This window comes from Micromys minutus (assembly GCF_963924665.1).
Source record: "Micromys minutus genome assembly, chromosome: 5".
Classification (NCBI taxonomy): domain Eukaryota; kingdom Metazoa; phylum Chordata; class Mammalia; order Rodentia; family Muridae; genus Micromys; species Micromys minutus.
The window spans coordinates 46,603,533-46,891,890 of NC_137974.1; the positions used below are offsets into that span (position 1 = coordinate 46,603,533).

General features: G+C 45.0%; 4 protein-coding genes and 2 pseudogenes across 11 annotated transcripts in view; 2 read left to right on the forward strand and 4 right to left on the reverse strand.

The window, feature by feature from the left end:
• The window catches only part of DOCK9 (dedicator of cytokinesis 9), a gene marked incomplete at its 5' end in the record, with an annotated part of 234,760 nt that extends 221,659 nt beyond the window's left edge, over positions 1-13,101 (reverse strand). For 2 of the 3 annotated variants that reach the window (XM_080917119.1, XM_080917113.1), the window contains one exon: positions 12,976-13,065. Coding sequence is in view for 1 of the 3 variants with exons in the window: in XM_080917116.1 (XP_080773242.1) it covers positions 12,976-13,101 (126 nt within the window). Of the gene's footprint in view, positions 1-12,975 lie in introns of all 3 variants that reach the window. The other variant, XM_080917116.1, reaches the window with a different exon arrangement.
• A 58,489-nt stretch (positions 13,102-71,590) lies between these two features.
• On the forward strand, positions 71,591-72,659 carry LOC308421110 (large ribosomal subunit protein uL6-like; annotated as a pseudogene). The gene is made up of 2 exons: positions 71,591-71,613; positions 72,045-72,659. The product of its transcript is annotated as a large ribosomal subunit protein uL6-like (transcript).
• A 12,970-nt stretch (positions 72,660-85,629) lies between these two features.
• Positions 85,630-86,121, reverse strand: LOC308421050 (peptidyl-prolyl cis-trans isomerase A-like; annotated as a pseudogene). Its single transcript has one exon. The product of its transcript is annotated as a peptidyl-prolyl cis-trans isomerase A-like (transcript).
• A 2,435-nt stretch (positions 86,122-88,556) lies between these two features.
• On the forward strand, positions 88,557-229,922 carry UBAC2 (UBA domain containing 2). Of its 4 annotated transcripts, XM_080916926.1 has the most exons (10): positions 88,557-88,737; positions 113,307-113,434; positions 116,120-116,239; positions 116,988-117,097; positions 180,938-180,979; positions 182,722-182,845; positions 190,883-190,930; positions 200,127-200,372; positions 213,610-213,732; positions 228,864-229,922. In XM_080916926.1, the coding sequence occupies exons 1-10, from the start codon at positions 88,707-88,709 to the stop codon at positions 228,969-228,971; spliced, it is 1,080 nt and encodes a 359-aa protein (XP_080773052.1). In that variant the 5' UTR covers positions 88,557-88,706; the 3' UTR covers positions 228,972-229,922. The 4 variants fall into 4 exon arrangements, with proteins under 4 accessions (XP_080773052.1, XP_080773055.1, XP_080773054.1 ...); XM_080916929.1 differs by lacking the exon at positions 213,610-213,732; XM_080916928.1 differs by lacking the exon at positions 190,883-190,930.
• Positions 121,613-122,608, reverse strand: GPR18 (G protein-coupled receptor 18; the record flags this gene model as incomplete). The annotated part of the gene is made up of 1 exon (XM_080916930.1): positions 121,613-122,608. One exon carries the CDS (start codon positions 122,606-122,608, stop codon positions 121,613-121,615), a length of 996 nt encoding a protein of 331 aa, XP_080773056.1.
• GPR183 (G protein-coupled receptor 183) lies at positions 164,075-175,485 on the reverse strand. The gene is made up of 3 exons (XM_080917058.1): positions 175,447-175,485; positions 166,740-166,867; positions 164,075-165,480 (listed from the first exon to the last, which is right to left on the reverse strand). The coding sequence occupies exon 3, from the start codon at positions 165,451-165,453 to the stop codon at positions 164,380-164,382; it is 1,074 nt and encodes a 357-aa protein (XP_080773184.1). The 5' UTR covers positions 165,454-165,480; positions 166,740-166,867; positions 175,447-175,485; the 3' UTR covers positions 164,075-164,379.
• Positions 229,923-288,358: the final 58,436 nt, after the last annotated feature.

A 288,358-nucleotide genomic window follows, 5' to 3' on the forward strand; every position in this document is an offset into this window, starting at 1 on the left:
TTAACCACTGAAGCCATGGTAACCAGGAGGCACGTAGCAATATGGTATTAGGGCACCAAAGGAAGACAGTGTTTTGAAGAGACAAGACCCATAAACGTATGAGGCAAGGGGGTTCGAGAGGAAGCTGAGAGCACCTTGTTCATCTGTAATTCATCCGTCTACATGGTGGCGTTGCTTGTGCTTGAAAACACTGAAGATGTTCACATCCAAACAGAACCAGGCCGCTGTGCACGAGACCTGATCTTTCACTTACCTAGAACAAGTCAACTACAGGACTGTGAGTGAGGTGGAAATCACGTCATCAGGGTACACGCCCTTGCTCTGGGTGACTGTAGATGAGTCCACCATTTCTAGGGTTTCCTTTCCTTTTTCCCCTTAAGAACAGAATGGAAGCCAGGCATGGTGGCCCACAGTTGTAATTCCAGGACCCCGAAGGCAGAGGAGTTCCAGGCCAGGCTGGGCTACATAGTGAGTTCCAGGCTAACCTGGGGGAAAGGAAAGAGAGGGAGGGGAAAGGGAGGAAAAGAGAAAAGGAAGGAACAGAGGAGAAGGGGAGAGAAACTGAGATTCCCCGGCTCCAGCACCTTCAGAACATTGGTATGAATTCAAAGTGTCAGCCTTAAAGATCTATCTATGGGTGGGAAAGCAGCTGGGGGTGGGGTGCCCATGGCTGAGGCAGCACCGACCATGACTGGGTATTTTAAAGCGGACTAACTAAAATGGTTTATTAAAACGGTCTCTAATAAATGGAAGCCCCTAATGGCTCACTGCTAACTCTTTTTTTGGTGATGGTTTATAACGGGAGATAAGAGTCTCATCTGTCTGCCACAGTTTATCTGGAAGCATCTGGAAGCGAGGAAGCAGACAATTCTACACTCTCCCCAGGCTGTGGAACAGGGGTGGGTCTTCTCAGATTTCGGCCTCACAGCCCTCCTGGTTCTGGTCATGCATGGCTGAAACCTAAGGCTATCTATACTTAATACCTCCTGCTTAACACCTCTCTCACCTAGCCAGAGAGCACCAAACTTACCACAGCCTGGTGGCACACAGGACTCTTAAACAGTTACCTGGCACATGCACACACATGCGTGCATACACGTGCATGCACACACTGCCCATTCAGGTATTCATAAAATCGTGTATTTTACACCTCCACTTCCCAGAAAGTGGAGTTTGGTCTCCTACGATCTGCCCAGGTTGCTCACAACCTCCATTCGTTCTTCCAGGGCCTACGACTGCCAAGAAGACTCAAGTGAGCCACCAACACAAACAGCGCTCCGCACTCCTCTCGTCTACATTCCATGCTCTCTGAAGGCAGTGTCTTAACCCAGAGTTTTCCTTTCAGTGTTTGGTAAGTGAGACAGTGGCCACCAAGGAGCTATAATGTTTGCCAGCACCACATTTTAAAGAAAAAAAAAGTGGCCAGGTGTGGTGGTGCACACCTTTAGTCCCAGCACTCAGGAGGCAGAGGCAGACTTTGAGGCCAGCCCCATCTACGGATTGAATTCCAGGACAGCCAGGACTAGGTTGAGAGGCCCTGTCTCAAAAACAACAACTACAGCTACAATGGTATTGTATTTTTCTGTTAATGTCATTTTTTTTAAAGTTTAAATAGACTCAAAATCTGTCTGTTCCACACAAGGCCATGGGGGTTAGAGGGGAGCAATGGTCACAAAAGCAGCATGGGCTGGCTTACATCTGACCTCTGACCCCTGACCTCCCAAAAGTCACTAAAGGTGAAAAAGAGCTTGAAGCCTGCACTAAGCTGACCCCTAACCCAACGAGAGGATCAGAAAGAATCCATCCTTTGGCTTAGGCCAACTGCAGCTGGTCAGTGTGTCCCTACCGGGGAGGTGTTGCTCACAGGCACCTGGTCAAGACAGAAAGAATACCAGAGCAGCATCTAGTTTTCCTAACATGCTATGCTCTGCTCTCTTGGCTATGCCAATTCCCTCTGACAAGATGCCGGGAAGACTGTGGTAGGGACAGTTTGGGGCTTACACTCTAGGGGAGAGAATATTCAACATGCTAAGGTTTTATGTTGTACAGACAGATAAAATGCCTAACAATGGAAGCTATTCTCAAACTCTGTACCTACTCCTTTGCAGTGGGTGGTTTGAATAAAAGTCCCCACAGACTCACAGAGTGGCATTATTGGAGGTATGGCCTTGTTGAAGGAAGGGTGTCAGTGGGGTGGGCTTTGAGGTTTTGGAAGCTGAAGCCAGGCCTAGCAGCTCACTCTTTCTTCCTGCTGCCTGCCAGTCTGGATGTAGAACTCTTAGCTACTTTCCAGTACCATGTCTGCCTGCATGCCACTGTGTTTTCTGTCATAACAATAATGGACCAAACCTCTGAAACTGTAAGCCAGCCCCAAATAAATGTTGTCCTTTATGAGTTGCCTTGGTCATGGTGTCTCTTCACAGCAGTAAGACTCTAAGACATCCTTCAAATACAGCTACTCAAGTCTATCAAAGGAGTATATACCATCTATCCCTCTACCTCAAAGCATGCAGGCTTACCTTCAAACCCTCCTTTTCTGGCACAAAAACTTTAGTCTTGAAGGGACTTTATCAAGTGTGATGGCTCCTGACTCAAGAAACTCCCACTGGTGAACCCTCCTCTCTCAAGCCACCTCGTACACGTTACAGAAATCGCAGCAGTGGTACATTTGCTCAGGCCAGACAGCATATTAACTCTTCCAGGGAAATCTCTGGCCTTCTGTGTGGTTAGTGGTGAACCAATAAAGTCCCTTTAGAAAACATATTATCTGGGCCACAGAGACTCAAATGGGTAACAATGCTTGCTACCAAGTCTTACAACCTGAGTTTGATGCCCTGGACACACAGTGGAAGGGGAGAGGGGGGAGGAAGGAAGAGGCAGAGACAGACACACCCATTCAGAGAGACAGACACACAGAGAAACAGACAGACTTGATACATACAAAGACAGACAGACATACACATACACAGACAGATACAAACACAGAAAGAGACAGACAGACACAGAGACAGGCAGAGAGACAGAGAGAAACATGTTACAAAAATTCTGATCACTCTCTTCACTGAATTTTCACAAAATCAACTCTAAGGAATTCTGGGAATTCTAAGGAATTCAGACATATACAATCTTCAGATTCATAAGAAATAAAATCATGTAGAAGAAATGTCCTACGGAAAAGAAGCATTCCTTTACCACATTAATGGAGACCTCTTTGAACAAGGAAAAGGAAAATGCACACAGTAAAAGCCTAAGTGGAAATAACCTCAGAGACTGGACCAGGAGTCAATAAAGCAGACTCTGTTTTTACCTTTAACACTACTAGCTATGACCATAGACCATCTCTGACCCCACCTTCCTCTGACATTAGGAAGCTAGACCTCTCTATGTGACCGTCCAACTACAAAGAGTAAGCTCTTCTCTCCACACCACACATTCCTCTCAGCCCCAAGACTTCAAGGTACTTCCCAGAAGATTCAAGTCCAGCACTGAAAAACTCTCACAAAATTCTGACCTAGAATTGGTATCTCGGCCAGGCATAGGGAATCATGTCTATAATTTCAGGACTCAGAAGCCTGAGGCAGGGGACTGCCTCCAAGTTGAGACCCATCTGAGCTGTATAGTGAGTTCAAGGCCAGCTAGGCAACAGCATTAGACTGTCTCAAAAAAAATTTAAAAGTACATAAAAAATATACAGACCATCTAAACCATTCTGCTAGAAGGAAAAATAAATAAATTTTAGCTGTGTTTCCGTTCTTCAATTTCCCCACTTGAAAAATGAAATAAAAGTAATTTTAAAAGAACAGGTAATTAAAATCATCCATATATTCCGGAAGCTCAGACAAGATGAGTTTTGGTTTTGATTTTCGGGGAAGGAGTGGGGTATAGACATTATAAAACTACCAAACACAAAACTTCATGGTTCCACAGGAGCCTCTATTTTATATGTCATGAACGCTAGGTTCTTAGCTGGTTGTCTGGGTGTGTGTGCGTATGTGCATGTGTGCGTACACAAGTGTGCATGCACTGTCAAGGTGTACAGGAGCATGCAGAAGACATAAATAAGACAACCTCAGTGTCATTCCTTAGGATCCATCCGCCTTCTATTCTCTCACTCGGACATGAAACTCACCATCTAGTATTCTGCCTGGCCAGTGAACCACAGAGATCCTGTCTCCACCTCCGCAGGGAAGGGACTGCATGCAGACACCAATGCACAGTCTGCATGGCAAGCACTTTACCAGATGAGCAATTTCCCCAAGCAGGGCTGACAATATTGTACTACCGAAATACACCCGTGGCCTCGCCTCAGGAACACATTACCTACCATGCACACCTGTATAGGCACCAAGGTACACATCCTTGAAGGACTATTAAGTCATGAAAGCAGAACACCTGAGGATCTGCAAACTCGTGGAGAACCACATTCCTGCCTTTTCCCGGGTTTCCTTTCTCGCAGTCGACAGCTCACCCAGCTACGGCCACATGTCCGCCAGCTTCATCCTTACTCGGCATTGTAAATGTACACCAGGCATTACTCTCTACAAGCAGTATGCTTAAGGCTTATATGGTTTCCCTTTATCTTGTCCTCGGGACCAACAGCAGCAAGCACTGAGTGGACACTTATGTGCACCAAGCCCCACCTGAGTGCTTGTGTGCTAAGTGCTTAATATGCAGCTGCTCGACGCTTCACGAAGATCTCTTGGATAAGTGCTATTAGGGCGTCCATTCTCTGGATGAGGAAACAAGAAGAGGAAATGGAAGAGGTGGTTGGAGCCCCCTGAGCCCAAGTCCTACCATCCTGCTACAGCCATCCAGGACAAGAACACTGCCTTAGAAACAGGAGGCGGTGCTATACCACCTACACACTCTGTGGAGTACAGGGAACATGCACCTGACGTTTAATTTAGTCCTGCAGCAAAGGGAACCACCGTTGCATGGGAGTTCGTCAAGTGTTGTCACAGACAAGATGTTGCCTATTCTTTCTCCGGGTAAGTCGCTTGGTGCGCAGACTGCCGTAACCTGTTTTTAACATGGTAAACATCCTTCGTTAGAACATCTCTGTATCCACATGACTGAACATGCATCCTCTGGCAAGACGAAATTTCTAGGGGTTTGTAAGATGGCTTACTTACTAAGGGCGCTTACTTACAGAGGCCCACATTGGGTCCCCAGCACAGGCCCAGTGGCTTACAACCTACCGTAACTCTAGTTCCAGAAGATCCCGTGCATGCTTCTGACCTGTGCAGGCATCAGGCACACACATGGTACTTTCATACATGTACACTTACATACATGCAGACAAACACTCATACAAATACAGTAAGACAAACTTTGGATTTTTTAAAAAATATAGTACATCAAGCTAAGCACAAAGTGTTAGAATACACCCCAAAGGACTCAAATGAGACCCCAGGAAGGTCATGCCTTCACCCTGAACTCAGATCAGCAATCGGTAAACGAGGAACCAGTCTTGACCCATATGATATCTAGATTTTGTTTATCTCTGTCAACAACAACAACAACAACAACAAACAAAAAGACCAGAAAAGGTAATGCAAAATCAAAGCATAAAAGAGAAGCAGCTGTCATCCTGGTCTGTAAAACTCACTGTTCAATAAGAACAGCATTGCCAACGGTTAAGTGAACCTCAATTTTCAGCAATCCTCCTGCCTCAGTGTCCTCACAGCTTGGATTACAGGCATGTACTATCATGCCTGGCTGGTGATTTTAACTGGTGGTATTTGAGCTTTATTCTGTTTTTAGAAAAATGAGCTCCTAAGCACCGCCCAACAGTCACATTTGGGTGCTCTTTGTATTCAAATGTGTGGCTGCTTGAAAATCCTAGCAGGTAAGAGTTCAAATCTGACCTGTAGCCCCTAAACTAAAGCAGACACAGCATCAGTCTTCCGGTATACATCAGGCACTATGGCAACAAGAAACCAGCAAGCTGGGCTGAACTGGCGACACAGGCCTGACAGGGTAAGGTATGATGAGGCCAACAGAAAGGGCACAAGAAGGAAGCCAGAGGACTGGGGACCTAGGGGGAAAGGAGACCTGACAGGTGTGGTCATCTCCAGTGAATTTGTTAATTCGCTGAGGGACATGGTAGCTCACGCCCATAATCCCAACACTCATAAAGCTGACACAGGAGCATGGCCTTTGAGTTTGAGGCCAGCCTAGACTACAGTGGGTACCAGGCCAGTGTATGTACAGAGAAGATCTTGTCTCAAAAAAAAAATGTTACTACTCAGCTATTAGAAACAACTTTATGAAATTCCTAGGTAAATGGATGGAACTAGAAACTATCATCCTGAGTGAAATAACCCAGCCACAAAAGAACACACATGATACGCACTCACTGATAATTGGATACTAGCCCCAGAAAGCTCTGAATACCCAAGAAACAACTCACAGACCTTATGAAGCTCAAAAAGAAGGAAGGGCAAAATGTGGAAACCTCAGTCCTTCTTAGTGTATTCATCATATGTTATTATGTAACAAATTTTGTGAGCTATAATATTTTATAAAATAAATTAATTAAAAAAGAAGTTGAAAGTGAATATAATCAAAATACAGATTCATATGTGAAGTTCTTAATAAATAAATTGAAATGTAAAAAAACAGAAAAAACATGTTCACACACACCACACCCACACAGAGACAGACACACATATACACATACTCATATACACACATACAAACATGCACACAGACACACACACACATATACACAAAAAGAGACACACACATACTCATATATACACATAAACACACACATACAGGCATACACACACACACATATACACACAGAGACACACACAGAGTTTGCCGTGTGTGCATGCATACGTGTACACAGGCACTAGGATAACACAGCAAGCCAACAGTTAGTGGGACAAGCAGGCTATTAAATTCATACACAGATAAGCATAAAGCCATGCCGATCAGCAGAGAGGAAAAGGAGAGGACAGTTGGTCTTAGTGGACGGAGAACAAGGGGCATTCCTGGCAGCTAAGGTCACCACCAAGAGCCCAGTCAGTGAGCAGTGGGAGGGGTGCTTCCTAAGGAGCACTGAGTGTGTCTTCAGATGGAGCACCGAGCCCATAGAGTGAGGCAAGAGCTGCAGCACAGAGTCCAGAGAAGAGGGACCCTGGCGCCCGCTCTGCCAAGCAGGAGGCAGAGAAAAGGCGAGGCCAGGCTGCAGCAGTCATCGGTAAGGCTCACCGAAGACTTGAGTTCTCCTTGGATGGGTTATGCCCAAAATCGTGTTTTTTGGCTTTTTTGTTTTTAATCTGAGTTTCTTCGGAATGAACATACGTTGTGGCTAAAAGGTTTTTCTTCATATCCCTCCCAATATGCTTTACTGCTCTACATAGACTTCATAAAAATCACATCTTGGTTCATACTTATAAATATTCCAACGTGGGTTTTACTCCCTTTATAGTGACTTTTAGCTCGGACCAGCCACAATTGCTAAATCTTACTGTGTATCAGAGAGCATTCTGGGAACTCTGACAGAATTTACTCATTTAATCCAGATTCTACTCTGTGAAACGCTACTATGTGCACACTAGCTATGTGCACACTACTACGTGCACACTACTATGCGCACACCCTCTTTTCACACATGAAATGCTGTTCCCTCAAAAGGTCAGCATTTTTCATGTTGCCTGTGGGTCGGTAACAAAACAAGGACGCTACAGAACAGCATGAAAGGCCCTGTCCAAGCCTCAGACCGAATCCACCATCAACCCTCCCTCCATGCTACCGTGGGAAAAACACTCTCAAGTTACTCTTCAAACTCAGAACTCCAGCAGCTTCACAATCAGCCCTCATTTTATGGAGACCACTGGATAAACTTTACCCAGCATGCACATAATCTGCATTTCAGTTTTGGCCCTGGACGGGCAACACAGCCTCCGGTGCACATTTCAGGCTAGAAGTGTCTATGAAATGTACACACTGGGCACTGGGAGGGGAGCATGGTAAAGTCCGTGAGTGACGTATCAAGTGCAGAGATGCTACACCAGCCGTCATGCTTTGCAGGTCCCATAAGTCCCATGTGAGCAGGGACCTGAGGCTGTGTAACACACTGCGAACCAAAGTGCTCGCTTCACCCCATCCTCACAAATATGTCTTCCATCTTAGCAAATCTGTCAGACAGAAATGGTATCTCGTTTTGGTTGGTTTTTTGTTTGTTTTTTTTTTTTTTTTTTTTTTGGCAAGAATAAATGTCTTGTTGTTTTGCTACAGTTTGGTTAACTATAGTCTCTTCTATGAGAAATTGCCTATTAGTTAATGACTTTTCATTTCTACTGGGCAGTTTTTCTTTTAAAACCCTGTTTAAGATTCATAAATTTTTTTATAATTAAACTATAATTACATCATTTTCCTTTCCTCCCTCCAAACTCTTCCAAGCTCACTCCTACTCCATTCTCAAATTCAAGACTTCTTTGTATTATCATTACACTCACACACACACACACACACACACACACACACACACACCCCTCTATATAAAGTAACCTGCTCAGTTCATTGGGTTTTTCTTAAACGTATATAATTTCAGGACTGTCCCACTGGACAATTGTCCAACCAGTCAGGGCCCCGTCCCTGGGGAAGCCTCTCTTCCAGCCTTCATGTGGTTCTGTTCTATTTTTCACTTAACACTGCAGCAGAGATGGACCTACAGATAATACGGGAGGACAGCACTGTTGAGTTTGCTGACTGCTAACTACATAGCCCTTGTGATGCAGGACAGACCTTTCCCAGTAAGATGGGGGAAGAAGCAGAGTAGCCAAGAGCTAAAGGTAAAAAGTTTCAGTTCCTGGGTTCAAGACCCAGCCCTTCCACTTACTGGGATGACCTAAGAGGACGTGACCTTCCCACTAAGGCAGTTCTCACACACGTCTGAGAACACATATGCACTACATAAATGCTGTCTCCAGATTTTCCTTATCAAGATGGCCAGTCTGCTCTACTCTAAGATAATAAAGGCTCACATCTATAAAGAACTCTGCATGCCTTGTCGGGGGAGCTTTTGGTTGTTTTAATATGGGTCTAACTATGTGGTCCAGGCTGGCCTGGAACTTACAGATCTGCCAGGCTCAAAACTCTTGGCGTTTCCCCTGCCTCTGTGTTCTGAGTGCTGGGGTTACAGGTGTGAATTGGCAAGGCAGCCTCTGACTCTTTTTAGACGTGTTCTTTTTCGCTGTCATCTGGTTTACCGTAGGTGACTGCAGAGTCTGCTTCTAGAGACTGTACACCCTGCCAAGACAAAGACCCGCTGCCAGAGCATCTTCCGGCAGCCAGTGGTTCCGGAGCTCAGAGTACACACCAAGGATGTGGGTAAGAGTTCCACAAATTCTCTCCTCCCCATTCAACCAGATTCGGGGCATTACTCATGCCCACACTGCTGCGAAAGTTCTAGTGCGCCAGGAACTAAAGAAATGGAACCTGCTGTTGATTATCTCTAGCTAGAGATGGGCCTCCACCCTGCTTCCTGTATTTTGGGACATTTCTGTTTGTTAGGACTCCACCAGAGGGTGGAGAGAGACAAGGGGGAGCTCAGGCCAGTCTAGTTGTCAGTGTACTAACATATCTGATTTAAAGTTAGAGCCAAAAGGAGGTTTGCCTTATCTGAGGATTTCAAAACCCACCCCTAACTCAGGGTCTCAGGTTACCTCAGATAACACTGGCTGGGTGAGGGAAGTCTCCTCCAGAGTGCAGGATATTATCTCCCCACGCCTTTGGCCTGCCTGCCTTCTCTGGTAACACAAAGGAAAAGCCTGGGATGGCCTGACCTGGGTCACTTCACTTCTCACGGAGGTATGTCAAAGGGGTGTGGAATGGTATCCTTGGCAAGGGCTTGACATCCAAGGAGAGTTTGAAGCAGAACATATGGAGATAAGATCAGTAAGGACACAGGGACAGGCTGCCAGATGACTTGTATGACAATACCCAAGCGGAGGACCATCTGCAAACCCAGCCGAAGTGCCACAGCGCTCCCACAAATCTCGTAAAGAAAGGCATTCTTTGCGTGGTGGGTTTTCTCAGACCTGGGCCATTCCGAGGCTGTCTTTTACACAGCTGACAGCCCTGGGTTAGAACTTCCTCAGGAATTCCAAAGGTAGTCACAATCCCTGAACAGGGGCCCGGTTCCAGGATTCCTGCCTGACAAACATACGACCTGAACCTGTGGCCTGAGGCCCTCTGAACTATTCTAAATCATGAAAAGCAAATTCTGCATGTGTGAAGAATCTCCATCATAACCAAAAACCATAAATTACTTTTCCTCCAGCTAGAGATATTGCAGTATTATTCTGCTCACTGATGACTTAGAATCAAAGCCTGCTAAGCTCAGCTAAAGGTATCGAAAAACAATCTAATCCAACCCCTTACCTAAGAGCAAGAGCCCCAAGGACCAGAGAAATAAGCAACAAGCTAACAGAGGGCAAGGAGCTGCCTGAATGCATGCTTACACTGAGCTTTCACTGTACTGTTTACTTAATCTTCCCAGCAACCCCAAATATTATGCCCACTCTGCAGATGGGGAAACTGAGGCCTATGAAGGTTGAATTATACACTAAGGCAGCACAGTTGGTAAGGGACAGCGCTAGAACTACAATCCATGCCTTGAACTGCTAAACTTCAAGGGTTAAAAACTACAACACTCGTGAAGTCTTTCTCCAATATAAATGATTATAAGGCTCATGAATAAGTCAAATGTATTTTTATAGGCCTGCTACCAAACTCGTGTGAATCTTTATAAAAGCAATCAAGTGTTTTTTTTTTTAATCAAAGAAATTTGAATAACGCATTATATTATTAGGGTCATTTAAAAAATTACAGTCACATAAGAAACTATTCCTAGTTTCTAAAAATAAACACTAGGTATATAGCAGTGAAATGTGTTAAAAGGCCTGAGACTCACAAACACCAGTAAGGACAGGAGAAAGAGACAGGGGGAGGGGAGGAAGAGAGGAAGCATGAAAAAGGAAAGAGAAAGAGAGGGAGGGTATTTAGTTCAGATGATAAAACAAAGGTCCCACAACTTTGGACACTTATCCTTAAGCTTCTCAAATTAATGCAAAATTATTTAAAAGGGCCCACAGATCTAAGGGGGGAATCCACTCAACAATGAAATCCATACAAGCGCATGCGTGTTAAACCCTGACATCACACACTGTCCTGGGCCATCTTCAGGGCTGCTTGGAGTCATCTGGTGAAAACTGAGCATTTGGCATATCAGACTAGCACACTTGCTTGGCCAGGTGAGCAGAGCAGAGCAGACCAACACTCTCACCTAAGCATGCACCTAAGAATGGACCAAGGTATAGCCAATCTCCCAAGAGAATGCTTCTCAGATGCTCACAGGACAGAGATGGGACAGAATTTATGTGACAGGTGCACCTGCTGTGACTTCCTGGCAGACACAGGAATGGCAAGGGGAAGAGGGTAGAAGGTGAGATTCATGGGTAATTTTTAGTGTCTTGAAACCTCTCCCAGACTCCTCCCCAGTACCGCATCCCCCATCCGGGCCGGGAGCCTTCCATATACCTAAATTGTCATCAGCTTCCTCATATTTTGTAATAATTTCATCAAAGATTATATCAGACAAATGACCACAGAGAGACAGACAGACAAGATTAAGAGTTGAGACACCAGCAAAGTGTCTGGCTAGATTTAAAAATATCCAAGGAAAAGGCATACTACTAAAAGTGTCATTAGACCAAAACAGCAGACGCATGTCACATGTGGGGACCACCCTCAAACAAGAATCAGATATTCAAGGGCTGCAGCACATTCAAGGGGCCCAGTAGAAATCACAGTACTTTCTGTGGCTTCAGAAAGCAATGATATTTCAGCAACAACAGTTAGCAGAGTTATCGAAGACATGGCCAGCCAGATTCTGGTCGGGTCGTCCACTGACCAAGTTCTGTAAAACTGAAAAGTAAAAATCCCCATTTACCGCAGATCAAACTCAAGTCTGAGAGATGCAGGGTGAGTTGGCAGGGCTGGCAAATGACAGAAAGCTCAAAGTGAGCAGACTGCTTAAGGAAACCAACACAGATCTCCACCAGCATCGTCCACGCAATCCTGTCTGCCCAGGGAAGACACTGATCTGCCACTAAAGCGAAGCATCTGCCCTCTAAAAACGACGCTCCTTGGCAATCCCACAAACACAGCACCACAAAGGCCACAGACATTACTTTCAAGGCTCATCCCCTCACGTGTTTCAACAAACACACCCACAAACAAGTCCCCTTCGAGAAAACAAACGCAAAGAGCTGCTAAAAGTTTCCAGCTGCCCGGAGGAGCTCCCTCCAGCACAGACTGCTCCTCTCCCGGCACTAGCCCAGCATCTGAGCGTGCCCTCTTTTCCAAATACAGCAGGGCCATTCCCGGCTGTGGAAAAAGTTGATTTTTAAAACTTCACCTTCCTCACACCCAGAGGCCTGTTCCCAGGAGTCACTGACACGACTGGGTTCATCTTGGTTCAAGCCTTGCTCTGCTAGCTTCAAGCACCCAGACTTCAAAGTAATTTGTACCAAGGATGAAATGAACAAGCTCTTGACACTCATAAGAAGCCTCCGGACACCAGCTCACCACACTAAGCAGAGATCTGCCCACCCAAAACAGCCGCGGGGACAGCTCCACGCTGGACCGCCGGCTGGGTGGGAAAGACCCCCATCTCCTCTACAGGCTCTGGGGCCAACCCCAGAACGCCGAGGATGCGTTGAGGATCGAGAAACTTCCCAGTTGGCAGAGGACAGGTAACGTGGGGGGCAGGGAAGTGGACAGAGGGCGGAAATTTCCCAGGAGGAGAGGAACAGCCCTAGGAGGGAAAGCTCTAGACTCTGGAAGTTGCGGCCCCCTAAGAGCTCTCCCCGCTGCCCGTCCGCTCCCTTTCCCTGTCGGCTCTGGATTTACCAGAGCGCTGGCCAGGCCCTCCCGCCACCTGCGCGCCTCGCTCACCAGGAGCACCGAACCGCGCACCACCTCCGACACGCTCTGCCGCAGCTCCGCCGCCGTGCCGGGCTTGCTCAACGCCCGGGTGAACTTCCGAGTCTCCGTCGACCCTGGGAGCTGCTGCTGCGCCATCCCCCGGCCACCGCTGCGGGCTCCGAAGAGCGCGGTCTGGCCCGGTCGCGCCGCCGCCAGGTGCGCCCGAGGCACGGGAACCGGCGGTCCCTGCCTGGTCGTCAGGCGCTGCAGCCCGGGCCACGCCCTCTGCGCCGCGTCACGCCCCGAGGTGTCCTCCCCGGGCCCGTCTGCCTGCGGCGGCGCCTGGGCTCGCCCGGGACGATCCTTTGCGTAGCGCCCGCCGCGGCTCCCCCACGCCCCCGACCTCGAGCGCGGCCGCCTCCTAGGGGCGGAGCGTGGGGCGAGCTGTTCTGTGGGGCGGGCCCGGCGGGTGGGGCGGGGCGTTCTGTGGGGCGGAGCCGACGGGCGGGGCGGGGCGGGGCGGGGCGGGGCGGGGCGGGAACAGACTGGAATCCAGCGACACCTCCGCCCCAGAGGGCACAGACCCTGCATCACGATCTTCTTCCCTCTGGTGCCCGAAGAGACTATGAAGGTCCCACGAGGCGGTGAGGGTGCGGGCTCGCTGGCACCATAATGCCCTGAACGGGGAACCTGGAAAAGTGGTCTTTATTTATGTGACACCGAGAAGACTTAAATCCTCGCTCTCGAGACTGGCCGGGCGGATCTGGGTCCACCTTACTGTGTCCCCAGACATGTGGCTCGTGGTGGAACTGGACAGCGTCGATCCGGATGGGCGTAGGGCCCAATGCGGACCTCCGGCCGTGTGCTGCGTCACCTAGGACGCCAGCGTGACTCCTGGACCTGGATTATCTCGGCTACAGCCTGAGGACAGAGGACTGATGTGACTCAGCCGCACTGCCAGCCGTCTGCAGTGTGGGTTCCGAACCCGGGACCTCCAGGGTCGCCGCTGATGGCGGAGTACCTCCGAGAGAAACGTCTTCTGTAGCCTCCCCTGCCTTCCTCCAAATCTCCCTTCTCCCTTGTAAAGCATTAAGGTACAGCCCTAGCCCGGCTCGGAGACCCAGCAAGCCGAGAAGCTTTGCTCTCCGCCTACGCGCATGCTCTGGAGCTTCGATCGGGGTGGGTTCTTCGGCCCAGAGTCGGCCTTCAGGAAGGCTCCACTGATTGGTGCGGCTACTCAAACCACGCCCACCACCCCTGATGGACAGCTTCTTACCTGCCTAGTCAGCTTCTGAGGCTTGGTGGCCTTGAAAACCAGAGGCGGGGCGCAGAATTATTTCTCAGGACGCCTTCTGATCAAGTATTTGGAGACTTAAAAAGCGGGAATTGCGTCCCACCTCTTCAAAAACCAAAATCTATGGCCTAAAGCTAATCTTAGAGCTGAAGGGAAAAAACACCTAGTTTAGATAACAAAACACAACCATTCTGGGCCTAGTAAGCAAGCCTGGCACATTAAGATTTAAAGCTCAGGTATGCAGCTGGTACTCAATAAATGCTTGCTGAACTGGATTTTTTTTTTTTTTTTTTGGAACCCTGTTGAGTTGAGTCCACAAGGTGTAACACTGAACAGCATGACAGGTTGAAAAAAATTTTTTTTTAATTCCTTGTTTGGTTTGGTTAGTTTTAGTTTTACTTTGTGGGTCTGTGTTCCTGCATGTCCATGAAACCTTTGAACTTTTTAAATTACACACCAGATTTTTTTTTCTCCTCTCTGTAAACCTGGAAAGTTCTAGACTTTTCTCAGAGTACAACAACGTGATAATAAAATGGAGGCAGGCCAACCACACCCTGCTTTTTGTGAAAAAACTAATGTTTTGTCTGACTGTCCAGAGCTTGTATTTGTGTCTCTGAGCTGCACTGGGGACAGCCGCCTTGTCACACGAACTGAGATACAAGTGTGAATCATAAAGCTCTCTAAACTCGATCTCTAAAAATCCCACTCATATTGAGGGAGAAGCCTGATCTTTTCCAAAACCGAAATGAATTTTCCGGCAAATGCTTACAATTCAAGCATTTACCCACCTTTTAACGACCTTAATGCATGATGTCTTCATGCACATGTTCTAGAGACATATTGGTTTTGTTTTTCAAAGAGTCTCCTCTAGTTAAGACTGTTCTTAATTCATGATGCACCTGCCTCTGGCTCCCAGTGCTGGGATTACAAGCAAACATTCACTACACACCCGAAAATATTAACTCTCTTTAAATGTCAGATACATCTTGAAAGAGAATTGCTATTTTCAGAAGAAAAGTAAGTAACCTGTCTAGAGTAGGTACTCCTGGGACCCGGGGATATGGCTCAGAGTTAGGACTGGGGTTTTAATTCCCAGCACCCATGTGGAGTAGCTGCTGTAACTCCACCAAGTGCTGGAACAGTCACAACTGCCTGTAACTCCAGCTCCAGTAAGATCCAACACCCTCTCTAGTCTCCAAAAACACTCACTCATACAAGTACATTCATACCGGCAAACATATATACATACACATAAATAAAATTAAAAGTTAATTCTCAAAAATAAAGCCCTACTATCAAGAAAAGGAACAAACTATAAATGATATCCAAAATAGTAAAAAATCAGATACATTACAAAAACCCTCACAAAGGCATAGCATGGTTTTCTATCTAAAACACCCTAAGGAAGGCACACATACACATACAAAAACCTACTAAAAATAATAAATCAGGTTTGCAGCATTGTACGATGCAGGATTTATATTCAAAAGGCATTTTTATTTTATCTGCTAGCAACCGAAAAGTCCAAAACAAATTAGGGAAACAATTCAATTTACAGTACCATCAAGAAGAGTAAAACATTTATGCCTAAAGCAAACACAAGACTTGTGCATTAAAAACTGGAAAATGTAGTTGAAGGAGGGGCTTTCCATGACACTGGGTCACAAGGTATAATCTTATTAAGAGGAAGGCAGAGTGCAGGGGTATGTGCCTATAATCCAGCATGCAGGCGGCTAGGCAGAAGGATTGTACATTTGAGACCAGCCTGCATGAGGTGGTATGTTCTAGGCCAGTTGAAGTCAACGGGGAGACTGTGCTTCAAACAATAAATTGTTAAAAATGAAAATAGTCCCCAAACTAAGGAATGCAAAATTCCGGTTGGGTGCTTACAGGTGTGAAACTGGTCATAAAAGTCACGTGGAAATTCAGAAGAACGTAGAATATCCAACAGCTGTAAGAACAGAAACCGGCCTGCTTGGTATCTGCATAAGGATGGAAATCCAAAGCCAGTGATGTACCATGAACGAGTCCAAACTTAAACAAATCCACTATAGGCAGAAACGCCATGACCACTGGATGGGCAGAGGGTGTTCTTTTTTAACAACTGCTGCTGACACAACTTGATGTGCAAAAGAATAAATTCAAACCTGTGTGTGGAATAATATTTATGTGTCAGAGTATAACAACACCAATGATGGGAAATAAGCTGAAGCTGCAGGCACTGAGAGCGGAGGCATATGTTTTTATGAACTTGAATGACGTGGTAGCTTCAAGCAGAAGGCCAAAGCTAAATAAATTGGGATTCATCTAAACTGAAAGCATGTTTCAAAGAACACCTTGTGCAGGACTAGCCTCCAAACCAGACTGCTGCCATCTTCAGGAATTTGGGTGCACCTGCTCACCTAAGATCAACAGAGGTGGGCTTGCTGACTGCTGATGCTCTCTCTCTCTTGGAAGGAGGGGGTGCAGTCGGGTCACGGGACTTGCACCTGGAGTATCTAGTTGCCCCTTCCAAACAGATGTATGCAATTCTGCCCTAATTGCACATGGTCTCAGGGGTCTCTTGGAAGGGATAAAGGGATAAAGGTTATATAGGTCAGGAAGGCTGAGGGGAGAGGCTTCCATCTACAACAGCTGTAGGAGTTATCATCTATGCAAGATGCTGACCTTCAGTGTGTCCACACACCTGCTGAGAGACTCCCACCCACTGCCCCGTAAGTAAACCTTATAAACTCACTGTTTTCTCTGTGAACTTGGTCACCGGGACTGCTACCCAAGGGAAAAGATCTGTAGCACCGGGACACTATCAAGAAAGTGAGAAGGAGAATGCTTGTAAATCACATACAATGAACTGGCCTCCCAATTTTGTAAAGAGCTTGTGACTCCCCGATATAGGGAGATTCGATCTTAAAAATGGACACAATGACACAAATTCTGTTTTACATATTTCTCCAGGCATACAAATATCTCGGAGCTCATGAAAAGATGCCCCAAGCCACTAGTCATTTGTAAGATGCAATAGTAAAAACACAGATACCCTCTTCATACGTGAAGAAGGAAGCTGGGTTAGAGCCTACAGATGTGGTGTAGAGAAACTGGAATCTTCATAGATGTGAAATAAAATAGCTGTTTGGAAAACCGTTTGGGGATTCTTCAAATTTTTAAATATGCACTTATCACATGGCTAAACAGTTCTACCCTTCTGAGCAGACACAAGGGTGAACTGAAGAGAAATGTCCACACTCAAAAATAATGCACCGATGTTTATAGAGGTAGCATTGTTCATTCTAGCAGAAAACCGGAATCAACCCAAATCCCATCACTGACAAAATGGATAAACGAAGTGTGGTGTATCCAAACACAGGGATACTATTCAACCATAAATAAGGACATAGACTGCTTCATGTTATATATGAGACTTTAAAACATAATGTTGAGTACAAGCAGACACAGAGCCACTTCACTTGTGACCTTCCAAATACGAAATCATCGATGCAAAAGGTACCAGCTCTCACCTTAAAAGGAATAAAGGATAGTTGACCCTAGAGCCAAATTTGAGAGACCATGGCCTCAAATTTAGGTTACCCCAAATTCTAGGTTCGAACCCAGAAGCAGTCTCATTCAGTTGCATTGCTTTACCAAACTAAGAAAGTCATAAATGAAGTTTAAAATACATTGGTGGGTGTGTCATACATTGGTGGGTGTGTCATACATTGGTGGGTGTGTCATACATTGGTGGGTGTGTCTTTGCTCTAGATGTTGTGGAACCTAGGAGGGCAGGGCATTAAAATGAGGCGGTCTATAAAACCTCATGCACTAGCTAACTTTATTCAGGGCATTAGACAATTCATACTTTGAGAATTAAGAAGAGTCGCCTGAGCAAATATCCAACCAACAGGACAGCTACACTGGCAAAGCGATGTTTTCCTATACAGGCACATCAACGACTGACAATAGCCAGTTGTCCTGAATAATCTGAAGTGAACTCACTCCTACCTGCTATGCCTGGGAGGAGCCTGGAAACACAGTCCAAGAGCGATTCTGCGTTTTGAAGGCACTGAGGTCACATGACTCTGGTCATGTTTTCTTGGAGGTTTCTTACAAACCACTCAGAATTCCTCTCATGGGACTCCATTCTTGGACCGTATTCTGACAGGTGGGTGGGCACACGGGAGAGGCAGTCACAGCAAGATGAGGGATGTTTTTTCTACAGGACTCAGATGCTATCTGAGGACAGCCTTAGCCTTGAGGTTAAAGGAAGCTAGTAATCTGCTAAGTTAATAGGTTTTGAAAGGTTTTTATCTATTAGTCACGGGATGCTAGTTCTGACACAGAGGTGGGCAGGAAACAGCCACTTGTAGGCTAAAGCTAGCTGAGGGATGGTAGTTAGCTCTGGACCTGCAACATACCCACCTCTCTGTATCTGTGCAGTTTTAATTGCCAGTCTTTGCAGACACAGCCTTTTCCCCCGGAATTTCCCTTAAAAAATGTTCAGAAGCAGAATAAGACAATCCATAGAGGCAGAAACTGAGTTTGTGGTTTCCAGAGGCTGTGGGGGGATCGTGGACAAAACCTGCTAATGAACGTAGTATCTTCTCAGGGAAAGAAGAATGGACTGGAACGACATATGTCTTGAGCCATAAGACACAGACTGCGAACATCTTAGAGGGCACTGTGGTGACTTTGTACCCGACTCTGTGTAAGTTGGGAACCCACTGTTGGGTTTTGAGCCTAGGGAATAAGTCAGTAGATCCATACCATTACCATTTCTTCTCCTGGATGAGCAGAGAGAAGACTGCATTTTCTAACCTCCCTCATGGTGGGCTAGAATTGTGTAATGAGATCTAGTCAACAGAAGTAGTTGAGGTGTTAGGTGAAAGTTTTTTTTTTTTTTTTTTTTTTTTTTTTTGTCTCGTGGGTATTTGTAAAAACAGCATAGGACACTGGTCATCTGCACTAGTGTGTAGGTGGGTGTGTCACAGCAGTCCATCTGTCTGCACATTGGCTGGAGCCTTCTCTGTGGAGCCTTCACAGGGAGGGGCCTGGGCACCTTTTGGAGCCTGTGCTGAAGCTGAAGCCTGGGGCTTAGCCAGAGCTATGGCCTCTGCTTTGGTTTGAACCTTGGGCTTTGATTGGCTGAGCTATGACCCTTGGCCATTGTCTTAGGGTTTTACTGCTGTGAAGAGACACTGTGACCAAGGCAAGTCTTATAAATGACATTTAATTGGGGCTGCCTGACAGGTTCAGAGGCTCAGTCCATTGTCATACAGGTGAGAGAGCATGGCAGCATCCAGGCAGGCATGGTGCAGAAGGAGCTGAGAGTTCTACATCTGGAAGCCAGGAACAGACTGAGCATCCTCAGGCAGCTAGGAGGAGTGTCTCCAAGTCCACCCCCACAGTGACATACTTCCTCTATACCTTCTAATAGTGCCACTCCCTTGGCCGAGCATACGCAAACCATCACAGCCAAGTAGTTTCTAATCCTCTTCCCAAGCTTGGGGTGAGCGATGAAAGCCAGATGACTCAGTTTGCAGCTGGGGCCCTTTGGCATCTTGGACTTGATGGCCTCAGGCTTCTCTAGGGCCTTGATGGCCTCTGAACGGCACTACTGCCTTTGCATTGTTGGCCTGCATCTTCTTCAGGCCTTTCTTGTTGTGCTTCTTGGCAAAGCGCATGTTCCTCGGCAACTTGGGGGATAACCCCCTTAAGAGATTTGTATTTGTGACCGTGGTTTCTTGATGCCATTTCTGTGCCGTTTGCGAGACTGGTTGTGTGTGGTGTTGTTCTTGGACTTGGCCATGTTCGCACAGTAAACCACAGCTCTCACAGCACCCAGGACCCAAAGAGAAAGAGATGTTACATTACGTGAAGTTTCTATGCCTGGCCATAAAGCTCCCTGCACGATCCTCCAAACTCTTGATTTACTTTGCCACAATAACCATGGGAACCAGATGTGAAGGTGGCTGGACCTCTGAGTCATCCCATACAGAAGAGCCAGCCAGGTTTTGTACTGGACTGGTATGATCAAAATGGAACTTTGTGTCAACCTCAAGGTTAGGTAGGGGTGGTTACAGCTCTGTTAAGAATAGGCTGAGGCAAGGGGGAATAGGATATATTCCAGAAAGTCAGATAGAAGATACCAGTCCGAAACACATGGGGACTATGTCTATTTATTAATTGATTTGCAAAATTAACATTCCAAGCTGAGTATAGTTTATACACTGTAATCTTAATAAGTTGAGGCAGGAGGATTGTGAGTTAAATATAAGACTGAGCTGCAAAGAGACCTGTCTCTAATAATAGAAATAATTTCCACACTTCTGCAAATCTGCTCACAGACTTGTGTGGGAGACAGACATATGTTCTGACCCTGATAGGCTGGGTTGGACAATGGAGTGAAGGAGAAATGGTTGACTTTACAGAGAGGCAATCCATGAGTGGCCAGCTTCGCCGAGAGGGCAGGCCTTTCACTGAACAGAACCGTGTGATCAGCATCCTCAAAGGTGCAGCACAGAGGACCTGGGGTGAAACAGGTTTACATGATAACATATAGAAAACACCATCAGAGCTGGGCATGGTGGTGCATGCCCTTAATCCCAGCACTGGGAAGGGAGAGGTCGATGGACCTCTGTTAGTTCAAGGATAGCCTGGCCTACAAAGCAAGTTCCAGGACAGCTAGGGGCTACACAGAGAAACCTTGTCTCAGAAAGCAAACAAAACTCCATCAGCCTACCCAACAATATATTATCAAAAGTTATAAGTCACTGGGGTTGGGGAGACAGATCTGAAGTTAAGAGTACTTACTACTCTTGCAAAGAAACCTGACTGGACCTCCTGACACCCATGTGGTAGCTCACAACCATCTGTGATTCTAGTACAAGGGGTTCTAACGCCCTCTTGTGGCCCTAATGAGCATTGCACATATATGATGCACATACACCCAGACAAAACACTCATGCACATAAGTTAAAAATAAGTAAGCAAGCAGTTGGAGAGATGACCCAGAGTCAAGAGGACTGGCTGTTCTTACAGAAGACCTGGGGTTTGTTCCCAACACCTACATGGTGGCTCACAACCACTGGTGGTTACTCCAGTTCCCGGGCAGCTAAGGCCCTCTTTTGACCTCTGCAGGCACCATGTGCACGCACAATGTACACATATGTACATACAGGCACATGTTTATCCATGTAAACTGTTAAAGCAATTTTCTCACTCTTTAAGGATTTTTTTAATAAAACAATAATTTAATAAACTTAATTTTGTTTTCTTGCTCAATTAACACTTCTGTTACTTAAACCAGAACTGGAGTCCTAAGCCACATGACAGAATTACAAAATTAAAGGAGTGTTTTAAATTGTATTTTGCTTTAGAAAAAAAGTCTCAGGGTCTATAAAAAACACTAATTTATTTTTATATTTTACATTGTTTTAATATGCTTGATGTTTTCAATCAAGTAATCTGAGGCTAGCAGTTTTAAAACAACTTTTAATAAAGAAATCTTTAAGCAAAAGAGAAATGTTTTCAGGGCTACTTTTGACAAACATAGAAAAGGAAGCATTGGCGTATCTGTCCTACAATATATGGTCAAACATTATCAGCTGTTAGATACTCCAGGGTTCCCAGAGAGAGTTGGCAAAGCTGCTGTGCATAGAGAAGATCCGGACTCCTCAGGCGTGACTAAGGCAGCAGTTTCAGCACGACTTTTTCTTTTGTCTTTTGTCTTTTCTTTCTTTCTTTTTTTTTTTTTTTCTTTTTTTCTTGGAGGGGGGTGTTCTCATTTATTTTTTAAATGAATTTTCTTATTGGTTATTTTATTTATTTTCATTTCAAATGTTATTCCCTTCTCCGTTTCCCCTCCGAAAGCCCCCATCCCATCCCCTTCCCCCTGCTTCTGTGAGGGCGCTCACCCACCCACCCTCCCACCTACTCCTGCCTCAGAGGCTAGCATCCCCCTACACTGGCCATCGAGCCTCCACAGGACTAAGTGCCTCCCCTCCCATTAATGCCAGACAAAGGCCATCCTCTGCTACATGTGAGGCTGGAGACATGGGTCTCCCTATGTGTACTCTTTGGTTGGTGGTTTAGTCCCTGGGAACTCTGGGAAGCCTGGTTGGCTGATATTGTTGTTCTTCCCATGGGTTGCAAACCCCTGCAGCTCCGGCAGTCTTTCCCCTAACATTGGGGTCCAAGCCACCAGGACTTCTTTGTTTCCCTTTGCAAATGATTTTGCTCTCCTCGCCCCTGTCACAATCGGCAACACCAAGCTTCCGATTTTATTTGTTTGCACAGCCAGAGCTGACCCATGGGCCTGTCAGATGGGTTAGTGAAGGACGAGTGGCATTGTCTTTAATGCCATTAAATGTCAACAAGATGTCACCACTGCTGTGCTCTGACTATCAAAGGATCATACATAAGAACAGTGAATATATGGTCATCATTATGATAGCTTGTTTTATCACACGCTGATGTGTAAACCATGGGGGCATTTACCTCATCAAAAAATTTCCTTCATTGTTCTTGTGTGTTAAAATTTGTGAAAAATAAACACATTTTGTGCTGTTTGTCCAGGATAGCCAAAGTCTCTTTATGTAACCCTGTTGTTATCAAAACAACAACAAAACCCAAAACAGAAACACACACACACACACACACACTCACATTCACACTCATACTCACACACATATGTGGTGTTAAATGAAAAAATTATAAAATAGATATAATAAAAATTGTTTTAGTTTTGTGACACAGAATCTCTTGTAACCCAGTATGGCCATGAACTCAGTACAAAGCTGAGGATGGTCTTGAACTCCTGACCCTCTTGCCTCCACCTCCCAAGTGCTGGAGTTACAGGTGTGCATCAGTCACCCGACCAAGATGGGGAATTATCATTATCATACGGGACAAATAGTAGAGTTGGCCCGATGTGTGGAGACAGAAGTTCTAAAATCTGCCAGCTACAGGCATGGAGACTTGCAAAGCTGATGACACCATTCTAAAACCCAATGCCCAAGAACAGATGTTTCAGCAAGATGAGGTGTGAGAGTCAGAGACACTGGGGACAGAAGATCAATGTTCCTGCCTGAGCAGAGAGAAAGCCCCCTGCCCCCCCAACCTCAGCTTATATCTAGTCACAACAGAGGCACAGTAAGTGACCTACTCTTGGGAAGGCCAACTGCTTTATTCAGTCACACCCCACCTTCTTCCCAATACACTTTCACACATTTGCCTAAAATGTTTACCCAGTTATTATGGCAACGTACAGCCAAGTCAAGTTGGTATATAACATTATCCAAAGGGATGTCAAAGGAAGCTTCCTGGATTCAGACTAGGCACAAAATGGCTGAGATGCATATAGTACATACCAAAGAGAGCCTGTCTTCCAGGTTTTCCCAGCATCCCTCTATCCCTACCTGCTACAGGACGTGGCTGGCTTATCCTACTCCCTTATCCAAAAAGCTCTTCCTGATATAAGCCAGACATTTTGGTCTCTCTTCTCTTGGCCTCTCTCTCTGCATTTTTTCTTCTCATTCTCCCCCCCCTCTCTCTCTATCTATCTATCTATCTATCTATCTATCTATCTATCTATCTATCTCTATTTCTCTCTTCCTCTCTCCCTCCCTCCCTCTCACCCTCTCTTGCTCTTCCCCACCCCCTCTGTTTCTCTCCCCAAGACAACTTCCCTGGCCGTGTTCCTTAGGACCAGTGAACCCATGGACAGCAGCTTTCTAGTGAACCTCCTTTATATACTTTATTTTGGCTTGGCTTGGCTCATTTCACTAGTAGAGAAGCAACTAAGCTTTCTCCTCAATGATTCTTTCCCCTTGTTGTCAAGAATCTCAAATAAGCTATTAGAGCAGATATTCTACAGCAGTTTTGAATGACTTTAAACTAAACAGCCCCAACCTAGTTTTTTATGGATAAGACATACCTAGTAGGCCTTACATAGCTTTTCTAGAGAATGCAGTAAAAAGAATAGTATAAAAGAATACTGAGTTAATGAATGAAAATTTGGGGTGACAGGAGGATTTTCAAAACCCCTTTAAAACATATTATTCTCGTTGCAGAACAATGCTAATCTCAAGCCTTTTTTCAAGCTTCAGCCCTGGAATAATGTTAGCAGAATAAACGCAGAGGTGTGGCCAAGGGGAACCCTCACAAGCACGGCCCGGCTCCCCACAGTCTTTCCCAGGAGGCAGCTAAGGTAGGTAGGTCTCTCTTCTTCTGAGAAGCAGTTCCAATATCTGAAAGGAACATTCAAGAATGCCTACTCACTTGCAGAGATCACTGTAAGGGGGTGGGGAGTATTTTTCAGAAAGCATTAAAAGTGTCAAGGCCAACGGATCCATTTTAAGTCAGAAGACCCTTCCTCTGTCAACCATTAGCCCTACCCACGCTGAATCTGGACAGATCCTAAGGGAACAATTCCCAAGGTCAGGGAGGCCATTGGAGTTCTAAGGCACTATTTACCAGCCAGTAAGGATGCAGTCTAATGATTGGCAAGCAGGATCTGCAGAACCAGCTTTAACATCGCCAGACACAGAAATGAAATGGCTTCACTGATGAGTGTGACTTAGATAAATAGATAGATAGATAGATAGATAGATAGATAGATAGATAGATAGATAGATATATAGATAGAATTTCCAAAGAATTAAGGGAAGAGCAAGATCTAAAAGAGATATCCAACACTAGCAGCAACAGTAGTCACAATAGCCAACTGGCAGAAACAACCTCAGTTTCAATTGACAGGTACTTGGACAAACAGAAGAAGTAGTATATTATTATTCAGCCATAACAAAGAAAGAAATGTTGCTATATGTTTCTATATGGAGTAACCTACTAGGTAACATCAGCTATTTGCAAAATTACAAATTCCATATTGTAATTTTAGAAGACAGATTGCTGGAGCAGTCAGCTTTATAGAAACAGAAAGGGTAATGGTCACAGGCATGGGAGGGAAGAATAAAGACTCAACCATTCATTCAATGAGTCCAGAACAAGATGCCTAGAACCATGTAGACACAGTGACAATGGCTGCATAACGCTGTGAATGGGGCTGTGCACAATTGTAATCCCAGTACTTGGGAGGTGGAGGAGGATCAGAAATTCAAAGATAACCTCAGCTACAGGGTGACTTTTCATTCCGTGTGATCTGCATGAAACCCTTTCTCAATAAAAGAGGAAAAGGTGAATGTAGTCAATGCTACTAACCTACAGCTAAAATTGTTAAGGTGGTGCTTTTTACAGACCTTACCACAGTTAAAGCTATATTAAAAACACTATATATGTATATGATGTATATGTGTATGCATACATATATAATGTTAAGATGACACTTTTCAGACAGACTTTACTAAAATTAAAGTTACATATATCACAGGGTTCTACTGTGCTAAATTCAGTTTCTGTTCTTATACACACACACACACACACACACACACACACACACACACACACACACCCTCCCTTGCCTTTTCATATGTCTGTGACCAACAAGCTTTAAAAAAATAATATCCAGTGGTTGGGTGCTTTATCAGCTCTCACAACACATTTTTTGCATATGCAAATGAGAATTTCATTCTCTGTGACAGGAAGTAAACAAGATGTTTTTTCTTTTTTTTTAAATTGAACAACTTTATTTTAAAAAATAAAGATAAATGTATAGATTTTAAGCATTTATGCATAAAAGTATGCGAGTACATTTTTGTCAGTACTTGATTTTTTTAAAGGTTTGATAGTGTGCATTAAGATCTTACTAGTTACAATGAGCATATAGTGCATGTGAAACAAGATGTAACCTGGAATTAGTCAAAGTTTTCTTGGTGTGTAAAGATTAAGCATAATGGTTTTTCTTTTTTTTTTTTTTCGGATTTTTTTTTTCTTAGCTGGCGTGATTGGAGACAGTATCTCATGGAACTCAGTCTGGTCTCAAATTTGTAGCCATGCATATCCTGGAATTTGTTGATCCTCCTGGCTCTCTCTGCCCAGGTCTTGGGATTCCAGATATGCACTTAATGGTTCTAAAAGGCAATCCAGGATGGAGGAACATAGCTCAGTAACAGCATGGTGGCCTTGGCTCTACAATGTTGGCAGCAGACTCATAGAAAACCTCCAATTTTCTTCTTTCACTGAATAGGACATGTGAAGTTTCTGAACAAAGATGAACACACTCCTGTAAAAGTAACTTTTATTTGCCAGAAGTGACTGTCATCTGGGAGACTAACTTCTGAATAAGCTCACCCTTTCTAGTTGTTTCTGAACTCTGGCTGGATGGTTCAACCTAGCTGTTGTGGTTCAAACTCTTCTCCAAGCTGACAGATTCAATCTGGCTTCTCTCAGCTTTTGACTGGATTGCTCTGCTTGGTCTCAAGCTAACTATGGCAATTTGTTCTCATTTTCTGGCTCCTCATTCTCTGAATGCAACTGCTTCTGCTGACCTGCCCTGAATGACCTGCACAAACTGAATGAACTCATGAACAAACTCAACTGCACTGGCTGAACTTATCCAACCCTGACCCTCACTGGGATGTTCTTAAGCATCCTCTTTCCTGTCTATTCTTGTGAGAGTTGAGCACATTTTGCCAGGAAGTGTTCATGAACCCCAAAAGACCACCAGGGATCTGTTTCCAATGTAATAGCATCAGGGTCTCTTATTACAAGTTCAGGCTTGGGCTCTCCTCCAACCCTGACACAGCAGGACAGGAAGGGAAGGCAGGGCAACCTCAAACCCCCAGCAGGACAAGGTTTTACAGGAAAGTAAGAACAAGCGAGGTAGTGAGGGAGGGGGTTCCAGTCTAGCAAGCATCTAATATAATGACTATCAGCCGACAAGTGGGTACATCTGAAACAATCAGACTAATCTTTGTTTAACTGTTGCTAGGAAGTAGATAGGGAGTAGTAACTCTGGCAAGGACAAGCCATGGAGTCCTTCCTGGTATGTGGGTACAGCTTGGGTTCTGATGTAGGTCAAGATCGCAGGCTTTATTTTTTCCTTTTCTTTAATATGGAGACCAGTCCCAAGATGGAGTAGGTTTGGCTCCTTGAGCATATCCTACCTCTGACTCATTCTGTCAAATCTTTCCCTGATTCATCACTTTGTCTGCCCCTCAGATGTCACTTTCAGACATAGCTGCTTCTTTCTACAGATTAAGTTGACTGCAATTGTTTTGGATTAAAGTGTGTGCTAAGGGCATGTCTGTATTCCAGCCAGATCATACAGGCAGGATATGTCTGCATTCTGGCTGGACCACACAGACTTAGAAGGTCTTTGGATGTGATCCCTGTCTAGAGCCTCCATGTTGCTGAATTAAAATTCTTCAACACGCTCCTAACAGTCACTCATTAATTACTTTCATTGTTACTGAGACAAGCTGCCTGGTGAGAAACAACTTAATGGACAGGGGGTTTTCTTCAGCTTACAGTTCAAGGGCATAGAGTCCACCATAGTGAGGAGGTCACCATTAGGGGTCCACCGTAGACCAGACCACCAGCAGGAGCAGCCAGCCAGGATCAGAGAGCAATGGTTGCTGGTGCTTGGCTCTTTCTTACTGCTTCCTTTTACTCAGTCTAGGACCCTATGGAGCAGGTCTTCCTACTTCAAGTATCCTCACTTTGGTCCTCTCTCAATGCATGCTCAGAGGCTCCTTGCTTCGACTTAGATTCCTCTTGTCTGACAACTGAGATTAAAAATGACAGACACTAACTCTACAAGATAAGAGAACTGTATCGACTGTAAAAAATGAGAGGATTACCAAATTCTCTCCACCATTTGTATTTGTAATCCATTCTATCATGTTGATGCCTATAGCTTTCTCTTTTTCTTTCTTTTTCTTTCTTTCTTTCTTTCTTTCTTCCTTTCTTTTTTATAAAGGACAAAATTTAATTGGCGCTGACTTACAGATTCAGAGGTTTAGTCCATTATCATCCAAGCAGGCATGGTGTAGGCAGAGGTGAGAGTTCTGTTTCTTTATATAAAGTAGCTCAATACTCACCTGTAGCTTCCATATGTTACTTCTTGACATATATCCCTAACTATTCTCTTTCTGTGCCACACTGGGGAAAACTTCCAAGGACCAAATTTCAATGGCTCTAGAAAAAGCTAGATGGGAGATATATATATATATTTAGATAGATAGATAGATAGATAGATAGAGAGAGAGAGAGAGAGAGAGAGAGAAAGGGAGGGAGAAAAGACTATATATAGATAATTATGTACAAAAATATGAATGGCTATACTCATAGAGTAAGGGTAGAAATATATATGTATATATGTGATATATGTATATATACATATTGCATACAGAAATACAAAAATTCTTCATAGGATTTGAGCAAAATCTAGCATATGAAAACGTATACTTCATAGAAAATTCCAGTCTGTAGTCATAGTCCTATACTTGATTTTGCTAGAACGTTCAGGCAATAATGGTTCAGTTTTTCTTATAGTTAGGGCAAAGCACAGTAAGGTTTTTTTTTTTTTTTCTACAAAGGACTAGGCAGTAAGTATTTTAGGCTTTGTGGATCATACAGTCTCTGTTGCCACTGCCGAACTCTGTCATGGTAGTCCTAAGGAACCATTGGCAGTGTATAAATCATAAGCATAGTTGTGTTCCAATAAAGCTTTATTTATAGTCATGGAAATTATGTAATTTTCACTTGGCAAAATTGTGTATCCCTTTCATTATTTTAAAATATAGGTTTCCCCCAGAAATTTCATAATGCAAAAGCCATTTTTAGTTTATAGAACATGCGAAGACAGGTAGCTGTATATATTAAAAGCATTGCATATCCGGGAGATGGGAATATGGTCCTGGGTTCCAGCCTCGGCACTAAATAAACCAAGAGTGGTAGCATACAAGTTTATAACCCCAGTTTTTGGATAGTGGAAGGGGGATCATGGATATTTTTATGTGTAGGTTTGAAGGAACATGGTCTCCATAGGCTCATGTTGGACCCTAGTTGGTGGAACTGTTTTGAGAAGCATTAGAAGGTGTGGCCTTGTTGGAGGAGGTGTGTTGCTCTGAGGTTTCTAAAACTTGAAACAGTCTCTCTTTCTCTGCCTGATGAGGCAATATAATAAGCTCTCAGCTATTGCTCTAGCACTAAGCCTGCCTTTTGTCAGAACCTACACCATGATAGCCATGCACTAACTGTAAGCAAGCCCACAGTTTAATGCTTTCTTTTATAAGCTGCCTTGGTCAAGGTGTCTCTTCTTAGCAAGAGGAAATTAACTAAGGCACCTTGGCTATGAGTATGAGGCCCATCTGGAATGTGTGAGACCTTGTCTCAAAACAAAACAACAACAAGGAAAACCAAAACAAAACATAGTAACAAAGTATGTATCAAAACCCAGCTATCATGTTTCCAGTAAAGAACAAACCGTGTGTAAGTGTAAGTCTCATGGCGTGCCTGTGGAGCTTAGGAGACAATTTTATGGAGTCAGGTGGGTCCTTCCACTTTTACATGTATTCTAAGGATCAAACTCAAGTTGAAAGAACCTTTGCCTGAGGAGCCATCTTATCCCCTTTTAAATCTTTGTGTGTATGTTTTTATGTGTGTAAGTGCATGTTTGTGTGTGTTCACATGTGAGTGCAGGCACATGTGCTGCAGGGTACATGTGGAGGTCAGAGGACAACCTCATGTGTTGGTCTTTGTCTGGCAGCTTGCTTTGAGACAGGGTCTCTTGTTCTCTGATGGGTACGCCAGGCCTGTTGTCCCCCAGTGTTCTAGGATTCTCCTATCTTCACCTCCCACTTGCCATGGGAGTGCTGGGACTGAAGGCAGGAGCTGCCATTCTGGTTTACGGTGGCTTTTGGAGATCCAAGCATATGCACATCCTCATATATGCATGGCAAACATTTTGCCTGCTGACTTTTCTTTTCTTTTTTCTTTTTCTTTTTAATTGAAAATACATTGTTCTTTGCCTAGTTGGTGGCACATACCTTTACTCCTAGCGCTTGGGACAGAGACAGGCTAGTATTCAAGTTTGAGGCCATCTTGGTCTACACAGTGAGTTCCAGGAAAGCCAGGACCACACAGAGAAATCCTGTCTCCCACCCCTTCCCCCCCAAAACCCAGGAAAAATAGAAAATCTACCTTGATGATGGTTTCCCTGCCCTCTTCCTCCCACCTCCCCTCCCATCCAGATCCCCCCCCCTCTCTGGAAAGAACAGGCTTCTAAGAGATAATAAAATATAACCAAATATAATTAAGTAAAACAAGAACTACCACATCAAAGTTGGACAAGACCTAAGAGAAGGCGCAAAGAATTTGAGACCACTTGTTTGCACACTTATTAGTCCCATAAAAACACAACACTAGAAGCCTTACTATCCGTACAGAGACCCGGTGCAGACCAATGCAGACCTGTGTGTGCCCAGTCAGACTCTTTATGAGCTTTGCTCACGTTCATTCAGAGGACCTTGTTCATGTTCTCCCGATGTCCTCCATCTCCTCTGGCTCTTACACTCTTTCTACCTCCTCTTCCTCAGGATTCTCTAATCTGAGGGAAGGGATTTGATGGAAACATCTCATTTAGGGATAAGCGTTCCAAAGAGTGTGTAAGTGTGTGTGTGTGTGTGTGTGTGTGTGTGAGTGTGGGTGAGTGTGTGTGTAAGTGTGTGAGTGTGTGTGAGTGTGTGTAAGTGTGTGTGTGAGTGTGTGTGTGTAAGTGTATGAGTGTGTGTGTGAGTGTGTGTGTGTAAGTGTGTGTGTGTGTGTGAGTGTGGGTGAGTGTGTGTGTAAGTGTGTGAGTGTGTGTGAGTGTGTGTGTAAGTGTATGAGTGTGTGTGAGTGTGTGTGTGTAAGTGTGTGTGTGTGTGTGTGTGTGTGTGTGTGTGTGTGTGTGTATGTTTCTCTCTCATTCCCTCTCCCTCTATTCAAAATGTCTGGCTGTAGGTGGGTCTCTGTATTTGTTCCCATCTGCTGCTGGAAGAAGCTTCTCTGGGGACAGCTGAACAAGGCATTGAACTATGAGTACAGGAATCATTTTATCTCTACTTTATTTATTTATTTATTTATTTATTTATTTATTTATAGGTTAGCAGTATATGGTTTTACCCAAGGTCCCTGGACTATTTAGTTTCTGGTCCTTGGTCGGTCACCCAAGCAGTGTCGGATATGAGTTTTATCTTGTAGAGTGGGTCTCACATCAAATCTGATATTGGCTGCTTACCCATAAGCTCTGTGCTACCGTTACCCGAATGCATCTTGTCCCAGGACAGACTGTAAATCAAAGGCTTTGTGGCCAAGTTGGTACCTACTTTTTTTTTTTTTTTTAAATTTCAGTAGCCTGCAGAGTTCCTTCCTGGACCAGACTGTAGAACGTGGGGGTGAAGCCTCTATGTAGACACCAGCTTGACCTCTCCATAGAGTTTTCCTGCTTCTCCTGTGTCAGCACTGTAACCTGCTGTGCTGCTTGGGATTCCCCTGGTACATTTGTATGCTGAGTCATTTTAATTAGAAGACACGGGGACCTCTTCAAGTGGGGAATTTTTCTGCTTGTGTTCTAGTACACAAACAATCCAGCTGGGTTCATGCTATGCCTTTGTTTTAAGTGGTTGTTGTTGTTTGAGACAGGGTCTTCTATGGTTGAAATTGTCCTTGAATTCCAGCTTCTTCTTCCTCAGCCTCCCAACTGCTAGTTTACAGGAGCAAACCCCACACCTAGCTAAATTATCAGAGGTTCTTTTTGAGGCTCCCACTCAGCCTAACCTATGCCAGGTGAGCAGCAAACCCGTGTTGAAAGTGTGCAGCAGATTCAGATCCATCCTCTCTTTGTGTGTGCGCGTGTGTGTGTGTGTGTGTGTGTGTGTGTGTGTGTGTGTGTGTGTTAACTCAAAGCTGGCGCCAGATGTGGGTGTTGTTTAGGTCGGAACCCTGTCTGTGAGTCTTGGATACACACCTGGGAGTTCATGAACTTCCTCAAGGTGCTTTCTTTCTGCATATTTGGGGGTGTGCAAGCCTGTGTGGTTTTTGCATTTTTCTGTTTGTGTCATTTTGCTGGTTTTCTGTTGAGAAAGCTGGAGCATTAGTCTCTTGTAGACTTGGAACCCTGCCCATGAGCTTGAGGTCACAGCTTGGGAAAAGGGCCCCTTTCCTCAGGGTGTCAGACACTTACCAGCTTCTGCTGTTGTTGGGGTTGAAATGATGCAGGGGCTGCAACTCCAGAGAATGGAGAAATGGAGAAAAAGGCAGAAGGAAAGAGGCCGGCTGGTAGTGGCACATGCCTTTAACTCGGGAGGGAGAGGTGGGAGGAGTTCTGTGAATTCCAGGCAAGCCTGGTCTACAGAGGGAGTTCCACAACAGCCAGGGCTACACGGAGAACCCTTTTTGTCTCAGAAAAAAAAATAGAAGGAAATAAATAGGATTTTACCTCAAATCTGCTTTCTAGATGCTAGGGCCAGCATCCAGAACTAAACAGCTCTTTTCTGGAATCTGTGAGCCAGGCTACATCCAAATTCGGGGCTACCATAAGTTCCTGTCTAAAGGAAGGGAGCTACATTTGGATTTAGGGCTACCACAAGTTCTCATCTTGGGTGAAGGGGCTACATCTGGATTTAAAAAGTTCATGTCTGGAGAAAAGAGGCAAAGACCAAAAGGCATCTATCTATATTTTGGTAGGAATTCAAATTCTGGACCCCCGGCCTCCCCAACTACCCACTCCTGTTTACTTACTTTATAGAGCTCCCAGATGCTGATCCATGCAACCTGGGCCACATGTTCTCCGTCCCATGTAGGTTCAGAATCTCCAAACACATACTTTGAGTACATACTAATGCTTCCAAGAATGTAGCTAAATGTCGTGAAATCTGAGGACAATGACTTTGTTTGAAACTTATAAAAAATATCTTTAGTGTTGGTTTCTTTTAAGGGACTCATTTTACTTGCACACAGGTGTGTCTGCTAGTAAACATACATGTGTACAGGCACCCACAGAGGTCAGAAAATGGTGTTGGATCCCCTGGAGCTAGAGTTACACGTGTTTGTGAGCAACTGGTGTGGTGAGACAACGGAGCTCAGGTTCTCTGAAAGAGCTATAGGTGCTCTTAACCACGGAATCACCTCTCCAGCCCCTCCTAGCTCTGCCCTAACATATCAAAGATGAAGCTTTCCTTGATGTTTGAACAAGCATAACATACAACCACATTCATGAGCCTAACGTTCTATCTTTGTATTGCCCTGTGCCTTTTAAATGTAGTCCTTTTCTCTTAATGGCGATTAACTCTATGCCTTGACTGAGATGCTGGTATATTAAAAACACACTGTTTTATTAGAAATTGTTTATCTTTATGCTCCTTCATGATACAGTTGGATATCATCTTGATGTTTTTGAAATGACATGTTTATAATGATGGATTAAATATGACTTTTGATCTTTTAACACTTTTTGGTGGGAAGCACTTGAGGGTCTGGCCAGACATTTCAGGGCCCCTCCAAGTGTGATGTTGTGTGTGGTGCTTTGGGAGCAGTTGGACTTCTTGCATGTCAACTTGGGGCTCCATGGTGTTCCAACAGCTCCCAAAAGTGGCTACAATAAGCGCCGGACCCTAAAACCATCCCACAAGGGACTGTTGTATGGAAAGAGCTACTCAGAGCTGGTGCCAGGAATGTGCATAAGATGGTTCGGGGAGGGGGGGTGACAACACTCCCAGAACTCTAATAGATGAACAAACCACTTAACATTACATCATTCAAAAGCATGTATGTCTATATACGTGTCTGTTTACACATGTGAGTGCAATACCCACAGAGTCAAGAAGAGGGCACTTGATCCTCTGGAGCTAGGGTCACCGGTGGTTCTGAGCCTTCTGATGCCAGTGCTGGGAACTGAACTTGGGTCCTCTACAGCATATGGTCTTAACCACTGAGCTGTCTCTCTAGCACTTGGCATCACTAATTGATAAGTCACAATAGGCAGGCATCTCACTTTTTCTGGGTGAATGTGTTCATGCATGTTATGTATGTCATGCTTCTTGTCCTGGATCAGCTGAGGATGTCCTTGGAACACCTATAAAATATAGCTTTTATAAACATCACAGTATTAAATTTTGTAGGTGTTAAAATTAACATCTGGCTTTGTCCTCAGAGGTAAGCTACAATGGTGTAAGAACAGGGTTAGGGTTGTGGCACTGCCTCTTACTTCTCTTATAGAGGACCCAGGGTTTAGTTCCCAGCACCCACAAGGTGCTCACAATGTTCTCTATCTACACTCTAGTTCTAGTGCCCTCTTCAAGCACCAGCACAAACGTGGCACACATACATATTTACAGGCAAACACTCACACACTCAAACATACACACACACAAAAAAAAATTTTTTTTAAAGAGAGACCAATCATGAGACAAGAATGAAACGCCTGTTCTTTTGCTCTTCTGACTACAACAACAACAACAAAAAAAAAAAATCAGAAAGTAACTTTTCAAACTTGGCCTGGGGCTGGGAGCCACTCAGTCGGTAGGGTCCTAGCCTAGCACACTCTATCCCCAGGACTCCAGGCTTCCTTATTGGAATGTCTCTCCTGTTCCTGCATCTTTTTCTCTCTTTTTTGGCCATTTGTAAATCCACCCTAGTTTGCTCTGTGTCGCACCCCCCCCCCCCCCAAGGACTGTGTCTTTCTTTTTGTAATGAACTTCTCTTTAGTTTTGAAATATAGAAACCTGCATCTTTCTCCTCTGCAAGAGACAAAATCAAGTATGTGAGCAGCTTCAGCTTTGCTAGTGCCGGGGTTTCAGAACAGAGAGAAGGCTGTGTCTCTTGGCTGCCCCTGTTATGTGTTCCTTAGCCAGCACAGTCCTTATCTAGAAGTAGGGCATAACCTACTTCTATATCCATTTCTTAAAGATTTAAAGGAAGAGGAAAATACTCCTAACCTAATTTTTAAAATAGCTCCTGTTTTTAGCAGTGTGGGAGTTTGTAAAAATGGAGTTCTCAATAAAATGAAAAGAAAGAAGCCCTCACATATAAACAAGGTAATAAGTACAGTCTAATCAGAATCAAGGACAGTAATAAAGAAAATGGCAAGAAAAGAGTGTTTTCATCAAAACTGATATATTGGAGGGTATATGTGTGTGTGGTTGTTTGGGTAAGTGTGAGTGTGTGTGTGTAAATATGTGAATGTATGTGTAACTATGTGTGTGTGAGTATATGGTTGTATAAGTCTAAGTGTATATGTATGAGTGTGTTTATGTATGTGTAAGTGTGTGTGTGTGTTTGTGTAAGTGTGTGTAAGTATATGAATGTGTATAGGTGAGTGTGTGTGTGTGTGTGTGTGTGTGTGTGTGTGTGTGTGAGTATGTAGACACAAATGCATCTGGTGGCCTGAGGACCACCTTGATATTTTTAGACAGGATCCCTTGCTGACCTGGAATTTACAAAGGAATCTTTGTAAATGGGAAGGCCATGAGGCCCCATCTTTCCCTCTCCGTGGTGACATTGTCAAGCTATATTGTTGGTGGGAACTATGAAGAGTCAATACTAAATGTCTGGCATTATTAAAACTCTTGTAACATGAATGCCAGCAACAGACATACTAGGCAAAGCTCCCATTTTTTATGACTCGATTTTGGGCAGGAAGAAAAATAACCCTGTCCCTCTCCTTTGGCTTCTTCTTGTGGAATTTCCTTTTCTAGCTCTTTTTCTCTGTCTTTGGTATAGCTGATTCTTTCTCTCCCTTTGCTGTGGGTGTCTGCTGTAACAAGAACATGCAATTTTTAATTTCTCAGGAACCTATAAACATGCAATTAAAACAAAACTGGAAATGTTCAGAAGACATGTAGTTCTTCCGCCTGCCCCGTCTGGCTTCTGGATTGGCTGAGATTGCTTCCTGCCTGTGTCTGTCTGAATGGGAGGTGGTGGTAGTGGTGAGAGATGGAGATTGGGGGCATGGGGTGGGGGATGAGGGTGAGGAATGGGGACGAGGTAATGCAGGTACTACAGAGCACCAGGAGCAACAGAAGGCTTGATCCCCTTTTTAAAAGAATGTAAGAGTATCATTTGCCAAAGCCTGGCCCTGGCATGCCTCAGGGCCCACATACCTCACATATGCCTCACATTCATTCGTGAAGATGGTATGGTAAGTCGGAGGGTGTGGACAATAATGTCCTTTGGGTTTGGATGAGATGGCAGCTTTGTGCTTTAATGTGCTTTGTCACCAAACATTCTCAGAGCATGTCAGTCTGAAAAATCAGTATGCTGTATGGTTCAGATAACATAAAATGAATGACGTCATTAGCTCAGGCTGGCCCACTGAAGAAAACCTTGTAGTCTGCCTACACTCCCAAGGGCTGGGATTACAGGTGCATACCACCACACTCAGATCTCGTGCATGCTAACAAGCCAGTCCCAGCCCAGATACAAGTTGAGCCTTCATGTATCATTTTAACAGCTTTACAGAGTGACAAAGTACTTTTGTTTCAATGTGAGGCAGCCTAAGCAAATGAGGAGAAGGCCCTCCCAGCAGCGGGAACTCCCAGCAGCAGAGCCCAGGAAAGCACCCGGCTGGACCCAGAGCAGTGCACAGTGAGTCTGAAAGGGAAGTGTGAGGTCAGAGGTGAGGTCAGAGGTGAGGTCAGAGGTGACATCTTTGACAGGAAAGATTGCCGGCACCACCTGTGCTTACCACAGCCTTGCCTTCCTGGAAACCAGGAAGGGGACATTAGTCACAACCTCTTTATCACAACCTTCCTAATACCCCAGGGTACCCCTAAGAGAACAGAAGGGACTCCAGCCAGCCCAAACATGGCACACGCGGCTCTGGCAGGCCTTCTCCTCCATTCCCCCACCTTGCTAAAAACCATTAGATAACATTCCTAAAGCTAGCACCAAGGTCTATCCCCTGATTGGTCCACTTCCTCCTCCTGAGGCTGACTACCAAGGTCTAGCCATTAAGGTATTGAAGTCTAGGGATCAAAGCAATCAAAAGGCCCCTGCGGTTCACCAAATTAACCTGCCCAATTAATATCAAACACCTCATTCTAACACAGGCTTTTTCCTTTTACCTTTATAAACCGCCATTTTTCTATTGGGCTGTCTGTCTCCTCTCTACCCAGAGGCAGCCTTTCCCTCCCTCCCGCAGGACAGATACTCCGTCCCCTCTGCCTCGTTCCCTTCCCCTTCTCTCCTGTCCCATATCTCCTGTCATCTCTGTCTCTGATTCCCTGCCTTCCCTCCCTCTGGGGCAAATAAATCTCCTTTGTGCTGAGAACTTGGTCTTGACCTCCTGAGCCAAATAATGGGACAGTCACTGTGTTATAGACAGGAACTTTCTGGGGACAGTTGGAGGAATTGTAAAAAGGCGGCAGTAAGACCAAAGAGAGGTTCAAGGGACATAGAGAACACCCTAATGTCCAGAGAACACCCTAAAGCCAGGACCAGCCTCCCGGAAAAACCTTTTGTGGAAACGTCATCTCTACCTGTTGCTGGGATGTAGGCCTCTGAATGGCAGAAAGAGGAGGTGGCCTCAGAAGGTAAGCAAAGGGTCCTGAGTAGGGAAGAAAGGGACGTGGGGAGATCGTGAGGGGTCCTCCCCATCAGTAAACAGTCGCTGGGGGCAGAGACTGTTCAACCAAAGAGGAGAGAGAGAAATTTGTACAGGGGGTGGTGATCTGTGTGCAAGAAGCAAACGGGGCTCTAGGGATGCAGTTTTTCAGGGTTTTCACCCGAGTTAGGCTTTCTGCTGATGCGGCTGCTTTGGCGTCATCACTACTCCCTGTAACCACCCCCAGCTCACCTGTAGTGAGTTGACACGTGTGTGTGTGTGTGTGTGTGTGTGTGTGTGTGTATGTGTGTGTGTGTGTGTGTGCGCGCACGCGCAAGTGAGCACTGCACCACCCCAAGAAGTCTGTCCCACATCACCTGCCCCAGCACCCAACAGCGAACACTCTAAACATTCCGTTTTCCACAGCTCAGCCTTGACTGCTTTCAGGACCAGATCAGTCCGTAGCCAGTTGGATCTTAGCTGCCCCTCCCTGCAGGCTGCTGGGCGTAGGCCAGTCTTGGCATCCCTTGCACCGGCCTGAGTCACACTGCCTCATCCGAGAATGGGGAGCCCCGGATGCTTCCCCTGTCCTGGGTCTGTTGTGCCTTCTGACTCTCTGCTCACTTTCAGTGAGTCTGCCCCCTCACAGGAGAAGGTGGAAGTCCCCGCACCCAGCTTAAGGTTTAACCCTGTACAAGTTTTTTTTTTTCCCTCTGGGGACGGGCTAAATACTTCAGGGGCCAACTTCAGAAGGCCGTAGTTTCCTGTCCACGCCCAGCAGTCACGTGTGTCATTTGGTGAGTGGTCAAAGCCTGGCACTGCACATGCGCACCCCAGCACGCCTCAGGTCTAAGCCTAGGCCCTTAGACTTGTCGCCTCTATTAGAACAAGATTTTGCCGTTCTGGCTTGTACTCTTGTCTACTTCAATAACTCCTGAGACAAAGGGATGGATGGATGTCGCTGTGGGCTCCCTCCAGCTAGTGGTAGCCATGGAGGATGATTCTTACGTCTCTCTGCACAAGTGCCTTCTGTGCTCCGCTCCCGAGCCCGGTGACATCCACTTCAACAGACAATTGATCTGAAAGCACTTGAAGGCTCTTGTGTGTCTTTGGAACATACTGTGCCTGTGTGGGGGGCATTCAGACACACTGGGAAGGTTATTCTTATAGGAGCATCTTTAACCTCGGACGGGTAAGGATTGTCAGGCAAATTTCGCCTGTTCAGTTCCTTGGCCTTGGCTTTGCGAATTCTCAGACGTGGTTCTCAGAGTTCTTTAGTGGGATTGAGTTGATATCTATCTATCTATCTATCTATCTATCTATCTATCTATCTATCTATCTATCTATCATCTTATTTTTGTGCTTTGAGACAGGTGTCAGAATTCTCTGGCCAGCCTCAAACTTTCACGTAGCTCAGAATGACTTTGAACTGCTGGGTTTACACTAGGATTACACGCGCAATTTATGAAGTGCTGGAGTTGGACCCAGGGACTCAAAGCATGCTAGGCCCATCCTCAGCCCCTCCCTGTTTGCGTGGAGTGCCCTTTGCCCACAGCAGACTACCTTTAGTGGCTCCTTCCGTTCACTTGCCGACTTCCTGAGACTCTCAGACGACTTGCACTTTGACTCTATGTGCATTTCTGTAACCTCTAGTGCACACCAGGCACAGCAGGCACTGGGCTAATCTTCTGCAGATTACCTCTTGTGGGGTTTCTGCATTACAGGGTGTGACTCTAGATCGCAAAGGCTTCTCTTAAGGACAATCGTCTTCCTGTGGAGGAGAAAAGGCCTTCCAGCTACAAGTCTTGAAAAGGAATCTAAGAGATGAAATGTGAAAGGAAGGGGGAGGGGAAAAAAGGAATTTCCTCCCTTCTGTGCCAATGTGCTCTCAGATGTGGAGTGGACTCTCCGCTCACAGGTTGGTGATGAAATCATTCATCCTGGTGAGCCAGCATATTGCCTTTTATGGATGCTGCAGCTCAGACTGTTGTACTGGGAGTGTTTTTCCATCATGTTCTCTATAGAGTTCGCTGGAAAGCCAAAAATAATATAAGATACTCAGACCGACCCTAGACAGGACTGCAGTTTTATACACACTTATGATCAAAACCATCCGAGAAATAAAATAACCCCATGACCAGCATTCTCACCCTGCCCCCCTTTACAGCAGGTTGGCACTGAAGTCGCGTTTTTTGTGTTACACATGAGGAAATGAGTCACAGAGAACATGTTCTGAAGACTCTAAGGCTGCTGTCAGGAGAGAGCCAGAAGACAATGTTCTCCACCACCCTCCTCACGGGCAGAGCCTGGCAGGATTTCTAACACAGCTTCATGTCTTCCCGATACACCGTGTGGTGAATTAGACGGGTAAGAGGGAAATTAATAGAACTATACATGGTTTAGGTCCAACAAAAATACGAAAATCAGATTTTTAAAAATAATTACACCTTTAATTCCAGCACTGGGAAGCAGAATCAGGCAGATCTCTGTGAGTTCAGGACCAGCCTGGTCTACAGAGTGAGTTCCAGGGCAGCTAGACCTAGACACACAGAGAGACCCCGTCTCAAAACAACAAAACAAAACAACTAATGGGTATTTGCTTTTTTGCAAAGGTGTGAATATTTTTAGTATTATTAAATTTATTATTAATTAAATAAACAGTGTCTACCTCCCAAGGTCAGTTCCCAAGAAGTCTCTGGACTCTACATCCTTTCTCACCAAACAAAAGCATATGGATGTAACAGGGCAAGACAGCCTGCCTCGGGCTGGAGTCCACCAGACCCATGGAAGGGGGATGAATGTCTGGGGCAGGAAGGGTCACGGTACAGGCGGTACTTTGCCCAATGAGAGCAGCATGTCTGATGACGCTGATGAAGAGGGAGATGTAGGTGATGTGTGGGCTGAGGCATGGTGGCAGAGAGTATGGGTCAGTGGTGATCCAATCAGACAAGCAATGATGGCTGGCAGCCCTAGGTAAAAGGACTGTCACATGTCGGAAAACAAAGGTGAGCTCAGAGGCCACAGAACATTGAACTCAGCAGTAAGTGAAGAAAAGTTGCTCAGTCATCAAGTCTTAAAAATCCTGTGGTATGGCAGGGTGGGCTCACTGATCTGCCAAGCTGAGGGTAGAAGGGACCAGAGGAGAGGTGACTTAGTTTGTAAGTGTGTGTGCACGTGTGCATTGACCCATGCATGTGAGTGTGCCTGTGTGCAGAAGGGGACCAAAGGAGAAATGAGAAGTTAGTTTATTTTTCTAAGTGTGTATGTGTGTGCCTGTGTGTATGTGTGCCTGTGTGTGTATGTGTGCCTGTGTATGCTTGTGTGTGCCTGTGTGTGCTTGTGTGTGCACAAATGTCTGCTCATATGTGAAGGTGAGAGGAGGCTAACACTGCATGTCTTTTTCTGTTACTCTCCCTTATTTATTTATCTATTAATTCATTTATTTAAGACAGGATCTCTCATTGAACCGGAAGCTCGCCAGCTGACTGAACTGACTGGTCAGCCACCTCCGCTGTACCCAACCTCCTGTCCCCACACCTACGGCTGGGATTACAGGCTTGAGCTGCAGAGTTGGCGTTTTAGCTCCGTGACTCCAACACAGGTCCTCCTGCTTGCATAGCAAGCATTTTGCATAGGGAGCCATCCCCCAGCCCCAGAGTTATTTTCTGATCTTACAGTGGGAGCATTTACATCCATTAGGAGGTAGGGGGCAAATGATTGACAGCGATCTCTAGAAAAGAAAACGTCAATGTCTGCGAAGTAAAGGGAAAGAGGTGGGATGATAGGGCCACCAAGTTTCTAGGTGATAGTCAAGGAAAACTCCATTTCCTGTTTTTGAATGAAGGATTTACATTTAATTGGATTCTGAGGAGATCACTTCTGGATGAATCCTTGGCTCTCCGTTGATCATGTGCTTGAATTGATGTTTGGGTGTTAATACAAAAGGCACAGAGACAGAGAACAGTAGAATGCTGAGATTTCTGTTATATATTATTATATACTATATACTATAATTATATATTATATATATATATATATTGTATAAAAATCAGACTCACAAAGACCTCTGAGGAAATTTAAAACCATGTTTCATTTACATTAACACATAAAAAAGCCTATGCATACATCTTAAGTATACACAAAATCTGTACAAGAAAGACGACAAAAGCTTTCACAGGGTGGTATTCAGGTCACCATACCCCAGAGTGGTAGTTAATGTTTTCCTTGCTATTCACTGTTGAACTAATAAAGTCTGTGAACCCTTAAGAAAAAAAAAAAAAAAAAAGGAAGACTACAAAACCGATTAAAGATGTCAAGAAAGGGGTATGGGGATAGGTAAAGAGATGGTTCAGAGGTTAAAAGCATTGTCTTCTCTTCCAGAGGTCCTGAGTTCAACTCCAGGCAGCTGCTGTTGGCTCATGACCATCTATAATGAGGCCTGGTGTCCTCTTCTGGCTTGCAGACATACATGCAGGTAGAATGCTATATATATATAAATAAATCCTTTAAAAAAAAGATATCAAGGAAAGGACTGAACATATGGAGAGATATTTCATGTTCATGGATAAGAAGGCTCAGTCATGTTAAAAATGTCAGTTCTTGCCTATTTGATCTTCAGATTCATTATAATCTAAATTTATTTTTTAAAGGTTTATTTATTTATTACATATACATATAAGTACACTCTGTAGACAAAGCAGAAGAGGGCATCAGATCCCATTACAGATGATTGTGAGTCACCATGTGGTTGCTGGGAATTGAACTCAGGACCTCTGGAAGAGCAGTCAGTGCCCTTAACCACTGACCCATCTCTCCAGTCCCATGTAATCTAAATTTAAATACTGGCCAATTACTTGAAGTTATTGACAGGTTGGTTATGAAGTTGATATGGGCAAACAGTAGAACCAGAATAGCCAACACAAGATAGAAGGAAAAGAACAAAGTTGGAAGACAAACACCACTCGACTTCAAGACTTACTATAAAACCACAGCATTTAATAGGGAGAATAATAGGGAGAAAAAGGAGCCTGTTAGATCAGTGACACAGGGACCTCCTCTACATAAACCAAGTAACCTTTGACAAAAAAGAGGCCATGGGGAAACAGACCTGGAAGGCCAAAGCAGGAAATACTGCAAGAGAAAGTTCCCCCATACTCTACAGAGTAAGTGAAAGACCAGTCTGAACGTCTTAGAGATGAGATCTTGCAACCCTATCTCAAAAAAAAAAAATCTTGTAAAAGGGGGTAGGGTATATATAGTTCAGAGACCTCAGTTCTATCACTACTAAAACCAAAAATAGCAAAGGCAAGACGATGGAGGAAGATAGACCCTTGTCAAATGGTTCTGGGACATCGGACACCAAAAGTAAATACAGATGCAGATCTTATACCCATTGAACATTGAACAAAAACGGCTTCTGGTATAAAATGAATGTAATGAAACTTTCAGAGACAGCAGTCAAAGCCCAGGTGACTTGAACTTGGTGATGATTCTGTAGATATAATTCCAAGGGTGCCAACAGTAAGAGAAAGAATTGGTAACTGGGACTTTGTTAAAATTGAAAGTCTTCTCTGTGAGAAAGTGCCGCGAGAATGGGAAGATGAGCCATTGCGGAGGGAATAGCGCCAAAGGAGTCATCTGGCAAAGAACTATTTTCCAAAATAAAACTCAATAAGGAAAAAAAAAACCTTGATTCAAAAATGGGACAAAGATCTTTTCTAAAACTCTTTTTGAGGGAGTTCATTTTAGCCTACCCTGACCTTGAACTTGCTATGTAGCAGAGAATAACCCTGAACTCCAGATCCACCTCCTGGATGCTGGTTCTGAGATTACAGGTGTGTATAAGTATGCCACCATGACTGGCTGAAAGACCTTAGCAGACCCTCCCTAAAGAAGACAGGCATACAGATGGCAAATAAGCACATGGAAGAATGCTTCACACCTTCTATCAGCAGATGTTCCACACCTTCTCTCAGCAGGATGCTTCACACCTTCTATCAGCAGGATGCTTCACACCTTCTATCAGCAGATGTTCCACACCTATCAGAAGAAGGCTTTTTTTTTTTTAAAGACTTATCTATTTATTTATTATGAGTACACTGTAGCTGTCCTCAGACACACCAGAAGAGGGCGTCAGATCCCATTACAGATGGTTGTGAGCCACCGTGTGGTTGCCGGGAATTGAACTCAGGACCTCTGGAAGAGCAGTCAGTGCTCTTAACCACTGAGCCATCTCTCCAGCCCAGAAGAAGGCTTTACACCTATCAGTAGTATTCGTCTCACCTTCTATTAGAATACTTCACACCTTCTATCAGAATGATGCTTCACACCTTCTATCAACAGGAGGCTTCACACCTATCACTAGGATGCATCTCTCTTTCTATCACTACTTCTATCAGCTACCCACTGCTGACCTGTAGCAACAGGTACTTCTCCTTTCTCCTGACACTCTGTGGAGAGTTTAAAGGAGATGTTTCTCACAGGCTGGGGTATTTGAATCCTTGGCCTGCAGTTGGAATAGCTTGCGGAGGTTTGTGAGGCATGGCCTTAATAGAAAGTGTGTCACTGGGGGCGGCCTCAAGGGCTTCAAAAGCCACAGTACCATTTCCAGGTCACTCTTGTGACTCCTGGCTGCAGGTTAAGATATGAGCTCTCCTGTGGTTCCAGGAATGGGGCTTGCCTGCTCAGCGCTTCCCCAGTGAGATGGTGATAGGCTCAGCCCTTGGGAACTGTAAGCCCAAAATAAACCCTTCCATCTGATAAGTTGCCTTGTTCTTGGTGCTTTATCACAGGAACAGAAAAGTAACGGACACAGTCTGGCTCTTCTATGTGACATTTTGGCAGTTTGGTTTTTACTCTTTAAATAGGTGCACACACACTTGTTAAGGTCATGAGGGTGCCCGTGTTGGGGGTGTAGATGTGCCTGTGTGCACATTCCTGGGGACAAAAAGACAACTTCAGGTGTCATCCTCAGAAACACTTTCTACATTCTTTGAGTCACGGCCTCTCATTGATTTGGAGCTCACCACTAGGATCAACTGTCTCCAGGGATTGTCTTGTCTCTACTTCCCCAGCACTAGGAATCCAAGTGTGCACAGACACATGGGGCAATTTCACATGGGTTCTAGAGGCCGAACTGAGTCCTCATGTTTACTGGGAACAAACTGAGTTATCTCTCCAACCTCCATTTTGGCAGTTTCCTACAGAATTAGATACATATAAATTATATGACCCAGTACTTGCACTATTTGATATTTACCCTAAAGAATTCAAACTATGTTCACATAACGAGCTCCACATGGATAGTTCTGTCCACATTGCTGAAACTTTAAAATCACCAAGAGGTGACAGATGAATTGTGGTACATCTCTGAAACAGACTAGTACTCTGTGACAAAAATTAATAGACCATGAAATAAGGGGAAGATATGGGGTGAAGTGCATATTATTGAATAAATTAAGTGACCCTTAGGCTATACACATGAAGAACACAACCAGATGGCATTCTTGGAGTTCTAGGCCAAGCTGGACTATAGAGTGAGTGAGACCCTTTTCCAAAAAAAAAAAAAACCCAACAACTTGAATGCACAGAGTAAGCAGTTGGAAAAATCAGTTTTACTTGTCCCTCCCTTCATTAATCAATCAATCAATCAATCAATTAATTAATTAATTGTGTGTGTGTGTGTGTGTGTGTGTGTGTGTGTGTGTGTGTGTGTTTTGAGACAGGGCTTCTGTGTAGTCGTAGCTGTCCTTGAACTCATTCTCTAGACTAGGCTGGCCTCAAACTCAGAGACCCTACTGCCTCTGTCTTCCAAGTGCCCAGCATTAAAGGTGTGCACCACTGCCTCTCTCTCTCTCTCTCTCTCTCTCTCTCTCTCAAAATTGTTGATATACTTTTTCCCCCCTGGGATTTAATTTGAGCCTATGAAGTTCAAGAATGATAGGTTCTCTGTTTAAAAGCAGAGGCGGTTCATAGCAGAGCGTGTGCCTCGGTGACTAAAGAGGACAGCCCATTCCTGCCTTCTCTCACTCCCCCCAACAACTTAGGAGACAGTGCTAGCACTGCAAGAAACTTACAGTCACGCGAGAGCCCAGAAGTCAAAGCTTTAGCAAGCAACACACAGGGAGGATTTCTCAGCAAGGCAGAAAAAAGAGAAAACCAAGGGGTGCCAAGCTGCTTAATGAGAGAGTAGACCTGCTAAATGCACTCTGCTGGCTAATTGTAGCTTTCCCCTTTGACCTCAAAACCAAAGCAGCTAAGTGGAAGTTGGGCTGAGGTGGGGGGAAGACAGACACCGAGGGAGCAGGGGATCATGGCGTTCAGTCAGTAGATTCTGACTAAGTCCGTAACTCACCAGCTTCCATGTGAGGAAGACACAAAGACTAGGTGAGAACAATATGTGTGCAGATGGATCTTCCAGAAAGCCGTCAGCTCCGATTCTCATCAAGGGTCAAGGTGAGCACATAATTTTCATATGCTAGAACCTGCTGGGCACCACAGGCTCCTGAGTGCAGCGTGTGGGGGAGCAGCAATGAGCTAGCTGTCAGGAGACAACAAGAGGGTAGGAGCCAATGACTAGTTCATGCCAAGGAGGAGAAGGTAATTCTAGGTCACGTCCCCCAGGATCCCTGGTGGGAAATCAAGGGAAACAAGAAGATGAGAAAAGAGAATGGATGTGCAGGTCATTCTTGGTGCACATGTGCACCTGTGCACCTGTGTGCATCTTTCAATCTGTAAGCTTTGAATCGATGTCAAAAGCAGGCTTGGCAATAGCTGAAGTCATCAAAGTACGCAAGCTCTTTGTGAATTATTAAAGGTTGCTTTGTTTTGCTGTTGATTTACTTTACCTTTTTGTTACAGTAGATATTTAAAAAGTTGGCGATCGGTTCCAGTGTCACCGATACACACTGCCCCCAGGTACTCTCTGATCCGGGGTGGTCTTGTACATGTTAGTTCCGGCACTGGTGGGCCATACAGAACTATTATTTATCTCAGTGGCAGCCTCTCCCCTCTGGCATCTCTCTCTCGAAGAGGGCCAGCCGCAAACTCTACTCATACTCCAACCAGCCCAACAAGTTCGAAACTCCAGAAACTTGCAACTTAACAATGGCTTTATCTCAGGTTTTCTCAGTAAATTTTACACTCCACAAAATGTCCACACCTTAAACTCAGAGCCAAATGATATGATATTACTTTCCCATCTAAACAAGACAAATCATCCTGTACAAATTCATCCCTTATAAAATATTCATAACAACCTGTAGCTATGCAGAGACACATAGAGAGAGTCATTCTCCTCTTCCTCCCTCTTCCCTCCTCTCCTCCTCCTTCTGTCTGTCCTTCTAAAACTCTTCCTTCTCATCCAATGACAGCCTTGTGTTTGCCCTCTATTCATTTCAACCACACCTTTTCCTTTCCGGTACTGAGGTTGAACCCAGTACCTTATGAATGGTAGGTGTGATGGGTTGAGTGAAAATGGCCCCAAAGGCTCATAGGGAGTAGCACTATTAGGAGGTATGTCTTTGTTGGAGGAAGTGTGTCACAGGGGATAGGTTTTGAGGTTACAAATGCTCCAGCCAGGCCCAGTGTCTTTCTGATGCCTGCAGATGCTGCTGTAGAGCTCTCAGCAACCTCTCCAGCACCATGTCTGCCTACACTCAGCCATACTTCCCATCATGAGGATAATGGACTAAACCTCTGGATCTGTAAGCCAGCCGCAATGAAGTGCTTTCCTTTATAACGTGAAACTCGTGCTCTGATAAGAATGTTTAAAAGCTGGAATTGGAGAGATGGCTCAGCCGTTAAGAGCACTGACTGCTCTTCCAAAGATCTTGAGTTCAAATCCCAGCAACCACATGGTGGCTCACAACTATAGGTAATGGGATCCGATGCCCTCTTCTGGTGGGTCTAAAGACAGCTACAGTGTACTCACATACATAAAATAAATAAATCTTAAAGAAAAAACAAATGTTTAAAAGCCAGTCCTCCTAGAAAACCCAGGACTTGTGGCCGCTGTATTCCTGCCATTTTCTGACCTTGGTAGGACAGGCATGTTGGTGCAGGCAGCTTTGTGAACCTGTGCATTGGAGTGTGTTTCTCTTGGCCTCTTTTCTCTCTGTTGTCTTCTCATCTTCCCCGAATAGGTGGAGTCAACTGCACCTTCTCTTTCCTCTCTCCTGCCCCCCCCCCATCTTGCTCCACCTCCCGTTCTCCTCTCTGGCTTAATCCAATCCCATGACAGTTGCCTTAAAGCACCTAATTCCCAAGGTGAAATTCAAGGGAATTGTCTCCTGGGCTAATACAGCGCCTGGCTGTTGTCCTTGGAGCCACTGAACCAGATCAATATCCATCTACAAATCAACTTCTCTGCCCTGGAATTCACCTCCTAACTTCCAAATACATATTTGTGTTCTCGAGTTCGGAGTCTCTGTGTGGACCTCTCTCTGGCACCTTATGGCAAACGTGTCTGGGAATGTCTTCTTCAGAATGTTTTCTGTTATTTGCTGGTAGAGCCCTGGTGTTACAAAGCTCTGGGACATCATTTTTTTTTCTTCCCTCCCACATGGTTACTTGGCTCTCTAATTTGGACCTTCCTGTCTCTGGCGAGTGTGACTATGCTTCTCTGGGCTCCCTGGCCATCCTTCCTACCCCCCAGTCCTCCGGTCCTCTTCTGGCCTTGATACCTTGTTTCCAGCCACCTTCATTTCCTCCTAATTCCCACCATTCCTCCCTCTCAGCATCAGTTTGTCCCATTCTGGTCTTCAACACATCTTCAGTGATTCTAGGAAGAAGTCCAAACTCTTTGTTTTGGTCTACCTTATTCATCCTGACCTCAAGTGGCATTTGTGCCTAAGTCCCGGGTGTTTCCTTCTGCCTGGGGAGAGCCTGCCACTTCCTGTCGACCAGGATACAAAGCTCTCAGCTGCTGTTCCAGGGCCATGCCTGTCTGCATCCCACCATGATGATAATGGACCAATCCTCAGAAACTGTAAGCAAGTCCCCACTCCAAGTGTTTTCTCTTATACTTGTCCTGGTCATGGTGTCTCTTCCCAACAGCAGGACAATAGCTAAGCCATCCAGAAGGCTAGGACGTGTACCTGCAGAAGCAGGTCTGTATAAGGAGATGTATAAGGCAGCCAAGCCTCAGATCCTTCTGCCATGTTGGCCAGCATTTGAGTTGTGGCCTGGTAGGCTGTAGGCAAGGACCACTTAAGCCATGCCTACATTCTGACCCTCAGAAGCTATGCTGTGATAGGCCTAGGTGTTGTAGCAACTATTCTGTGATAGGCCTAGGAGTTGTGGATTTTGCCTGATGCCGATGGTCTTATGTTAATCTGGTCCCCAAAATTACACCAGAATCCACATGTTTGCACTTAAGAAACTGAGGGAACCCTGTCCCCCAGTTGGTTTTGGTTGGTAATTAAAGTTGCTGGCAGGCAATTGCTGGGTAGATAGACAGAAGCAGAACTTTTAAGGTCCCTGGATGAGAAATGGAGGAGGAGGGGAGATTGGCCACCATGCTAGGGAAGGTAGAGAAGCACTAGGCCTGAGAGATGCAGAAGACAGAGGAACAGTCATCATGTAGGTGCCCCAGGTCTGGGTCTGAGGCAGAAAAGATGGAATATAGTTTTTAGTAAGTAATAACTCAGGAATATTGGAGGAGGGTACGTCAGCAACGTGGAAGTTAGAAACTGGCCCAGCCATTGAGCTGTTTAAGGCATATCTAAATATAAAGGCTGTGTGTGTATGTGTGTATGTGTGTGTGTGTGTGTACACGTGTGCACGTGCACATGCTTGCACGTGCGTACACAGTTTTCATTCAAAAACTCAAAACATTGGGGTGGTAACAAGGAACATGCACCACCTCCAGAATAGACTCTAGTAACGTTAATTGGGGTCAACAACACCTAGGCTATTTCAAGGTTTGCTTTGTGACGACATGTTACTCAGCAATATGAAACCAAACCAGCCCTGGTACAAATGGTAGCCAAAGCAGGTAGAGGCAGGAGAATTAGAAGGTCAAAGCCAGCATCAGCTATGATAGAGTTCAAGGCTAGCCTGAGTTCCTTAAGACCCTATCAAAATAAGGAAGAATAGAAGAAAGAAAGAAGAGAAGGGGGAGGGAGGGCAGGAGGGAGGGACTGAAGGTGGGAGGGAAGAAACTAATATAGGCCTCAGTTTCTGGACTCCTTAAGTTATATGAAGTGGACAGAAGTAAACGGTAGCATTAAAATGCTGTGTTTCAGAAGCTGTGAGATAAACCAGTTATTGGAGGGTACCAGAGAAAGGAAACATCTCAGGTCTAGGAGTGAGTGCAGGCAGAGGCTGCTGCCTGGGGAAGCCCATCCCACCCGACTATCACGCATATCACATTTCCAGGAAGGAACCCCAAGCTGGGAAGAGAGGCCTTGAAGATTGCCACACAGCCCACAGTGTCAGCCAACCAGCCTGAGCCAGCTCCATAACGGAAGGCACAAAGCCATCTGGAATATGGTACAAAGCCTGGAAGTATGTTGAAGGCAGACACGGAAGAAAGGTACACCTCAAGGGATCCTCATGAGCGTCAGAGACAGAGAGGAAGAGAGAGGAGCTATGTTGTTGGGGAAACCACCACGGGCAGAGCTCTTCGGGTACCAAAGTAACAGACCTGCATCTACTCATTGCTCAGTTTTACAGCCAGCCAGATGCTCACTAAGCACTCTCTGTGCCAGGGGAGGGAGTGTCTTGTCACTCCGTTGCCATGGATACAAGACATAAGGAAGTGCTGTTTGGAGCTCAGTCTCAATTCAACAATGTTAATTTCCTGCACTGAATCATTAGATGGAGAGGACTGGGCAGCTACCGAGAAGGCTACTCTAGTAAGCAGCTTGCTCGAGAGAGCCCCTTTCTGCCTTCAAGTTCTAGAGCTACCAACGGGCCTCCATACATGTACCCATGATCACCATCTACATGGGCTCTGGAGAGCTGAAGTCCACTCCTCCTCACTCCTGTATATCAACTGCGTCACCCGCTTAGCCATCTCCCCAGCCCTTGTGATTACATGAAGAGCCATGAAGCAGGGGGAGGACCTAGACTTATCTCTTCTCAGGGGGCACGTCAGCTGCTGGTAATCTTCTAGGTCACTATAGCAAACAAAATTGAACAAATTTTAAGGCTGCACTATATTCTACTCAGTAGGTCCCTTCTAATTAAAGTGCTGGTAAGCCAGGCACAGTGACACTTATAATCCCAGACCTTGGAAGGCATTGGCAGGAGGAGAGCAAGGCGACCTAGCTTGAGCTACAGTATAAGACACATGAATAAAATTAAATTTAAAATAAATAAGAAACAATTTTTTTTTTTGTGCGCAAAACAACTCCAAAGTCCATTTAAACTACCAGGAAGAAAGGAGTCTTCTCCCAATGCCTGTTACACATTAGCCTAAGTAGGTCTCTGGCTGTTATTAAACACTCCCTGCTGTGTCATCTGTGGGTCTCACTGTGCTCTGAGAACAGTACCAATTGGACAGCCATCTCAGGTCAGTTCCAGCCTCGTTTTGTGTCTCAGAAAACTATGTCAGATGTAAGCACTCGGGCCAAAGCAACCGCAGATGGCTGGTCTCTGCTATTTCATTAACAAGCCCTCGCTGGCTTGTTCTGTGGTCAAGCTCTGACCTCAGAGTGAAAGTGATCCTACGTTTCAAAGTCTTCCGAGGGGAAGCCAGCCAACCTTCCATAGCCTTCTGCTTCTCAGCGTCATGGTTTACAGCATGCCTAAGAAAACACATTACTTTGCACCACTTGCTTTTTCTTCTCTAGGAAAGTCTGTTTGGCTGGAAACAGGCATGTGTCACAAATCCTGATACAGAAAGGTTATTGGAGAGATGGCTCATCTGTTAAGGGCACTGGCAGCTTTTTCAGAGGACCCAGGTTCAATTCCCAGCACCCATGTGTCAGCTCACAACCATCTGTAACTCCAGCTCTAGAGCATCTAATACTTTCTTCCGACCTCCACATGCGTCAGGCACAAACGCTGTACACAGACATCTATGCAGTCAAAACACTCATGTACATAAAATAGATGTAAAGAAAGTAGAGATTCTAGGAGTCTGCACGTTCCTGGTATCGTACAGAGAGATCGTTCATTTGTGACATTTCCAGTAAAGGTGATAAGAATGCATTAAAGAACCCACATGGATAAACTTAAACATTATGGGATGCAAGCATGGAACAGCACACATGGGGAGCGCAGGGACAGCTGTGTGGAGTCAGGGCCCTCCCTCTGCCTTGGCAGGCCTTCTGGGACTTGAACACTGGTCAGCAGGCATGCACTGGGGGCAAGTACCTTTACTCTCTGTTGTATCGCTGCCTCACGGATTCAGTTTTCATTTGAACCTCCCAGAGCTTTGCTGAGACCTATGCCATGGTGAGCCCAACCTGCAGGATCCGTACCTGTGCCCTTGTTTCGGGGTTTTCATATTGCTCTTTCAGACCGTATCCACATCTGCATAGATGAGTGTGACTTGCAGAAGCTAAGTCTGTGTTTGCCTCCTCCTCCGTATGTGTAGAGAAGGCAGGAGTGTTCATTTCTTTTCTTTTCCCCTTCTCTTTTCTTTGAGCCTGCACTTATACTCCCCAGATTAGGCTCACAGCAGGTGCTTAACCTGGGGTTCATGCCCAGCCTGACAGCATGACCATAGCATTGAGATGCAGCAGTTATTCCAGGCCTCGGATGGAAGGAGGTTGGTGAGGTCCGAGGAGGTCTATGGAAGCTGTAATAGAGGGTCCGAGATAAGAGGTGGGCAGTTTATCAGTGTGGAATTGCACCAGAAAACAGCAGCTGAATAGCACTCCTCCCTTCCCCATGAACATTTTCTGGGAAAAGAAATGAAAATATTGTTGTGATCTCCTTTTGGCAGAAAACACAGCTAAGCCTGAATGGCTAAGTGTTGTTCCTTATGAAGAATCTAAATGTTGTCTCTCATACTTCCATGGGCTGAAAGCCCTACACTGAGGCTGTGTTCTCTCTGAAATATCCATTCCCCACCCTTCCTTTAAGGTGCCTATAGTCCTTGCTCTTTCTTGGGTTGGTGTCTCAGCTTGGGTTTTACTGCTGTGAAAAGACATCATAACCAAGGCAACTCTTAAAAGGACAACTGTCATTCGGGGCTGGCTTACAGATTCAGAGATTCAGTCCATTATCATCAAGGTGGGAACATGGCAGCATCCAGGCAGAGATGGTGCAGGAGGAGCTAAGAGTTCTGCCTCTACATCGGAAGGTGACTAACAGAATACTGGCTTCCAGGGAGCTAGGAAGAGGGTCTTATTACCCACTCCAACAGGGTCACACCTTCTAATAGAGCCACTCCCTGGGCCGAGCATATACAAACCATCACAGTTGAAGACCCCAAACTCTGAATCTGGTTTTATAGCATGTTCTCCTTGCATCTTGATCTCTATATGGATACCTGCCATATTGGACAAGAGTGGATGATGGCCCATCCCACTCTTATTAAGCATGACCTTATTTTAAGTTGGGATGTTGGGTCATGTTTTCATATACATTCCCATTCCCAGGTATGGGGTAAAGGTTAGTCTGCAAGGACTGTAAGATCTGTTCCAGTCCTTTCCCCTTGGCCAACTTCTTGTTTTTCTTTTCTTACTTGTGCCTCTGTTATAAAGGTTTCTTTTTCCCTTTTTTTTTTAAAAGGAAAACGTTAATTTGTTAGATTAGTAAAGCAATGGGGTTCACCATGCATGGCCTTTTCCATACATTTATGTTATAATAATTCTGTCTTGGGGTTCTATAGCTGTGAAGAGACACAATGACCAAGGCAACTTTTATAAGGGACAACATTTGGGGAGGGGGGCTGGCTTACAGTTTCAGAGGTTTAGTCCATTATCATCAAGATGGGAAGCATGGTGGCATCTAAGCAGTTATGGTGCTGGAGAAAGAGCTGAAAGTTCTACATTTTGATCCAAAGGCAGCCAGGTAGAAACTGTCTTGTGCAGGCAGCCAGGAGGAGGGTCTTTTCCTCACTGGGCAGAACTCGAGCTTGGACTTCAAAGCCCACCCCTATAGTGATGCACTTCCTCCAACAAGGCTATACCCATTCCAACAAGGCCACACCTCCTAATAATGCCACTCCGTGGGCCAAGCATACTCAAACCATCACAAATGCTTAATTAATTTCCTTTCCCATGTCCCTAGTCCCCTCTTGCTAGACATTACAAGTCTTTTGGACCCTAGTCAGAGAAAGATACAAGCAGGATAGGACCATCCCCATCCCCTTTGCTGCCTGGAGTCTAAGGCATCCTGACTATGGTCCCACAGGCCATGCAGTAACCAAGCCCCTCTTTACTACCCAAAGAAAGAGTGACTAACCCACATACATATGTCCCTCTCCTATCACTGTCAGCGGAAGGCTGTGGAGGTGGGGTTTGGGGCTTGCCTAGAGCCTTGTACATCTGCCCCATTGTGGTGCATCCAGGCAAAGTGGATTTGCAATTGGGAGTTCAGAAAGCACCTGCCGGTTGACAGTTACCTGTCCTCGGGGCTTCGACAAACTCTACCTCTCATTTTAAAGTTTCCAACTTTAACCCTTCAGTCCCACAGTTATAGTTTAAACTTATTGGCCAAGCATATTGACCTTTGAATCTATTGGCTAGTAAACATGTGACAGGCATTCAAACTCTATCTGGGACCAGAGGGTCAGGTGACTATCAGTCAGTACATTCTGCAGTTTTTCAAGAACATTCCTGCTCCTCCTGAGAACTGTGGGTGGAGAGTGGAACTTGGCCTAGCCTTGACCTGAGGTGGTGGGTGTAAGGCGGCAGAAGCCCCTAGGGTCTTCATGCAGAGTCTTATTTTCAAATAAGACCATATTATGAAGTATGGGGGGAGGGGAATCACAAATAAATTAAGGAAGGTTACAATGCTAATGTAGCCAAGAGATGACTTTAGTTAAACCCACAACAATGAACTAAATGTTTTATTAAAATGTAAGTTTGATACTTTGTGGAGGTCAAGAATATGAAAATAATCAAAAGATGATGCGTACAGTCTTTGTAACATAGTCGTTATAATTCTCTATTATTCAAATATTTTAAACCTTATTTTCAGTTTTTCTGAAGCATTGATCATAAAATTAGATAAAGTATTATGAGTTTGCTAATGGTACCTAGGAACTTCTAGCGTTTTTATTTTCTACAGTTACTATTGGCTTATTTATGTATTAGTTTTTAAATAAAAATGATGTACCTTAAGTATTGTTTTGATGGAAGAAAATGAGTCATGCACAACACAATAAACAAACCATGCTTATAGTGAAGAGTGTAGACTTTGAAGAGGTTGAAGATATAGCTCAGTGGTGGAGCCCTTGGCTTGCATTCACAAGGCCCTACATCTCATTTTAACTACTCTATGGGTGTACCAGGATATTTTTGCCCATTTGACTATCTTGTTAATATAATGTATATTTGCACCTTCATTGTTTGTTTACAAATATATCTGTGTATCTAAGTGTAGAATTCTCAAGTCAGAAAATAATGTACCAGAAGAGGGTATCAGATCTCATTACAGATGGTTGTGAGCCACCATGTGGTTGCTGGGAATTGAATTCAGGACCTCTGGAAGGGCAGCCAGTGCTATTAACTGCTGAGCCATCTAACCAGGCCCTGAATTAAAAAAAAAATCTTTAGTTATTTACTTTATATCACTCCCCCACCCTGTCACTCCTTTCTACAATCTCCTCCCATTCCTCTTTTGTATTAATGGAAAACCCGGTGGCTCACCCTTGGGAAAGGTGAAACATTGTATAAGTGGAAGGTTGGCAGATGAGGATGTTAGAAAGTTAAAGCAGGCAAGCTTGGCTAATGTATTACACACATTCATGGCTATAGAGATGATTAAGGCTTGAGGTGGGGAACAGCCACTGACAGGCAAGATTTTAGGAGGATTCGGTCTCTAACGTGCTTGGAAACATGCTTCTACATGTCCGACTTAGAGATCTGATTCATGTTCAAGCCCTGTTCATTCATTATCTCCAGAGGCCCCTCCCATTAGTGAGGAGGGTGAAGTCCTACAGAGCCTCAGGCTGTCAATAACAAGCCCCAAGGATTGCTCGGTGATGACTTGGAGCTAGCCTGATACCTGCCCTGTGTGCCCTCACCTCATGTCTGCATCTGATCCCTTCTGGGACCATCAGCACATTCTGTGCAATAAATAGGGACACCCTTTGTGTGACTGATTTAAATTGATTTGTTAGTTTCCCCTAAATTCATAGGCATTTAACTAGCAAGTCAAGTCAGTGTAGCAACTAGCCTGGTGAGCATACAGACAACACCAGAAGGACCAACTGGCTTGTGCATATACGCAGAGCCATGATCTTTTAGTTTTGTTGCGGGCACAGAGATGATTTATAATGGACCAAAATAAGAATTCCACATGAATAATCAGTTCTAATATATAGCATAACAGGTGCTGGCACACACTGGGAAGGAGATTTTATTGAACAAGAAGAAAAATCAAGCTTGTGGACGATCTCCTCTGGGAACCTAAGCCTGTTTCACTAGAGTATCTGTTTTAATCCCTATTGTTTTTATGCATGCCTTTGACAGTAAATTCAATGCATAACATTAATCTGCCATGCCTGAGGCTGACTGCAAACTACCAGTTTGATTCAGTGGTGAGGTGAATTATCAACTGTTTGCTATTCTTTTGTGGGTTCCCTGTTATTCTCAGGAAGTCTATTTATTTCCTGAGAAACAGCAGGATTTGAAGTAAGACTAAGGAGAGACAGCCCTCTGCCTATGTTGAATCCATGTCTGAGGATGGAACCAACTATGGACCCCAAGAAGTTTTTTAAATGTTTATTTTTTTATGGGTACCCGTGTTTGTCCACTTGTCTGTGTGTGCACCAGGCGCATGCAGGAGCCCTCAGAGGTCACAAGTAGGCCCCCAGGAGCTACAGTTACAGCCAGTTGTAAGTTACCATGTGATTCTTGGAAATGGAACCAAAGATTTCTGCAAGAACAGTAAGTGCTCTTAACTGCTGAGCCATCTCTCAACTGGTTTTGCTTATTTTTTTAATTGCATGTGTTTAGAACACGTGCAGAACTTTTTCTTGTTGTCTTCATAACACAGCAGTGACGTCTGTACCATTTACATTGCATTAGATAGTGTGAGTCATCTAGAGGATACTAAAGGGCACAGAATGATGTTCATAGGTTAATATGCAAGATGCCTATTGTTGAAATGTTTTCCTTTACACAGCAAGTTTGGACTACTCTCAGGGTTGGAGAGATGACCCAGCAGTTTGGAGCACTTGCTGCTCTTGGGGAGAGTTTGGGTTCTGTTTCCATCACCTACATAGCATCTCATAACTATCTGTAAACCTCAGTTCCATGGGATTTAATGCTTTCTTCTGCCCTCTGCAGGCACCAGGCATATACATAGTGCCATACATAATACATACATACATACATACATACATACATGCACGAAAATGCTCATACACATAAAAGTAAATACGCCTTTAGTAAAGAACAAGAAGACAATGACAAAAACCAGTGACCATTTAGTCACATACCTACATCAAATGGTTGAGTAGAACTGACTGTCTTCTGATGATCACTAAGGCTCCTTAAGAGATACACAGTAACATGTTCTGGTGAACAGCCACCTGGGGTAGTAAAATCCTTTTGCCAGACTCTTTAAGAAAATGACTTTTGGATTTATTTTATACCTATCGGTATTTTGCCTGCATGTACTTACGTATACCATGTGCCTGGTACTTATAGAGGCCATCTGAAGCCGGGAACCAGAGTTACTATAGATGGTTGTGAACCAGCCTGTGGGTGCTGGGAACTAAACTTGGGCCCTCTGAGAGCAGCAAGTGGTTTTGTGTACTGAGCCATCTTGGGTCTGATCTGAGCCACCAAATGATTTCAGTTCCAGTAATTCAGCGGGTTCCTAAAATGTCCTGCTGCCAGGAGCTCAGGAGATTACACTGTGCACTGACAGGAACCTTGAATCGCTATGAGGTGAGTCCCAGTGGTACCCAGAATACGGGCACTCACATTCCAGGCAGAGGTAAAGCCATCAAATGAAGATCTAAGAGAAAGTTCCAAAGTAACATGGATTGTGTGTGCAATGTACTGGGTTTCAGGTTGGCATTCTTTTTTTAAGTTTTAAATAAAACCCCAATTTCTTTACAAGCAACTTCACTTGGATTAGGAGGAAGGGAGACCCATCCAGAGAAAACAATAAATGTGAATGATCCCATCCTAACCCAGAAGAAATTCAGAGGCCCGAAGGTATCTGACTGACGCTAGAGTGCCAGAGGGTGGGAACCAGTTTACTCGGTTGCCGAACTTCTATTTATTTATTTATTTATTTATTTATTTATTTATTTATATTTTTAAATCTCTTTTTAAAATGTCACGTGCATTGGTGTTTCGCCTGCACGTATGTCTGGATGCGGTTGCTGTATCCCCTGGAAGAACAGTCAGTGCTCTCAACCTGTGAGCCATCTCTCCAGCTGTGTTACCGCATTTCTAAGGAGACTTGACTTTTCAGCTTGTGGATCTGGGGCTTCTCTGGGCTTTTGTGCTGTATCATACACAGACAGAGGGACAGAGGACAAGTCACTTACCAGTGAGAAAGGACGAGAAACCGGCTTGCTTTATTTGCCAGCCCGTGAGATAAGGACCTCATCATAGGAACATTAATCCATCCTTGAGATCCCTGTCCAGTTCCCTATCTCTCCAACTACATGGGGGTGGAAGGATTGAGTTTCCAGTACTCAAACTTCGGGGACTTACCTAGACCACAGCCAACACTGATTTGCCAGTTTCCTTCATTGCCAGTCCATGAATAATTAATTGCAGAGAAAAGGTAAAATTATCTTGCTAGGGAGGTAGAGGCTGGAGGTTTCACTCAATCTTCCAACAGTCCACAGAGGACAAAAGGACAGTGGGAGTGACCTTCAGTTAACTCAAGTCTTCCTATTTAAAGGATAATGTCTTCCGGAAGCATCCTCAGCGACCTGCCCAGAAGCAAGGTCTTATCAGCTGTTTGGAAAGCTCTCTTCTGTTTCCTTCTGACTTAATCACCACAAACAAGTACAAAGGAGAGAAATTCTTCTAAGGTGGGGAAAGAGACAGATGAATTGCCAGATGCACCACATAGGAGGACAGACAGCAGCTGTTCTGAAGACTCAGATGGATCAGGGAATTCAGGGAAAGTTCATGTGCAGAGGGATACTTATTTTGGACCTTGAAGAAGAGATAGAATTTCATCTGTAAATTATGAGAAGAGGTGAGCTGTGTGCCAGGCTGACTGGGGACTCCGTCCGACCCAGAGAGACAGTAGAGTGCAGGAGTCAGACCATCTTCACGGTCTGCAGTGATTGGCAGTGGAGTAGCCAGAGAGGATCCCCCTGATCTGGCTGGGTGTGGTCAGGTTGGGAGGAAGCCTGGTCTCCAAACGATGCTCACACTGCACATAAATGACCCGTGGCTTTACATGTGGGACAGTGACTAACTCTCATTTGGCTAATAATGATCGCTCCTTGTTACGGACCAGAACTAACCTCTTTAAAATCCCATGCCCTCTACATCTCAGTACATTTTGAAGAATTTTGTCACTATCACCCATATTATTGATTTGTTTATTTTCATGTATGTATAAGTGAATTTATGTGCACCATATGTGAGCAGCCCCCGATCCCAACAAAGAGCACTGGATCCTCTGGGACTGAGATTTTAGGCAGTTATGAGCCACCTGATATGGTATAGCTGAGTCTGGATTCAATAACCACTGAACCACCAGGCCATCTCTCTAGTCCCACAGATACCATTTGATTTTACACACACCTCCTACATATTAGCACTTGAAAAATATTAACTTACATAATTATTTTTAAAATATTTTAAAACCTCACCTTGCGGGAGGTGCTACCACTAATGACGTTCAATGACATGAGCAGTCAGGCCTGGAATGGCTGTCACTTGCTCAGCATCTGACTTTCTAGGGCTCCAGCATACATGTCCCGGTGGTTTGCATTGGGAACTTGGAGATCTGAGCATTGTTTTCTGGGTGGAAGGATCCAGGAAATCAGACACCAGTGAGAAAAGGGTCCAGTCTCTAATACCCACATTAAAAATGTTATGGGTAGCCAGGAGCCAGGCACTGGTGGTACACGCCTTTAACCACAGCACTCGGTAGGCAGAGGAAGTCAGATCTCTGTGAGTTCAAGGCCAGCTTGTTCTACACCGTGAGTTCTAAGACAGCCAGAGCCACACAGGGAAACCCCATATCAAAAATCCCAAATTAACACCTATTATAGATTGGTTCTAATGTTATTTGTGTTTATTTGGCCCCCCAAATTACATGGAAACCTGCACGTCTGCCTGGAGGACCCTGAGGATCCCTGCCCCCAGTTGACTTTGATTGGTGAATAAAGATGCCTGCATCCAATAGTTGAGCAAAGAGGCTGAGGTGGCGCTTTAGGGTCCCTGGGCAAGGGACCACAGGAAGAAGCAAGTTTCAGCCTTGCCGTGAAAGTAGGAAAATCAAGTTGGAGAACTGCAGAAGACAGCGTAACAATCATGTAAGAGTCAGGGAAGAGCAGCCCCAAGGGGCCCTTCCCCAACTGGGTCGGGGGCAGCAGAGATGGAATGTAGATTTTAGAAAGTAATAATTCAGGAGTATAGGAAGAGAGGTGTCAGCAATGAGGAAACTTGGGAGTGGCCCAGCCATTGTTCTGTTTAAGGCATAGTAAAAGAGAAGGCTCTGTGTGTGTGTGTGTTTTATTCAAGAATCTGAAACATTGAGGTGGTAGTGAGAAACACTCGGACCTGCCGGGAAGTATAGATAGAACAGATTAGTTTGATACCTCGACAAACACCTCCTCTCCGAAAAAAGTTGGCGTGTGTGCATGCACCTCTAATTTTCACATGATTGATCCCTGGGACTTGCTGGCCAGATAGTAGCCAACCTACACACATTGTCACACCCACTGCCACCAGACTGCACTTCCTCGGCCTCTTTCTGCATGAGGTGGGTTCACATTTTGGCCAATGGAGAAGGAGAAGGGCTGTGTTTGACTCTAGACCTGATGCTTCTTTTCCCTCATCTGCTGGTTGGATATACCAAACCCTCCAATGATACTGGGACCCCTTTGTAGTTGATCTTATGTTGCTGTGATCAAACTTCCCAACAGAAATTGTTGGGGGACTTATTTCAGTTCATGGGTTCATAGTGGGGACAACATGGTAGGGTCTGTGGATGGGGGGGTGGGGGGGGGGACATGAGGCCAGACTGGGAACTGGGCTATAACCTTCAAAAACTATTGTCACTTAGGTCCCAGATCCTTACTTCCACAGTCTTCCAAACAATACCATCACTCAGGGAATCGGCACTCTAACTGTGAGCCTGTGGGAGCCATTTTGAATTCATAAAATATCACTGTCTGTCTAGAGGCTAGAAAAACCACCAGATAATAGAAGCCCAGGTCCTTGAATGACAAGGTAGAGCAAAGCCCCTTGATTCCTGTCATAATCTGAATATGAACTAGCCCTCACCATCTCATGTATTATACTTGGTCAACTTAGTGATACTACTGTGGGAAATTCATGGACTTGGTAAAAGGAAGTAGGTCAATAGGGGGCAGACCCTTGTATGTGTGTGGGGGTTTGGGGGAGCAGTGCTCTGGTTACTTTTAAATGACATGACCAAGTACCATAATGCAGGTAAGTTAAAGAAGAAAGAATTTATGTTGGATGGTGGTGGTACACACTTTAATTCCAGCGCTTTGGAGGCAGAGGCGGGTGGTGAATCTCTGAATTTGAAGCCAACTTGGTCTATAGAGTGAGTTCCAGGACAGCCAGGGTTATACAGAGAAACCCTGAGTGGGAAGAAAACACACAAAACAAAGAACCAAGGGAAGAAAGAAAGAAAGGAAGAAGCAAGCAAGCATTTAATGTAGGGCTCACAGTTCCAGAGTAGAGTCCACGGCCATCATGGGAAGGAGCATGGCAACAGGCAGGCACATTACGGCATTGCAGCAGTAGCTGAGAACTCACATCTGGTCGTAAGTGGGAGAAAGAGAGAAGAGCTAGCTGGGAATGGAGTCCAATCAAAGCCTCAAAGCCCATCCCCCCATTGCCACACCTCCTCCAATAAGACCGCACCTCCTCAAACAATGCCACACCTCCTCAAGCAAGGCCACACCTCCTCAAACAAGGCCACACCTCCTCCAACAAGGCCACACCTCCTCAAACAAGGCCACACCTCCTCCAACAAGGCCACACCTCCTCCAACAAGGCCACACTTCCTCCAACAAGGCCGCACCTCCTCAAACAAGGCCACACCTCCTCAAACAAGGCACAACTCTTAATCATTCCCAAACAGTTCCACCAACTTGGGAGGAAGTACACAAACTTCTCTTCAAACACCACAGGGGTGTTTTGTCCCTGACTCCTTCTTGATCTGTTCCCTGTCAAATGTCTGATGCCATGATACTCTGCCCTAGTGTGTGGTATTAAGTATTGCCTACTAAGCCCCCTAAATCCATGATCCAAAACAAATCTTTTCCCTTATGTCAGACACTTCAAGGAAAAGCTGTTTGAATGAGAATGGCCCCATGGGGGACTTATCATCAGGGAGTAGAACTGTTTGAAAAAAGATTTCAAGGAGTAGGGGGTGTGGTCTGGTTGGAGTAGGTGTGGCCTTGCTAAAGAAAGTGTCACTGTTGTAGGTTTTGAGGTCTCAAAAACCCGTGCCAGACCCAGCAGCCCACCCCCACCCCCTGTCCCACGCCATACTGCTTAGAGTCTAATGATGTTGCTCGTCACACTGTAGGGGACCCGTGTCTGAACTCTAAGTCCCTAGCACACCAGGTACAACTGTGTCTCTCGTATTTATCTCACGCTGCTGCTACTGTTTTCCTCCATGGGACCAGATTCCCCTCCCCCAACCCCAATCCAGCAGGGATCTCACTGTTGACGGGGGACCGCTGTAAGAAAAATAGCAAGCACTGCCAGTGTGTGTAAGGGGTTACCTCCAGAGGTACAGTTGGTACAGTTCAACCTCTTCAGATGATGGTCACACACTGACTACCTCATGGAACTGAAAATGAGAGCAATGGGTGTACAGTAAATAATAATAATAATAATAATAATAATAATAATAATAAAATAATAATAAAAATAAATTAAAAATTCCCCAAGGGAGATAGATGTCATTGTTGTTCACAAACTGGAGCAAATTCACACCTGCAGCCTGTGACAGGCTCCCTGCTTCACCACACCTTGGGAAGTATCTTGGCCCTCTCCTACCATTTCTTCAGTGTGCGCTTTGAGACTGAGAACTATCAGCACTCAGAAGAACCTAAGCACAACACCAGAACTCTCCAAATTAGCCGCCTCCCAGAGGGCCACAAAAATCTCCTTCATACCTCTCAGGCTTTTGTCTCACGTCCTCAGGGAGACACGTAGGGAAGTGAGTCATAGTGAAGAAGGCGGTGACTAAATTCTCATGCAGTCAGTCGGCTCAAACGCCCTCAGAAGACTTCATGAGTGAATGGGTTCCTCGGGCAGCTCACACGTAGCAGATGTGTGCTTTCTTCCACCTAGTGTGTGTGTGTGTGTGTGTGTGTGTGTGTGTGTGTGTGTGACAGCTGTGATTCTTCCAGCACATGCTGACAGCTCTGAGGAATGCCGTGTAGTATTTTGCTTCAAGCAGAAATGTCTGTGGAGTCTTCAAAATCAATGTATCCCCAAGAACATCAAGATCAACATGTCCCCAAGAGCATGCATTTTTATGGGAAAACAACTGCAAATTGCTTTTCTCTTTAGCCTGGGATGTCCTGAGAGTCTAATAGTCACATGCCTATTGCTCATGCATTAATCTGAAATACTGTCGCTTTACCTTTCTGCATTCCTTTTTATGTAGAATTTTGATTGACAGATAATGATGGAGCAGAAAATTCTCTAGGAGACATTATAATTTCTTCTCCCCAGATGGCCGTCACATATGTAATAATGCATAGAACTGAGAATAACTTCAGGGACCTGAGTCACAATTTCCCAGAGGCCCCTGGAGGTGACATTATTTCTCTGATATTCACAGAGGAAAGGTTAATCCCCCTGCAGATTAAATTGGTGCTAAAAAAGAATATAACTAGAAAAGCCCCCATGAGCTATGAAACATTGTACTAATGTGTATCACTGCTCTATTATAAACATTGATTGATGTTTGTAATATGTTTGTAGTATGGCAGGTACTGCTCTTAGACATTTATTCTCATCAGCAGGCAATTCAAAGTTCATACAGATGTATTCCAGTATTTGGAAGATAGTATGTTTTTTCTTAAAGATGAGTTTTAAAAATATTTAGGGTGTGTGTTTGTGTGTGTGTGTGTGTGTGTGTGTGTGTGTACTCATGCATGCATAGGCTGTGTTCCCAGAACTGGAGTTAGAGGGAGTTGTGAGCATCCATGCAGGTGCTGGGAATTGAACTTGAGTCCTCTAATGAGCAAGCAGTCAGTGCTCTTCACCCTGAGCCATCTGTCCAGCCCCCTAGATTTCTAATAGAAGGACAGGAGGTAAAATTTGAAACGTTGATGTAAAATGAAGAGGAGTTAATGTCTTAATCATGGTTTTGTTGCTGTGAAGAGAAACTATGACCAAGGCAACTTTATAAGAGAAAACATTTAACTGGGGCTGGCTTACAGTTTTAGAGACTCAGTCCACTATCATCATGGTGGGGAGCTTGGCATCATGCAGGCAGACACAGTAGTGGAAAAGGAGCTGAGGTTTCTTCATCTTGTTCTGCAGGCAGCAAGGAGGAGACTAAAGTCCACACTGGGTGGAGCTTGAGCATAGAAGACCTCAAAGCCTGCCCCCACAGTCACACACTTCCTCCAACAAGGCCACACCTTCTAATAGTACACTCTCTGTGGGCCAAACATTCACACATGCACACACACACACACACACACACACACACACACACGAGTCTATTGAGCCATACCTATTCAGATTATCATGGTTAATGGCAGAAAGGGTTTGGTGCTGTTTACCTGATGCCATTAGAGGAGAACTTGTACAGGAGGTGCACTTGATCAGAGGCCTGAGAGATGGGAAAGAGTGGGCTGTGGGTTGACAGGAACAAGAAGGTAAAATACTGTATGCGGAAAGTATAGCATGTAGGTGTCACGTGGAGCCATTTTCCCAACTGAGGGATAATCTAGAGAGCCAATACTGTGGGCATCTGATATGAAAGAAAATAGAAGGGTTCTGTTAATCCCACCAGGCAAGCAAAGACCACTACTACAGTTCTTGAGCCAAATTTGAAGCCAGCTTTATTAAATACTGACCAGGACAATGGGCGCTGGCCAGGCTGATCCCCCAGATTACCAAAGAATGGCTATAGATTATGTTAGTCAGGGGCTTACAACACCCACAAGGCTACTTCCTGCCTTCATCCAGTTGGGGCAAGCATATCTCTTGATATACTTACACACCTCCTGCCTGTATGAGAGCAAAGACATCCTGCAAAGTTTGAAGCAACCAACCTCGTTTCCAGAAGTGAAAACATGTGGCCTGTTGTCTTATATAAACAATGGCCCCTAGAATTCCAAGAAATTATCTGTCCTCGGACAAGTGGGGCTTACAAGTTAGAGGCATTTTTGTTTTAAAGCTCTGTTAAGCACAGTAACTTAAACTTGAAACATAACATCATTTAGCTCAGCTCTGAGGGAACTCTGTCACCCCAGAGGTACAAAGAGTGAAATGCCATTAACAGAAGCCAAAAAGAAGCAAAGGGTCAGAAGGAAGCCCAAACCCAAGATGTTCCAGAAGGGTCAAGAGCCTAAGCAAGTGTGCTCGCACATAAACATCATTAGATACACGTCTTCCTTGACTTGTGCAAACAGGCCTTATGTGGATGAACTATCTACCTGTGAAGGGAACATTTACAAAAATGTTTTCAAGGAACTGTAGGCAAATACATCTGTGACATTTATGTGACCTTAGTGAACAACTACATCTCTCCAATATGTAAACATCACACGCCACACTAATCATTTTCAAAACTCTAAAAGTCACTGCTAAAAGCACAGACAGAGCACATGCCTTTAGTCTTGCAACTCAAGGGGCAAAGGCAGGCAGATCTCTGTGAGTTCATAGCCAATCTGGCCTACGTTGAAACTTTCCTTGTCAGCAAGAGCTACACAGTAAGGTCCTGTCTCAAAAAACAAAGCTGGAGAGATGGCTCAGTATTTAAGAACATTGGCTGCTCTTCCAGAGGTCCTGAGTTCAGATCCTGGCAACCACATGGTGGCTCACATTCATCTGTACCATTACAGATCTGATGCCCTCTTCTGGTATGTGTGAAGACAGCTACAATATACTTATATAGAATAATTAAATAAATCTTTAAAACAAAACAAAAAACAAAAAAGTAAACAATAAAAAACAACAGAAAGACAAAAGGGTAGGTAGGGGTTACCTAGATTGATCAGCAGGTGAAGGCATCTACCACCAAAACTAACAAACTGAAGTTGAATCTTGGACCCATTTGGTGGAAGGAAAAAACTCCCACAAGTTGGCCTTTGACCTTCATTAAAATGCACTGTGACTCACTCACTCTGTTGCACTTAGACAGCACACACACACACACACACACACACACACACACACACACACACACACGTACACACAGGATAACTTTTAAGAATGGTTTTATAAAAGACTATCCAAAACACAAACGGGAGACTCTGAATGATGTGTACAAGTGAGTGAGAGAAAGGCACAGAAAGTAGAAAAGGCCACCGGCACAGGAGGCCTTCCCCTTAGAGGAAAGGCAAACAAGCGAGTGTTAAGGTATGAGGCAACGCTCGACCTCATAAGTAACTTGGAAAAATGCAAATTTAATTTTCAAAGGAGAACATTTTGCACCCACCAGATGGGCATAAACTTTAAAAATCTGATGATGCCAAGTGCTGATGAAAGACAGAAAACACAGAAAGTATCACTCGCTGACTGTGGAAGTATAAAAATGGTAGTCTGGCCTAGGGCTAGAGAGATGGATCAGCGGTTGAGGGCTCTTACTGCTTGGATTAGTCAGTGTTCTATTGTTGTGAAGAGACACCGTGGCCGGAGTTTGCTTACTGCTCCAGATGGTAGTCCATTATCTTCATGGAAGGAAGCATGGTGCTGGAGAAGTAGCTGAAAGTTCTCTATATGGATCTTCAAGGCAGGATCCTTGAAACCTGGCTTGGGCCCCTGAAACCTCAAAGCCCACCTCCAGCGGCACACTTCCTCTGATGAGGCCACACCCACTCTCACAAGGCCATACCTCCTAATCCTTTTAAATACTGCCACGCCCCAGTGACCAAGCATTCAAATCTACAAGCCTATGGGGGACATTTTTAATCACCACTAGCATTCTTGTAGTGACTCCAGGTTGTGTTATCTCATTAGATAAGTCACAACTACCTGTCACTTCACCTTCAGGGAATCTGATGTCCTTTTCTGGCCTCCGTAGGCACTGAACCCACATTTACACACACACACACACACACACACACACACACACACACACTAACAAAAGTAAGCTGTTTAAATCAATATAGATGTTTTAGTTGTTTGGGAAATAATTTTGATATTATCCAATGAATCTGAAGATGCACATCTTTGGTACTCAACAATCTCTCTAGAGAAATGCTTGCCCAATCGCACCAGGTAAGCCACCATGAAAGGTGACCACAGCATACATGGCATCCAACAAGAGATTCCAAGACACCCAGGCACTGTGGCTATGCTTCCAGCTCTCTGGAGACTAAGGCAGGAGGAGTAAGTTCATGGTCAGACTGAGCTGTGGTAAGTTCCCCATCACTTTGAGCTAAACAGCAAGATCTTGCCTCAAAATGAACAAACAAACAAGCAAACAAACAAAAAAACTCAACAAGAAGATTTGTTTTAATACCAACATGTAAAACAATTCTCTTTCAAGTGATTCCATTCCTTCACGGGTGTTGTCTCTCAAAAATAAAGTCATTTGGCTCCATATGTAGCATTGGTTCAATTGTGTGGTCTCTCAAACCCGTGATATGCATGGCATATCTGCCCAACTTTCCAGTACAAAAAGGAAAGGTGACGTCCTCAATGGGTCTCACATCTCATAATTTAAATTATGATGTCCACATGTGCCTTCTAAGAAATGCGTTGAGACTATGTCCACAGCCATTTCGAAGAGGTTTCTGTGGTGGTTTGAAATGCCTCCTGCCATTATCTCCATTTGAGTGTTTGGTCTCCAGTTGGTAGAACTGTGTAGGTGGGTTTAGGAAGTGTGACTTTGCTTAAAGAACTACATACATCATTAGAGGTCAGCTTTGAGAATGGAATGCCATGTGACATTTCCTGTTGGCTCTCTCTGCTTGCAGTTTGACATGTGCTCTTTCAGGATCCCTTCCAGCCACTGCACCTGATGTGGCTACATGCTCCCTTACCATGGCAGACTCTTATCCCTTTGGGACTTTATGTGTTATGGTAAATATTAAAAATAAATCTGCTGACACCAGTCCGTGTGGTCTCCCTCTGCTGGAGCCACTCCAATTCTCTACCACACAGTCCACCAACCACCCTCTCCCAGCTGTCTCCCTATCAACCAGGAACTTGGCTCACATTCTCCATAGCCCGGTAAAATCATGACTCAACAATCAATAATGTATCAAACAGATTTATATGTTAAGTTCTCAATCCACAACCCATCCATACAATAAGCTTACAGCCGGTTGACAAAGATATAAACCACCCACCTATAGAAATTTATCCCTAGAAAGTACACATAACTACCTATGGCTACTCAGAGCCACACGCATAGAGATGGGTCATCCTCGTCTTCTATGTTGATTCTCATCCTTCCTCCTCTCTCTCTCATCTTACAAAACTTTGTCCCCGCCCCACTCTCTACTGTCCAATCATGTATTGCCTTGATGTCAACCTACATTTATGCTCCAATAAACTCTTCCCATAAGTTGCTTTTTGTCATAATATTTTATCACAGGAGCAGAGAGGTACCTGACACACACAGCTGTACATATTTACCCAGGGAAGATTCAGAAGTGAGAGAATATTGGAGTTTGGAGGGGGCAGGGAGAAATGGGGAGAGGAGGATCTAGAACTAGACAAAAACTGGAGAGAAAAAGTAGAGTCTGAGAAAAATGTAAAAATGGACCAAAAATGGACCACGTATCCTTTGAAGTTCACGATCTGGAAACTGGAACCTCTATGAGATGGTGTTCTGATGAGGACAGGGGGCAATAAAAGGTCTCACACCATGAGTAGGTTGATGCCACTTCTCATGAGTAGGTTCTTGATGAAAGGTCTGTGTCCTCTCTTATTTTCTTTATTATCCTCTCTTTGCCTTTTCACCATGAGATCTCTCTCTCTCTCTCTCTCTCTCTCTCTCTCTCTCTCTCACACACACACACACACACACACACACACACACAGAGAGAGAGAGAGAGAGAGAACTCATGGATAGTCCCTTAATCTTGAACTTTTCACCCTCTACATTTCTGTTCATTATAAACTAACCAGTCTGTGGAGATCTGTTACAGCAACACAGAAGGGATTGGGACATGTTGGTATAAACAACAAATACAAAGAATAAAATTAGTAATCAAGAAATAAGAATGTTTTATCTATGTTGTATTTGCTTCTCTTTTCTTGCTGTGTTAAAACACCGTGGCCAAGGCAACTTATAAAAGAAAACATTTACTGGGGCTTACAGCTTCAGAGAGTTCATGGTAGTAGGCATGATAGCAGAAACAGATGAGAACTCATGTCTAGAACCACAAGCAAGAAGCAGAGAGCCCACTGGGAATGGCATACCTCTTGCAACAAGCACACCTCCCAATCCTTCCCGAATAGTTCCAGCAACTGAGGATCAACTATTCAAATGTATGAGCTGAATATATTTGAAATGAAACATTGATTTGAAATGAAACATTGGTAGGCTAAATCTTGTCTTCATGTATAATACCCAATACTACAATGAGTTTGAATGTAAGGACTTCATGTATTAAGTCAATAGCCAAAAATTAACTCTTTCCTGCCTTCTTTCTGTGCTGCATCATGATGTGCATGAATGTCACAGCTGACACTTGAGGGCACTAGCAATGCTGAAAAGAGAGATAAACACTAGGTTCTTAGTAGGCCTCTCTCTAGCGTCACTCCCTGGTTTGTTTCTAACTGTGGTGATGAAGCATAGTTGTATTAGTGAACTTGAAATCACTGCCAGCACAGACTTAGGAGAAGTTGTGACCCTTTCAGGACCATTAAAGCCTTCAGCTACAGATATGACATCAGCTTGAAGATAATGGATGCCCAATCAGCTGCCACCTTGCCATGTTGGTTCTGTTGTTTTGACAACCTCAGTTAACATCATGGATGTAAAGGTACTTCCCTTGCTCATATGCAAAATACTTGACATCTGCTGCTCATTTGGAACCCTTGTCCACTTTGCTTGGATATTTGCTACTCCAAGACCTTAAGGAAGGACTAGTGTACTTTGGCTTATAGTTTGAGGTGTTGGAAAGTTACAGGGGCAGGTGCTTAAGGCAACTGGTCACATGGTACCATAATTGGGAAGCAGAGAGAGATGAATGCTGGAACTTAGTTTGCTTTCTTCTTATTTAGTCTATGATCCTCACCCATGGAATAATATGAACACTCTTAGGGTGGAGTGATAGTTTAAATAAGAACGGCCCCCTTAGGCTCACATATTCCAATTCAGTCTTTAGTTGGTGGAACTATTTGAGAAGGATTAGGAGGTGTGGCCTTGTTAGAGTAGTTACATCACTAAGGGTGGACTTTGACGTTTCAAAAGTTCACATCATTCCCAGATAGCTTCCGCCCCACCACCTCTCTCCCTGCCTCCTACTTGCATATAAGAATGTAAACTCTCAGCCACTGTTCTGGTGCATGCCTGCCTGTTCCATGCTCCTCATCATGACAGTTATGAATATTAACCCACTAAAATGGTAAGCCCCCCAGTAAACTCTTCTCTAAGTCACCTTGGCCATGAAGTTTCTTCACAGCAGGAGAAAGGTTACTAAGACAGGTGGGTCTTTCCAGCTTAAGTAGCCCAGTCTAGAAACTCACTCACAGGTGTGCCCAGGCATCTGTGTTTTAGGCTAACCCAGATCCTGTCAGGCTGACAGGCAGTTTGAACCATCCCAATGAACCTTGAAGAAGCAAGAAAAGGACACATAGGAGGAAAAAGTCTTTTCCTGAGGATGTAACACACATATAAGTAAAATGTCTAGTGGAGGCCCCTCCTTCCCCAATAATCACTACTTGATATAAAAACTCTACATTCAAGGTGGGCCGTGGTGACTCGCACCTTTAATCCCAGTGCTTCGGGTTAGAGAATCTCTGAGTTCGAGGCCAGCCTGGTCTCCAGAGTGAGTTCCCGGACTGTCAGGGATACACAGCAGAGAAACCCTGTATTGAAACAACAAACAAACAAGCAAAAACAAAACAAAACAAAACAAAAACAAAAAAGGAAGCTCTCTCAGGATAAAGACGTACCCTTGTCTCCTACCGTCTCTTCTTGATTCTAACATGGGGGTTCCAAGTACAGAGATCTGTTAGCTTACAGTCTTTCTCTTTTCCCCTCTTATTTTCATACATTGGGTCAGAAACACTAATGTTTTCTGCCTCTGATCCAGAGAGGAGGAACAAACCCGTGATGTTTACCATAACTGTGTCCAGGAAAGGAAGGGATTGTTTCTTGACCTCAGTGTGTATCTGGTTGGATCCCTTCAATGTGCCCTCCAATGTGAAGTAAGGGGACAGTGACAGGCAGTGATGGTGGTAATGATGTCCCAGAGCCCAGGGGAAAGGTGTGGACACAGAACTGCAAGAAGGATACGTAGGCTGGCCATCCTTGCTGAGCTGTGGACAGCAGTGCAGACACACTTCTAGGAGAATTCAGGTTAATTGCTGCTAAAATTATTCTAAGGAGTTTTTTTTTCACTCTTTGTTGTCTTAAGAAAGATGTAGGAAACTCTGCAATTAATTGCTTAATGGAGACAAAGTCAAGAAGCCCTAGAAAGTAAGCCGTCTTTGCTGGCCGCTCTGCCTTGCTGGAAGTCAATATCTATGATGCCAAGAGGATATTTTCGTATCATCTGCTCACTTGCAATACCTCACTACCAATTTGGGGCAGGAATGTGTTGTGCTGTTGAAGGATTGATATGTCTTGCATGAAGTATGGGCCCACTTGTGTCTCTTTATAATTTGCATGTTGATGTTCTAAATCTTGGTCCTTAAGAATATGTCTGTTTGCTCTCTTTGCCCCATCTACAGTGAGAATAAAGACCATTCTCAGCAATCAGATGGTCAACATTCCAGAAAATGTCGACATCACTCTGAAGGGGCGCACAGTCATTGTGAAGGGCCCCAGGGGAACTCTGCAGAGGGGCTTCAATCACATCAATGTAGAGCTGAGTCTTCTTGGAAAGAAAAAGAAGAGGCTCCTTGTTGACAAATGGTGGGGTAACAGAAAGGAGCTGGCTACTGTCAGAACCATCTGCAGTCATGTTCAGAACATGATCAAGGGTGTTACACTGGGCTTCCGTTACAAGATGAGGTCTGTGGATGCTCACTTCCCCATCAACGTCGTTATTCAGGAGAATGGGTCTTTGGTTCAAATCCAAAATTTCTTGGGTGAAAACCACATCCGCAGGGTTCAGATGAGGACGGGTGTTGCTTGTTCTGTCTCTCAAACCCAGAGGAGGAATTAATCCTTGAAGGAAATGATGTTGAGCTTATTTCAAATTCGGCGGCTCTGATTCAGCAGCCACAGCAGTTAAACACAAGGAGATCAGAAAGCTTTAGGATGGCATCTGTGTCCGAGAAGGGAACCGTGCAGCAGGCTGACAAGTGAGACCTAAGTTTCCTAGCTCCAGAAACAAGACCCTGATCACAAGTACAATTTGGGGACAATAAAAGACTTAGATATTGAAAAAAAAAAAAGAATATATCTGCTTTTAAATATACCGCAGCTAAGGTTAAACGAGGTTCTTAAAGGGTCTCCTGGTTCAGCATGGCTGGTCTCCTTATGGGAAGAGACCAGGACAGAGACGATTCAGGACGAGGATCCTGTGAAGACACAAAGAGAAAGTGGCCGTACACAAGCTAAACAGAAAGGTGCTCAGAGACACGCCCACTCTTCCCCTCTGATTTCTAAAACGGGAATAACAGACCTTTATTATCCAAGCACCCAGTCTGCCATACTTGCTACAACCCTCCTTGCAACGCAATCCAGACCAAGATGTCATTCCCATTACTCTCCAGAGATTTCCTGCTCTGCCCCTTTAACGAGCACATTAGATTGGGTTCTGTCAGGATAGTCACAATACTAACCCCACCCTTAAACTAGAGGCCAACACTGTGTTTTCTGTACAAAGCCTGTCAGTAAGTATTTTAGGCTATACATAAATAAAGCTCACATAGTCCAGGCTGACCTCAACCTTAGTAGACAGCTGAGAATCACCTCAAACTTCTGATCTTCCAGGTCAGCCCCAGTGCTGGGACTATAGGTGTGCACCATGCCCTGCTGATATTTCCAAGCTCTGGATGCCAACAGGTAAAAAGAAAGTGTGTCATGAAGGTTCTTGTGTAATAGCTTAAAAGAATTAACTGGTTTTGCTTGCGTACAATGTTCATTGTAGCACTGCTGGTAACAGCAAGAAACAAAAGGAGAAACCAAGGGTCAACCAACAAACACATCCCTAAAGTCGTGTGTATGCCTTGAAAGAAACACATTCCGATATGTGCTACAACATGAATGAACCTTAAAGACATGTTAAGGGAGAGAAGCATATAAAATTTTAGCTATAGAAACTAGATCAAGGTGAGCCGGGCATGGGTGGAGGGGAGGATGGGCACAGGTTACACGGACAAGAGTCTCAGTATGGGGATAATACGAAGATCTGGAAACACTGGAGGTTGTTGCCCAGAATTGTGAATGAATGTAATGTTGTAGAACTGCGCACATATACTCGTTAAGGTGGTGATTTATATTCGTAGTTTATGATAATTCCCCAAAAGTTAAGGAAAATGGAGACAACCAAGCATGTAGCTGATTTTTCTAGCATCTCTGCCTGTCAATCGCGAGGCCCAGGGGTTTATTTCCCAGAAACTAGGTGTGGTGGTTCATGCCTGTAATTCCAGCTCTCAAGAGGTGGAGACAAGAGGGTCAGGGTTAAACTATTCCAGTTTACTTTCTGTGGCTGCTAGAAAACACTAAAGCCAAAAAACAACTGGGGGGGGGGGCGGGGCGGTGTTTGTTTGGCTCATGGGTTGCAATCTATCTTTGAGGGAGACTAGAACTTCAGTTCGAGGCAGGAACTTAAGCAGAGACCATGGAGGAGCACTGCTTGCTTCCCAAGGCTCACTCAGTTACCCTTCTAGAATAGCCCAGGCCCACCCACTCACGATGGCAATGCCCACAGTGGGCTGGGTCTTCCTACACCAATGAGTAATAAAGAAAATGCCCCCACATGCCTTTGCCAATCTGACGGAGGCAATGCTTCAACAGAGGGTCCCTGTTCCCTGGTATGTCACGTTGACATAATTTCCCTTCACAGCTACATGGGGAGCTCGAGGCAAATCCGAAATACAAGATGGTTTAGGTCCTCCTTCCTCCCCTTATTACCCTGGATCTGCTCTAGAGCACACAGGATGCCATAATTAGTGTCAGCTGCTACCACTGCTCTACCAAGCATTTGGAATGGTCCCTTTGTCCAGCCTGAGCACATCTGCGTATCCACCTGACCTGCAGATGTGCTGCCTACTCTCAAGGTGTGTCCCTAAGGCAAGATGTCCCCAACCAATTTAATAGATGTAAAACTGGTTCTGGCAGCCTCTTTCCTTTTTATGGAAATTTTCAGATGTGATCTGTATAGAGTGTCCCTCTGGCTGTTAAACACAAACCAATAAACAAACACACACAAAACTTACCGTCTTCTTTTCATGATGTGTAAGGGCAATTGCCTGCTTTGAGATGACAGTGGGATAGCTCCACCCCCTCAGACTGTCGATCACTCATGGAAGCAGACAACAAACCAAAACCTAGGCCCTTTGTGAGATTCATGTGGCCACAGAAATCACCGCTCCTGACTGGGTAAAGAAAGGAAGAGTTGTGGGCAGCAGCTGATACTAAAGCCCCGTATTTCCTGGGGCCACAAAGGGCTGATGTTGTCTGTAGTTTTCTCAGTGTCCCAAGACAAGATATCTGCCAATCTGCCATCAGAAACCTAGAACAGAGTACTTAAGATTTAGCATGTTGTTACTGCACCTCCCACAACAGGTCTGTACTGATCTAAAGTCACAGTAGACCAAGAACATAAAAAACCTGCAGAATAGGATAAGCTCGTGCCTACATACAGAGAAAGCAACCGGGATACATGCTTTTCTGGGAGCGTCTGTCTCAGAAACAAAGTTTCCAAAAGAACAAGGGTTTAAGATTAAACAACAGTAGAACCAAGGCAGAGAGTAACCAGCTGTCCAGTGAATCAGGCAAAGAGCAAGGGAGAAACCTGGAGAGCTGTTTACTTCAAAAGTATCCAGGATGGGTAAATTCGGGAGTTTCTTGACCACTCCAATGAGCAGTGCTGGAGAGAGAGACAAGGAGTCCCGCTAGGGGGCAATAGAATCCTGTGGTTAAGGGCACAGAGTCTGTCTGCCACAGCTGGTTTCAACCACTTTGTAAAGTTTCTCCATTTTACAAAGGTGACCTCAAAACCTTTCTATGTTGGGCTCTAACCTTCTTGGGCTCTAAGCTCTTCATCTGTAAATGGGAAAAATTATAATAATATGGATAATATAGAATTGATTGTAGATAATAATAGTTGTGGACATACGTGTAAATATTCCATATTAGATAGTATTATTTGGTGGTCTAACTCACTATTTATGTGACTGAGGAGAGGGATGGCCACCCTTGCTCATGTGCACTGGCGAGCCCTCTTGGGGCTGGCTCTTGCTGGGCCAAGGGTAACTGGCACGTAGGAATTCACCGAGTGAAGACTGGCCAGTGTTACTCACCAAGGTGAGCTGAGCTAGGACTCACTTCAGAGGAGGGAGGGAGGACTCACCTGTTTCTCTAGCTTTAATCTTTATCTAGTCCATTTAAAAAATATTTAAATGCAGTAAATAAAATAAAATTTGCCACCCAAGCATTTGAAGTGTAGGGCTGGGTGGCATTAATTACATTCTTATCATTGAAAACCTGAGGCTGGAAACAGGGCCAAGCTGTAAGCGTCAGTGGCTCACCCCTGGTTACCTACTGATGCCAGCCATGTCTCCTAGTCCAGAGATTCTACAACCCCCATAACAGTGCCACATGCTAGGGCACAAGTACTAAAGGCCTGTGGGGACATCTCACACTCAAATCTCAAATCCACAAGCACCAAAGCACAACACACGCCCACCACATGCCCCCCACCCCCACCCTGCGCTTTAAGGATGGTTGTTAGTTTGTCTGCACTGCTGAAAACCCCCAACAGACCAGTTCTCTGCCTGTGCCTCCAAAAGTAGTAAAATGTAAAATAACATCTTTTATTATGTAAGTGGAGACTTAGTGTGCAATAAAAAGGTGTGTGTGTGTGTGTGTGTGTGTGTGTGTGTGTGTGTGTTTCTCACCAGTCTGCTTCCCTTATTAACAGTGCTTGCAGACAGGAGTGTACCTTGGCCCACTTAGCCCTCGGGCTAGTGAGTGAAGTCTCAACCTTAAACAGATATACTGCAGAGGTAAAGGAGGGCGGAGAATGCAGTTCTGCGTTCTCTGCGTTATTACAGCCTGAGAACAGCTTGGGGAGAGCAGCTTGACTCCCCAGAGAACCATGATGCTATGTTGTCGGCTCCTTCTTCAAAATGGCAGGATCTCTCTGTTCTACGTGCTCGTTTCTAATTGTGACTTTAGGAACAAGCTGCCCCTTGAGTGTTCGTGGAGAAACGGACTTGATACTGAGTTTGGCTTCCTTGCTCAGCGTGGTCCTCAAATGATGGTAACAGCGGCAGAGAGCACGTGGCCATTACCAGTGTGTGGTTTTAAATGTTTGTTGATGTATCTAATGCTCAGAAAAGTCCCTAGAGCCAAGTAGTCTCCTTACCATCACTCCCCTGATAGAAGGGAGGAAACTGAGGGCCCAAAGGCCCGCCCCTCTGAGAGGAGCCCAAAGGCCCGCCCATCCGTGAGGAGCCCAAAGGCCCGCCCCTCTGAGAGGAGCTAATGGAACCTGAGGCCTGGGGAGGGAAGGACACTTTTTTGGGGGGAGGGCGTGGCCATTGGCACAGAGATTGTTGATGCCCCACTGGGTGATAGGGAGACATGGGTGGGGACACTAGGAGAAGCTGGAGAGAGTATTGCCAAATGGGCATGATCAAAATATACCATATAAATGTATGACATTTACAAGGGAGGGATAACAACAGGGGCTGAAGAGATAGCTCGCCCGTTAAGAACATTTGCTGATCTTGGAGAGGGTCCAGTTTAAAAATAAACCCATCCTTAAAAAATTGTAAGTAGAGATATCACTTTGAAAAATAAAGAGCAAGTGAGGAAGCAGAGGGGCTGAAGGGTTTGGAAACTCTACTGGAGTGTCTGGCTGGGAGCACTGGAGTGTCTGGCTGGGAGCACTGGAGGGTCTGGCTGGGAGCACTGGAGGGTCTGGCTGGGAGCACTGGAGGGTCTGGCTGGGAGCACTGGAGTGTCTGGCTGGGAGCACTGGAGGGTCTGGCTGGGAGCACTGGAGGGTCTGGCTGGGAGCACTGGAGGGTCTGGCTGGGAGCACTGGAGTGTCTGGCTGGGAGCACTGGAGGGTCTGGCTGAGAGCACTGGAGGGTCTGGCTGGGAGCACTGGAGGGTATAGCTAAGAAGCACTGGGGATAGACCTGGCTAGGGAACATGGGCCTTGGGCTGGAAGCCAGGCCTCAAGTATGACACCTTCATCACCACACACACTACCTTGCTCTCCAGGAGGAGAGCATTCTGACAGTATGGCAAAGTACACAAACAATATACATGACATAATCATCTATTTATATCTTATGTGTGTAACACCCACCTTTAAGACAATTAAAATACACGCATATATAAATCATTTCTTTTTAATATGACAATTGAGTCACTGACTTTCTCAGATTTGGTGTGATGGAGTCTTAGCTAGAATTTCTGCTTTGTTTTTTGTTTGTTTTGAGACAGGATCTTATGTAGCCCAGGCTGACCTTGAACTCTTGCTTCTAGCTGCTGAGAGCTCTAAAAACAGAGAAGTGCCTTTGCTTCCTGAGGTGTTGGGGATGGAATCACAGGCTTGCTAGCCAAAGACTCTACCATCTTAGCTTCATGCCCTGTCTGGAAATGAGCTGGAAATGATATAAACTAGTAGAAAAGAAAGCTCTAATGTGTGTTTGCTCGGAATCGTTTTCCCAGGGTCTTTCTACGTAGCCAAGCTTACCTTGGACTCTTTTTCTTTTGTCTGGGATAGGATATCTGTGTGTATGTTTCCCTGGCTATAACTTGCTACTGAGATGAGGCTGGTTTCAAAGTCATCATCTTACTTCCCTCCCTCTCCCTGATGTACTAGAATTTCAGCTATGCACCACTATTTCTGGTCTGACCTGCTTCATTCTTCCAGAGTTCTCAGGATTACAAACAAGCAAAACATTGCCTGCTTTGAAATAGCTTTACAAAGTAATAACTTTTATCTTAAAAAAATCAGGTAGATTGTTTTCCTTGCCAATTCAATCTTTGGATTTCTCAGCAGATCGAGGTGGAATCCCCCTTTTCTTCCTCTAGAAGTTGAGAGTCTAAGATTAGCTAGAGCTCACCAGTTACCATCATGAATGTATCTGGACCAAAGGCTTTCATACCTCTAGTCTCGGTAAACTCAGGAAAAACTAGAGAAGATTCAAAATAACATGAGCATGTGATCAAAAGGTTGGGAGGTTATAGAAATATTTAGTCTGGAGACGAGAAGGCTGCAAGGTGTTTGGAAAATCAAGTCAATGAACAGAGGAGTCAAAGGAACCCACACGGATACCCGAGTCACGGTGAGCAGTGGGCCAGCTTTGCTGGAGGCCACTGTGTGGAACAAGAGCAAAGGAGCAAAGTCAAGGAGTCTCAGTACCAGGGGCATAGGGGTCACCAACAGCAAGAGTGTTTTCCTCTCAGTGCAGAGGCCAGGTGGGCACATGGGCGACCAGAGAAAGGTCTGTTAATTTCAGATCCCACAATCTTGGCATACAGTCTGTCCTTGGACCCCACAGAGGGTCTTTCTGAGTCCCACTCTCCACATGACAGGTTGCCCAGGGGAAAATCTAATTTACAAATGTGGGTGCCAGCTCTATGGAAGAGCATTCCCTAGCATCCCCAGAACAACAAAACTAAACAACACACCAAACATCTGCTGGCTCACAAAAGCCATTTGTTAGCTTTCTCTTTCTTCTTGGCTGTTGGCTGAGTTCCCATCGTGTGACCACATCTTTGAAGGTCCTGCACCCCAATAGAGTAATCGGTGTTTGCTGAATCCTAAGAACCATCTAGCTCTTAGGTTTTAATCAGCTCCACATTTTACACACATATGACATCATTGTTATACAAAGGAGACCCGCACAGCAGGCTTGCCAAGATTCTCCTAGAACACGTCCATCTCTCAACACTTCTGAACATCCGAGAGTCACAGGAATCCAAGGCTCCAGGACCCACCCCAGAGGGAAGTCTGAACAAGTACTGTACAAAGCTGAGGGCAGCCCTGTCCAGCTGCAGACACAGTTTGGGGGGGTGGGGGGATCTGTGACTGGCTGGTGTTACCAGCCAGAGCACACAGTGACCTGTGTGTGGAACTATCACAGAATGCCAGAGGATTGTTCAAAGCACCCTCTATTTGGAGAGCCAAGTACATAGGCACCAACTGTCAGGAAGGAAGTCAGTAAGACTAGCATTCCAATGCAGGGTACTAATAAACAAAAAGAAATGAGATTGTGGATTAGAGTTTTCCAAAGATACAGAATGGTGTGTGTGTGTGTGTGTGTGTGTGTGTGTGTGTGTCTGTCTGTCTGTCTGTCTGTCTGTGTGCTATTGAGAGAAAGAGGAGGGTCAGTGAATCTGAGAAATTGACTTCAGGGTCTGACAAATCCAAAATCTGTGGGCTTGAGAGGTTGAGTTTGAGGTGTGAGAGTTGTTGTGAGTTTAAGGCCAGTCTGAAATACAGAGCAACTACAAGTCCAGTCTGAGCTGCAAAACAAGACCCTGTCTCAAACAAATAAATTATATATATATATATATATATATATATAAACCCAAACAACATAAATAAGCTGGAGGCTGAAGTAATGGCCCAGTGGTTAAAAAGCACTTGCTATTTTTGCAGAGGACCAGGTTTAGTTACCAGCATACTTATATAGTGGCTCCCAACTGTTTGAAACAGCAGTTCTGATGGGAACCGATACCCTCTTCTGATCCCTCCTAGTACCAGGTTCACACATGGTGCACATGACTTGATTGCTGTGGCCTCAATGAGGGGATATGAAATTCACCATCACAGTCAGGGCCACCAGCAGAATCATGGAGTCACTTGTTGACACACCTGGGAAGAAGGACCATAAATGGAAGCATTGCTTCCATCAGACTGGTCTGTGAGCATGTGTAAGGGGCATTTTGTTTTTATAATTACATATTGAGGAGTGCCAAGCCCACTGTGGGCAGTGCCCATCCCTGGGCAGGTGGGCCTTGGGCATAAGAAAGATAGATGAGCAAGCCAGGAGGAACCAGGCAGAAGAATCATTTGTCTTTCGAGCCCCTGCATTGAACTACCCCGCCCCTCCCCACCATGATCGACTGCAGCATGTGAGCCAAATAATCCCTTTCTTTCCTCTGTAAATTGCTTTGGTCAGAGTGTTTCATCACGAACACAGATTAACAGATTAAGACAAACATCAAGACTAAGTAGTCTGGGGATGCAGGCATGTGCCACTAACTCACTGGGGGTCCAGTAGATGCTGAACCTCCAGGAAAGCAGAATCCCAACTGTTGTAACTGGGTGATGCCACCGTGTGACTTAACGTCGTGCTCGCTCATTCTGTGTGCTGATCGACCGCCATGCATTCTTGCTCCCGGCTGAGTGGAGGACACGGAGGATAGCAGGGTGACTGCTGCATCCATCACCTGCACTAACTGCTCAAGGGCGGTCCCCAGGCGCTCAAGGAAGTGAAGTCCGCCAGACGTCACAGTGAGCAGGGATTTCTAACTTTTTCCGTCCTAGAGAGAGAGAGAGAGAGAGAGAGAGAGAGAGAGAGAGAGAGAGAGAGAGAGAGAGAGAGAGAGAGTGTTCAGGGTGACTACAGAAAGTTAGAGCTATGGTGGTTGATACCACATTACGAAATGTAGACGCTGGGACTTTCAGAGTACTTTGACCGACAGGGAGCCCAAGTTTGAATTCTCTTCTTCCCTCCCTGTATTTTCCGTCTGTCCCTAATTAAGGCTTTGCTTACTGTTCATTGCATAGTACAGAACGGCATGGCACGAAGGAGCGAAGGGTCTTACAGAAATCGTTACAGGGTTAAACAGGTTAGGTCACCACTTCTAGCTGAACCACCTGCAAACGGGCTCTCTCAGCTTATGTCCACGTGACCTTTGCAACTTTGAAAGGTATTTGTTGTTTAAAGTCTCTGCTTTAGACTGTCTGCTGGCTGCTTCCAGCAAGTGATTACCATAACATACGCCTACACACATGCATCACTCTGGGTCAGAGGCACAGAAGAGTATGTAATTTAAGATTGAAGCATGCATAAACTTTGGTTGTAAAAGCTGCCCGGGAGATCCAACGCGGTAAGGTCCGACTACATTGTTTTCTTAAAGGCAGGTTAAATTTAAACAGGCCGAGTTCACAGCTGGACCGAAGGTTAAGTCCATAATCTTAAATGATCTCAACTCTGTCCCATCCCGTGGGATCCAGTTATTTGTGGGGTTGAGGGGGACCTACCCTGGGAAGAAATGGGCGAGAAAAAGGAGCGAGACCAAGCAGAAACTCGTCAAGGTCTGTTTTAATTGTCACAGGTTCTTTCTTTTATACAAGGGGATGGGATGCAGGGTGAGCACAGATGGAGGTATCCTGTCAGTTGTTAGCTAGGAGATTTAGGGCTTAACCATCTTCTCGGGACACCTGGGCACCATTGATTGCTGAGCTCCGGAATGCACAGCCATTGGTGGAGCTGTAACTTATCTTGTATAAACACCAAGGGCCTTGGGATAAGTTCATGCTCTCATGTAGGGGGAATGGGGTGAGGAGGTCATTCCCGACATCTTGCTCTCATGCAGGGAGGATGGGGGAAGGACATCATTGTGTGGCATTGTGTGGAATCCGGCTCCCAACACAACTTAGCTATGAAAACTGAAAAAAAAAAATCAGTTTTTTTGGGGGAGGATTAAGAAGTATTTTAATAAAAATGTATCACTGTGAAGATCAGAAAACCACAGCTGTAACTTACAACAACTTTAGATTTGATTGACATTCCCACAGAAAGACTTCATGGAAAACTGGGTCACGTTTCAGCTGTGATGCCCAGCTTGACTGGAGAAAAGCCTCAGTATAGTGTTCACCTGCCTAGAAATTAAGGGAGAAGAGAGGTGAAATAACCAAATGTAGACAGAACTAGACACTTGAAAATCAGAGAAAAAGATAAGTGTGTTAGACCTTCAGAGTTGTCATAAAGCGTCATAGGCAGGGTGGATTGACAGTGGAAAACTGTTCTTTGATGGCTATGGAGATGGTGATTCAAAACAAAGGTGCTGAGAGGGCCCCGCTGCCTCTGAAACCTGGTGGAGGAGATACCGTCCTTCCTTCTTCTTAGCTTCAGGAGTGACTTGCCACTCTTCATTCTTGTCCTGTCTCTTGGCCTCTGTCTCTGCCACCACGTGCCTTTCTCCTTTGTGGGCCTGTGACTCTTGCTATAAGAACACCAGCCACATCTCAACTACCTGTGTCTGCCACAGCCCCAGTTCCATAGTAGATCTCTCTCTGAGGTACTGGGACATGTCTTGAAGGTTTAAAATGTCACACTGAAGGAACACAAGGTGAAGATACATGTCATTTCAGTTAGTGGGAGCCTGAGGCAGGAGGATCAGATGTTTGAACGAAGTCTGGGCTGCATAGTGAGAATCCACTTCAAAACCAAGCAAGTAGGCAAACCAAACAACCAAATGCTCTGGCTTTAGTCACACTCTGTACTTCCGCTTCTAACATCTGAAGTGGAACTCAACATTTCTGTAATTCAGTAATCATTGCTCATTGATATAAAGGAGGAACAAAGAAGAGACACCCCCTTTGATCTGTACATACTTGGGTGTGAAGAGAGAAGACAACGCCTGAGTCCACCTCTAGACAAACTAGTTTGTATACGAGATCTGAGATGAGAAGCCTTGACACCCACCGTATAAAAATGAGAGTCGAAGATGACGCACGGCAGAATAAAAGCCTGTGTACTGGATGGCTGTGGACACATCTGGTACTGACAGGTCAGATATGCTTGCGTGTAATGTGGATGACAAACTTAACTTCCATATAGTGGAGAACACACAGAAATGTGGCATTCCCACAAGCATGACGGGTGTCTCAGCAGCTTCAAATACCGCTCTGTGCTTTGAAGAACCTAGTGACGAAGTTACACAGAAAACATAGTTTCCTATTCTGAAACTGAGGTAGAGTTGATATGAGTAGGGTACCAAGGGAAAACCATCTCTGCTGCTAGGCAGCTGTGCCACCAGATGGTCAGAATGTCCCTGTGTGGTGTACCTACTCACTATATCAAAAATCAAGGCTGGGGTAGGAGAGTTGGCTCAGCAGTTAAGAGCACTTGTTCCAGCAGAGGACCAGGTTTGACTCCCAGCACTCACATGGTGGCTCACAATAGTCTGTAACTCCAGTTCAGGGGATCTGATGCCACTTTCTGACCTCTGTAGGCACCAGACACACAAGATTCACATAGAGACACACTGGCAGAATACTCAAGCATATAAAATGAACATAAATATAAATGTGATGGTTTGCATATGCTTGGCCTGACATGATTAGGTGTGGCCTTGTTGGAGGAAGTGTGTCACTCTGGGGGTGGGCTTGGAGACCCTCCTCCTAGCTGCCTGAGGATGCCCAGTCTGTTCCTGGCTTTCTTTGGATGAAGATGTAGAACTCTCAGCTCTTCCTGCACCATGCCTGCCTAGAGATTGCCATGCTCCCATCTTGATGATAATGGACTGAATCTCTGAACCTGTAAGGAAGCCCCAATTAAATGTCATTTATAAGACTTGCCTTGGTCATGGAGTCTGTTTACAGCAGTAAAACCCTAACTAAGACAGTAAATAAGAAATTAAAGTGCCACACAGGTATACTAACATAGGGTCCATACCCTTTGTTAGACATAAGACCTTGCCTTCATTAGTAATATTGCTTGTAGTACGGAGTTGGCCTTCCTACCTGGCCTCTTTTGGACTCTTTGTGACGATCATGAGGAGAAATGGCCTAAACAGGAAAACATCATGACATGGAGGAAGAATCACCTGACCTCACCAGTATGCCACTTGCCTTGTAAATGTAATACCATTGTAAAAAGCCTACAACACAGAGCCCAGGGTGTTGTCCCCCTCTTCTTTTTGGGTTAGCCCACATTATTCTCTTTCAAGTGTGTGTTTTTCTCTAATAAATTGCTAAGAAGAGACCTGAGGTGACACCTTCACTGGCACATTGCACCCACTATATGTGTGGATATTGGTTCCATTTCTAGAACTTAAAAAGGACCCTGGAGACCATATCCTTTACAGTGTGGTGGGAAACAGATGAAATGGAAAGTAAAGGGGGCTCCAGACAAACGGTGTGCTGTTCTACAGTGTGCACTCTAGGAAAGGGGGAAAAGGTCAAATTACACTCATGTTCCCTTAAAAACACCCATACCACAGAGCCTCATATGCCTTGTAGGAAGTGGTAGGGAACTGTCACAGTATGGAAGTAAGCCTCAGTAACTATGGGAATCAGTGGGTAAATACTCCTACCCTCTTGCTTGTGACAGATTTGCCCAAAGCTCTGGGTCTCAGTGAGATTATGCCCCGGTTTCCCTTAGAGCTAGTTTGCTATAATTCATCTCAGTCAACTCAACTCCCTGTCTTCCCATTGGTGAAGTCTCCTAGGGGCACTTCCCAGACAAAACTGGTCTCAAGAGTCTTTGGGAGATCCAGACTGAAACAGAAGCAAGAATAGGTGAGACTTTACGAGGTCCTAATTCTGTTGAGATACCAAATTAATTTTGTTCATTTTTGCAGTAATTGTGCTAATGCCCTGAAACCCATTCCCCCTAAAGCTTTCTGTATGTATACTGAAAATAATCTAATGCATTTTGTGTTTACCTCATTGTGTAATATTTGTAGAACAAGCAAGCCTTACACTCAGAGATTCTCCAGAATCCTGGTACCAAGCCTCTAAGTCTTTTTGTTTGAATCTTTTGAGACAGGGTTCCTCTGTGTAATAGTCCTGGTTATCCTGGAACTTGCTTTGTAGACCAGGCTGGCCTTGAACTCTCAAAGATCCACCTGCTCCTTTATCCCAAGTGGGAGTGATGGGACTAAAGTCGTGTGCCATCTAAGATAGGTGCATGGCCTATGACAGCTATTTTTTAATTTATTTTTATTCATAATCATAAACTTTGCAATCCAGCTAGACTTGAAGGAGAATGAGAAAAATATGGAACCCAAAGAACTTCAGTGAGAGCAGAGATTATAGGCTATTAAGAGCAGATGGGGTGGGAGTGCTTTCCTGAGGTACAGAAGGAATGATTTGATGGGTAAAATGCCTGAAAGTCAAAAGAAATTAGAGCTGTCCACAGTTGGAAATGGTGATCTTCTTGCTGGTCTTGCCATTCCTGAACCCAGAATGCTCCCTGGCTTCCACAATGTTCATGCCTTCTTTCACCTTCCCAGAGACCACATGCAGCCATGGAGCCACTCAGTCTTGGCAGTGCAGATAAAAAACTGGGAACCATTTGTTTTTGGACCAGCATTTACCATGGACAAGATACCAGGACCTATTTGCTTCAGGATGAAGTTCGCATTCTCAAATTTCTCTCTGTAGATGGACTTGATGCCAGTGCCATTATGGCGTGGGAAGAAACCACCCTGGCACATGAATCCTGGAATAATTCTGTGAAAGGAGAAACCCTTATAGCCAAATCTTTTCTCTCCAGTGCTCAGAGCATCAGTTTTCTGCTGTCTTTGGAACTTTGTCTGCAAACAGCTGGAAGAAGACATGGCCCAAGGGCTCTCCATCGGCCATGATGTTGAAGAACACGGTGGGGTTGACCATGTCTGCAGCAAGAGGCAAAAAGTGACAGAGGCACTATTTCTAAAGGTCTAATGAAGATCCTAGCTAAATCCACTTTTAGTAATTACATTAACTAAGTCTTTTGAATTCCAAGGAAATTTTCTGTAGATTAAGATACCCTGGAAACATAAGCTAACTTGTTAAATCCTTTGTGAGTAAATTATCTAGCCTGCCATTATAAATACAATTTTAGGTATAGATTGCATTACTTTTTAAGGTAGCCTTAAGATTAATGATGTATGCCCTAAAGAGATGATTCAGCCTTGAAGAGCACTGCCTGTTCTGAAGTTCCAGGTTTGGTCCTAGGATCTACATGGTCACTCACAACCACCTCTAATTCCAGTTCCAGAGGATCTGTTGTCCTCTGCTGGCCTCCTTTGACACCAGACACACACAAGGCGCACATATATACATACAAGCAGACCATCATACACCTTAAATTAAAAAAAAAAAAAAATACTGTTCCAAGCTGCCGTTCTCAGAACTAGCCTTATCTATTACAGATAAGAGCTGTGAAGAAATCTTATCTCATAATAATTAAACTTGTTGGAAAAATGTTAAAATTCTTCAGTAATATTAACCCTACTTGCAACTTAATCCCTTTGCTTAACACTTCTGGCACAGGGAAAATATATGTCTAATTGTCCTATATTTTGGTATCACTATTTACTCTATTATTCTAAAAACAAAATTATGCACAAGTGTTACAGAGTAAATATTTTACAACAGAATTGGAAATGCTTTATTTCTGGTGTAGAACAAGACAAACCTCTTCTCACAAAGTAATCCTAATTAAAGGAGCTAATTTTGTTAAAGGCACTGATAACATTCAATGACACGTGGGTTCTCAGTAAGATTTTTGGTGACTCCGGTTGTCAGTGACTTGCACACTGGCTGTTGCTACTTTTCGGTGTTTATAAATCCAGGTGACCAGTACTGCTGCCCTGATGTTGCACAATACTGGGAGAGGAAAACTGTTTCCTGTGGAATAATTTTCAAGAGTTTCAGGTTTTGATGACTCCATCGTGGGTATGTTTCCATTGAATGTTTTCATTTCCTGTGAGCCATACATTTGTAATGATCAAGCTTTCATGTTGATACCACTATATGCAACTGCCACAAAACTTCTCACTGCAGTTCATCTCATAGCTGACGTTCTTCAGATTTCAGACCTCCCAAACATACCAGTGTTCAACTGAATGAGGGACTTACTTCATTTCTTCCTATTTGATAACAACCTTTTATAGTTGGTATTAGTTTACCATAAATTTACAACATATAGGAGTTAAGTAGACAAGATTAAATTTCAAAATAACTTAAGAGACAGTAATATGACTTTGAAGCTTCCCCTAATCTATTTAAACTATTCCTGTCATTTCTAAGTATTTAATTTAGGGCCATTTCTTAGATGAATCAGGGAAAAATGCTCAAATTCAACCAGGTACTTTTATAGGCATACCATTTTAAGGAAGAATGCTTTTAATGTCTGGCTTAACAGCCTGTGGGGATTCCCTGTGCACTTCTCTTTTTAGTTTGTTGTGCTGTTTTGGATGAAGTATATGAAGTCACCCAGAGTGGGTCTGGAATTAGAAAAGCAAGCACTTAGATTAAATGGGCACCCCCGCCCCAATGTCAAAGTTTAAATGGTGGCTTCCAGATTAGTTGCAACTAGGGATCTGCCTTAACACGTACTTGTTTGCCTTGCTGCTCCAGCTGTTTTACCAGGCGCTGGTTAACTGGAAAACCTTACTGCTCACGGATGAAAAAGGAAAATAAATGTTTTAGCATTACTACAAAAAATCGTCCAGGTCTTCTGAACACCCTTCTGTGATCCTAGGGACCCCGTAGTTTGAGAACCTGTCTTATGTGGGCTACAGTTATTCTTGCGAAATAACTCAACTGGATGAGCATAAAGTTAAATGTACTTCAAGCTTTTTGAACTAGCTTTAAAAAAGGCAAAATTGCATAAAACCCACTCACACCTTTACATTCTGGAATAATGTGAATACTCTGACCTACTAACCCCCCCCCCCCCCCTTTTTTTAAAACTAGTCATCTTTTCCACCCTCACCCCTGAGACCTCCGGAGCTTGGTGGGTCACCGGAAGCAGACGGTTCACTGAACATAGAGGTCCACTCGGAAGTACTGAGCATGCGTGGAAATCGCGGCCGTCATGCCCTGCGAAAGGTTAGAGGTTTCGAGAAAGACCTGGTATTCTACTGATGAAAAGCCGGCTCTACTCGTGGCGCTCAAGCAGTGAGGTTGTGGACTGGGAACTGTGACATCCGCCAATCCCGTTCCCAAACTCGCCCCGAACCACCGGAAGAACCGGACGTCCGGCTCACTCGCACCGACGCACTTCCTTTCCAGGCAGGAAGAGGCGGACTCTGACCGAGCGTGCACGCCCCACAGGCCGCGCATGCGTCTTCTTTCTGGCGGCTCCGGAGCGCCTCGCCGGGCCGACTTCGCTCGCTGGTTGACAGTGCGCCTGCGCGGTCGCTGGGGGCTCTCCACCTCCGCCTCCCCTCCCCCTGACGCCCCGCGGGGGCTCCGGGCCCGGTGGGACCATGTTCACCAGCACCGGCTCCAGTGGGCTTTGTGAGTACCGGTTCCCTCATCCTCGGGGCGCCCTTCGCTCCATCCTGAGCACTTCCCGGACCCCGGCTTGGGGCAGCGGGGACTCGGGTTTGCAGGAGGCTGGGGGCCCCTTGCCTCCCCCGCCCGAGCCTTGTCAGTTCTTGCTCTAAGGGGGCGGCGGGGGCCGTCCCCACCGCTGCCCTGAGCGCGGAGGGGGTGCCACGTCCATTCCTTGCCGGGCGCCTCCCGCACGGTGCACAGCAGCTTCTGCCCTGTTGCAGGTGGGCTGGGCAGTTAGGGTCGGACCGGGTGCCCCGCTCATCTCGTGGCCCAGGCCCACGCACGCACTTGACGGCTCGAGTGCGGGGCTGGAAGATGTCCCCGAGGGGACGACGCTAGAATCCTGCCCGGTTCCCTGTCCCTCTTCATTCATACAGGCTTCCTTGGGACCCACCTGATTCCTGGAACCTGTGAATTTCATCCTCTGCTCCAGAATTTGCCCCCCCCCCCCCCCCCCCAGTTTTAACTTTTGCGCACTTCTTACCCGTTGTCCCTGAAGAGTTTTTTTGTGAGCTAAAAAACTAAGCACTTTCAAGTGAAGTTAGGAAGTCATTTGGCAAGAGAATGCAGGCTTGGCGTCTGGATACCGCTGCACTCTGTAGGAGTGTCAGCGGTGGTCAGCAGGTAGAGGGCTGAGAAGTTTACTCAGCCTCCAAGCAACTTTTCCCCACGGCATTGTGTTGAATTGACTTTATTGAGTGGACTCTTTAACTAAACAGTGTTGAGATTAGGCACTGATACACCAATAGCAAACAGTTTGAGCAAGCTGCAGTTCGCAGTTTCTTACCACTGTCGGTATTTTCCCATCTCTGCTTGTGAAGTTAATGTTGCTAGAGCGCATAAGTGTCTGGCGTCTCCAGATGGTACATTCTGTTGTGAACGTCATGAGCCTTACAGAGAACACTCCTGTTACATAGTCTTGAGAGTGAATAATTGTCAGAGCCAGCGACATAATTCTAAACCATCTGCACCTCTCACCATCTCAGGCTTTGAAGTATTTAAGTTATAGAATCTTTCATGTATTGACCCTAGAATCCATCAGAACTACTAGTGAGTTGGTCTTCAAACTACTGTTTGGATAATAGTGGCTTCCTAGGGTTACACTGTGTAGGTGGATCTAACAGTAGATCTCTTCGATTTTAGTTGTTCTCAGCATATTGAGGCATCCTTTTGCACCAAAAATAAATGTAAAAGCTAAAAAGTGAGAGTCTGGGGGACATGGCTCAGTAGGTAAGAAACTTGTCCTGCAGGCATGAATATCTGAGTTCTAATTCTCAATACCCATGTAAAAGCCAAGGCACTGCAGTGTGTCTATAATTCACCAGTGAGAGGTGGAGGCAGGAGATTTCCCAGAGCCTTGCTAGCCAGCCAGTTTACTGTGTCAAAAAAAGAAAAATGGAGTGACTGAGAAATACATCCCAATATCAGCGTACACACAGGTATACAAATACTCACACGTGGACACACACACACACACACACTAGATCTGGTCCTGGGGAAGAAGCATCCTCAGAAGGGTGTTGTATCTCTGTCTAGAGGCTGGGTCATCCATCTTTCTGGCCAATTCCTGCACCTGCCCATCTCATATCTGTGGTTAGGAGATAAGGGTGCTCTAGTGTTAACACTTAGCCCCCCTTCCTCTTCCCCCCAGCTCCCATTCATTCATCAGGTGTCTGCTGAGTATCTCCTGAAACCTTGCATGGTTTATATAGACAGTGATGTAAACAGGGTAAAGGAGTCCAACGTCAAACAGGTTAATAAGTACTTAAAGTGCTCTTCAGCAGTGTCATGTGCTGATGATGGCAGAGGTTAGTCATGGTGGAGTGCTACTGTGTGTTTGGGGAAGAAGCCTGGGAAGGAGCCAGGCATGCTGTGCTTCCTCCAGAAAATCGTTTTGAAGAGAGGAAGCAGCGTGCACAAAGAGAGAAGAAGACACAGCAGGATGTGTGCAGCGTTCTGCAGGAGGCTTGTGCTGCTAGGGTAGGAACCAGGGCGGGAGGGCGCTTGTGACCATTTCTTCACAACTGTTTTGTTCTGTGTCAGTTAGGATTGGGTAAAAGTGCTTGTAAATAGTATGTATAATGTAGTTTAAATTCCCACATGTAGACTAATCCTGTCACTAAATAATACACGTAATAATTTTATTAGTAAGCATTCTTATTACTTACAGCACAGAATATTTGCTATGCATGATGAACCCAATAAGCACTAATTATGAGGTTTAATGTGTTTCAGGTCTAGTTCCCAAGCAACTCAGTGTCAAGAAGGGGGAAAAAGGACAGCTGTGCTCAGCACAATCAGGGAGAGACTTGGTTATTAAGATGATTTGCTGGTGCAAGGAGTATTTGAGCTGGTTATTTGAGAGGTGAGGGGTTGTTAGGCCTAATGGACTGAGCATGGGAAGGCAAAGACAAGAGGCCAGAATTAGGGTCTTGTTGATGGTGGGAGTGAACAGTCCTGAGGTGAGATCATGAGGGCCATGGAAGGGGTGATAAAAATTGGGACCTTCTGAGGTCTGCAGAGGGAGAAACAGGAGTTGGGGAAGCAGACTGAACAGTGATCAAGGATGGTGTGTGTATATGCACATATGTGTGCATGTGTGCGCGTACGTGTATGTGATGCCAAGGAAAGAATTCCAGGGTAGGAACAGTTCATAGATAAATGCTGCTAAGATTCAGAACAGTCTGAAAAGCAATCTTTTTGGAAGGAAGGATCATGCCCAGAACCTTTCCAGAACAGTTCTTCCAGTTGTCATAGAGATGGCCATGGTGACCGAGGAGTGAGTGGGATGAGGAGGTGATGGTGAATTGGAGATGCCATTCTAGAATGTGGATCACCAGGGGCAGACTGGAGAGCTGCACTCTGAGGTGGTCACAGGCACGGGAAGAAGTTAAGTCTGGAGAGACGTCAGTTATTAACACGGTTGGAAGAGACCCAGTGGTGAATGTGAGCTTGAAGAGTTAGGAACAAATGAAAGGGCAAAGTCCTGAGGTGCAGGAGAAAATGACAAGGTGTAGGACCTGTGTGAACCTTCTCACTGCGGGAAGAAAGTGGGAGGTGGTTCTCGGCAGTGGAACACAAGTTTCCAAATACTGCCTGCCCAACAGAAAACAACCAGCCAGCCAACCCAGAGCATCCCAGGTGCTTTTCTGGGTCCCATCTCGTAGAGTGGCCTTCAGAAGTGCTAATTTGGGTACTAGAAATCTGGGCTTTCTTCTCTGCATTCTGAAATCTGTCTTTTTTAAAGGCTCTCCATGAGAGCCAGTGGAACAAGCATCAAGGCGAGAGACTGGCCCACAGGAAGGGTCAGAGAACAGTCAGTCTTGTGGATATACCCAAGGCCTGATTAAGATGGTAACACTGAGGACAGGCAGTGTCCTCGTTTGCTTTCTGTTGCTGTGATAAAAGATACCAACTTGGGAGGAAAGGGTGTATTTATTTCCCTTAGAGTTTACAGGCCATAGCAGGAGGTTAGACAAGAGCTCAAGTCGGGAACCTATAGCAGAAACTGAAGCAGAGGCCATGAAAAAGTGCTGCTTACTGACTGCTTACTGCCCATGCCTTGCTCAGCTACCTTTCTTTTACAACTCAGGACTGCCACCCACAATGGGATGGGCTCTCCCATGTCAATCATCAATCCTTAATGAGGAAAATGCCCTACAGACATGCCCACAAGCGGATGGAGGCAAATCTACAACTGAGACTTTCTCTTCCTACATTTGTCTATATTTATATTAAGTTGTCAAAATCTAACCAGTTTAAACAGCAAAGGGAGGAATTGAAAGGTTCGAGGCAGGCAAAGTGTGTTAGTCAAGCATGTTAGACTGAGGGCAGCTGGTGACATCATGGGTTACCGTTTACTAAAGTAGGGAATACAGAGAAAGAGAGAGGTGTCTGCAGAGTCCCATCGGAGAAATGCAGGGAACACCCAGGGAGTGAACATGAAGCAGAGGTGAGGCCGGGAACAGCAGTAACTGGCAGTAGAGGCTGAGGGTAGAGCTGCTGCTGGTCATTTTGTTCTGTGCAGGGTGGCCAGGAGAGGCCAGCAGAACGGGCAGTGGTGGACATCTTGTCTCCAGCCCAGTTGGACCTTCTGTCTTCAGTGCAGATGTGCACCCTTCACCACCCTCATGTTGTCTCTTTGTTATGAGTTTCCATCCCCAGACTGGGATTCTCCTGGCCTATCAGCCCCATCTGGCACTTCTCTCTTTCATGGCCAGTCTAGACCCTATAGTTAAGTATGCCATTTGCAATTTCATCTAGGCTCAGCCACTGCTATTCCTGGCTTGCTGTGTATGTTGAATAAGACTCCAACCATGTGTTAATTTTGGTCTCTGATCCAAGCTGAGCCATAGGCACAGTTTCTCTGCTAAGTTTCTTGCGTTTGGCCATCCCTGTGTGCTATTTCCATTTTATCTGTAGCTTCCAGATTGTTTCACATCTCACACTCAGACAGACATACAATACAGTACAATACAATACAACACAATACAGTACAATACAAAAGGGCATTGGAGAGATGGTTCATGGTTAAGAGCACTCACTGCTCTTCTGAAGGTCCTGAGTTCAATTCCCAGCACTTACATGGCTGCTCACAACTGTCTGATGTCCTTTTCTGGTGTGCAGATGTACATTCAGACAAAGATGTCTGTATACATTAAATAAATAAATAAATAAATAAATAAATAAATAAATAAATAAATAAATAAATAAATAAATAAATGTTAAACAGAAAGAGTACAAAAAGTGGTGGCATCAGTCTGTTTGTTTCTGTTTGCACTCCACTGTCCTCTCCCCACTTGTTACATTTTTCTCTCTCTAAGGCTGTCCTTGTTACGTTGTTACATTTTTAGCCATCTTCTGACAGAGCAAGCCTGGCACCTGGCTGAGCTGATGTTTTGTCCTGTGGATGCATGAGAGTCCCTTTGGAGACTTGCAGAGCTGCTCCCTTGATCTGGGCATACATCTTTGCATGGTGAAACAAACCTTCTGCCCTTCAGATTCCTCATGATAGAAAGGACAGTGGTATTGCTGTAGCAAAACTCCTACAAGTTTGCCCTAAGTGTTTGGTCAGTGTGAGTGTTACCTGGTCTACTGAGCTCTTTCTTGCAAATATGGAGGCATTCATCTCTGTTGACTTTGCTGTGGCCTGCCCAGCTCTCAGAGCACTCCCTCCCTCCCAGTGGCACTTCATGGAAGCCCGGCTTCACATCTCTCTGCTTCTCACCACCCCTCACCTTTAGCTCTCTGAGGTTGTCTCCTATTTGATGGGACCAGATGTGATGGCAGCTGTTTCTCTACACTGCCAACTCTGCTCTGGACAAAGTGACCAGTGTCATGTCACACTGCATGGTGCTGCCCCCTCTCCTTTTAGGTTTTTCAGATATTATTTTATGTGCATAATTGTTTGGCCTGTGGATCTGTGTGCGCACCGTGTATATGCTTGGTACCTGTAGAATTGAGAAAAGGGCATTGACTTCCCTGGAACTGGGGTTCTGGAAGGTTGTGAACCACCTCTGGGGCGCTGGGAGCCAAACTGGTTCCTCTGCAAGAGCAGCAAGTACATTCAACCGCTGAGCTGTCTCTCCATTACCTTGGATGGTGCTTCTCCTCATGGTTGTTGCTGTCTTTCTTCCTTTTCAGACAGTGTCTTATTCTTTCCAGATGGGCTTCATTCAGAATCCTGAAATCTCTTCCCTGCCTCCCTAGTGCTGAGGCTGCAAGTATGAGTTGCTATATCAGTTTTAGACCTCGTCTTAGTGGGATGTTCTCTGGTGTCTCCTTCTCCATCTCCATCCCCCCTCACGCTCGCGCGCACACACACCCCATTAATTCTTTATTCCTCTTGAACACATCTACTTAGTGTCTTTTATACGTATAGGAGGTTTGAGATGGGAGAGTCATACCTGTGAGATATTAAGGACAACTTGTGCTCTTTGAGGTAACATGTTGTACTGGTTAATTTTTGTCAACTTGACACAATCTTAATGTATTTCTGAAACACTAAGAAACATGTGGCTTATTTATACATTTTAGCTAAGAAGGAAAAACGTTAAACATTAACCAGAGCAGGAGAAACTTAAGGGAAGGATATTTCTTTACACTGAAAAATTGAGATGAGCCACCTTTTAGAAAGTTTGGAGGTTAGAGATCCAGCTGTGAAATCAGTTCAGTTTACTTTTCTATTATCCTACACGTTTGATTGTAAAGTTACTGATTTGCTGTTATAAAACAACCACTAGTTCCTTAAACTTCCAGTGTGTAGAGAATCACAAGGATAGATCAATGGCATTTATTGACATTTGGGAGTTTATCCTAGCTTTTCAACTACAAACAGGGTAACCACTAAATAAATTAAAAAAAAAAAAACAATTTACCACATTCAAATAGAATCTTTTGTTTTGGAGACAAGGTTTGACAGTATAGCCTTGGATTGGCCTGGAACTCATAGAGATGGAGATGGTCCTGTGTCTGCCCTGTGATTGACAGGATGTGCCACTACACTTGGGTCCAACAGAAGCTTTTATGGTGCAGTTGGGACTGTGTGTTGTTTGCTTTAGTGGTGTTCTGGCTTTCGCTGTAACTAAGCATTTGTGTAGTGTGCTGTTCTTGAATAATGACCCCCCCTTTCTTCTCTATTATAATAATGCTGAGAGCACCTTGGTTTGGAAATATTCCTAGCAATGTAAGAAGGTAAAATAGACGAGGATGTGTGGGTTGATAGAACACCAATCTATATGCATGAAGATGTGGATTCTGTTCCCAGCATTTCATAGAATCAGGTGTGGTTGAGCTGGTCTGTGCAAGTAGAGACTTGAGGATCAGACGTTCAATGCTCATTACCTAGGGAGTTTAAGGCCAACTCAGGATCTGTCTTTAAACAAAAATAAGGGTTAAATAAAACTTGTAATGTGTATTGTCATAACTTTTCACAGTGCCAAATTCTAGTCCTTAAGGGTAATACAAAGTTAAAACTTGACAAGCAGTTTGAGAGAAAAGGCTGCTTTACTTAGACTTAATCTCTCCAGCTGTTCTGTGACAATTATGAAGATAGCTATTGTTTTCCTCATTTCACGCCAGTGTCCTGTCTCATAAGCTGGGATTTGACCCATGACCCAGATCCATGTTCTCCATAGGCCACACACTGGACACCTGAACTCTCTCTTCCTGCAGCAGGGATGTGCCTGTCCTAAATAGATCTTTATACTATGCATGTTTGTGTGTTTCCTTTCCCCACATACTGTGTGTGTGTACTCAGCTAGAGCCAGTTTCAGTTTTAGTAACAAAAGGGAAGCCTACTTTTCCTCAGGTGCTTTAAGATTCGCCTGTACATAAGTTTGATATTTTGGGAATATGTCTGGGAAGTAATGGTACCAAATGAAGTTTTGACTCTCTTAAGAATAAATGAGAATTATACTTAAATCCTCATTTTATTTTATTTTAATTCATTGAAAAATTTGTAGATATATACTGTGCACCTCCGGTGTGTGTATGTGTGTGTATGTGTGTGTGTGTGTGTGCGCGCGCGCGTGCGCATGTGCACATGCTGTGAAGCCACAGGTCAATGTTGGATGTCTTCCTCAGTTTGTCTCCTGCATTTTTTGAGGCAGAGTCTTTAACTGAGCAAAGAGCTCATCCATTTGGCTAGACTGGCTGCCCGTGAGTGTCAGGGGGCTGTCTGTCTCCACTCCTCGTCTCCCCTACTTTGGAGTTACAGATTTTATATGAGCACTGGGCATTGAACTCAGCACACATTTGCACAAACACTTTTCCCAACTGGAGATGTTTTTCTTTAGCTCGTTTGAGTTTCAGTACCATTCTTCCTGACCATTTCTCTCAGTCTCTTTAATGTAGCACGACACAATGGAGAGTGGACACTAATGATTGGCGGTATTGTCATTTAGTGATCAGCAGTGAAAATGAATACTTCCAAGGTGCTTAGCAACCCTGCAGTAAAGAAGCACTGGGAAGATGGCCCAGCATAGGGAGCTCTTGCTTGGCTATAGTCAAAGAGCTTCTGTACAGTTATTAGACTGCAGCTCTGATTCTCAGGACCCACATAAATGTCAAGTGGCATGGTGGGTGAGAGTGGCTGATCCCTGTCATTTCAGCCTTGGGAGATGCAGTCAAGGCCAAGCCCTCATGGTTAGTTCTGGGTTTGATGACAGGGTAATATGGAGAGCAGATGATTTCCAACATCAGCCCTGGGCTTCCACATACATCCACATACAGCCACACAAGTGTACACTCACCTGCACACAAACATAATACATACATGCTTACCACATATGCATGAAAAAATTCTCACACTGTGTGTGTGTGTGTGTATGTGTGTTTGTGTTGTGGGGCAAGAAATGGGCCATCAGGAGAAGTAGGGCGGGGACAGGAGGGCAATAGGGAAAGGAATAAAGCACTGAGACACATGTTTGAAAATATAGTGGACTCACAAAAGGCTAATTGAAAAGATGTTTTATTGGAATCTAAACTACTTAGAAATGGATGTCCAAATGTAAAGAGAGCAAACTATTATGCTGACAGACTTGGTCTTCTTTCCCACACTTGCTTCTGCGTAAGTTTTATCACATGAGCGAGTTTACATATAAACATTTTTTTTTCCTTTCCTCTGCTTCCTTTTCTCCTTTCAACACTTCCCATGTCCTATGTCCCCCCCAACTGATGATGATTTTCTCATTACTGTTATATTGTTTATTATTAGTTATGTATGTACCCCGTGTCTGTCTGTCTGTCTGTCTGTCTGTCTGTCTCTCTCTCTCTCTCTCTCTCTCTCTCTCTCTCTCACACACACACACACACACTCACACACACACACACACACACACACACACACACACACACACACACACACCTTGCTTGGGTGTATATAATTAGAGTTGTCCACTTTGTATTGGATAACCAAGTATGGAGCCATCCCTGGAAGAGGCTAACTACCTCCCTCAGCAGTCATTCATTGCCTGTTGGGTTTTTGTTGTTGTTTTTGGTCTTTGGTGACAGGGTTTCTCTGTTGTAGTCTTGGCTGTGTTGGGACTCACTCTGTAGCCAGGCTGGCCTCAGACTTAGAAGTCCAATTGCCTCTGCATCCTGAGTCTGGGGTCAAAGGTGGGCTCCACACTGCCCTGCTTATTAGTTGTCTGTTGGTCTTTGTTTAGATGTGGGGCCCAGAGAGACTTTCCTCTTCTGTGTTAACATTTCTATTGCTTTTGCCATTGTTTAGGCGCCGTATTGCTGTGGTGTTGTGAGTGTAGCTTTCCTGTCATATATTGGAGACACAATCTTATAGTAAACTTCTTGGTCATCCGGCTCTTAGAATCTTTCTGACCTCTTTGCTCTTCCTTGAGCTTTATGTACAATGTATTCACTGGGCTGGGCTCCCCATGGTCACATGATTTCTGCATTGTGTCTGGTGGTTTTCCTTAATCGTTTCCATTTGCTGTAAAGAGACGCTTCTTTGATGAAGGATATGATCTATACTGCCCTGTGGGTCTAAGGTTAAGTTTTAGAATGCAGTTAGTTATGTTAGTCTAGTAAAGTAGTGGTTGTAGGTTCTGCTCTAAGATCCATGAGCTCACTGGATGGTTGGCTAGGTTGCTAGTACCAGGTATGATTTTCCTCCTATAGAACGAATGGGCCTTGAGTCCAGTTAGGCAGCTGCTGGTGACTGTCAGGGAACAAGGGCCACTGTTGTGCCTTTAGGGATATTTTGGCATGCTGGTCATTGTTATAGTTAATAGGTGTCACAGATGGATTATTGATTGGATCAATAGGATTATTTTCCTCCTCTGGTATTATGAAATCTATACAGAGGGAGAGAAGCTTTTAGGTTAGGTATATTTTGAATCGCTGTCTTCAGCAGTGGGGACTTACATTCAACCTCTGAAAGCCAAGTGCAGCAGCAACAGCCTGCATTGCTTACTGCTCTTGTGGGAGCATTGTCAACCCAAGTGGCATAGCTTCATACATATGTATGTACACTTATAAGTTTAGGTAAACACAATAATACAATTCCCTGAGGTTTTATCAAACATCTTTGATGTTATTAGTCCTTTCTTCAGCCCTCTCCTGTATGTAAACATTTTTTAAATCAAAACTAGGACAAGTGTTAAATATCTAGGACTACACAGGGAGAATTAAAATGGATATTTTAACCTTAAATAAATTTAACCACAGCAATACTCACCAAAGCTGACTTGTGATACATTTGTTTTGTCTTATAAATTTGAAACACGTTTGTTGAAAAAGAAACTCACACAGGCATTAGTGTTGAAAGGATCAGCGTTTCACTGACACTTCATTCATCCAGGTGAGCTGTTTTGACACAGCTTTTCCGTCTGTGTGTTCTTTTCTCTTCAGCATACAGATAGATGCACGTAAATGTGTGTATTTTTTTTGAAATCAAAAATGGAGTTTGCATATACATGTTAAGTCTTTTTAACTTGGATATTTGAAATCACGGGTTTGAATGGTTTTAGCATTTCTCTTACTAAAATGTTTCTCTTCAGTATTTTCCATTGAGAAACTATTAAGCTGAGCATCTCTGGCTATTAGGATCACATTGTTCTTTTTCTTTTATGTCCTCCTTAGCTTGGTTTTGTTTTCATTGAACACCAGGCAAGCATTTTACTCCTGGAGCTGTACCTTACACCCATGGTCACATTCTTTTTCTTTTTCTTTTTAAAGGACAGCTTTTATTACTTGCTTTTTAAAATTTAATTCTTATTTTTAAAATTTTATGTGTATGAATGTTTTGCTGCATTTATGTCTGTGCAGGTCATGTGTGTTTGGTGACTAAGGAGGCCAGAAGAGGGTATTGGATCCCCTGGATTGGAGTTACAGACAAGTGAACTGCCATGAGGGTGCTGGGAATTGAACCTGGGTTCTTTAGAAGATCAGCCAGTGCTCTTACCCATTAACCCACCTCTCTTTTCTACCAAGTGCTCACATTCTTTCTCATTTGATTGATTGATTGATTGATTGGAATTATTGTATTTTTGAGACAGGGTTTCACTTTGTGGTCCTTGCTGTCCTGGAACTCACTGTGTACACCAGGCTGGCCTTGACCTCACAAAGATCCTCCTGCCTCTGCCTCTCAAGTGGGTGGGATCAAAGGTATGCGTCGTCAGTGTTCACATTCTTGAAGTCATCCAACAGGAATAATCACAGCTGTGGAATTGCAGGATCAGAGGATGGAAAATTGTACAGCCAAGCTCTGATGATCTCCCGGGGTTGAGGGCAGGTCTTCCTCACCACACATTTGTAATCATTGAACATGATAATTTAAACAGTTTTGTCAACGGAGAGATTAAATGTTCTGTCCTTGTTCTCTATGTCCTGCTCTCTGTGAGCCTGGGAACGTGAATATTTCTCATATTTTGTGTGGGCTTAGCCATTCATCTTACATTTTTGATTTCTGTATTTTGGTATTTATAATCTCAAGGAATGTATGTATGTATGCATGCATGTGCATGTACACACACACTTTTTTCAAGACAGTTTCACTTTGTATCTCTGGTTGTCCAGGAACTCACTCTGTAGCTCACCTTGAACTCACAGAGATCTGCCTGTCTCTGCTTCCTGAGCGCTGTGGCCCACTACTGCCCATAAATATTTTTTAATTGATGAATTATTGGCATAATCAGTAGATTCCACTATGAAAATGAGCAATGAACCTATCTCTGTGAATTTGAGGCCAGCCAGGACTACACAGTGAGGCCCCATCTCAGAAAGAAACAAGAAAAGAAATGTACAGTCTACCTTCTGCGCTTTGCTTTCTAATTATGTGTCATATCTGTATGGTGTTTCTAACATGATTCAGTAACAAGCCTTCCCTAATTTGTGGTTTGATTTTTATATGGAAAATAAAAATCATTAGCTCTTTTAACATTCATTCCTGTGGTTGTGTATTGTGGAATCAAGGTCCAAGGTTGCACTTAGCAGGAAATCACCCTTAAAAAGGTGGTTTCCAAAGCCTGTGCTGTTGGAGGGGTCCAGCAGCCTCTTTTCTACCTTGGTTCAGGTTGGCTCTCTGCAGCTGCTGAGTCTTGGCATCTTTTGTTTTGTTTTGTTCCCCTGCTGGGGTGAACTTTTCACGTGAGGTTTTAGGTTGTGAACTTTATTTACACACTCATCTGTGTGTCTGCTTGTCAGTATATGCACCATGTGTGCATAGTGCCTATGGAGGACAGAGGACAGTGTCAGATCCCCTGGAACTGGAGTTATAGGTGCCTGTGAGTCATCCCATGGAGGTGCTAGGAAGGACCCGTGTCCTCTGCAAGAGTCACAGGTACTTAGTGGAGCCATCTCACCAATTCTCCTCCACTTTTTTTTGGTTTTGTTTTTCTGAGATAGAGTCTTATGTACCCCAGGCTTTGATGTCCTAGATCACCTTAGGCTTTTGATCCTCCTGCTTCCACTGTAGTCGGGCTTCCAGGCATGGTGTTAACACGCTGACCGATGCGTGGTCCGTCTCGGTGGACTGGGACCCAGAGCTTCATGCATGCTAGCCAAGCATTTGGCCAGCTAAGCTGCTTGTACCAGGTGCTTGGTTGGGGCAGGAGCTGGCAAATGGCTGTTGAGAATTTAATAGTCATTCCAGTCAGGTGGACTCAGCTCTTCTTGTGGATTTTGTCTCTCAGTAAAGTTGTCTGTTGGTCGGTCCAGCATCCCATCTTCTTCCCTGTCACCCTCACTGTCACCTTCTCTGAAATTCAATGCCACCAAGCTCACTTCTCCTTTGAGACTTCCAGCCCTACATGGGCTGCTCCCATTGTAGAATGTAGGATTTTTTACACGGTGATAAATCATACATTTTATTTTCTTTATACTGTAGGATTTTATTTGCTGGCCAAGCCTTCTTTCCAGCTAGGCTGTCTGTGAGGAAGAATGTGAGAGTAGGCTTGGGAGGGATGTCATTGCCCAGGTGGCCCACCTGTGTGCCTGTGTCATTGCTACCACTAGAGGTAGTTTTAAGCAGTTCGGGGCCAACAGTAAAGGCCATTTAGTCTTTCCTAGTCACAGCTCTATTAAAGGTAAAATCTCAGTGTGTTCTTACAAATACTTCTCTAACAGACGAGTTTCCCAAGGAGACAGGACGAGAGTTTTAAGCCAACAATAAAATTAGTAGAACCCTTCCTTTGTTTTGTTTAGAAGTATGGTTCTTTTTGCAGTCATCATCTCTAATTGCCAAGGGATACTTTGTGACAGAGTTCTCTTTAAAATGGATGTGTGCAGATCTTAGTGTGGGCACTGAGAGGATGAGCATGTTCTACGCTGTAACCACTCACATTCTTCCCAGAGCTCCCCTGCGCCCTGGCCTCATTGAAAGGATACAGTTCTCTGGCATCTTGAGGGTTGTTATCTCAGAACAGCTGGACAGGAGGCACAGCAGGCAAGGGCCCAGTCCACTGTGTCAGGCTGGGATTCTGTCTCCCCCGCTCTCTGGGTTCCTTGCTTTTATTTGGCTCTTTACTCTTTTGGACTTGGTTTTAGTGTTTGAGCTTTGAGTGGGTCTTTTCTTTTTTCAGCCCAGTGGCTGGAGGTGTATTAGGTAGTTTCTAGCCTTTGTCTGCTCACAGACTAGTGAGGGACTAGGAGGCCATGTAGATGCTCAGACTCAAATGGTTTCTAGCTTGATCCTCAGAATTTTTACCAAAGAGGAAGTCAAGCTCTGGCCTCTTTACCCTGTAGATGGCCTCGCTTCACGTGTGGCCGTTCAAGCGAGTCAGTCTAGGGATGCATCTGCTCTCTCCTCTGATGTCCTAGCTTATGTCTTTACAGTATGTTATAGCCCAGGTGTCTTTTTTCCTGACCTTCTGTCTTAGTCAGGGTTTCTTTCTATCCCTGCACAAACATCATGACCAAAAAACAAGTTGGGGAGGAAAGGGTTTATTCAGCTTACACTTCCACATTGCTGTTCATCACCAAAGGAAGTCAGGACTGGAACCCAAGCAGGTCAGGAAGCCGGAGCTGATGCAGAGGCCATGGAGGGATGTTACTTACTGGCTTGCTTCCCCTGGCTTGCTCAGCCTGCTTTCTTATGGAACCCAGGTCTACCAGCCCAGGGATGGCACCATCCACAATGGGCTGGGCCCTCCCCCTTGATCACTAGTTGAAAAAAATGCCTTACAGCTGGATCTCATGGAGGCATTTCTCCAACTGAGGCTCCTTTCTCTGTGATAACTTCAGTTTGTGTCAAGTTGACACAAAACCAGCCAGTACAATTGACCCCTTGTCAACTTGACACATAAACAAATCAATATTAAAATTCAACCCTTATTTTCTTGTTCATCCCCAAGATCTAGATAACCTTAAGAGTCTTTACCAATGCTTACATTTTAAAATTGCAATACCTTTAAAATATTCAGTCTCTTTAAAAAAAATCATAGTCTTTTTACAATTTAAAGTCTCTAAACTGTGGGCTTATCTTCTTCAAGAGGGAAAGATATCAGGGCACAGTCACAGTCAAAGCAAAATCAACCTTTAACCACCCATTGTCTGAGAATCTATTTACGAACTTCTGTGCTCCTCCAAGGGCTTGGGTCACTTCTCCAGCTCTGCCCTTTGTAGCACACACTTTGTCTTCTAGGCTCCAGCTGCCTGTTCTCCACTGCTGCTGCCGTTCTTGGTGGTCATCTCATGGTACTGGCATCTCCAAAACTCTACTGTCAGTCTTGGGGCACTAATTGCCATTGAGGATGCACCTTCACCAATGGCTTTCCATGGCCTCTCACAGTGCCAAGCCTCAGCTGCTCTCCATGACCCCTTCATTCCTTCAAAACCAGTGCCACCTGGGTAACTCTTACACATTACCAAGTCCAGTCACAACATGTACAACATTGGCTATCTCTGGAACACATCCTCTTTGTGCTTTCACAGAACAGTTCCCAGAAGACTTCACATCAATGATGCTGGTCTCTTCTTAATCACCACTGATTCTTAGCTCCAGCTGACCAGCATCAATAGTCCCAGCAATGCAAAGGTTTTGCTTTAGTAGTTCTGGTAACTTGTTAATCACAGCTGATTCTTCAGCCCCAGCTAACCAAAACCACAGAATCTTCACAACCAAAACAGCAACAGCCCTGATCAAAGAGTCTTTAATCTTCCCTCTGAAATTTCACAAGCCAGGCCTCCATCTTCTGCACTGTTCTCAACATTATCTTCCAAACTCCTACTAAACATCCTACAGAGCTCTTAATATGCCAATAGCTCTTCTAGCTCAAAGTTCCAAAGCCCTTCCACAGTCCTCCCCAAAACATGGTCAGGTTGTCACAGGAATACCCCACTCCTGGTACCAATTTGTACCTTCCATTTTGGGTTGAGGAGCTGAGTCTCTGAACACCTGGACTCAGCCTGGCTTGTCCCGGGTTATTACCTGCAGCATGTTCATGAACTTTGGTCTCATGATTTCCATCCTGTCAAAAATTGGCATTGCTGATGGATGCCTGCCTCAGCACTGCTTCCACAGACGGGGGCTGGGCAGGCCTCATGACTCTGTAATATGGAGGGCTTTGGACAGAGGTTAGGAATGAGACTGTCCAGATTTCTCCCAAGGTGGGTGACCTGCCACTTTTAGAGAGCTGAGTGTGCACTGCTGTTTCTACATGGACTTCCCTGCTTCACTGAGTATGCCTGGGCTCAGATTCTTAAAGCACCTCAGATTTCCACATTTTGGTATTATGTTTTTTTTATCTCTTACAGTTTATGGTGCAGGTAGAGAACTTTCCCCACACCCCTTGCCTCACCTTTCAGACTGCTGCTCTGAGAAGCTGTGCCCGGTGCTCATTAACACTGGTCTCCCCTTCACTCTAAGATTATTAGATTATACGTGTTATTTAAGGAGTACTTTTAACAGTCACTGTTTTTTGTGATTAATGAAGGGTTAATGCTTACATTAAACCTTCCTAATGAGTATAACACACTTACACTGACACCAAGTAAGCCGGGATGCTGTCTGCAAGTCTGCTGCGCTTCCGCTTCCCCGAGGCCTGAAGCAGCCTGGAGCCTGTCTGAGCCTTCAGTGCTGTCTCAGGACAGCCTTTGAAATTTTATTGTCGCTGCTCTCAGCTCATCCCCTCTGCACGATTTAGAAAAACACCTTTTTTTCTTTGTGTGTGTGTGCCTAGAGGGCACTCCTACTTTTTGGCCCCCCGCCCCCACCACCTCTTAGTACTTTTTCCTGTTTATTTTCCTGACAGGCTTCACTACCACTGATACTTTAACAGGTGTTTATTGACTGTTGTCCCGAGCTAGGCCTTCTGCCTGACTGCTCGGCACTTGTGTTAGATGCAGTCAACTGAGGCAAGTGCCTGAGGGCGTTGAATGCTCCCCAGTGCATTAGGGCAGAAGGTCATTCATGGATGGCTTTCAGTTTTCCATCCTTTCCTTCTTACTTGCCTGCTTGCTTGCTTTCCTTCTGTCTGTCTGTCTGTCTGTCTGTCTCTGTCTTTCTCTCATTTATGTATGTATGTATGTATGTATGTATGTATGTATGTATGTATGTATGTATGTATGTCTTTACCTCTAAACACTCTTGGAAGATGGGAGTAGTAGGAGTAAAGGGTGAGCCTTTGCCCCTGGCCATCTTACAGAGGCCTTTGTCACCGGAAGCATGCATTCCTCATACTGCAGTGTGGTCACTGAAGACAAGTTCTTAGGATTCCTCCCAAGAAGCAGAGTAGCCTGGGAACGGAACTGTGAGGGAGCTGAAGGCTCAGTGCTCGACTGACTCTGCTTTTGTACAGTTCCACCCTTGTTTTCTGTTTAGTCTCTTTGTCATAAAAAGTTTGTGCAAAAATTAACGTCATGAGACACTAACGCATCCCCTAAGCAGGCAGTAATGGGAAGTGTTGTGGTAGGATATGGTGGCCGTTCCTTGCAAGGGTGTGAACCACACTGGGTTTTTTGACATGCACTTTTGCAGGCCAGACTTGTGGGGGCAAATTGAGTTGCCAGGTTGATGGCCCCCCAACCCCCCCGTGTGTCTGCAGCTAGCATCTTGTAATAGCTCACATAGCTAAGCAAAACCTGTGGTTAGTTTCTTCAGTGCTTGAAGTATCAGGCAAATTTCACATAACAAGATTCTTGTTCCAGTTCTTTAAAGCATTTACTTATTGGCATTGCTGGTGTGTGCCTTACCGCATTCTGAGGTTTGCCCATGTCATGTAGCAAGAACAGAACTTCACTCTTCTCCTCCCAACAGGATTCTTCTGTATGGGCTGGGTTTTATTTAATCTCTTCATTTATTGGTGGTCACTTGGTCGTGTTTTACCTGTTATGATAATACTGCATTAAACATTCGTATGTAAGCGTTAGTTTCAAATTATGTTTTTACTTTTCCTGGGTATATGTCTAAGAGTGGAATTTGTGAGTCATATGGTTATTTTGTTTGACTTTCTGTGGATCAAAATTTTACTTTAAGTATAAGAAAGTATGTGGACTGGAGAGATGGCTCAGTGATTGAGAGCACTGACTGTACTTCCAGAGGTCCTGAGTTCAATTCCCAGCAACTGCATGGTGGCTCACAACCATCTCTGATAGGATCTGATGCCCTCTTCTAGTGTGTCTGAAGACAGTGACAATGTATTCATATGTATAAAATAAGTAAATCTTAAAAAAAAGAAAGTATGTTTTCTGAAATATATATATATATATAATTCAGGCAAAACTGGGTCCAAATAGTAGCCCCTTTCCTAACAAGCTGTGACGTGAAGCAAGTTATTTAATCTTTATAGTGTATTTCTTCATCTAATGTCTGTGAGCAGTGAATTCCTGTCTCTAGATAATAAGGACTCAGGAGACATGGGGAAGCCTTTATCAGGACAGTTCAGTGTGTGAGGTAGTCCACCTGAAATGGAGTCACCGTGGTCATTATTTTACAGTGACAGGGCCTCCTGAGTCTAAGTGGTGTTGGCTGCAGAGACAACAGTGTGTGTTCTTGTCAGATCTAAGAGAAGCCGAAGAGAAAGGGCTTCAAGGAAATCTAAACTTTGGTGTTTTATAGCACTAGGATATCTATTTACTTTTAGATTAATATTGTCTGCTCATTCAATTGATAGCATTCTTGTCTTCAAAGGTAAAGAGGCGTCATCAGAGAAACGACTTAAAAACTTGCTTGTTTGATGCGTGGGCTCTTATGTGAGAACTACTTCCTGACTCCACTCACAGACTGGAGGTTTGCTAGTGACTGCCTGAGCTCTGAGCATGAGGCTTCTCCCTGAATAAGTACTGGTTATTCTGGGCATGGAGGCTAGCCTGTACTTTAATCCCAGTACTCAGGACTCAGGAGGCAGAGGCAGGTGGATTTCTGTGAGTTCAACCTGCTCTACAAAGCAAGTGTAGGACAGCCAGGTCTCTGTTACACTGAGAAACCCTTGTCTTGAAAAACAAAAACAAATTCCCATTAGAATAGATTTGTATAAGAGAGTATCTCACGAGTAGACCATGACTGTTAGTATTTTGATAGATGCTTTACAAAACACCTATTTATGTACTAGTTTTAAAAAAGCTTGTTATAGACAAGGCACACTGTGATTTGCTAGTGCTTTTGTGACAGTACATGTGTCCATCCGTCACACTATGAACATCCGACTATAGCTGCATGGGAGTGAAATGTAGGATATGGCTGCATTTGGATCAGATTGTCGGGGTTAGAATTTTAATTTCGCCTGTTGGTTGCTTGCTAGGCTGCTGTGAGATATTTCTTGTGCATCGTTTCTGTGCTCAGCCTCGGTGCTCACTCCGTCTGTTCCTGGAGTGCCACTTGGTGCATGCTTCTGATTATGCTTCTTCATCCTCCAGTAAGGCCTGTCCACCCAGTCAGACTGTCGGTGCACACTACCCACCCAGTCAGACTGTCGGTGCACACTACCCACCCAGTCAGACTGTCGGTGCACACTACCCACCCAGTCAGACTGTCGGTGCACACTGACTCTTCCCTGTCCACCCAGTCAGACTGTCAGTGCACACTGACTCTTCCCACCCACCCAGTCAGACTGTCGGTGCACACAGACTCTTCCCACCCACCCAGTCAGACTGTCGGTGCACACAGACTCTTCCCACCCACCCAGTCAGACTGTCGGTGCACAGATTCTTCCCTGTCCACCCAGTCAGACTGTTGGTGCACACTGACTCTTCCCATCCACCCAGTCAGACTGTCGGTGCACACTGACTCTTCCCATCCACCCAGTCAGACTGTCGGTGCACACTGACTCTTCCCATCCACCCAGTCAGACTGTCGGTGCACACTGACTCTTCCCACCCACCCAGTCAGACTGTCGGTGCACACTGACTCTTCCCACCCACCCAGTCAGACTGTCGGTGCACACTGACTCTTCCCTGTCCGCCCAGTAAGACTGTCGGTGCACACTGACTCTTCCCATCCACCAAGTCAGACTATTGGTGCACACTACCCACCCAGTCAGACTGTTGGTGCACACTGACTCTTCCCACCCACCCAGTCAGACTGTCGGTGCACACTGACTCTTCCCACCCACCCAGTCAGACTGTCGGTGCACACTGACTCTTCCCTGTCCACCCAGTTAGACTGTTGGTGCACACTGACTCTTCCCACCCACCCAGTCAGACTGTCGGTGCACACTGACTCTTCCCACCCACCCAGTCAGACTGTCGGTGCACACTGACTCTTCCCTGTCCACCCAGTTAGACTGTTGGTGCACACTGACTCTTCCCACCCACCCAGTCAGACTGTCGGTGCACACTGACTCTTCCCACCCACCCAGTCAGACTGTTGGTGCACACTGACTCTTCCCACCCACCCAGTCAGACTGTTGGTGCACACTGACTCTTCCCACCCACCCAGTCAGACTGTTGGTGCACACTGACTCTTCCCAGACCTTTTCTTTACCCACCCAGCTCTGTGACCTTTTACAAACAATGAAACCCTCAAGATACTTTGCTCTGAAAATATCCTTGGATTCATGGACTCCCAGGGAAAATGCTCTTCTCTCACAGCTCACAGTTGTCAGCAGCTGCACTGTTAGAGGTGGGACCATGTGCTCAGTCTCCTCTGCACTCCTGGGAGCAGCTCTGAGTTCATGCACACAGCTGAGCTGCTGAGCTCAGTCACCATCACACCTCTGCTTTCACACTTCACACTCTTTCCGCCCCCTCTTCCTCGGTGATGTCTGAGCCTTGGCTCCCTGTGGGCCTGTGTTAGTTCCCCGCTATTGCTAATGGAATCTTCTCTGACCAGGGTTGAGAGAGCCATCGATCTGAAGAGGGTGGGCCAAAGCCATTCAGGAACTGGATGCTATCTTGTGTACACTGCCCCCATTCAGCCCTCTAGATTTTCACCTTTGCTGCTCTTCACATCCCTATGCTAACTACCCTCCTGCGAGCCTTTGTCACACATTTCCTGTCCTGAGCGCCCAGGCTCAGGCTCTTGTCCCCATGCAAAGTCGCCACTGTCCAGACGCCACTGTCCAGACGCCATCTTTCTTCAGTGTAGTGCCTGCCTCAAAGGTTATTTTGAGATTCAGACAGGTGATTCTTTTATTTACCATCAAAGGTACTGAATGCCTGATGGTATTTGAGCGCTGGGATAGAGTAGGGAGTGGACAGAGAACCCTTCTGCCGTCTTAGAATCTGTGTGATGAAGACAGCACTGTGAAACCAGCACGGCCGAGTAAAGCCCTGAGGGAGGTGTCTTGAGTGGGCCCTGGGCATGAGCAGAAGATCTGGAGAGCGGCGCCCAAGGCCTACATACAGGAAGGAGTGAGGGGCAGGAGCATGGCCGGAAGAATGAACAGTGGCATAGAGCAAGGGGAGCTATGTTTTCTTTAACGTACTGTATTTTATTTAAATTTTACTTTTTGAAATTGTAATTACAAAAATTTCCCCCTTCTTTCCTCCCTCCAAATTCTCCCATGTATCTCCTCCTTCCAGATTCATGGCCTTCTTAGTTTAATTGTTATTATGTATTGGTGAGGCTGTGGTGCCAACTGCTTTTGTGAGCCAGCATTTTACTTTCTGACTTAATGAATTTCACCATTCTAGATGCCTCTTGTAAAGAGGATCATGGGATATTTGCCTTCTCATCACAGGCTTATTTCACTTAGCTCAGTGTCCGTGGGTTCACCGGTAGTGTGACACGGAACTTCCTCCTTTCCATGGCTGAGTTAAATCCTGGGTGCGTGTGTGGCAGTTTGTATGTTTATTGTTCATCAGCGGGCAGTGGGGTAAGAGCTGGAGTACCTGCTCTCCATCACAGCCCATCTATCTAACAAAGGCCCATCGGCTGCTTCAGCCACAAGCACGCCAGAATCGGCTGCCGCCACCAAGAACCTGCACTCTACTGGAACCAAGGCCGGGAACTAACAAACACATTCGTTTTAAAACTGAAGTCTGCTTTTATGATGAATTTGTGACATCTTAGGATTTCTTTCAGTCCACTTCAGTCACTGAGCTGGTGAACCTAAGCTCACTTTTGTTATGACAAATGGGAGATTGTTGTGGGCTAGTTTCAGAATCAAGGGATGGCCCAGTAGCTCCTCCTTCCTCGACTCCTTGGCTGACTGGTCAGTGTTTCTTACCTGGGCCATCTGAACAGCTTCCTCCTGAGCTCCTTTTCTGTTCTCCTTGTTGCCTGATCTCAGTTTAGCAACTTAGATGATGGTGATGTAACTTGGATACATTGTCCTTCCAGGTAAACCCTTGGCCCCACCCCAGACACCCTGCCACCTCCGGGTTCTGCTCACTGCTTCCCACTTCTTTGGCCTTATAGTCTTTTGGTGTGGGTGGTTCCCTTGCCTGTTGAATGTTGTTCTGCTTAAAGCATGTATACTTTTATTTTCCTTTTATTTTCCCTAAATACCTGCAAGGCCTACTTGCTAAGGTCTTTGCAGACCTTACCATTGAGAAAGGCTTTCCCTGGCTGCCCCATACAGAATGACTCCTGCCTCTTCCACTGGAAGTCTCCCCAGTAAGCACCAAGGCCGAGTCACAAGGACAAACCTTGCTTCCCAGTACCATGGAGAATCACCTGGGTGTGGGAATGTTGGGTAGGGCAGCCACCATCTTGAGCTCTGGTAGAGGAAAAGCACGTGAATGGTTCACTGGCTCTAAGTATCTGTCTGGAAGTGACTTATCTATGTGGCTCAAGCAAATCACATTACCACACCTAATGTCTGTTGGTGGGAATTAGTAACATTACCTCGTGTCTGGGAACCCACTAGGGATACATGGTAGATAGCAGCCTCAGGCTTTGCCTGCTTGGCTTTTCCAAGCATTTGTTTCCAAGTGTCAATCATTTTCCCCCCATTTTCTTCTGTGGACAGTAAGTACTACAAGAATCGGGCCTTTGTCCTGACATCCCGGCTGAATCCCAGGGCCTAGGAACATTCGTGATTGATAGAAAGTGTTTAGTGATTTTAGAGTTGGGTCAGGCATATGACCAAGGTACCTCGTTGATAGTCATTGACAGAGTGACCTTGGGAGGAGTTGGGAGCAGATGGCAGGAGATAAGAAGGCTGTGCAGGTTTCTAGAGAGCACCATTGGTTTTTGGTTGGAGAATGGTGCCACATAGGACTTGGGACCAGGAGTTTATAGCTCATCTGTGTGGTCTTTTTTTCTAGTCATGTTGAGTTGCTTAGGAAGGGGCGGGCGGCTGTCTGTCACAGGGAAGGTGAAAAGTGGGAAGAGGAGCTGCTGTCCTCTGGGTGTGCCTGTACAATTGCATCCTTCTCTGGTCCTGTCATAGGCATAAAGGATCTCACCTGGACCAGGAGAGAAGCCCACCCACCAGTGGGGTTGACATGGTAGGGTAGTAGGAGCGTGTGTGTGTGTGTGTGTGTGTGTGTGTGTGTGTGTGTGTGTGTGTGTAGTGCTAAGGCAGGTGCCTAGGCAGGTGCCCTACCACAGAGCCCCCATGAGCTTTGACACTGTGCAGCTGAGTTCTCATTCCCCACTCTACAGGCCCGGAAAACTGAAACTTCTGTGGTGCAAGATAAACTAAGGCTGGCTGTGCTCACAGCCTTGGGCCTTGTGGCCTGTTGAGGCCCTAGGCAGTAGGGTGCTCTGTTAGGTTTGAGATCCGGCAAGCCTTGGTGAAGAGAGTGTGCAACACTGTATGTAGTTCTGGTGTAGATGTGTGCAAGACCTAGCTGGGGAGGAAATAGCTGTGTGCTTGCACAGACACTATAACCACAGCACTAACTGTGACGGGTAAGTTTACCTGCATGGGTTTCTTATAAATAAGATACAGAATCTGAAAGGGTCTCTCGGTGTCTCCAGTGGCCTTGCTGTTGGTAAGCTGGGCATGTCCTCTCTGGCTTGTGGACTCCCTTCTGGTGTCCCTCACATCATTGGGAAATTAGAACTGAAGGGAACCCTGAGTGCCACAGAGTGGGGAACACTGTCTAGGCTAGTTTCCTCAGGCTGTGGAGGAAAGATATATAAGTCTGGAAACATTTTTCCCAAAAGAACTGAAAGCCACTGTGTGCAAGAAGTAGTGAGGTGCACAGTAGGGTCACAGCTGAAGATACAAAGAGCAGGAGATGAGCAGATGATGGGGTTGGAGGCAGGAGATGAGCAGATGGGGTTGGAGACAGTTGAGCCTGGGGCAGTTGGACCCAGTGTGGAGGTTTGTGGAGCAAGGGTGAAGTAGTTCTTCCTAGGAGGAAATGGGTAGCAGGAGTAAGTGTACAAGAGCTATTGAGGAAAGATCTGCAAGTGCACAGGTGCCCTTGGGACGTCAGGACCTTACAAATTGTCGTATTAGCTGAAACCTCTCTAGTTACGAATGTACAGGGAAATGAAAGTAGTAACATTAATATTCAATGTATCATAGTTTATGAAAAACACTAAAGACATTTGAGTGCTAAAGTGCTTTGCTTCTTTGCAAAATCATCCAGTGGTTTGAGAAGTGGGGATCTGTTGTTACATGTTACAAATAGAGTGTTACAAAATTGTGAATTGGGTTTGGCTGGGTTTCCAGTATTTTTCATTCCCTGTGATGTCAGTGTCATGACCTGGGCAGTTGTCTTGATTCTATAGAATGTTTTTTGGGATGTCTTAGTTCTTGTCATGTGTTGGCTCTCTGTAGCTTTGGTTATAAGTGATCACACACCTGATGGCCAAACAGGATAAGGCACAGGTCCCTTGAGCCCTCCTGGAAAACTTAACTTGCTTCTTCCTTTTCAGTGTGGAAAACCTCAGGAGGCCACTGCAGCCAGCAGTGTTAACATTTAAAATCCTTTACAATCCTTTCAAACCAATGTATGACCCTGTTACCCCCAGGCACCATGCTGTCTGGAGGTTACTGGGTATTCGCTGCATTTGATCTCCTGTCCAAGCCAGCTGACAGTGAAGCCTTTCCAGAGAGTTGTGCTTGCCTGCTGTCAGTGGTCATAGCTGTTGGTAAATGTTTCAGGAAGAGCTAAATGCTGCAGACTTAGGCTTCCTTCTCATTCTAAACAGATTAGCTCTCCTGTTTTTCATCTTTGAGTTATTTGTTTTGTTTTAAAAATCCCAGTCATTCTGAACACAGTTTTCTTCCTAGATAAGGCACCTCTGTCGAAGAGTCTTCTGCTGGTCCCCAGTGCCCTGTCCCTTCTGCTGACTCTCTTGCTGCCTCACTGTCAGAAGTTCTTCGTGTATGATCTCCACGCTGTCAAGAACGACTTCCAGGTGGGCACACTGCTTCTTTGGCATCTTGGAGGGGAGGGGATGTTTTTCTAGACTTGCCCTTCCTACAATTCCTTAGTCCCTCAAAACCCCTAAAGTTTCTAAAATAGTTTTTAAAGTTTTCTTTAAGTATATTCTTGTATTTTGATTATATCTACCCTCTCTATCCTCCACGAGCCTCTCTCATACCCACTTCCTACCATGTTCTTCTGACCTCATCTCCCCTCCTCCTCTTCCTCTGCTGCCCAATCTGCACATGGATGTAGGGTCAGTCTCTGGAGCATGGGGAAAATGGTCAGTCCATCAGGGGTCACACTTGTAAAGAAACAGATCCTCTTTCAACAGCCATCAGTTGCTAGTATCCCCTCAGCTAGGGATGGGGCTCATGAACCCCTGTCTTCTCCATGCTACAGTGGACTGGCTTGACCCCATGCAGGTCTTATTCAGACTCCACAGCGGTGAGTGTGCAAGTGTGGACACAAGCCTTACATGTCCAGAAGACTCTTTCACAGCACATCTCCAACTTCTGGCTCTTACAGTCTTGGTAGCCCCCTTTGGGAGTGTTCACTAAGCCTGAGGAAGGAGTGTGACAGAGATATCTCGTATAAGGTTGAGCACAAAGCCCCTGAGTCTGTGAGACATGTTACTACTACTGTATTAACAAACAAGCACACTTTCTCCTTATGTCCATGATACTTTCAGTAAAGCAGATTATAATGTAGAAATTCACCATTTCCTCTTACTGACTGGTAGTTTCTATTTCAGGTTTTACTCATGGAAATTTAGTTTATAATTTCAAGAGAGTTTGTGGGCTAGTGAGATGGATCTGTTGCTAAAGACATTTGTCACCAAGTTTGAGAACCTGAGTTTATTTTCTGGGACCCACATGGTGGAAGGAAAGAGCCCACTCCCACCTTTCCCAAAGCCTGTCTCTGAATGGTTGATGAGGTGGTTCACGCTCACTCGTCTGTGACACACTCTGAATAAATGGTCTATAAAGGGAATTTGACCATGAGGAAGAGCTTTGCTGTGGGAAGAACAGAACTTGGCCTTCCAAGTTGATGAGTGGGTCCTGGGTTGGGGTTGGTGTTCGCACCAGCTGTGCTGGTGTCCTAGCAGCTCCCCTGCCACCCTGGCATCAGCATGTTTCCACTACCTTCCTCACGATGTGTGTGCCTAAAAGGCAAAATGGCAGAGAGTGAGACAGAGTTGGCCGAGGCTGTGGGAAGGGGCAATTTAATGTTCATGGTGCAGTATTTAGGATAATAGGACAATGCACAGCACTGTACATTCTCAACAGCACTGAGCAGTGTAGTTAAAAATAGTTAAAATGGTGGATTTGACTTTAATTAAAGGAAACTCAGGGTTAACTTGTTGTAACTGAAGAGGAAGTGAAGTCAGTGTTTTGCAGATGTCATTAGGATCCTTCACACATTTGGAGAATGTTAAAGACTTAGGACAGGAATGTTTTCTTTATGCATGTCTTCATTTTCACCTAGCCAGAGGATGAATCTCCAAAAGCTGACTGTCTTTTTAAGTTGGAAACATTTGCCAACAAGTCCCCTGAGTTGCCATGTACGTGGTTCTTTGGTGATTAAGCTCAGAAAGTGTACTTTTGAACTTTTACCCAAATTGTCACATCTTTGCTTTTAAATTCAGTTGTGTAAAATGAACATTGATTAGCTTTTCATTTTCACTGGTTGTGTTTGTGTGTGTGTCCCACCCTTTTAAAAACACATTTATTTACTTACTCTTTGGGTGGGTGAGGTGGTGAGCATGCCATGGTGCCTCGTGGGGGTCAGAGGACAGTTTTGTGGAGTCAGTAGTCTCCGTCCACCAAAACATGGGACCTGGGGCTTGAACTTAAGCATCATGAGGGTTGACAACAGGCTCCCTGACTGCTGAGGACTTTCCTGTTGACTTAGCAAGATGCATTTATTATTATAAGTAAAGAGGCTTCTCACTGTTGGTGTGTGTGTGTGTGTGTGAAGAGGCTTCTCACTGTTGGTGTGTGTGTGTGTGTGTGAAGAGGCTTCTCACTGTTGGTGTGTGTGTGTGTATGAAGAGGCTTCTCACTGTTGGTGTATGTGTGTGTGAAGAGGCTTCTCACTGTTGGTGTGTGTGTGTGTGTGTGTGTGAAGAGGCTTCTCACTGTTGGTGTATGTGTGTGTGAAGAGGCTTCTCACTGTTGGTGTGTGTGTGTGTATGTGAAGAGGCTTCTCACTGTTGGTATATATGTGTGTGTGTGTGTGTGAAGAGGCTTCTCACTGTCAGGTGTGTGTATGTGAAGAGGCTTCTCACTGTCAGGTGTGTGTGTGTAGTCTTACTGTCAGGTGTGTGTGTGTAGTTTTACTGTCAGGTGTGTGTGTAGTCTTACTGTCAGGTGTGTGTGTGTAGTTTTACTGTCAGGTGTGTGTGTAGTCTTACTGTCAGGTGTGTGTGTGTATGTGAAGAGGCTTCTCACTGTCAGGTGTGTGTGTGTAGTCTTACTGTCAGGTGTGTGTGTAGTCTTACTGTCAGGTGTGTGTGTGTATGTGAAGAGGCTTCTCACTGTTGTGTATGTGTGTGTGCTATCTAGGACAGGTTGCTGACTGGCTTTCCCATTGCATGTGTGACCTTGAACTGTGACCTTGAACTGGGCTGTCCAAGGCTCCCCTCACACCATGCTCTGCTTTAACCCCTGTGCAGATTTGGAGGCTGCTATGTGGAAGAATCATTTGCCTTGACTTGAAAGACGCTTTCTGTAGTGGTCTCCTCATTTATAACTTCAGAGTATTTGAACGGCGGTACGGAAGCAGGAAGTTCGCAGTAAGTTATCGCGTGCTTTACCGTGCTCTGCTGAGGTTCCAGCAGGCAGTGACCACATCTGCATCCCCGCTACTTCCTAGCGCCACTGTCTGCTAGGCAAGTGCATTTTACTGCCCAGCTGCATCTGCAGCCCTTATATTTTATTTTTTTAAACTTTGAAGTAAAGTCTTGCCGACTTGCCCAGGCAGGCGTCTGGTGTACAACACTGTTCTGGGCCCTTATTTTTAGGATGCCTTCCATTAGTATGTTATCTATGATTATTGTTTAAATTACATGATTCTAGATCTGATTTGTGACTTGGACATTAACCAGAAGAAAAAGTTAACTTTAAGCCAATAGCATGATAAAGTAATGAAATGATAGTGATGATAATACACAATGTTAGGATATGTCAGTAATAACGGTTTCAGTCAGAAGTTTAGCTAATGAAATTCTGGTCGCTTATTTGGCTTAATAGTATATGTGATGCTTGTTAGCACTATGTTTTAATTAAATGCCTTTTTCAGCATATCTAGAAATTGTAGAAGCTAATATATATGAACAATTACAGCTTATTTTGAAAAGTAACAAACAAGTACTATAAAAATAAGCTGATGGAAGTGTTCATGTGTATGCAGTGTGTATACGTGTATATCGGTGCACACCTGTGTATATGGACTACTCCGACCCCCACACCCTTGCTCAGGGTAACTAAATAAATGTTACTTAGTTTTAGGTAACTGGGTTTTGTTTATCGTTCTATTTTTAGTCCTTTCTGCTGGGTTCCTGGGTCCTGTCAGCCCTGTTCGACTTTATCCTCGTGGAAGCTGTGCAGTACTTGCTAGGTCTCACGGTGGCCAGTCATCTACCTTCTGGATTGTAAGTAGCTTGTATGTTGCAGTTACTTATTTAGGATTCTCAAACCCCTGTGAGATGGTGTCATTCACAAGCTTTCTCCAAAAGTCTTTTAAGCTAACCACACTTTTAGTTCAGGCACTCGGGAGGCAGAAGCAGGTGGATCTCTGTGATTTCAAGGCCAGCCTGGGCTACAGTGAACTTGATTCTGTCTAAAGTCTGAGAGTTTATCTTCCAGTAGGTACGTGTTTAAGAGAGCGCAGTGTGTGCACCCATATCCTTCCGTCCTTAAACTCTCCAGTTTCACAGCCATCTCCTCCTCTCAGCTCTGAAATATTTCCAATGTTTGTTTGTTTGAGACAGTCTGTCTGTAACCCAGGATGCTCTCTAATTCCAGATTTTTCTGCTTTAGGCTTTCTAAGAAGGATAATAAGCTTACAACCCTGAATTCCTCGAGATTGAATTTGTTTTGTGTACTTTTATAGTAATATTGTGCCTTCGTAAATTTATGAGCTAATTAAATGCAAAAATCCAAAATTAAATAGACTGAGACTCTTAGATTATTATTTTTATGCTTCCACGAAGGTGGAGAGCAAAGCTACTGGACAGGTAATGGTTTGTGCTTCCTGCAGTGACAGGCCAGCTCAGTTTACTTCCTGATCTTCACAGTAAGACTGTTAGAATGTGCAGGAACTGGGAGCCAAGACTAGTGTGGACAGTGGGGAAAGGCCTCAGTGAATTTCACAATCAAGTCCATGAGTTTACGTGTGAGAGATGTGATAGTGTGAAATTAGAGAAACTGGGTATTTAAAATTCTGTGCACACTAATTTTAGCCTTGTTCTAAGTTTACTGTATGGGTTTGAGAACTGCTAGGAATATCAGGTCCCTTGATTGTAAAGCAGCCAGGCCTTTGTTGTGGATGTGTAACTGGTCTGGTTAGAGTCAGCATGAATGGTCCCTTCAGCTGGTTTAATAACGTGTAGTTCTGAGTCTCATCTGAGTGGAGACACAGGGCTCTGTGTCACCACCCACCACTGCACACCCTTGTTAAGTCTCACGTGTTGTTAGTGTGGTAGACTGGGGAGTATGGGCTGCTCCTGTAAGCCGCATGTAAACCTGGAGAAGAACTCTGTTCACAGCATTGCTGAGGCATTCATGTCTTTCAGAATATTTCTCATCAGGCCAGTTCTTACTGGTCCTCAGCAAAGGCTGCTGAGTATGATTTGCAGGCATGTGTGTAATTTGTGGGTGTAAGAATGGGACTGGAGAGTAGTAACACAACAAGCCAGTGACCTAGGTTTGACCCCTAGAATGCACATAAAGGTGGTAGGAGAAAAGCATGTTGTCCTATGACCTCCATATGTGTACTATGGCTTACACATGTATATACGTGTATACACATTCTCTCCCCAACACACACTCACATACATTGTCATATATATACACACAGACATACACATATACATACACTCTCACATACTCAAACACATTTTAGTACTCATACACATAAACTCAAACTCACACATGTATACACACTCTCAGACACACACACTCACATACACTTTCATATACACACACAGATACACACATTCATCCACATACTCACACATTTTCACAATACACTTTCGCACACCCCCCCCCCCCCCACATACACACACACACACACACACTAAAAATCAATGTTAAAGAATGGAAACAACTGTCTCAGCTGTGATAGAATTAAAAAACTAAACCTCAAAAACCAAAACCTTGAGATCTTCACTTCCTTCAAAATAATGGTCTGAGTCCTCAGGGGCCACCTGGAGCTGCAGGAGGTGCAGCGGTGTAGTCATGGCCTATACTGGTCTGGAGTAGCTAGAGGGGCAGTGGTGTGCTGTTGGTCTGCACAGGGCTGGGTTCCAGCTGTGCCACTGACTAGTTTTGTGAGCTCCTGCCAGCCCTGTGCTCTGTACTGTGTGTGAGCCCTGCACTCACTGAAGGGAGACGCCCTGCTGCACAGACTGTGAAGGGGCTAAGTAGGCACCTTTACTAGCAGCTCGGAGTAACCCACCCTGTTTGGTTCCCTTCTTTCCTTGAGCTCCTGTATTCTGATGCTGTCCACCCTTTCTAGCCTCTCCTGAACAGATTGCTCTTGGCTACCTCTTGCCATTGGGTAGAATTGCTCAGGCTTTTCTGTACACTGTTGCAGCAAATGTTTTACTAATTCAATTAATATATGTTGCATGTATTTCTTTTCATGTTATGGAGTCCTCATCACCGACCATCTGTGCCACTGCCCAGGTCTTTGTGAAGGGTCTTACTTGGTATACTCAGAGGCCGCTGACAGGACAGTTGCCAACATGAGCCCAAGTTAGACTGTAAGAATGGTTGCTGACGTCTGCATCGGCTGGGCTGGGTTTCTTATAGTGTTCTGTGAAAAACTGCACCTGGCATCTAATAGATGCTCATAGCTCACTTCAGTCAGAAAAAATCTCCACTGTTTTCAATGTAGCTGCATTATTAAAAGCTAAGTATGTTAGCTATGTCTAATAACCTGTGCCTCACACATTTGCCCTAATATATTAGTTATTTGTTAGTGGTTTATATTTTATGTGTGGGTATTTATTTTTCTTTTGAATTTTTTTTTCATATGTTAGAGTGTGCATGGTGCTGATGAGAATGATCAGTGTGTAAAGGCACTTGCTCCCAACCCTGATGTCTGAGTGTGATCCCTGGAGTTCATGTGGTGGAGTGGCGGGAAGTAACTGATCCATACAGGTTGCTCTCAGATGTCCACACACATGCTGGGGCACACAAGTCTACATGTAATACATTTTACAGAGTGAGTATCTGCTCACAGTGCTAAATACATTGTGCTTCGATGGGCCGTCTTTCATTCTGTGCAGTTCCCTGTGAGGACCACAGGACACATTTAACCTCATTGCTGTGTCTGCGCTCTATTGTGCTTTATACTCTCATCACGTTCTTCAAGGAAACCTTCTGGAAAAATTCTTGCACGGAACTTGCTCAGGAGATCTGTCTGTGAGTAAGCACCGTCTCCTTCCGTCCAGGTGGGGCAGATGCAGGCTTCCTTACTCCTGCAAGGACTGTGGGCTCCCACCCAGGGACTGTATTTGTACCCTAACTCCACACTGAACACGGGGCTATCCCTCTCTAATGCTTATTAAAGAATTTTACTCTTCCATTATTTTCTCTTTGTTGAAAAACTACATCCAGGTACCATCTTTGTTCCTGTATCTTATAATTATGACAGTATTTACATTTGGTAAACATTCATGATTATTAAAAAATTAATATCAGACTTGAAAGGAGGCACAGGCAGGTGGATGACCGAGTTCAAGGCCAGCCTGGCTATATATTGAATTCCAGGCCACCCAGAGTTACACCCTGCCCCAGAACAAGAGCAAACAGTAAAAAGGTGATTTTACAGAGGAAGTTGTAAGTCTAAATATCTGTGTCCATGTTTAGAGCAAGGGGAGTTTAACATGTTGTAACTCGGTTCCTTCTCTTTAGACAACATGTTTCCTCATGGACAGATCAAGTAGATCTCTAGGGTCGGAACCTGGCTGTATGGAGAGATCAAGTAGATCTCTAGGGTCGGAACCTGGCTGGTACTACTAACATTTGGCCTGGAAAAGATTGAGTCTTTTGGAGAGGGTGGGGGGAGGAGGGAAGGAGGGAGAGACACAGACAGAGACAGACACAGAGAGAGAGACAGAGAGAGAAACAGAGACAGAGAGAGAGTGTGTATTTTACCACATAAGAAGAGTAAGCTGTTGGTATTGTAACAAATTATTTACCTGCTTTGTAAGTATCTCATGCCATAGGAGTGAGTCAATTTATTGGGTAGAAAGAACTGTGTCCTTAGTTGCCTTACGTGGGGTTTGGGAGGGAGCAGATGTTTGTTGAGTACATCTGTTTTTACAAGAAAGGGCTGGGGAGGCCAGTGGGGCTTCCTGCTTCCTTCAGTTATGTAGAAATCGTGAAAGCTGATATTTGGAACATAAAATACATCCTAAGGGTGAACTTGATGTAAGGGAGATCCATCAAATTATTTTGAATAATAGCTTTTTTTTTTTCTCCTCTCATGAGTATATTGTATACAGAATCTAAAAATGCTAAGCCAATTAACCACCTTCTCAGTTAAGGCTTGATTATGAAGCCAAATTTAGGTGCCCCCCCCAAGTAATTCATGGACATGTTATTTTTATTACTTTTATTGTTTTTTGAGGCAGAGTCTCACTATGTAACCTGGGCCTGTCTTCCTATGTCTTCTGAATGTTTGCTTCACAGGCATGGGCACTACACATGGCTCATGCACATGTTTTATACAAGTTGTAAGACAAAAATATACGAGCATATCAGAATACTCAGTCTCTAATCATGTTGCTGGAATAAAATAGCACAGATGTTTCAAAGTTTATTATTATTATTATTATTTCTCTTTATTAGAGTAGGGACTGGATATATTGAATGCTGGGTCACCGAGAGTAGATAGAGAATTTTAACGAGATTGAAGACTGGCAGCTTGCTGTGTCTCAGAGCATTTCACTGTTGATGTTGCTAAGTGACCGTAAGCTGCCCGATCGGACACTTTTCCTGCGCACACTGCGAAGGTAATTGCGGTACAGCATGACACTGATGACTCGGGCCTGGAACTGTTTGGAAACAATGTAGTAGAGGACGACATCGAGACATGTGCTGAGGTTCATGAGGAAGGTGGTGAAGGCTCCCCAGGGGCTGTAGCTGGTCCCCTCTCCCTGCAGCATCAGGACGGCAAAGCAGATGTGGAAGGGCACGAAACAGATGAGCACCTGCAGCAGGAGTGTGACGATGATGCGGATGGATTTCTCCTTGACCTTGGGCTTCAGCCGAGATGTCTGCCCACGGAGGAGACTGTGAATGATGACCACATAGCACCCCATCATGATGAACAAAGGGACCAGGAAGAAACATATGAGTCGTGTGAAGTTGAGCACATTGACAGCTTTTAAGTGGATGATGTCAGAGATCTTCAGGCAAGTGGCAGGGGAGGAGGCCTTGTCTGGATCTTCATCGAGCAGTAGCAGAGGGACAGTGGTGGTCAGGGTCATTATCCAGACCCCCACACATGCCAGCACGGCCTTGCAGGTGTTCTTCAGTTCCTTGGCGTATTTCGGCTGCACTATGGCCATGTATCTGTCAGCACTAATGAGCGCAAGAAGCCACAGAGCAAGGCTTGGGTAAAACACCACCAGGGCCCCAAGAATGTGGCAGAAGTACTCTCCAAATGGCCACTCGCCTTTTGCATAGTAAAACATCCGAAAGGGGAGACTGAGTATAAATACTAAGTCTAGTAGTGCGACATTCATCATGTAGATGGTTACGGTGGTTCTTTTCTTGGTCGTACAGCTGAAAACCCATAATGCAGTGACATTAACAAACAGCCCAATCAGGAAGATGCAGCTGTAGAAGACCAGGGCTGCAATTTTGTACTCCTCTGGGTGTGAACCATTAGAAAGAACAAGCGGGTTGCGATTGCTCGGGATAGCCATCTTACAGCAGGTTGGTCCCCATGCTACGTAGAAACTGTGAGGAGTGTTGAGAAAAACAGGGATGAGAACTCTGGTTGGTTGGAAGTAGAGGCCCCAGAGTCCAGGACTTCTTATGAGGGCATTTTATACTGAAGACTCCATGTGCATGCTTTGTCGAGAACAGACCCTAGAAGTTACTGAACTCTATTTGTTTTTATTTTTGGAGCACTGGGCATTGAATGTACAGGTCCTCTGTAGACTATGTACCTCACTAAGCTATGAATTCCTGTCTGTCTCTCTGTCTGTCTGCCTGCAACCCCAAATCCCCAGTTATTTTGGTTTTGCTGCTGTTGTTTTTGAGACAGGTTTCGCTATATTGCCTTGGCTGTCCTGGAATTCAGTGTTTAGACCAAGTTGGTCTCCAGCTCACAGAGATCTGCCTGCCTGAGTGTTGGTGTTAAAGTCCGCACTTCTACACCCAGTCCTGGTCTTTATAATGTACTGGTCAGTTCAGATGGACTCAGGCCCCAAGATGCTCTGGTATACTATCCAGTTTCATTGACCCTGCTCATCTCTCTCTTCCCCAAATAAAGTAGAAGACAGTAGAAATTCTCTGGAATATTGGGAAAAGGGCCAGTCTGTATTTTAAATCTTATAAAATGGCTTGCCAACTTTTTAATTTTTTTTCTGTTTAAATATTTTATAACTCAAATAAGTAATTATCAAATACTTTTAATTCACAAAATAGAATCATAATTTACAAAGCATGAATCAGAACATGAACAAAAGAACCAAACAGCTGGTGACTGATTCTCGTGTGTGAGTGGGTAGGAATTTAGGTTTTTCTCTCTTTGCCTTTGCTGCCTCTCTAGCACATAGTAGGAAATGCTGAGAGGACCATGAGTGAAGGAAATGGTGTTTGGTGAGGTGATTCTCGGTGGCTGTCTGGCTTGTCAGTCAAGTCTGTTGACCCCACCCCCCTTTTTTAAAGTTTCAAACACTTCTGACTAGTATTCTATATCCTGGTCTTTCCTCCGTTCACCTTGCCCCATGTTGTCATGGAAACACCTGTGTGTACAGGCTGTCCTTCCCTGCTGCTTGTCTGTAGTTCTGCTCCAGTTCTCACTGTGCTCACTTGCTCTCCGTATTACCATACGGACTAAGTTCTGCGAGATTTTGGGTGAGTGTTGAAAACTGATTGCCTTCCAGGTTAACTTTTGAAGGCTTAAGTACCATGATTATCTGTTTTGTTTTCAAATTGAAACCAAGTAATCTTATAAAACACTATAATTGAAACTCTGTGACAAAGACATTGAATTGTGTCATGATGTATCATGTCATCCACATCATGTGTTAAATGGACAGGGGAAAGACAGGGAGGCCTCAGCCCCACACCAAGGACTACTGTGCTAAGAGTGGGAGAGACAGGCCTCCCAGGGAAGAGCACACCAACTGGTTATCTAGTACCGAACTGTCAGCCCTGAAAACGTGTGAGTCACGCTACACAGGCGAGCAGGTTATACATTTAGGTGTGTGCGTGTGAATAAAATAACAATTAAAAGAGAAGGAGGCCATGAATTTGTAAGAGATTAAAGAAGTGTCTGTGGGAGAGTTTGGAGAGAAGAAAGGGAAGAAATGGTATAATTTATTGTAATCTCAAAAATAAAATGAAAACATTTAAAATTCTACACTTAGTATTAATATAAAATAGTGAAAATGAATGTCAAATCCTGGAGAAAGAACAACCAATTGTTTCAAGGTCTTCGTCAGATGGAGCAGAAGTTTTGAGTTTAGTCAACACAACATTACTTCTGATAATGTTTACCATGAAATTAATTGGATGCAGCTTACCTCCCGTCCGTCAAAGGGCTGTCTGAGGTGCTGGAAAGAGAGGGCTGAGTCGCTGAGTTAGGTGGATGGTGTCTTTGAATAGTTTGTCTTCTGTCTGCTGGCTCGCCTTGTTGAAGGATTGTTGAGATGTAGTACCGATAGTGGGGTTGGTCTGCTGGGCTATGAGCACTGCTCCGCCTTTTTCAGGAAACGCTCTGAAATAGCTTCTCAGCGTGGGACTTTACCCTGGATGTGGTTTTCTCTTTCACAAGTGATTTGTTTATGAAGTCCTGCTCAGCTTAGGCTGCTCTTGAAACGATGGCCTATCTTGAAGAAAGGCATATATGAAAAGGGAAATTTTCTTGAATTAACTGCTTGTTTTGATGTTTGAAGTCTGTTACTTACAGACAGGAGATTTGACTTTGGGCATAGCAGGTTCAAAGCCTTGGCGCTTTCTAAGCTCTATGACTTTGTGTAGCTTTTTGCTGTTTTGTGTAGTTTCTATCCAGTTGAAATACACAGCACTCATGTGGTATGACTGAGAAGTCCACTCCAGAAACGTCCTGCCTGTGAGAGAGACCCGACCCTCAGCCATCAATGGATGATCTCCTCCAGGGCCCCTGCTCTGCTGTGCCTGCAGATCTGTTCCTGGATCCTGCAGGTGCTTTCTACACTTCGTCCATTTCTATCTCAAGGAAGTCTAGCCAGAATTTTCCTTGCATGAACATCCCTGCAAACCTTAGGAAGGACTGGGGGAGTGTTGGGATAATTTACATGTGGCAGTGTTCTTGGCTGAGAAGGGAAGTGAAACCCGCAGAAGGGAGGACCCCGGGCAGCCCCAGATCATACTGTCTACTACTCTGAGTCTAACTTTCTCCTTAAAGTAACCAGACCATGTTTAGTTCTAAGTGTCTCTACATCAGCTACACATGATTTGTCAGCTTTTAAAAGGTTCCTAAGCTTGGTTGCTTCTCTGTCTGTAGTGTGAACGATAGAAGATGGCTCCTGCCATCTTGTCCTTCCTGTTTTGAGACAGGGCCTTACTGGCTGCCTATGTAGACCACGCTGGCCTTGAACTTACCCTGATCTTTCTGCCTCTGCCTCCAGAGAGCCGGACTCCCAACTGTGAGGCACCACAGCTCCCACAGCTTGGACTTGAGGTAGTTTGAAAGCCATGCTTCTTTTCTCAGAAGGGCTAAACTCTGATTCTACAAAAGGTACTGAAGTCACCTGTGTAACAAACTCCTGAGAGCCATGGCAACCTCCCAGAATAATGTGCTGTAGAGCCGCTGCAGCCCACTGCAGCAGTTCCTGTGTGGGCGAGAGGCCACTACTGCCTTGAAACCTTCTCTAGACATGATTTTGCATTGCTGAGTTGCATCACGGTTGTGTTATATGGAGTTATGTTTTTATAAGCTACACAGGAGTGTGATATTTCAGCCACATGGAAACCCCTTGACTGGGACCCAGTGTTAACTTTACCCCAGAGTCTGTGAGAAGGTTTCTAACAGGAAATCCTGGCTGGCTTCCTCTGTGCTGCTACAGTAACAGACAAGGAGTCTGGGGTGTCTTCTCATTAGGACTGAGTCTTCTCCCCATATATAGCAATTTTAGTTGAGAACTTTCATTTCTTAGTGCAAGGTACCCAGGGCTGATTAGGAACTTCCCAAAAGCTTGGCTTGTAGACCCTCCCTTTGACCACCTGGCAGCTGCCATCTGTCCTCTGCCATTTCTTTGGCTTCTTTTCTATCCCCTAGAGCTGGGCTAGCCTGGACGATTCCTTGCCCCAGGTCCGTGCCTTCTCTTTGTGCGGCTGTCCCACACTTGGCTGTCTTTGATATTCCACCACTACACCGTGTGCTTGGGGCATCGACAGAGTTGTGTCTAAGGAACATTTATCATTGCTCAGAAGATAAGAACGTGAACACATGGAGATGGGGGAGTGGTGGACGTTCGTCTGAGCCCAGAACCAGCTGCAAGGACACTGACCAGCCTGAGATGTGGTGTGAGGTCTGTGTGCGTGAGGCAAAGGGATGACCCTCCCCTGCTCCTCACCTTGACTGCAGGTTGGGAAGGGTTACAGAACTGAAGAAGTAGCTTCAGACTGTATGACAGTAGACGGTGGATTAGGGTCAAAGTTTAAGTCTCCTTTGCCTGCAGGAAATGTTTACTCTGGGACTTCCCGACTGCCCCTCATTGTACTTTGGGAATGTGAGAGGATGCTCAAAGGGGTTTCTCATGCTCCCAGGGATGGCAGGATTCCATGCACTTTATGAAATGTTTTGGTCTCACTTTGAGGTATGGTTTAAGCATTAAAGACTGTGTAGGTGAGTTTATATATTTAGTAGGAGAACCCAGTTTTTAAGTCATATGATTCAGCTAAGACACTGCTGCAAGTAGACTGTTATTACATGTATATAGCATGTCTACATGTAGGATGGGCTCCAAGGGTGTTATTACATGTATATAGCATATCTTCATGTAGGATGGGGCTTCTTTGTTAAAGCTTTGTTTTTGCCACAGGCAGTTATATTTCATGGTCTGAGTGGTTCACAACCATAATACATGTAGAGTATATCGTCCTGATTATCTCCTGTTCACTGGGCCTGTCCCTGCATGGGGACAGAGAATAGCAAGCCCTCGGTGGCTGGTAGGCAGCCAATCCCCAAAGAGAAGAGGGAGAATGACAGACGGAGACTGTTCTGCGAGAGGGGAGGAGTCCTGACCACATGGCCCCAGCACCCTGATTTGACAGTCGGAACCCTCCCCCCCCACCCCCCCGCCTCTCACTTTCTCAGACTGTGTCCCAACAATTGTTGCTTCAGAGGGACTGGGCACTGGGGTAAAAGGTTGGCTGTTTTTAATAGTAGGAATTTCTGAATAAAGTCTAAGAGATTCTTTAGTATGAAGAGAAATTTCCTTGTGTTGTTACTTTAGCCTTCCTTATTTTGTCTCTTGTGCATCTTAAAATGTTTATGAACATATAATCAGACGGTTACTTATGTCATAAGGAATGACTTGGACCCAAGTATGATTACCAATGTGCTAGAAGAAAGGAGGGAAGGAGGAAAGGACTCCTACCTGGGAGCTCACCAGACCTGCAGCTACTGACGTCTTAGGACTCCAGGCCAGGAGTTCACAGATTTGATCTCTCTCAGCACAGAGGCCCAAGCTGACTGAGAACTCAGGGCTGTTGTGATGATGCACTGACTCTAAACTGCAAACTGATTTCAGTTAAAGGAGATGAGGGTTTACAGTGTGGGTGCTGGGCACCTGTCACTCAGAAACCATGTGCATTGCTGGCAGGAATTAAAACACGGAAGGCTTTTGGTATTAAGTACTAAATGAAGGAGTGCAGATGCCCAGGTGCCTCCTTGACATATAGCCAGTGATCCCAGAAGACAGGTAAAAAGTGTTCCTAGCCTTGTCTATAACAGCCCCAAAGTAGAGGCCACCCACTCACTACCTGTAGAGTGGACACGAGATGCTCTTCATGTCAGGAGGGTGGTGCACCAGGAAGAAGCAGCCACTCACAATGAACCAACCTCATTACAGAAAGCCACATAGGAAGGAATCCCTGGTGAGTGGTTCCATTTCTGTGGCCTCCATGAAGTAGGCCGGGTGTGTGTAGAAGTCCACGAGTGGTGGTCATTGCTTTGATGGAGGAGAAACAGTTCACATAGATAGAGCAGCAGATGCCTGTAGGGCAGGACCCTTGGACAGTTGTCTAGGATCCCTCACCGTATGCAGGCAAGATGCAGGCGAGAGGCAATAGAACTGGAAGGAGAGAGCCTGTGAGGCTGTGTGCAGGAGTGACTAGGCTCTCTGCGGGGAGTAGTCGGGAATAAATGTGCCTCAGCTGGAAGCCAGGTGCTCTAGCCTCTGTTAGATTCCACCCTTCAACCTCAGGGACAGAGCAAGGTCCAAGGTGGGGGAAGTAGATGGGTTTTGAGGACACCACAGTTTTTGTATGTGTGGTACATTTTCTGTCCTATCCACAGAGACCTTTGCAGGAAAGTTTGAACTTCAGAGTTGGCACTCTGGGTATGAGGTGTCTCTGCCTCTGAAGCTGTTCCCATGAGCACCATTTCCACCACCTGGAGTCTCTAAATTGCCATGGACCTGGCAGCTTGTAACATGGGTTCTGAGGACACCAATACTAGTTCTCTTTGTCCCTCCTATTTGAAATGTCCTTGCATGTATGGAAATTTCCATGTCTTAACTTGGAGCTGGGTGACTGTGCTGCTGTCTTTTCCTGATCTTGAATTACCCAAGCTGTCTTACATTAGCCTGGATACTGGACAGCTGGGCAGACTCCTCTTGTTCTGCATTTTACTCCATGAATATTTACTGTGGCCTTCCACATTTCTGGAGGAGAGTGAATGAAAGCTGGTAGGATGGGGCATCAGAGTACCTGGGAGTTCTTACTGATACCCTGTCTCTGTCTTCTTGGGGAATACGTTGGCCCACTGGGGACTCAGAAGCACCTGTGTTCTGAGGGGTCCAGTGTGGGGGCCTTGCTGTCTTGTCCCCATTTGTCTTTGCTGTGGTCTTTTTTGTGGATTTTACCTTATTTTATTTATTTTTGAAGACATGATCAGCCTGCTGAGGCAGACAGGTGTGCATGCTGTTTTCCCCTTGATGATAAACTGCATTGACTTTGTTACCAGAAGAGCTGTACACAGGTCTCTCTCAAGCTTATGGAGTAATGTGAGCACCTGACCATTCAGGTGATGGCTTGTTAGTTCTCCTGTCTGACTCTAGCACTTTCCATATAGACGGTCTCTACACACAAAACTTTGAGACTCTTGTATGTTTCTTGTCACTAGCGGCCATGCAGCCTCAGAAGAATCCCAGCAAAGACAGCTCAGTGAGGTGCTTAAGCACAGAGCTAGCTCAGTGAAGTGCTTATTAAATGTGAGGGTCTGAGTCTGCACCCCAGAACTCTCACTCATTCGTTCAAGCATGATGGCCTATAACGCAGTGCTGGGGAAATCCTGACGGGTCCCTGGGCTTGCCAGCCAGTTAGCCCAGTGTGCTTTGCAAGTTCTTTGCCAAGGAGGTAGGTACCTCCAACCTCACAAAGTAGGCAGTGTTTGAGAAATGGTATCTCTGACATCTATGCACATATGTATATTGTAGCTCCTCTCCCTTCACCCCCCAACCTCCACCACCACAGGTTGCGGGGCCTGGAAGGTTCTGACCTGGAGACCAGGGCATATTGCTGTAGCATTTCTTTGTATATTAAGGCATTGCCCTTGCCTTAATGGTACATGGCTTATTTTTCTAGCATTTAATGTCACACTTTTGTTTTTGGAGTGGGGGGATCAACAATCATAGGCTTGAGAATTAGTAACAGGAGTTATCTGTGGCATCTCTCACTTGCAGTTATGTGTTTATGGATCCTTGGCTGTTTTTCCACCTCCTTTTTTCATTTTGTTAATGAAGAGCTGTCACATGCTTCCCATTGGAGGCCCTTGATAAATGGACTTAGTGATTCAGCCAGGGGTATGTTTTCCTAAAGTTATGCAGTGGCTCAAAAACAGATGCCTCATATTTTTTAGATAGATGTCACCTTAAGGACATCAAGTGAGAACAGGAGACAACAAGAAATAATTTGTCAGGCTTGCCTGAAAGGGAGTGACAGGGTTTGGGGCAGAGAGACTGTTGTTTCCAGAGGAGTTAGCTGCGGCAGCATGGTTAATGTAAGAGTTCCCATGCAGTTAGTCACACGTGGAGCAGTTCCTAGTGATGGATGCTGTTGGGCTGCTTTGGTAGGGCCCTGTACTTCCACTGTAATACGCAGATGATCAGTGGTGCTTTAAACTGATTTGAAATCTTGTTAACATTGGAATAATTTTTTTTTAATTTGATGTAGTAGAGTATACAAACAATTTAACATTCACTTATGATTGCTTCTATAGTAAGTAGTACCCTGTGATAACACACCCTTTAGTCTTCCAAGACATCTTGGTTTACAGACTATTTCTTCTTTTCTCATTAGAAGCATCTTTTTATTTTACGAAACAGATTTCCTCTGTATGACTGTGTATTTCTGGGCTAGTGTTGGGACAAATAGATCATATTTTTCAAAATATATATGCATATAAACAAAATTCAGCATCTTAACATTTAAAAATATACTTTTATTTGTTTATTTTGGCAATTTCATCCATGATACATTGTATCCTTGATCTACTTCTCCTCCCTCCCTCCAGGTCTCCTCCTCCCCCTTCCTTCATGTTCTCCCTCTCCACCTCAGTCCAGTTAGTGCTGCTTGCTAGAATGCTGACTGATCTTGTTGGCTCAGTCTTGTGCAGGTAAGCCAAGCTTTGGAGAATTCATAAGTGCAATGGCCATGTCGTGTCCTAAAGACAGTTTCCCATCATTTTCATCCTGTCCCTTACTTTCTTTTACTTCTGCCACATTCCCTGAGCCTTGTGAGCAGTTACGCCCACAGATAAGGTAATGCTGTCTGCAGCACTGTGACCCGTTCCTAGTCTATGATCACTGCAGGCATGAAGACAGCGTTTCTCTGGCAGAGGCTGAGAGCAGAGCTGATCTGTTGGCCGTATGCAACTATTTAGAGGGCAGCATGGCAGCATGTATATTTACTAAAAGAACAGCAGCAGGCTTTCCCTTAGGGCCTGTGTTATTCTTTTCTATTGCTGCAGTAAGATACCATGACTGAGGCAGCTTACAGGGTTAGAGTCCATGAGCATCATAGCAGGGAGCATGGCAGCATCATGGTGCTGTAATAGTTCACATCTTGAAACACAACCACGAGGCAGACAGACACTGGAAGAGTCTTTTGAAACCTTAAGGCCAACCACCAGTGGCAGACCTTCTCCTAACCCTTTCCAAACAGTTCCACCAACTGGGGACCAAGTATTCAAACATATGAGCCTCTAGGGACATTGTCATTAAGACTGCCACAGGTCCTATAACTCCCTGAGCTCTGGGCTTTCGACAGGTAACAGTATGAGACACAGATTCTTTTCTGTAGAGCAGGTCTCAAATTCAATCAAAAGTTGGTCTGCCCTCATCCGGTTGCTGCTCTGTTGCAGATTTTGTCTGGCAGGTAGTAGTGTCGCATCCGGGGGTTCCTGCTGGGTAGCATCCATTGATGACTTCTTCCCACAGTGACATGCTAGCACCTTCTGGGAGCCTGTGGGAGCAGGTCTTCAGGTTAGTTTCAGCTTGATTTCTGTCTTCAACCAAAGTACGCTGTGCCTTCAGCAACAGGATCTTAAATTAGTAAGAGTGGGCCATTAGAGAAGTGGCAGTGGCCTCTGCTGGAGGCTTCTGGAATATCCCTAACCAACAACTTACAAGGAAATACTCCATGTCCAGCACTGAGGCTTTCTCTTAACAACTCTTATCTTCTGAGGGAAACATTGCCCACCATCTAGGATTCCTGTATTCAAACTCTTTTCAGAAATTAAATGTTTAAATTAGTTTACAGAGTGCTAGATTTTCATTCATCCTTAGTTTTGGCTAATATTCACCAGTTTTCTCATGTCTTTTATTTTACCTTTTCTACCCCCAACCTTAGTCATTTTAAATGGATAGTTCAACACTGTTATGTGCCCAGTCTGCAGAATCATTTTTGTTTTTCCAAACGGAAGCCCACTGAGTGATTTCTCAGTAACCTTAGACCCCTGCAGTCTGTTCTGCCTCAGAATTAGAATCATGGAATATTTGTCTTTAAAATCTACACACATTCCACAGTGCATGTGTGGTCAGAGGACGCCTCCGCTCCCTTGTTCACTGCTGTGTATGGCAGGCCAGCTGGTCCCGAGTGTCTAGAGCTTCTCCTTTCCCCCCTCCCATCTCACTGTAGGATGCTGGGATTACAGACACAAGCTTCAGCATCTAGCCTTATGTGTCCTAAGTTGCTGAACTCAGGTCCCCTGTGTGCAGGAAACACTGTACCTGTTGGCTTGTCCCTCAGGCCCAATATTGGACTTTTATAACTGTTCCATTTCACTGAGCACAGTCCTTGGGCCCCATTCATGATGGAATATGTAAGAACATACAATCTATGTACTATCCCATCATGAACACAAAGCTGTGCTTACCCATTCTGTCAGCAGCCTTGTGGTTAGTCCCCTCTTGGCTTTGGTTGGCAGTGCTGCTGTGAGCATAGGTGCACACACACCCCCGTGGCACAGCTTTTAGTTCTTCCTGGTAGAAAGTCAGAAGTGAGGGTAACTCACCACTTCCATAAGTAACACTATGTACATCCCGCAGACAGCACATGAGATTCTAGGTTCCGAGGCCTTGTCGGCACTTGTTCTCTTCTAGTTCCCTCCCTCCCTCCCTCTCCTCCTTCTCCCTTTTTTCCTTCTTTCTTTTCTTTTTATGTGTATGGGTGTTTTGCCTGCATGTATGTTTTTATAGCACACGTGTACTTGGTACTTGTGGAGGTCAGAAGAGGGCATTGGATGCTCCGGAACTACACATGGGACTACACATGGTTGTGAGCCTCCACGTGCACACCTGCAGGACCTCTGGGAACTCGGTCTTTAATCACAGAGGAGTCTGTCCAGTCTATTTTTCTCTTGGTAACAGTCATCCCAGTGCATGGGGAAGTGGTGGCTCAGGGTTTATCTTCTTTAGTGATAGGGAAGGTGCTTGTTGTAGATTCGTGTGAGTCTGTGCAGGGGTGTCTGTCCCGTCATGTAGTCCTGTTGTTCGTCTGTTACTGTAGGTGTTCTGTACACCCGGATAGCAGCCCTTCCCAGCTGAGTGCTTTCTCACTCCACAGGGTGCTCCATACTGTGTTGATTGTAGAGGGCTGTGTCTGGTGAAACTGCTGTGTATTAGGCCTGTCCATTTGTCTTATTCCTGTGATAAAGATGAATTTAAAGGTTTTAAATTTGTATGTAAAAGGTAAAGGATAGGAGAGGGTGAGTTCCTTCAGGGCCTTTCCTGATGACGTCATCTGAACCAGCATATCTGAGCAGATATGAGTCCTTTCCTTCTTCCAGGAAGGAAGGAACTTCTTTCCTTTGGACACCCCTTCCCCAGTGCTGCTGTTTCATGCTCTGGGAGTCATGTGTATTTGTTACTTTAGTAATACAAAAATGATGTAATATAATGTTCATGACATTAATTTCCACATTCTGTTCTAGTTACTTTTATCAGTGATTGATACAGAATCACATGTAGCAGGCAGAGGCCGACATCCACTGTCTTCCTCCTTATCTATATTTATGTTTGAGACAATGTCTCACTATGTCTACACCTTCGCCAGACCCCAGGGGTCCTGTCTCTGCCTGGCTAGCACTGAGATTATAGACACACACACTACCATGGCCACCTGGCTTTTCCTGCCTGTGCTGGGAATCAGAACTCATATCTCCATGATTGTGTGGCCCCACTTTAACCAGCTCGGCCCTCTCTCAGCCCCATCACTGGTCGCAAGAAAGGCTGGGACGTGTAATGACAGTTGGCAGCTTGTATGTTCTTGGAGATAAGGCCACAGCACGTTTGAGGACAACAGTGCAATTGACTTCTCAGAGGAGTAGTAGTAGCAGTAACATCAGTGGGCCTGCAAGGTGGAGTTCTGGGTTCTCTCACGAATACATGCAAAGCAGAAAGACACAAGAACAGCATCCTGGGCCTGGGGAGCCAGTGTGGACGCTTGACTGGTTGTTGGTGGTTTGTGAAGCGACATCACAGTGTAGTTGCCAGTTACCACTGCTGTGTGACTGTTGTTCAGGATTACAGGGCAGCAGGCTTTGCTCTGGACATAAAGAATAGGATGAGGATGTGTTCCCTGCTAGGAGAAATACCAGCCAGAAGAAATAGCAGACAGGTGCAATCTGGAGAGAGGAGGAGCTGAGACCAGAGACCTGCCCTCAGCTCTTGAAGGAGGCCCTGCGAAACAATAATTAAGAATGGAGGATGGGGAGGACTAGCCTGGGTGAGCTGCTGTGATAGGGAGGCAGCATGGTAGTACATGCCTTTAACCTGGGACACTGCTTCAGCCTGGGCACACCGAGTAACCGCAGCACTCAGCACCCATGGAGTGCCCTGGGCAGCATGACGTCAGAATGGTCAGCACTAGTGTGATCCTGAGTGCACTAGTGTGAGCCTGAGTGAATCCCTTTGCCCCTGAGCAGCTCTGCCTCTGCTTGCTTTAGACATCCAGATCCAAGAATAGGCCTGCAGAGTGAGAGACTCTCTGAGCCCTGGGAGCAGCACTAACTGTTCCCAAGAAGTCAGTCCACTACACCGCAGCAGGACATGGACAGAAAATCACTGCAGTGTAGGGCCACCATTACTTAATTAACTGCTTGCAAAAGGCAGAGGTTTTATTTCTATGTCGTCCAAGGGATTGATTGCTTTCCTGTGAGCAAAGATGATTTTTAAAAATTGAAGTATATACTTGTAGAAAACCTTATAAATACAAACAGACTGAGAGAATCCTGACATTAAGGGGTAAGTTGCAGGGCCAGGCAGGGTGGCACATGTCTTTAATCCTAGCACTTGGGGGGCAGGAGGCAGAGGCAAATCTCCACAGTTTGAGGCTTCCCTGAACTAGTGAGTAGTTCCAGGACAGCTAAGACTACACAGAAACCCTGTCTCAAAATACAAACCAACAGAAAACAAAAACAAAAAACAAAAAGAAAAAAAGGAGTTGATAGAGATATGTATGTAAAATGCTAAAGAAGTCAGGTGTCAGAAGTACACTGTATTTGAATAAACCCCTAGATATTCTCACCTAGGTTTATTGGATGGTGTAAGTTTGCACATTAGTGATAACTAATGTAACTAAAGTGGCAGTTTTTAAGCTCAGCCTGTAGTCACACTTGGAGCCACTAGATGGTGGTATTGGAACTTGGTAAAACCTGTAATTCTACTTAAAATTGTTATTAAATGAGGCTTGAGTGTTATTAGATATTAAGAAGAACTGAAATGTTACTAAGTGAAAACATATTCCTTCGGTAAAATTAATGAGAGAGTGGTCTGGAAGCATTTGACAATTGACTGCCCTGTTAGGCCCAAGTGAGAATTAAGAATTACTGTTATGTACTTGTGTTTATTTTTTTCCTAAACTACATAGCAAAGCATATTTTAAACCATAGGAATGCTGTTTGTGTGTGAATCTCCACCTCATTTCCTTGTGACAGCCTCTCACTGAACCTGGATGTGTGCTGGCAGCCATCAGGACCAGGGCTCCTCCTGTCTCTGTCTCCACAGTTTATTGGTGTGCACAGCCACTCCCAGCTTTGTACATGACTGCTGGAGATTGGAATCTTGGCCTGTTGTTTGTACATCAAGCACTGTTACCCTTTGAGCCAATTCCTGAGCCCCATATTTCAAACTTTGACCATGTATGGCAAGTTGTCATGTAGCTCACCTCAACAGGTAACTTAAGGAAAAAGTCTTACCATTATTTGAAAGTGAAGGAAAGGTGAAGGTAGATTTTGTTTGTGTGTTTGTTTTGGTAACAAGGGGATTTAGTGATACTGTTGAATACCTGTTTTGTGTGAGGTAAAACTGTATTTTTATCAGAACTGTTGAGTAGATGCTGGTAGGAAAGTAGTCATACTGTCTAGTGGATAGGAATGTGACCATTCTATGGCACACACTTTAGTGTCTTCCTGTATCTCGCCCAAGGTTAATATTGATTACAGTAAAGTGGAAGCTCAGTACCTGCCTTTGGCATTTCTTTGGCCATCCTCGTCATGTCAACAGGAAGTACATATTCTCAAAGCCCAAAAGGAAGGAAGTTGGGAACTAAGTGACAGGGGACTTGATGGCTGGCAGTGGAGACATGCACGTGAGTTTTAGGGAAGGATAAAAATAAGGAACAGGAAGTTGATTCATGAAAGTGACTTTTATTCCATTGGGTACTTTAACTGAAAAAACAACTTAGAAAATGTTGTAGTATTTTATGGTGAATTGTTCTTTGAAAAGCGCATTCTACTCAGTTTCTAGAACAGTTTCATGGTGAGGAGGGAGCCTGTGTTCTGTACATTGCAGTTATTCAAGCACACGTGTGCACATGTGTAACTGAACTGTCCCTCGTGTACTGTAAGGTTGACTGCTCCCCTGGCTTTTTCCTCTGGCACTGGGATCATGCTCTGACCAGAACAGACAGTTGACCATTTTAATCTTCTGTCTTGACTTGGTGTAAAGGCAGTAAACAAAACAAAACACATGATCTGCAATCTCCCAGGTACATGCTGTCCAGACATGAGTAAGCCTAGAAGTGGAGGGATACAGATGTTGGGTTTGTACTTTTTCTGGGTGTAGGTTTCAGAAGGTAGGTAACATTTCAGCAAAGACTTGAAGGAATCAGGACAAGCCATGTGAGATCTCAGGGGTCATATTCTAGGTATGAGGAACCTGCCTATGCAAAGGCCACTGGTGTAGGCATGACCTTTGTTAACTGTGGAGCTAGATAGAGTGATGGGGAGTGAGAGGTGGGATAGGAGATGGACAAAGAGCTGAGGCAGAATTTCCAATTCATTTTCTGTTGCTGTAGTAAATCCCTGGACAAAACAGCCTAAAGGGAGAGAGGGTTTGTTTGGCTCAGAGTTCCAGGCTACAGCCATGGGGAAGTCAGGGACGGAGCTTGAAGCAGCTGGTCACTTCATTCCCACAGTCAGGAGTGGATAGAAATAATGCATTCCTGCTTATTGCTCAGCTTGCTTTCCCTCCTCCTTCATGTTGTAGGGCCTCCTTCTATGGAATGACGCCGCCAACAGTGGGCTGGGTCATCCCTGTCCATTAACAAAATTGAGACATAGACTCGCCCACAGGTCAGCCAAATCCAAAAATTCCCCACTGGGACTTTCTTCACTGGTGGTTCTAGACTGTGTCATGTTGACAAAATTAACCACGACAGACAGTTCTCGGGTTTCACAGGCTCTTGTGCGGATTTTATATGAACTGTGGCCTTTACTCATAGAGTGGTAAAGAGCTGGCTATTGCTTGTTTCTTTGGGACATGGAGTGTTTTGGTTTGTACTGTTTTTATCTTTTGACTCATTCCTTTTAAAATGTATTTAATTATTTTATATACATTTACAGTTATCAAATTAAATTTTAATTCTAGTTCTTAGGTTATTAAAATTTCCCCAGGGTAATCTGTTGTCTCTCGGTTTGAAATTTTACTCTGAACTCATTCAGTGAACTTTGTCTCCTCTGAGTGTTCATATATGTTTTACTTTTGTGTGGGAATCTGCCTGCCTTTCTTTTCTTTTTCCTTTTCTTTCCTTTTCCTTCCTTCTTTCCTCCCTTCCTACTCCCTCCCACCCACTCTTTCTCCCTCCCTCCCTCCCTCCTTCCCTCCCTCCCTCCCTTCTTTCTCTCTCTCTTTTTCTTTCTTCCTTCCTTTCTTTCTTATTTTTTTCCTTCCTGTCTCTGCTTTGGTAGACTGAATAGAATATATTTAGCCTTCTCTGTAAAAGACACAGATCTCTGATGGTCTGGCTCAGTCTCCATTCTCTTTTGAATACCTTTCAACCTAAATTCCAGGGGCTTGTATACGAGCCTCTGGAATAGCATATCTTGGATTATGTCTGTTTCTAATATCAGAGTTCATAACTGAATTTAAAGCACTGTCAACCTGTCTCAGCTGTGGTCTCTTGAGGAGTAACCACTTAGCACCACCAAGTTTTCCTGGATCCCTACTCACTCTTTTGTGGTTACAGGAATATGACAGATTCTCCTTGGCATCTCCACCTCAGAGCAGAAGAACAGGCGCATACAGTGTGCCTGTCCTTGGCTTCATCTGCTATAACAAAGTACTAGGGACTGGATGGCTTGCACAGTGATGTGTCTCCTCACAGTCTGGAGGCTGTGAGTCCTGAAATGAGGGTGGCATGGCCGTTAGGTTCTGGTGAGGCAGGCTGGCTGGCAGATGCTAGTCTTCTTCCAGAGTCCTCCTTAGGGCTGGGAGAGAGTGCAGTCTGGTCTCTCCTCTCCTCTTTTAAAGGTACTCTCCACCGTGGGGTCACACTATGATCCCCTCTTCTAAGCCTGTCTCCAGATACTGTTAGTCTGGGGCTATTAAGGTTTGAACATATGATGACTGTGTTTGGGATATACAGTTCACTCCACAATGGTAGGTAGTGTGTGTGTGTGTGTGTGTGTGTGTGTGTGTGTGTGTGTGTGTTTGCAGTTATTTCTTTGTTTTTATAATCAAATCACCAGACAAAAACACCTTAAAGCAGGATTGATTTGGCTCACAGTTTTTGAGGGATCAGTCTTTATGGGGAGAGTATGGCAGAGCCAGTCAGTTCATGTCAGAGTGGTTCACGAGGCTGACAAAGGGGAGTGCTAGTGTCTATGGCTGTCTCCTGTCTCCTGTGTAGTTCTAAACCCAGTCAAGTCAGTAACCTTTACACATGGTGTATCTCTTTCCTCCCTTGCTGTGGCTCTCTGGTCAGTCTTCTGGTCCAAATCGACCTGTCGGTGCTGTGAATCTTTTGAAGCTATTTTAAGTTAGATGTGTTAATATCTACTAGAATGTCAGTCTCGTTAGATTATTAAAATACAGCTGCAGAGAGAGAGAAGATGAAAGAGAGTCTTGGTCTGATCTCAGGTGGGACATGTTTGTTCACAGTGAGGGAGCATCTTGTCACCCATGTGTACAGATGGCCAAAATGTCTATGGAAGAAGTTGGGATGCAACTCCTTCACAGGGTCAGAAAGGGTTTTCACAGGGGAAGCTGGGAAGTGTAGTCCTTCAGCAGGAAACTACCCACTCTTTTGTTTGTTTTATATAAATATTATATTTTATATAAAATTTTAAGACTATCTAAAAATCTTAATATGGTCAGCTGGAATTTGGGAATTAGGGGAGAGTGGGTGCCCTTGTGATGGTTTGCATATGCTTGGCCCAGGGAGTGGCACTATTAGAAGGTGTAGCCTTGTTGGAGGAAGTGTGTCACTCTGGGGATGGGCTTGAAGACACTCCTCCTAGCTGCCTGAGGATGCCCAGTCTGTTCCTGGCTTCCTTTGGAGGAAGATGTAGAACTCTCAGCTCCTCCTGCACCATGCCTACCTAGAGACTGCCATGCTCTTGTTTTGATGATAATGGACTGCACCTCTGAACCTGTAAGCCAGTCTCAATTAAATGTTGTTATTTATAAGACTTGCCTTGGTCATGGTGTCTGTTCACAGCAATAAAACCCTAACTAAGACAGCCCTTTTCTTATTCAAGAATATGGTATGCCTCTCTGCTTGATTATTTTAAAGTATCATTATATTTAATTCTTTTTCTTGTAGGATTTTTTTTTTTTTTTTTTTTTTTTTTTTTTTGGTTAGGGGAAGAGACTATGACACTCTGTTCTCCAGTGTACTTATTGCTGGACTGGAACAGTGTCCCTAGTTTTGTAAGTCACTCCTGCACTTAGCCATCACTGACCTTCACGTTTTCTTCATTTTGTTGTTTTCACAGGTGCATGCTGAACTATTAAACATAGTGTTCTCCAGTGTCTATAACATTTTGTGTGATAATCATTTTGTGTATGGGTTTCTGTAGTCTGCACCCTCAGGGTTTTGTTTTTTAAAAGATTCAATTTAATTTTATGCATATGGGTATTTTTGCCTGCATGCATGTCTGTGTACCACATGTATGCCTAGTGCCTGTGGAGGCCAGAAGGGAGCATCATGTTCTCTGGAACTAGAGTTGTAGACAGTTGTGAGCCACTATGTGGATACTGAGAACTGAACCCAGGTTCTCTATAAGAGCAGCCAGTGGCCTTAACCACTGGGCCATCTCTTCAGTCCGTGGGTCACATCTATGTAAAAGACATAGATATAGGTATAGGTATATAGATATAGATATCTCCACATATAAACACACACACAGACACACATGCGCGCTCCCTCTCTCTCTCTCTCTCTCTCTCTCTCTCTCTCTCTCTCTCTCTCTCTAATGCTGCATTTGTTGTGTCCATGTTTTAATTTATATCTTCCTAATCCAGTGCTGTATTGAGGTGCTCCCCCTCCCTAACTTCACCTCCAGTGAGGGTTTCCCCCTCTGTAGCCCTGCCTGTCCTGGACTCGCTTTGTAGACTAGGCTGGTGTTGAACTCACAGAAATCCACTTGCCTCTGTCTTCTGAGTGCTGAGATTAAAGGTGCATGTCCCCAGGCCTGGCATTGAGCTGCACTGTGTTCAGTTGCATGACTCTCACAACTATGTTTGAGAGTTCTTTGTATTCTCACACAGATGTGTATCCCCAAGTTTATTTCACTGTTGATTGATTTCCATAGCAGTGACCTTTGAAGAGCATAGTTAAAAACCCTAATGAAATAAAACTTATCAGTTTATAGATAGCCTATGTTGTATACTGTTTGGAAAGTCTTCCTATGTTGTGCCTGTTTGGGAAATTTTTGACTTATGTACATTTCTTCTAGAAATTTTATTTTAGGTTTTCCCATTTAGGTTTATGCTCTATTTTGAATTTTATATATGGTTCAAAGTATATATTGAAGGATATTTGTTTATTTGTGGATGTTCAATTTTTTTTTTCTTATTAGAAAGAATAGCTTTTGTTTTTTTTTTGTTTTTGTTTTTGTTTTTTTTTTAGAGATAGGAGTTTTTCTGTGTAGCTCTGGCTGTCCTGGAACTCACTCTGTAGACCAGGCTGGCCTCGAACTCATGGTCATCTACCTACTTCTGGTGTGTGTGCCACCATTCTCAGTTGCTGAGCCTCGTTCAGTTTTCTCAGCAGCAATTTTTACACACTAAAACAGACCACATGAAATGCACTCCGTGAGCTCTGACCGTGTGTGTTTAGTGCTATCTTCAGCAGCACCTTCCTCACCTGCCCCTTGGGAGCCCCACTTTTGCCCACCCCATTTCCCCCACAGTTGCCACTTCTTCAACATGATCCTGACCATTTTTTTTTTAGATTTATTTATTTATTATATATAAGTACACTGTAGCTGTCTTCAGACACACCAGAAGACAGCATCAAATCTTATTACAGATGGTTGTGAGCCACCATGTGGTTGCTGGGAATTGAACTCAGGACATCTGGAAGAGCAGTCAGTGCTCTTAACCGCTGAGCCATCTCTCTCCAGCCCAATCCTGACTTTAAAACCCCAGTTTAGTTTGTCAGTTTTGACCCACACATAGTGGAAGCATAGGCTGTGCCTGGCTTATTTCTGTACTGTGTTCAGTTCTTTCCTTGGTACCATGCGTGGCTGTAGTCAGTCTTGTCATTAGCAGTGTAGTGTGGTAGTAAGTTACGACACCATGCTTTTCCCCAGCAGTGTTGACGGAACGGCTCTGTGTGTAATTTGGGTGTTACAGCAGTATTTCTGTAGCCCTCCTTCACCTCTTCTGCTGTGGACAGGCACATGTTTCTTTTGGGTGGTTAGAAGCTGAATTGAAGGGTATTGTGCTTAGCTGCTAAAGATCGTTGCTGTATCTCCTGTTGGTCAGGAATTTCAGCGCAACACATTGATCCTGTGCCTGTCAGCAGGGACCGAGTTACCTGAAGACTCATTTTCCAGAGTGACTCACTCTTGTGGCTTTGGGTAGGAAGCCTTGGTTCCTCTTCTTGGAGTTGTTTGAGTATATTTTTGACAGGGTAGCTCACCTTCAAGAGTGTTGGAGTTCTTGTTTTACTCATTGTGGAGTTGAGGGACACACCGTACTGTAATTGTAGTTCACATTTCTTTAGCGACTGAGAGACCGAGCTCTTCGGCTGTTGGCTTGTTCTTTACTTAAGTAAATGTTTTGGCTGTCTCAGTGTTAAGTGTAACTAGATCTCTTTCAACTTCCCGACTGTTCATTTTTCTTAGTGTCTTGTTTTTGTCTCACAGCCATGGTGACTATCTTTCTACGACAGAGGAGTGACTTCCCAGTTTCCACCAAGGTTTCATTGCTCAAGTTTGTTTCTTCCAAATCACCTCTCTACTTGTTACTTTCTTACTTATGTAATTCTCTGAGCCTTTGGCGGTTCATATTTAAAGTCTAGTTAAAAAGTGGAGAGATGGGTCAGTCGGGAAAATGCATGCTTTGTAAGCTTAGACCTCCGTTCAGATCTTAGCGCCCTCATACAGATCTGGGTGTGGTAGCACACACCTGTGGTCATATAACTGAGGAGGCAGATGCAGGAGGGATCCCCAGCTTCTCACACCCCTTCTGGAGATGGGTGGGGTGAGAGTTCCCATCTTCTACTGTCTTGGCCTTTCTGGCTCCCTCTGAGGCTGTCTAGGGTTCTGTCCTAAGGACTGTGGTCAGCATGATTCAGAAGCTGCTGAGAGGGGCAGACTGTTGGAGAAGCCACTTCTTACAAAAAGGAAATCTCAGGGGTTTAGAAGCTCTCTGCCTGGAACATGGTACAAAAGCCTAAATAGAATTTGTTTATTCCACCACAATCTGTAGCAGGCAGAGTGGTGAGAGCCATCAGTTTCTGCCTGCCTCTTGCAGTCCCAGAAGACACTGGTCCTGCAGGACCTCCGGGTAGTTTGAGTGTTAATCTAGGAGCTTCTCCAGCTCAGCAAAACTGTTCTGCTGTTACTCTCATAGGCTTGAGTCGTGAATTGACACTTTGGTTACTGTAGTTGTTAAGAGTCTAAGCCCTAATGTCCAGTATAAGCTCTCATTCTCAGCCAGTTAAACTAGTATCAGGGGAGCTGCTGAAGGAGATTAATTCAAGCACTGCTTTAGGAGAAGTTACAAGGAGCAAGTCAGCCTGGTACTGCAGTGAGCTTTAGGCTTAATCAAAGGCAGGAGGCCACAGTCCACAAGCAGTTCAGTACACCGCTGTCACACCCAGCACCACTGTCTGGGCTCCAGGCTCCTGCATGGACATCTGGCAGGTCGTCAGCACCGTGTAACTGTCTTCCTGGCAGGCAAGTTCTTCCTCTGGCTGGCAGGGTTGCCTTGTCCTCCTCCTGGCATGAGGTTCCTGCGGATGTGCAGTTCCTTGGGGTGCATTATCTCAGTACTTGAAAGCTGAAGGGAGGTGTGCAGCTGTCCACTTGAACTGTTTTCATTGCTACAAGAGCCGTTACTGAGTTCCCATTGGGAAGATTTTATTATCCCAGGCTCTCTGTTGATGTGGTGTGTGCCTTTTAGAAACTGTCTTCATGTCAGTCTAGAGACTGGGGAAGTGAACAGTTAAGACCATGAGTGCAAGGCTCCTTACATGACAGCGTTGGTTTCCGAACACTGGCCATTATGAAATCAGTTTTTCTCTCCATTGACAAGGTTTCTTCTAAAGTACTTAGAATTTTTATTAAAAGTCATTTTGTTAGTGGTAAGAGGACAGAGGTTCAGTTCCACGCTGCTGCCTTCATTAGCCTCAGGAGCCTCTACTCAGAACAAACCAGGCTTCATGGCTTGAAGGCTAAAAAGAATCCTAGGACCAGCTGATAGTAAGGTGCAGCAGAACTTTCTATTAAAGATGTTTTAATAGAGGCTTCCACAGGGCTTAAGAGAGAGGCCCTCAGAAGAGAGTTTGTCTCGGGGAGAGTACGCAGTCAGTGTTGAGGAGAAGAATGGACCGGAGCAGGAGTAGTTTGGTCTGAAGGAACACACACTTAAGCAGCCCTTCAGGAGGGAGGTTAGGAGGACACAGGGCTTGGGAATCATGACTGAACCTTCAGGTGGAAAAGCATTAGAAAGAAACTACATCGGGAACAGCCTAACAGGCCCACGAGGCAACGAGTCTTCCCTTGTCTGGAGCTGAGCTTTGCTAAGGGATGTAGGTCACAGGAAGGGTAAAGGGATAAAGCTGCTGTGGGGGGGCGTTGGGTAGGCATGGGGTCTGGAGAAGAGGTCTTGAGAGAATATCTCCCTTGAGAGAATATTCCCCCTCAAAAAGGGAAGGTCTGACTTTTACAAGTTCTTTACATGGTGTGATTTAGACAGGCATAGCCTGCTTACAAGAACAAGAGCCAGGGACTGCTTAGGACCATAAATTAATAGCTGTAAAACCACAGCACAGAACAGCTGCTCACAGAGGATCCGAATCTTAAAGGGATAGGCTGTGATCTTAATAGGGAGACGACCTGCGTGGGCGGGTCTCAGCTCCTCTAGGGAGAGGCATAATTGTCTTAGCATTAACTGTGTCTGCCATTTTGGCTGTCCTCAGATGTGTCTTAAAGAGTTGCCAGGAACCCTTTCCTCTTCCTCTTTCAGCAAGAAAGGTAAGCAGGGTGGCTGCAGAGCTGCTGTGGGTAGGATTGCTGTGCTATTCAGAGCCTTTCTCTGTGGTTCCTAGAAAGTCAGGAAGGAGGAAAGGGAAAGCCTGCTGGGATCCTGCCCCACTTCGGGCGCAGACACTGTCTTACTCCATAAGCCTGTGTCCTGGGTCTTTGGTGCTTCACACGCTTCCTTCACAGCACTGCTGCTCAGCCACACTGTCATAGACATCACTTCAAGACTCATCATACTTTAGCTTCTGCCAGCTTTACACAAACTGGAGTCACCTGGGAAGACGGCCTCCATCAGGTTGGCCTAGAGGAGGTCTGTGAGACACTCTCTTGATATGACTTGAGAGGGGAAGGCCTAGCCCACCTCAGCAGTGTCACCCCTGGGCAGGTGGTCTTGGGTTGAATAAAAGACCAAGTTGAGCAATCCTTGGAGAGCAAGCCAGTAAGCAATGTGACTTTCTCATGTCTGTGACGTGACAACATAAGCCAAATAAATCCTTTCCTCCTCAGCTGCCTCTGGCCATGGGTTTAGCACAGCAACAGAGAAGCACATGAATGTGCCTTCTTCTCTACCAGCTGTGTTCTGTTCATCTCCCCTTCGCTACACTCAGTGAGGGTGGTGGTAGGCACAGGAGGGAGCTTACTGCAGCTCCGCCCCACACGGGACCCCATGCTAACTTCTGAAAGCACCCAGTTTCAGCAAGATCTGCCTTACCACCAGGATCACGGCTGGAGCACAGCTGGACCTTCCCTGTTGTCTTGAGCAGATTGCAGGCTTCTCGCCGTCCTTACCTCAGTCTGATGCACAGCTGTCATGCACACAGTTCCATGCACAGTTGTAAAGCCAGAGCTTGAAGTCAGAGAACACAGAAGGTCAAGAAACAAACCCACCCTACCAGGATTGTTTTGTAACCTAGCCTGGTCAGTCAGACACATTTAAAAGAATCAGTCATCAGTATTTTGTCTGTTCCTTTCTTAATGTTGTAACTACACTTGTGATGACAGAGTTGGTATCAAGCAGTGGTGTTAACTGCCGTGAACGTGTCAGGGATTAGGCTGTCTCTACAGGCCACAGAGAGCTTTGCTTACCTCATCTGTGGTCAGTTTGAATATCAGCCGTTGGAATGCTTTTAAGGGAAGTGGGTATTGTGGGCACAGTTAACAAAAAGCAACAGTTAACTTTCTAAATTATTGATCTATCTGGTGTGAACTTGACCTAGATAGTTATAGCCTGAAAGGTGATCATTTACAAGAGATATTTCTTAAGATAGAGTGACCAGGACCTCCACATTTGAAATGTTCATCTTAGTGCACTTACGTGTTGCTTAGACTAGCTAGACTCTAGTGGGCACCATACATGTTGACTCCCCTTTAATTGCTATTAAGAAGACTCTTTGTTAAGCTGATAAGCCTGGGTGTTTTACTGGCAAAAAACCATTCTTGGAGTGTGTGTGTGTGTGTGTGTGTGTGTGTGTGTGTGTAGGAATCTGTGACTCAGTTGTTAGGAGTTGGATTTTTACCCCAGAACAGTGAACCTTCTAATCACAATAAAGTCAGAGAATAGGCTGGCCTTTCCGGCTCATTCTGGCTGCCCCGTGTAGAGTATGGGCTGAGTATTGAGTACAACAGATGTTCAGATTTTTGTTCCTAATCAGCTGTTGAAGATGGGTGCTCTAGCATAGCCAAGGCCTTGGACTTGAGCTTGTTCTAGTTCCTCCTTCCCTTCACAAGCGCACTGTCAACCTAGCAAGCCCCCAGCATCCTCCTGTCTCCACTCCCCACACCCAGTTACAGCATTACTGACTGCATGCTTGCTTTTACATGATTGCCGGCTGTTTGAATTTAGGTGTTTACCCAGTAAAATTTAGTGGGACCCTGTAGAGGGATTTTACTCCAGGAACATGGCAACTCTGGCTGGAATACAGACAAGCCCTTAGTGCCCACCTTTAATCCCACACAATGACGGTCAAGTTAGTTTGTCTAACAAAAGGAAGCAACTATGTTAAAAGTGATGTCTAGTCGAGTGGCAGATGAATCAAAGGAAGATTTGACAGAATAGGAAGGATATGTCCAACTCTCACAAGAACAGAAGAAAGAGAGGTGATGTGAGAGAGGGGAGAGAGAGAGAGGGAGGGAGGGAGAGCGCCATTTAACTGGGAGAGTTTTACAGAGACAGGTGAAGACAGAACAATCCAGAGAATGAGGGGCCAGAAGATCAAAATAGATTGCCAGAATTAGTTTGAAGCCAAGCAGAGCAATTCATTTAGAAGGTGAGAAGTCAGCTGGGAGAGGAATTTGAGCCAGAACAGCTGAGTTGAACCAGCCAGCCTGAGTTCAGAAAGAACTAGGAAGGTTAAGCTTATTCAGCAGCAAGTCTCAGAGGTTGAAAACATTCTAGGCCCAGATAAGATTGTACAGAGACGAGAAGCTTCCAGGACTGGGCCTTATTAGCAGCCTGAGACAGCAGTTGCACCAGGATGTTGTTGTTACAATAAAAGTTACTTTAACAGTTCTACATCTGTCTGCTTCCAGCCTCCCTGTCCTCTCCAGCAATACCTGTAGGTTTGGTTAGGCTGCTTGGAGAGTTTAGGAAATAAAGATTTGAGTGTGATTGCACAAAACAAAACTGACTAGAGAAATATTCTTTTCTCTGTTTTATTTAGAACGAAAGGTATGAGAGATAAGTAGCTACCATTCAGTAGTGTCAGGAGAAGCTTCCAGGTCACATCCTGAGATACTTCTTCATCCATCTTCACCCTCAACTGGGTCTCTTGTGGGTTTTTTATTTTTGTGTTTTGGACCCCTTTATTTTCACCACTGCTAATGTTTTCCTAGAAATCATTATTTCATGAAATAATACTGAAGGAATTGTTTGATATCTGCCTCTTCACTAGAATATATGCCTTGTGAAAACGAGAGACCGTGTCAATGTCTCTTACCTGTGATCCTCAGTGCATCTTCTGCTCAGGCTCCTATAACAAAATACTGACACACACATTTATTTCTGACCATCAGAGGCTGGAAAGGTCAGGATCAAGGGACCAGCATATTTGGTGCTTGGTGAAGGCCTGTTTCCTGTCTGTCTCTTTGACCTCCCATGGCAGGAGAGATGAAGTATTTATCTAAGTGCCTTTTGTAAGGACACCGATCTATTGAGACTGAACTCTAGGCCTAACCTGCCAAAAGCCCCACCTCCTAGTGTCAGCACATTAGATTTCAAAAGGGCTGGAGAGATGCTGGCTCAGCAGTTAAGAGCATGTTTGTGGTCCTTCCGAAGGACCTGTTTTCAGTTTTAACATCCACAAGGTGGCTCACAACTGGTTCCAGGGGATCCAGTGCCCTCCTTTGATCTTAGCATGCACCAGCCGCATAAATGGTACACAGACAGACATATGGTCTAATCACTCATACACGTAAAATAAAATGAATTCATTTAAAATTTCATTGTGAAATTTAGGGGATGCAAACGTTCGGCTGATAGTCTTCCTCGGCATAGTAACCTCCACAATGGGCATAGGAGGTGGGGGGTAGGTGTGTGGGTGGGGGGCCGGCCTGCCAGGGTAAGTGAACAGAAGTGCATTCTGCCTCCTTTTGTTTAGATTGTTGCAGCAGCCACTTAACTGACCCCTGACATCACATATTCAGGCCATATTCCTCCACCTCTCCCCAGGTTCGATTCTAGTTGAGGTCTAGCCTTTGCCCTTGAGAAGGTCCTTGCACTGTTCTAACTGGGAGTGAGGTACCTTAGGAACACAGCAGTGTCTCAGCTTCATTTTCAGCACTCCCTCCCCTTTGCCATCTCAGCCTCTGCCCAGTTGCAGCTTCCTCTCTCCCTCTAGCTCCCTTTGCCAGGCAGACTTGAGCTTCACAATCTCAGTTCTGTGACACTTGCCCTTGCTGGGTGCTCATCTGGGTCTGTAATTTTTTACTTAGTCGGTCACTCTCAGGGGAATCTTGCTGTCTCTTTTTGGTCCTTCATCATGCAGCAGCGAGATTGTCCACCCCTTACCCCCTTGTTGGATATTTTTTATTTATATTTCAAATGTTATCCCCTTTCCTGGTTTCCCTCTGGAAACCCCCTACCCTATTCTCCCTCTCCCTGCTTCCAGGAGGGTGCTCCCCCCCCCACCCATCCACTCCCTACCACCTTGCTCTGGCATTCCCCTACACTGGAGCCTGAGCCTCCACAGGATCACGGGTCTCTCCATGTGTGCTCTTTGGATAGTAGTTTAGTCCCTGGGAGCTCGGGGCGGGGGGGGGGGGGGGGGGAGGAGTCTGGTTGGTTGATATTGTTGTTCTTCCTAGGGGTTGCAAACCCCTTCATCTCCTTCAGTCCTTTCTCTAACTCATCCACTGGGAACCCTGTTCTCAGTCCAGTGATTGGCTGCAAGCACCTGCCTCTGTATTTGTCAGAGCCTCTGGCAGGGCCTCTCAGGAGACAGCTATATCAGGCTCCTGTCAGCAAACACTTCTTGGCATCTGCAATAGTGTCTGTGTTTGGTGACTGTATATGGGATGGAGCCCCAGTTGGGGCAGTGAATACCCAAGATACACTTCACAGATCACATGAAGCTCAAGAAGAAGGAAGGCCAAAATGTGGATGCTTCAGTCCTTCATAGAAGGGGGACAAAGTACTCACAGGAGGAAATACAGAGACAAAGTGTGGAGCAGAGACTGCGAATGTTCTTAATACCCACAGTATGTAGCTGTTGTTGAACCCCACTACCTGCCACACACCAGGTGCTTCCTGGATTCTTTTCCAGGAATCATTTCCTAAGAGATACTACATATGAAAGAGTATAGGAATTGGATCTTAGGTTTCTGGGGGTAGCTCAGAAGGAGAGTGCAAACAAGTTCCTGGGCTCACATGAAAAGAAAATTGGGGTCAGTGACAGCTTTATTTTTATTTATTTATTTTTTAAATTGAACAACTTTATTTTAAAAAATAAAGATAAATGTACAGATTTTAAGCATTTTTGCATAAAAGTATACAAATACATTTTTGTCAGTACTTGATTTTTTTTTAAAGGTTTGATAGTGTGCATTAAAATCTTACTAGTTACAATGAGCATAAAGTACATGTAAAACAAGATGTAACCTGAAAATAAAAAAAAAGTTTTCTTGGTGTGTAAAGATTAAGTATAATGGTTTTTCATTTTCTTTTCTTTTCTTTTTCTTTCTTTCTTTTTTTTTTTTTTTTTTGGCCTTTGTTTTTTCTTGAACTTCATATAGTCTGTGAGTTGTTTCTGGGGTGTTCAGAGCTTTCTGGGGTTAGTATCCAATTATCAGTGACTGCATATTATGTCTGTTCTTTTGTAACTGGGTTATCTCACTCAAGATGATATTCTCTAGATGCATCCATTTTCTTAAGAATTTCATAAAGTCATTGTTTCTGATAGCTGAGTAGTAGTCCATTGTATAAATATACCACAATTTTTGTTTCCATTCATCTACTGAAGGACATTTGGGTTCTTTCTAGCTTCTGGCTATTATAAATAGAGCTGATATGAACATTGTGGTGCATGTGTCTTTGTTGTATGTTGGAGCGTCTCTGGGGTAAATGCCTGGAAGTGGAATAACTGGGTCTTCAGGTAGTACTATGTCCAATTTTCTGAGGAATCGCCAGACTGATTTCCAGAGTGGTTGTATCAGTTTACAACCCGACCAACAGTGGAGAAGTGTTTCTCTTTCTCTGCATTTTTGCCAGCATCTGCTCTCATCTGAATTTTTGATCTTAGCCATTCTGGCTGGTGTGAGGTGGAATCTCAGGGTTGTTTTGATTTGCATTTCCCTGATGGCTAATGATATCGAGCACTTCCTTGGATGCTTCTCAGCCATTCGATATTCCTCAATTGAGAACTTTTTGTTTAGCTCTGTACCCCATTTTTTAATAGGGTTGTTTGATTCTCTGGTGTCTAACTTCTTGAGTTCTTTGTATACCTTGGATATTAGGCCTCTATCAGATGCGGGGTTGATAAAGATCTTTTCCCAATCTGTTGGCTGCCTTTTTGTTTTCTTGACAGTATCCTTAGCCTTACAGAAACTTTGTGATCTCATTAAGTCCCATTTGTCAATCTTTGACCTTAGAGCACGAGCCATTGGTGTTCTGTTCAGGAAATTTTCTCCTGTGCCTATGTGTTCTAAGGTTTTCCCTACTTTCTCTTCTAATAGTTTCAGTGTAGCTGGTTTAATGTGGAGATCTTTGATCCACTTGTACTTGAGCTTTGTACAAGGAGATAAGAAAGGGTCTATTTTCATTCTTCTGCATGTTGAGTGCCAGTTGGACCAACACCATTTGTTGAAGAGGCTGTCCTTTTTCCATTGAATGTTTATAGCTCCTTTGTCAAAGATCAAGTGACCATATATGTAAGAAGATCAAACAGTGATGTTTTTACTTCTTCCTTTCCAATTTGTATCCCTTTGATTTCCTTTTGCTGTCTAATTGCTCCGGCCAGGACTTCCAGTACTATGTTGAATAGGTAGGGGGAGAGTGGGCAGCCTTGTCAAGTCCCTGATTTTAGTGGGATTACTTCAAGTTTCCCACCGTTAAGTTTGATGTTGGCTATTGGTTTGCTGTATATTGCTTTTATTATGTTTAGGTATGGGCCTTGGATTCTTGTTCTTTCCAAGACTTTTAACATGAAGGGGTGATGAATTCTGTTAAATGCTTTCTCATTTTCCCAACATCTAGTGAGATGACCATGTGGTTTTTTTCTTTGAGTTTGTTTATATGATGGATTACCTTGATGGATTTCTGTATATTAAACCATCCCTGCATCCCAGGGATGAAGCCTATTGATCATGGTGAATGATCGTTTTGATGTGTTCTTGGATTCGGTTTGCAAGAATTTTGTTGAGTATTTTTGCATCAATGTTCATAAGTGAGATTGCTCTGAAGTTCTCTTTCCTTGTAGGGTCTTTGTGTGGTTTAGGAATGAGGGTTATTGTGGACTCGAAAAATGAGTTAGGTAGTGTTCCATCTGACTCTATTTTGTGGAATAGTTTGGAGAGTATTGGTATTAGGTCGTCAGTAAATGTCTGATAGAATTCTGCACTGAACCCATCTGGACCTGGGCTTTTTTTGGTTGGGAGGCTTTTGATGACTGCTTCTATTTCTTTAGGTGTTGTGGGATTATTTAGATGGTTTACCTGGTCCTGGTTTAACTTTAGTATCTAGTATCTGTCTAGGAATTCATCCATTTCCTCCAGATTTTCCAGCTTTGTTGAGTATAGGCTTTTGTAGTAGGATCTGATGTTTTATTGAATTTCCTCAGTTTCAGTTGTTATGTCTCCACTTTCCTTTCTGATTTTGTTAATTTGGATACTCTCTCTTTGCCCTCTAGTTAGTATGGTTAAGGGTTTATCAATCTTGTTAATTTTCTCAAAGAATCAGCTCTTGGTTTTGTTGAATTTTTTTTTTTTTTTGAATGGTTCTTTTGTTTCTATTTGGTCAATTTCTGCTCTGAGTTTGATTATTTCTTGCCGTCTACTCCTTTTGGGTGTATCTGCTTCCTTTTGTTCGAGAGCTTTCAGCTGTGCTGTCAAGTTGCTGATGTAAGCTCTCTCCAGTTTCTTTTTGGAAGCACTCAGAGCTATGAGTTTTCCTCTCAGTACTGCTTTCATTGCATCCCATAAGTTTGGGTATGTTGTGTTTTTGTTTTCATTAAATTCTTGAAAATCCTTAATTTCTCTCTTTATTTCTACTTTGACCATGCTATTGTTTAATAGAGCATTGCTTAGTTTCCTTCCATGTGTATATGCGCTTTTTGTTGTCTTTGTTTTTTTTAAAGACCAGCCTTAGACCATGGTGATCTGATAAGGATGCATGGGAGTATTTCAATCTTCTTATATCTATTGAGGCTTGTTTTGTGACTGATTATATGGTCAGTTTTGGAGAAGGTGCCATGGGGTGCTGAGAAGAATGTGTATTCTTTTGTTTTAGGATGATATGTTTTGTCAATGTCTATTAATTCCAATTGGTTCATAACTTCTGCTAGTTTCACTGTGTCTTTGTTCAGTTTCTGTTTCCATGATCTGTCCATTGATGAGAGTGGAGTGTTGAGGTCTCCCACTATTACTGTGTGGGGTGCAATGTATTTTTTGAGCTTTAGTAGGGTTTCCTTTATGAATATGGGTTCTCTTGTATTTGGAGCATATATATTAAGGATTGATAGTTCCTCTTGACAAAATTTCCCTGTAATGAGTAAAAAGTGTTCTTCCTTATCTTTTTTTGATATCTTTTGATTGAAAATCTACTTTATTTGATATTAGAATGGCCACTCCAGCTTGCTTCTTGGGGCCTTTTGCTTGGAAGGTTTTTCCCAACCTTTTACTCTGAGATAGTGTCTGTCTTTGTCTCTGAGATGAGTTTCCTGTATGCAGCAAAATACTGGATTCTCTTTATGTATCCAGTCTAATAGCCCATATCTTTTTATTGGAGAATTGAGTTCATTTATGTTAACAGATAGTAAGGAATAGTGGTTGCTGTTTCCTGCTGGTTTTGCTTTTAGAGGTAGAATTGTGCCTGTTTGTCTTTCTTCTTTTGGTTTTCTTGCTTAGGTATTTTCTTGTTTTTACTAAGATGTAGTTTCCCTCCTTATATTGGGTTTTCCACCTACAATTCCTTGTAATGCTGGGTTTGTGGTCAGATATTGTATAAGTTTAGTTTTGTCTTGGAATATCTTGGTCTGTTTATCTGTGGTGATTGAGAGTTTTGCTGGGTATAGCAGCTTGTGCTGACACTTGTGTTCTCTTAGGGTCTGCATGATGTCTGTCCAGGCTCTTCTAGCTTTCATAGTCTCTGTTGAGAAGTCGGGTGTGATTCTGATTGGTCTGCCTTTATATGTTACATGACCTTTTTTCCTTACTGCTTTTAGTATTCTTTCTTTGCTTTGGCCACTTGGTGTTTTGACTATTATGTGTCGGCAAAAATTTCTTTTCTGGTCCAACCTATTTGGAGTTCTGTAGGCTTCTTTTATGCTCCTGGTCATCTCATTCTTAAGGGTAGGGAAGTTTTCTTCTACATTTTGTTGAAGATATTTACTGTGCCTCTTAGTTGATATTCTTCTCCCTCTTCTATTCCTATTATCCTTAGGTTTTGTCTTCTCATTGTGTCCTGGATCTCCTCGATATTTTGGGTTAGGAGCTTTTTGGCTTTTGCATCTTCTCTGACTGTTTTGTCTATGTTTTCAATATTGTCTTTGGCCCCCACGATTCTCTCTTCCATCTCTTGTAGTCTGTTGGAGATGCTTGCATCTGTGACTCCTGATTTTTTTTTTTTTTTTTTTTTTTTTTTTTTTTTTTTTTTAGGTTTTCTACCTCCAGGGCTGTCTCTTTTAGTGTTTTCTTTATTGTTTTGATTTCCATTCTAAATTCCTTCTTCAATTCCTTCATCTCTTTGGTTCTGTTTTTCTCTAGTTTTTTGATTTCTTTGAGTGTTTTTCTTGTTTCCTCTTTAAAAGCTTCTATTTCTTTATGCTTTTCCTCCCGTTCTTGTTTAAGGATCTCTATCACCATCTTGAGGTATGATTTTGGGTCTGACTCTTCTTTTTCTGGAGTGTTTGGCATTCTGCTGTTTGCTGTGATGGGAGAGCTGGGTTCTGGTGTTCCCAGGTTGTCTTGGTTTCTCTTGGGTAAGTTCTTTCACTTTCCTCTTGCCATCTTGTTGTCTGTGATTATACGTGGTCTTGTCAGTGATTGGTTCCCATCTCTCCCATGTACCTGGCCTGTGTCCCTGGATCTCCGCTGTACCTGGTGGCCGATGGCCTGAGCGCCTGTTCTGCACGCACTGGCTCGCCAGGTGGAAACCAAGTCCCTCAGGCAGAGTTCCTGATCCCCTGAACCAATGGGGGTGTGTTCTTTCCGGGCGTTTGGCTCAGACCTTTCTGCGCCCTGGCTACTTGTAGCGCAGTCTCTCCAGGCCTGTGTCCCTGGATCTCAGCTGTTCCTGGTGGCAGATGGTCTGAGTGTCTGTTCTGCACGCATGGGCCCTCCGGTTGGAAACCTAGTCTCTATGGCAGAGTTCCTGCTCCCCTGAGAAGGAATTTTTGTTTGTTTTTATTTTTGAGTCATGTGTCCAACCCTACCTAGAAGCACAGAATCCGTTCATTTGTATTTTCATAGAATACCTTTCTCATGTCAAAAGTTCTCAAATGTTTGCTTTGATCCAGAGTTTGGGTGTCTGGTACCTTGTATCTATCACTTGGCTTTGAGTCAGATGTGGAGCTGCCCCCCTCACACCTGTCCTGACCCTTGGGATGTACCGAGCTGTCCTTAGTGTAACCCCGGGAGGTGGGGCTTCATTGAGGACACAGGCTCAGCAGCACCTTCAGCAGGGCTTCTGTGAGCTTGTGGAAGAAGATGCTCAGTGGTAGGAGGCAGGGAAGGAAGAAGCTGCAGCCAGTGAGTCGTGCTTGCTCTGGAGAGCGTTATGGAAGGGCTGGACAGTCACTGGGAATGCCAATGGTGCCCCCAGAGTCACAGTGCTGTGCACTCACTCACTCTCCCCTGGAGACTTGGTTTATGTGGTGAGACATTTAATTTCAACGTTATGGCATCTTGCCAGGATATCTAATGTATCCTGCTTTAAAGACTCTGTGAGCTATCACCAGAAGGTTGTGTGAAACATGATTTTCTAATCCAACATGAAGGACAGTGACATCGTTAAACTAGAGTCTCCTCAGCCTTGACACTTTTGACATGGCATCTTCATCTTTTCCTCTTTTGGATAAGATCTCACTGCACAGTCCAGGCTAGCCTGAAACTCTTTATCCCAAGCTGACTGTGAACTCACAATCCCTCCTACCTCAGCCTACGTGATATATTACAGATGTGTTAGCACACCTGGCCTGGCCTCACTGTCCCTTCCTGTCCACTGCAGCACCGCAGCCTTTTCTGGCTCTTTCCAGACATCAGCAGATGGGGCCCACAGGATGCTCAGTGGGGGCCATGCCCACCTCCTATGGGGTAAATAGAGCCTTGGGAAGAGTTGGTCCCACCCTAGAGAACTCAGGGCCTGGGAAGCTGGTTGAAGCCCCTGATCAGACAGGATATTATAGAAGTTGACTGAAATAGGCTTGGTGGAGGCTATTAGTAAAAACTTGTTTCAAAGAACTTTAACATCTGTTTTCATTTCTGCTTTTTAAGGCTTTGCTCCTCAATTCCTTTGCCTCAGCTGTCTTCCTCTTGGACTTAAAATATTTGAGTGTGTCACAATTTCCAGTCCGATAGGAAATAGACTTTGTTCAAACAGAAATAAAAGTGTGAATAACTTTAGGATTGGATGATGGAAAATCTTGTGTGAGTCAAGTCAGACTCAGGTGACAGCAATGTAGCTCACCTCGCAGCAGGGGAAGTGGAAGTGTCGTTGTCAAGATTTGCTTCCTGTTCTTGTTTATCGCTGGAAAGTTGCACCTTTTGAAAGATTTTAGATTCAGATCATCATATTGTTCTAAGAAAATTTCAAAATCCTAACCACGTCTTGGTAACCATAGCAAGATACACAAAACTCAAAAATAATCTCATACCTATTTTAGGATGGGATTGAATTTTTGTGTGTGCTGCATGTTGAGTTCTGAAATAGCTATATTCTTCTGTTATCTGAGGTGAGAGGAGGACAGGCCTGTGGCAGTTCTGAGGGGCCAGGCATGGGCGGGCATGGCACAGCATATCTGGCTGAGGGAGCAGGACACCCTAGATAGCACAAAGCTAGAGTCAATTCAAGACTCTTCTTTCTGATCAAATTTCACCATGTGCTTCATATTTAATACCACTTGTGACATAAGCTGAGGTTCTGAGAGTGACCTATCATGACTTCTGTGGCAGAAACTTAACTTACATTAAGTTAAGATACATTAACTAGATACTTAAATATTTGTTACTTAAAGGAATAAGGAGACCAAGGATCAGTCTGTCAATTGATACTAACAACATGGAGAAAAATATATGGAAGAACATTATAAAATGAATATTAAGTTAATTCTATTTGAGGAATAAAAGTTGGTATAATTTACTTTTTTCTTAAGATTTTAAACTTCTATTTTTATTTTGGTGGCACGGTACTGTTGCGGGAATGAGACCCAGGGCTTTGTGCATATGAGGTAAACTTAAAAAAAAAAATCTCACTCTATCTTTCTGTCTGTCTCTCTCTTTGAGAGAGAGAGAGAGAGAGAGAGAGAGAGAGAGAGAGAGAGAGAGAGAGAGAGAGAGAGAGAGAGAGTCTGTCCACATGTGTATGTATTCAGGCATGAGCATGGAAGCCCGTAGAGAGCCTCAGTCTTGTTTGTTAGTCACGGTTCACCTTTCTCATGTGACTCTTGAGTTCAGCATGAACTGGGAGCCACAGTACAGAGGACCTGCCTTTTGTTGGTGCAACTCAGCAGACCCAGCAGGATGAAACAAGCAGTTCTCTTGGTGGTTCATGGTGTTTCGCATGTGTAGTTTCATTTCTGGGGGCACGCCTGGACCATGCCTTGGAGTTCTTTCAGTAACTTTATAGGAGCCCAGTCTGAGTCTTTTTCTACACAAAGTACTTGGAGAGGATTTCATTCTCTGTAACTGAACCATGGCTGGCAGAGCAGTCATCCAAAGAATATCACTGTTTTATTTTAGTGTGTGTGTGTGTGTGTGTGTGTGTGTGTGTGTGTGTGTGTGTGTGTGTGTGTGTGGTGTGTGTGCAAAGCAGCATGCCTAGATATAAAGTGTGTGTGTGAGTGAGTGAGACAGACAGAAGGAGACAAAGAGGGAGATGGGATGGGGGAGAGAGACACAGAGAGAGGGAGGGTGGGAGGAAAGGGGAGAGACAGAGACTGACTGAAACTGTTCATCGTCTCATGAGGATTTCTGGTATACCCTGTTCTTTGCTGGTGACTTTGTCTTCATTTCTTACCTCTTCTTAGGACTTAGTGAAGATCTGTGGTGATCTTAGAGTGAGTGATTGTGTAATCTTCTCACATGGTTTGGTTTGCTGCAGTTCAGTGATTAGATCTCTTTCTTTCCCCCTTCTCCATTTGCTTCCCTTTTTCCTTCTCTCTCCTTTTTCAACTATCCCCGAGTTTCAGCTTCTATTCTTGCTGTCACAAGAACTGTGGGAAAGTGTCAGAGACTATACTTAGAATTTTATTACAGAAAATATTAAACATACAGAGAATAGTGCCTTACTGGTTCTTTGTCTACCATACAACTTCAAATAATTTGATAATGAGAATTTGTCATGTTTTTCCTCCATTTGCATCCTAACTCCTACATGCCAAGGCCTGCAGTGCCTCTTAACCATGACTCTGCATCAGATTTACCAGTCTGGGAGTCTCCAGACAGAGTGCATAGGGATAGAAGTAGTCATGTGCTGTGTTTCAGAGGAATCTGGGACAGACTGAGGACTGCTTCAGTTTCTGGTCAGATGTTAGGTGTGTAGCTTTAACTGAGTCTTCACGGCTGTGCTTTAGACGAGACAGTTTCCAGTCTACTCTGGCCTTTCTAGGATTTTACTATTGAGGGAGGGAAGATAAGCAGCCTGTGCCATGTGCCCATCCATGGTGACAGAGCTTCATCTACCTGTCTTATGTGCACTTGAGGGCTGAGGCATGGTGTGGTGGAGCTGTTCTCACGAGCACATGAGAATGTTACTCTTTAGAAGACGGTTCTGGCTTTTGTAATCTCTACTAAGTTTCACTCAGATAGACTGCTCTCTCTCCTCTTTCCTCTCTCCTCCCTCCCTCTCTCATTTAAAACCTGCATGGGAAAAGTCATTCTTACACGGTACAGAACCCAGAAATAAATCTTCTCACACTCTGAGAAAACGGAAAGATAAAAAGCCAACCAAAACTTAGAGTTTTTGTTTTGAATTGAGTGTAGTAGTTCCCATGTGAGACAAAAAGCAATGTGACTTCAAGTCTGGGGGTGGCTTATAGGTTATTTGCATAAGCAAGACTTTGAGATTGCATTAACAAGAAAAGGCCAGGACACCTAAACACGCATAATAATGAAAAGAAGCACATTGGCATGCAAGTGTCTTCAGAGGTTCTCTGAATTTGAATTTGTGTGTTCAGAAATAAATGTGTAAACAGTTACGTCCCTTTGGCATGTGTGGAAGGGACTGTAAGAGTGAGTGCCTTTCTTACACTGACCTCGGGAAGTGAAAGGAAACCCAGCCTTGTCACTCCACCTTCTAATCTGGTATGTTTGGCATGATTAACAGTTCAATGCAGAGCATGTTTTAGTTACCTGTTGTTTCATACGGCGTTGTGACATGCAATAGTATACACTTCATACCTACCAGGCTTTGCTAATGCAAAGCCTGTAGCCAGTGTGATGACCTGTATGTAGTCAGCATGGTTTTTGAGCGTTATCTGTGTTCAATGGGCTCTTCTCAGAACCTCTCAGAGCAGAGAAATAAAGGTCAGGGTCTTAGACCCAGGAACGTCTAATGTTTTAGCTGAAAATTATAAGAATGAACTTATAATTGCTCATGTACTAGAAAATGATGGCTGGACAGACTTACATGTTAGGCATCTCTTAGTCACTGACAAGAGAACTGACATCCATAACTGACTCAAAACTGGATAGAGTTGGATAGGTTTGCTAGTAGTCGGCTAGAACTGAAGCTTTAGGTCTACACGCTAGCGCGATATTTTCTTTGTTTTAAAATATTGTGCATCAAGTACCTATTATGTGGCATAGACTGGAAAAGTTAAAACACGTTGAACAAAAGAAGATGGGTGATTTGGAGCAATCAAATGAGGATTAAAGGAAGGGTGATGACTTGTATTTAAGAATTAAGCTGTGTAGAGGAAGCAGAATAATAGAGCCAGTGAGAACCAATCTCTCTGCAGATTGGCTCAGAAGGTGCATCCTGAGCAGTGCAGGGGAATTAGGTCAGAAGGACTTTGAGAGTGGGAGAGGATGTTCTTGACCACAAGGAACTTCTTGTCAGTCTTAGAGCATGGAGTTAATGGCCCAGCAGGAAGGAGCCTAAGGAAGAACATGTTTGTGCAGAGCTGACCAGTGAACCACTCTTTAGTGGTTCTCCTTCTATCCCAGCAGGTTAAACACTGAACTAATCAGACAAAGCTAGTGCTGCAGGAACAAAAGAACCTGGAATCCCAGGGTTTAACCACACAGGCGCGTTTCTTGCATTTGTGCAGCACAGGCAGATAGGGCCTGAGTGAGAGTCCTGTCCTCATGTGGGGCCTTCTCTGAGGCAAGATGGAAATGGGGAAGAACAAGTCTCATTCGTGTCTCACATATGAATAGAACTGACAGGTCACTTTACCTGAGCTCATGGGCCCGCAGTAGTCACACACACTACAGGGCACAGATGCAAGGGCACTAGAGGTGTCTCTTTCAAGGCTCTCTGAGGGACATGTGACTCTTTGTTTATGGAGAAAGTGTAGTGTGGGTGTAAGGACCCAGAGTTTGAGCTGGCTCCCGAGGCTCTAGGCAAGTTCCCCCACTTCCTTGGGCAGGTTAGTTTTGTACCAAGGAGGCCAGGGGTGTTTATAGTAAGTTAAAGCTTAGGCTGAGGGTGTAAATCAGTAGTGGAGCATTTACCTGGTGTGCTTAAGTCCTAGTTTCCATCCTAGCACCTGTACCACCCACCTTGGTGGAGCCTGAAGGAGCAGAAAGTTCTATGCAATCTGCTGTGCAATGGTCAGTAGGTTAGACATCTGGCTTTGTGGATGGCATCCTAAAGAAAGCCAGAGTTTCTGACTCTAGCTGAAGGCTCAGGTGGAAAAGGCAGCAGTAATGTGCTTGTGGGTGTGGGTATGGTGTGCCACACTGAAGGATGAGCAGAGAAAACTCAACTCTAATGATCAGAGGAAGGGAATTGGGTGCAGGTGATGAGGACAGCAAAGATGGGGTTTGTAGAGAAGCTATGAACTATTCTTGGAAATGGAGTGAGGTTCAGATAAGGTGATGGAGGAAAGTCCTTAGCACAGAAAGCCACAGGAAGCAGAAGCCTGAGGCCTAGTGAGAGACAGGAACTGCAGTGGTTCCTGGTGAGTGTGTTCAGTAGGCGATGGCGGAAGGTTGACCTTATGTCCTGCCTCCATCCTCCATGCAGCCTTGGTGTGTGGTCTCAGCACAGTGAGGAGTGTAGCACGCACTGACTGCGTAGGCTGATTGGATGCTTGGTGAGGTGGGGTGTGGTAAATCATGAATCACAGTCATTCCTAGTAGCTTTGCTACAAAAAGCCCATTGCTGTTGGTTATGGCACCTCACATAGCCTGTGTTCAGAAGACTGGCTGTCCCTCACTTCTCCTTTCTCATTCTTCACCTGAAAACTCATCAGCAGGGTTTTTTTAGCTTTGCGGAAAATAACAAATTACAGCATGCTGAGAAGTTACCAAAATAGATAGTTTTAAGGGCTAATTTGAGATTTGAGGTGGGTGTGTTCCCACCTTTTATTGTTGCATGGTGCCTCTCCTGGCTGTTGGGACAATCATTTTTGCCTTCCGAGCAGACTGCTCATACTTCTGTCTCTAGTTTTGTTGTTGGTTTGTTGGTGAATGAGCTCTGGTTCTCCACAGGACTAGTTTAACCTGAAGGATCTTCTAGTGCATGTGTATGTGTATCACCAGTCATTTGAGTAATTCTTGTCATCGAGACACTACGAACATCAAGAGGTTTCAGTGGACATCACAGTATTAGCATCTATGCCAAGTATGTACTGTTCTATTAAGTGATTATTTGAAATCTTTCTTTGTGCCTTCACTGTACCAGGTTTTGTGTACAAAGCCCAGGTCTTCATGCAGCACGCGGCCTGCAAAAACGTAACCTCCCTGGAGTTGAGTGATTTGCCTTATAAAGGGTTTTGTAGTTTGCTAGCCTAACATGGCAGTGAAACCTCTCATGCCTTTATTTATGTCTACATGATCAGAGGCTTCATGGCTATCAGTGGAGTTAAGGCTATCCTCAGAATCTGGACTTAGTGTGAACAAGCCTATCTGCTCATCATAGTCACAGAATTGTGGATAACCACTAATTCATCTCTCCAGCCCCACATTTAACAGATCTTAAACTGGATAGCTCTGAGAATCTTTAAACTAACAGCATGATCCTTTTAAAATAAAAATGAGATTATAAAAAAGGAATTAGACTATCGGAATAGCTATCTGTTTTCCTAGATGAGTTTTTTTTTTTTATTTTTTTTTTATTTTATTTTATTTTATTTTTTTATTTTTTAGCTTTCTGTTCTGTCAGTGTAAAAGCTTACCATGTTTATGTAGCAAATACTCAGTTTTCGTGTTCAGGTAGGGTTAAGTGCAAGGCCACTCCCTTTGTTGTCAGAGCACACAAGTTAATCAGCACTGCCCTTATGCACCACGTTTTCATGCTGGTGAAGGGTATGTGCTAGGAGAAGAAAGCTCCCTGAAGCAGAGGTGAGGAGGGCATGCCCAGGTCCCGTGTGAGCGCTGAAGGCCTGTGTACGGAGGAGAGCTGATGGCCATGCACTGGACCCGTGGAACTGGAAGCACTGAATAGTGGAAGATAGGCTCACTGCTCACAACCCTGCCAGTATGCCAGACGACAAGCCCGTCACTTACCTCTGCTAAGGTAGAGGGAGAAGATGGACGAGCTTAACACACAAGTGTGTCATACTCTTGTAAACTGTACTGGCACAGGCTTTCTGGTTTGCAGGATCACAGACTAGGCCTGGTTAGCATGGTTACCAGTTGTGAGGCAGTAAGTTGGTATGTGTGATGATCAGCACTCCATTGTGGTCATGGAGCTATGGGACTAGCTTGTCTTAAGGGCTGGGAAAGTAAAGGATCTGCTTCTGATTTTCACTAGTGGTCTCTTTCTAGAGACCTGGATTAGGTGACTGTGCCACCCTGACAAAATGTGGTGTTTTGGTCTTTCTGCCCTCACTTGGGAAGTTCACAGATGGGGTAAAGAAAAGCATCAAGATCCAAACTACACTGCCTCCATCAGACCAACCATGTGTTGTTAGTGGCTTTAGTGCTATGGAATTAACATAGTTCAAATATTACTGTACTCAGTAAAGTTACAGTAGTGAGGATTAAGATCACTTCAATGCATACACCTGTCACCTCAGCATGCAGGAGGCTAACACAGGACATTTTATTTTTCTTTTTGAAGTGGCAGCTGGCTATAATATGTATATAATCCTTGTACAAGCTAGCCTCTGACTCTCAGCAATTTTCCTATGTCTTAGCCTTCCAAGTGCGGGTGTTACAAGTATGTGCCTTACAAAGATCTTTAGTTAAATATTTGCCAGGGACATAAAGTAAGTTACAGGTCAGCCAAGGACTATATAATGAGACTTTGTCTCAAAAGCCAAAGGGGTTAATTTTACTAAAATGAAATATTTCCTGGGCACACAGCTCAATAAAAATTGAAATTATAGCTCATGCTATAGTGTTTTATTTTTTCCCTATCATCTAAATTGGTATCATTGCCAAGTAAGATACTTTACTGGGGAAATGTCAGGGCTGAGGCAAAGCAAATTTGAGCAGGCAAACAGTGCTTAGGAACTCAGGAAGACCATGCTACACATATTGTATTTATATGAGTATTTATATGAGTAGGTCTATAACACTACAGAGAATCCCAGCAGGACATTGTCACACCTGTAGATTCATCACTAGGGAGGCAGGGGGAAGGAGGGTCATACACCAGTTTAAGGCTAGCCTGTCTAATTCCAGGCCAGCTAGACTGTCTCAAAAGGGGAAAGGGTTTTTTTTTTTTTAGAGACGGCCCAGTGGTTAAGATCACTAGCTGCTCTTCCCAAGTATCTATTTTTTGATTTTCAGCACCTCCATGATGTCACACAGCCATCTCTAACTCTAGCTCCAAGGAATCTGACACCATCTTCTGGCTTCTACAGGCTCTGCTCACATGTGGTGTACTGACTTACATGCAGGCAAACATAAATTTTTAAAAAGGTTTGTAAAAAGGAAAACATTCCTTAAAACTACTAATTTATAAATTGGCGTTTACTTTCTGATGTGTTTGTGTAAGTGTGGCAGTTGTAACTGTGGCCTCACTGCCCAGTGCTCAGAACCTAATGACAGCTGTGTAGACACCAGGTGCCACCACCCTGAACACAGCCCCTCGAGACTCAAGGACGACAAAGCATATGTGCATCATTTTCTGTTTCTAAGAAGGTAGCACTCGGACGTGCTTTCCTTTGGTTGCCAGTATGGGAGCCCCTGTTGTATTTCCGAGCAGTGGTCCCAAGTGCCCTGGCTGCTCTGGAAAGGGCTTGATGCTCAGTTACCTCTGCCATCACCAACATTTCCACCATTGCTCTTCAGATCTACCTTCCGTGAATTATACTTGGAACGTCTGCTGGTGTTGACAGTTGCACATTAATACTCTTGTTAGATCCTGTTCTTTATCTCACAAAATATTTCTTAAAACAGTTGCCTCAGAACAAAACAAACAGACAAACAAAATCATATTACTAAGGAGACAAAATCTAAAATTGAAAGAGGTGTAAACTAAGAAATATGTTACATATATATTACAGTATTAACATCTTTACATTGGCAATATGCAGTGCAATCCGTCTTCTTTCTTATCCGAGCTATTGGCTAGAAATAGTAGTTTCACAAAGCATTTCTTTTTACATTGACCCATTACAATAGCCTTCCTTTATATATTATATTTCATTTATGAAGTACAACTTGCTTTTGTTGTTTCCTTGGTCTGGTCTGGATCTCAGTGCATTGGCTGGTGGCGTGGCCGTGGGTACTCATGCCCAGAGAGGGCAACTGGAAGGCATCCTGCTGGAAGCAGAACAGTTGGTGGGCAGAGCCCACCCTGCAGCTTGCTGTGCTGCGAAGTTCCAGGCACCTTTACCTTCCATTGGAGACTTTGGAATGGATCATCATCTGCGACTCTGTCATTTCCCGTGAATTCTCTTCAGGGGCTGACCTGACTGCACTGGAGATCGACACACTCACTTGACGTTTGAGCATCTTCATGACCTTTCTCTTATACCCTTTACATGCAAAGAAGTATATGAAAGGGTCCATGCAGCAGTTGAAGTTCATCAGGCACACTGTGAAATGCAGAGAGATCTGGAAGGAATGTCTTGCCCCGCAGCCCAGGGCTTCGGGGGCACAGAGAATCTTTATCATGTGCTGAATGATGGCCACGTGGTAGGGTGTGAAGCACAGGATGAACACAACAATGATGAGGATGATTGTGTTGAGGGCCTTCTTGTTCACACCTGATTTCTCCGTGAGTGGGTTCTGCTTGGCAGTCCTGAAGAGTTTGCAGCAGATTTGAGAGTAGCACAGGAGAATGATTGTGAGAGGCAACACGTAGCCTAGAAGGCAGGCTCCGAGCAGAATCCACGGGAGAGATGCTGTCCCTTCAAAATTTGGATATTCCATGCAAGTAGTCTTGTCCTCCTCCTGCTTAGACATAGGGTTAAGGAGCAGTGGCAGTGTTTGAGCAAACACCAGAATCCAGACAAATATGCAAACACCCTTTGCATATTCGATTCTTTTAATCTTGTTGTAACGCAGAGGGTGCACCACGGCGAAGAAGCGGTCTATGCTTAAGCAAGTCATGAAGTTGACACCTGCATACGTGTTGATGTAGAATAACAGAGCAGTTATCCGGCACAGGGCATCACCGATCCTCCAGTCAAAGCCCAGCGCATAGTAAGCTATCCGAGTAGGTAAAGCTGTGGTGAACAGGATGTCGGAAATCACCAAGTTCATCGAATAGAGCGTGGTTGAGTTGATTTTCTTTCTGTTTTGAACAATGACAACCAAGGCCAACACGTTTCCCACCAGACCGATGATGAAGACCAGGCTGTAATGCAGAGGCATTAACGTCCTAGCTGTGCTTCGGTGTGCATAGAGGTCACAGCTATTGCCGTGAGAAGGTGCCAGTGCTGTGGTAAAATTGTTATCCATTTCTGTATCCAGCAGTGGTCAGAGTTCCTAGGAGGAAAGCAAGTGAGGGCTGTTTAGCTAAAACTACTTAACTCAGCAATGCAGTCATTTACACATCCACTCTAAAACTCTCGGTGTGCACATTCCCTCTGGAATGAACCGAGAATAAAGTTTGTGTGTTTACCTTTACGGTTAGTGGCTTTGGCAGAACTCGGGCAAAGGAAATGGAACCCTCTAAATAGGTCAAGTGTGTTTTGTAACCTCGGGAGCTCACTATCTTCAGACAGAAATCCCCCTTTTTCTGAATCATGGTGTGGTTAAGAATAAAATCATGTAAAGTTCCCCTCATTTTAGACAGGCATTAAACTTGGCTTTGAAATTGAATTTAGGTTGAGCTTTTTATCACTGCCAGGAAATGAAGTCAGTCAAACATGTAGTGAAGTATGAACTTACCACAGTATCTGATCTGTGTTAACCTAAAAAGTATGAGAAATAATCTTAAGTCATGTTAGGAACTGACAGTTAAGCTCTCTTACGAAAAAGAAATTGTATTCATAACTAAAATGGAAAAAAGGAGAAAAATAAATGTAAGGTGTATACTGTAACACCAACTGCTCTGGAGGCTAAGGCATTATGAGTGTGAGGGTAGCTTGGCCAGCTCAGTGAGACCATCGCTCAGAATGTAAAACAAAGTCAGGTTCAGAGGGACTCTGAGTCCACCTCAGCAGCAGCACACTTCTCTTCAGTGTGTGATTGAGTGAGTGTGGGGAAGGGCTCAAGCTGCTTCAAGTAAAAAAACTCTGAATGGGGCACACAGTGTATGTCAAACCCAGCAAGTATAGTGTAATGTAGCCTGTTGTGTTTTAGTAGTAAATAAATCTCCATGGCAGTGCAGTTAATTTTTTTTAACTGCACTGGATTTTATTAGGCATCTGGTGGATACTCCAATTTTCCAAAGTATTGAATCAGTACTCATCATGTTAATGCATAATTTATGGAGCTACTGCCTTGGCACACATGTGGATTATTTAAAGTTTTTTCTTGGTCATTAATAATGCTAAGACTAATTGCAAGTCCTAAAATGAAAATCTAAAAATTCTGGTAGTAAAATGCCATATAAGAAAGGGAGAGAATGGCAGTGAAGTGGAGAAGCTGAGCAATAAAATCTGCGACGTATCTTAGAGAAAAACCCCACTTCTCTGGAGACTGTGTGCCTCCCATGTAGATTCTTTCCATGTCTGTCGCTGCTGTATTTAAAGGGAAAGGACTCCATCAACAGTGATTGAGAACACCAGCTCCAGACCTACCTGTACCTGGAGCCAGACGACCAGGTCTCTGTTCACTTCCCACAGAGAAGAGGGATGCTCATGGGCACTGGGCTCTGCCTGTGGCGTGGTATGTTGACAGACAAGTCCTCACAGCATACAAATAAAACCTAAAGCAAGACCAAACAAAGTGAGAGGAAGCATCTTGCTGTCTCAGAGAAGACCAGAAAGGAAATGGACAGACTAAAGAACACAGCGAGGACGTAGAGCAGAAGACACAGAGGATGAAGGTAGAAAATATGTCCTCAGACTCAAACGGATTAAACTTGCCGTTTACAGGGAAGACTACCAGTTTGGAGGGTTTAGTTTTGTTTTTTAAAATTTGGTTGTATCATTGCTTAAAGAGAACATAATACATAGCAGTTCGGAAAGGTTCAGAATAAAGCTGCAGGAGATGCGTACCACCTAAGTCCTGAGGACAGGGTGAGCTGCAACCAGGAAAGAAGGGTAGGCAAGTATGATGCCAATAGGAATCTAGTTTTACTGCCAAAGTTAACAGTGATTGCCATGCTGTGGTGACACACACCTTTGATGTCAGCACTTGACAGGCAGATCTCTGAGTTCAAAGTCACATTTGTTCCAGGACAGCCAGAGCTATACAGAGAGACCCTGTCTCAAAAAGCAACCCCCACACCAAAAATCTCCACAAAGGACATAAAAGTAATTATGAGATGTGTCTGTGCTGTCATAATTTGATATAGTTTACAGGAGAAACTTACAAGTCTATTATCATAGTGGGTACCCAAGTGTTTTGAATATGCTAGGTGAGAAAATAAAAGGCACTGAAGACTTAACATGATTTAGAATATGTGCTGGAGAAATGGCTCAGCGGTTAAGAGCACTGACTGCTCTTCCAGAGGTCCTGAGTTCAATTCCCAGCACCCACATGGTGGCTCACCACCATCTATAATGGGATCTGATGCCCTCCTCTGGTGTGTCTGAAGAGAGCGACAAAGTGCTCAGACATAAAATAAAACAAAGTTATTTTTTCAAAGAGTTAGTGGCATATGGGTTGAAGACATAAGCATGTCTCAAACTTAATCATGATAGGTCCCCAGAGGAGACTCGAGACATCCAGAAGTCAGTATTGAGCAGACCACACAGCTGGAGGACAGCACAGAGAAACTAGAAGTCAATGAAAGAGCGGCAGTGAGTGAATTTGGAAATGAAAGATCTATGTATAAAAAACCTTTAACTTAAAGAAGATACCACATCAAAATTTTTGAGATGCTTAAAAAAAAAAAAACTGAAAATAGGTGTTTGCTGCATCACTTAAGAAACTGGGAGAAGCCTAATTTGTCCAGTAAAAACAGGAGTAAATAAAAGCCAGCTGTGAAATTAATGAAATGAAAACGTTCAGGGATCTGCCCACTCACTGGAGGCTTGCGTTCTCCTGCCCTTCAGTAGGCAAGGGTAGTCCCGGGGTGAGTGCAGCTTCTAGACAAGCCTTGGCACTGAGGAGCAGGCACCAGCAACTCTTGACAAACACGTTTCTAACTTCTGTGAGAATTTTTCCTCCTGAAAACCTTACTTTCCTCTTTTGAGAAGTTTTTCATAGCAAGTTCATGAAATGTGATCTCAGACATTAGTGTGTGGCTGCAGATCTCCATGTTAACACTACTGTAAAGATTAGGAGAGACACCCCAACGTAAGAGAGGGAAGGGTTGCTGCTGCGTGTCAGCTCGCAAATGATGCCTGGGTGAATGTGTGACTGTGTCTTAGCATCTGGTGCAGCTAAAAATGTTTGGGAGTATTCCACCCAGTGCTGACTGCAACAGGAAGATGCAAATGTGAACAGCTCAGATTCTTTCCGTAGATGACTTGCGGGGCGTTGAACACTTCAGCCATGCTGTGGCGTGTGAAGGTGGCAAAGCAAGACTGTTTCTTGACTGGAAGTATGTTAAGGAAAGCTGAACACAAACATGTGTGCAGACAAGCACATAGAAAGATGGCTGCTTGGACATTATGTGTCCAACAGAGAGGGTCCCATGTGAATGACCGGGGACTAGTTTGGAACACTGAACTTAGGGCGATTGAAGTAAGGTAATGATTTTGTTAATTGGAGGAAGAAGTGTTATTTTGCTCTTCTTGCAAGAGCCTCATCACCAGTGTTTTCACAGCCTACTCGCATTTGTGCACTCGCTCACTCTGCCTACCTACCTTAGACCATGTCTGGTAAAGACCTCATATGGGTCTGAGAAGTTACAGATCATGTTGGGTCCTTCTCTGTGGTGCTCCCTCCAGTCCTTTGCAGGAGCAGCTGTCTCATGAGCCCTTAAAGAACTGAGAGATTGTGGTTTCAGAGTACAGACAGCATGACATGTGTGGTTAGCTTCCCCAGGGAAGATGGGGCAACCTTCCCAAGAATAGGGGAAGCCAGTCTCAAGCGAAGCTGGAACAGGGATCTAAACTGACCACTGTCAGGGCAGAGCCAGCAAGAGGCGGCACTCTTAGAATATGGACGCGTAGACAGGATGGGTCAGAACTAGGTAAAGCAAATGCAGATGGTTTGAAAATGTATTCTTTTGGATACTTAGCAACTTCTGGGGGTTGATTCCTCATTTCCTCAGCTCTTGTTCCTGGCTCCCTGTGTTCTCGTGACTGTCACTTCAGTGTGCTTTATTATCTGCACATGATGAGGAGAGTCCTCTCACAATTCTTAAGGCAACAAATCTTAGTTTATTGTATGCCCTCCAGGTTAGAATTTGTTCTTTCCTTTAATCATCTTCTGGATTATCCTCGTGAGGCTTAAGTTAGCTTCATACCCTTAGCAAACAGTACTTTTAGTGTTTGTAGTCTACATATGCTGGATCCCAGGAATGCAGAGATGAGAGTGTCTGGAGCTGAAGAGACAGATAGTGTGGATTGCCGTGTGGCCCTGTGAGGTCCTGGCTCAGCACTGTTGGTTGCAGTCCTTCTCACACATGCCAGTGTGCTGCTTGCTTGTATTTGCTGTGCCTGTATGGATCTCAGTTTCTCCTTTTAGTCATTCTAAGTGCAGCTTACATTGTAATGCACTTTAATTATTTCTCATTTTAATTATTCTTAGGCAGCAGCTTCTGACATGTTTAGAATACGTATGTAAGCACACATACAAATATACTATGTACATGTGTGTGCCTGAGTTAAACCTGAAAGTACTGTAATATGTCAGTGAACATAGAGGGGAAAGCCCATGGAGTGTGACTTAAATCTGTTTCCCCTAGAACACTAATATGTATAAGAATTATAGTTTCAGTGCAGTGCTTTCGATGACATTGTACATTTGACTGTGTATCCACACACTCAGGAACAGGAACTGAGATGCTGGCACCTTTCCCCAGGAACACAGACAGTGACTGGGGTGCCTGAAATGGAATTGTTCTTGAGGGTTGACCCTCGTGAGGAGCAGGGCATTCCTTACACTGTGTGTCTATCCTTCTAGACCCTTAAGTATTAAGAAGGTATTGTTTCTGCATTCCCAGGATCTAGCATATGTAGACTACAACCACTAAGAATATGAAAGTGTAAAACAGTGTCATCTACCCCAAAACTTCCACTTTCCTGGAAGCCATCTTGTCATTCTCTGCTTTTCCTGCTCAGCTGCAGAGACATTTGATCCTTCAGCTTCCCGCCATCCTAACTTGTCTTCCTTCTGTTTAAGGTATCAACAATTCTCAGAATAAATGTTAGATTCCTTTCAACATCTTTCCCTGACATTCTTGAAAGTTGTGTGTGTGTGTGTGTGTGTGTGTGTGTGTGTGTGTGTGTTTGTAAAATTTATTTCCTTGCCCATAGAGTTTCCAATATTTCTTGAGATGTTATTTCATCTTTGCATAACCAGACATGTTACATGAAGTGGCAGTTTTTCTCTAGTCACAAAAAGGAGAGGGAAAACGTCCCCCAAACTTACCTAACCTCTGATATAGTTTATACTCAGAAAGAGCTTACCGAAGAACCAACGCACAAGTCTTTGTGAATTTTTAAGGCTACGCAGGCTGCTGCAAGTCTCATTCATTTGACAGAAACAGAACAAAACCTTCACAGTGATCAGAGGTTTGGTTCATACTACTACGATAGCTTTGGGCTTTTAAAGTTTGTGAAGTGTCACCGTTATCTCTAACATTTATCCTGAAAATTGTCGATGGCATCAGTAAAAAAGGGAGACTCTTGTCTTCAGGGTTAACAATGTTTTGAGCTGGTCTGGTGTGACCTCAAGATGGGGTTGGATTGAGATCTGCCTTAGGCAGAGGGGGTGACTTGCCTTGTGTGTGCCAAAGAGGAAGCTGAGCTTTGAAGAAGAGCCAGAAGAGCAACCAAGAGCATGGCCGCACAGAGAGACGTTCTGGCCGTGTTGTTGGTTACAGTTAATCCAGCTGTTCCCCAGTTGCTGTTGGCGTCCTTTTCGCTATTTTCTTGAGAAAAGATAAGGCTGTGGGAAAATGCTTGGAGTTGGAGGAAATAAAATGAGTGGCAAAGCAAAAGGAACAGCTCACTGGTGACTGAATACCCGGGATGTTGTCCTCTCAGGGAGGCTGAGCAGTTCAGGTAGCTGAGGCTGTGTCAATGCCCTTGATAACAAACCTGAGGGAGAAGTCACTCTTACTCTTTCTCTCATTCGCTAGCATTAGTCAAGTGTGTGGCCAGAGCTTCTTTGTTCCTCTTTAAACAGCGGCATCTGAGTTTAGCCCAGTGTTAACACCAGCAGCACTAGGTCAGCGTTTGTTCCTGTCCTGCTTTAGTTGACTGGACAGCTGTTGTGTGTGCTGCTTGCTTGTAAAATGGGCAGGTGGCAAGAGTTAAGTCCAGCTTACTAAAGGAATACATGATTCCTTTGGCCTGACTGTCCATTCCCAAGTGCTGTCAGTAATCAGAGCATGCCACAGTGACCTAGTTGAGAAAATGTATTATTCAGTGGTTTCTTTATCATGGGATCAGTTTTGATAGCTGTGTTTCTGTCTGTCCACTTTTGTTTCATTTTCTCTTGTATCCTTCCCCTAAGCCGAATAGGCTGAGGTGATTTTATTTGGGGTCAATAAATAAATAAGTAAATAATAGTTGACCACAGTCAAGGAAAGCTCACTTTCCCTGACTGCTAGAAGTGTGATGAGTCAAGGAACCACAGAGATGAGCTCTGTGACACTGAAGCTGAGCCCAAGACATAGTTCACCTCCAGCCACCTCTCGGATCTGGGAAGAGCCCGCAGCACAGGGACCTCTTCACACAGCAGTCTGCAGTTCACTCTCAGTAGCTCTCAAGGTACCTGACTCAGTGGGTGCTCAGCGAGGACCAGTTGCATTGGAGAGCTACCTGTTGGAGCTAGTGGGAAGTGTGCAGCATCTGGGAGGGCGCTAGATGGGTGAACTCTCACATTTGGAGTGGGACATATTGCAGGTACTTTCCTGTCACTTTTTAGTAATTATTTATTTCTTGTGTGGCTTTATTAAAGGTAATGATGCCATGTGTAGGTTACTGTAAGAGTTAAAAGGAGGCCACTATCACACTCATCCCACACAAGGAAGGCAAATCTGTGGGATCACTACCTGCATAGTAGAAAGGCCTTGTAATGGAGGTGTGTGCCTGATAGTCTTCCTCTTAGTGTGCTACTAGAAATAGCCCAAACTTTGTACACTTCCAGCTGAAGGGAGTTTCAGGCTTTAAGTTAAGCCTTCTCATTTTGTGGCTATGCTGAATGGAGGGCAAGTTGAGTCATTTTCTCAGAATGCTTCAAGACCACATGGGAAGTCAGGGCTCTATTCTTGCCTAGCCGGTGGGTCTTTTCATGTATTCCCTAACTCTGCCCTGTGCCCTGCACACCCCATGTCTGTGTTCTTATCTGCCTGTGTGCCTGTCTGTGATGATGCTGTCTGCAGTCCTTCCTCTTCTCTGCACAGTGGCCTGATAGCCTTTTCCCTTGAGGGCCCCTTAGCTGTGCCCAGAGACCAAGGGCTGGCTGAACCAGCAGCACCTGTCCCTTATAACACATGTTTACTCTCTTCCTCTGCGTCACTAGCCATCTTGGTAATCCCCAGCCCCTGGCTCCAGCTAGAGCAATGTCTCTATCTGTTTGAGTGTTGGATATTTCCTTTAGAAATCTGTGACTGTCTTCCCTCCCTGCGTCATTAGCATGGCTTCCAACTAAAACTTCTGTGGAAAGCAGCTGCCCAGGGAGCTTCCTGACCTCTACTCCCCCTTCCTCTCTCACTCCACACCAGGAAGGCAGAGTAGTGTTGAGGTTGTGGCTTTGTGTCTCACTCCTGTGAAGTTCTGAGAGTGAGGGTGTGTGAGGGCAGTTCCTACACCCCCCAAAGATAGAAAAGAATGGCCAAATCTCAGCTCACCAGTCCTTGCTCTGTTGGGAGACAGCAAGCATGGTGGGTAGTAGTGGCTCCTAGTCAGACCTCTGCCGTGGAGCACTCACCAAAGCTTAGGCAGGAGCACTGACTAAAGTCACAGCTGTAGCTGCTAAGTTGTAGCTCAGCTCTTTACCGCCAGAAAAATCACATTCAGTACAGAACGTATTATTTCTGGTTCTGTTTCCAAGACAGAGATAAGTAGATGTAGGTGAAAGACAAGTAAAAACAAGAAGGTATTTCAGAACTTTTGACATATCTACTCACTCATGTCTGAGAAAAGATGAGGAAGATGGGTGGACCTAAATGAAGCAGTCACTAATCTGTAGCATGTTTTAAGGTGAATAAAGGAGAGTTGAGTGTTTTGGGTTTTTTTTTTTTTTTTAAATGGGGTCTCCTGTGCTCCTGACTAACCTCAAACTCACTGCTATATGGGTGGAGGCTGGTCTTTGAGGTCCTGATCTTCCTGCCGCTACCTCCCAAGTCCTGGGATTGAGGGAGTGTACCACCATGTCTACTAAGTAAAGATTTTATAAATGAGTTTACTATTCTTAACAGTATTTCAGCAACATTTTGACTGCTATTTCAACTGAAGAGAAATGGAAACCCAGCAAAGCTTTATGCTGCTGGTCTACCTGTGTCCTGTTTTTAGGGCTACATGGATGTCTGATAGTACACTTTTTATCCTTGTTGGACTACCAGAACACTGGGTCTCTGTACCTCCACAGCATGCAGAGGTGTGATCTAGTTCTGTCACCATGGCCAAGACGGCACAGACAGCCCAGGACAGACAGGAGGACATTGTCCACCTCCAGTACCTTACCTCTTACTATGAATGCCAAAGAGAAGGGTCTCAGTGCTTCATTTCTCGGTGTATTCAGGTTAGGGTTAGGAACCTTGTATGTACATTTAATGCCACAGATCTCTGTAGTCTGACCTACAGCATCTCTAGTAAAAGTCTGCCATGTATGCTTGGAAGTCCTGGGGTGAGTTCAGTTGTCACAGAGCTTACTCTGCTAGGCGGCTGATCATGACACTAATTAACTCTAGGAAGCCCGCCAAAAGCTTAGAAAAGAACTTATTACCACAGCCACCCACGTATCAGACAAGCCTGCGAGCAAGTGAGCAAGCGAGCGAGGCTGCTTTGTAGAACCATATGCCCTAGCAGTTTTAGGTTCACAAAGCACCATTAAGCCCCAGAGACAAACACTCTGAGATACTAGAAAGCACACCCAACGTCTTTACATATACTGTTACAGAAAGCAGACATCTTCAATCTCTACAGAAATAATAGGGCAAGGTTTCCCTAGATTTACCCTTCTGCGGGCTGATGGGCAGGGTGGGAATGGTTACGCCGTGTTCCAGCACCTGCTCTGAGAGACAGTGCGAGAAGGACTTGGCAGAGACATTTCTCCCCACTTTACAATGAAGTGACCAAAGCCAGGCCTTCAGCAACTGACACAGGGCAGAGCAGCTCTACATAATGGAGCCTGGGTTTAAGGACTATGCCCAAGCCCTCTTCTACGCCCCTCTCTCCTGCACTCTGGGTGACACCCTTACCAGAGAGTATCACCACACCTGCGACCCCAATCCTCTTTAAAGGAGGTCCCTTCGTGGCTGATATTCTCTTAGGCATTTCTCTTAACATCTGCTCTTAAAAATCACTACATGTAATCTTTGTTTTACAATTTAAACATTTTTTTTTTTTAGTATAGATGTGGGGGCATTGGTCACCTAATGATAGAAATCAAATTACAAATTTCATTTTTCACTTAACGTCTTTAGAATTGGCCTTTAGAATGGTTTTGCTTCTGAGGCAGCAGAACCCAGGCTGATCAATCATCTTTGCTGGTAGGAGGATAAATTGATTAGATATTTTTGCAAACTGGAAAATACTATTCTATATCTGATGCTTTAGAAAATAAGCTCTTACCCCAGGAAGTCTGCTGCTCATAGTCTGCTCTGAGAAGAGTTATTTTCAAAATACTTTTCTGTACATAAATGTACATAAATGCCAGGTAGTCAAATGAGACAAATTTTTAAAATTAGGATAAAGGGTTATATTATATAAACTATATCCAAATTCAGGAATGCTCTGTCTCGGTACCATTGTTCCTTTCTCTTCATAGTAAAGAATCCTGAACTATTGGTGTTATTTGCTGATATTTACTTGTATTGTGAGTTCATACAGAAGTTCATAAAATAATGTTTTATTCATTACAGTGGCCCCAAGGAAATCTAAACAGCCAGTTATTATAGCTAGTTCTTTAATATATTCTTTTTCCTTCCCTTTTTACCTTGAAACTTAGGTTTTCAAAGCATTACTTAACTTAAAGAGAAGAATGTCAAGTACTTACATATCAGAGGGTGGCTAGGGCCTCCGTTGTGGCGATCCGTGTTTGCCCAGATTGGAGTTAGCTAAGCTGGGCATGTTGCTTTAAGAGCGACTGAGCAGGCGTCCTTTTATGGTGGTGCCTTTTTCCTGTCATCCTGTGACTGAGCATTGCTGTGATCAGTTAACCTCACATATGCTACGTGCTTTTTTTTTCAAATGGGAAGTGAGATTTTTTTTTTTTTTTTTTTTTTGATACCGACTTTAAAAAAACCATTCAAAAGCCCCCTTGGACTTTGTGGATTGCTGATATGTATGGAACTTTTAAAAAATTTTTTCATAAAGATTTAAGTCTTAAAACTTTTGAAGCAATAAACTTCAAAGAGAGAGAGGGAGAGGAGGGGGGTTATAGTTATTGGTGACTTTATGTTGATATTTTATGTAAAGTTTAGGTTAAGGGAAAATGTCAAGTGTAAAATTGATGTCTGCCTGGAAGCATGATGGTATCAAGGAGTGTAGTTTAGAGTCTGAATCTGAACATTTGTGTCAGAGACAGAGTTCTGTGGCGAGAGAGAAAGATCTTCCTTGCATGTAAGTTAGTTACATTTTCAGTGGCGAGGACAACTGACTGACTAGGTGACAGTGAACACAGGAAGATTGAGGACAGTTGGGGGACACATTACTGACTAGCGCAGCTTCAGTTACACAGTTCCAGAGAGACTTGTTCTGGTCCCATAATGCTTTGGGCTCACTCCTTGAACCTAGCAGTCACCTATGCCCACAGTGATCTGGCCTGTCATGCCTGGGTGCTGCTTTTGGAAGGACAGGACTCACTTGGACTGGGCTTGGGTGGTGAAGGACAGGCTTCACAGGACAGCAGAGTGGGGCTTTTTACACTGCTTCAAAGGATGGGGCTGGAGCAGATTTTCAAGCCAAACCCGCAGATCACTCTACATTGTTTAAATGGAATATGCTTTAACAGAAAAAGAAAATGCTTTGGTAAACTGGTTGGTTTTTTAGGGATGCTATCGAGAGAATTGAGTCATTTTGATAGGAAATTTTAGCTTTATTTATACCCACAGAGGCCCTAAAAGTTTTCCAAAAATCACATTTTATTTATTTATTTTTCATGTATGTGTTAGTGCACTTGCACATGTGCCTATAGCGTGTGTGCTAGTGTGCATATAGTATAGATCAGAGAACAACTTTTAGGAACAGATTCTTCTCCTCTGCCAACTGGATCTTAGGGACTGAAGGCTTGGTAACAGTGGCTGCCCACTTAGTCTTGGTCCAGGTTCTGTAAAATTGCCTTTCAGCTGTGCTGTTAAAGGTCTGCAGAGGAAAACTGAAAAACAAGCACCAAGTCGGTGAAATTTTGGCCGTCCACCCTGTTATGTATGCAATACAGGCAGGAGAGAGCCAAGATAAGTCAGCCTTATGACGAGGTGGTAGCTGTGTGTGACATGAGACACTGGGCTCCTTTTGGTATTGAAAGTTACAATGGCATTTTTAGCAGGGCCGTACTATACCAGTGAACTCAGTGTCCCATAGAAGTGAGGTAGACATCTGTGCAGAGTGTTCTCTCTGTTTGCTCTCTGAAGTGTGGTCATGAATGTGTAGTAGGTACTCAATAACTTGTAATGACACTAAAGGAATAAATCAGTTATCTACTGGCTGATTTTCTCTCTTCTGTGCTGCTAGCTCTTTGCTTAAGATCAGGCTCCCAGAAGTTAGCTTTTGACACTACGTAAAAGGTCACTGTGAATGACTGTAGCCAGTGTAAAGAACAGATGCTGTCAGAAAATAAGGAAAAGGGAAAAGCTGGTCAGTGACTAATAACATTATGGTATTTTGTGACGCCTTGTGTATATAGAAATAGCAACGCAAAATTTTAGCAAAACAACCCAGATAGTGCTGGTTTACAATGTGTGCCTTTGCACTGTTCCCACGTGTGGTCTCCTATTTAGTCATCTTGAAATGATACATTGATTAGTGTCTACAGACATTTTACTTCTTCTCTTGCTGGGTAAGAGAAGCTGTGGACACTGGAATTACTGTCATTTATTTTCTGGGGAGGGTGGAGGTTCTGTTGAACTGTGACCTCTAGCAAGAGCTGTGCTTCTGGCTATTTATTCAGTAACATCATTTTTATGGTGCATTTGTTGATGAATGTAAAGAGAAGAGCTCCTGTAAGTTGAAGCATTGCTGATGTGGTTGGGAAAGGAGGACAGGTCAAGGGGGGGGGGGGCCCAGTCACAACTGTCTAACAAAGCAGGCTTTTCCTATTTTGCGTCTGAGTTAGTGAATATCTGTAAGTGTCCATAGAAGCCAGAAGAGGGCTTGTGATTGTTTGGAGCTGGAGTTAAAAGCATTTGTGAGACACCTGATGTTAGTGCCGGAGACTGAACTCCGGTCCTTGGGTGAGCAGCAAGCCCTCAGCACAGAGTCTTGTCCCTCCATTGGTATTGCTCAGAGAATACCAGGCATTGTCTTGTTATATGTGTTGGATTTTTTTTTGTTTGTTTTAGAGACAGGGTCTTAATATGTAGCCCTGGCTGGTTTCCTCCTGCTTCTGTCTTTTAAGTACTGAGGTAAAAGGTGTGTACCATCGCACCTAGCCTTATCTGCGTACAAACATGAAAGTTTGCTTTAATCCTATTAAAAGTGGTAAAATAAGGAAATTTTAAAAAATTAAATAGATTTATATGTGAGGATTGTGCTTACGTGTATACCTGAGCATGCGTGTTCTGATGGTTGTGTTCCCTAAGAACAAGTGCACTTAACTGCTGAGCCATCTCTCCAGACCCAGGAAGGTTTTTATTCCCCCCCCCTACCCCTCTCCCCCTCCCCCTCCCTTTCCCCCTCCTCTCCCACGGTGTGTAACAAAAGGCAATTCTGCTATGTTGTCCTGCAGTTCTTTAACTTGTTATTGGTCCTTTGTGAATTTCACACTGTGCACCTGATCCCACTCCTCCCTCCCCTTCGCATCCTCCTTCCACCCTTGCAGCCTCCCCCAAAAGGAAGTAAAGAATAAAGACAAAGCAGAGCAAACAGATCTCGTCCTGTCAGATGAGTGTGTAGTGTGTCCCAGTATGCCCCGCAGTACACCCTCCTCACTCGCAAATGTTCATTGCTGAAGTCGTTGGACTGGTTGGAGGCCTCTGGCTTCTGCTACATTATCCGTACTGGATGAAGGAGAGGCCCCAGACTCCTCTTGGAGTCCTGTTGTTGCCCTGTGTCGTGGAGATCCAGCAGCTTTGGCTCTACAGGACCAGCCCCTTTGCATGCTCCAGCAGCTCATAGATGGAGTAGGTGTGGGGTGGGACAACTCAGAGCCCTGGATCTGGGCCTGGGTAGTAGTCAGGTTGGTTAGCCTGCCAGTTCTGCTGTGCTGCCCAGGTGAGGTGCAGGGAGTGCTGCAGCCATTGAGGGGTGGGGCCAGCTCTATGTATCCTGGGATATCAACGTGGTCCCAGGTGACAGCCCAGACCAGGAGCGTCCACGTGGTCTTTGGTGATAACATGGGCTGTGGACTCAGACGTGGCAGCACGGGCTGGTACCTCACCATAGCCATATGTGTCAGGGCTGGCCACTCACCACAGGCTGCTCCCTCCTCCACCCTTGTCTCCAGTTCCACTTCTCTTCACAACGCTCAAAGCATTCCACTTCTCTTTCTACCCCACCCCTCTCCACCACATACGCGTACATGGTAGTGGCTCCCCTGTGAGCAGGCCTCTGGGTGTCTGCCTGCCCATGCCACATGACAGCAGGCCACTATCCTAGTGTAGGGGAAGCTCCATTTGTTGTACAAATATGTGTTGAGAATAATCAGCTCTGGAGAGTGGGGAAAGGGACCAACACAACGGCCAGAGTTAGGTAGGCAGTGAGATGCCTCGGCCCAGTGACCTGACCTCAGTACCTGCAACCCACAGTGGAAAGAGAACTCCCAGAGGTTGTCTTCTGACACCTACATATGATCTGTGGCACACACTCTCCCTCCCCAACAATAGCAATATTTTTCTAAATATTTAAAAGCAAAGGTCCTTGTCTTGTCTGTGTGTTCTAACTGGGAAGAAAGGTGCTGCGTCAGCGGACACCACAGAGTGGGAGGTTGAGAGGTATCAGGAGAAAGCTGGACTGAGAGAGAACACAGAGTAGGGTGGAGTTGTGGTCCAGGAGGTCTGCTCTGCTCTGCACAAATTGCTGCTGTCAGAGTTGAAGAACAGGTGTGGTAGGAGCGGCCACCATGGGGCCACGTCTGAATTTGGCCTTGACTGAGGTAGGGTGCCCTTAGAGGGTTTTAAGCTTACAGGTGACTAACTTGTTCTCCTGGCTGAAGAGACCACAGCAACATAATCAACTGTGTTTAGGGCAGGGTTAGGCAAAATGCAGTTCTTTTGTATGGCATTTAGAAGTTGCTTTGTTTTTAATCCACCAGAGAGCCATAGATGCAGGAGCTGTAAGTTAGATGGTCCATCCATTGGACCTGGGCTCTTTCCTAAGGTCTGCCACCTCACTAGCCCTGGTCAGATGGCTGCACTCCAGTACCCAGTATGATGCTCCTTCAGCTGAGTGGATAACGGTTGTGTGCTTCTTGCACCTTTATGTCATGGTTCCTAGATATTACTGCTGGCTAGGACTATTGCCCCTCCCTCTCCCCAAGCTTGGCAGTTTGCGTAGTATTTTCTAGAAACACAGAAGTTAGACCACATGAAAGAGGCTTTCAGGTCAGATCAAGCTCAAGTCACCGGAGTCCAAGTGTGCCCTGTGGTATCTTCAGCAGTAGAGCCTCAGCCTCAGCCTCAGAGACACAACCCAGTGCTATGTTGATAGCCCTGTTGTTCTGGGAGTTACCCAGACTACCCTGACCAGTCCTTCTTGTATGTGGCACTAGGTTTTTGTTAGCCTGTGGTTCTTGTGGAGAGTGTTGTCAGCTCAAGGAGCTTACCTTTCTTTAAGATAAATATGCATGCATGTGTGAGTGTGTGTGGAAGTGTATGTGAGTGTGTGAATGTATGTGTGTGTGGGGTGTATGTGTGTGTGAGTGTGGTGTGTGTGTGTATGTGTGAGTGTGGGGAGTGTATGTGTGTACATGTGTGTAAGTGCATGTGTGTGTGCATGTATATCTATAAATGCACTTATGTATACATTGTATCTATTGGGTACATATAAATATTATAATTCCTCGAGGCTTTATCAAACAGCCTTAATGTTATTTGCCTCTTCTTCTGTTTTACCTCCCAACATTATTATCCACATTTCATGTCATATCATGTCTGTCTCATATTCTTTTTGTTTAGGATTGCTTTGGCTCTCTGGGGTTTTCTAATACCTTAGGAATTTTAGATTTCTTTTTCTATTTCTGTGAAGAATGTTGTGGGTATTTTGATGGGGATTGCATTTAATCTGTACATTGGTTTAGGTAGGATGGCCATTTTCATAGTATTAACTCTGCTGACCCACAGACACACGATGTCTTTTCATTCTCTGGTGTTTCTCTCAATCTGTTTCTTCAGAGATGTGCGGTGTCTGTTGTGTAGTTCCTTCACCGTCCTCAGGTCTGTTCGAGGTGTTTTGTTGTTTTAGATGCTCCTGAATATGGGAATGTGTCTGTGATCTTGTTTTCAGTGCATGGCTCTGGTGTACACAAATGCTACTGGGTTTTATAAGTTGCCACTTTGCTGGAATTATTTCTAGAAGCTTTCTGGTAGAATTTTTGGGATTTCGTGTCTGATGTCCCCTGCAGATTGAGATGCTTGACTTGTCCTTTTTCCACTGATCCTTTAGTTCTCTCTTGTCTTCTCCCTGCAGCAGGTGCTTGTGGCAGTGCACTGAGAAGGTGTGGGGCTGGTGGGGAGACTTGCCTAACTCTGCGTGCGAGCGTGCATGTATTGTTCCATTCTTGTTCGTACCTGTTAAAGCTGCTTTGTGTTTATGTTCTGTCTGTCTGTCTGTCTCCCCCCTGCTCCTTGTTTGTGTCTGTAGTGGTTTTCAATATTATAGCTGAGAAGAGAGATTTGTATAATATAGTTGCTATCATAATTAGAAAATGTACAGAAGACCAAGAGGACACAGTATTATGGAGGCAGGAGTGTGCTGTGAGAATGTTTCCTTATACAAGTGAAAAATAGTTTTTGTATTGATGCTGTTTCCAAAATTAGAAAATATTGGCCAACCAAGTATTTAATGAAAATGGTTATAAGGATATGCCCAACCTATTCTGCTGTTACACATACATGTGTATATACACAGAGAGAGAGAGATAGAGACCAAGACACACAGACAGAGCAACAGACACATGCACAGTTCACGCCTGCATGCACACATGCATAATACATGTTAGGAGCATGAGTCTGCAGTGTTGGAAAGAGCTCCTTGAGGTGAAGATGGCTGTCTTGCTCATGGTGCAGAAGGATCCTGTGCCTGGCATCTTCCTTGACGTGCTCAGTGACCATCTGACTCATCAGTTTACCCAACAGCCAAACTGGTGATTCTGGGGCAGAGAGGAAAGCTGCTAACCGCCAGGAAGAGCTGAGCAAGGCCATGAGGGCAGACTGGTGAAAGGACAGCCTGTGTCCGCGGGTGACTTAGGGGGAGGAGGGGAGGAGAAAGGGAGCCAGCAAGAGCACACTTTCATACTCGTGCCCTCTAGCAGGGGTCTAGGACCAAGTGGGAAGAGCTCTCGTTTCTGATGAGGATAGCAGTGTGACCCTATGATGGCAGAGAGGCAAGGGTAGAGCACACGTGACTAAATCACATATCAAAGGGAAGGTGTCAAGTTGAGTTCAGCAGCCCGGAACTGCCACTTAGGACTCACTGTGTTCATTTCCCAGGTTAGAGCCCCAGAGAGCACTTGAGATTGTTCAGGGAGAGACTTGGTGTGAGAAGTGGTTGAAAACCCCTTAAAGAAAAGAGTTGAAGACAGAAAGAGGAAGAAGTTTGAGGAGTGGGGAGCAGGAGTAGTAAGAAGTGTCTGGTGCCATGGTGCTAGCGGACTGGCCAGAGTCTGACGTGCGGTGCGTTTGACTGCGATGGGTTCTAACGCTCTCCATGGTCTGTTTCGTCAGACTCAGGCTGTGTGTGTGACCTGAACAAAGCACGCCCTCCCAGCGTACTCAGAGTGCCTTACATTCAGTTAGGAGGTGCTCGGCTGCTTCCCAGTTGCTGCCTTAGCATGTTATCCACACTTGACTGTTGTTTTGCCTATGGTGGATGTTTGAGTGAGTATGTGGTGTTGCTCAAGTGTCTCTCTGACAGTTTGAATCCAGTCTTACGGGAGTTTTCTCTGTCGTTTGCGTAGCTTGGCGCCCGTGTTCGCGCTCTTTGTGCCATTCCACTGCTCCATCCCAAGAGTCCAGGTGGCGCAGATCCTGGGCCCGTTGTCCATCACAAACAAGACATTGATTTATATCTTGGGACTACAGGTACAGTATGCATTTTATGTTCACATTTCTCTAACCAGATCTGGGTACTTGCGTTTTTTGTTTTATTTTGTTCTTTTCTCTTTTGTCTTTTTCTCATTTGATCTCCTTAAGCCATTTTTTCCCCATAAGTTTGGCTTCATGATCTGTACAGGTGTTCAGAGGAAGTGTTACAGAGTAAGACAGAGTGTGGAAGGTACTAGAATACATTCATAGCCTTGAGTAATCTGATAAAAGCTTTCACTGTAGTTTGCATCAGTGGAAAGTATTTTCATTTCATCACACAGTTGTAACTACACTTAAGAATCATAGTTTGTGGGGCTGGAGAGATGGCTCGGTGGTTAAGAGTACCGACTGCCCTTCCAGAGGTCATGAGTTCAGTTCCCAGCAGCCACATGGTGGCTCACGACTATCTGTAATGGGATCTAATGTCCTTTTCTGATGTGTCTGAAGACAGCAACAGTGTACTCATATACATAAAATAAATAAATCTTTAAAAAAAAAAAGAATCATAGTTTGAAGTGGAAAAAAAAGAGAATATTGGGAATGGAAAATCGGTGTCATTGTCAGTTATGCACTACACCACATATAAAGCTGTGGAAAGAGACCCAGCACACCAGCCCATCTAAGCTGGGGAGTATGCAAGGAGCATTATCAAGCTGGGTCTGTAATACCAACTCCAGAGTCTGGAGCAGGAGGGTTTTAGGTTCAAGTCCAGACTGGGCTAGGGAATAAGCTCAGGGCACCTAGACAACTATGACTCTATCTCAGAGTTCTAAAAAGACAGAAAAAAGAAAGGACTAGGAACTGGAGAGGTGGCTCTGTGGCTAAGGGTTTGTGCTGTTCTTTGAGAGGACCCACGGTCAGTTCCCAGCACATCCCCACGGCCCCCATCCCGATCCCTGTCAGGCAGCTCACAACTAACTAACTGCCTTTCCTCCAGCTCTAGACCTGCCATCCTCTTCTGACATCTGCAGTACCTACACTTACATAGATGCACAAGCATGAAAGTTAAAAGGATACAAATCATGTTTTAATGAGAACAGACCGGGGGACACCTCTCAGTGCTAATGTGTTTGCCTAGCATGTCCAAGAGCCCGGGTTCACCTTCCAACATGCTTCCTCTTCTTCACGTCACTCACTCCAGTGCTTCTGTGTAGAATGTGTTGCTATGAAGACTACCTTTGACTCAGACCCCAAATCCCGAGGTCTCCTCTCTAACATCCAGCATGTGCCTGCCGCCCCCTCAGCCTGAGACCTGTGCTAGAACGTCCGTGCACTCTCCGGCTCTCTGACACGCTCTTTTCTCTTCCTCTCACAGCTTTTGAATGTATGGCGTCCTACATCACCCTGTGTAGCTTGGCTTTTTGGCTAACATAATATTTATTATTCCACACATAGACCAGATTCCAGCTTTGCAGTAAAATGACCCCTCCTCCTTGCCTTTTCCTCTTTAACATTGCCTCCATCTACTCCAGCCTGCTGCCCATTATCAGAGGCTCATCTGGGGCAGGTGTTTCCTCACCACTTTTATAGGCGTGTCTCACGTGGTGGGTTTAGTCTTCACCTTCACCTCTTTACCTTGACACCTGGGTCCCCACTCTGTCCTGCTATGGGTATCTCTGGCAGGGAAGATAAACATGTGTCAAGTTCCAAAACCCACTCTGAGCCTCATGGTGACGTCTATTTCTCCCAGCTCTGAAGTTAGGTGGAAGCACCAAGAACAGAAAGGGCCTTGCTCTATGTTACAGGGTAGACATTTGGGGTGACTGGCTCATCCAGTCATTAGGACCATGGGGATTCCTGGTTGGTGACTTACATCCTCTTATCCCTGTCCAAAGGCAGACATGTCAGTAGACTGTCTCAGATAGGTTCCAAATCAGTATACTCTCCACTGTTGTCTTAACACTCGAATTACCTCTGTAGGGTAGCAGTCCATTAAGCAGAAGTGGACTTGGGTCTAGTCCTTTACATGAATGGCAGCCTGGGCTCTCCTCTAGCCCGTCCCACTCCATTTTCCCCACTTCAAAAATAAAATGGTTGAAGTTTTTGTCCTCCTTTCCTCTACACACTGGGCATTCTGTGTATCCCATGTGTTTGTGTTACCCCTGTTACCGTCGGTGTGTGCACATATGTACAGAGGCCAGAGGTAGACTGGGTATTCTTGATTGCTAGACACCTTTGTTTTTAGAGACAGGGTCTTTCACTAAATTTGAAGTTTGTCAGCTCTGCTCCTGCACCCTCCTAGTGCTGGGGTTACAGACAAACTTCACCGTGTTGACCTTTCATGTGTGTGGGGGAGGAGCTGGACTCGGGTCTTCGTGCTTCCTTGGCAGGCACTTTGTGCACTGAGCCATCTATGCTGCCCACCTCCACCCAGGTCCTTGCATAAGTATTTCTCTGACTTTCTCTCTCCCTGCTGTGAACACTTGAAACCAGGAATATTAAATAGATGGATGGATGGTGGACGGGCAAATGACCCTAACCATCTTAAGAGCCAGAATGTGTGTTTGGGGACACATGCAGATCACTGGAGGGTGACTAAAAGAGTAAATGTGAGGTGCACACCCATAGAGTTCAGCCCAGAGGCATACTCAGACCCTTTTAGAATGCAAGCAGAAACTTGGTACTAAGACCAGGAGCATCAGAGACCAAAGATGATGATGATATTATTATTATTATTATTATTATTATTATTATTATTATTATTATTATTATTATTATTATAATACTGACAAAATGACAGGTTGCTTTACTTGTATACGAGAGGTGGTGTAACAGGTGCTGTGACAGTGGTACCCTGCCCTATGGCTCTGAGCTGGCTGCCCACCCACCTCTCACTCCCTTCTCTAAGACCGTAACTGTTTGTAACCATCTCCTTAAATGACAACAGACTCCCAACATCCAATGGATGACCAAAATTCCTCCACCCAGCCTCATAGGAAACAGAGTCTTTTTAAAATTGCTTCCTGCTCACTTAGGGATATAGTTTTCATTGGGGGCACCTAAGAAAAGATGGGAAAATGGTTACGTCTTAAGAAAACCAGCATTTGTTGTTCAGTCTCTGTATGCTGAGAGAGTTCAGGTTTAAGTGAAGACCTGACTGGATCAGCCTGCAAGGCTGGACCTAATCTGAGGTAGGATCAGGCAAGAAGCAGCACATGTCGGCATCTCTGCATCCCTGACGGTGAGTTTTGTCAGGGTTGGTTTTTTTGTTTGTTTTTTTTTTTTTTGTTTGTTTTGTTTTGTTTTTTTCCGTTTTCCTATGAACATAAAGCTTTCAGAGGTAATACATATTTCTGTATTAACATAATGTATGGAATGTACAGTATGCAGATCAGTTAAAGATGATTTTCTGCTCCTTGTTTGAGCAGGTAAAAGACGTCTTTCTTATGCTAGTTTGGATTATAACCAAAATTGCAGTAAATCTCCATCTATGCCATATGGAAGGTTGGCAGGATGAATCCTGAGGATGTTTGTAGCCAAAGATTTATTGGCCATGCATAGTGGAAGTTATGGCTGGAGACATTTATATGACCTAGGCAGTTTCAGACTAGGTCCATTTAAAGGGATCAGCATATACATTACCTGTTTTGGACCTTTTGATTTTCTTCTTGTCTGTAGCGAGATTTTGAAGAGGTTTCCCTCTCTCGTATCTGTTTTTTATCAATTTGGAAGGAACCCAGAGCTTTTCTTTTCCTATGGAAACATAAGAATAACCTCTCCCTCAGTGTAACACATATCCTGCTTTCCATTCTGAGGTGAGGACATCTTTATAATAAACAGGCTGGGTTAGTGCAGCAGTTTTTCCCATCATCCAGTGTCTCTTAGCAGCTGTCTTTTTCCATTAGCATTCAACGAATTTAAAGTTAATAAAGCACTATGTAATCTCTCTCTGGGGGTGGGGGTCTTTGTCAAGCATTTTTATTTGCTAAACATCTTTTTCAGAGTACAATTGTATCTCTCCAGAAATGTGTGTCCTGTAGGATTTTAACTGTTTTACATCATAAATATGTAAAAAAAATCACTTCACTAAGGACATATGCTGGAGCATTGTCAGTCTTAATTTATCTAGGTATTCCCATAATGGCTGTAACTTCTAATAAATGAATAATTACAGAATCAACTTTCAGAAACTAAAGTATTCACCTACTGATACCGTGAATGTGTGCCTATAGTACACTGTACTTATTTAGTTTACAAAACTCTGTTAGATGAAACACATCCATTTGCCACATTTCGTTCTTTTGGATACCCTTGGGGGTACTTCCTGCAGGTGATGGAATTTGGTTTTACAGTGAACAGTAGGACATGCCTTTACAGTCTCCTTGGGTTCTTGCCAAGTGACAGAGAATTTTTTCTTTAAACTTTTGCTCTTAATTGGTGTTTTAAATGAAATTCTGAGGCCTCTAGTACACTTCCTATCAATAGCTGATCAATGCCTTGTAGCAGAGAGCCTGGCAGACCTGTACGGGCTCTGATGTGTTATACACAATGGATGATTCCTATTTCTGATCACTCATTGTAATTGAATAAGCAATGAAGTTGATTCAGAATCCTCCTGAAGAAGTTCAGCAGTTTCTATGCATAAGACCAGTCTTTTTTCATATTGAGAATCAGTGACTATATTAAGAGATTCTTGAAAACCTATTAGCACTATAAAGATTGCACTGAATCCTGATTTTTGAACTGATATTTTCTGACTTACACTCTGCCTTTCCTGGCTTATTTGCATCAGTATAAAATGTAGGGGCTCCGGACCACAGTCTCAGCTAGATCCACTTCACCTCATTGACAAAGTCTCATTTATCCCTTTAGTATCAATTCAGAAACCTATATAGATTTTTAGTTTCTGACTCTGTTTGTGTGCTAAAAGCATCCTTTCTAAGATAGTCTTCCCTCTGCATTAGAGTTCCTGTAGGGAGTGAGTAGAATGCAGTATAACTAAGGTGTGGGCCATCCTTGGTTCAGTATAATCTAGATGTGTCCTGTAATTTCCTTTCTAGCAGAGCTAACTCCTTTTCAGCCTCAGCTGATAATTTTCCCAGAGTATTTACATCTTTATCTTGTAAGGTTTAAGATCAATTGCTTAGCTCTAGAATAGCCAAAGCAATTACAGGCCACAGCTAGTTAATACTTCTTAGTAGTTTGTGGAAATCATCAAGAGTTCTTAATTGGTCTCTCCTGATATGTACCTTTTGTGGTCTAACTTTTTGTAGACTTATTTTATATCCTTGATAATTAATAGAATCTTCTCTTTGTATTGTCTCAGGGGCAATTTATAATCCCCTAAAAGGTAAGTTTTTTTTTTTTTTTTGTTTTTGTTTTTTGCTTTTTTAGTTCATCAGTCTTTCCAAGGTATCTGTATTTAAATCAGCCAATAAGTTATCTTCCATATAATGGTAAATTACTGATTGAGAAAAATTGTTTACAAATTACCTACAATGGCTGTTGTACATAATATTGGCACTAGGTAGGACTGTTTCACATTCCCTGTGGTAGAACTTTGCAATGGTATTTCTTTATTGGACAACTTTTTTTTTTTTTACAAGATTTTTGTTTTTTAAGTTTTATTTATTATATGTGAGCACCCTGTAGCTGTCTTCAGACACACCAGAAGAGGGCATCACATCCCAATACAGATGGTTGTGAGCCACCATGTGGTTGCTGCGATTTGAACTCAGGACCTCTAGAAGAGCAGTCAGTGTTCATCTCTCCAGCACTTGGACAACTTCTAGTAAAAGAGAAAGCAAACCTTTCCCTTGTAGAGGAATTATTAAAAAGCAATCTTTTAGATTAATCACTATGATTGGCAATTCCTTAGGCAACAAGGAAGGCAGTGGGATTCCAGGCTGGCTGTAGAGAACCCATTGGCTGAATAGTCCTGTTAATTGCTCGGGCCCTGTACATTTCAGCCATCTGGTACTTTTGTTTATCTCGGATTGAAGTTGGATGTCTACCTTTTGAAGTGGCCAATCTGGAGGCTGAGATTTTGGAGGGATAATGGTGATGTCTGCTCCGTGTCAACTGTTCCTTCCATTTCAGTATTAGCACCAAGTGTAAAATGAATTTATAATCCTAGCTAACCCATATAAAAGACACATACATAATCTAGGTATTTCACTTATAAGCTATAAGCCTAGATTGGGCAGGATAGGAGCTATTCTAACAGATTCCCAGCTATAATGTCCCTGCTCTTGCCACCTGCTCATGGTTCATCTCCTCTCATGGCGGCCTCCTCCACTTCCATCTTCTTTCTTTTCTCTCTCCCTGCAGCCCCACTGTATCCTCAAGCCCCCACTCCTTCTCCCATCACTGCCCAATCACAAGCTCTAGCCTTTTATTGACCAGTTAAATTGGGGAGCAAGGTTTACACTGCAGCATCATGTAGTGTATGTGAGGATCTGCTTGTCAGGGGCAGCCATATCTCGAGGGCCAGTTCTTAGCATTAGAATATAAGCAGCATCAGACCAACCCAGTACAGGTGTGCAATGACCTAGCTCCATGCCAGACAGAAGGTTAAGTGACAGCAGCAGCCACAGCTTCTTCCCTTTGAGTCAGCACTGGAGCCAAGTCTGCAGCTTCCTTCCCTCTGTGTCTGTGTTTTGTGTTTCTGGGTGACATGTACAGAAGCCTCAGGTTTCTGTCTAGCACATTGTTAGCAGTGAATCTGAGCTTTGCTATTTCAATCTCCTGTTTCTTTCTCCATGACCCTGAAACTCCCAACCTAACCTTCCAAAGCTAACGAAGAAGCCACAGGACATTTCAATCATATGGGGACACTTGGAGATGCTTGTGATTTTCTTTTGTTTTGTTTTAGAACCCTGAGCACACATCTCTCAGATAAAAATTTAGAAATCAAAAGAAGAAATTGTAGATGTTAGGTTCAGTTCTTCCTCCTTACCCCATGCTCCCAGAAATAAGACTCAGATTCAAAATATATTTACAAACACCTTAGCCATATAGTTAGGCTCTTCTACTAGATCATAACTAAGATATCCCATTTATTTTAACCTACATTCTGCCATGTAGCTGGTTACCTGTGCTCATGTACCATGCGTCTATCTCTTCAGATCTTCCCCTGGTAGATCTTTCCACATCTGACTCTTTCCCAGAATCCTTTCTGCCTCCTGGCTGTCCCACCTTCCATTTCCTGCCCAACCCATAGACATAGGCTTTTTAATTGACAGGCAGTACACCCATACAGTGCACAAGATATTCTCTCTATAAGAATTTCATGAGGTCTAATTCTAATGCCCTTCATACCTTTGCACCAGTTAAAACTTTGTTCCTAGTAGCATGCTCTTTTCCCCACTCCCCAACTTTAACAACTTTAATTTTTAACAGAACATAATAAATAAAACAAAACCACCACAACAAAGTTGAACAAGGCAATCCAACAGTGGGGATAGAGCCCCATGAGAAGTCACAAGGATTAGAGATGTGTTCATTCACACACCCAGAGTCCCATAAAAGTCTAAACTGACAGCCATGATGTATACACAGAGCACCTGGTGCTACCAGCATACTCTTACCTTGGGTGAACTAAAATGAGGGCTCTCATCCCAAAAAGGGTACTGTTAGGTGTGGGCTTAAATGCTGGCAAGTTCTCCCTTCTGAATATAGACAAAGCAATGAGAAATTAAAATGAGAAAGTTACATGAAGAGACATTATTGATCATTACCTAGCACCAAGCGTGGACAGTGACTGTTCTGCATTGATAATGCATTTATTTGTGGTTGTTTTCAGCTAAGGCTTGTAATAAGAATGAGCTTGCAATCCACGTATTTTTCTTTGCACAGCAGGGGCCAAGTTCAACATGTATGTCATCAGCTACAGAATGCCTGGAGTCTTCAGAGAAAAGATTCCCATCTCTTTTTCTTTTAAATAAACAGAATTGCTGTGCCTTCACTTTTAAACTGCTTCCCTGAATTATGGCATGCATGGTTCATATGTAACTGGGGTCACATGGAGTGTGTGAAGTGAGTGCTGGGGCTGGCGGTAGACTTCATTTCAGTTGCCTTTGTTTTCTTTTGTAGCTTTTCACCTCTGGGTCCTACATCTGGATTGTAGCCATGAGTGGACTTGTAAGTGTCATTTTTTTTTAAACCTCCTTCCCCCATCCCTTCTCTTTCTCTCTTTCTCTCCTTTTTTTCTTTTTCTTTTTTTTTTTTTTTTTTTTTTTTTCTTTTTGGGAAGGAAGTATTATAGAATGTGGGTAATACACATCTGTCTTCTTCCTTTACCCAGGTCAGACGTAGCTCCATGTTCCTTCCCTCGTGACTAAGATAGCACAGCTACAGGGAAAATCACAGTCAAGACAGAGGAGGCCTGCTTGTCTCAGTTCCCAGGGTGACTTTGATGAAGGTGTTCAGATGAGGTTTCTGTCGGTGTTGGTTCTAAAGGGCATTAGTAGATCTAATTCATACTAAGAGGAAAAGGACAGAGTGAGGAAGTCGGGCCTGCTGAGCAGGGGAGCTGCTCTGCTGCGTGATCTGTGGAAGACACGCGGCTGGGGAGGAAGAGATGAGGTCAGGTGTCCAGAGAGGAGAAAGGGAGCGTGCTGAAGGTCCAGCGTTCTAGTCTGCAGAGGGGATTCCCTTCTCTCCTATGTCCACAGCTCATTACAGTTTACATGACATTTAGAAAGAAACTAATGCAGCCAAGTTGGATGCTTCATGACTTGAATGTGAACCATAACTGTATGAAAATTTATGTGTAACTAGTGTTATGAGTAAATAGTTTTAACCTTCTTTTTGAAAAAAATCTAAGAAAATTACAGAATAGATGTATAGGACTATGCAAAACATCAAAGGGGAACTTAGAAGTAATTATGCCACACTGCAGACCCTGTCACCAGCATGGCACCAGTCACTTTTGTTTTTTGAGAGAATGATTAGGACCCTGAGCCGCCTTAAGTTGTCCTGAGCAATCCTAAAGACATTACAGATAGAAATTCATTCATTTCCCTCCCTGACATGCTCCCAGCTCACTTACTCCAGACTTTGATTCTGTGGGTCAAAAATCAGACTGTCTCCTCCTTATTTTATTGTTTACCTGATCCCATAGTGAAGCTCAGAGCTGGAGACAGCTGGATCTTCTTACCCTCCACCCACCTCCTCTCCCTCCCCTCCTCTCTTTTCTTTCTCTCTCTCTCTCCCTTCTGTTCCCCTCCTCTCTCTCATTTCTTCTCACCTCTCTTTCCCCTCCTCCCTTCCTTCTCTTCTCCTCCCCTGCCCTCTTCTCCCCTCCCCTGCCTTCCTCTCCCTTCCCTTCACCCTTGAGACTGGGTTTTATTCTGACCCCTGGTTCTCCCCAAGCTGCCATCTGATGTTCTTGAGACCTGATGGCTTGTCGGTGAGCTCTGCACTAAGGCAGCACATCCCAGGCCTACTCCACCTGCAGTGCTGATGTTCTGAAGCATGCAGGAACATGAGAACCACCTTCTTTGCACTTTTTTAATCAAGCAAGGTTGTTTTTCTTTAATAACACATTGTGATGCATTTGTATAAAATGTCCCATTTACCTTCACTATTCCGTTGTTAGGCTTCTGGTGGTAAATTAAGTGCTTGCTGTTACCTCAAAGTTTTACCGTGTGACAACCAAGACTCTAGAGTTGGAGGTTATATCTTTCAACTGTTGGTTTTTCTGGACTAACAGTTTGTTTGTTCTGAAGTCACAGACCTTTCCAATCCAGATTTTATCAAAGGGTACCAAAGAACTTCTAATATAAAAAAAATCCCCCAGAGGAATATAAAAGCCTACACTGTGTTTTAAATAGAATTTTAAAATGTCTGGGCATTTTAAGGAGTCCACTACCATTAACATTCATGAACCAGTTGAATTTTCTTTTACAATAATTATCTCAAAAAAAAAAAAAAAAATATATATATATATATATATATATATATATATATATGAGATAAATCTTCATATTGACCTCCTTTTATTTTTACAGCTCATAGATAATACCTTGTTTATTTCCAGTGACTGACCATGAACTATGTATGGTAGAGCTCATATCTAGCATTTGCAACCCCCCACCCCCACACCAATTAGTTAATTAAAATGAAATGATTGGTATCAGCGCTGACTGACGCTAGTTTTCTTCATGCTGTGCCATGCATGTTGATGCTTGCTTCCAACTGCCTGTGTTCTTCCTGGCTTTATCAAGAAAACCCACACTCTTATGATATCTGCCATATATAATATGGTGGTCATGCATGGTTACTTATTTATAAGCAGAACGTGGTGGTGTACACCTATAGTCCCAGCACTCAAGAAATAGAGGCAAGAAGATTGTGAGTGCAAAGTGAGTCTAGGCAACAAAGTAAGGTTCTGTCTCCAGCCAACAAAACAAAGCACTTCGTGTGTGAGTGCCTGGCTTGGCCACTGTGAGGACCCTGTCAAAGTCACAAAGCCACTGTCCAGATGCTTCTTGCTCAGCAGGACTTCCCTTCTCCGCTAACTTCCTTTTTCTCTTTCCTTTTGGTTTTAATGCTAACTAAAACACTTCAAAGGTCAAAATTCATGCTGCCAGGAAGAAATGTGTACACAGTGTTCACTGTTGGGAATTTATGTTACAAAGCCTATTGGAGGAGTCACCACAGTAGGTTGGTGGCTAAAGGTACTTGCTGCCAAACACAATGATCTGAAGACACACACCATGGAAAGAAAGGGAGAACAGACTCTTACAGGTTGGTCAGACAGACAGACATACATATAGACACACACATAATAAAAGTTATTAACTGTAGTTGTGTGTGTGTGTGTGTTTTCAAACGTTTACCATTGGAAGCTATTATGTATCAAAAACACCTTGTTTAGGAAATAATTTTATTTAACTCTGGCAGTTAGTATTTGTTTTGTTTTATTTGGGGACAAGTGAGCGGGGCTGGGAATGTAGCTCGGTGACAGGTGCTTGCCTGACGTGCATTTGATCCTGGCTTTAGTCTCAGTACCAGGAAGGAAAATGTGTGTAAGACAGCAGTCTTCTCAGCCTGTAGGTCACAACCCTGTTGGGGGTCACACATCAGATATCCTGCATATCAGATAATCATATTACGGTTCATAACAGTAGTGATGAAATGGTTTTATGGTCAAGGTCGTACTGAAGGGTTGCAGCATTAGGAAGGTTGAGAACTGCTGATGTAAAACCTCAGTTCTTTGTTATTTTCGGTCTTAGCACCAGAAGCTACTTGTACTTTCCTGGAAAGCTGCTAACTTTGGCTAGAGTTTAGTTTATTATAAACTGATTTTTTTTTCAGTTTTAACAGTTTTTATCTCCTTTGTGTTGTTCCTTCTTGCATGAGTATCCATGTTTCTGAACACATAGTCCTAGACTATCCAGTGATTAAAAGGACAAGCTAACACCAGGATGCTGTCTTACCACCTAAGTGCTGCCCTCTGTCTTGGGCTGGTGATGGACATGAATGTGATGCTTAAAGTTGTTACATGTGTACACGCTTACTTGTCAGGGTGCACATGTATGTGGAGGCCCAAGCTTTTACTGGATGTCTTTCTAGACTGCTCTTATCACAAATGGAGACAGTCTCTCAGTCGCATCTACGTCTTGCCAGTTTGGCTACTCTGGCCTGCTAGCTTGCTCTGCGGATCCTTTCCACCATTGTGTGCTGGTGTTACAGGAAGGCCCCTGTGCCTACTGAGTGCTTATTTGATGGCTGCTGGGGATGCAGACTGCAGTCCTCTACTGCATAGCAAGCACATTGCCTACCTCTGAGCCGTCGCTCCGGCTCCGTGTGCTTGGACATTTTAGTAAACTCCTGGCTGTACATCTTCTGAATTACTTTGATTTACTTCTGAATTACTTTGAAAGTTTGAGGCCATTGTGTATATTCATAATTCTCCCATTCTCATTACACATTAATATTTTATTCCCCTAAAGCAAATGTTGCTTACGCATCAGACTTGAAGTTCTTGTGGTTCTGCTGAGAGGTTTGTGGCCATCTCTATCCCAGCACTTCTGCATTTCCTGCAGTTTCATGAATCACAGCCATGAGTCATCTGCAGCGGGATGGACTGTGGCTCTCAAAAGCCTGCTCCGACTCAGCCGTAGTTCACATCTTAATCATTAGCTCTTTTCCAAAGTATTTAAGAGCAAATTACCCGGCGCCTCTGCTCTCAGTGTGTGCGTGTGCAACAGCACACTCCTCACTGTGCCTGTCACTTGCCACCTACAACACAGCAGACTTTATCTTGCAATCAAGCAGTCTTAGTCTGAGAAAGAATCTGTCTCACCCACTGTAGGTAGAAATGTACATGGAAGCCAGATTGTATCGAACCTTGAACGTGGTTTGAGTTTGGGTTGTTTTCTGTGGACAGTTAAGGCTTGTGAAAGCTTTTCAAACAAACACTTCAGATGGTACAAGATTGTAGCTCTCAGCGGGTCTACTTGACTTGAGAAGAGGAGCCACCTCAAAGGAGTCAGGTGTCTCCTTTGCAGACTCTGATTTGCCTCTGTCTCTTCTTCACATGATTTACCTTTGATGACCAAAACCAGTAATAAAGCACTGTCTTAGAACTGTGGTGTGGACGTGCAAGTGAATTCTGGGACTCTGGCCCACGTCCTGGGCGGTGATAAGTAGTGCTGTGTGGGTCTCCTGCGTGGGTGTGACTTCCTCTGCTCTTCAAACTTCCTTTTATTCCTGTGTATTCTTTTCTTCAGATACCTTCGGTAGACTGACTGAACAGGTGCAGGGTGGCAGGGCCAATAACACATGTTGCTCAAGGCCTTCAGTTAAACTTTGGGAATTTAGGAGTTAGACTCCCATGCTCAGCAGTTAACTAGACACAAAGTGAGAGGCTCCAAGAGAAATCAAGGCTGACTAGCTGTGAGGATACTTAGCCTTCAGAAGCCTACATGGAGAATCAGGACCTCCAGGCTCTGAGAAAACCCCACACTTAGAGGGGGTCCCACAGGGAGGTGGGTCTCACAGGGAGGCAGGGGTGTGTGGCCATGTGATGCTACTGCTTTCATCTTCTTAGGGATTTTTGGTTTTATTGTTTTCTTTGTTTGTTTGTTTGTTTTTGAGACAGGATCTTACTGTGTTTCCCAGACTAGCCTAAAGCACATGTTGTAATCCAAGCTAACCCTTGAACATGCTCTCTTTCATCAAACCATGCAGATCTTGTCTGCTAGACCTGGGATCTGAGAACCTGAAAGAAAGTGACATGAAAACAGTGATCTTTTCTAACTTAGTCACATGACAGATAATGCAGATCTACAAACTCATTCCTTGAGGTGATCAATCTCTCACTGGCTTCATTTTCTGCACTCCTCCCTCCCATGCTCCAGCACTAGAGCACACCTGGTTGGTAAGAGGAGTCAGGATATATTGTGGATGAAGGAGTGAGCCTCGGAGCTTTTGTGCTGCAGCCCAGATGCAGGGACGTGTGTTCCTGGGCTTGTTGTGTCATGTAGATACACTCCCCTTCTCCTGAGAAAGCAGCCTCTTTCCATTGTCCTTGTTGGACAGTTGGGTTCCTGGATGTAGGACTGTGGTTCACAGGGACCCTGGTGAGTCTCTTACTAGTCTCTGTTGGCTGGTGAAAGGGCTCAGCACCTGGGTCAAGACCAGAGGGCAGCTGAGGTTAACTCTAACCAGGAATGCTGGTGTTTCCCAGCCAGGAAATTAGATTCTTGATTTCCCCTTCAGCCTTACTTTTTTGACTCCCTTCCTAAAGGGGTTGATGGTATGAAAAACCTGTAAGTGTGCAGTTTATATTCATGTTTTTAGTGGCCTTAAAGGAAGCAACTTCCTGTTTTCTGTTCTTGGGCTTGAAGAGATACTTTCCACTGTTGCCATATGGGGGCTTCCACCTATAACATAGAGCCATACCCTGGGTTCTTGGCTTAGATATCCCACAGATGTGGGCCCAAGTAGTCTTTAGTCATTTGGTCCCATGTCCTGTTTTCTAAACAGGGCTCCTGACCTCGTAGCTGAGTGGTTCATCCTACACCTAGCTGCCCCTGAGGAGTGGGGTGTGTGCCCCTTTTCACTTTATCTAGTCATCTAAGCAGTGATCTGTGCTGCAGGTTCTCACTCTAATGTTTGGACTTCCTGCTCAGAAGACCTCATTTACCCTGGGTTAGTCCTGGCCTATAGCAATGCAGATCTTAGCATATGCCCTTAATTCTAAGATTGTGTGTGTGCATGTTCTGGTACACACGTGTAAGCACAATTACATGCAGAGGCCAGATGAAGGTGTCAACCCTTGGAACGGGATTGCCAGGTTTGAGCAGCCCAGTATGAGTGCTGGGAGTTGAACTCAGATCCTCTTACCCTGAGCCACCTTTATTCTGTCCTTTCTTCCCTCCTTCTTCCTTACTTCTCTCCCTCCCTCCATCTCCTATCTTTGCTGGAGATGACATCTAGGGCTTTGTGAATGTCAACGGTGCTCCAGAACCTAACTTTTTCCTCTGCTCGTACTTTAATTAAAAAAAAAAAAAAAAAAAATCTAACAAAACTTGGCTTTCAAGAAAAAACTGTCTCAGGCTGAGGCTGTCACTCAGTTGACAGACTGCCGGGCATGCATGAAGCACATGGTAGCACACATCTATGGTGCTAGCACTTAGGAGACAGAGGCAGGAGGATCAGAACTTCCAGGTCATTCTATAGTGAGTTCAAGGCCAGCTTGGCCTAGTGAGCCCCTGACTCCAAAAAACTAGTTGTATTAATGACTAAGCAGATTTGGGTAACAACAAATGTTAATGTAGTTATTGGTATCACATCTTTTCATGGATTAGGCTGATCATCAAAAATAAAAAACTGAACTGCTCAGCTTGGCAGATTCTAATACATTGTGAGCTGAAACATTTCCAGTCTGTTGTTTGATAACGCAGGTCATACAGAAGATCCAGAGACAAGTGAACTGTCCTTTCCCATGTGCACCTGCCCATATGCCCATCATCTGTAGGATGGCTTTGCCAGCTCACCAGACAAGGATGATGTCATAAAGCTTGAAATCCTTTTAACCCAGTTTCATTTTCCCACCACAATGCCTCAAAAAAATGTAAACCTCGAATAGCCCAGAGGATTTCTTTTCCAGCAAACACCGTGTTAAGACTTTATTTTTTATTTTGAAGGGCTAGAGGATTGCTGGGTCAGTGGTTAAGAGTAACTGTTGGTCTTGCAGAGGCCCTGGGTTTGATTCCTTAGTTTCCAGTACTCACATGGGTGGTTGACAACCATCCAGAACTCAAGTCACATGAAATATGCTACCCTCTTCTGACCTCTGCATGGAATAGACACACACATGAGGCACAGACATATATGCAGCAAGATATACATGTAAATTGTGTTCATGTGTGCGTGTATGCATGTATGTGTCCCTTACACTGCTTTTGGTTTTCCCTCTTAGGCTCCTGTTTTAACTAGATTTATTCCTAATGTTTTATTACTAGCATGTGCTAATAGTGTGTCAAATTTTTATTCAGGTTACCTGTTTTAAGAATTTATCTTTAGTGCACTTCAGTGCACAGTATTTTCAAGTTTTCACCATTTATTTATTGTGTGGGATACCGGTGGGTGTTGGGTGTGCTCAAGTCGGGGTTCCTTCCTTCCACAAGTGAGTTCAGACCTACATTCAGGTTATCAGTCTTGGGGAAAGCACCTTTGCCCACAATATATTTTAGGTTTGTGTTATTTATATTATGTCTTGATCCCCCTAAAGAGCTCTCAGCTACTGTCCTTTTAACTGTAACCCCACTGTCCCCACACTCTCTTTCCTCCTCCTCTGGTTCTGTGATGTTTGCTGTTGCTGACTGCTCCCCTCAGGATTCTCCCTAAGGCTCCCCTGGCACCAGATTCCTTCACGAGCCTCCCTGTGCTACCTGCTCTCTCAGCCTAAACCGTACACACTGACCAGTGGCTCCTATGGACTCCCCCAGCTGTTCCCTTTGGACCCCACACTGCTGGTGTTCCACCCACTCACCGTGCCCATCCCTCCGTAGTACCTTCAGTTCTCTAAGGTTGGAATGTTTCGTCTTCAGTCTTCACTGACACCCCATAATCCAGAGACAGGGTCCTACTGACTAGAGTGGGTCCTCATCTGAGTCACTGTGACGTCCTTCACAGAGTGTCTAACGGTCGCATGGCCTCAGTTCACTGTCTTTCCTGTGCATGAAGTGCTAATCTTGCTGTGTGTGCAGCTTTTTCCCTTTGTCCTCCACTGGGTTCTCAGAGCAGGTCCGTGAGATTCTCATGCCTGACTCACTTAAGCTCAGCGTGGTAGTGTGCATGTACTCCCAATACGCAGCAGGCGGAGGCAGGAAGATCGAAAGCTCCAAGGCAGCCTGGGCTACATATAACATGACTCTATCTCAATAAAACAGCAAGAACAAACAAATATTATGGTATACTTTTCTGGTACCACTAAAAAGGTCATTAAAGTCTTTGTCTAGTGTGAAAACTCTGAAAAGTTAGAGTCAAAGGTTTTTTTAAAGGTATTTAAAAGAATGTGCATTGTCGTTTTTTAGCCAGAAAGTGGTATTGAGAAGAAATATTGATGTTTTCTTTTTTCCATATAAATGGCTTTAAAGCTAAAAATTAGATTTGTTTGTAAAAAGAGAGTTATTTTTACAGAAGTATTAATTGCTAACTAATAGTAATCATAACTAAACATCTAGGAAAATGTCCGTACTTGAGCACCGCATGAGTAAAGCTAGGGTTTAAGGTTGTTCTTGTCATGGCCATGTGACAGTGTGAGACTGTGTGGATAAGCAATCCTATTGTGGATCTGACCTTTTTTTAATTTTAGGGGTGTGTGTATAAGCTAGAAATCAGCTTGGTGTCCTCCTCAGGGTCATCCACCCGGTTCCTTCAGACGGCTCACACTTGCATCTGGACCCGGCTGTCTCAGCCCCCAGCACTGGGATTGCAAGTACATGCAGCCATGCAGCCATGCCTGGCTTTTACCTGGGTGCTGGGTTGTTGAACTCAGATTCACAGCAGGCCCAGAAAGCATCGGAGTGCCAAGCTAGCTCCCAGCCGCTAGATTTCTTTTAACATCAAGACATTGCTCCTTAAATACTGTTCTTGTATTTGGAGTGTAAAACGGTCAGGATTTTCCTAACTGAATTAACATTTGTTTTACCAAGTAGGTTAAGTTCGTGTTGGATAGTTTGTACTGTTTGATATCTGCCACTTGGTAGGACTAAGGATATGCTCAAACTAGGAGAATGCTTCTGAGATGATTGATTCTGTTAATACTCCATCTCAGTCTTGCTTACACTTGAACAATCAGTTGGATGTTTCCTTGCAGATTTCCGGCATGTGCTACGACCGCAAAGTGCTCCAGGTCCACCAGGTGCTCTGCATCCCTGACAGGATGGCCCAGTTCTTCTCCTGGGCCCTTGAGCCCATCTTCTCATCTGCAGAGCCCACCAGTGAGGCCAGGGTCGGGATGGGAGCCACCGTGGACATCCAGAGGCAGCAGAGGATGGAGCAGCTAGACCGGCAGCTGATGCTCTCTCAGTTTGCGCAAGTGAGGCGGCAAAGGCGGCAACAGGTAAGCAGCGTGACTGGCGGTGTGCAGTGTGCACTTCCTTCACAGAGACTCCTGTGAGTCACACACATCTGTCCTGTATTTGCTGGAGAGTGAGAGTCCAGGTGTCAGCGTTTCTCAGAGTCTGGGTTTCTGTTGTTCTGTTTTTAAGGTAACAAAATAAATTACAGCCGAACAGCTGGTCAGTTTGGACATTCTTATCCTTAGCATTATTTCTGAGAGAAACACCAACCTAGTTATCGAGATAGAATACTTATCAGTGTTTGTAATCTTGTCAAAGCCACAATGTCTTCCTGTTTAAAGTACTAGTCCTTTGCCATGGATGAGGAACAGGTGAAAAGCTTTTATGATTTTCCTTGGTGAATACGAAGATCGGAAAACTTGAAGGGAACAAGTGATTGCATCTTGTTGATGCTGTATTTTCAAAGATGAGCACTTAGTAACCAGAAGCCATTGCACAGTTACCTACAAATTCTGACATGACCTTGTCTTCCAAGGGAGACAAGGAAAGGGGAGGTTGCTCTCCGCTCAGCTAAACTTTCTGGTCTGTTCCTCCTCACACACCATGACCAGCACATCGGACTCCTCGCTTCCTGCTTCTGCCTTTATGTTGTGGGGTGGTGAGAGATGCAGGAGTCTCCTGCCTTCCCCAGGTAAAACAGGTGGGGCTTTGGGACTCACTATGGCCTGGAGAATTAAAGTCCAGTCTACCGTCCTTGGAATGTGGGTGCAGAGTTTATCTCTGGGGAGTAAGCAGTAGAAGACAGAGGCCTAAGTTGATCCTTGTAGCTCTGGAGCACATGACACAGATAGATGCCCATGGCATGCTCCAGTGCCGCTGGCATGTGCTCATGGAGAGCTCAGAGATGGGGTGGAGGTGGCTTACACACTCACTTGTAAGCGTGAGAACCAAGAGTGAGGAGCAGCGTGGGAAGGAGTCAAACTGCAGTCAGGACTGAAGGGAAGCCTGTGGCTGACAGGAGGCAGTCGGTCCTACAAGCCTCTTGGAGGAGACTGAGAGGGTGGGTGTGGTGGTAGAGAGCCCAGCAGAGCCTGTCTGCTCATACTCCTCTTGCCCTCTCTGTAGCCTCCTCCCCTCCTAGGTATGCGACACGGCCATCTGAGATGAGAGTCTTCAGAGAGGAGAGAATGCCTCTGTAGGTTCTCTCAAAAACCCATTTGGGTGAGTGGGTTTCTAGTCTCTGTGACTTGCCTTGGGAAAATAAATTCTAGTTTCTGTGACTTGCTCCAGGATGAGATGGTAGGAAGAGGCTAGAGAGGCCTTGCTTTTGAGGCTTCCAGGGTATTTCAGTTCAAACTCCCCCCATGCCAGACTTTGGGGTATTTTGTTCGGAGCCCTAATCCTCCTTTCTGCCCACGGGAGGATCTCCCTTGTGACTTCCAGGATTCTCCCTGCACAGAGCCAGAGAAGAGCTACGAGCACTTTGAGTAGCCCACCCAGGAAGCAGATTTGGCCACTGCCATCTGTTATCATAGACTCATAGCTTGTAGCTGCTATGAACTAGAAGAGGCTTCGGGGCTTCGGCAGTCAGCTGGCATGGTGGCCGGCGTATCTGCTTTTGCAGCTTACTTGTGCCCTCTGGATCTTCTTGTGTTGACCCCAAATGTGCCATTTGAATCTGGCAGTGGGTTTCTGCTGGGCCTGCAGGGCCTGTAAACTGAGGACTCTCCACTGCACACACTGAACTTACTTTGGCTCTTAGGCACTTTCTGGTATAACATAGGTTTTTGTGGGAATGTAATACCCTGCAGTTGAAATATTCCCTGCCTGGTTTCCCAGGAGCCACCATGTTCTCTTATGGCTTCTAATGCCATACAGTGTCTTTGTCCACCACAAGTACAGCATACATTGTTCTCCAGTAAGTAAAACACCAAACCTTTGTCCTTCTTAAGCATGCATTTCCAGTGGCACTGGGAAGGTACTGGCTGTGGTTCTATCCACTGCGCCAAATATCCCCACTCGTACACACGGGCCTTCCCTTCACAGTTCAGAGCAGGAAGCAGCCTTGAACACTCAGTGGCACTTGTCTGGAGAGCAGGGAGCAACTGTTGTACCCTTAAGCTTTCTGGGTTTGTTTTCCTAAACTTCCTTGCCAGAGCTGAACTTCCTGGTTTGACCCTTTGTCTATGCATGGCAAATCAGTACACAGTGATCCTCTGCCAGTTAAACCACCATGGAAGAGAGTCCCCTGTATGTGCGTATGTCTTGAGAACTTTGTATAATAGGTATGTTCATGTGGGGGAAGGGTTGATTTTCATTGAGTTTTCAACACATTTGTTCTTTTTTTTTTTTTTTTTTTTTAACACATTTGTTCTTAATGTTTATCACATGCTGAGTCTTGAGTCTAGGGCCGCCATTGAGTGTGGAGCTGCAGAAGGACCGGCCAGCAGACCTCAGTGGAGAGCTGGGCCTGCTGCAATTGCAGCATTGAGAGTTTCATGTATTACTAGCAAGAATAGCATGTGCTGTGCCAGTCATTTGCCCTGGCACCAGCCTAAGTTCAATTTTGTATGTAGAGCCTGTCAGACTGGAGTTCTTCCCTCGGGCTACTCAGGTGGCCATTGATCTCGAGCCCCTGGATCCCAATTTTTATCTATAGGAGGACCTCCCCTCTCCGGCTCCAGATGAACCCTATGTTCTTGTGCCCTGGGATTTCTGCTCTGCTTGCTTCTCCATCATCAAACCAAAGATGCTTCAGCAGATGTTTCGTTGTCCTCCCAGTCTCCCGTCTCCAGGAGCGCAGCAGTTCATTCTTCCCACCCAGCCACACCTTGCTCCCTGCTCTAGTGAAGTGACAGGGTCTCCTTTATATAAGTTGGTTGTTCCTGCTTCCTGTGTCTCCATCATCTGGGTCCATACCCATGGCCTCATCTGCCTGCTCTTACCCCAGCCTCTGCCTTGCTCCATCAGCGATGTCTTTTCTCTACCTGAAGCCTCTCAGCAGCTCCTTCCCCTTGGCTGTGAAGGCAGTTCTGCAGGCCTGCCTCCTTCTGACTACCTCTCTCTCCTGAGTTTATCACCATCTTTACTGAACCGTTCAGTTCAGCAGAGCTACACATTACCACCACAGCCTCCCAGAGAAACTGGCATTTGTTTGTTTTTTAATCCTGACTTTAATTTGCTCTGTAGTTTTCCTGGAAACAAAGTGTCTCTGGGAAGCCTTTTAAGTCCCCCACTGGAGTCTCTTTGCCTAGAACCTTAGCCCAGCTCTCACTAGGGACTGGCTTAACCTATCCCTGCCATTGTTTTGGGGTGCAGAGAGGAGATTACTTACCAGCTTCTCCAAAACAGGAATAATAGTGGCACTGATAGGAACTTGACAAATACTTGGGGAACAACTGAGCAGATATGTAGAGTAAACATTGACGGGGTTACTTCGAATTCTGATACCAACTGGACATAGCTGAGCAAGAGCTGGAAAGACACGTAGATGTCCTGCAAGGTCACGCTGAAAACAAGTCACAACAGATACTGTGTTTAGGCTGACAAGGACCATAAAAAGAAACTGAAGCAGCTAGGAAGAAGGCAGAAAGTTCGGGAACAGGATATGCTCTTTCAGGAATAACAGATGCTCATCAGGAGCAGTTGCACCTCCTCCTGTCATGGGGCTATTGGCAAAGGAGCTTCAATAAATGGCGGCCCTTTTGGCGGGATGCTGAGAAAGTGTACATTAGCTGGGAGGCTCTTACATACTTGTAGCCTGGAGAGCAGTGACCCATGTGATGCCTCTTTGGACTTCACTCATCTGGGGACCACTTTCTGGACAGAGTCAGTATACGAGGAACCTGGATACTCTTGAAGTAGTTATGACACAGAAACTCTTGGGTGCTTGACTCAGGCTAGTTAGTTGAAAACTGGCTTTACTACTTCCTGTATCTTTCTGTGGCATGTGCCTGTCATCTGTACATTGTCAGGGCAGCACTGAGGGGAGCAGGTCAGACACGTGACTGCTCCCCAGCCTCTTGTCTTGTGCTTCATGTCTCTGCAGACACAGTTGCTGGTCCCAGTGGGTCACAGTCACTTTTCTGTTGGGTCCGGCTTGTCACTACTAGGGCCACTGTCTGACATTTCATAGGCTCGTGGGTTTGGGGGGCGGGGTTAGTTGGTTGGTTTGATTGTTGTTTTGGATTTTTGAGACCAGAGTATCACTATGTATGTAGTTCTGGCTGTTCTGGAACTCACTGTGTAGGGCAGGCTGGCCACAGACTCACAGAGATCCAGCTACCTCTGCCTCTCCAGGGCTTAGTCTTAGTCTTGTACCACCACTCCCAGCCATGTGTTTTTGTTTTTAGTCTGCACTAGTTCAGGAGCATGAGCTCCTGAAAGGCAGGACTGAACTGTGAGAGCTGTACTCATTGGTGCTGTGCTCTTTGCAACCTTGCCTGTGTGTGTGTGTGTGTAGAAAGCTGCCTGAGTTCCTTCCAGAAGTGGCAGCTGCTGAAGAAGGTAAAGCAGTGTCAGGTGTTGCTGCTACACATGTGCAGCTCTGGGGCATGGACGCCCTGCACAGTGCAGTGTGTGTGGGGCATAGACGCCCTGCACAGTGCAGTGTGTGTGGGGCATGGACGCCCTGCACAGTGCAGTGTGTGTGGGGCATGGACGCCCTGCACAGTGCAGTGTGTGTGGAGGGGTCTAGAAGAGGTCATCAGGTGGGGTTGGAGAGCCCAGGAAGAAAGGACTCAAGTCCCCAAATGGCTGTGGGACAGCAGGGGATAGCATTTGATTAAGAACTGAGAGTGCTGTAAGGAGGTGACAATGACAGATGAGGCATGGCCACCCACACTTGTAATCCAGACATAGGACAGTCACAAGTCATAGGCTGTGGAGTGGCCTTGGCTCCTACAGGCTTACAGATCGAGAACCTGTTTGAAACAAAAACAAAAAGAAAAGGAAAACACACACACACAAAACAACCCACCTGGAGGTCAGTGCACTACTGAGGTGACTGGCTCCTGCCTGCTGATCATTTCCTTCATAGACTCCCAGCCAGGGGAACCAGCTTTGTGATGAGAGACCAGACTTTGTGTTAACCCCTAACGTTTCCATGGACAGAAAGGCTGAAGGGTGGGCTAAGTATCCGTGGCCATGGATTTAATCAGTTGCCTTTATACCATTTCCTCCCTGAGAACCCACAAGGACAAGAGTCACATAGTGTCTATATAACTGATCACATGAAGGCTCCTAGAGGCTGGGGCTCATAGAGAGCCTCCGCCTCCCACTGCTGAGCTCTTCTGCCTGGTGGGTCATCTGTATCGTGCATAATCAACGGGGAAACGTAAGTGTGTGCTGAGTTCCCTGAGGGGCGTGTGGTTTCCTGGCAGCCAGTTGGAAGTACAGGTAAAGCAGGGCAGGATTTGGTTAGAGTCATTTCCGGTGGGAGCAGCCCTGTGTAACTGATGGATTTGTGTTTGGTTTTGTTGTTTTTCCAGACACTGTTTCTCTATGAGATCCTGGCATTCTCTCTGTAGATCAGGCTGGCCTCAAACTAAAAGATCTACCTACCTCTGCCTCCTGAGTGTTGAGATTAAAGGCATGCACCACCACTGCTCTGGCTGATCTGTGAATGATGTTTGAATTAAGTTTCGAGACTTTGAGCAGTGGCTTTAGACTTTGAGAGAATGGCTTTAGGTGTGAGGAAGCCCCCCCAGCCCCCCCCCCCCCCAGTGCATCTGCCATTAAAAGTGTTGTGTTGGCTGCAGTGTGAACGTTTTAAGGCCAAAACAGTTCTAGTTTTTTTTTATAGTAACACCCACATGCTCACAGTATGAAGCATAATCACAAAAGGAAATTTGCTTTTAGGGAGACAGCTCTGGGTTGCAGGGTGATCTACACACAGCCTGATGGTTGCCATGGGAATAAAAAGACAGGATAAGAGCTGGGTCTCAGAAGAGCCCTGGAGCTTTGCTGTCATCATGGTGTGGGCATATATCTGTTGCCTCTTAGAAAGTCAGGACAGAGTCCCGACTTGGGAGCTAGCCTGTTAGTCACTACACCTAAGAACTTCAACTTCTAGAACAAAGCTCACCACAATCTGACTTGTTGACCACACCACCTGTCTTCTGTACAGTCCAGAGGTTTTTTTTTTTTTTTAATTAATCTTACTATTATGTTCTTACATAATAGCCTCAGTTTTTCCACTCACTTCTCAGAGCCTTAAATACTTATTACATGGCCTTTACCATTTAAAATGTGTGATGCCTGCTCTAGAGGCACGTAGCTAGCACCTTTCAGCTCAACGTTTTATAGAAGCCTGAATTCTGTGCTTTGTTCACTCACTTGTATGAACCTTTTTTTTTTTTTTTTTTTTTGTTCACTGTTGGACGAGCACATGCACTTGAGAATAAAGCTTACCCTCAGCTGCTCTGTCTTCGGATCAGGATTAAGGTGAAGCCTGCCGTGACCTCACAGTGTGTGGTTTAAAGCTGCTGGGAGACTTGTCAGTACAACAGTGGAGTTGTTGGTGTCAGTGTGCACCATGCTCCGTGTATTGACCTCCTGGTACTTCCTGGTTACCTGCCACCTGTTTTGGTAATAAGTAGTTTTGATCCAAACAAAGACAGATGTTGATGCTGCCACAAGTGTATAACTATCGTTCACACATGCAGGTCAGTGATTTCCTCAGTAAAGGGTTGAACTGCACTGTATTCGTTCCCTCACCCACCCTTAGTAAAATTTTGTGGCTGTGAAAATTGTTTCTCTCCTCACCTCCCCTCAGCAAGTGTTGTCAGGTACCATCCACCCTGCAGTGACTCACACCTGCCTTGCATAGTGTAACTGTTCTTTCCGTTCCCCACTTGAAGTATATACTAATTCTTAGTTACAGAATTGTGCATCATTACCACAGTAATTTAGAATATTGTTGGCATCCAAATAGAAACTTTATATCCAGAGCAGTGGATACATATAAAGAGAAAACAGAAGAAGGTAGTTGTGAGGAGGAAGGAAGCCAGAGGGGGTGGCAGAGGATGAGGAAGGGGCAAATAAGAACCAAGTATATATGTAGTGTTGTATGTAGATGAAGAAATGCATATGAAACCCATTCCTTTGTATGCCAACTTTAAAAGTTAATTTAAATGTTTTTTAAAAGAAGTTTGGTTTCTATTAACAAACACTCCTGAGCCTTCCCGTCTTCCCAGCCCACTCTGTCTCTGGAAATTTGCCTCATGGGAAGGTCCAGTTGAGTAGAGCCTGCAGCGGCCATTGTTGGACTGGCGTGCCCTCATGCTTTCAGCGTTTCCCATGTATTGCAACACATGCATGAGTTCCCCATGATGAGGCCACCGAGTACAGCTGTATGCTGGCAGGTGCCATCTCTGTTCTTTCTGCCACTTGGCTACTTGATTAACAGAAGCTTCTGTCAGCTCTTGGCCTCTCTGGCACAGTTATTCTCATTGGCATCTGTTCTACACAACACACAGAGCTGTCAACCAGGCAGTGTGTCACCTCCTGACCTTGATGTGGCAGGAGAAGAAGGCAGTCACAGTAAAGTGTCAGGATCAGGCAGAGGTGACAGTGATTCCTTTACCTGTGTGGACATCTCAAGGAGACCCTGGCACCTGACAGGAACAGTTCCACCCAGGTCCCAGCTCAGGTGCTGCCAAGCGGGACGGCGTGCACGCATTTAGCTGCACTTTCCCTATGTTCTTTTACTTTTTGATGTGATTTGATTCGAGAACAATTCTTATCAAATTGCTGTGCTTCTTTGTCAACAAGGTCCAACCAGCTAGAGCTGGTTCCTTTATGACTCTTCTCCCATGAGCATGTGAGTGTGGAGTGTCAGATGTGGGTCGATAAAAATCTGCAGTGAAATGAAAACGAGGTGCAGGTCTCTGTTTTCAAGAGAAGCCGAAGCTAAAAGCTGCTGATGTGGAGCCGCGCCTCCGGCAGAAGCGGCTGGCACCTGGTGGCTTGCCGGTGTTCTTACTGACCTTTTGATGAAATTCAGCCTAGAATGATAGGATCAATCAAAATCTAACACTTTTCCAAGCCTGACTCATTAAGTGACATTCGTGAAAATCATTTCTATTTTCCATTCTGTTTTGGTGTCTTCGTGAGAAAGAAGAGCTCTGTAGAGTCTCATGTCTTTAAGAAGACAGGTAAATGATGACACTTCTCTTTGAAGGTGTAAAAGTGACAAGCAACTCAACTCCCCTTCTAGTTACATTTAGACCATAAGTGAGTTTGTAGGGGACACAAAGCAGCAGTTACTCTCTGTAGACTAGAGAGAGACCATCCCTTCTCTTCCCACCAAAACCCATCTCCATTGGTTTCAGAGACAGAACATGCTTTTACAACCTCAGTTGAAAGCCTAGGATTTCATGGAACCTCGGCCACACTCAGCATTCAGAACCCTCCCAGTGTGCAGAGGGTATCAGATAGCCAGAAGCCCGGAATTTCCAGAGCGGTGAGCCATGACCCCTCTTCAGAGATTATAAAATGGGTTTTCCAACCAAGTTATGCTGCAGTCTTCCTGGTGACGTGATACGCTACACATGCACACATCGCATGCACATATCACTGTTTCCAAATTGTGTGCCAATGCTTGCCGCTTCAACTCTTCACTGAAATGAGAGGGTACTTGCTTCTCCATGTTCCTTCTTTGAGTGGACACCACCCATTGCTCTGACTCTAGTAGGCTAATCACTGAGGAGCTTGTGTTAACTTGCAGACCCTCCTGGGTTCAGTAGTGCTGGTAAAGGAGCATGAGAGTGGGAGACACAGGAGACATGTCCATTGTGTGCCTAGGAGCCCTGTCCACAGCCATTCTGGAATGTGAGGCTCCTGCTCTAACAGAAAGGGCTCTTTCAGAAAGAAAACTGCTCAGCTTCTAAGATGCTCAATGATATCTAATGAAGAAGCACCCAGTCAGCTTAAGAACCATTTAGTTTGCCATCATCCACATGTGGAAACAAACACCACCCCTCCTTCCCGCCCCAGGTTTTGTTCTGCATGGAATCAGCGCCTTGACTCTGTCCTATAGAGCCTGGCCAGAGAGGGAGAGGAAGGAGGACCTTGATGGGTGAAGCTGATAGGGACATGAAAGCTGACTTGGGCCAGCCCAGCAGAGGGGAAAGCCCCCAGGAAATGTGGGAGCACAATTCAAGGAATCAGACCATTTGAGTAAACTTCCATCTGTCTGCTTAAGGGGGTGCTAAGTAAGGAAAGTTCTGGGAAGAGGTAAGAAATGGTTTAGGATAGGATTATTTTGGACCTCTAAAACAGGACAGATGTTTCAGACATTGTGATGGAGGTTTTCCGTTGTGGTAGTGTTACTGTGGGAGGCTTGAGTGCAGGGCCGCCCACACTGTGTGCAGATTAGAGTGGAGAAAGTGTGAATAGTAACTGTGTCATCAAGAAGCCACCAGCATAATCTAGAGTGGGACAACAAAGCCGTAAGTAGTGGCAGGCCCACAAGGAAGAGTAGATCATCCCTGAGAGTTTTGGGGGTTTGAGATAAAGCAGAGAACTGAGTCCATTAGAGCCCTCTGGATTGCAGGAGAGGTTGGCTGTCAGTGGGTTGGGAAGCTGAAACTGGTTAGGTGCTACCAGGTTCGGGGATGAGAGCCGAGTACTGAAGGCAGGAAAATGGACACATCTTGGGGAGGAGATAGACGGGAAAATCTTGACTCACTTTATGTTATTTTTGACAGTGTCCCCTTTCTCTGTCAAAACATGTACAGCTACAAGAACCAGAGATAATTCTAGTTTTGACTTAACATTTAATAATTTTTGTGTAGAACTAAAGGTAGGCAGGAAAAAACCATGGCCCAAAGCTTGGCAGAGCAAGGAATGAAAGGACTGAGGGACTGGACAGACACTGCCAGCCGACCTACCTGTGTTCAAAGGCTGGCCTAGGATTACCATGCTAGTTAACCTGATGAACCATGCAAAACCTGAAGCTGCGCACCGTCACAACTGTGTGGGGTTCCTGGGTCAGTGGCCAGCCAGTTGTTCCTAAAGTCACCCTAACACCTGCCGAGCCTGTGGAGCATGCAGAGAGACAACCCTTCCCTCTTCCAGATGGTGGTTTATTATTGTGCCATCTTTTCCACCTACTTTTCAAATAATAAATGAATTTTTAGCCCGTGTGCACAGTGATGGAGGTGAGCTCCTGTTCCCCCCCCCCCCCCACTTTTTTCAGGAAGCTCCTACTGATTCTCTCGTGATCAGTTCAGGGTTGGATGGGCTACCCTGCAGCACCTGAGTGTCAGTTGGTAATGTGGATCTGTCAGCTCAGCTAAGCTCTTTGGGGCCGTAGGGAAACAGATCTCTCTGCAGCCCTGTTCACCAGGCCTCTCCTAGGACAGACGGCGTGCTGCACACTAAGAAAGGAAGCTAAGCATGTGAATGCTTTCTTGGCTAGCCGCAGTTCTCCCAGAGCTAAGAAAGCTGCAGACAGTGACCATTAAGCCATAGCCTGAAGAGCTGCCCTGTGGCTTCCCTTCACCTCCACAGCCTCCCACCTCAGTTCTTACTTGAGAGGATAAATTCCTCTGACCTCATCTGTTTCAGCCTCTGTGCTCTGTGAGCCTTTATCCTGCCCTCCAACCCTTCCACCACACCTGCTTTGTTAGCCTACTGCCCAGTTTTACTGGTTAGTCAACCTAGATCTTTGTCAAGATCGCTCCATATAACACAGCTCAGCAGTGCGCTTCGATATTTGTCCATTCATTTTCCCTGTGTAGCCCTGGCTGTCCTCTTTGTAGACCAGGCTGACATCAAATGTAGAGATCTGTCTGGAGTGCTGGAATCAAAGGTGTGTGCCACCCTACCCAGCGCAAGTAAGTGTTTCTTACTGGGAAGTTGAAGGGTTTTTAAATAGAGGAGGGACACATTAAAACCTGTATCCCTATCCTGCCCTAGAGCATGGTCTAACACAGAGCAGTAAAAGACTGTGAAGAGACAGGGCTTCAGATCTTGCTTTTGCTGTGAGCAGATGTAGACATCACTCTCCTAGTTTGGACATGGGAGGAAAGTGGGATCGAAGGCAGGCTTGGTACATGTTGCATTAGATGCCTCTGCAACATTTAGGTGGATGTATGTCCAGGACACTTGGCTCTGTAGCTGTGAGGCGCATCATCTAGATCTCAGAATCCCACCACTGTGAGTAGGTGGGAGCTTGCCAACAGAACATGGAAGGAGAAAAGAAACTCCTTAGGGATAGGGCTGGAAAGACAACAGCACCATGTTACCAGAGCCCAAAGTAAAGGCTGTTGAGGTGTGGCCAGTACATCCCAGCCCTGCTGAAGGTCAAATGAGACACAGCTAAGGGGAGTCCACCAGGCAGAAGGAAATGCACTTGATGGTTTGCATACCAGATTGTGAGCTTCTACAAGGCATGGACATTGTCTTAATTCTCCTTCTAGATTCATTGTATAAGGTATTAATAGATATTGGTAAGCAATTGGTAATTCTGTGTATGGTACTTCAGCTGACATAAATAAAGCAGTCTGGTCACCTTCTGTCCTTGAACACCAAGGCAGTGGTACCCCTTGCAAGATGCTCCCACTATGTCGAGGCATCCCTGGTCTGGAGTAGAGCTTTTCGGTGCTTTGTCATAGAGAGAAGTGTCCTGGGATACAGATCTCCTTGGTCCTCAGGGCCCCTGTTCTCCATCTGTGCAGCCTGTATTTTCTGTGTGTGCCAAGAGGTAAAACACTGAGGAGCTTTGTTCTGTGGCAGGGGTGTGAAGTCTTCATAGAACCCAGCCTCACCTCTGCCCCAGTATAGGGCCCTGAACAGTCATATCAGTTTTAAGATTTATTTTTATTTATATCTGGATATGAATGAACATATATATGTATATGTATGTCTCTCTACCCCCTTCGTGTGTGTGTGTGTGTGTGTGTGTGTGTGTGTGTGTGTGCCTGTGTTCATGTTCTTGTCTGTTACATGTTGTAAACTGTTTTGTTTTGTTTTTTGAGACAAAGTTTCTCTTTGTAGCTCAGGCTGTCCTTGACCTCACAGAGATCCTCCTGAATGCTGGAATTAAAGGTGTGCACCACCATGCCCCCAGCTAATGGACATTTTCTTTCAATATGAAGCTTGTCTGTTAAATGTCGTTTTGTTTTAGTCGACAACAGCTCATCTTTTAATAAAGTTCATTTTTCTTTTTTGTATTTTTGTTTGAGAAATCTTTTCTTATCGCAATGACATGGAAGTATCCTCTAATGGTTCTGATAATCTGACTTCCTTTGTTCTAGTCTAATCTGTAGAACATATTTCACGTGTGGTCAGAGACAGAAGTCTAACCTTATGGTTTTCATGGCTTTGGCATCATCCCAGTCCTGCGCATGAAATGACCTGGCTCCGTCTGTGCTCGGGTTTGCCTCTGGTTTCTTGACCTTTCTGTTTGGTTGGCTGGCTAAGTCCCAGCTTGCTTCTGCTCTTGTTCCCAGTGTCTACTTGTTTCTGGTACATTAGGATTTCCACTTATTTTTCCTTTTGTATTCAGCCATTAGTGTGTGTGTGTCCCCATGTATGTTAAGTATTTATCTTGGATGTTTTATGTCTCCATAAGGAAGGAAATTTTCAGACTATCACATTTCTGTACATTTGCTGCAACTCTAAGACATCTAGAAATAGACCTTTTAAAGTTAGTAAATTCAAAGATCTGCACACAGCAAAACCAGGCATTTTTAGAAAGCACCTGTCATGCATTTTCTTCGGATTTGAAGCCAGAAGTGGATTTATCTTTTTCATGCTCAGCTTCTACAGAGCCTGCACTCAATAAGTTATTGACCTTCACTTTCGAACCTATGCCCTTTGCTCTATATCTTGTCGCTGCACAGGCTGCAGGCTTCATTACAACCTTCTGTCTCCTTGTACCACAGACACTCAGAAATGAATAAATGGAAGAAGGGGTGGTGGTGTCTTAAGTAGGTGTGGGAGGAACCGTGGATTGCTTCTTCCTTATCTCTGTGCCTCCATTACACCCTACAGAGCCTTCAACTCCTAAGATGTGGCTGTGGCAGTGGCAGTGTTGGGACAGGGTCCGTGAGGCTGAGGCTGATTAGGAGGCTTAGTCTGCCTTCTGCCACCTTGGGCCAGTCACAGAAAGCACTTTACACTGCCTGGAGCAGGGCTGGCTTTCTGCTGTTGGTTGAGGGCAGTGCGGCTTTCCACTCCCAGCTGGGCCTCCGTCAGCCTCTGGGAGGCTCCCGCGGCGGCTCAGGCTTCTGCTGCTTTCCTGACGGCCCTGTGTTGCTCTCCTTGTAGGGAGGAATGATCAATTGGAATCGGCTATTCCCCCCTTTACGTCAGCGACGAAACATCAACTATCAAGATGGTCCTCGGTCTGAGCAGCGAGCATCTCCTCCCCTGGAAGTTTCTGAAGAGCAGGTACCAGTGACACCCATACTCAGTCCACTCCATACTGCAGGCTTGAAGCAGTGTAGGCCAGCAAAAAATCAAAGCTTGATTTGGGGACTGTGGAGATGGTTAAGTGCCTGCCATGCAAGCCTCAGGACCAGAGCTGGATCCCCGGAACCCATGTAACCATGCCAACACTGTGACCCCAGTTCTAGGATGGCACAGATAGGAAGGGCTTAGGGCTCACTTAGGCAGTCCAGGACACTCAGGTCTCAACCAAAGATGGTCTTGTCTCAAAAAAAAAAGTGGACAGTAGCTCAGGAAGGACACAGAAGATTGGCCTGTGCAGAGGCAAGCAAGTGAGAACACTCACACGGGACGTGTGCACCTTCTGCCTCGGGCTCCTGTCCTCACTGCAATCCTGTATGTAGAGACCAAGGCAGAAGGGTCTGGAGCTCAGGCCAGCTTGGGTCGTATAACAGGACCTTGTTACAAAAGAAGTAAGTGGAGGTGGCTCCTTACAAAGGTAGGAAGAGAGCAGCACCTTCGTGAGGTTTTTACTTTTATGATTTTAAAACAAATCTTAAGCTTTTTTCTTGGGTTAATTTTCAGTGGTTCAAGAACTGCAATTGTGCCACTGAGAGAGTGGAATGACATTAGCAGTTTATGCATAGCATGGTGGTCTTTCTGTGTGCTTCCATGTGTATGTGTGCGTGAGTGTGCAGGAGCCCAAGGTTTCACTGTGGTAAGAGACTTGCTATCAGGGAGGTCTAGCAGCAGTGGGAAGAAGGCAGCAGGGGCAGGAAGTTGACGTCCCACGTGTTTGGACAGGCACAGAGCAGAGAGAACAATCTGTAAGCAGAGGGAGGCTTTTAATCCAGGCCCCACCCAAACTTCCGCAGAGTCACTAACTGGGGACCATGGTGTTCAAATGCCTGAGACTCTGAGAGACATTTCTCATTCAGATCACTATGCTGATATTAATAGATAAATATTTCAGAAAGAAAACATGTTTCCATAGAGTAGAAAGGACAGTGTGTTCTTAGAAACCCCACAGTTTTACAACCATCATAATAAACATTAACTCAAGGAATAGTCTTTAATATATAAAAAATCTGGCTGTTTCTACACTCTCAAACTCTCTCCCCATCGATAAGATACTTATTCGTTACACAAGGAAAATGATATCTACACAGTAAAGAAATTAGGTACCACCCAGTTATCAAAACTACCATTACCAATAATGGAGCAAAGAAGCTCTGTATTTAAGCAATGAAAGAGACTCAAAATACAGAACTTTGCTCAACCTGAGTGACCAGCGTAAAGTATTCTCTATTCTTTATGGCCTGATCCTTTCATCTGTGTCTGTAGCCTTCATAAATAAGAGTGTTAGGAAGTGCTGCAGGTAAAGGACATGAGGACCTGCCCCGCCTGACTGACGTCTGAGGTCTGGGCTGAATGCTCTGGGAAAGAAGTCTGCAGTGAAAGCCATTTTTGCCGGTCGGATGGTGATGTGGACTGTAGGTAGATGAGATTATTAGTGTCAGACACCAGCTTTTTGAGCTGCACTAACAGTGGCTCAGGAGATGATGAAGCAACTTGACAACCCATGACTGCCGCCCTGGGTGAGGAGCCAGCAGCATTCTTAGGGAACTTCTGAAGCTTCACATTCAAAATGAGAAAAGCGTTTTAAATCTAGTTGCATTCCAAAACAGTGCAGTGGTAACACTTGGCATTTCCCTCTGCCTGTGCTGTTTGCTTCCACAGCTGGTTCCACAGCTGGTTCCACAGCTGGCTGCAATAACCAGGCTGTTTGTCCTCAGACCAAACTGTCTGCTGTCCTCCCATGCTCTGTAAGTCAAGGCTCTGCCACATCCCTGCCATAGGCCTGGGCAGCTGCTTTTGGGAGAACCCTGTCACATGTGCATAGAGACTTCAGCTAACAGTTCATCAGTCGGTTGGCCCTTTTGCCTGGCAGTCTCTTGCCTTGGACTTATATTCCACTCACTCTATAGGTTTGGGCAACAGAGGAGCAGATGTGCAGCCAGAGTTCATTTTATTTGCTTTTTATATTTTTAGACAGGGCCTCACTTGAAGCACAGGCTGATGTCAGTTCATGACCCCTCTCCCTCTGTCTTCCCATGCTGGGATTAAAGGTATGCAGTGCATCTGGCCAGCCAGAGTCCATCTCTCCTGTTGTCTTCAAAAGTTCCCTAGGCAAATATCATCCCAGAGATAAGGAAGAAAAGCCTAAACAATTCAGTATTTGTTAGATCCTTGTATTGACAGATTTGAAAATAAAATAATAGTCATCCATCTTGGTGGAAACACCAAGATTCTGTTATGTGACTGTTCACCTGATACAGCACTGAGTCACATTCTTCAGGGCCGTCTTTACCTGTAGGAGGCATTCTTGGTGAGATACTTCTTGGTTTGGGTAGTTTGAGGAGAAGGGGAGAAAAGATGTCAAAAGGAGGAGAGGAGATTGTCGTTTAGTCTGTAGGCTTTTTCTCTTAGTGAGTCATTTTTCCTGGTCCTCTCAGAATGACAGGTCAGTTAAACCTGCTGACAGTCTCACTTTAAGGAGCTGTTAGCTCTTCCTCTCTCTGCTGTGAGATGACAGTACCTTGTGAGGCCTGTCTGCCTTCCTCCACCCTCCCCCATCCTCTTTCTCTTGCTAACCCATTTCCCAGATGTTGTGTTGCAATGTTCCTGATCAGGTGCAGAACATTAGAGCTCTCATAGGCTGTATTTATCACGCACATGCTTGGTTGGCATGTTACTGTAGGAAAATGAGATGGTCGTCTTGCTTGGGCATGGTGGTGCACATCGTTAATCTCAGCACTGGTAGATCTCTATGAGTTTGAGCCCAGCTGGATCTACATAGCAGGTTCCAAGTTAGCCAGGGCTGTGCAGTGATACCCTGTCTTAAAAAAAAGTTTGCCTTCTAAAGCCCTACAGCTAAGTTCAGAAAGTTACAATTCATGTATAATCTTGATTAGTTAATACTGCCCATTATAAGAAATGTTAGCCTATTTAAGTATGATTAGTTTCCATCCTTAATTTTTCCAGTGAAATCCATTTATATTGTTTTAAGTGTTAGGGTCCCATCTGTTTTCTTTCGCAGTGCCTCATTGAAACCCAGACCCTTGAGCGTGTCAAGCAAGCACTCTGCCGCTGAACTACATCCTCAGCCCAAGTCATGTGACTTGTTATTTTAGTTTTAACTATGTGTACTGTGTGGGTGTATGCTTGTGAGTGTTGGGTTTATGGAGGCCAGAGGTGGCTGTGAGCCCACTGTGTGCTTACGATGCTGGGAATCAAACTCCAGTTCTCTGTAAGAGCTGTGCACACTCTTAACCATGGAGTTACTTGTCTAACCCTTGACTCATGTAATTTTAATACATAAAAGAGGCAGTGGCTTTAGAAATCCAGAGAAACATAAAAATGTTTAAGGTTTTTCTACTGTTCACATGTAGTTCAGGAATGTTAGTGAGCATTCTACAAGAAAACCCACTCAGTGGGATCTGTATCCCAACTTCACAAGCCGCAATTCAAAGAAAGTACATTCGTGAAGGCATCCTGTCACAGGGCAGCATACAGCCACAGCTGCACCATCTTTGCTGCTTCTGGACCTTCGCTGGGTTCTGAGATTACTAGTTCTCAGATCCCATCCTGTTTGCGGGCACCTCTGTGGGTTGTTTCCCACAGGAGATGGCATCCCTGTTCCACACATCGGGGTCTCTAAAGGTGACCCCAGAAGCCAAGGGACAAGATGTCTCTAGCTGCCTTCTTAGGCAGATAGGCAGAGAAGAGCATAAGACAGTCTTGGCAGTAAGTCCTGCAGTTTCCCAAAACGGCCAAAGAAGCGCCCTGACATGTTAGTAGACAGTGTGTAGGGAGAGATAAAGTGTACAACAAGGAAGTGCAGGGTTCTGGAGCAGCTCGGGGAGGAAAGAATATGCCTCTGGACGGACCAGCTCCTTCCTGTTCGATGAGAACTGCACCCCAAGTCCACAGGCACTAGCTTGTTTGTTGCAGGCAAACCATGGGGTACATGATTTGAGAAGTGCCTCTGTTGTAGCAAGACACATGCTAGGGTGGAGTGGTGACAGCAGCTGCAAACTAAGCAGTGGATAGATAGAGAGGCTCCCTAGAGAGGCTTTCCAGAGATGCTCAGAGAGACTCCAGAGATGCTCAGAGAGGGACTCTAGAGATGCTCAGAAATGCTCCCTGGAGATGCTCAGAGAGAGACCTCAGAGGTGCTCAGAGGATCACCATAGCTGCCTGGAGAGGCTCACAGTAGCTTAGAGCGTGGTGGAATGGGAAACTGAACTAAGGAAGACATGATCTTTTTATACATGTATGAGGATTTTTCAAAGCATAAATAATGCCTGTCAAATAATGTCCCTATTGTAACCAAATGTACTAAAGTGTCTATCTTAAAAACAGCTTTTTTTTCCCTTTGCCTCCCCCATATTTTCTTTTTTTTAATAATTTTATTTATTCTTTGACAATTTTATAAAAGTGCCCACTCTTATCCTCCCCCACTCCCTCCGGACAAGTCCCTCTCCCGTTTCCATGGGTTTGGTTTATTTGTCTTTTTTTTCCCCATGATCCACTGAGTTTAATGAGGGCCACATGTGTGAGTGTGGAGGCACTGCATGTGTGAGCGTGGAGGCACTGCATGTGTGAGCGTGGACACTGGACTCCTAGTTACACCACTGCAGAAGAATTACTTTCTTCCCTGGCAACCATGAGCTGCCAGCAGCAGCTCCTCAGCTAGGGCTGGGCTTGTGAGCCCCTCCCCCGCTCTTTCCTGATGACCTGAGCACACTCCGTGAGAGCCATGTGATTGAGAGAACTGACTCCCACAACTCCCACGCATACACCATGGTGCATGCACACAAATACACAAATAAATATAATAATCTTGGGCCATAAGTAAGATTCTAATTGTCACATTTACTTCTGATTTATTTGTAAGCCAAAGTGGAGGAGTTAAGCTAGATTCTTGTGCCCTTCCTAAAGTTAAAAATCAATCTCTCCGGAGACAGTACACAAATGGCTTACCCATGCTGAAACCGAAAGGGACAAAAGGTAAATTTGTACTTTTTTCCCAATTCACTTCTGTCTTCATTTTAGTCAGCCCGGTTACCGCTTGGCTGGACTGCCCAACCCTAACGGTGCTGGAAGAGTAGGCAGGGAGTTGCTCTTTCCTGAGGACCTACCACGTGCTAAGCCAAAGACAAGGGCCCTGGCAAGGATGTAGCAGAGGTGAGATCAGATCAGAAAGAAAAGAGCTGCCCTTCCAACAAGGGGCCCAGGGCAGCGGCAGCGGCACTGGGGGAGAGTAGGTGGCAAGAACGGCTAACAGTCCTGCTCATAATGGGTCAGGACCCTGCCTATCACATCCAAGTCTGCATGTGACCTAGCACAGAAGGGCAGTCTAGCTGTGGATGGGGTGGGGCCACATATCCATCTATGAGCATCAGAATTCAGGAAGTTAAAAACCCAAAACACCATTTGTTTTGACACTCGTAGCTAAAGGGAAGTTAAAGAAAACCACAGTCTTTGTTGAGCAAACCAGGCGGTTGTGGTTGAAGGTGCTGCTGCCAATCCTTGGGATGAGTGTCTGTCTGATGTGTAGCACAGAGGAGGTGACTCAGGAGTGGAGAACCAAGACACCATTTTGCTAGCTTCTTGGAGTGAAAGTTACCCTGAGATAAGGAGATAGGTACAGGTCATCAGAGTTACTTGGAAAAGAATTTAAAAACAAGGAAAACTAGGAAAGAACTGTCTCTCTGTATGTCGGCTTCCTCCCATGTGGTGTGGTCTGTTTTTTGAAGCACACGTGGGAGGAAAAAGTACAGTCTACCTATTGTCAGCTGATAATGACCATGCCTTGTTCCATCCACATTCCCTTCCTCGGGTCAGCCAGTCACGAGGCCTCACCATGTCACAGGAGGCTGAGTAAGGCCCCTGATGCCCATGGTGGACCGTGATGAGAGGCAGCTGACTAGAGAGGACACAAGCATACATGCACACTCAACCCATGGGGGAGGAGACGGGAGACGCCCTGGTGGCTTGTAGATTCTGTGCTCTCAGGCCCTCACCTCGACCACAGAACCTAATCACTGAAGAAGAATGATAATAATAATTAATGACTGAGTAAGTACTTGTGAGACTGCAAAGGAGCTGGTATTGTCCCTGTTACCTGTAACCTCAGAACTCAGCAGGCTGAGGTACAAGGAGTGCTGCAAATTTGAAGCCTGCTTGGACTACATAGTTTAATTCCAGCCAGGGCTTCAAATGAAACCTTGAATTAAAAATAGACAGACAGACAGAGCAAGCAGAACAGCCTCACTGGACAGTAATCATCCATGATTGGATTCTAAACAAAGCAGAGCAAAAGGTTGAGGGGGGAGGGGACTGAAGAGATGGCTCAGTGGTTAAGAGCACTGACTGCTCTTCCAGGGGTCCTGAGTTCAATTCCCAGCAACCATCTGTAATGGGATCCACAGCCCTCTTCTGTTATGTCTAAAGACAACGACAGTGTACTCACACAATAAATAAATATTTTAAAAAGGAAAGAGAGAAATTGGACTGGAAGTCTCACTGCACACTAAGCTGACACTAAGCTGTACTTCACAGTGGTTCTAGACAGTTCCTTCTGTGGATCAGGAAGAAGGTACCCAAGAGACTGAGGGACAACAAGGATTGCAGAAAAGGCTTTTTAGAAAACTCCATGGGACAGTTCATGAGTTTCCCATACAGATTGCTACCCACCTGACCTCTGGCAATGATAGGATGTATTAGCAGTAGTGTGGCCTGCTGGTGGCTCTGCTGCAGCGTGGGAGCTGGTCCATCACAGCATTCCCTCTAAAGAGCAGTGGTGACTTCCTTAAGGAGCATACATCGCTGACCCTGACCACGTCACTGTCAGTCTGAGCTACTGTGCATGTCAAGCTCTCTCGGTAAGAGATTGACCCAGACATTGGCGAGGTCATCAACTATACTGAAATGAGAGCCAGTGGCTTGCCAACCATTCCCCTTTGTCATAGTGCCATAGAGCAGGTTTTACACGGACTCTCTGATAAGCCTATACAAGTCCAGTCAGCAGTGAACACACACTTGTCTTCTCAGCCCTAAAAAAATACACAAATATAGAAGGCAGCTTGACCAGTGGCACTGCGTGGCTGAAGTGCCAGGCTTGCTGCTCACCTTCAGCAATAGAAGACCCTTCAGTGAAGACCTACAAAAGTCTGGCCCATTGTCAAACCAGCGGTGGTGTACATGTGGTCATTGATGTCTGAGAAGGAGTGATCACAGCAGTTGCACACAAAGAAGGCACTGATTCTTATGGCAGACATGGCTTACAGGGCCACCCGGCCATTGCACACCCGAGCCCAGTGCAGTGGGTGCCACCTGTCGTGCAGCAGCAGCATCAGTGAAGGAAAGATGATGGGCCTCCGCTCCAGCTGTGACTTAGCCCCTGAGGGACTGCGCCTGCTGTCAGCACACAGACCTGCCCCTGGACAGGTTCAAATGAAAGTGAGCTACAGGCTGGGTGAGCTGCGCAGGTGCAGCAAGCATAGGAAAGGGACAGCCCGGCTGGAAGCCCTGGGAACAGGCTCATACACAACACACAGAAGGAAATGGATCATCCAGCTGACCAGCCCAGAGACAGCTCCTCGGCAGAGAGCCACAGTTAAGATGTCATTGGAACCCAAGGTTGAAAATAACTAGTCAGACTGCTTGTATCAAACCTCCCACCCCTTGACGCTTAGGCTGATGTGACCTTGAAAGGGTAAGGGTAAAAGTTCATTGTAAAAAGGCCCCAAAGGAAAGGCAAAAATTAATTTAAAAAAATTGAATGGAAGGTTGGTGTTTTGGTTTCTGACAATGTAAACCAGATTAGCACCAGGTGACTTGTAGATGTCAGAAAAATCTTTGTAGTCCAAGGACACCAAAATAACCCTGTTGACACAGGATGTCACAGAATTTCCAACATCACTGTAGATGGAGCACCAGCCTGTAGAGTAGATGGTAGTAATAAGGTGACCAGGTTTTAACTGAGGAAGCTGATTAACCACTAAACACAGAGAGCTTTCTCATGGGCTCAGTGTGTGTCTAAACACTGTCATCAGTAATAATTCAAATGAAGCTTGCAGGTTTGCTAAGCATAGCTGGGGGAGATACAAGTTTGAGAGGAAGATGGACAACATTTAGAAATAAATAATTTGAGTTGGCTGGAAAGCAGGCAGAGATGTGTGCTGTCCTTTTACCTACAATGTCACTGTAGGATTTAGGACTCCCCTGAGTATGGCAGATGAAAATTAAATCAAGTTTTTAGCAAGCTCTTGCTAAACTGCTCAACCAGTTCACAAATTGTGGCTCTCTACATAAGTGTATATACATACATATCCATATGTGCAAATGTAACACACACACACACAGAGAGAGAGAGAGAAAGGATTAGGGTCCAGAGCATTGGATCCTGAGACACAGTGTTACAGTTTAATGTAAAATTCTGGTACAAGCTCATGTATTAAAGCTTCAGTGCCTAGCTGGTGGCACTGTTTGTAGGTTCTGGAAACTTAAGAAATTGGAAAGAGCAGGTCACTAGGAGAGTAGACCCTAAAGTGTCTTGTCCCTGTGGGAAAGCAGTCCCTTGTGTATCTTATCCTGTGGGAAAGCAGTCCCTTGTGTATCTTATCCTGTGGGAGAGCAGGCCCTTGGGTGTCTTGTCCCTGGTCCTTCCTGGTGTCATCCTCTGCATCCTGCCTGCCATACAGCACCACCATGATGTTCAGTCCAAACACATGGGGGCAAAATAACCATAGGTTGAACCTTTGAAGCCATGAGCCAAAATAAACTTCTCTAAGCTGTTCCTGTTGGGTGATTTGACCAGTTATAGAAAGCTAGCTAATTTGGTACTAAAAATAGTGTCATTGCTGTGACTAAATCCTAACTGTATGGAGCTGGCTTATGGGAAGAGTTTGAAGAATGAGCTAAAGAAAACCTCAGATTTTGTAAATAGAGCTTATGGGGGTGGATCTCGGGGAGAACAGAAGGTCAGAATGCCAGTAGGTACACAGTGAAGGCCAGGCTGTGAGGTTACTGTTAGAAATTGGGCCAAAGGGATGTGTTACATTTTTGCAAAGAATTTGTCTGCAGTTTTCCCAGTTCTAGGGTGTTGAAGCTAAGTTTAAAAGTAACTAGTTAATTTGGTGGGGAAATTTCAATATAGCATGGCACCCAAGCTGAAGCACAGCTTTTCTGCCTGCTTTCGACAATATTTTCAGTGAGAATTGGGAGCTTAAAACCGAGCAGAAAGATTTGAAACTCTCCAGTTGGGCCTAAAACGTAATGTAGAAAGTTGTAGACATAACAGGTGTGTGGTTGTTAAATTAACCAGTGGCATTTCCAAACAAGCTGAGCACATTTTTACTGGGACAGCAAAAAACAACAACAACAACAACAACAAAGATATGCCCTAAGAGCATATGTACTCTTCAGGACTCTCTAGAGGAGTAGAACTCATAAAATGAATATTATGTATGTATGTGTATGTTTAGAATCCAGTAGTTGCTTAGTCCACAAGGCTGGCTGTCTCAGTGGGTCTTCAGTGAAGACCGGTATAGACAGGAATCCCGAAGAAGATTTAGGCTGTAATGCCAGTGAAGAGTCGACCTGGCAGCAAATCCTGCTCCCAAACAAGTAGCAGATGAACGAGCCTCCTCCTCCCTTTACGGGGTCTGTCAGCAGGTGAGCTTCAGATCAGAGCTGGATCTTCCACTCTGCACTACTTCATTAGGAAAACCCCTCACAGGAGTGCCCAGCTATCTCGGCTTTAGTAATTCCAGATGTAGTGAGGTTGCCAGCCAAGATTATTCATCACAGAAGCTGACCAGACCCAACCCACAGCTGCGTAGTATGTAAAAGTGTACACTCATTTGGAAGACTTACTCTTGAAAACAGTCTCAGGGGATTCCCAAGAAGGTAGCTCCCAGATTCAGCCACTGATGCCATGGTCCATGGAGGTCCAGCTACTGCTTGAGTTGGCACCAAAGCCTGGCATCGTCCCTGTGATGCTACATCCCAGGCAGGCAGGATCCAGGAGGTCAAGTTGTGTGGCTAAGTCACAGTATCATCACCTGAGCAGGCAGTTTTTTCAGCAGTGCCAGGAACAGGGACTTATGTCATCTGTGCTAGGCAAGCCTTTACCAACTGAAACACATCCCTAGCCAAAGGAGTGCAATCCTAGCTTGAATACAAAACGTCCACCACAGTCTCCTGTGTCAAAGCCTAGTGAGCAGTATTGGGATGTTCTGTAAACCTTGAGAGGGGAGACTTATCTGGAGGATGTAGGTCCATTGGACCCGGTCTCTGGTCCTTTTACCTGTTTCCTTTCTGCCATGATATAAACTGTTCTTGCTCCACATGTCCCTATCATGATGGGTCAAAGTAAAACAACTTTTTAAATTTTTCTCTCCAGAAACAGGGACTATAGGACCCAGTCTGGGATCCTTATAGCCAAAAGAGTCAAGGAATGGACCGGTGTCTAAAAGTCACATGGGTGATGTATCCAGATCAGATCAGGGAGACCAGCCCACCATAGTGCCCATCTTTACCGAATCACCCGTATGTGTCATTCAAACCACAGCCACAGTGAGAAATGCAGCCTGTGGGTGTGTCCTGGGAAACAGCAACTGTGATCTAAAAATCCCACTTATCCCCACTATGTGTTCACGACCAGAACGGTACACAAGCTGAAACTCTAGCTTCAGACCTGTGTGCACATCTGTCTTTGTCCCCCTCAGCTTTTGCCTTTTTGGGAGAAGAGAGATCTGGGTCACTTGAGATCCCCTGTCCTGAACCTTCTGTGGTCACAAAGAGGTCATCAGCCTCTTTCAGCCACTCTCATGCTAGCGCTGAGCAGGAGAGCAGGTCTAGCCTGGTCTTCCCATGTATAGTGTCCAGCACATGCTCTCCAGCCAGAAAGAAAACTTAAAACGGTGACTAAGACCTCAGATTTGCCCCCGTGTGGCAGCAAAAAAGCTTGATATTTATGAGCCTCATTATTTGCTATTTGTTATTACAGGTGTCCTATGTTTTATCATAGATACAAAAAGCAATACCTGTAGGTGTATCCCAATCAATAAGTATTTTTGTAATTTGTTGTGAATTTTTTCAGTGAGGGATGGAGTCTTAGGTACCTAGGCTAGCTTTGAACTTGCTGTGGTAGGAGCTAGATTTGCATGACTGCCTCTGTCTCCCAAGTGCTGTAGTTACACCCGGCCTTTCTTGGGAAAGTGCTGGGAGCCTCCTGGCCTGGAGCAAAACACAGAGCAGAATTCTGGTGTGACTTTAAAGACTGATGGTCTCCAAATGTTCTGCCTCTCTCACTGAATGCTGATGAAAACTTCTAAGACATCCTAAAAACTTTCTTATTCATTCTGAATTTTCTGCTCACTGGCTTAGGTGGTTAACACCTGTAGCCTAACAGCAGGGGATTAAGTAAAGGAGTAATTGTTAGAGCCTTTTCCCTCTCCAGATGCCTCTCATTTGTCAGGGTAGGGGACAGTTTGGAGCACTTCTATGGAACCAGGAGAACAGAGTAATGCTCACAGAAGGAAGAACCTTTACATAAACGAGTATGTATAAACTCACATAAATTCATATACAGATTCATGCATGCACATTTATACACTTCCATTCATAACCAGTTGGTCCCAGCTTGCATGCATTCTCACACACACACACACACACTTACATATGTATATGGAACAAGCATTGACCAAGCACCAGTGCAGAAAGAACTCACTCATTCTGGATGAAAACTGAGCTCCAGTCTTTATTGCATAGAGAAAAAGCTTCTACACTTTTATTGCTAAATGAGTTAAAACCAAGTCTGTAAGAAGAAAGCTTTGTTCTCTTTAGTAAGACTAAGCCTGCCTTGCTATTAGGAAAAGGCATGTTCTATCCCATGGTAAGGAGAAGCCTGCCTGCGTTCTTCTCATCTTGCTCTCTCCTGCTCCTACTCCGATGTCACAATAATGCTCTTACTCTCAATGCCTTTTCTCCAAATGCTGCACCTTTACTTCTTCTTGAGTTCAGTTCTGTCTAAAAAGTGCTTTTGTGTCCTGACTAAAAATATTATCCTTGGTTCTGTTGTAAAATTTTCTGTTTAGAAATGACCAAACTGTGTGCAGTTTTAAAAAGTTCTCCTCAGCCCAGTTCTGACTCTTTGTCCTCAGCACTTAAACATCTTTCAGAATGCATGATCATGTGGTAAAAAGTTCATCACAAGTTCACACATAAAATCATCACAAATTGAAATAGAAGTTTACAACAAACAAAGACGCATGCACCACAATGTTCATACCAGCTCTATTTATAATAACCAGAAGCTGGAAAGAACCCAGATGTCCTTCAGTAGATGAATGGATACAAAAAATGTGGTATATTTACACAATGGAGTACTACTCAGCTATCAGAAACAATGACTTAACGAAATTCTTAAGAAAATGGATGCATCTAGAGAATATCATCCTGAGTGAGATAACCCAGTCACAAAAGAACAGACATAATATGCAGTCACTGATAATTGGATACTAACCCCAGAAAGCTCTGAACATCCCAGAAACAACTCACAGACTGTGTGAAGTTCAAGGGGGGAAAAAAACACATTATGCTCAATCCTTACACACCAAGAAAACTTTGACTAATTCTGGGTTACATCCTGTTTTACATGTACTTTTTGCTCATTGTAACTAGTAAGACCTTAATGCACACTATCAAACCTTTGGGAAAAGAAAAAAAAAAAAACAAAACAAACAAAAAAAAACAAACATTGACAAAAATGTATTCGTATACATTTATGCAAAAATGCTTAAAATTTGTTTTTTTATCTTTGTTTTTTAAAATAAAGTTGTTCAAAAAAAGGTTTACAACAGAGAATGTTTACATGCATATTCATTAGGAGTAATTATCTGGCTAAACACTCATCACCTGACACAGCTCCACAGGTTCATAGAGAGTTAAGAACCAAAATTATTAGTGAAGTTTTGTATAGATAAACTAAGTCAGTATTTTATCTTCTGTCCTAGCACATATAATAAATCACTAGTTTTACAACCTCTTGGAATGTGCTCTAAATAGTAGAAAGTCTGCTTACTATCAGAATCAGTTGACACTAAAGACTGGCAGAGTTCTCATTGCAGTTTTGATTATCAGAGATAACCTAATAGTAGTCCCACTATAAAAGAGCTTAGTAAATACTAACATAATTTTTGTAGGAATTCTTATAGGATCATCATTAAGAATCCAAAAGTCATCTATTTGTCTATATAGCATCAATACAAGTATAAAGAAAGTACATCTTTATAGATCTGCAAAGATTTGCTCAAAAGAGTGAGTTAATGCCTAGTGATTGTCATATATGTTAATAATAGCAGGAAAAGCAGATATTATTAGTATTGTTAATTATTAATAATATTATTAATAGCAGGAATCTTTCCTAAAATGATTTTCTTCTGGGCCTTGCCTATGGGAGCAAATTTGTCATTTTAATTCAAGGCAAACCATCCAAGGAAGATCAGCTGGTAGTTATTAGCTTGTCTATGATGGCTCCTGATAGGTCATGGATAAGTTTCAGAGATACTCCTTGTCTCTGCATTGGAGACTGCCTGAGAACAAAGTACAGGAAGCCTTTGTACTTACACAGGGAAGACTTATGGTCTGTACAAGCCTGGTGCTTCTTGCCTCCCCTCTCCCCAACCCATGTCTTTGGGTCACCTGTATTTCTCAGTTACTGTCCCTGCCTCAGCCCTCTTCAAAGATGGCTGTTGCTACCTATAGAGGCCCCAGGCTTCAAGCAGGACTTGGCACATGCTGCCTCTGAGGAGAGACCAGAGTGCCCACAGGCAGGAAACTGTCCAGGCTAACAACTGAGTTCACTGTGACAGTCAGAGCTGTGGTATCAGGAGTAAGGTGCTGTATGTGCACACCTGACTGTCCCAACTCCTCCCTCCATGTGACACAGAGTGTGGCCACTGACTGTTGACTCTGGCATTCCCACTGCATCAAGGCTTCCAAAGCCCCGTTTCCTGCTCTGTTTTATGTAATGGCTAATTTTGGTTATTAGTATGATTGTATTAAGAGACACTCAGGGCATTAATAGGGCCTCCCTGAGTGTGTCTTCAAGCATGTTTCCAGAGGCTTAGCTGAGGAAGGAAGTCCACTTTGGTATGAGCAGCGCCACCCATGGCTGGGTCACCAGACTGAACAAAAGGGGAAACAGGAAGAAGCCAACTGACTCCAGCATTTTGTCCTGGTCCTGAGAGTGCAGAGTCCTAGCCACACAACTGACTCCAGCATTGTGTCCTGGTCCTGAGAGTGCAGAGTCCTAGCCACACAACTGACTCCAGCATTGTGTCCTGGTCCTGAGAGTGCAGAGTCCTAGCCACTCAATCCCACTACTGACTGCAGCATGGGTTCCTCACCTCTCCCATAAGTCACCTTTTGTCATCTCACCTAGAAATGTAACTGACAGTAAGGATCACATGAGACTTCTAGCTGTGTGCAGGAAGCACTGGAAAGGTGGAAAGTCACCTGTGTTGTTTGGGGAAAGTGGATTTTTGTTTATTTTTCCCAGAGAGACAAAAAGGGAGGAGAGAAGAGTGAGGCAAAGGACCACTTCAGGTATCGTCCTTGGGATACAGTCAGCTGTGCGTGGCATTTTTACACAGTGTGGGGGGATCAAACCCAGGCCCTTGCTTGCAAGACAAATGACTTATCAGCTGAGCCTCATCTCTCCCTTTATTTTTTGTTTTTTGTTTGTTTTTTTTTTGTTGTTGTTTTTTTTTTTGAGATGGAGTGTCATGTAGCCCAGGCTAGATTCAAAGTCCCTCTAGCCCAGGATAACCTTGAACTGCTGGTGCTCTTGCTTCTACCGTCCAAGTGCTGGGATTACAGGCTTGTCCCACCTGGCCTAGACTTATTAATCTTTTAATAACAGATTTGACTTGGGAATAGAAGTGAACTGATTAGGGTTGTTTTAGAAGCTTTGAGCTTTCCCACAAAGTCATGCAGAGCACATGTGGTGCTAAGCATAAGCTTTGTGTTGCTGAGCCTTCGTTTTCTGCTCTTTGCAGGTTGCCCGCCTCATGGAGATGGGATTTTCCAGAGGAGATGCCTTGGAGGCCCTGAGGGCCTCGAACAATGATCTCAATGTGGCCACCAACTTCCTGCTGCAGCACTGACATTCAGCTGCTGAGTGACAGTGATGTGTCCCGCCACCACACAGCCTGAGGACCAAGCAGACTCCAGCACAGATGTTCTCAAGAGGAGACGGTGTTCCTACTCATATATACACTGTCCTTAAATCCAAGATGGTTGCCGTGTAGTATCAAATAAGTTTGCCATTAAATTAGCATGTATTTTCTATCTTTATTTTTTTACTGGGCATTTCTCAGTTTGGAGAACCGTCATTCTTACATGTTCAAATGCATGACGGTTACAGGTTTCCGTGGCAGTTTCATAGCACTGCAGAGAGAACTGTCCTGAAGCTCGTGTGCAGTCTGCTTGTCCTCGTCTCAGAAAGAATCTGTCACACTACTCTTTATGGACTGGTTTTTCCTCTTAAATTTGTATTCACATCCCAGTCACTGGGCAGTGTCCTTGAGGCCTCAGTGACAGAGGAGGCTGGAGATTAGCCCCCTCCATCCAAGGGAGTCCGTCCCAGTTCCTCCTGATTTCAGTAAAAATAATGTAGTGCCGATGTGCAGCTCTGGAATGCCCTCATGATACCTACCTTGCTCAGGATGCATTACAGTGGCCACTCGGGCTAAGGAGTGGACTGGAGTAAAGACAGAAGTTGCTTCTGAGACTAGCGGGGCTCTGCAGAGAGCAGGCGCTGGCCAGCATGACTCAGCCCCAGCCCGCCCAACCTGGGCTAACCCACAGGCTCTTACACACACCACCAGTTCTTCTGACAGCACATCCTCCCTAGCTCCATCCTTGCCCACTGTGCAGACAGTCTGGGAGGTGCAGGCAGGAGGCAGGTCCCTGTGAGCAAGCAAGAACAGTTCTAGGAATTGATGGTGTCCCATAAGCAAACTGCACCGGGTGTGTTCTGCAAAATGAGCAGCAATGTGTCAAATTGATGCAAATTTAGGTGTGTGATACTTACAATAAAGTTTTTATGTGTTTTACTTTTCCGTAGTTTTATGATACTTGTCTAAATAAAACTCTAGTCTAGGCAATCCCACCGAAATGAAAAATGAGCCCAGACTACTTCTTGAGGAGGCCAAGGCTGCGCAGTGAGCGCTCCCTCTGTCCTGCAGTGCAGTACCACAGGCAGTGCTGACCAGGCTCTGACTCTGAATCCCAGTGTGAGCACTGTGGCCAGCTTCCTTCACTGACCAGGGCCAAGCAACACTGCCCCTGGAGGTAGGAGTGTGAAGTGAGTCAATGCAAGACCCACCCAGCACCATTGTATGGACTCCCTGTCAGAGACTGGGTTCAAGAGGGCAAGGGCTCCGTGTAAGTGTGATTGCTTGATGGTTTTCAGATCAGCAGATTCAGACTGAAATGGAAAACGAGTGGAGAAAAGTTACCCATAGTGAATGGATACATCCTTCTGTGGCTGTATTAGCACTTGTTGCTGTTAACAAAATACCTGTCAGAAAACAGCTGAAGACTATTGTGAGGAGTGGAACTGTTTTTTTTTTCTTCCTCCTATTGGATATTCTCACATTTCAAATGCCATCCCCCTTTCTGGTTTCCCCTCCGGAATCCTCCCATCCCATCCCTCCTCCCCCTGCTTCCATGAGTGCTCCCTCACATGCGCGCCCGCGCGCACACACACACACACACACTCCCTCCTGCCTCCCTGCCCTGGCATTCCCCAACACGCAGGCATCGAGCCTCCACAGGACCAAGGGCCTCGTCTCTAACCATCCTCTGCTACACACATGGCCAGAGCCATGGGTCTCTCCGTGTGTACTCTTTGGTAGGTGGTTTAGTCTCTGGGAGCTCGGGGTGTGTGTGTGGGGGGGGGGGGTCTGGTTGGCCAACACCGTTGCTCTTCCCATGGGCCACAAACCTCTTTAGCTCCTTCAGTCTCCTCTCCAACTTCCTTATTGGGGACCTCATTCTCAATCCAATGGCCAGTTGAGAGCATCTGACTCTCTACTGGTCAGGCTTTGGCAGAGCCTCTCAGGAGACAGCTGTATCAGGCTCCTGTCAGCATGCGCTTCTTGGCATCCACAATGTTTTCTGGGTTTGGTGTCTGTATATGGGATGGGTCTCCAGGTGGGACAGTCTCTGGATGGCCTTACCTTCAGTCTGCTCCACACTGTGTCTCAGTATTTCCTCCTGTGAATATTGTGTTTCCCCTTCTAAGAAGGACTCAAGCATTCATGCTTTGGCCTTCCAACTTCTTGAGCTTCATGTGGTCTGTGAATTGTATCTGGGGTATTCTGAGCTTATGGGCTAATATCCACTTATCAGTGAGTGTTCTTTTGTGACTGGGTTACCTGACTCAGAATATTTTCTTGTTCTATCCATTTGCCTAAGAATTTCATGAAGTCATTGTTTTTAATAGCTGAGTAGTACTCCATTGTGTAGATGTACCACATTTTCTGTATTCATTCCTCTGTTGAAGGACATCTGGGTTCTTTTCCATATGTTTGTGCACGCATGTTTATAGATGAGTGTGTGGCACAGGTTGGATGAGGGAGGCTGAGGACGACTTTGAAGGGATGACTCTCTCCTCCCATCTTTATGGGATCCCTGCAGACACCTTTTTGTCCACTGAGGCATCTTCTAGGCACCAAATTCCTTTCTTAAACACCATTATTCATGGTAGCATTCTAATATTTAGAAATGCTAATAAGCTAGGATCTCATTTTGAAGATAAAAAGCATTCCAAAATATTTTTAATTACACAACTATGTGACCCTAGTTACATGTTCTCACGGAACCTTAAGAGTCGAGATGGAGGTTTGAGGTACCTCCCTGAACACCCCCAAACAATGTTTAGTCATCAGGGAGTGGCACTGTTTGAAAGGATTAGGAGGTATGGCCTGTTGGAGGAAGTATGTCACTGGGGGTGGGCTTTGAGGTTCTCTCTCTCTCACTTATCAGGATGTAGCTCTCGACTACTTCCCCTGCACCAAGCCTGCCTTGCCTGTGACTATGTTCACCACCAGATAATAAGGGAGTAAACCTCTGAAACAGTAAGGAAGCCTTCAATTAAGTACTTTTTTTTTTTTTTTTACAAGTGTTGCCTTGGTCAGAGTGTCTCTCTTCATAGCAACAGACCGTGACTAAGATACTTACCCATCCACAAGCTACTTCCTCTCCCCTTTATTTTACAAGTGTTTTTGGAAGGTGTGCTTCACAGGCAAGGGCTGCTCTGTGCCCTTGTCCCACCGACTCCATCCCTATGGCTATGAATCAAGGCAGTTTCTCTATGGATCAGGTGTGTAGAAGCTCCATGGTGGGGGTTGGGGGGGTGTTAGGTGTGTGTGGCACCATACTCCCAGCTTCCTGTGGCCTCTGTAGAAGCAACATAACTAAAAGGCAGTCTCCTATGCAGCTGCCAGGAGGTTACCACCAAGGTCTCTGTGGGGCTTTTGCGATGTGGTGAATAAGCCCAGTAAACTCCCTGGTTCACCAGGCTAGATTTGGGTGGAGTCGTGACTTTGTTCTTTCACTGGTGTCCTTGATGGGGTGTGTAGACAGACATTTGCCCACCTTTCTCTGGGTTTCCTGCACTACTTCTATAGAACTTTCATCAATATGTGCCCCCTTGCCTATCTGGAGAAGTTATATCAGCATACATGTGGGTGCACACAGAACATGTGTATGTGTACACACACACACATGCACATACACACATGCACATACATATGCATGCTCATAAACTCATGCACACACATACCTTCCCAGAGGGCTCACCATTTCCTAGGGCCAGCCACTTTATTTTGTCTGTCTCATTTGAGAACCATCAGAGATAACACAGTATGTGTCAGGATCCAGTTAATGCAGATATCATGGGCCTCGGGCATTTAAAAATGCAATTTTGGGAGTCTGGAGAGAGAGCTCAGTGGTTAAGAGCATTCATTGATCCTGCAGAGGACATAGGTTTGGTTCCCAGGCCCACATAGTAATTCCCAACTCTAACTCCAGTTCCAGTGGGTCCCTATGCTTTCTTCAACTTCCATGGGCTTTAGGTATGCACATGGTGCACATTCACGCATGCAAGCAAACCACTCATACACATAAGCAAATCTTTTAAAGTTAAAATTAATTAATTACGAAAAATAAAACACGCTTTCCCAGGTTCCCACAGACAGGGAGGAACAGAGGCACCCACCCACATCTTGAAGCATGGAGCAGGCTTGCTACCTTGATACAAATACAAGATGACCAGAGCACTTGGGCAGCTAGAAGCCAGTCCACATGGTGACTTCAGGTTCCAGCTCCTAGAAACAGAAGAGTAAGTGTCTGATGTCTTAGACCACCCAGTTCATGGTGCTCCGTGTTCAGCTGCAGGAGGCCTACAGAGTGGGAACCACAGTCAGAGGCCACCAAGGTCTTGAAGGGGTCCTGGGCCTGCTACACTGTCTTCTAGAGGCTGGGCAGGGATGGGATGGGACCAGTTTTTAAGACGAAACCTGGACTCTGGCAGCTTAGCAGGCCACGTATCCCAACACATCACTTAAAGAGACAGGGATTGATTCATTGAGGTCACACTGGGGCAGGGGACAGAAGAAGGGGTGACTTTGAAAAAGATCCTTGGAAGCCTTGCTTAAACCTGCGATGCAGTACGGAGGCCTGGAATCTCTGCCTTTGTCCTTTACTTGATCACCTCTGCAGGATGACATGCTAATCACAGCCTGTCTAATATCTCCCTTCAAAGCTGAAGGCATGGCAGTGAGTCATTTTGTGCTTCGTGACCTACACTTGGACACATTTGATCTTTTAAAACGTCAGGATTCGTTGAGTCATGTTAAATTCACTAGATCTTCCCGTCACCTTGGAGTCTAAGGAGAACAGGGCTGCTGGGCAGATACCCCATCCCCACCGCAGATGAGGGCGGTTATCCACAACGGTCACACTGGAGCAGAAGTGATCATTTAGAGGGCAAGCTGCCTCGCAGGGCTAGAGTTAAAGTGCTGACGGGCAGGATCACACTCTCCTCCGGACTGTTCCATTCCGTATCCTTTCCCTAGCCTGCCCAAATTCATTCTCTATTTGAACCTGAAGCTCATGTCAGACAGACCCTCGTGATACTTGTCTGACTACCCTCAGTATGTGGTCAGATTCCTCACCTCCATGTCTGTGTATCTTTGTCCACCTTCAGCAGGAATCCTATCAGGGTGAAGTGGAAAACACTCCTGACTCCATGTTTGAATTCTAGCAAGTTCCTTCTACATTCCTGCTCTTCGTTAATAGACCTCCACTGATCTTCAGTGTGTTGGGACAGAGTTTAGCTCCATTGGCAGCAAGGACGGTGGATACAGCTTAGTGGTATCGAACTTGCCTAGCAAGTGCAAATCTACGTTCAATCTTGAGACTGGAAAGGAAGTCTGTGGCAAAGCCCCATTTCTCCTATTACAACAGTTTCTGCCTAAAACCTGCCTTCTCCACTCTATTCTTTAGCTCTGGCTTTGTTTAAAAATGCTTGCACACACACCCACATACCCATGAACACAAATGCATTTGCTCACCCCTCACAACCCACCCCTGCTTCCAGATAGGAAACAGGATCCCCTGAGCCTACAGTCTGACTCCGGTCCTCAATGAAAGGAAGACTCTTTGTAGTAAACCTGTCTACAGAGCATACCAGTGCCTACCCTGGGGTTTGCTAGCTGTGACTAAGAGGGTGGATCTTCTTTCTCTACCCTTCCTTCCCTGAATAATCCATTCTCAAACCACACTGAGTTTCGGTACAGAGTGTGGAGAGGAGGCTTGAGCAGGCCTGGTGTGGGAAAGGGAACTGTTCAAGACCAAGTTCACCTCAGTAGAGTCTAAGTCACAAATCTGATCACTGTCCACAACCAACCTAGGTGCACACAGAATGCTCTCTCAAGGCCACTGGATCACTTGCTTCCATTTCTTGATTGGTTTGGACTCATCCTGGTCCCCCTTTTTGGTTTTTCCTAAAGTTTTGCCTTAGGACATACCACTTCCACTGTTCACTTCCTCAACCTGACATCCTGGGCCCCTCTCACTGTCCACAGACTATTCTTCCCTGGAGGTCTTGCCACAAGTCCCCTCTTCTAAAGCCTCCCATTTCTGCAGAACCCACAACCCTTGCCCCTCCTTGTCTGCCCCTGGATAGGAACCCACTGTACTCAGGCATGCGGTTTCCCCAACAGACGGAGTCTGGGGGACAGTCCTAGGCATGAGACATTGCTGGAAGACACAGAAGAGTCACACCCAGGGAGAGCTGCCTCAACGTCTGGGGGTCTAGGGAAGCCAACATAGTCACAGAGATCCAAAGCAAGAGCCACTATGCCACCAAGCTTGTGGGACTGTAAACCTCAGACAGGGGCCACCTCACTCTCAGTTGGGGTCTTCTGTTCTTGTGCTTCTTGATGTTGGTACAAACCTCAGAAAAGAGAGTACAGGGCCGGCCATCAGATTGGTGTGCTGTAAGCTCTTGTCCCGGGCCTGCCAAAGGTGTGCTCCTCCACCCTTTGCATCCAGCTTGTCCCATACTTCTTCCTCAGTAACGCAAAAGTTTCCTCTCTCCTGCTCGTGGGAAGTACCGCTCACTGAAGCCCTACTATGAAGTTACTGTCTCGTCATTTCCTTCCCACAAAAAGTACCCAGCTTTTGAGAGCCACGGGTGTGTGACTGAGAAGGGTAAAGTACAGTTCTCTTCAGAGGCAGTCCATTGATTACCGATAGTACGATCACGTGGGAAGAACTATCAAAAGGGCTTCCAGAAGTCCTCTCAAGTGTCTCCTCTGAATACAACCCCGGGAGCCATTCTGGGCGTATCAGCAGGTTTTGCTCTATGGCATGAGGTGGACGCTGGCCTCTCCTTCCGGAGGGTACGGCATGATTTTCTGAGCACAGGACGGTTAGGAGAGTGGCCCAGCAGTAGCAGAGAGGGCTGGAATTGAGGACAGGGTAATGGGAGGACATCCACAAGCTGACCAAAGGCCTTACCTGTACCCAAGAAGGTCCACCAAGGGCAATGGACTCACAAGGATGTCAACAAAGACCTGCTGAGCAGCCAGCCACTCTCCTATCTACAAAACATGGAAGGACTCCCATGTGCATGGCCCTTCTGTAGAAAATGAGCCAGTTCACAGGACTAGATTCTATAGCTTCCTCCCTTTACAGCACTGCTAAAACCAAAACAAACATACACAGGGTGCCAGGCAAGGGATGTCCCTGCCACAGGAGGATGCTGCCCTTCGGGAGGGAGCATGAGGGAGCAAAGTCACCCCAGGAGGCCTGCTGCATTCCAGCTCCATTTCTGATCCTCCCACGGGCTCAGGGTGAGACTCTATATGTAACAACTAAGCCATCAGTGCCAGGAAATTTTAAAGCAGCCACTGTTCTGCTCTGACTAGGAAAAGCGAGCCAGGTAAAACATGAAGGGCCGCCTGGGGACTCACATATGCTCAGCTTTCATGAGGAAAGCAGAGGGTGGTGGCTCTGGCTCCAGACTCCCTGGGCTGCAAAGACACATTTGCAACCCAGATAGGTATTACTCTTAAGAGCTGAGGTTTGCAGGGGCTGGCTGGCACTCTAGTGCAAATTAAATAGTCTCTGTATCAGCAGGGAAAGGCAAGAGGCTGGGCTGTCCTGTGGCCACCACTGTTTTCTTTCCATCTCGAAGAAAATGGTTTTCCCTACTATACCACAGGCTAATAAGAGAAGACCTCACACATCCATTGATTAAGACGTGGCTTCAGTTTCTGTTTCTTCAGAGGCTTGCGCTGATCCCGGAAGGAGGCCCAGCAGCCAGCTCTATGATTTGTTTGGAGTAGCATGGTCCCTTGCTCACATGCTCTGCTTTCCCACAGGTTACAATGTTTCACCGTACCCCAAACTTGCCCCCTACGGGCAGAGACCATCACACCCAAGTTTTCTCATTTGTAAATGGAGGCCCCAAGCAATACCTTCCAAATTCCAGGTCTGTTAAAGATATGCTGGATTTTAAAGTTCTATTAACAATCATTTCCTTCCTGACTGCCCACATACGGAAGAGCTGAGAGAATTTTTTTTACAGATAAGTGATTGACAAACAGATCATAGACTCCAATAAGTAATGTCTCATGACCTCAAGCCGTTTAGAGCCCCCTAGTTCAACAGTGCCAACTAGGAAGTCCAAATAAACGCAAGATATCATGGGATGCCCCCTCATACTGTGTACAGCCATTATTGATCCAGTAAGCATTTACTGAAGAGCCAGGGTGAACTCGGCATGCACTAAGTTCAGGAATGTGAATGTGATTGCCTAGTGCCTGCGTCCATACATATACATACATAGCAGCCTGAAAAGGCCAGCCAAGGCAACATGAGGAGAGTCACCCAAGGAGAAAACAAGAACTCTAATTGTCCAGAGAAAGTTCCCAGATGGCACCCAAAAGGTGTTGGTTTTATAGTTTTACAGAAGTAGCTATCGGAAAAGGTTGGGCGTGTGACTCAATGACAGTGTGCTTGGGTAGCATTCGAGAGCCCTGGATTCAGTCACTGCTGCAAACAATAAAAAGCAGGGCCTCTTGTTCGATGACAAGTGTGGTGGGGCTTACTGTGACCCCAGCACTCTAGGAGCCAGAAGTGGGGGGGGGGGCCTAAGAGTTTGGTACTAGTCTAGGCTGACTATCAAGTTCAGGGCAAGTCTGCAATCCATGGAGTTTTGTTTTGTTTTGTTTTTTAAACAAAAGGGGCCAGGCATAGAGCTGGTGAAGAGCAACTTGAGAGGTTCACTGGTAATTACACATCCCGGCCAGTAGCCAAACAGGAAAAGATTCTATTCCTTACCTTTATGGCATCCAAGTCTCCAGAACCTGCCTACCTGGGTCTCTCGTATTTCCACAGATGGAAGAACATGTGACTTTTTCTTTGAAATTTTTAAAACGTATTTCAGTTGCGTGTCTGTGCACCACCTGTATGTCTGGTATCCACAGAGGTCAGAAGATGGCGTCAGACTCCCTGGAACAGACAGCTGTGAGCTGCAGTGTGGGTGCTGGGAACTAAAGCTTTATTTTCTGAGTGGTCAGTGGGGGGCGGCCAGCCCTGGATCTGAAACGCATCCCCAAAGGGAGATTGTACAACATTTTTAAAAGATGGAAACATAAATTGGGGGCAAGCAGGGGAGGGGAGCTGTAATGTTATTCAATTGTATTTTGATGTTAAGGGTTAAGCAAGCAAGGGAGTACCCAGTGGAGAAAAGGTGATATCCAGGGCACCTGGCTTCAAAGTCCTTAATTTATTCTCCTAGACATTAGATTCTGAGCTCAGAGTGATAAGAGGGACAAAGGATCAGGCCAGCTGAATGTAGTTAATTAGGGCATAACAGAGAAGTGATTATATATTTTTACAACTTACACACCTTAGTTTAGATAACAAGTTCTATATTCTTTACCAGTTAAAAGCCAATTAAGAAAATATTTAGAGAAATGGAATAGATGTTCATTTCTAGGCCTAGGAATATGAACTAATTTGACCGTTTCAGCAAGATGGGAAAATTGTCTTTGAGATAAGTGGCCAGACAACTGTCTCCTTACATGTTTTATCTGAGATATCTGGACTCACTGTTTAAAACAGAAGCTGTTCAGCTTTAGAGAAGTCTCCAGCTCCCCTAGGGCCCAGGACCTTGAATTTAGTTTTTTCCTGTGCTTAAAAGGAGTCTGAAAACAAAATGGTAGTACTTAGAATAAGTTTCCCAAAACAGTGACATTTTCAGTCCTTCTTTATTTCCCACTTTTGACCAAAATCTTCTTAAAGGTTAAAGAGCTGAAGGTCTCACATCCCTAAAAAGGCTTGTTTTCAGTGGTCATGTCCCACTGGGAAGAGGAGACTTCAGTTAGAAGGCAGAACCAAATGTGTGAGTATCAACAGGTGTGCAGGAGGCTGAAGTCATTCATACAAGTGTGTTCATGATGTCTGATTGTTGGGCTACATATTTTTCTTCCACTTCTCCCCTAATCTGGAATGTTGAAATCAGAACAAGCAAGGGCAATCTGAAATCCTAGCCTCAGGAGTGCTCCTCAAGACACCCCACCGGATGTTATACTTGGAGACTGAGGTAGGGATGATGACGGTCTATCTTTGAGGGGTTGAAAAATGGAGGGAGATTTTGCCATCTATTAGGACCTAGTAAAAGCTGGGTTCATTTAGAATTGAGTACCCACAAAGAGCTAAACAAAAAGTTCTCAATTGAGGAATATCGAATGGCTGAGAAGCATCTAAGGAAGTGCTCGACATCCTTAGCCATCTGGGAAATGCAAATCAAAACAACCCTGAGATTCCACCTCACACCAGTCACAATGGCTAAGATCAAAAATTCAGATGAGAGCAGATGCTGGTGAGGATGCAAAGAGGAACACTTCTCCACTGTTGGTGGGGTTGTAAACTGGTACAACCACTCTGGAAATCAGTCTGGCGATTCCTCAGAAAATTGGACATAGTACTACCTGAAGACCCAGTTATTCCACTTCTGGGCATATACACCAGAGATGCTCCAACATACAACAAAGACACACACACCACAATGTTCATACCAACTCTATTTATAATAGCCAGAAGCTAGAAAGAACCCAGATGTCCTTCTGTAGATGAATGGATACAAAAATTGAGGTATATTTACACAATGGAGTACTACTCAGCTATCAGAAACAATGACTTTATGAAATTCTTAAGAAAATGGATGCATCTAGAGAATATCATCCTGAGTGAGGTAACCCAGTCACAAAAGAACAGACATAATATGCAGTCACTGGTAATTGGATACTAACCCCAGAAAGCTCTGAACACCCCAGAAACAACTTACAGACTATATGAAGTTCAAGAAAAACAAAGGCCAAAAAAGAAAAAAGAAAAGAAAAATCATTATGCTTAATCTTTACACACCAAGAAAACTTTAACTATTTCCAAGTTACATCTTGTTTTTCATGTACTTTATGCTCATTGTAACTAGTATGATTTTAAGGCATACTATCAAACCTTTAAAAAAAAAATCAAGTACAGACAAAACTGTATTCATATACTGTTATGCAAAAATGCTTTTAAAGTCTGTACATTTATCTTTGTTTTTTTAAAATAAAGTTTTTCAATTAAAAAAAATTGAGTACCCACCTTGTAGGGCTTTGACGGATGAGAACGTCAATCGGAAATGCTTTCTGAGAACGGTCTGTAGCCGTTTCTTCAAAAAGTCCAGTCAAATTTTATCTTGAGGAATGTAAGCCAATGAGTTTAGGATAAACCAAAATAAAGCAAAAATATTGCTTCAGTTGGTTTGTTGTCTTCTTCATTCAGCCTGATTTGGACAGGCATTTTATAAAACTATCAGCTTGTTCATTAACGATTTAGAAACCCTTATGGAGTCTAATATTGTTAATTTAACAGTTACTTTAAAATCTTTACTAAGACAAGCAGAACCAGGTGGAGCGGTCTGCAGACTAAAGAGGCAAACGCTTCCTAGGTGGGCCTGAGGCAGCCATGACACTTCCGGTTCCGGTTCTCTAGCAGGACGCCTGGTGTGTGGGACACTTCCGGTCCCTCGCCTACTGGCATGGAGTCTGCCTGGTGTTTCTCCGGGGGCAGCCCGGGAGCTTCAGACCCACAGCTGCAGCATTTCATGGAGGTGGAGGTGCAGAAGCAGCGGGTGCTGTTGCTCATCCACCACATGACAGAGCTTTGCTGGGAGAAGTGCATAGACAAGCCCGGGCCCAAGCTGGACAGCCGGGCTGAGCTCTGCTTAGTGAACTGCGTCGAGCGCTTCATGGATACGAGCCGGTTCATCTTGAATCGACTGGAGCAGACCCAGAAGGCCAGACCATTCTTCTCAGAAAGCCTTTCCGACTGATCTCAACGTTTCCCTCTTTGGAAAAGGAAGGTAGGTGGGGAAATGGAGAGCTTTGAGGGGATGGTGATTTAAACAACATGGAGGGGGACATCTTGTCGTCTTAGAATTAGGAAAGATTAATTACTGGGGATGGAGGGTTGAGGGTTCGAATTCTGAATTCGAATGTGTTTGTATTTGTGTGTGTGTGTCTGTCTGTCTCTCTGTGTGAATGTATGCCACATGAGTGCAGTACCCATGAACACCAGAAGAGGGCTTCAGATTCCTGGAGCTGGAGTTTCAGGTCACACAGAGAGACCAGGAAGTGCTCCTAACTGCTCCTGCATGTCTCCAGCCCATGGGCTGTGTTTTAAATGGTAATGTTGTGAAAGTGAGTCACAGATGAATGACAGTTGCATTAGGTAGATGTGAGACTCCACAAGGTCCCCTTAACTGCTGAAATTGGCAGTGGAACTGCTTTCCATAATTTGGATCCACACAGGTAAGTCCCTATTTATGTGAGTTCATTGTAGATATTATATTGGGGCATATTAGGTGAGGCCAGGCTTAATGACAGACACATGCCTTTAATCCTAGCACTGGGAAGCAGATAGAATGCAAGTTTGAGGCCAGTCTGGGCTATATAGTAAGATACCATATTTCTTAAGAAATCAAAATTATCATTACAATTGTCTTAGGGTTTCCATTGCTATAAAGAAACATCATGACCAAGGCAACTCTTTTTTTATAAAAGATTTCATTTAAATGTGTTCACTGTTGCCCTCTTTAGACACACCAGAAGAAGGCATCAGATCTCCTTACAGATGATTGTGAGTCACCATGTGGTTGCTGGGAATTGAACTCTGTACCTCTGAAAGAGCAGTCAGTGCTCTTAACCCCTGAGCCATCTCTCCAGCCCCCAAAGCAACTCTTTAAAGGACATTTAATTGGGACTGGCTTAATGGTTCTGAGGTTCAGTCCATTATCATCATGGATGGAAGCTTGGCAGTGTCCCGAAAGGAATCTGTAGAAGCTCGGAGTTTTACATCTTGTTCCAAAGGCAAATAGGAGAGATTATCTTCCAGGCAGCCAGAAGGAGGTTCTCAAAGCCCATGCCCACAGTGACACACTTCCTCCAACAAGGCCACACCTCCTAATAGTTCCACTTCCTGGACCAAGCATATTCAAACCACCACAAGTATGGCTGACAACTTATGAGAAAAGGAAAGTGAAGAGAGTAGAGGCAGGAAACAGCTGAGGGAGAATAATTTGGCATTTGACTGAGGCTCTCTATCTAGTGGTGTCCAGGGCTGGGAATAAAATCCATAGAATGTTCATGTAGTGCCCTCCAATAGTCTTTCCTTCACCTATGGCTGTATCTATCCTACAGTGTGTTCTCAAAGTAAAACAGGCAGCCTGAGACTCTGTGGGCCTTTTCTTATAAAGGAATTCACCAATGAGCTTAATCCTCACTACTAGACTCATAGAAAGAATTTAATGTCATCTGTCTATATAGCAGGGTGCAAAAAGTTTTGAGATGTGCCTTAAGAAATATAAAGATTTGTGTAGTTTCAGGGAGAGAGGGGCATGCCTGGTGCTTACTATTTTAGGATCTATTTATTAGATTATTTTGATCGATGTAAGAGAAGTATCTGTGAGGTTTAAAAAATAAAACATACCCCTGAAGCAAACCTTTAGCTTTCAGAATTTTTTCCACTGTCCCCACAATCTTTTCTTGTAAGACACAAGCCTATGGGGTTTAGAGGTACAAGTGGGTGGGCAGAAGGGAGGAAGATAAGGGAGCTAGAGATAAGATGATAGACAGACAGACAGCAGACAGGTATCAGAATAAAGGAGCTTCACTATGAACAACTTTTTTAAAAAACAGGATCTTGCTTGTGCTATGTAGCTGCCTGACTAGCCTTGAATTCATCATGTAGATCAAGCTGACCTTGAACTTAGAGCAGATCCTCTGTTTCAGTATCCTGACCATTGGGAACATGGACATGTACCACCATATCTGGCTTGGTTATTTCTTAAGAAAGTAAAAGATTTATATAATAATACATTATCATTATGTGTAGCAATTATACAAATACAAATCTTTTGAACTTTCAGGCACCCTCTAGAGATCTCAATGTTTTTAGAATGTGATTTGGAGATGACAGAGGGGTGGAAGATAATCAATCATGACCTTGGCTAATCATTTAATCAGTCACAATAAAAATGTAAACTCTTAATCAGGAAGGAAGAAAGCACGGGGCTCTCTTGTCCTTGTTTACTAGCTGTTACTGACCCTGAGATCCAGTAGGAGACAGGAATTAGTAAACAGTCAGGTTTATTTATAATTTATAATTATAATCCAGAACTGGGAGGAGAGAGGTCCTAACTTCTCATCGCTGTGTCTGCAGCAGGGTTAGAGGGTATAGAGAAAGGAATTCACGGCTCAGGATACACATGAGAAGGATTAGCTGTGAGCTAAGCCAGAAGGCGCTGCTAAGCTTCTTGCATGCATTCTCACACACGAATGGGGTTCCCTAGGGAAAGTTTTCTTTCAGATCCCTGTTCCTTAGGGCTTCGGATGTCATGCTGTCTGTTGCAAGAAAATCCTGAAATCGTCTGTGCCTGAAGGAAGCAAGCAACGCACATGGAGAGGACAGGGTCAGGAGGCACCAATCTCTGTCAAGTCCCCGTGCACAAGAGCCTCTTCCACGGGGACCGGAGACCCGGCTCAGCAGTGAAGAGACTTGTTACTCTCACAGAGAGCCGGTGCCCATCTGATGGCTCTCAACCATTTATAACCACAGTTCTGGCAGATTCAACACCCTCTCCTGACCTCTGGGACATCCTAGACACATGGCACACGTACATTCACATAACGGTCTGGAAAGATGGCTCAGTGATGAAGCACTTCTTGCTCTCCCAAAGGACCTGCATTAATTCCCCAGCAACCAGATGGTGGCTCGCAGCATCTGTAGCTCCAGTTCTAGGGGATCCAACACGTTTCCCCCTCCTCCGGCATCCACAGGCACTACACACATGCATGCAGGTCAAATATCCATGCACAAAAAAATAAAAATAAAGGTCAAAAGACTGTATATATAAAATAAATATTTAAAAGAAAAGAACCTGTTCCTTGTAACCTATATCAGCTTTGGGTAGGACTGACACAAGGGACTCCATTTTCCCCTCTAACCTCCCTCCCTCCCTCCCTTCCTCTACCCCTCCCTCCTTCCCTTCCTTCCTGAGTGTGCTTGTCTTGTTTGACAGTTTCACCCCTCATCCCTGAACAGTTTTCTCTGAAGACATTGCTAATTAACTGTGCTGTATTTTAGTTTTGATTACTTGGTGCCAAGGTGAGATCTGTCTAGGTTGGTGTGATTCGGTCCTGTGTTGGGGAGGAAGTGGCCAGCAGCTAGGTTTAAGGGAGGAGCCAGCTAGGTTTAAGGGAGGAGCTGGCGGGGGGGGGGGGGGGGGGGGGGAATCACCATTAGAGTAGAAATGTTCGTTCAACTTGATTTTATAAAAGTTTTGAGAATGGGAGCTAGTGTCAGGAAGTCACATTTTGGAGCTTAGGTAGACATTAGTCTGTCTGATAAAGCTACTGTATCATGTCCCTGACTTCAGGACCCAGCCCTCCTTTAACAAAGCACAGAGCACTTTCTGTGCCTGCTCCAGCTGGCTTCGGGAGGGTAGGACATCTGTGTCCGTTACATTTCTCCTGCTGTGAAAAATACCAGGGCTGAGCTGACTCAAGGGACAAAAGGGTGTTCGTTTCAACTTATGATTCATTTTAGAGGGGGTCTGTAATGGCAGGAAGGCATAGCAGCAGGCATGGAGCAGGACACGGGGGGGGGGGGGGAGAGAGAGAGAGAGAGAGAGAGAGAGAGAGAGAGAGAGAGAGAGAGAGAGAGAGAGAGAACCTCACAAGAGGGATTTTAGAGTCTAGGGACCATCCTGGAACTCTAGATCCAAATGCCTTTGTGGTTTTGTTACCAATGAAGTAGAAAACCAGCTGAGTCCTTGGGTGACACAACGAACATTAGCGATGCCTTCTGAGCTCCAGGAAGTGGAGACCAGAGGAGAGGCTAAGAAGCTTTAAAAGAATATGGGTAAAAATCTAAAGTACCGCTTGCAGGAGGCCAGGTGGGCAAATGACTGGGAGAACTGGCTGCCCAGGTCTTTGTGTACTGTGCCTCCCTCCCTCCCCCCTTCTCACTCAGGTTAAGGTGACATAGGGTTCTGGCCACAAAAACTGGGTTTCCCATGTTAAAAGCCAGGCTTTTTCTTCCCAGGCCCTCACACGTGTGCTTACTGGAGACATGGCTGGGAAGACAGAAAGCTGCACTGTATGAAGTGAGAGGCAAGCCCTCATGGAGAAGCCCCGTCTCTTCTGTGTGGGTCTAGTGCCTGGCTGGGTAGATGAGTTAGTGGTGTTGTGTAGGCGATGAGGTCGCAGGGTAGATGGGTGGCCCGGGTGATAAGGTGTTTTAGGTGTGGAATAGCAAAGCGGGCTTCACTGTTTTATTTCTCTGCTTTTCTGAGCAGAGAAAATTACTCAACCATATTCTTCTGCCGCTGGTTTATGGTTTAGTTTTGGAATGTGAAGATATTTTGGTTATTTCCCACTGTTTAATGAAGGGCTAATGCCACTGTATCTGTTAACTTTGTGTTTTGTGTTCTTTTCGGAAAGAACAGCATCTGAAAATATTCCCATTCTCTACACACCCAGCCAGTTTCCTGCCGACCCAACATTTCCTCCTAAGGAGTGGGCTATGGTAAAGGCACTCAGCCCTGCCCCTGGCTGTCTCAGGTTGAGCAGAAAAGCAGATAAAACAGCAACAGCCTGATATGGCCAGGCTGAGCGCCAAGTTTGTCACCAGCAGATGTAGAGTGCCATGTAGTTGTCCTGGAAGGAGGAAGTTGCACCAAGAGTAGAGAAAGAAAAATGAATGGGGTTCGGTATGTGTTGGGCTGGAAAGATGTGAGAGAGGAATTCCTGGAGTTCCCTAGTAGAAGCACCCTTACTTACTCAATGAAGGAACTAACTGCTCTGGAAGCCTTGGTTGAGAGTGGGAAAGGGGGTGGGCTCGGTAAAAAGAAGGAGGACTTCTGTTTGTGCAGAGCCGCACAAATCATTCCTGCTGGTAGAGCATCTTTTAGAAGGGTTTGCATGGCAGGCAAGCACAAATTTGCCTGGTGAGGGTCAGGCAGGGCAGCCAGGACACCTGCTGTCAGGAACTACCAAGGCAGGGGCTGTGGGTCCTGGGTTAGTAGATTTACCCAGCTAAAGTTTTGGAGTCCATTTGAAGAGAAGTTGCTAGTCTGTGATTGGCTCACAGCTTTTACACCCCACCTTTAGCGCTGGCTGCAAACTGGGTTTACTCTGGACAAGTGTAGCTACTAAGTGATTCCCTGGAGTTTGATGGCCTTTGCATTGCTCAGTAAGGACTAGTAAGGCCCTTTACAAATGAGCTGAAGCTGGTCAGAGAGGACTGGCATTGCGGGTCTTTAGGAGCACTGGTGGGTCTGCCTCTGCTGTCTGGACCAGGTCAGAATGAACGTGTGTGGCCAGAGAGGCTTGAATCCATCAGCATCTATCCTGAACACCGCCGACCGACCAGGGTCTGAGCACAGCAGGCAGGTGCCTTAGGCCTGGCCCCGCCCTTCTGTGCATTGTCATCATTACTTCAACCTTTGCTTTTCAGTCCCTTGGGTGCTTAAGACCATGTAGGTGCTCCCCAAGTTACCCTCCCTTCTTTTTGGTGTGGAGGGAGTTGTGGCTCCTTGTGAGATTCCTGACAGACCCCATGGCCTCTATAGCTTTCCCCTCCACTTGGGCCATATTGTGGTGCACTGTCAATCATACGACCTTTCGAGAAAGCAATGAGGACATTTCCTCTCCAGAGGCCTTCCTCTCTGCGGAATGTCTACTCATTAGAGCCCAGTCAGTTCCTTGGGTCTCCGTGGCCTCTTCAATCAAAAGGACGGGTGACCTTTGGTTTAAGAACTCCAGCATGCCAGCATGCCAAGGACCGAGGCTGACCTTTTATTTTCAGCCTTCTTGACTTGGGCCTCAGAGTTTTTGTTAGTGAGCACCCAGACAATCCGTGTCTTAGTTCCCTTAGCTTCTACCACTGATTGCCTGCCTGAAGTTCTTCCGGTGGGAGGAGGTAGCTGGTATATTCGACGGCTTATATTAAGGCCCCTGCCCTGCAGATGCAGTTTTGTAGGTTCTTTTTCCAAGATCTAATGATATCCCATAACCTAATAAAGGGACAGACAATATCCGTGGACTGTGGGATCTTAGCTCAGAGGGCCACTTGCCCAGCCCTAAGAAAGTTTCTCATTGTTGTTTGTGCTCAGACCATGTTAGTCTAAGGTGCATCTTTTGCCCCTTTATAATTCCAGTATCTTCCTGGTGGCAGTTAAGATGTTTTCTGCATCTTCATATGAATGGATGAAGACTGCAAATGAATAGAGTGGTTGAGAATTCCCAACTCCTGGGCCGACAGGTAGGAAGACAAATAGGTAAGGGGTTGATAACCCCCTCAGATGCAGCAGGGAGTCTGAGTGCAAGAGCTCCTGCCTAGGTGGATGAAGAGTTTTAGGGCTTGGGGCCACATCAGTTATACAAACTGGTGTGGTACATTGCAGAGACTGAGCATGCCCAGGCAGCCACAGCCAGAGAAGGACGAGAATGAGTAGATAGCAGGAAAGAGACTCAGGAGTGTGCATCTCGGGTAAGGGCCCTGAGCCCAGGGTCCTGAGGTAATGCAGCTTGTATGACCAGAGGCACCTGTGGGTGATGGGAGCCACTGCGCTAATTGCTGGCTGCAGGTGTCCCCACTTTGAGAGAAGGGCGAGCATTTCCTTCTCGTGTATCCTAACTCGGCACACATTGTCTTCAAGCAAGACTTCCTTGGGCAGTCTTTCTTGGCTGCTTCCATCTGATGAGATGTTCCCTTTCTAACCATCCCTGTGATGCCTGCTACTGCTGTTCACTATAAGTGACCATCCTTGATCAGGTGAAAAGCCACTTAGGGAAGTAACAACTCCCACTCATTGCTGTCCCACCAGGCCTGATGTAAATCTGATGCAGAAGGTGCTTGGGAGGAATAGATGAAGGGTTAGGAGTAAGTACCATTCCACACCTGCCATTGGCTCCTCTCCTGAGCACCTGCTCTGTACCTGGTGCGAGCCACCAAAGAGAAATAGGCTGTAGTTCTGAGACACATTGACGCCTACGTGGGGCCAGGAAGTTAAGTGGAAATTGAAACACCTGCAGGCCACAGAGAGCCACGTGGTGTGTGCCGTGTGCCATGAGGATGGCAGTTGGGGGTATAAGGCCAGCCTCATCCCCAGCAGAGTCACCAGAAAGAGGAACAACATGGAGACTCCTAGTTGCCCACCCATGGGTTTCAGATGATGAAGCTGAAGCCCAGAGGCATAGAATGAGTCCCCTGTAGTCATCCAGGTAGCTGTTAGCATTGCTGAGACCCGGGCTAGCCTGAGGGCTCTACAGCACATGCCACCTCTCCCTGTACCACCTACAATAAAAACCAAACCAACTCTAACCTTGTCACGGATGCTCAGCGTGGACATGGAGAACACACAAAAATGGGCTTTGTTATTTCTGATGTCCTAGAGCCGCTGAGTGCCTGTGAGCCAAGCCTTCAGGGTAGAAGGCCTACACTCCATCCTTAGAACCCATAACCTCCATCTCTGGATTCTCAAAACCAGGCGTTCTTTGCCATGAACCATGAGTGCTTTTGCGGTGGGCTTTCAAAGCCAGAAACAACTCTAGGGCTGGAGAGCAAATGACTTCACGGCCTAAGCTTTCAAAGCTTGGGGCTTGATTCAGAAGCTTACCATACTGGGCTTTTACTTCATGTTCCCCCCTCTTCTAAGCTCTGTTGCCAAATGAAATGTCAGTTGTCCTCTGGGTCACTCCATGGTAGCCAGAGCTGATCAATTCTGGCAGCCTTCTAGAATTTTCCAGCGGCATCACACCCACTGGTCCCTTTTTTAAAATGTGATTGAATTCTCCTTTTCTCTCCCCAGCCGTGTGTGTGTGTGTGTGTGTGTGTGTGTGTGTGTGTGTGTGTGTGTGTGTGTGGTATGCACATGTGCCACACTGTGAATAGAATATAATAGGATATAATTTGAAGCTCTGGGGATTGAACTTGGATTGTCAGGCTTGCCGGCAGGCGAATTATACACTGAATCACCCCACCAGCAGCCCTCTACTTTTTGCTTCTGCAGCCTTCAGTCTCTGCTCGTCAGAGCCTCTTGCCCCTGCCAGCTTTCCCTGCACATCTCAGCTCCTGACCCCGTTCTGAATGCCAGTTCCTTGTAGCTGCTGCCACTTGGCCACGACTGGGGCTGGAAGCCACAGGGTTCCATCTACTTCCCAGGCAAGCAGTTGAATGTCCATTATACCCAACCACCCAGGGAAGCCTGCCTTCCAGGGCTGTGTGTTCTATCACTGAGGTGTGGTGCCCAGGAAGGCTGTCTTGGAGTTTCAGGAACAGCAGGAAGAAGTGACCTTCTCGTTGGGGGGGGGGGGGACTGTGGCCCCCAGTTTTCAGCCTCTTTTTCTACCAAGTCTAGTATCCTGACAAAACCAAAGCCAGCCAGCCCTGGTAGTGTACCTGTTACAGCAAGGAGAAGCTGGGCTGATGGAATCCTGAAAGTTTAGAGCCAACCTGGATTACAGAGTGAGCCCACAGCTTGGACACATTAAAAAAAAATTTTTTTTAATGTGCTTACTTACCAGAAAGACCTAACATGAAATCAAATTCCCAGCTATGTCTTACCCAGAAGTGCTTAAAACCCAGCCACATGCCCCCGTGGGACTGGGTCTGCCTGTTGGGACATAGCAGTTGTGTCCCTGCACTTACTTCCCTTTCTCTGTCACAAGAACCAAGAGAAAACCCCACTCTTGATTAAAGCTACAGACAAGTGTGCTTGTCACACGGACCAAAAAGAGAGGGAGATGCCACCAGAGAGGAGCAGAGCAGGAAGGCAGCCTGCAGAAACTTCACAGGAAAATGCCCCAGTGAGAAATTTAGTCAGAAAAGCAACTTCTGGGGAGATCCCTGGACTGAGACCCTGACGCCGAGCAAGCATCTCTAATGCCCTGGCCGACTGCTCACAGAGACTTCAGATGGTGAGCCCACACACAGAGGTGGCCATCAATACTAGACGCGCTTACGGGACAGGGTTTTGAAAAGGCCGAGGTCTGGGGTAGAGAAGCAGCACACTAGGCCACGCGGCGCCTGGGCAAGCAGCAGGAACGAGAGGGTGATCCAAGTGAACACGGTTCCTTCTTTTCTACAGCGTTCCTGCCACACGGGTATGACAGGCTCCTGGAAACACTCCCACGATATGGCACACTAGCATTTGAGAAGGCAGGAAGTCACTTGTAACTTCCCTTGCCTCTCTTCCTTTAGCCGGTCAGAAAGCTGTTATCAGATGTATGCACGTAGCCCTGGGTTGCATTCCCAGTATCACATAAACTGGGCTCGGTGGTCCACACTTACAGTCCCAGCATTTGGAAGATGAACACAGGAGGATGGGAAATTTAAGACCATCCTTAGCCATATAAGAAGCTTGAGGGCTAGAGCAAAAACTTCTGTCCCAAAGAAAAAAGCCTAGTATATATTCTTTGCACAAAGAATGATTATATTCCAATATATAATTAGATGCACATATTAATACATATCAGCACATGTGTAAAAAGCCCAGTACATGTTTGCTGTACAAAGAACGATTATATTCCAACATATAATTAGATGCACATATTAATACATATCAGCACATTGCAACACTCAGCCTCTCATCCCCCTTTCCCAATTGTTCCCCTGCCACCGCTGTGTCGTCTTAAAGTCTAAGACTGAACACACAAGAAAACATGAGACATTTGTCTTTGCGAGTTTGGTTTACTACGTTTAACATGCCGATGCGTTGCATCGGGTTTTCTGCAAGCATCAGGTGCCTTCTTTGTGATTGGATAGAACTTTACTGCACATGCACACCACACTTCATCTGGAGAATGGGCAGCTGGTCGATTCTATAACTTGGCTACTATGAATGGAGCCAGGGGAGTGGGCGTGTAGGTGCCGCCACTGTACGCTGACTTCCTTTGCCCGTGCCCAGGAAGGTATTGTGTTCTCCACATGAGGAACTGGAGCAAGGAGTCATAGACAGTGTCAAGTACAATTGAGCAAAGGGGGAGGAGTGTGATGGGATTCCGTCTAGACTCTAGACCTTGCTTTGCCTCTGGGATAGGGCAGAACAAAGGTCTATGACCTACTTTCAGGCCAGCAGGATCAGAGAGCTCGCTTGTGGTCAGCTGTGTCTCAGAAAGGAGAAGGGAAGGGCCTTTCTCAACTGCTAAGCTACCATATTTGGGGTGTCGCAGTCTGAGCCCTGACAGATGTGTTTACCATTCTCACACAGTCTCGCTCTGCTTGCATGTGTTTATCCTCTGATGACATCTGAATCGCATCTCCCGTGGGGCCATCGCAGTGGACAGCACTGTCACGAACATTTCCGTCCCATCCTTTGCTGAGCATACACACTCATTTTCCCTGGGAACAGCCACAGGGCATTGCTGTGCCCTAGGGCGTGTTTAGGTCCAGGCTCTAGGGGGTTGTTTTGTTTTTGTTTTTTAAATAGCAAGAGAGTAGGGGCATATATACCTTTGATCCCAGCATTCAGGAGGCAGAGGCAGGCGGATCTCTGTGAATTCGAAGCTAGCCTGGTCAACAGAGTGAGTTCCAGGACAGCCAAGGCTATGTGGTGAGACCTTGTCTCAAAATAACACACAAAACAACAGTAAGAGAGAAAGCATTTTAAAACTCAAAAAGAAGAGAGCAGAGCTGTGGGTATCACTATAATTCTGTAAGCAGAGACGGGCAGGTAGTAAGCTCAGTGGTAGCCCGGCCACATAGTAGGACCGTTAGAAAGTGGAGAAAGCCTAAAAAATGGCATTTATGATTGACTAGTGTTTTTTCAATAAGGCCCTTTCCCTCTGTGATTGATTAGACTTTATTGAAAAAACTGATTGGCAGCAGGGAAAGGGCTCAGCAGTTAAGAGTTCTTGCTGTTCTTTCAGAGAACCTGAGTTTGGTTCCCAGCTTTATCCTGTAACTTCTGGTCACTCCAGCTCCTGAAATTGAACGCCCTCTTCTGGCCTCCACAGGCACCTCTCACTCCATGGCAAACACTCACACATACACACACAGAGACGCACACACAAAAATAAAGTAAATAAAATCAAGCTGAGATGGTTCAACAGTTCCTAGTACATCCGGGTCTTATATAGGACCTGAGTTCAGTTCCCAGCGCACACGTGCAGCAGCACACAACCACCTGTAACTCCGGTTCAGGGAACCGGACACCTTCTGGCCTCAGAGGACACTTGTAGCCCTGCGCACATACACAGACACATAAATAATTAAAAACAAATCTTTACAAAAATAATTAAGAACGAAGATATAACTCAGTGTCAGAACATTTGTGTAGTGTTTGCAAAGCCCTGGATTGGCATCCGGCACCACCACAATTTAATGAATGTAATGATAATGTGGGGGGGGGGTGTTTTTATTTTAGTTAGAACCTCACCTGGAACCTCATGCTGGCCTGGAACTTAATATGTATTGTAGGTTGGCTGGCCTCGAACTCACGTTCAATGAAGCCAACCTGTTGGCCCATGGCCCTAGTAATTGTTAAAATTGTGACAATACATCCACTGTAAAATCTACCATTTCATGTAGCTACATTGTTGTTGAAGAATATTTTTGTGGAGCATATTCAGAAACAACTTTAAGGCAGGTGTGGTGACTCTAACCTATAATCCCAGCACTTGGGAGGTGGAGACAGGAGGATTGCTGGGAGTTTAAGGCCAGGCTGAAGTATACCATGACTCCCACACCAGCCTGGGCTAATGAGTAAGATCCTTTTTTTTTTTTTTTTTTTTTTTACCATTTTAAGCAGTTACAGTAGGTGTGGGGTCATTTTAGCTGTCATCATCATGGTTTTGAGAACAGGGTGGCTCGGACATTGCAGATGAGAAAGAAAGCTCTCCTAATGTCAGGGCTTTCCTAGAACACAAGCTTCAGCCCTCTGAGGCCCAGAACACAACCGTGTAAAACAGCAAATCCCCTCAGATGTGGAAGTGGTGTTTTCCACACAGAGCCTGAACTGGGTCTTCACACGGGGCTTCTGATTCTCACTGTCCCTCTTTCTTAACATCCTGGTAGCTGAGTTTGTCACATTCTCAACTACTGATCTCACCGTAGCCCATATTTTACTGATGATAAAGGTGCCTCTGAGTTCAGCAGACTGTAGGGGGAGCCTGAAGTCAGGAAGGATGCTCTTCTAAATCTCTACTGCATTCACTCAAGGGTGCCCCATTTGACCCTGTCTGCTGTGGGGTCAGCCAGGAATAGTATAAATCTAGAAACCTAAAAGAGGAGCTGGGGAAAGGACCTGTGGTTTGACATTTTTCAGAATTCTTTGTGTGTGTGTGTGTGTGTGTGTGTGTGTGTGTGTGTGTGCATTTCAATAGTGCTTTTCATGTGTGCAGCTCAGGAGAGGAAGCACTAAAATAGAAGGGGCCTCAGAGAAGGGGGTGGTTGGGAGGGGGAGGAAACATGCTCAGAACACTTGCTGATCTAAATCTAGGGCTCTGGAGGGGCTTTTGGAGGGGTAGTTCAAAAGCAGGTCCCTACCCCACCCCCCACCTGAAACTTTCCCAGCCTTCTCTGAAGCTTTCCGAAACCCCAAGCCCTATCAAGCATGACTATCAGGTCCTCCAACCCCTCAGGAAAGTAAGGGATTCTTGGATACTGCACTCTAACTTCAGGAGCCTTTGGGCAGCCAGCAGTGTCTGACAAATCAGAGCAGGCCACACCCCAGAACAGCCAGCATCACCTTCCTGAGACTTCAGAAGGATCAAGCTCCACCAAGCCACTGTGCCCCCTCATCACAAGTGAGACCAAGGCCTCACTTTGACCAGAGAGGATGTGGCAACAAGGTGGGAGGAGCCAAGGTCCCCATATGTTGCTGTGCTTGGCAGCATCTGCTGAACTTATTTACATGGTAAGTTTCTTGGGGACCCACTTCAATAGAATGAGAAATAGCCAGAGATTGTTAACCCCTCTCTCTCAACTTGTCCCTCAAGCAACAGTGCCTGCCTTTCAGACTCCACAGTGCCACACCCACTGCCCCACACCTGGTCACTCCTCCACCTCTTAGCCCCATGCTGAGAAGTCTCCAGGGTTCCCACTGCAACTCAGGCTCAGTCACATCCTCTCCCTCCCCACAGTGGTCCAAGAACTCTAGAGACAGTCCAGGTTGATTCTGTCACCCAGCCCTAGAACAAGACTTACCTGGGAGATAGTACCCAGGACCAGAGTCACTGGGGCTGGGGAAGGCATGGAGGAGACTGGAGGGAAGAAAGAAGATGTAGGAAGTGAGAAAGGCTTGGAGAAGGTGGGGCCCACAGAAAGGAGGAGCTCCCTCTGGCCTTATACCCTCCCACCTTTCTAGATATTCAGTGGATGGTTTAAAGTGGACAGCAAGTATCAAGATGGTCATAAACACATGTCCTGAGGGACATGCTAGATGCCCTGTGGGGAGAAGAGCATCCTCTGAAGTGTTAGTACCAAGGGAAGCACAGACCAGGACCAGCAGCCCCAGAGCTGAGCTGTTGGCACCATAGATGGTGGGTGTCACTTGAGACCTGTCCTTCACTTGACAGCAGTCTGTCTCCTTTATCCAGTATTCTCAGAGGATCTGTTTGAAAGTGGACCAAATTCTGCTCTGCTGACTACTGCAGTTGAGGGATACTGTGCACACATTAGAGTGCACAGCTTAAGTGGGAGTTGGTACATTTTAGCAAATGTAAAGTTATCACCACCAGCCGGTACCCAAGCACTCCCATGACCCCCGAAAGACTGCCCTTGCTATCAGCTCCAGCACTAGTACAGCCTCCCATCTACCTTCTTAGCACAGACTTGCCTTTTCCGAGTTTTATATGCACAGCACTGTCTTGATGAGTATGAGAGCTGTTGACTCTGTCGCCCTTGTATCCATCTGCCAGTGAGCACTCTCAGGTCTTCAGCTGGTGCGTTGGATCTTTTGAGTATATCACTAGGCCTCTGCAGTAGTGATAACATGATTACCAAGTTTTGGAATTCCTTGCCTTATTTTACCACATTGATGGGGTAAAGTAGCAGCCATGACAAATAGTACTCTAAGTCACTTTTACATGCTTCCTAGGCAGGTGATGGCTGTGGTCCATGCAAGTGTCTGCCAGCATTCTGGCCAAATCAGCCATGTGGCTTTCTGTGTCTGGAGTGTTCAGCATTTTATCAATAGTCAGCTTCATCAAATGCTGTATTGGGTCTCTGTTGAGGTGTCTAGACAGCTGAATGCACTGAACTGCATTGATAGATTATCTGATTGTAGTTTGCAACTCTGTTGAGGGAGCCTGTTTGACACAAAGTGGTAGTCTGTGTTTAGCCCCCAGACTTGATGAGACAAGAATTTTACGGGAACAGGTGGCAGAACCAGGTTATCTACACATAAGGCAGCCAGCGAGTATAGAAAAAGACGACAGATAGGTTCTGGTCCCAAAGAGGACCACTGGATGGAGTCCCATTGGTTGAGGAATCCCAGTGGAGAAAATCCTTCAAGGAACCCCTGACCTTATTATAAGATATGGGGAAAAAAAGAATCTCTAAGAAGAATTCTAGGTGTGTTTGATAGAAATTGTTGATACAGCTTGAAATGATTGAACTGCCTTTCTGAGGAGAGTCTTGAATGCTAGAGTTAGACAGGGCATGGGCTGGGATGGGGCAGAGTTTCTTAGAATAAGGAGCTCAAGGAAGACTGAGTATCACAGTCCCACTTCATCATCAGCATGACAGGGCTCACAGTCACCTGGGAGACACACTTCTTAATGTGTCTTTGAGAGAGTTTCCAGATAGGTTTGACTGAAGATGGAAGACCCACCCTGAATGCCAGCAGAACTGTCCTGAGGGCTGGGTCCTGGACTGGAAAAGAAGTTGGTAAAGGAGGAGGGATGTCAGATGAGCACCAGGACTCATCTCTCTGCTTCCTGGCTGCTGATATAACATAGCTGCCTGCCTCCCTGCTCTGTGGTGGACCCCATATCCTCAGACTGAACTAAAACAAACTCCTCTCTTCTTAAGCTGTTTGTCAGGCATTTTGTTACAACAGCAGGAAAGTAACTAATAAATGCCCTGAGTGGGCTTGGGAGGAGGTAGGGGAGGAGGGAGGGGGAGGGGAGGGAGGAGGGAGGGGGAGGAGGATGAACTCTCACTTGGGGCCTCTTGTATCTATCTGGCAGCCCTAAATTCCATGCTTCTGAGGTTCTGGTCATAGCAGGCACTTCTCAATAGTTTGTTGTTGTGGTCATTGTTGAGTAGACTCCCAGGATTTTGAGTTATATCAACAGAGGAGGGTAATACGGGAAAAGCAGAGCCGCAAGGACAAAAAGGGACTAGGAGCCAGGCTCTCCAAAGGCTTCCTCCCAGTGAGTTGCTTCCTCTAGCCAGGCAGCCCCCACCGCCATCCACACGTGCCTCTAACTCATGAGTCTGTTAATTGATTATTCCATAGATGAGCCCATAGCTAGTCACATCCCAAAAGTCCCACCTCGGGAATCATACCTTTAATGTGTTAGTCTTTGGGGAAGGCCACATTGTATCAAAACTGTAGCAGGTGCTTTGTTATTGCTAGAATCTCAAAGGATTGGTTATGCTCACCTGTAACTTTGAAATCCTGTGCCCTGAGATCTACATTTCTGCATACCAGAAAATATCCTGGGTATGGACCCTCAAGGTCTATCTCCCAGCAAATGAAGGTGCCCCATTAGGGCCTTCACTCTTGGTGGTTTGTGTCCTGCAAACATCACTGAGCACTTTCTCTACACTGGACTTTTGGTGGCACAAGGCATGACCAAGGATGAACACAGCAAGAGCCTGTGGTGGAGGCCCCATGAGTCACAACCAAGAGTGTAGGGGGAGGGGGAGTGGCTTTTGACCTGACCTTTCCAGGATCTACAGAGAAGCATGCACAAGGACACAGGACTTTCCTTTAACCAGAAAAATCCCATGTCAAGAACATGTATAACTCTGCTTAAGAGTTCAGAGAAGCAAACAGCAGAAATTTCCCCTGGCTGTGGGATTGGAACAGGAAACTACCAAGGAAACCTCTTCAGACAAAACCCGGGGATTCCCAGCTCCCAGAACAGGTGGAGGCTTTCACAAGAAACATTTCTGGGTACAGCCTCCACCTGCGTTCCCACCTCTTGAAAGTGGTTTTCAGCAATAACACCTGGTGTGGATTTGCCCTCTAGGACTCATTTGTTGGCTGCATGAAGAAATCTTTTCAGAATTGATAAGGAGTGGTCATGTCTTACTGTGCTTGACATGCGCATCTCCAAACAGCCCTAGTGCCTGCATTCCAGAAAAGACAGCCCTTCTGACTCCAGTGGTGACAAAGTATCTTCACTGCCTTGAGCAGGTGGAATGCCTCATGGGCTCTAAAGGTCTTAACCAGACTCATATTGGTGAGGGTGGGGGTGGGTTGGGAAGGCCTCCTCTGAGTGGGAGGGCTGGCACAGATTGGATCCTGATCAGGAATGAGAAGTAGAATATTTCTACAGTATTTCTCCGTTACTTCCAGCACCATTTCAGGTGTTAAAGTCCCAATTCCAACACCCTGAGACTATGTGTAAAGGAAAAGGAAAAACAAAACAAAAAACCCAAAAGAGGTCAAATGCGTGGACCAGATCTAAGAGGCGGGTGCTGATGCCTTCATTAAGAAAAGGGGACTAGAACACAAAGAATGGCAGGCAGAGACCCAGAGGTGATGAGAAGAGACCATCTCCGCCTGTGTTTTGATCAGGGCCACGAGGGCTTCAGAGCTTGAGGGGAAGTGTTCCTGGGGTGGAATAGCCCAGTCTGTGTACCTTGTTAATCAGTGAGCACACATGCTCTGTCACCAAAGGTAGGACGTAGATGCTGACCAGAGTCATAGGTTAGAAAGGCCCTGTCAATCCCCAGGGGTTGTGGAGTACTGGGTAACTTGCCTGCCTACTGGAGACAAAGAAACAGGTTTCAGAGTGTGGTTTCTCGGCAGCCCATGATCTACTTGCTGATGTCACCAGCTCCCTAACAGTAAGCAGTGCTTTCGGGGCAAGTTTTGCTTACCCAGAACTGGTCTTCATCGGGTCAAATGGCTCTCAGCTACAGGGAGATAAATGGTGTTAGGAGACACCCTCTCCAGCACCGCAAAGGGGAGGAGGTCTCCTTCAGACCTTGGATTAGGTGCGAACCACACCCAAGCACCTGTTTTCACAGAGAGTCTTATCATGCAGGGAAAAAAAGTTAAAATGGCTGCTCTCTCACTCAGGCAGAAAAACCAGCAGCAAATGATCTTGCAGGTGTAACTTTTAAGAAGAGAAATGGGTTGGAATGAGTTAGGATATGGTGATGTATTTTAATTGGGCACGTTAATTAGGTGAATCAAATGGGCTTTTGATTGTTGGGCTTCAATATTTTGATAGCTGAGCCTTGGTTAGTCAGCCTCAGGAGCAGGAAGTGGCCAAATAAGGGAATAGACCTTGGGGGCTGGCTTTAGGAATGGAATCTAATGATATTTTAGCAAGGCTGAGGGAATGGGGGGAAGGGCAAGGCCTGCCAGAGTAGTGTTGGTTAGAGCCCCTTCAAGTGGGCTAAGAAAAAAAAAAGAAACCCAAAGCTCAGACTGTAACAAGGTCTTTTACCTAGTTTATTAGCCATGCACCTGACTCCAGGGTTTGAAGAAACTTTTCGGGCAGGATTTAGGTTTCAAGTGCATTTTGCTCACTGACTAGAAACGCACAGAGGACTCTGGAAAAGCATGTGGGGCCCTGCTCACCGGCCCTTCCATTCCTGGAGCCTTTATAAGTCAGAGCTCTTCCCCACTGCTACCAGAAAGTCCTGGAAACCTGTTGGTTCAGGAGTGGCTGGTAGCCACCACTCCTCCATGAAACTTCCATCTGGTCCTACCTGAACCCCTTCTGTGGGGGCATAGCACTCCCACTGCCCACGCCCCTGAGTGTGAGTTAGCTCCTCTTGGGCTTGTCAGGAGAGGGTACAGGAGACACACAGTTTTGCTCTTTGCTCTCTGGGCTTCTGTGTCCACAGCCACCCCTCAGAGGACTGAGTGTCAGACTGACTTTCACATGGATACAGTGACCACTGGGCATACTTTCCCTGTTTCCTCTCTCCCCTCCTCGAAGGACTGTGACTCCTGCTCTACCCGGGACCATATGTAGCCTCTACACACTGACATCAGAATGCAGATGTGCTGCTGCTGTTGCTGTCTCTGACCACACACACCACACTATTCTGTATCCAGATAGCAAGTCCAGATACATACAAAGTTGTGTGTGTGCCAGTGTACACACGTGTAGGAGGGTTAGATTCCATGTCCCCTGGAACCAGAGTTACAGGCAGTTCTAAGCCACCCAGTGTGGGCTGTGAACTGAATTTGGGTCCCCTGCAAGAAGAGCACATGGCTCTTAGCCACACCATCATCTTCCCAACCTCAAATACAAATTCTAAAACAACTTTCTAAGATGCCATTTTATTAATTTTTATGTACATGAGTATTTTGCCTTTATGTAGGTGTATGTATCATACGTGTGCCTGGTGCCCATGGAGAAGACATCAGATCCCTTTGGATTGGAGTTACAGACAGTCGTGAGCTTCATGTGAGTGCTGGGGGAAAACAAAAAAAAAAAACCTCAGGCCCTTTGCAAGAGCAGCAAGTGCTCTTAACTTCTGAGCCAACTCTCCAGTCCCTTAAGACAACTTTTTTGTATACGAAAGACATCCACGCTCCTTATAGAAGGTAGATTGGTAGGATGTCATACAATCATGAAGAAGAAAATACACACTGTGGGCAGAACCAGCATCCAGCTACAGATGGAGTCAGGTCCCTCATACACTACTGAGTAGCCGCTCAGATTTCTCACAGAAATCCCTTCCTCAAGTGTAGCCACCCCTGGTAGCCTTACTCTGTCAAGAATGAACCGTCGGGGAGACCCCTCTTGTCTCACACCTCTGCCTTGCCCACAGTATAACCCGCTCTTCTTTCAAACCACATTCAAGGAAGCCTCTCAGCCTCTTCTGTGGCTGAATAAACTGGACATACAGCGCAGAATCCCCTGGTCTGCTAAGCCCAAGGTTTTGCGCTCTGTTAGCTAGTTGAAGAAATACAATGGATTTGGTTGCTTTCTTGCCGAGGTGATTTTAGTAGTGAGCCTCATGTTAGGCTTCTCCTTGGGTCACAGTCTCACGGAGCCAATCAAGGCAGATTAATCAAAGTGCTTCATCCTCTAGCTGCCCACTCCTTCCGTTCTATGCTTGAGTCAGCCTGGGCACCTAACCAAGCAGTCCTAGGGTTTCTGAGAGTTCACCTCACTGGGCAAATTCATTCAATCCATGGAGCATAAAAAGAAAGAAATAAAGACAGACAGACAGAAAGAAAGACAGACAGAAAGCCACACAGACACTTGTTGAGTCCACACAGTTCCACTGGGTCTTATGGTTTTGGACACTCTTCCTGGTTTTCACACCAAAATTATGAAGGAAGCTGCAGCCACGGAGAGCGGCCCTGGGTGCAGGGCAGGCAGGGGTCTTTTGACTCAAGTCTTCTCCCAGTTAGCCCCTCGTCACAGTGCTTCCATTTAGGGGGCTTTAGGTTTACTTGCGTACAGTACGTATGTGTCTCTGTGGTGTGAGGATGCTTCTAGTTCAGGCTTGCTCGGCTTCCTCCTGGGCTAGGTCTGCCTCTCCGTTCAAGCCTTTCTCATATGGCTCTGCTCTGCCCTTTACCTGGAGATATACTGAATATTGACAATATACTTAAATGTGTGCATACACACAAGTGCAGGTGTGTCGGCACACACATGACTTCCTCACAGCCTAGCAAACATGCAGTTAGAAGCTCTTGTCTGGCCTTTAGAATCCGGTGCGAACAGAAGTGGAAGTCCAGCATACACCCTGAGGCACCCAGGAAAGCAACTTTAGACATGCCATCCCCAAGGCCAGATTGGCTTTCTCAATACTTTGGGTTCATCACATGCCCCCTGGTGGCAGAAGTGAGCATGACAGCCACCCTGTGAGAACAAGGCAAATTCCCCTTGCTGTGCTGGTTAACTGTTTTTAGTGTGATTGACTGACTGTTGTACTCACGGTGGTAATGTGATACTAGCTTGCATCCTGGCAGAGTACTGGGGAAGTCTTCCATAAACTTTCTTTCAGAAAACAGTTACAACAGGCTGGGCAGCTGGCTCAGCAGTTAAGAGAATTCCTGTTCTTGTACATGACTAGGATTTGGTTCCAAGCACCCTACCATCTGCATCCACACACAGTTCAGAGGATCTGAGTCCTGTTTTAGGACCCTCACATGTATGTCTATACAGTACACATGTGTAGTACACACACTTGACACATAGACATACATGCAGACAAAATACTCAGTGTACTTAAAATAAAAATAAATGTATTATTCTTTTCAAGACAGGATTTCCCTGTGTAGCCTTGGCTCTCTTGGAACTCTTTCTCTCTCTGTAGACCAGGTGGGCCTCGAACTCAGAGATCTGCCTACCTCTGCCTCCTGATTAGATTAAAGGCATGTGCCACCACCACCCAGATAAAATAAATTTTAAATCTTTAAAAAAAATACTCTAAGAACCTCATTGAGTGACTATTTCCATATATAGAGTAGAACACTGTTTCTCGGGATGAGTCACGCAGCGTGGAGGAAACAGGCCAGTACTTCGTTCCCGGGACAATCCCTTGCTCTTCGCCACTGACCCACGAGGCACCAACAACAGGGTTTCTCAAAAACAAGTCTATGCAGGTTCCTTGCAAAGAAAATTATTTTTAGTTACTAAAGTGTGCTGGGGTCCAGCTTAATGGTGAAACACTTTGCTGTCGTGCGTGACGTCCTGGGTTCAGTTTCCGACAGTGGAGTGACAAGGATTGTCCATGAGAGGCTGAGGGGGTAAGACAGTAGAGACGGTGACCTTCGACAGCCCCAGGCAGACCTCGCAGAAGCACAGGACTCCCACAGGGAGAGCCAGCCCAGGGCACACTGGAGCCCCTGTGGAGAAAGCCAACTGAGGCACACTGCTCTTCCAGCTGCCCTGGCTGGTCCTGAACTCACTCTGTACCCTAGACAGGCACTGAATTTGTGATCCTCCTGCCTCAGCCGCATGGGTGGCTGAGAATACAGACCTGGCCATTCTCTTGAATTATCACTGAGAAATAAGCAGAACTTCAACCTCGAGAACCTGTGACAATGCGCCGCTTCTTGACAAGACACCATACCATGTCTGCTCATTGCCAGGACATTACAGCTCTGCCAAACATTCCGAAAGGACTCCAGGGTCTGGTCCATAATTCATAAAGAGTGAAGGACTTTGGCAGCACAGCAATTGCAAGAATCCAGTGACATGTGAAGCTGGAGATTCAGGCAAGGACAGCCTGGTCTCTGTGCCTGCTATAGCCTGGGCTATGTGCCTGCCATGTAGCCACCGCCAGAGAAACTACACATCAAAAATAAGTTAGTAAAACTCACCCAGAGCTGAGCACAGTGGTGGTAGAATAGCATCCCTTTGAGCAGGTGGCTCTGATTTGAGGACAGCCTGTCCTACAGAACAAGATCTAGGCCAGCCAGTGGTACTCGGTGAGATCCTGTCTCAAAAAGTTACACCCTGCCTCCATGGGGGGTGGGAGGGTCGGGGTGTTAGTGCTGGAGAGCTAGCTCCTCACTCAAGATCCCTTTGCTCTTCACACAGAGCTCCTGAGCTCAATTCCGAATATCCATAGGGCAATTCGCAACTACCCATAACCCTAGTTCCCCAGACCCTAACCCTCTCTGACCTCTGCTGGCACTGGGCATGCACACGGTGCGCCCATGAACTCACAGCCAAAATCCAGACACATAAAACTAAAAAGTAAACCTTAAAAAAAAAAAATTCTTCAGGCTGCAGAATCTGGCTCTGAGAGAAAGGCACTTTGCCATCCAAAACTGAAATTCAGACCTCAAGCACCCATGTAAAAAGTAAAACATGGTGGCTCGTGTCTCTTGCCAAGCTTCTGAGATTAAAAACTCTGACCCCCAACCCAACAGAGAGGAAATGGTTTATTTCGTCTTACACTTCATAGTCACCAAGTAGGGCAGAAACCTAGAAGCACGAACCGAGAGAACGCTGCACTCTGGCTCCTTCCTCATGACACGCTCAGCCTGCCTTCCTAGACATCCCTGGACTACATGCCTAGGCTGGCTCTGCCCCCTGTGGGCTGGGCCCTCCAACACCCGCCATTAGTCAGGAAGATGCCCAGGGTTGCCTATAGGCCAATCCTGTGAAAGCATTTTCTCATCAATGTTCTCTTTTCTTCAGATGACCCTAGCTTCTGTTACATTGACCAAGGTGGCAGAATGTGTGTGTGTGTGAGTGAGTGTGAGTGGGGGGGGGGTATGCGCACTCACACACTTGGTAAAATAGTGCAACTTTTAAACTATGTATCACACATCTTTCTGAGGTTTTAATCTTACTATGTTCCCATCATCTGGTATTTATCTGGAGGGTTCTCATTCTCCCAACATCCTAGACCCAAACCAAGTTCCACAATCCTCAGTAAAAGATGCCTGGCTCTTCCCACCTGCATGTCTGTCCCCAGCTTTGCCTTGGCCTCTGGAATGCTAGAAGCCTGGGGTTGAGCTCAGGAAGTCTCATGCTACCTGACAGTGTTGTCTGGGTCCTGCTTAGCAGCCTGCACAGCAAGACAGTGACCACAGTGACTGCCCATTCTTCTAAATAACTGTTCCCTGGTTACAGTTCAGGACGTCTCCTGTCATAATGTGTCCCAATGAAAACTGTAGACAATTTCATGGAGACAGAGCTTGGAACTCCATCTCCCAGGACAACAGGAGAACCAGAGTCTCACGTTAGGCTTCCCTGTTTGTGGTGTGTTGTTATTGTCAGAACTTCCTCAGCACACCACAGGTGTTTGCGTGCAGACTACCGTTGCTACAGAGATCCACACGTGTCTCTCTCTCTCTCTCTCTCTCTCTCTCTCTCTCTCTCTCTCTCTCTCTCTCTCTCTCTCGTTTAATGCCATGATTTGAAATTATAATTTACTAATGATTTAATAAGGTCTTAAGTCACAAATGTGTTCACTCCACATTTGAGTGCTAGTGTCTCTGTATCCAATGCTTCATTTGCCCTTTATTTAATTTATATATTTACAAACATTATTTTAAGAAAAGATCCTGTTGGCTTCACCAGATCTGTCCACACACAATACAGCTCTCGTCTCAAACGGAATAAGAGATAGTTAATTCTCAAGGGGAACACGAGTGACTAAGGCCTATGAAGAAGGACTCAGGTTGCCTCAAATACCTGTTCATACATGGCATATAAGAACAGTTTCATGCACATAAGTACAGGAAAAGCCCCTTAAAGCACTTCCAAACCCATTGGTAGAGGCATAGGTACATGGGTCACAGTAAAATGTCTGCTGTGAGTCTCACCATGCTGAAGGGAGTGTGGCAGACTGCCATGACATTTTCAAACCTTGGGATGATGTAGGCACCTGGTCTGTTCATACTTCCCAAAGGCTTCACTGGGAGGTCACACGGATGTTAGGTCAGACAGATGTGCAATGAATAACAACTAAAGGGGCAAAAGTCAGCCCAAGATAACTTAGCAACGTTTCATCTCTTCACAGCCGTGGAGTTCTGACCAGCCCTTAGTCTGCCTGCGGAGTCTTTAACAGGGGGACCCTTACAAAACCCAAAGGGACACATTGACTTCAGCCTGGGATGCAGTACCACATCTGATCAGAAGAGGGCACTAGAGGGCCTGTGCAAAGTATGGCAGTTCAAACTACTTTGCCGCACTTCACCACAGGTACAGAAATGTCCTCTCAATTCAGATCACTCTTAGAACGTGCTGTGATCAAAATGTGGGATCACCTCCAAGCCTGCTGTCCTGTTTACTTGTTGAACTAAATATTTCCTACCGTTTTCCCAACGATCACGTGAGCATTTGGTACTGAAGTTGCTTTAAACCTATAACTGGAACATAATTGTAACTTCTAAGTTCTGTGGACAGTAGACAGTGTACAGATACACCAAGAACAGAGCTGGGGTTCCCTGGGTAAAGTGCTTGCTGCCCAAGCATGAAGACCTGAGTTTGCATCTCCAGCACCCATGAAAAAGCCACCTGCAGTGAGTGACGTGGTCCCTGTAACCCCAGCTCTGAAGGAGGGAACAGGCCAATCCCGGGGCCTCACCTGCTACCAGTGTAGCTAAAATGGTTAGCTCCAGGTTCAGTAAAAGACCCTGTGTCAGGAAATACAGGAAATACAGTGGAGACTGGAGGACAGTCAGCGACCGGTCTTCGGATGTGTATCCTGAGCAACTGCACCTGAAAACACACGAGGGTGCAGACGCACACGCACAGACACACACAGGAGAGTAAGAATAGACTCTCAGCTCCTCTCTAGCCCCATGTGGGCCTGCATGCCACCATGACAACAGTGCCCAAAGAGAACGGTAAGCCAGCCCCAATTAAATGTTTCCTTATAAGAGTTGCCATGGTTGGAGCTGGAGAGATGGCACAGCCATTTAAGAGCACTGGCTGCTCTTCCAGAGGCCCTGTGTTCAATTCCCAGCGCCCACATGGTGACTCATGACTCATAAAGGAATCTGATGCTTTCTTCTGGCCTGCAGGTGTACATGCAGCAGGACACTCATGTTCATTTTTAAAAAATTGCAAGAGGTTAAAAAAAAAAGCAATTAAGAGTTGCTATGGTTACATTGTTTCTTCACAGAAGCAGAAGCCTTAACTAGGCCACAGGTGTTTTGCAAGAGCAGCTGGTGCCCCTAACCACTGAGCTGTCTTACTAGGCTACAGATGTTCGCAAGAGCAGCTGGTGCCTCTAACCATTGAGCTGTCTTTTCACCTTGTTAACAAAACATTTAAAGAGAAGCATCCATTGCTTATAAATTGTTATCAACAAAAATACGGGATGACTGATGAAAACAGAAAAGGGTAGATGGTTTGTCGTGAACTATAAAATGTAAATAGAAGAGTCTAGGCAGGAGGTATAATGGTTGCTCACCGTAAGAGTCTCTCAACTTCGTTTGGGATTGTTCAAAATAAAGTGCTCCAGTTCCACAATGAATATGCAGCCATGGCTCCTGGGTGGGAAACACCGGCCTTGTTCATCATCTGCATCCTTTAATAAGTAGTCAGCGTGGAGGGCTGAACCTGAGTGGGCTCGTCCAGGCTTACTGCCCTCGGTGACATGCCTAGTTCATGTGTCATTAACCACACAGGGACAGAGGGTGATCCAGTGCTCAGCATAAAGCACACGCCTGTGGTCTCCCACAGCAGTGATGAGTCAGGGTGTTTATGTACCGTTCCTTACGGTTTGGAACCTGGTCCTCAGGTATGGGGAGCTTGCTGTCCAGATAGTGACACCGTTTGGGGGCGGGGGTTTCTTAAAACTTTCTGAGTTTAGTTGGGGGAGTGAGTGTCTAGAGGAGGGTTCTTGGATAGTCTCATGTCCCTAACGACTTCCTATTCCTCTTATTTCCTGTCTCACTGGGGAGTTATACTCCCAGTCTGCACACTGGTCTGTTATCCCCAGGTATGCGTTTATATTGGAGGCGAGGGGAGAGCTCATACAAGGGTTAAACAAGCTTGCATTCCTGTCCAGGCCCTAGTTAGTGCACTTCGGCCTAAATTGTTGGTAACTTAAGCTCCCAGGTAGACTTAGACCCAGACCATTTGGAGAACTGTGTTTCCAGGCTAGAGACCCAGGTCCACTCCCTCTCAGAGGAAGGCCTGCAAAGCCTACAGGGGCTGGACCTTTTTATGAAACAGGGAGGTCTTGGCATGGCCTCAGGAGAAGGCTGTTGCTTCTATGCTAATCAGCCTAGAAACACCAGGGAAAGCCTAGCAATGGTCAGAAACAATATAAAGGAGATGGAAAAGAAAAGACATTGAGTCCAATAATTGGCATCAATCCCTATTTTCCTGGTCACCTTGGCTGACCACCCTGGTCTCTGCCACCACCTGTCCCTTAATCTCCCTCCTGGCTCTAACTGTTGACTCTACTATTCTTAACAACCTGGCTACCTATTCTAGAAGAAGAATCAGTTCAGTAAAACTTGTGGTCCTAAGGGTACAATATAATCAATTATCTTTCCCAGGATGAGTCTACCATTTGACCCATGCCCATAGAACCGGTGGGGAATGTGACAAGAACGTCAAGTTGACCATGGTCGTCCATCCTGGTACCTCAGATGCACTTTATCTCGTAAGGAAGAAGGTAAGAAAAACCTCAAGGGGATGATGCGGGCTCTTTGCAGGGGTCAGCCTGGTCCAGAATCTGCTAATTGTATACTTTTTGTAACTATCTACTTATCTTGGAGCTGTGAGCAGGGAACCTTGGGGACTTCCCACCTAGGATTCGAACCCCAAGAAAGGCTTGGGACTGCACTTGGGTCTAGAATACCCAGGTTTGGTCACCAGCCAACTGGAATAGGCTTTTGGTTGGATCACAACTGTGTCCACGAGGCTTTCTCTGGAGGGAACACAGCAACATTAAATGGAGCGGTCTTCTCATTCCCACTACCCTGATGCAGGAGTTACAGGCACACTCAACCGTGCTGAACTTTTTACACAGGATACAGAGTATTTGGTCTCTATGCTTGCCCAGCAAGCATGCCCTGAAGGGCATCTCTTCAGCCCTAAAAGTTTTGTTTTCAAATGGAGATAAGTCTCCTTTTTATTTTTTGCGATGGTCTCACATAGCCCAGGGTGGCCTCAAATTTGCTGCATGCTGAAGGTGACCTTGAACTCTGGATTCTCCTGTTCTCTAAATCCTGGGATTATACACATGTACACTACTACACTCTATTGAGAGTGGAGAGACTGCCTGTGGTCACAGGACTCCAGGTTAGCAGCCACCATTGTCTGTGCCTTGAAATCAGCCCGACGCAGTGGCGGAGAGAATCCAGTATGAGCTGCATAAGTCATCTACCTAGTGTGGGTTTTACTTTCTTCAAATAGAGAGCTCTGGGTGTTCGCTGAAGGTCAAGGGAGGATCTGATGTACTTATCACCCAGTGCAAGAATACAGTGCTGATTAGCACTCTGGGGCATAACTCCAGTGATTGAGAGCCATCCTACAAAAATGGATGGGGGAAGCATCCCAATCCCAATGTGACTTTTCAAATGAATAATACAGCAGTGCTAACAGACGGGAGGGGTGTGCAGCCAGGAAAGGGGAAGGAGGAGAAAACAGCATTGTGAGCTTTTTAATATCCGCATGCACAGGAGAAAGCCTGGCTTTCAGGCGATAAATGGTAGGAGTGACATCGCTTTCTCCAACTCTTTTTTTTTTTTTAAGATTTGTCTGTTTATTTAAGTATATAAGTACACTGTTGCTGTCTTCAAACACACCAGAAGAGGGTATCAGATCTCATTACAGATAGTTGTAAGCCACCATGTGGTTGCTAGGAATTGAACTCAGGACCTCTGGAAGAGCAGTCAATGCTCTTAACCACTGAGCCATCTGTCCAGCCCATCTCTAACTCTTATTCAATCCCGATGCAAAAGCACATGGAAACACCAGAGTATTCCTGATGTGCCCAAAGTTATCAATCTGATTCAAGCTGCATGCATCTGGTGACAGGAGGCTGCATGAGGGTGACTATTCTGGTGTTACATCACAGAATGGTAATTGTGAAGCCAAGGGCTGGATACGGGCACATAGAGCTGTTCTCAAACCTAGGTCTGAACATTAAGACCTGTGGCTGACTAACCATGGGTCAGCAGTGTTTGAATGACTTTTGACTCACTATTGGCTCCTCACCCCGTAGACAAGTGGCCAGCCCATGGCTGAGTGGCAAATGTTAGACTGCACAGAGCTGAGTGGTTGGCTGGCATGTGGCTGAGTGGTAGGTGTTCATTCAGTGACTTAGTTTGACTTCTGACAGAGCACCTTGTCTAAGCAGGAGAGGAATTACAGACCGAATAAAAGAGCATCATGTTTTTATGGCAGGTGTGTCACCAAAGAAGCCCAAAGTATTGCCTCCTGACCTTCAACCCCAGGATTGAGCAGAGGACCAGGATATGGCCGATCAAAGGATAAAGTTTCTAGAGACAGAGCCTAATTAAACTCAGTCTGGGTCTTCTGTGGCTTTCCTAGCCTGCTCAGAGACTTCAGCTGGCTGGAACTTGTAGGCATCTTCTTGCCCAAGACAGCTCTTCCTGATTGCCAGAACAGAAGGAAGTGACTGGATGCCTAACAAAGACAGCAGTCAGTAGCATCCCATGGGTTGAGGTGCTGAATGAAGAAAGGGGGGAAAGGATGATGTCAGTTGAGTACCAGCTTGCATCTTTCTCTCTGCTTCCCAATTATAGATGTAATGTGACCTTATGACCCTGCCTCCATGCCTTCCTGGGCATGGAACTGTATTCTCAAACCCTGAGCCAAAATATAAATCTTTTCTCCCTTCCATTGCCTCTTGTGGAGAATTTGGCTGTGGTAATGAGGACAATAACTACTAGAGTCTTCAGCAGAATGAGTGTCTGGGTCAGAGGTAAGAGGAAGGATGCGGGTGCTGGCCTGGATCTCACTTCTCTGTCTAGCCACCCACCATGATTTCAGCACAAGATCTGTGTGATGAGCTCAGTGTGCGTTACCTCAGGATTCACAAATTGAATCGACTCTCAGCACAGTATATCAGAGGTAGGGCCTTTGGGAGATGATTAGGTTTGGATGAGGGTACAATTCGCACCTTAAGAAGAAGAGTCAAAGGGCTGGAGAGATAGCTCAATGGTTAAGAGCACTGACTGCTTTTCCAGAGTTCAAATCCCAGCAACCACATGGTGGCTCATAACCATCTGTAATGGGATCTGATGCTCTGTTCTGGTGTGTCTGAAGACAGCTACAGTGTACTCATAAAATAAATCTTTAAAAAAGAAAGATGTCAGTTGGTAATCTTAGCACTTGGAAGGCAGAGGCAGGATAGCCAGAGCAACATAGAGAGACCCTATCTCAGAGGAGGGAGAAGAAGAGAGGAGAAGGAGCAAGAAGAAGAGGAGGAACCAACAGGGTGTCTCTGCTCTGCTCTACTCACACTGCATTCCTGCCCTGACTTCCCTTCGTTGATCAACTGTGATCAAGCCAAACAAAGCCTTCCCTCCCTGAGTTGTTTCTGACTAGTGTTTATCAGCACCAGTAACCAAATGAGGACACACCACAAGTGTTACATCTAATTATGATGCAGTGGTCAGATTATTGTTAGTGATTGACAGATGGTGCCAAGGCCATTAGTTTGACATCAGCCTGGGTTCTGTATTAAGTTCAAGATCGGCCTGGGCTACATGAGACCCTTTTTTAAAATATGCAAACATGGAATCCAATCTCATACATTTTCCCAACAGGTATCAGGCAATTAGACAGAGTTCTCTTAATGGGGTGAACGAGTCCTGGAGAGGGAATTCCAGTGGCCAGTGAGACGTCACCCAAGTTGTGATCACATCTTCAGAGTCTTCTACTTTGCTTATTTTATTGCCCTTTGCGTGGAGAAGCTTAATCTCAGGGTGCTTGAACTTCCTGCTGAGGTCCTCAAGCTGCAGTAAAAAAAAAAGTAGGGCATCGGGAACAAATTAGTCTTGGAAATGTATTCTGCCCATTGTATCTTGGAAAAAAAGTCCCTAATTTCTCAGACATCACTTAGAGATCTTAAAGTGACACCTACTTATTTAGGAGGAAGGTTTTAAAAACCGGGTCATCTTTCCCTGCTCTCAATTAGCTGTCCTTGAACTTTGCTACATCCTCTTCCAAGTTGGAAAAGTAATCAAGAGTAAAAAGAGGGTTTGGAAACATTAGGGATTTGCTACACTTACCTGTTTTGAAGTCTTTGTTTTTGTTTTTTAATTCTCTAGAACACAGTATTATTCCATGCTTGGCTTGCTGAAGGCAATTTAGCAACGGGATGTACCTAACTGCAGTTTTGGCTTGCTCTAATTTTAGGTAATTGCTGTCTTTTCAGAGCTCATTTCTCTAAGTGATTCTGTTGGCTCTGGATTATAGCACAGCACCATTTACTCCCAGGATCTGCTGTTCTTGGGCAAGAAAAAGAACAGCTCAATTTCCTTCACCAAATATCAAGAGTGGAATGTTAACCAATGTGTAAAACAAGGAATTGACATTAGTCATAAAAGCCAGCCACAAACAGGTGGTAAATGAAAAAAACAAACCCAGAATGTATAAGTCAATAAGAGGTTTCCTAAATGAAAGCAAACACTGGTTCTTTGGCAGTTGGATGGCTACAATGAGTCTACGCAAATAGGTTGAGACCAGTTGGGTTCACCCAATACTGGGTGGCATCTACCAAAAGGCTGTGCTTTCCTAGAATTGGCTTGCTGTACAACTTTATAATAAAGTCAATCCCTGCAAATAAAGAAGGGAATTCAGGCTGGGCAAGGCGGTGCATGCCCATAATTCCAACACTCAGGAGGTTGAGGCAGACGGAATCCTCAGCTGCTGAGTAAACTTAAGGCCAGCATGGACTACGGAGACAGTGGGGTCAGGGGAGAAGTTGACCAGATGCATAACAAAATCTTTTAGCTGAATCCAAATGCTTTGTATCAAATAACAAAGTATCAAATGCAGAGAAAGTACCTTTGGGATGTCACACACCTCCTACAGGGCTCACAGGACAGACTACTTACCTGGAACAATTAATTCCTTGCTCCAGTACACTTTTGTGAGGACCACATTTGCAAGAAGATGGGGAGACTTGAAACTTCTAAGAATGGCTTCGCCTGGGTCCAGACCATTTTTTACTGTAGGTGCTTATAGTAATTGTATTATGTTTGAAGAAACATTGTTTCAACATTGTATACCAAAGGTCTCTTGAATGTAAACCACAGTTTTACTCACATACATAAACTCACACTACATTGAATGAGTTCACTTAAGCCTGATAAAAATGTGAAGTACTTTCTGAAAATACCTTTTTTTAAATTGAGTTGTATATTGTTTTCAGTACAGACAGTACCACCTACACACCAATATTAACAATCTCTTTCATCAAGTGAGCAAAGATCATTTTTATTGGGACAGAAAAAGATGGAGGGGAGTCACTGGGCTAGTCAACCCATCCAGGGATAATTGTCCATCTCCTTTGCTAAGTAGGCATGCTCAGAGCTGGGACAGACTGGAGTCTGGCTTTCAAGGCCCCACAATTTGTATGTGATAGATAGCGTCCCTGGATTTAGGGCTAGTTATTCCTCACCACACTGCAACCATGGACCCAACAGATTCTGTTTGGATGAATTGCTTTTCCCCCCATCTCCAGAGTCTCTCAATTCTGCTCCTTCATCTTAAGTCATATCTCAGTCCTTTCATCGGCTGCCAGCTCCCCTCTTCCTCCTCTTTCTCACCTCCCCTTCTTTACTATGATAGAGCTCATGGGGTCAGGGCTGTGGGGAGCTGTGAAGACTTGGGACTGAGGCATACACAGAGAGCTCAGGCCCAGTCATCAGGTGCCAGCATACACTAGGAGTGGCAAGAAGCCTGTGCAGACTCCTTCTCTGTTCGAATCTTGTCACTGTGTCCCAGTCTTAGGCACCTGAGCTCTTGCCTGTTGTTCTGGGCAGCCTTTTGTGAGTATCCCATCACCTCCCTAGCAAGTGGCATAGGGCTGCTCATTCTTAAATTATTGAAAAATCCAGGGCTGGAGAGACGGCTCAGTGGTTAAGAGCACTGAGTGCCCTTCCAGAGGTCCTGAGTTCAATTCCTAGCGACCACATGGTGGCTCACAACCATCTGTAATGGGATCCGATGCCCTCTTCCGGTGTGTCTGAAGACAGCTATAGTGAACTCAAATACATAAAATAAAGAAATAACTCTTAATATATTGTTGAAAATTCTTTCTTGAGACTTTATTTTTTTTCCAAATGAAATTATATGTATGTGGGGGTACCCACCCCCTACGTGTGTCAAAGTCAGAGGACAATTTGTGAGAATTGGTTCACCTCTTCTATGATGTGGGTTCCAAAAATGGAACTCGGGTTGTCAAGCCTGGTAGCAAGTGCTTTTATCCTCTGGCCATCTTCCCAGTCTGCTTTTGCTTTTGTTTTAAGGAACAGTTTTTGATTTACAGGAAAAAAAAAAAAAAAAAAAAAAAACCTTTTCAAGTATCTGCCCAAGACAAAGTTCTCAGCACAAAGGAGATTTATTTGCCCCCAGAGAGACAATGGACAGGAACTAAGAGACAAAGACAGGAAACAGAGGAAGAACAAGAAAAAGGGAGGAGGAGTATCTGTTCCAGAGGGGGACAAAAGACTGTCTCTGAATAGAGAGGAGACAGACATGGCCCATAGGAAAATGGTGGTTTAAAAAGGTAAAATGAGAAAACCCATCTTAGGATGAGATGTTTCATTTTAATTGGGTATGTTAATTATGTGAGGCAAAGGGGGCTTTTGATAGCTGGACTTCAACACTTTGATGGCTGGCCCTTGGTAGTCAGCCTCAAGAAGAGAAGTGGCCAAATAAGAGACTAGACCTTGGGGACTAGCTTTAGGAATGTTTTTTAGCAAGGAGGAGGGAGGTTGGGGAGAAGGGCAAAGCCTACCAGAGCCATGGTTGCTGTGTTCAGGCTGGAATCCCTTCACAACCAGCACTCATCCCCAGCTGCCCATCTTGTTCGGTTAAAGGCTCTCTCATTAACATCTCAAATAAGTGTCATGTGCCTCATAATGGATAAACATGTTCTTTTTTGCTTTTAAACTTATGAGACTTTATTTTTATTTTATGTGTGTAAGCTTTTGCCTGAATATCTATCTGTGAACCACATGCTTACAAGTACTGGCAGAGGCCACACACAGAGCCTGAGCAACCAATGGTACCAGGTAGCTCTCTTTTGACTTAACTAACCATTTCCCAATTTCCTTTTGGGCCCCCCAAACAGGAACTCTTCACACCAATTCATCGGGAAAAAATTATAAGACTATCATCCCAGTCCCTTAAGTTGGGGTGGATGGTTTTGGTCATTTTATGAGTTAGATGTACTGTCATTCTCTTAGGAGAGATTGTCCCTCTCAGCCAGATTTGTTTAGAGCGTTTGTGGCCATGTGTGAGGTAGCTCCTATGTGCCCTTGAGGTGCCAATAAGCAAACCTCAGCCCCTGTGTTGGCATGTGTTGTAGCTCCTTTCTCTGAGCTGCATCAGGGAACAACAGGAAACCTGAAGATCACATAGTCAGTCCATGGCTCCTATCATATTAGACCGTGTTTTATCAAACTGTAGAGGGTCTTCATCTAGAGACATTTACGTTAAACTTAGACAGCCTCCGTATGTTCTGCCTGTGAATGTTACTGGCTCATGGTTCTCCAATCCTGGTATAGAGGCTTTGCAGAAGGCTACTTTGGCTCTCAAGAGATCTAAGAGATTTTAGCCTTGATATTGGGGGTTGCAGCTTTAATAGGTGTGATGTTCTAGTTTTACACTATCTACCGCCTCCTTGGTTAAAGAGATTTACACAGCACCTCATACAGATCAATTATCCAAATGTGTTGTCTTAGTCAGGGTTTTTCTACCTGAAAACATAACTAAGAATCAAATTGGGGAGGAAAGGGTTTATTCAGCGGACACTTCCACATTGCTGTTCATCACCAAAGGAAGTCAGGACTGAAACTCAAGCAGGTCAGGAAGCAGGAGCTGATGCAGAGGCCATGGAAGGATGTTACTTACTGGCTTGCTTCCCTTGGCTTGCTCAGCTTGCTTTCTTATAGAATTCAGGACCACCAGCCCAGGGATGGCACCACCCACAATGGGCTGGACCCTCCCCCCTTGATCACTAGTTGAGAAAATGCCTTACAGCTGGATCTCATGGAGGCATTTCCTCAACTGAGGTTCCTTTCTCTGTAATAACTCCAGCCTGTGTCAGATTAGCACAAAACCAGCCAGTACACGTGTCAATAGCATCCATTATCCAGGAGACTATGAGAAGGCTCAGGATAGGCTTATGCTCTAGGGGAAGCAGTTCTTCTTTTTTTTTAAATTATTTATTTAATGTATATGAGCACATTGTAGCTGTCTTCAGACAAACCAGAAGAGGGCATCAGATACCATTACAGATGGTTGTGAGCCACCATGTGGTTGCTGGGAATTGAATTCAGGACCTCTGGAAGAGCAGTCAGTGCTCTAACCACTGAGCCGTCTCTCCAGCCCGGGGAAGCAATTTTATATTTGGGAAATCAATTTCAAAACATTAATATCAAGCTCTCAGTGAAATGCCACGTGCTGGTCTGTGGGTGGAGTATAACACCTCTGAACATGACTGGCCTAAAATCCAATCTCATTTAAAGGGACTTTGGAACAATTCTAATCTGGGTTTGGATAGGAACTCCCTACATCATAAGATCGTGGTGAATAGTCACCCTAGAGTGGGATGCACTTCTGTGGAGGAAGGGTCTGCAGCCTTTGCCTCTGCTGCGCAGGAGTCCACTGCTTCATCTTCCTGGATGACTTTGCTGATAAGTGGAGGGATCACAGTTGGTTTATTCTTACCGTTTCCGTTTCTTCTTCCAGTCTGCACCGGCAAGTCGAGTGCTCTGTAGTGGCAATCCTGACCGGAGTTCACACTCTTGAATTGAAACTGTAAGGGAGATATGTCAGGTCCAGCATGGCCATGAAAGGGACAGTGTGACACTGTTCCTGCCCCTGGACCAGAGCCAGTGGAACATGGTCACCACAAGTGCCAATGGTTGCTGTAGGCATAGGGCTTGTTGGTATAATGATGTACATATTTTTCATGTCCCAGGGAATGTTCTCCCTGCCAAGGTTAATGAATCCATGAAAATTAGAAGCAGCAGGAGTAAGGAATGTTCCTCAGCAAAATGGTAATGCTGTGACATTTAGGGCAGCCCCTAAGGCTGTGGGAAAGAGCTCTGAAGACATGAGTTCAAAGAATATAGAAAACAGGATTTCTCAACTATGCAAAATATAAGGATGCAATATGAATTATATGAGGGGCTTTACAAACCTAAAAAAAGAGGCAAGAAATAAAGGAGCGCCAGGAAGTGAGGGAGTGATGATCTCAGGAAAAGAAATGTATGAATCGACACATGGATTTGATGATCTGGCGGTGCCCAAGCAGTTGTCAGGATGGGATCCCATCCAGCTAAGCTTCTTGTGTTTATAAAGGGAGGCAGACTTCTGAGTTCCAGGTCTGTCTACAGAGCAAGTTCCAGGACAGCCAAGCTTGGGCAGTAAAGGAGTTGGAAAGCAGAAAGCTAACTTTCTCACATAAAAATAGTCGCTAAGTCTAGATTTGGGGACCACAAGTGCTATGCCCAGTGAACTGCATGGGACTTGCTATGTTAAAAAATGTACTTGCTGTCTTTTTCTATGAACTGAGGCGCTAAGCCCATAAACCGCTAAAGTCATAAAATGCTGATGTGTGGGATAATTGAAAGCGAAACTGGAGTAAAGTTTATTGAATTGGTGTGCAAATAAAAGACTGTGCATTGGTCTGCAAGAGCTGAGCTATCTGGAGGGTGTCCATCCCACTTGGTTCCCTGTCTCTTGGTTCTCCATGGGTTCCATTCCAGATTTCTTCCTTGTTTCTAGATGTTCCTGTTTCACATTCATGCTGCAGGAAGAACAGGCATGACCCCACCTGACAACTGCATGGTCACATGGGCACCACTAGACCATCAGATCCAACTGTGTCAATCCATACACTTCTTTTCCCGATTTTTTTCTGTTCAGTACTCTCTCTGGAGTGGTAGTGTTTTTGTTTTGTGGGGGTTTAGGTTTTGGTTGTTGTAATTATTGTTTTTTTTTAATACCATCTTTTACTTATTTGTTCCAGCTAGCTTAGAACTCACTCTGGAACTCAGAGATCCACCTGCCTCTGCCTCCCGAGTGCCAGGATTAAAGACTCATGCTTTTTTGTTGTGGTGGTTTGAATGAGAAAGGCTCTCACAGGCTCATTGATTTGGGTCCTTGGTCTCCATGTGATAAAACTGTTTGGGAAGGATTCGAAGGTGTGGCCTTGTTGGAGGCGGGGCTCACTGAGGGATAGGCTTTGATGTTTCAAAAGATTGAACCATTTTTATTGTGCTGTCTGCTTCTTCCTGTTTGTGGATCTCAGCTATGGATGGTTCCCTGCCATACCTGTCGAGTGCTGCCACGCTCCCTGTCACGGACTCTAACCCTCTGAAACTGTAAGCTACAAATATGCCATATTTTGTCATGGTGTCTTACCACAGTGATAGAAAAATAACTAAGACAAAGACTGGTGTTGTACTTTGCCTGAGATCACTGGGCTTTCTCTCTTCTCTGACTCACTTCTCTCTCATCAGTTTCGTCCTTAAGAGCAGTTCCCAAACACTTTTATCACCAGGCCTCTGCCTTTAATGAGTGGATTACAGATTAGGGGGCAGGCCCCACTCTTCCGTACAGTCTCATTTATTTCCCTTCTCTTCTTCCATTTATGCAGAACATGGAGACCCTGCACAGACACCCGAGACCTGTTCTGGGCCTCCCAGTTTCCAGGACAATGAGTCATATAGACTGTTGTTTATACATTACCCAGCCTGTGGTAGAATATGTCTAAAAAGGAACTAAGCTACCTCACTTAGGTGTTCCCTGCCCCCAAAGACTCTGAAACAAGGCGAACACAAGCCTCAGGATGCTTACCTTGTAAAGCAACACTCTGATGAAGTTATCCATCCTTCTTCTAAAGAGGAAGGCTCCAAAGACTTCAACTATTTTAAATTAAGTAACTGATTAATGTGTCATGCATGCCAGGCTAGGTGAGTGCATTACTCTCTGGTCCCTTTTCATCCCTTAAACTAATTTTTTAGTGTGTGTGTATGTGTATGTGTGTGTGTGTGTTTATGTTTATGTCTGTATGTGTGTGTGGTGGTTTGAATATGCTTGGCTCAGGGAGTATCACTATTAGGCAATATGGCCTTGTTGAAGGAAGTATATCACTGTGGGATGGGCTTTGGGACCTCCTCCTAACCATGTGGGAGACAGTCTTCTCCTGTTTGCCTTCAGAAAAACTTGTAGAATTCTCAACTCCTCCTGTACCAACACCTGCAGCCTCCCTTCCTGCTGGTGATCCTGACTGGGACAGGGGAAGAAGGCTGGGACCCTGAGGAGTGAAGACGGGGGGGTGGGGGGGGGTGGGGGGGGGTGGGGGGGGTGGGGGGGGGTGGGGGGGTGGGGGGGGTGTTCTTCCTATAGTTCTTCAGGAGAGGCTTGTCCTCAGAATCCCAGACTCCTCAAGAAAGCTGCAATTAGCAGCAAAGTGAGCCCTGGGGCGCCGCGCTCCTAAACCTCCCTCTAGGTCCCTGAGTACAGTTTCTCCATTGCATCTAGCACAGCTTTGATTTCTTTCACAAAGTGAAATCAAATAAGCCACTGGGGCCTCTGGCAGCCTCCTAATGTTTAATACTTGATGAGAGTATTAACTGCACAAGGCGGTTGAGAGGAAAGAGAAGCATTGTCATATGCCTGCGTGGTAATGGATGCTAATGGAACCTAAGGGTGCAGCCAGGGCCCATTTCCTCTACACCCTGGCCTATAACAAACCGCGGGGAGTCAGAGATGATAGCTCTGTGGCCCTTGCAATTGCAAAAGAAGCCTTTCCAGAAGATATTTTTCTAATAACAGGGATGGTCTATTGTTTGCAAGAACTGAACTGACAAAATCCTAGGCATCGTTCGAGATTCCAATAGCAAGGTACAGTTCCATGCGCGCATGCGCAAAAAGGACACGGGCATTAGCTCCCTAGATAAAACCTCTTTACAGAAGAAGGCATTATTTTTCAGCACAGAGGAACCCACTTTCATTTAGACTACACAGAACTAACTTGGTTGCAGCGGCATGTGCAGTTCCGTGATAGAACACTTGCCCAGCATGCACAGGGTTTTGGACTAGATCTATATAAATCTTTTCAAGTATGTGGTCTTCAGTCTTTTTAGTATGTTTGTATGTTTTTCAACTTTTAAGTATGTCTCTTTCTGAGATTGTCTCTTTACATGGTGTAGCTGCTCTCGGTCTCAGGATCTTGCATTAGCTCCACGGCAAGCTTAAAAATCTTTGTCTAGGTCTCAACACACACACAAAGGTGAGTATCTCACCTACCCAGCCTCCTAACATAATCACAGCATTATCCCCTCCGCAGAAAACAATCCCCACGGATGGCTCGTTATAGTTGTATCTGTCAGCAGGAACTCCTGACCTGCTCTCTGGTAGTCACAGTTTCTATCAAATTAGCTGTCGTTAGCTGTGGCGGAGAGCCCGGGAAGCAGAGGTGGGCAGTTCTTTACGAATCTGAATTTAGCCTGGATATAGCATGCCGGGCAGGCCAGGACTACCCAGTGAGATCCTGTCTAAGAAAGAAAGGGGAAAAAAGTGACGAGAACGAGATTAGAGTATGTAGCCTCCCGGGACCCCAAGACCCTGAACACATTAGCTGGTGTTCTGCGGCTGCGCCGTACTTCCAGCCCTGAGAACGTCTGAACAAAAGCTGTGGTCAAGATGTATGTGCTCTTTTATGACGCCGTTTTTGTTTTGTTTTATCTTTTGCCGATGCTATTTTAAATGCCTCTCATGCTATTAGTTCTCCAAATGGCTGCAGAATTCCATCCTGTTGCTGGCTGCACTGCCGTCTTTATTCAGCCAATCCCTGTGGTGGGCATTTAAGTGATACTCGCTCTAGATTTCTTTCACAAAGTATTCTCAAGAATAGATCCTGAAAACTAGAATTATTGTCCTTTCAGATTATATATTTGTAGACAGTTTAAAGAACGCGCGATAACGCGTCACCCTCCAGGAGCCAGCTAGAGCTCAGCAGAGCGTGAAATGAACCGAGTACTGCCATTGTCTTTTAAAAATTATGTTTTATAATGGCAGTAAAGCCCCGTGTCAACATTTCCTGAATGCTTCTCCTCTTTTTGTATTTCATGCACTTCTTTTCCCTTGTGACACTTGAAGTGGAGCCCAGTCCCCATTATCTGAAGCTTAAGGGTCACTGGTGGGGCGGGGTGGGGGTAAGTTTAAACCCTGTGGAGGACTGGTCAGATACAGTGATGTTCACTTCATACAGGTATCATGCTCAAGAAAAACACGGCTGTGTTGTGACCCCAAGGAAGGTTTCCACCCTCCATGTTCCCAAGACCTCTAAGTTGAGATTTGATTGTGTAAACGTTCTATTCCCTAGTTACTCTGAAGTGTTTTTCTTCTGGGGACTTTCATGCTTTGGGTCTTTCAGCCGGTGCACTGTAGCAGCTGTGGTGCAGGTGCCTTTGCTGGGCAATAGTATTTGGGATTATATGCCCTTTATCATTGCTTCTCTTTGCAAATGCTATTCTGTGAACTTTGCTCAGCATTTTATCCCGGTGAAATTCATTTAGTGATACTCAGAAGTTTCAAGGAATCATAGCCAGTGGTGTCCAAGAAAAAAAAGTCCAGAATGCTGTATTCATAAAAAATAATCTAGAATACTGTATCCATAAAAATCCAGAATGTTGTATCCAGAAAAAAAATCCAGAATGCTGTATTCATAAAAAATCTAGAATGCTGTATCTATAAAAATCTAGAATGTTCTGTTTACTACACCAAAAAAAAAATCTAGAATGTTGTATTCAGAAAAAAAATCCAGAATGCTCTATTCATAAAAAAACTAGAATGCTGTACTCATAAAAACCCCGAATGCCATATTCATTTCTTAAGCACATGAATGACGTGTGTGCAATCTGTGTCTAGCATACTCAGCGTGTACCTATGGAATAGCAAAATTTGACCTATATTCACTTAAGAAGATTTTAGTTGCTGGGAGATAACTCAGTGGAGACAGTACTCGCTATGCAAGTAGAAGCACCTGCTCAGACTCCAGCACCCATGTAAGGAAACTAGGGGGAGGGGAAGGATGGCTAGGCATGTATCTTAGTCGGGTGTCTATTCCTGCACAAACATCAGGACCAGGAAGCAAGTTGGGGAGAAAAGGATTTATTCAGCTTACACTTCCACATTGCTGTTCATCACCAAAGGAAGTCAGGACTGGAACTCAAGCAGGTCAGGAAGCAGAAGCTGATGCAGAGGCCATGGAGGGATGTCACTTACTGGCTTGCTTCCCCTGGCTTGCTCAGCCTGCTTTCTTATAGAACCCAGGTCAATCAGCCCAGGGATGGCACCACCCAAAATGGGCTGGGCCCTCCCCCCTTGATCACTAATTGAGAAAATGCCTTACAGCTGGATCTCATGGGGATGCAGCTACGTTAGCAGACTCCTTGTCTACAGTTCACAAAACCCTGAGTCTGAACTCCAGTGCCCCGTAAAACAGGACAGTGGACAGTGGCACACATCTATAATCTAAGCTCTGGGGATTTGGAAGCTCCAATACATACCAAGTTTGAGGATAGCTTGGGATACATGAAAACTGTTTCAAAATAAGTCTTGTTACCTGTAAGATATACACTGTATATTCAAAATCAATATGTATACCTAGAATGCCACTTTACATATTAGATATATTAATTTTGTTTGCAGGTACCCTGACTTTCTGGGTGAATTTTCCTATCAGTTACAAAAGAATGACATGGATTTGTTTGTTTTGCTATGACCTCAGGTATGTGGCTATACGAATAGAAATGGAATAGGAATGGCTCCCATAGACTCATATATTTGAATGCTTGGTCCCTAGGGAATGGTACTATTAAGAGGTGTGACCTTGTTGGAATAGGTGTGTCCTTGTTAGAGAAAGTGTGGCACTAGGGGGACATTTTGGGGGTTTTAAATGCTCAAGCCAGACCCAGTCAGTGGCTTTCTCCTTCTCTCTTCCTGCTGCCTGCCCATCCAGAGGTAGAGCTCTCGGCTGCATCTCTAGCACTGTCTGCCTGTGTGGGGCCATGCTTCCCGCCATGGCAAGCACACTACCTCTGACTTCTGTCCCCAGGACTATGCAGAGTCACGCCCTAAGCCACAGTGTAGAGCATTCTGTCCTGTGTCCTTGTCAACATTTGATGTGTCAGTCCTTAAAACTTTAGTTGTAGTCTAGAGGGATGACTTGGTGGTTAAGCACCTGCCATTCTTGCAGGGAACCCGGGTTTGGTTTACCACACCTACAGTTCTCTCACAGTTGCCTGTAACTGCAGCTCCTGGATTGAGCATCCTCTTCTGTACTCTCAGACACACATGCTCCCCATGTGCACACCCCTTCCACACACATATACACATGATTAAAATAACACAAACATTTTGATATTTTAGTTACATTGTTTCTGTAGGTCTTTTGCGACTCAGTGATATTTTAGTTTGTCATCTCCTGTGGTGCTGTTGTTATCGACCACTGACAATGTAATCTGTGATGAGAGTGTCTTGCTCTTTCGCCATTTTCTTCTTAGTGGCCATTTTGAAATACGTTGGTTTGTGAGAGTCTGTGTTTGTGCATAGGAAGTGTGTTAATTATATGCTATATTGCAAAAATATATTTAGAAGATTTAATTCCAGGCCGAAAACAGAATGCTAATGTTACTGCTCACAGCCTCATTTATAAGGTGATTCATTTTAAAACCTGTAAGACTATCCCTGTGTGAGACAGAATGTTGGCATTATTTTGGTGTTCTGATAGTTCCAGACGCGATGAGAAAAAGTCCTGCGGACAGTTATTGCATGTCTTGAACCCAGCATTGGACAGGCAGATGATCCCTGAGTTTGGGGCCAGCCTGGTCTACAGGAGAGCCAGGGCTACACAAAGAAACATTTGTCTCAAAAGGGACAAAACAAGGGCTGGAGAGATAGCCCAGCAGTTAAGAGCACTGACTACTCTTCCAGAGGTCCTGAGTTCAATTCCCAGCAAGTACGTGGTGGCTCACAACCACTTGTAATTGGATCTGATGCCCTCTTCTGGTGTGTCTGAAGGCAACTACCATTTATTCACATGTATAAAATAAATAAAATGTTACAAAATAAAAGCAAGTGTGGGGGGGAGATGAAGGACTTATTTGAGTTTTGTTTTTGTCCCCTACATGTATGAAGCTTGGAATTCAATCTACTTTGCCTTTCAAAAAATATGAAGAAAAAATATTATGTAGTGGTACAATGGGAGTGAATGTCTGACTAGTTGCCTGTCATGGGGCTTGGTGAGAAAGAGAAATGCAGCTACTGCTTTGAGGAGTTGGACTGGTCAGTAGCGTTGGAATTCCTCTCTTCATTACAGTTCCATGGAATGTGACCATCAGATGGTACCATCTAACCTTGATGAGTCAAGACCAAAGTGCACCAAAGTAACATCAACAACACCATCCACTGTGAGCTACTACTTCTGGGAAGTCACAGTGGCAGCCTTGGACACATCTGCCTTCCTTTTGGGTTGGATTTTTAAATTGGCATATGTATAAGTAAGTCAATGGCTAATGTCAGAACTCTTTTTTTTTTTTTTTAGGATTTATTTATTATGAACACAGTGTCTTGCCTGCATGTGTATATCTGCAGGCCAGAAGAGGGCACCAGATCTCATTATAGATGGTTGTGAGCCACCATGTGATTGCTGGAAATTGAACTCAGGACCCATGAAAGAGCAGACAGTGCTCTTCACCTCTGAGCCATCTCTCCAGCCCATCAGAACTCCTGATAGGAGCCAACCCAGAGTGTGAAGCTCAGGCTCAAAAGCCATTTCTAACACCCCTTCACAAAGAGTCTCCCGTGGCTCCCATGAAGGGCCTTCTCTCTGCAAGCTGCAATCAACCCTACCACAGGAAATTCCAGATGGAAGGGGTGCTTTGGTATTGGGGACCTTGGGACCGTGTAATGCTCAGGGACTGTGGATGTGTCAAATACCAAGAACAGACTGAGTTCTTGGTTCATTTGCGTTACAAATAGGAAATGATGGGTAAATTCAATGACTGACTGACGGTTGACTTGCACGTTACTTAATTATCTTAAACAGTTTGTAATAGCAGCTATTAAAAGGACTGGGACTAAACCTTGTGATTTTATGAGCTGCGCAGGCACAGTGCCTAAGATTTGAAACATACATATATTATATAACAAAAATTAACCTTCAATTTTGTATCACTATAAAAAGATTTGTGCCAAGGAAAACCTTAAATCTGTATCAATATACACAATTCTGTACTAATTTAAGAAAATATAACTTCAGTTCTGCATCAAATATGAAGATCTCTACCAATGTAAGAAGATTGTGGCTATAAAGTGCTTTTGTTTAAGAGTAGATTTAATAATCCATCCCTATTTGTTTAATTTCTTATAATATTTTTATATCCCCCTTCCCTTTACTTAAGAAAGGCTAGAGAAGAATAAAAGAGGAAAGATAGAAATCCCTACAGCTGATCTCTCTGGTTTCCTCCCTGCCAAAGACTATAATTATCTGTAAATCATCCCTTAAAATGACAACATATCTATAATTTATAATTTATAAAATGACTGAATCTATCCACTCCAACTTAAGAAACTGGGACAATAGTCTATAATTGTCGCTGAATATTGGTGAGGAATTCCTGTTTGGGGCCCCAAAGGAAATCGGGAACTGGTTAAGTGGAAAGAAAGCTAGCTGACATTATTTGTTGTTCAGTCTCTGTGTCGAGACAGTTCAGGGCTTAACTGAAGTCCTGACTTCAGTCTGAAAGGCTGGATGAACTAAGGTCGTGTGGCATTAGCAGTGCTTCCTGAAGCTGTTCTGGAAGCAGTCTCTGGAAACAGCATCAGTTTGAGGCAGGATCGATTAGGGAGCTGGAACAGCAGATCTCATCGTCTTAGCATTCCTGAGGGTGTTTCCTGTCAGGGCTGCTCTCTTGGCGTTTCATTCTGTAATATACAAACCTTTCAACCAATATTTAGTGCTATGAAGACATTTGTAAGGAATGTACAGGGTGCAACAGATGAGTCAAGGATGATTTTTTTTTTTTTTTTTGGTTGTTCTTTGTTTGAACAGATGAAAGATAACTTTTTTTTTATGTTAGTTTGATCAAATAATTTTTGTAGGTTAAGTCCTGACTTATAAGCCATAAAATTGCTTTTCTATTGCTGGGAAAGAGACACTATAACCATGGGACCTTAATTTGGGGCTCACTGTTTCAGAATTAGTTTATGACCTTCATGGTGGGTTATATGCAGCAGGCAGGCATGGCACTCGAGCAACAGCTGAGAGCTTACATCCTTATGAACAATTGGGAGGCAAGAGAGGAAGAGCTAACTGGGAAGAGGTAGCTTTCAAAGCCCACCCCCCAGCGGCAGACATAACTCTTCCAACAAGGCTACACCTCCTAATCCTTCCCAAACAGTTCTACTAGCTGGGGACCAAGTATTCAAATACAAGAGCCTATTGGAGGCCATTTTCATTCAAATGGCCACAAAGTCCATTTGGGGACCTCTGTTGTTTAGATTTAAAGCACCTTAAAGACTGGTGTTTTGGAGATTCAGCGAGGCCAATCGTTGAGAGGTAGGTGATTGGACAATGAGGGCTCTCCACTGTAAATGTAATTCCTGGGGGACTTTTCTTTGCCCCTTTTGCTCCCAAGTTTCTACGACAGCTCTAGTTTGTTTTAGCTCCCAAACAACCCGGAGACCTAATAAGTGTATTAATATTCCACATTAATTTAGATTAATAGGAGGTATTTGTCTATTCTAACCCTCTGTGGCTGCCTACATCCCAACCATGTGGTCCTTTACCTGCAATCTGAATCGTGCCTTGGCTTGCAAAAGCTGTTCCATATGTGTCCTCAACACTGAACCCATCTAGGGCGATGGGTTTTTTGACAACATCTTTGGGAGGCAGTGTAACCCTTTGGAGGTGGAGCCTATTTAGAGGAAGTAGATCACAGTGAGTGTTTCTGGGAGCTGTATATTATCTTGATGTCCTTCCTCTGTTTCCTGCTTTTTTCCTCCCTTCCTCCAGGCTGCTGTTTCACCAACCCTCTGCCATGCCACGGAGCCAGCTGATCATGAATTGAAATCTTTGACAGCATAAACCAGAACAAACCTGTCCTGCACCAAGCTGTTTTCCCCAGGAATCTTGTCACAGCCATGGGAAACAACGCTAAAGCTAGGACCATCTTTTCTTTTCTTTTAATATTTATTTACTTTACGTATATGAGTACACTGTAGCTGTCTTTAGAAACACCAGAAGAGGACATCGGATCCCATTACAGATGGTCGTGAGCCACCATGTGGTTGTTGGGAATTGAACTCAGGACCTCTGGAAGAACAGTCAGTGAGCCATCTTAACCACTGAGCCATCTCTCCATCCCATCCGTACCCATTATTAATTAAAACCAAAACAAAACAAGACAAAAACCCCAAAACAAAACAAAACCTTTCCCTTTCCTCAGCTTCTCCGAATTGTCAAATGCATTCTGCAGCATAGGAAAAAAAAATCACATTCCTCAAATTTGCTCCAGCCAGAGTTATCAGTAATCTGAAGAAAGTCGCGTTACCATCTGTGTGAGAACATAGAAGAAATTTCCCTTTTACCTAGTTGGGAAGGGAAGTCTCTGGAGGCGTTTCTGCTTAACAGCGCTCAGCAACCAGGAACTAGCTTCTCAACCCTGGATCTCTTCGCCCCGCCCCTCCCACCTCGCCCCGCCCCTCCCACCTCGCCCCGCCCCACAACCAGGTAACCTAGGGAACTCCAGCTAAGGTGTTACCCAGAAGAGGCCGGATCCGGAAGTAGAGATCGCTCCGCCCACCAACTGAAGAGCGTCCGGGCATGGTGACGTGTCGTTGTAGGAGTTGGCGTACCCGCCCTGCCTCCGCCCTGTCCCAGCCTTGTGCGAGTCAGCTGTCTGGAATCCCGATGTCGTTTTCATTCTCAAAGACTCCGGTTGTTTGTGTTTTAAATTTACTTTACCCAGCGTGCTGAGGCCGGCGGGGACTGGAGGCAAGAAGCTCCAGGTTGCCGTGGTCTCATTACTGAGTGTCCCTGGGAAGTGATTCACGGTCTTAAGCTTGTGGTCTGTGAAAGAGGGCGGGTTAAATGCATCTGGAAACCCTCGGGCGTTAGCGACGGAAGTCTGTGATCGTAAATTCAGGTCTAGAAACGGTGTCCTCCGGCGACCAGGGCCGAGCACTTTCTAGTTTGCTTCGAGGCCCTCGGTTCTCCAGGCCCGCTATAGAGGTGGAAGATGCAGAGACCAGGTCCGTGCAGTGGTGGGAAGTGAGACCGCGAACAATAAACATGATCGTTTCCGAGATCCTTCGGGGCGCCGGTAGAAATGGGGGACACCTACATTCTACACTATCCCTCTTAGCACAAATAGAAGCTGAGGAGACCAGCAGACTGGCCTAACGTGGTAGTTTAGCGCTTAGAGATCACCAAAAAGACTAAGCATAATTCTGTGGCACAGTGAGCAGCATGCCAGCCATACACAGGTTTGAGACAAAGGTGTTGTCAGAGGTAAAAAAAAAGATAGTAATGGCAAAGTTGGGGTGAGAGCTGCGATGGTGAAGGTCGAGTTTGGTAGTGTGAGAAAAATAGGTAAGGGGGGGTGTTAATCCTTCTCTTTTCTATTTGGATACAACAGCTGCTTCCTGTTTCGACAAAGAGTTGTCACGACCTAGTCCAAAGTTCAGTATGTCGATGTATTTGAGAGGCTGTAAGTGGAAGGACCCTGCTCCTTTTGTTACGAAAGTGGTCAGCACCGTACAGCGGACAACTACTGTACCACATATTTTTTGTTTGTTTGGTTTTGTTTTTAATTTAATCTTTACCACTCGTTTGGAGGGTGAGCATTCCTTTTGTTCTACTTTCGTTTCTTCTGTGATGAACCCATGCCCAAGAGCACATAGCTAGATCACCGTGTTTCAAAGCCTGGGCGCTCAGTTAGTACGAATTGCCTTTGATGTTAAACTCTTCCTGGTTATGTCAGGAGTACTTTTTGCAGGTGCTAGAGCCAATGAAAAATCTGGTTAGTTATAAGCCTTCTTTGGAAAAATACATGAGTACCCAGAAAAATTTTGATGGCATATGAGACTCCAAAGATTTTTGAATTTCCCTATTTTTTGAGTTTGGAGGTTACGGTCATCCGAGACTGTTAGTGCTTGTTTTATATTCTAAGATGATCCACCTTGGGGAAGAAACGGTTGAAGTCTAAACTTTTATGAAGTTTATGAAGTCTAAACTAGCCTTTTATGCTAAACTTAATTTTTTTTCTCCTCACGCACTAACGGATACAGACATCAATCACCACTTCCCATCATCAATGGGAAAAGCTATGCAACTTGTCAAAGAGTAGTTATGCCGTACTAGTCTTCCTAGACATGACTGCTATGCAAATTAGGCTCCTGTGTCTTCATTGCAACATGCCAATGCTACTTTATATTCATTACCTGCTCCCATTTATCTCATTTCGACTTTCTGAAAGATGTGCTTATGTTCACACACTTGTCCCACACAAGAATGTCCCACCATGTCCGGTGCTTCCGAGAAGCGCCACGGTGGA

Coding starts and splice junctions, on each gene's coding strand:
- UBAC2 (XM_080916926.1), top strand. CDS start 88,707: ATGTTCACCAGCACCGGCTCCAGTGGGCTTT. Junction 180,980..182,721: donor AGTTCCTTCACCGTCCTCAG/GTCTGTTCGAGG, acceptor TCGTTTGCGTAG/CTTGGCGCCCGTGTTCGCGC. Junction 213,733..228,863: donor TGGAAGTTTCTGAAGAGCAG/GTACCAGTGACA, acceptor TGCTCTTTGCAG/GTTGCCCGCCTCATGGAGAT.
- GPR183 (XM_080917058.1), bottom strand. CDS start 165,453: ATGGATAACAATTTTACCACAGCACTGGCACCTTCTCACGGCAATAGC.